The sequence below is a fragment of the Cnephaeus nilssonii genome (genome assembly GCF_951640355.1).
Source record: "Cnephaeus nilssonii genome assembly, chromosome: 13".
Classification (NCBI taxonomy): domain Eukaryota; kingdom Metazoa; phylum Chordata; class Mammalia; order Chiroptera; family Vespertilionidae; genus Cnephaeus; species Cnephaeus nilssonii.
In genome coordinates, this window is record NC_137084.1 from 29931257 (window position 1) to 30216729 (window position 285473).

General features: G+C 41.9%; 12 protein-coding genes and 1 pseudogene across 25 annotated transcripts; 9 read left to right on the forward strand and 4 right to left on the reverse strand.

The window, feature by feature from the left end:
- Positions 1-19473: 19473 nt before the first annotated feature.
- LOC307109793 (L-lactate dehydrogenase C chain) lies at positions 19474-50219 on the reverse strand (the record flags this gene model as incomplete). The annotated part of the gene is made up of 7 exons (XM_079788700.1): positions 19474-19638; positions 22207-22330; positions 30114-30231; positions 32282-32455; positions 39618-39791; positions 46022-46139; positions 50094-50219. The coding sequence occupies 7 exons, from the start codon at positions 50217-50219 to the stop codon at positions 19474-19476; spliced, it is 999 nt and encodes a 332-aa protein (XP_079644826.1).
- On the forward strand, positions 44944-45105 carry LOC307109796 (mitochondrial import receptor subunit TOM7 homolog; the record flags this gene model as incomplete). Its single annotated transcript, XM_079788701.1, has 1 exon — positions 44944-45105. The coding sequence occupies one exon, from the start codon at positions 44944-44946 to the stop codon at positions 45103-45105; it is 162 nt and encodes a 53-aa protein (XP_079644827.1).
- Positions 50220-56005: 5786 nt separating the features above from the next.
- LOC307109792 (L-lactate dehydrogenase A chain) lies at positions 56006-66715 on the reverse strand. The gene is made up of 8 exons (XM_079788699.1): positions 66619-66715; positions 64389-64538; positions 62180-62297; positions 61196-61369; positions 59789-59962; positions 59023-59140; positions 57447-57570; positions 56006-56677 (listed from the first exon to the last, which is right to left on the reverse strand). Exons 2-8 carry the CDS (start codon positions 64512-64514, stop codon positions 56513-56515), a joined length of 999 nt encoding a protein of 332 aa, XP_079644825.1. The 5' UTR covers positions 64515-64538; positions 66619-66715; the 3' UTR covers positions 56006-56512.
- On the forward strand, positions 59974-61184 carry LOC307109795 (glutathione S-transferase P-like; annotated as a pseudogene). Its single transcript has one exon. The product of its transcript is annotated as a glutathione S-transferase P-like (transcript).
- Positions 66716-72116: 5401 nt separating the features above from the next.
- Positions 72117-72372, forward strand: LOC307108738 (mitochondrial import receptor subunit TOM5 homolog). Its single transcript, XM_079786891.1, has one exon. The coding sequence runs from the start codon at positions 72153-72155 to the stop codon at positions 72303-72305; it is 153 nt and encodes a 50-aa protein (XP_079643017.1). The 5' UTR covers positions 72117-72152; the 3' UTR covers positions 72306-72372.
- Positions 72373-80705: 8333 nt separating this feature from the next.
- On the reverse strand, positions 80706-112058 carry GTF2H1 (general transcription factor IIH subunit 1). Its single transcript, XM_079788318.1, has 15 exons — positions 111924-112058; positions 104927-105095; positions 101701-101893; positions 100319-100484; positions 99320-99413; positions 97918-98067; positions 97706-97785; positions 94770-94897; positions 94575-94662; positions 91416-91504; positions 90918-91035; positions 87511-87601; positions 86956-87071; positions 84852-84944; positions 80706-82345 (listed from the first exon to the last, which is right to left on the reverse strand). Exons 2-15 carry the CDS (start codon positions 105078-105080, stop codon positions 82259-82261), a joined length of 1647 nt encoding a protein of 548 aa, XP_079644444.1. The 5' UTR covers positions 105081-105095; positions 111924-112058; the 3' UTR covers positions 80706-82258.
- Positions 110367-152492, forward strand: HPS5 (HPS5 biogenesis of lysosomal organelles complex 2 subunit 2). 11 transcript variants are annotated; one of them, XM_079788306.1, is made up of 24 exons: positions 110367-111737; positions 116446-116600; positions 117657-117820; positions 120238-120348; positions 120520-120584; positions 121025-121217; positions 122329-122462; positions 127015-127227; positions 127514-127585; positions 130772-130860; positions 132273-132451; positions 133132-133290; positions 133889-134075; positions 135002-135125; positions 137508-137657; positions 139061-139138; positions 139435-140012; positions 142686-142806; positions 143010-143165; positions 143662-143781; positions 145243-145356; positions 146965-147071; positions 150006-150276; positions 151717-152492. In XM_079788306.1, the coding sequence occupies exons 3-24, from the start codon at positions 117713-117715 to the stop codon at positions 151775-151777; spliced, it is 3390 nt and encodes a 1129-aa protein (XP_079644432.1). In that variant the 5' UTR covers positions 110367-111737; positions 116446-116600; positions 117657-117712; the 3' UTR covers positions 151778-152492. The 11 variants fall into 11 exon arrangements, with proteins under 11 accessions (XP_079644432.1, XP_079644433.1, XP_079644428.1 ...); XM_079788307.1 differs by lacking the exon at positions 110367-111737 and adding an exon at positions 112338-112475 and having other exon boundaries at positions 116537-116600; XM_079788302.1 differs by lacking the exon at positions 110367-111737 and adding an exon at positions 112366-112475.
- Positions 152493-159879: 7387 nt separating this feature from the next.
- LOC307109393 (serum amyloid A-2 protein-like) lies at positions 159880-181021 on the reverse strand (the record flags this gene model as incomplete). Its single annotated transcript, XM_079788066.1, has 6 exons — positions 159880-160123; positions 160546-160684; positions 163150-163244; positions 163897-163992; positions 179005-179143; positions 180931-181021. The coding sequence occupies 6 exons, from the start codon at positions 181019-181021 to the stop codon at positions 159961-159963; spliced, it is 723 nt and encodes a 240-aa protein (XP_079644192.1). The 3' UTR covers positions 159880-159960.
- A 14773-nt stretch (positions 181022-195794) lies between these two features.
- On the forward strand, positions 195795-198821 carry LOC307109969 (serum amyloid A-2 protein-like; the record flags this gene model as incomplete). The annotated part of the gene is made up of 3 exons (XM_079788969.1): positions 195795-195885; positions 198093-198231; positions 198659-198821. 3 exons carry the CDS (start codon positions 195795-195797, stop codon positions 198819-198821), a joined length of 393 nt encoding a protein of 130 aa, XP_079645095.1.
- Positions 198822-212748: 13927 nt separating this feature from the next.
- On the forward strand, positions 212749-215595 carry LOC307109994 (serum amyloid A-1 protein-like; the record flags this gene model as incomplete). Its single annotated transcript, XM_079788994.1, has 3 exons — positions 212749-212839; positions 214871-215009; positions 215433-215595. 3 exons carry the CDS (start codon positions 212749-212751, stop codon positions 215593-215595), a joined length of 393 nt encoding a protein of 130 aa, XP_079645120.1.
- Positions 215596-218906: 3311 nt separating this feature from the next.
- On the forward strand, positions 218907-222933 carry LOC307109993 (serum amyloid A-3 protein-like). Its single transcript, XM_079788993.1, has 4 exons — positions 218907-218948; positions 219640-219731; positions 222177-222315; positions 222666-222933. Exons 2-4 carry the CDS (start codon positions 219641-219643, stop codon positions 222826-222828), a joined length of 393 nt encoding a protein of 130 aa, XP_079645119.1. The 5' UTR covers positions 218907-218948; position 219640; the 3' UTR covers positions 222829-222933.
- Positions 222934-224788: 1855 nt separating this feature from the next.
- SAAL1 (serum amyloid A like 1) lies at positions 224789-247527 on the forward strand. Of its 3 annotated transcripts, none has more exons than XM_079788321.1 (12): positions 224789-224959; positions 226683-226796; positions 229813-229896; positions 234870-234949; positions 236821-236880; positions 237014-237129; positions 238060-238240; positions 240540-240622; positions 240711-240903; positions 241719-241893; positions 244245-244337; positions 244990-247527. In XM_079788321.1, exons 1-12 carry the CDS (start codon positions 224825-224827, stop codon positions 245080-245082), a joined length of 1407 nt encoding a protein of 468 aa, XP_079644447.1. In that variant the 5' UTR covers positions 224789-224824; the 3' UTR covers positions 245083-247527. The 3 variants fall into 3 exon arrangements, with proteins under 3 accessions (XP_079644447.1, XP_079644445.1, XP_079644446.1); XM_079788319.1 differs by having other exon boundaries at positions 240711-240899; positions 241697-241893; XM_079788320.1 differs by having other exon boundaries at positions 240711-240899; positions 241700-241893.
- Positions 247528-267506: 19979 nt separating this feature from the next.
- TPH1 (tryptophan hydroxylase 1) lies at positions 267507-284373 on the forward strand (the record flags this gene model as incomplete). Its single annotated transcript, XM_079788067.1, has 11 exons — positions 267507-267638; positions 271937-271975; positions 272505-272688; positions 275129-275229; positions 276751-276818; positions 276950-277146; positions 280121-280256; positions 280918-281044; positions 281766-281861; positions 282578-282711; positions 284184-284373. Exons 1-11 carry the CDS (start codon positions 267522-267524, stop codon positions 284371-284373), a joined length of 1389 nt encoding a protein of 462 aa, XP_079644193.1. The 5' UTR covers positions 267507-267521.
- Positions 284374-285473: the final 1100 nt, after the last annotated feature.

The window sequence follows — 285473 nt, forward strand, 5'->3', positions numbered from 1 at the left end:
CCTAATTTTGAGATGTTTTCAAGATATTTAGGGAGCAGGCAGTTTACTCCTAGAAATTTCTTGGGTAGGTTATTTAAGGTAAGGCGCAGAGATCCAGAAATTAATATTAAATCAATTTTACCACTAACAGTTAAGTCTATATAGCAGCAGTTTAAAAGAATATATTGTCAGTCAACAGTGAGTGCCTACTAGATGGTAGGCACTGGCTTAGGCTCAGCAGTAAGACATCACTGCTTAAGAATATATAATCTGGCCCTCACTGGTTTGGCTCAGTGAATAGAGCACTGACCTGCAGACTGAAGGGTCCTGGGTTTGATTCTAGTCAAGGGCACATGCTCGGGCTGCAGGCTCGATCCCCAATAGGAGGTATACAGGAGGCAGCCAATCAGTGATTCTGATCATTGATGTTTCTCTCTCTCTCCCTCTCCCTCCCTGAAATCAATAAAAATATTTTTTTTAAAAAAGAATATATAATCGTGAATATGATCACACAAAAATAAAAAGTGCTAATGAAAGAATATTATGGGAAATATGACAACATATATTTAAGGGAGCTAATCTCATTCCTCTGGCAGAGTTCAGGCTCACTCACTTCCTAGGTCCTAAAAATACAAAAAAAAAAATCTTAGCTGGCAATTACTTTGTGAACATTCTCCCACTGCTCAGGATCTTTATCAGTTCCTATATTGAGTTCAGTCCTTCAGAGGGCCCCAGCAATGTTCACGCCATTCCACACAGGAACTAAGAAAAAGATACCCAAAAATCTATGTATTGCATGGTATTCTATAACAGGATTTTAAAAAATCTTAGCATCTATAATAATAAAAGGGTAATATGCTAATTAGACCAGACATCCTTCCTGACAAAGTGGCAGTGGGTGGGGGTCATGGCAGCGGCAGCAGAGGCCCCCAGCTGTGACGGTGGCGGGCGGGGACCAGGGCCAAGGCCCTTGCACGAATTTCATGCATCAGGCCTTTAGTAACTATTATAATTGCCCTGAGTGGTTTTCAACTTGCAATGTTCAACAGAACTATCTAGAAATTCAGATGTCCAAGTCCCACCTCAAATCTGCTTTTTCAAGATCTCCAGGGATGGGGCCCACAATTCTATTATCTTGGCAAGATTCTCCAAACAAGAAAGTGACAGTTTTAACTTTTATCATTTTAAGTCCTTTTCCATAACCAGGTTTATATTAGGTGCATTTCAAGGATTCTTAGCCAGAAGAAACAAGGAAAAGAAGAACTGCTATGACTATGCTACTCCTCTTTCCTTTAAATTTTTCTAATATGAGGAATTCATGTTCACTCATGAATTGGAGTGAACTAGACTGGCCCATGTTAAATATAAACTACATCATGTTATTTAGTGCTGTAATTATAATCTTAACCACAAATATATAATGTGTGTAACATATTAAAGTAACATAGTAACATTCTCAGTTTTTTCAAACTTGTGTTTTTGGTAGATTATAAAAATAAATAATGTGCCAAAAACTAAAAAAAAAAAAAAAGGGCCTAAAGTGCAATAAAAGTTCTTTCTCTCCACCAAGAAGCTATTTTTACTTCATGATTAAACAGTTTTATGATCAATATAGTCAAGATGTATTTCACAAGAGTATGCATGGTTCAAAGGTGCTTACCACGGAGTCCCCATGCTCTCCAAGGACCAGCCCATGACAGCTTTCAGAGTGGATACCAAGCCTCTGCCCAGTCAGGAAGCAAAACCGGCAGTGTCCTGGTGACCACCACTCCCAATAATACGGTTTTGGGGAAATGCACTACCTTTCCAGGCTTCATAAGTTAAGATATCCACTGAGAAGAAAAAATCCATGTCAGAAAATGTTCTCATCTTAAATAATACTTTTTTTTTTAGATTTATCTAAATTAAAATATAAATCTGTGGGGTTTTTTTTTTTTTTAGGGGTGAAGATATGGTTCTCTATCAATCTCCAGCTATACCACAATCCCAACAATATCTACCCAAAGAAATAAAACTTTTTTGTTGTTTCTTTGTGTAGTCTATTGTGCACAAATACAGTAGATTTGGTTCATTCCATTTTGAGAAACATAATAAATGAATACTCCCTTATCAAGTCTTTAAATGATTTTTCTCAGAGAATAACCCATTTCTAGCACAAAGCTTAGTTAAGTGGGGAACAGAGAGAAACAAGCATAGGTAGAATATACTTGCTAGGAAAAACATAAACCAGGCCTTAGTCCCAGTAGACAAGGGAATAATTTTGGGGATAGTCTGATGTTTTAGGTATGTGAACTATTTAAACAGCATTAGCTTTATGAAACATTTTTTTTCTTACTGAATTTAAAAAGTGGTAACTATTAGCCAAAAGAAGGGCAGTGTAGCTATAGTATTAGCAAACAAATAGAATTTTCAATAAAAAAACATCAAAAGGGATAACACTACATGATATATGAAACAATCCAACAATATGTAATAATTATAAACTTAGATGCAACTAGTAATAAATTAGCATCAAAATATATGAAAAAATTTGGGAAATGCATTAATTCATAATTATAGTGGACACTTAGAACATACCTTTATCAGAAATTTGTATAGATTAGTAAAATTAAAATTTAGTAATTTAGTAAAACTAAACAACAAAGTAAGTGTGACTGAATTGATATAGAAAGATTATCATGCCCAGTAAAACCTATTTTTCCCCCAAAACAAGGAACATTTACACTTTCTATTGACTAAGTCAGAAAGTAAACCTTAAGAGATTTGAAAGAGCTGAAGTTAGACAAGCCACATTTCTCTGATCTCAATTGAGCTAAGAATCAACCCATTTATAGCACAAATTTTAAAATGTTTCAAAGGGAAAAAATACTCTTAAATTGCCGAAACCGGTTTGGCTCAGTGGATAGAGCGTCGGCCTGCAGAATGAAAGGTCCCAGGTTCGATTCCGGTCAAGGGCATGTACCTTGGTTGCGGGCACATCTGGTGTGCAGGAGGCAGCTGATCTATGTTTCTCTATCATCGATGTTTCTAACTCTCTATCCCTCTCTCTTCCTCTCTGTAAAAATTCAATGAAATATATTTTTTTAAAAAGAAAGCAAGCCAGTGTTCATGACATATTCAATGACACTTTTGGTTTCTACTTTGAGACGAGTCTCATTCTTTTTCTTAATATAGGCTCAGACAAATTCTTAACCAAAAAATGTTATTAGAAACAAAGAGGGATATTTTGTAATAACAGAGTTAATACATCAGGAAGGCATAACAATTATAAACATAGGCCTTAAAATACATGAAGCAAAAATTGGAAAAGTAGACAATTCAATAATTGAATTGAAAACTAACACCACACTGATTATGAATAAAACAATTACTCAGCCCATCTGGCATGGCTCAGACGTTGAGCATCCACCTATGAACCAGAAGGTCACAGATTCAATTCCTGGTCAGGGCACATGCCCAGGTTGTGGTCTTGATCCGGTGTGGGACTTGCAGGAGGCAGCCAATCAGTGGTTCTCATCATTGATGTTTCTATCTCTCCCTTTCCCTTCCTCTCTGAAATCAATAAAAATATACTTTAAAAAAAAATAGTACAACTACTAAGATAACCAACAAGAATAGAGAACACTTGAACAGCACTACTAGAGTTAAATGGCATTTTAAAACACCCAACAACAGAATATACATTATCAAGTGTGCATGGAATGTTTTCCATGATAGACCACCTGCTAAGCCACAAAATCTCAAGTTTAAGAGCTAAAATCATAAGGTATATTCTCATACCACAACAGAATTAAATTAGAAATAACATAAGGAAATCTGAGAAATTAACAAATATTTGCAAATTAACACATTCCCCCAAGTCAGCGATTTTCAACCTATGTGCCTCAAGAGGACACTAGGTGTGCTGCAAAAATTTAAAACATGCTATACCTGACTAGTCAGAAGCACTGACCTCTTTTCCCTTAGCTTATCAAATTTAAAAAAATGAGAGCCAACACAATAGCCATTCTGTATGAAGCAATCAAAATTATACCTATCTTGCCGAAACCGGTTTGGCTCAGTGGATAGAGCGTCGGTCTGCGGACTGAGGGGTCCCAGGTTCGATTCCGGTCAAGGGCATGTACACTGGTTGCGGGCACATCCCCGGTAGGGGGTGTGCAGGAGGCGGCTGGTCGATGTTTCTCTCTCATCGATGTTTCTGGCTCTCTATCCCTCTCCCTTCCTCTCTGTAAAAAAAAAAAATCAATAAAATACATTTTTTAAAAAAATTATACCTATCTTTATTGTCAGGTCTGCAAAAATCCTTTATAATAAAAGGGTAATATGCAAATCGACCGAACGGTGGAATGACCAGTCGCTATGACATGCACTGACCACCAGGGGGCAGACACTCAAAGCAGGAGCTGCCCCCAGATGGTCAGTGCGCTCCCACAGGGGGAACACTGCTCAGCCACAAGCCAAGCTGACAGCTGGTGAGCTCAGCGGTGGTGGTGGGAGCCTTTCCTGCCTCTGCAGCAGCACTAAGGATGTCCAACTGCGGCTTAGGGAGAGGACCTAAGCTGTCAGTCGGACATCCCTCGAGGGCTGAGGGTCCCCCTCCCCCCAGTGTACGAATGTCATGCACCGGGCCTCTAGTGTGTGTGTGTGTGTGTGTGTGTGTGTGTATATATATATATATATATATATATATATATATATATATATATATATATATATATATATATTTGGTGTGCTGCAGAATTTCAGTAACTAGTTTATGTGTACCATGAGATGAAAAAGGTTGAAAACACTACCCTAAGTAACCCAGGGTTGCACAGAGGCAGAGGCTCAGGCACATTCAAGATCTGGCTCTAGCCCTAGCCAGTTTGGCCAGTTTGGACAGAGCTTTGGCCTGCAAACCAAAGGGTCCTGGGTTTGATTCCCATCAAGGGCACATACCTTGTTTGCAGGCTCCTCCCCGCCCAGGCCTTGGTTGAGACTCATGCAGGAGGCAACCAATCTATGTGTTTCTCTCACATCAATATTTCTCTGTCTTTCCCCGTCTCTTCCACTCTCTAAAAACCTATGGAAAAATATCCTCGGGTGAGGAGTGTAAAAAAAAAAAGATTTGGCTCTATCCTCAACCCACCCCAGTGGCTGAGGAAGGAATTGCTACTGGAAGTGTAATGGATAATACTGCTGAATCACACTGCCCTCAATCCACAAATATTTTATAAAATTATAAAACAAAATTTAAATAATTTTAATATCAAAATTAAAATGAATAAACTTAATCATGTACTCAGTTTTAGCCTACCCCTAGAGAAAAACTATTCCAATGACCTTAAAATACAGTGATGCCCAAATTCAATCAGCTACCTGTTTGATATTTCCTCTTGAATGTCTTTTCAGATTATCTCAAATTTAACATGTCCCAATTGGAAACCTTGATTCTGCCCCCCGCCAACCCCAGCACTCCTTTCTCCCACACCCTTAAAAGCATCCTAACCCAGATAAATGGAACCACCATGAAATCAATTGTTCAAGGAAAATAATCTAGAAGTCGTTTTTTATTCCTCTCTGCCCCTCACTACACATAATCTATCAGCAGTCCTGGATATTTTATCTCCAAAGTATATCTTGAATTTATCTACTCTGTATTTCACCAATGAAAAGTCTAGTATAATTTTGGAGAGTCAGGCAGTAAAAAAAAACACTATAGTGTTACTTTCACTTCTGCACGCTTAGTACAGTAATCTGAAAATAATTCATTTGTGACTTTAGAATGTAAATCTTGAAAGTCACTTGATTAAACAAATTATCTTTTCATACACACTAGTGTTAAAAAAAATTTCACTATAAGCAATCCAAGTGTCCATCAGATGAAGGGATAAAAAAGCAGTGGTACAAAAAAAAAAAAAAAAAAAAAGCAGTGGTACATACATACAATGGAATTATTATTCAGCCACAAAAAAGAATGAAATCTTACCTTTTGCAACAGCATGGATGGACCTAGAGGGTATTATACGAAGACAAAGAAAGACAAATACCATAAGATTTCACTTATATGTGGAATCTAAAGCACAAAATAAAAAAAATAGAAACAGACTCAGATACAAAGAACAGACTAAGTGATGGTTGACCGAAGGGAGGAGGATTGGGTCAAAAGGTGAAGGGATTAAGAAGTACAAATTTATCCCTGGCTGATGTTGCTCAGTGGTTAGAGCATCTGCCCTCCCACCGAAGAGTCTCGGGTTCCATTCCTGGTCAAGGGCATATACCTGGGATTGGGTTCACTCCCAGCCCCTGGTTGGGGTGCATGTGGGAGACAACCAATTGATGTGTCTCTCACATCTATGTTTCCCTCTCTTCTCCCCTCTTCCCTTCCCTTCCCCTTTTCTCCCCTCTCCTCTCCCCCTTCTCTCCTTTCTCCTCTCCTCTTCCCTCCTTCCCTCCCTTCCTCTCCCTCTGAAAAAGCAAAGGAAAAAATACCCTCAGGTGAAGATGAACTAAACAAACATTTAAAAAGCACAGCCTTGCCCTAACTGGTTTGGCTCAGTGGATAGAGCGTCGGCCTATGGACTGAAGGGTCCCAGGTTCGATTCCGGTCAAGGGCATATACCTTGGTTGCGGGCACATCCCCAGTGGGGAGTGTGCAGGAGGCAGCTGATAGATGTTTCGAACTCTCTCTCCCTCTCCCTTCCTCTCTGTAAAAAATCAATAAAATATATTTAAAAAGTACAGCCCTAACTGGTTTGGCTCTGTGGATGGAGCGTTGGCCTGCGGACTGATGGGTCCCAGGTTCGATTCTGGTCAAGGGCATGTACCTTTGTTGCGGGCACATCCCCAGTAGGGAGTGTGCAGGAGGCAGCTGAATTGATGTTTCTCCCTCATCAATGTTTCTAACTCTCTATCCCTCTCCCTTCCTCTCTGTAAAAAATCAATAAAATATATTTTAAAAATAAAAAAATAAAAAAGAAGTACAAATAGTTACAGAATAGCCACAGAGATCTAAACTACAGCTTAGAGAATATTCTATATATATAAAAGGCTAATATGCAAAGTGTCCCCTCAGGAGTTCGACCAGGAGACCGAGAGTTCGATCACTCGCTATGATGTGCGCTGACCACCAGGGGGCAGCTCGGAACAAAGAAAGGCCCCCGCAGGCAGCAGGAAGGCCCGAATCAGCCCTGATCTCCAGCCAGGCCTAGGGACCCTACCCGTACATGAATTTCGTGCACCAGGCAGGCCTCTACTAGCCAATAATATTGTGATAACTATGGATGGGGGTCAGCTGGTACTTGAAATATCGGTGGGTCCACTTTGTAAAGTACATGATTGTCTACTATGCTGCACATCTGAAACTAATACAGAATGATATTTAATGTAAAAAATCTTCATTATGGTGCATATACACTGAATATAACTGTAAAAATGCATGTTAATTAACAAAACAGGAAAAGATTCTGGTTATATTAGTAGTTTAGAATTTAATACTCATTTTTTTTCTACCAAGTTACTAACCTCCCCTCCCCAACCCCCCAAAAAATGCACTGAACTGTTAAGTCTGATGTGGACTGGAAATAACAGTCAGTTTGCAGAGGGGACTGTATTGGATAATGTTGGAAATCATTAATTTAAACATGGACACATTGTGATGGACTAAATCAAGAGGTGCTTCTCCTTTTATCTGGCATGTGCCTGCTGTGATGATCACTACATTGGACTTTGCAGCAACAAGGTAATCTGGGGAAAGATTTGATTAGAAAATAGATGGGCCAAAACCGGTTTGGCTCAGTGGATAGAACGTCGGCCTGCGGACTCAAGGGTCCCAGGGCATGTACCTTGGTTGCAGGCACATCCCCAGTAGGGGGTGTGCAAGAGGCAGCTAATCGATGTTTCTCTCTCATCGATGTTTCTAACTCTCTATCCCTCTCTCTTCCTCTCTATAAAAAAATCAATAAAATATATTTTAAAAAAAAGAAAATAGATGGGAGAAAACATCTGACATTTAAGTACACATTTCCTATTCAGCTCAATCACCACACTGTTTGCTAAAGAGTGGGCTCTACTAAATCTACTATGCCTGTAGCACTCTTTTAATTTCAGGAAAAGTAACATTTTTTCATGTACTCTTTTTTTAAAGCCTCCTAACATATATCTTTTGTACTTTATACAGTTATAGGTCAAATACACCTAACTAAATCTGGTAAATGAGAATGTTTACTTGGAGGTATGAAAAACCCTTGAACAGGGAGATTTTAGTTCAAATAATTATCTCCTGTAGTAAATAAAGTACAGTAGTTAAGAGCTTCAGTTTTTGAGTCAAAAAGAATTGGGTTCAAAACCTTGCTCCATCACTTTTATTTAACCTCAGTTTGCAGATGCATCATCTGTAAAACGGAGTTGTGCTGAGGAATAAGTAATATATGTAAAGTGCTTAGCTCAGTATCTGACACAAAGTGGTCAATCAATTAATGACAACTGTCATGATAACTATTGCTGCTGCTACCAGGAACTTAGTACAGTGTGTTGGTAAACACATGAACAAATGAAGTACAACCTAATGAAATCTGAACAACATTCTGTACATGTTATAAGAGTACAGAATAGGGAGCAACCAGCTTTATAAGAAATATATAAAATATACTATATTTTTACAGTATTTGGTATGACATTAACCTTTGCTAAAAACAATATTTGGTATTTTCATGAAAGGGCTGCCATGTTGAAGATCCATTGTCTCACCCATCAATTTGCCTTCATCAGTATCCACCAAGGCAGCGGTTGCCAACCAATGGTCCGCGGACCACCGTAGTCCGTGAGGTCCGAAAGGTTGGCAACCACTGCACCAAGATAAGTTCATCACTCAAGCCCTAAAAGACATTCGAGTCCAAGGGAATGTGAGGATCTTGATTCATTGGAGAATAAAAAAAAATTCTTTTTAGAAGACACAGTAAACCAGCTCAACATTTCGTAATGATATAAAAATCCAAAAAGAAGAGATACAAGTTAGAAAGAAGGAAGTTTCAGCTCATAATTAGGAAAACAAAACCAGAAACCATTCAATAAATAGAAAAGTCTCTGAAGTTAGTGAACATCTCTTCATTTTAAGCTGAGGCTGCACAATGATAAAGCATGAATTCTGTAAAAGAGATTTCTCACCAGACTATGAGCTCCTTGAAAATAGGCAGTCTTTGTCCTAGCTGGTTTGGCTCAGTGGACAGGGTCCTGGGTTCAATTACAGTCAAGGACACATGACCAGGTTGCGGGCTCCACCCCATAGGGGGTGTGCATTCATCAAAATACCAATCAACAATTCTCTCTCATCACTGATGTTTCTATATCTCTTTCTCCCTCTCCCTTTCTCTTTGAAATCAATAAAAATATATATATATTTTAAAAATCAATATGTTGTCTCTCATTTAAAAAAAAGAAAATATGGCCCTAGCCGGCGTGGCTCCGTGGATAGAGCGTCGGCCTGAAGACGGAAGGGTCCCAGGTTCGATTCCGGTCAAGGGCATATGCCTGGGTTGCAGGCTTGATCCCCAGTGGGGGGCGTGAAGGAGGCAGCCGATCAATGATTCTCTCTCATCATTGATGTTTCTCTCTCTCTCTCTCCCTCTCCCTTCCTCTCTGAAATCAATAAAAATACATTAAAAAAAAAAAAGAAAAGAAAATATGCAGTCTTACTCATCTGATGATTAGCATCTACCTGGCACAAAGGAACTCAATAAAAGTTTTCTGAATAAGTGGATTAAAATATAAGGTCCTTTCCAACACTAAAATTTTATAGTTCTACAATTAGGCAATGTTTCCTGCAAAAACTAATCAGTACTATATATTTCTGGCAAGCTACTTTATAAGAAAGAAGAGAAAAATAATATATTGGTATTTGCAAAAGAAACACTAGAGGATTCCACACAAGAGACTAATTTAAATGGTTGCCTAAGGCAGATGCTGGGGGAAAGGTTGGACAGAAACTAGATGACAGTGTGACTTCTCCATGTGTATCTTGTTATGTTTCATTTTCTAACCTTGTGAATGTATTATCTTTTAAAAAATGTTTAACTACATATTTTATCTTTATATTAAAATTTTCATTAAATAAAAAACAATGACTGTGTGCTAGTACTTAGAGATATTCAAGTATCTATAACTTAAGTATATGTCCAGGTCATATTGTTGGATCTTTTCACTTTATTCTAATTAATGGAAATCTAAAGACAAGCACTTCAAACTAGATTATAACTGATTAGCCTAGAAGTCTAAACTGTATCGCAAGGAAAAGGCTGTTGCATAGTGAGATGCCAATGCTTTCTAGACTCTCTGAATTATTCACAGAGATTGTAGTAGTATGGACCAGAATTATGCAGTATTGATAAAATTATCTTTGAAAGATTGTGTTTTTTTTAAATGTACTGTAACCCCAGTAGCAGTGAACACACCTAGCACCCAGATCTTGACTTATAACACAATTCCCCAATAAAAAGAATGAGGGCTCCTTGGGAAAAGGATTTAGGACTGGAGCAGAAAATATAAAAGATGAAGAAGCCAAAACATCTCATAGTGCCAGAAACTAAGAAGTGCTCAAAACAACCCCCTATGTTATGGGGTTGTCAAAGGTACACAATAGCCAACTGAATGAGCTCCCAGTGGCCCAAGCTAGAACAAGTTGAGATGCAAAATAATATGTACTGGATTATAACCCAAAATATAAAATCCGTGAGTCCAAACTGATATTAATAAATGATTGGATTAGTAAATGGGGAAAGACAAATCTCCCAAGCAGAAGAACTGCAAATAACTTATGTAGACACTCCACCCTTAAAGAGAGGAGCATAACTCCCCGCTCTTTAAGTGTGGACTGGGCATAGGATGGAAAGGGGAGAAAAAGAGGAACTCCACAGGAGAGAAACCTAACACTACCTCAGCCTGGTGACTGAGGTCAACATCAACCATCATAAGGCATATTGACCACATACATACTTTGGATGTGATGTGATGAAAACAGCACTTTACCTTTGTATCTTCCTCCCAAAAATGCATAACCCCAGTATAACCACGAGAAAACACTAGAAAAATCTTAATAGAAAGGCATTCTACAAAAGACCTCACTGTACTCCTCAAAACTGCCGAAGTCATCAAAAACAAGGAAAGTATAACAATCTGTCACAATCTAGAGGAGCCTAAGGAGACATGATGGTTAAATGCAATGTGGAATCCTAGATAGGATCCTAGAACAGAAAAAGGACATTAGGTGAAAACTAAGAAAATCAAAGTAAAGTTAATGATAATGTACTAATATTAGCTCATTAATTATGACAAATATACCATACTAAAGTATGATGTTAACTGGATGTGAGGTAAAGATAGAACTCTGTACTATCTTTTCAATTTTTCTGTAAATCTAAAACTATGCTTTAAAAAAAAAGTCTAAAAAAAAGGTATTCTAATTTGATCTCTCTGGATCTTCTTTCCTTATTTAGAAAAATGAAAATGGGTAGAATATCTACTCTATTTGCTATCCAGTGCCTTTTCCCTTTTAACATGCATTTAGCTTTTAGCGACTCTTCTTTTTTTAACCTCAGCCGAGGATATGTTTTTAGAAACGTCTATGTAAGAGAAAAACATCAATTGGTTGCCTCCCTTATGGGCCCGGATTGGGGATGGAACCTGCAACCTTTTGGTGGGACGACGACCCAACCAAGCAATCCGGCCACAGATATCAATGATTGGCTCCCTTCTGCACATACCCTACTGGGGATTGAGCCCAAAACCCAAGCATATGTATGCCCTTGGCCTGGAATCAAACCTGGGACCCTTCAGTCCGTAGGCTGACACTCTATCTGCTGAGCCAAATCAGCTAGGGCTAACCTGGGGCTTTGTAGAGAGATTGAGCACATTTTCTAAGATATACAATGCTATAGTTTGCAGCATCATAAAATTCAAGCTCTGGGAGCTTATGGCTATTATCTTTAGAGATAGGGCTCAATCCCTCCCAGAAAGGCCCTTCAAAGCAGAGACGATAAATATTATCTATACACATTATCTATATACATATCTAGTCAAGCAACTTGAGATAGCCTGTGCCTTTTTTTATTTCCCTTTAATAAAAACAGATCTAATAATTACTTTGAGGGATTATATTAGATAATATACATAAAGCATATTGTTATTATTGATATTGAAAACAAATGTACTGGTCTTCATGTATGTATGCATCAGCATTGAGGATACTGCTGTTAAAAGCATTATAGTTTACAGACAAAATGAGTCATCGAGCAGCAGTTGATAGCAGCTGATATGCCTTAAGATATGCCAACTCAGTGCCAATCCTTTAAATCCAGTAAATCATGCCAAGATCAAAGGCTACCGAAAAGTGGCTTTAAAAAACTTCATAGATATCCCATTAATAAAAGCAAAGCATAGTTTATAGTTTATGATTTACTAAGCCATTATGGGTTCAGATGAGGGTAATATTCTTAGAAAGGACTCAGAAAGGTTTTAGTCCTGTGACTAGCCATTAAAATGGAAGCTAGTTTTATCAGCTACATCAATAATAAGAACAACTAAACACTTTTTTTTCTTGCCACCTATTTCTCCAGGTTTTTTTCCCTTGGTTTTGTTTTTATGAGCTTAATTTCTTTCTTTTCTTTTTTCTTAAACATTTAATCACCTTTATTTATTTACTAGGGGCCCGGTGCACGATATTCGTGCACTGGGGTTGGGGGGTCCCTCAGCCCAACCTGCCCCCTCTCACATACTGGGTGCCCTCAGGGGATGTCCTACTGATGGCTTAGGCCCGTGCCCCACGCTCCTTTGTGGGAGGCAACCGGGCTGATCAGGGGAAGGCAGCAGCCCCATCACCTCGCTGCTGCAGCCACTACCAGTCACCACAGCCACCAAGGTGTTTTCATCAACACGGACTTCAGTCCCTTCACCAAGAAAAAATGACAACTTTCTTTAGGCATTTTCAAGATGTGTCTTTCATAGGATATGCATTTTTTTTTTAATCCTCACCTGAGGGTATGTTCCCATTGATTTTTAGAGTGTGGATGAAAGAGGGAGAGACAGAGAGAAACATCAATGTGAGAGGGACACTTTGATTGGTTGCCTCCTGTATGAGCCCTGACCATGGGCGCCAGGCTGGGGGGCATGCAGGGACCCCTGGGCCGCACGCAGCGGTGGCCGCCAAGGGTCTCCACACACCCCAGAGGCCAGCAGCCAGCCCCCCATCATGTGCGCCAGGCTGGGGGCGTGGACCCAAACTGCCTCTTGATGCTGGAGCATTCCCAAGCGGCTGGGGGCACTATGGTGACAGGGGATGTTTCCGCCCCGCCCCCAGCCCCTTGGCTCCTGCACCTATAGGCTCAAAGTGGCCAGGGGGTGTTCTGGGACCCCTGTCACTCAGGACCTAAGCAAGGGGCCTACAGGCTCGGACTGGCCTGGGTCCTGAGGATGTTTGCGGGACCCAGCCCCTTGGCGCCTGCACCCTTGGGCTCCAAGTGGCCAGGGGGCATTCTGGGACCCTGCCGCTCAGGACCTAAGTGCGGGCCTACAGGCTCTGATCGGCCTGGGTCCAGAGGATGTTTATGGGACCCAGGCCGCTCAGGACCTAAGCGCAGGCCTACAGGATCTGAGCGGCTTGGGTCTGGAGGATGTTTCCCAGACCCCAGACCTCTGCAAGTGTTTGGGGGCGGGAACATTCCCGCGTCGCTATGGCGACACGGGAATGTTCCCGCCCCGCCAAGGCTCCCAGTGGCCAGGGGGTGTTCTGGGCCCCTGCCACTCAGGACCTAAGCGCGGGCCTACAGGCTCTGATCGGCCTGGGTCCAGAGGATGTTTATGGGACCCAGGCCGCTCAGGAGCTAAGCGCAGGCCTACAGGATCTGAGCGGCTTGGGTCTGGAGGATGTTTCCCAGACCCCAGACCTCTGCAAGTGTTTGGGGGCGGGAACATTCCCGCGTCGCTATGGCGACACGGGAATGTTCCCGCCCGCCAAGGCTCCCAGTGGCCAGGGGGCGTTCTGGGGCCCCCCCCCCCCCCCGCCACTCAGGACCTAAGTGATCCGCCTGGGTCCGGAGGATGTTTATGGGACCCAGGCCGCTCAGGACCTAAGTGCAGGCCTACAGGATCTGAGAGGCTTGGGTCTGAAGGATGTTTCCCAGACCCCAGACCTCTGCAAGTGTTTGGGGGCGGGAACATTCCCGCGTTGCTATGGCGACGCGGGAATGCTCCCGCCCCGCCAAGGCTCCCATTGGCCAGGGGGAGTTCTGGGGCCCCTGCCACTCAGGACCTAAGCGCGGGCCTACAGGCTCTGAGCGGCTTAGGTCCCAGACCCCAGACTGCTGCAAGTGTTTGGGGGCGGGAACATTCCCGCGTCGCTATGGCGACGCGGGAATGTTCCCGCCCGCCAAGGCTCCCAGTGGCCAGGGGGTGTTCTGGGCCCCTGCCACTCAGGACCTAAGGGCGGGCCTACAGGCTCTGATCGGCCTAGGTCCGGAGGATGTTTACGGGACCCAGGCTGCTCAGCGCCCGCATATGCAAATTAACCGCCATCTTGTTCGCTCTGATTGGCTGTGGGCGTAGCGAAGGTGCGGTCAATTTGCATGTTTGCCTATTATTAGGTTAGATTTTTGTTAATCCTCACCCAATGATATTTCTCCATTGATTTCTAGAGAGAATGGAAGAGAGAGGACAAGACAGAGAGAAACATTGATGTGAGAGAAACAGATCAATTGGTTGCCTCCTGACCAGGGCCCAGGCCGGGGAGGAGCCTGCAACCAAGGTACATGCCCTTGACCAGAATCAAACCCAGGACCCTTTGGTCCGCAGGCTGATGCTCTATCCACTGAGCCAAACCAGCTAGGGCTGTGAGCTCAATTTCCTAGTCAAGCAAATGAGTGAAAGTCTAATGTCAACATGCTTTCACACAGATGCTTCTAACACAGGATACTATCATAAGCACTAGAAAAAGCAGCCCACTTTGGGTGGAGCAATTAAAAAGGACACCTGGCTCTTGCTGGTGTGACTCCGTTGTTAGGAACGTCGTCCTTATTCCCAGTCAGAGCACATACCCAGGCTGTGGGTTCAATCCCACACATTGATGTATCTCTCTCTCTCTCCTTTCCTCTCTCTAAAATCAATAAAAACACATCCTTGGGTACGAATTTAAAATAAAAGGTCACCTCTTCCTCTGGATTAAGCCAGATAGGGTCCCACTCAACTCTTGAACTGGACACACTTATACAATCACATGCGGTGGCCTTACCTCCAACAGAGGAAACCTTGGCTAACGCTATGGCACTAAGCACAGAACTTACTTTTAATAAGATGCTGATTGCACAGGCCACACCAACTGCTCCAGGTCCTATAATGGGGATTTTATAGTGATGAATGGCCTTCTCTGAAGTGAAATTCTTAATAAGTTCATGCTTGGCAGTCGCCATCGTGGAAATCTAATAGAGAAAAACTGCAAAGTCACATCCACATTAGAAATTGGTCTGTAGAGAACTGGGCGCCAGTGAGGAAGGAGGTGCTTCAGACACAACAGGGAATGACAAAGATGACTATCAGACAAGCTGGGTAGTTTCTGGCCAGCAGCCCAGCATCCAGGAGGCAAAGCAAGGAGAGGAAGCGGAAGGTGTGTACAAGAGGGAATGAAGGAAGGAAAGGGAGCTGCTTCACCAAAGATGAGACTACCAGCCAGTTCGGCTCTTACTCCCCTTCCACCCTCGTCCTCCCCCTGCCCCAGTTGTCAGCTCCAGAACTGAGCCAAGTACAGCCCGAGGCCAAGTACAGCCAGGTGCAGGGTACCTCCAGCCACACTCACACGGGAGAAGGGCTACCACCACCCCCAGGGGGGTTCGTGCCACCCCCCAAGGGACCCAGAGCCATCCCCAGGGTAAGAAATTCGCTCCCACCGTGTCCACTCTCCCACTGGTGCACAGGATTCCTGCTGCCCAGCTTATGGCCGCTCACTGGAGAGGCAGAGGATGAGAATGCAGAAAAGCTGGCTGAGGTCCGAGGAGGAAAACCATTGATTACTGAAGCTGTGCCCAGCTCGTGCGCCCTCATAGGGGCCTAGCACACCTGGCGTAAGCACGAGGTCTGAGATTGGGGCTCTGATGCCTGTCATCTGTGCACATTTGGTGGGTTGAGGTATCTGTAGTTGGTGATCTTCAAAGAGGCTCAGAGGCTCCTTGGGCTCCCACTGCAGGAGGTGCAGCAGGCACACTGAACTAGCGGGCCTCAGCTATCAAAAGGAGTACTGCGTTCCCAGAACCCATCCACCGGAGAGCCCAAGTAAAGCTATTTCTAACCAAACTTTGTCCAGATGTATACAATAAGGGCTTTTGACACTTGATTGGGAATTTTTCACCAGGGCTGTAGGAGAAAGATACCACAGGGCTACTTTTCAAAAATATATATATTTTTTATTGATTTCAGAGAGGAAAGGAGAGGGAGAAAAAGATAGAAACATCAATGATGAGAGAGAATCATTGATCGGCTGCCTCCTGCAAGCCCCCTACTGGGGACCGAGCCCACAACCCCTCAGGACTACTTTTTACTACTCACAGATGTGAGGTTAAGTAGAGGGGGAAAAAAGAATTTTTAAACCCTCTATGCAATGAAGATTTTTTTGTTAATTTTTAAAAATTGATTTGAGAGGGAAACATGCATTTGTTGTTCTACTTGTTTATGAATGCACTGGTTGCTTCTTTTTTTATTTTTATTGATTTCAGAGAGGAAGGGAGAGGGAGAGAGAGATAGAAACATCAATGATGAGAGAGAATCACTGATCGGCTGCCTCCTGCACACTCCACACTGGGGATCAAGCCCACAACCCAGGCATATGCCCTGGCCGGGAATCGAACCTGGTTCATAGCTCGATGCTCAACCACTGAGCCACGCCAGTCGGGCCACTGGTTGCTTCTTGTATGGTGCCTGACTGGAGATAGAGCCTGCAATCTTAGCATCTGGGGAGGACACTCTAACCAAGTGAGCTACCTGGCCAAGGCCTGCAACAAGGATTTTTAAATAAAATATGAAACCCTAAGAATTTGATCAGTGCAGTGCTGATAACCATTTCTACAAGTGGAAGGGAAAACAAGTCATTATCTGAGTGTAGAATCCAAAATTCCCCACTTAACCCTTAGTCTGAAATAAACCAAGATTTCCACATCTCTTCTCCTGCCACATTCTACATAATTAACTGTTTTTCTAATTCATTTGTGAATCATAATAGACAATACACATCTGACAAATAATTTTATAAATGTAGGGCAGTGTTTAACTTTTTTTTTTTCATTATCTCTCCCTCAAGAGAATTTTTAAACATTTCCCCCTAATCATTCGGTTCCCACCACCTCATTAAATTAAATATTAATAAGATTTTATCTGGTAGGGCTGAGCTTTAGAGAGCCAAACCCTTGTAATATCTAAGATTCTCACTTACACACACACACACACACACACACACACACACACACACCAAGGGGTGATATTGCCCCCATTGGGAATACATGATGTAGTTGTACTTCCTAGAATATTCACTGTAGAAACTATAATTTACAGCTTTTCAATCTCTGCCAGGATTTCCTAAAATGAAATTTTAATTTGGAATACAAAGAGGAGCTTTTAAAACAAGGCAAAATCCACAGAAGATTCCTCTTTCCCTCGATCCTACCTAAACTCTCACTCATGATCATATTTTGTGTATTCAAGGGAAGTATGTATGTTGTTTTTATTTTATTTTATTTTATTAATATATATATATATATATATATATATATATATATATATATATATATATATATATATTATTGATTTTTTTACAGAGAGGAAGGGAGAGGGATAGAGGATTAGAAACATCGATGGGAGAGAAACATCGATCAGCTGCCTCCTGCACACCTCCTACTGGGGATATGCCTGCAACCAAGATACATACCCCCAACCGGAATCGACCTGGGACCTTTCAGTCCACAGGCTGACGCTCCATCCACCGAGCCAAACCAGTTAGGGCATTGTTGTTGTTTTTTCAAAGAAAAAAAAAAAAAGCCCTAGTGGTTTGGCTCAGTGGGTAGAGTGGCGGCCTGTGGACTGAAGGGACCTGGGTTCAATTCCAGTCAAGAGCACATGCCCGGGTTGCGGGGTAAATCCCCAGTAGGGGGCGTGCAGGAGGCAGCCGATCAATAATTCTCTCTCATTGATGATTCTCTTTCTCCCTCTCCCTTCCTCTCTGGAATCAATAAAAAGTTAAAAAACAAAATACTAGGGAACTAATCATGTTTAGTAGTAGATGACTAGAATGAAAGCTATTACGATAGCAAGACTAACAAGGTGAACTGTGACTCTCTTTGCAAATAGGTACGTCTGCACTAGAGCCATGCAAGTCCTCAGGGCCGGCATAGCTGCCTTCTAACTTTTCCCACTGCTCTAGTCTAATTTGTAAATTACCTTGGTCCTGATTTCTTAGCTTTTGTTTCATTGGTATTTCCTACAGCTGACTTAATTCTTTGTGGAGTAAAGGAAATATACATGTTACATATTATATGTATATACATATGTACATATATTTGTATATATAAATCAAAAGAAGAACATTCACTCCTAGATTGGACACAAAGAGGGAGCTATCAATTGACTTTTATAAAGCATTCTTTAATAATTAATTAGTTGATATACCTTAAATACTCACTGTGAGATACTTGAGGGCAGAAATCATGTCATATTGACTTATAACCATAACACAGCAAAAATAATAGTAGTTTGATGAACGAATTGGAAAGAAATGTAATCCAGATTTCCGAATTGAAAGTTGGAAATCAAAGGTTCCATGTTTCACATTAGTTTGAGTTAATCACACAAACCAAGATAAATTTCTTTGTATTTATTTTCCACAATGCTTAATTTTCACTTATATCTAATGGGATGGTCTAAGCTCCCTGTGTAGTTTTTCAACAAAGACACCAAATCCACAATTTGAATTTAGATTAATTGGTATTATACTTGCAGGGTTGAAGTTATTTAAATTTGTTTACACCAAAAAGGTATATTTCTATTTTCCTTCTGATACACATGGTCTTAAAAATAAGTACTCAGTAAAAATTATACATAGACACATGAAGCAATATAAAGTGAATATGCTGTTTCCCTAAGGGAAGAAAGCACAAGATAAAATTTCAATACTAGAAAAAGTGCTTGTTTTGTGAAAAAAATCTTAAGTCCTATATTATAATGGATTGTTATATATATTTTACTAAACCTGAAGGCCACTCTTACATTTGTACAAGTTGGGTATCATTAGAATAGAGCAATGCGAGATTCATAAAGGAGGATAAATTTCTTTACTTTTTCTACCCTTCCTTTTTCTACCCTTGAGAGGCTGAAGTATGCTATAGGTCTCCAATGTTGTCTTATATTTTTCAAATCAGATGAAAATATTTTCAAAATGTAAAATACACAGTTTGTTATCTTTTGTTGTATAAAACAATGGAACATTAAAAGGCTTTAAAATACCAGGTCTTTTTGGACATTCCAAAGTGTGTTTGCACTCTTCTTAAAAAGGGCCTCCTCCTCAGAAGTCAAGTTAATTTTCACAATATCTGAGATACCACTTTGCCCCAAGATACAAGGGACACTGAGAAAGATTTCTTCTTTTATTCCATATAAGCCCTAAAAGGCAAAATTAGATTATTGTTCAGTTAACCTGATATGGAAAAGCAGCTGTGCTAGAGAGCTTCTTAAGAATAAGAGTATACTGGAGAGACTATGGAGCACAAGAATCACTCAGAAGGTGGTTAAGTGATCATTGACAATACCAAGAGCATCCTAATATCCTATGACCATGTGGAACTTGTGTTCAGTAACATGAATATCGTGCCAGAGGTCTCAAAGGGACCAAGAAAGGCACTGTTTACTTCACCCCTTCCCGGGTTATCCTTCTGTCTAAGGGGAAGGATGCCATGCAGTCCTTCATAATGTCATTTCATCTGATAAAGTACTGTAAAATCAAGTAGCCTATGTTTGAGATACACCAAGAGAACAGTGAATTCAGAAGCAGAAAGTGGCTGAGAAGGCTCTGTTTTGTATAAATTGACCTTTACACCATGGTGTGCCACTGAGTTTGGACAAAAGATGCCACAGATGGCATCTCAAGTCTCCAGAAGTGAGCCTCCAATGGAACCTATGGGTATGGGAACTCTCTCGTGCCTAGCAGGGCCCCCACCAGTTGCCAATGGAATATACTCCTGCCTTCCAGGATACCTCTATCCACTGCCCCAAGCTGAGTTCTATCCTGAACCTCGCATGATGTACAGGGCCCATGGCATAGGTGCAGTCATGGCCACTGCCCTCTCTTGGACCTATTGAAACATTGGTCTACAGCCCTAATGTTCCCTCCACTCCAGCAGCTGAATCTAAGGCCATAGAAGCAGCTGCCAGAAAGTCTATTAAAACCTGCACAAATTGCCTGGCTGGTGTGGCTCAGTGGTTGAGCACCGACCTATGAACCAGGAGGTCATGGTTTGATTCCTGGTCAGGGCACATGCCTGGGTTGCGGGCTTTATCCCAGTAGGGGGCATGCAGGAGGCAACTGATCAATGATTCTCCCTCATCATTGATGTTTCTATCTCTCTCCCTCTCCTTTCCTCTCTGAAATCAATAAGAATATATTTAAAAAACAAAAAAGCCCTGCACAACTCACACAATGCTTGCATGCTCATAAACTAGCCTCTGCCTCTCCCTACTATCCCTGAAAGATAAGAAGACCCAGTAGACCCCTCAGACCTCCATCACTCATTACTCTTTCCTACCCCATCCTTGGGGTTGAGTCTAGGGTTGGAGGAGGTGATGGAAAGTCTTGTTCTTCCCCCAGGTCTGATTATAAAGAGTTATCATGAACTGGCATTCAGAGAATGGCAAAGCCCCTTGATTCTAGAGTGGTGCCTCCCCGTTTCCCACAATAGCTCAAAGCCCACAGGCCCTACTTAACCAAGCTTCCCTCTCACCATTTCTGGGGCTCTCCTCAGGAGCTCAGGGTATACACCTTGTTCCTGTCTTGCTATAGTCACCCACAGAGGGATTCTCTGGCCACCTCCTCCACTGAAGTCCAGCTCCCTCATTTTGGTAGCCACTTTATATTCAACCTCATGAGCTCCATCAGACCAACCACACATTTTCCTCTGAGGGCCCTTGCCAGGCTGTACTCACATTCACTCCTCTCTGGTCTGTGCCTAGCTATGGAAGTCCACTGCCCCACCAGACTATCAGCCCACATTCCATTCCCAGCCAGGCTCCAGCTCCAGTTACACTCACGTTCCCTTACTTTCCCTGTACTTGGTCATTCTGTTGTCACCTCTCTGTAACTTTTGAAGTTTTTACATGAGCTTCCAGATGTTGGGTGGCATCAGAAAGAAGGTCACTATGGCTGGGAAAGAAAGCCCTCTGCTTCCCTGTCAGTGTTCCGGGAATTTGTGAATTTGTTTCCCTCTACTTCCTCTTTATCTCTCTCTCTCTCTCTCTCTCTCTCTCTCTCTCTCTCTCTCTCTCTCTCTCTCTCCCTCCCTCCCTCCCTCCCTCCCTCCCTCTTTTCTCTAGAAGGGGCTTCTCTGACTAGAACTGTAGAATGCATGCCCATCCCATCATGCTGGTTGGGCTGAAAACAAGGGCCTAGACCCCTGGGGCCTGGCCTGGCCCTGTGTACTGACCACGACCCAGCCTACCCTCTTCCTTTTGGTGGCCTGACATTGCTTGCTTTTCCCTTCACCGAGCACTTCCCATTACTCCCTTTGCTCTCTGAATTTCAACAGATGGACTATTTTTTCAGATCCTCAAGGGTTCTCTGCTTATATCTACCTCCAGATCCTCTTGCACATGTGTTCCCTCTGCTTGGATAATTAATCCAGCCTTCCAAATTAACTCCTCCTCATTACTTGGATTAGGTCATTTTATTTCTTTGGGAAGACTTCCCTAACCACCACCCATGCCCCTTCCCAGAGTAGTTAAATTCTCTTCTTGTGTACCCTTAGCACTTTCTAGTTTTTCATCATAGCACTTAGTATAATTTATTATTAGATATGTTCTTTTGTAATTGTTTTATTAAACTCATTTTTCATTAACTTCTATGAGGGCAGGGTCTCTGTCTTTTTTGTTCACCATTATATCCTCAACACCTTGTATATGCCTGGCACATAGTAAAGACTCAACAAACATTAATGATAATAAAGATCAATTTAAGCCTACCTTAACCATAGTCGAAACTGGATGCACTCTCCTAAGATTTTTCAAAATTGATTCTACCAGATTTGTCACAGATAGGCCAATAGCCCAAGAGGTGTACCCCTTCAGCTTAATAATCTCATAGGCACTACAGTTGTAGAAAGTAAGAAAATCAAATGAATGAGAAGTCAACATAGAGAAAAGAATATATTTCAAGCATCCATTCTGAAGCAACTTACAAATCAATGCCACTCCATTAAATTTTCTAGAAATCAGTTATAAATAAGTAATACAAGTTTCTATACTACTCTCATAGACTTCATTATCACTTTAATAATTCACCCTCCTTTTATCATAAAGGCAGAATATTGAAGCATATATGCCATTCAAGATGAAAATTAGTTTTCAACTTTTTAAAAAATATATATTTTATTCATTTTTTACAGAGAGGAAGGGAGAGAGATAGTTAGAAACATCGATGAGAGAGAAACATCAATCAGCTGCCTCCTGCACACCTCCTACTGGGGATGTGCCCGCAACCAAGGTACATGCCCTTGACTGGAATCAAACCTGGGACCCTTCAGTTCACAGGCCAATGCTCTATCCACTGAGCCAAACCAGTTAGGGCAGTTTTTAACTTTTTGTATTATTGCTTCTTTTTAACTTTTTTTATTGAATTTATTGGGGTGACACTGATTTAAAAAAACTACATAGGTTTTAGGTATACAATTCTACAATATAGCATATCTATATGTTATATTGTGTATTTTATATTATTGCTTAAATATCCAAACATAGAACCTGTTCACCTTGAAAGTTAGCATATACATCTTGCTAGCCACTTAAAATTGTTACTGGGGTGCAATGTATACAATTTAAGCCACGTGCACATATTTTTCCTAAGAATATATCATTAAACCAGTTCATGATACATTTTCTTTATTTTTATTTATTTCAGATAAGAAGGGAGAGGGAGAGAGGGAGAGAGAGAGAGAGAGAGAGAGAGAGAGAGAGAGAGAGAGAGAGAGAGAGAAATACCAATGATGAGACAGAATCATTTATCAGCTGCCTCCTGCATGCCCCATACTGGGAATCAAGCCTGCAACCTGGGCATATGCCCTGACAGGGAATCAAACTGTGACATCCTGGTTCATAGGTTGACGCTCAACCCCTGAGCCATGCTGGCTGGCCCATGATACGTTTTCAAAAGAAAATAACACAGTCCTAAACACTATGTAACTTCTCATCTCAAACTTGTAAAATACACAATACTTTTATTTTGTTGTTAAACCTCACCGGAGGATATTTTTTTCCATTGAGAGAGAGTGGAAGGAATGGAGGGATTGGGAAAGAGAAAAACATCGATGTGAGAGAAACACATCAATTGGTTGCCTCCCATGTGCCCTGATCATGGCTGGAGATAATCAAACCCAAAATCTAGGTATGTGCCCTTGACCAGGAATCAAACCCATGACCCTTCAGTTCACAGGCCGATGCTCTAGCCACTGAACACACCAGCCAGGATAGAACATAATTCATTTTTATAGAAACTTTAGAACTGTATCAATCCACCAAGTTATTAATAGTGATTATTTTTTAGTGACAGGCTTACAGGTGCTATTATTTTCTTTTTTAAAAAAATGTATTTCATTAAATTCAGAGAGGAAAGGAGAGGGAGAAAGAGATAGAAACATCAATGATGAGAGAGAATCATTGATTGACTGCCTTCTGCAGGCCCACACTAGGGACCGAGCCTACAACCCGGGTATGTGCCCTGACTAGGAATAGAATTGTGACCTCCTGGTTCATAGGTCAATGTTCAACCACTGAGCCATGCCGGCTGGGCTGCTATTATTTTCTTTATGCTTTCCTGAGTATTCTTTTTTTAATATATTTTATTGATTTTTTTTACAGAGAGGAGGGGAGAGGAATAGAGAGTTAGAAACATCGATGAGAGAGAAACATCGATGAGCTGCCTCCTGCACAATCCGCACTGGGGATGTGCCCGCAACCAAGGTACATGCCCTTGACCGGAATCGAACCTGGGACCCTTCAGTCTGCAGGCCGACGCTCTATCCACTGAGCCAAACCGGCTAGGGCCCTGAGTATTCTTGTTGTCTACAATATATATGTATTACTAGAGGCCCGGTGCATGAAATTCGTACATGGGGTGTGTGTCTGTGTGTGTCCCTCAGCCCAGCCTGCACCCTCTCCAATCTGGGACCCCTCGAGGGATGTCTGACTGCCCGTTTAGGCCCGATCCCTCTCACAATCCAGGACTGCTGGCTCCCAACCGCTCACCTGCCTGCCTGCCTGATTGCCCCTAACCGCTTCTGCCTGCCAGCCTGATCATCCCCTAACCACTCCCCTGCCAGCCTGATCCACCCCCAACTGCCCTCCCCTGCAGGCCTGGTCCTCCCCCAACTTCCCTCCCCTGCAGGCTTGGTCCCCCCCCCACTGCCCTCCCCTGCTGGCCATCTTGTGGTGGCCATCTTGTGTTCACATGGGGTGGCCATCTTTGACCACATGGGGGTGGCCATCTTGTGTGCTGGAGTGATGGTCAATTTGCATATTACCTCTTTATTTTATAGGATATTTTTGTACTGCCACCAACAGTGGTCTCAGGTTTGGATTGACTCAAAAGACAGGAGGTTTTAACATAGCACTGAGTTTACTTAGCTTTGAGAAAGGGATCCAGGATAGGAAACATAGAATGTAGAGCATTGTTATTCCTATCAGGTTATCTAACAACCACCTACACATAATTTCAAGGCACCAGGACTGCACATAACATACTTGGTTGCAAAATATAAGACTGATGTGTAAATGGACCACCTCAGCACATAACAGTTGGACTGTACTCATCGTAGTGTGCTAGGATTTGACTGTCAATCTAGAACCAGGGGTACTATTAGAATTCATGCAGATTAGTTTCAAATTAGAATTAGCTTTCAGACCAAGACTCTATGGGGTAAATAAAAGGAAAGGGAGGAAGATTATGCCTAGAAAGTAATTAATTGATGGTATACAAATTGAAAGCTCTGCCTAGATAACTCGGGACAAATCTTATCAGTCGAATCTGGATGACAGATCTATCCTTTCAGGAATTAACAAAATCGCTTGAGAGCCCTAGACGGCTTGGTTCAGTGGTTAGAGCATCAGCCCTCAGGATAAAGGGTCACGGATTCGATTCCCAGTCAAGGGCATGTACCTCAGTTGCAGGCTTAATCCCCAGTCCTGGTCAGGGTGCATGCAGGAGGCAATCAATCCATGTCTCTCTCTCACATCAAGGTTTCTCTGTCTCTTGCCCCTCTCTTCCATTCACTCTAAAAATCAATGGAAAAATATCCTCCAGGTAGGATTAACAACAAAAAATGGCTTGAGAAAGAGGATTGAGAAAAAATGGCTAAAAAATAATCCTTTATTTGCTATTAATCATCCAAATGAAAATAAAACTGTTGGTATAAAAGGAAAGCTAAAGGGAACAAAGAGAACAAGCAGTTCTAAGGCTGGTATTTTAAGACAAAAACTGATCCATGTTCTAAATTACATGATCTATTGGGAACCTGGAAGTTCGTCTTATTAAATCCTGATGTCACTCCTCTGCAATTATTGGTTAGGTACTGGAAAATCAAAGACTATAAAAGAGTTGAGTCATTTTTTATATAAATACTAGCAGTACTCTAAAGATTTTTTTTTATAATTATAGATCCTCTGCTAAATGACTACAGGACAAATAATTCCATTTTGGCCACTGCATTGTTGAGAGGACTAACTGGAATGAGTACTGATCTATAACATGTTATAGTATTTGGTATTCAAAACACATAGGACTCTAGTGGGAAATGTGATCATAATCATTGTTCAATCAGTATGCCGCAAGAATCTTTTTTAAATACCCTAATTATTTTGTCAGGGATGCTGACCACTTTTCCCTTAGATTGTCAAATTAAAAAAAAAAAATGACAACAGCCAACACAACCATAGCTGTCCAGTGTGAATGACTCAAAATTATACCTATTTTTTGCCAGATCAGCAAAAAATATTTTTTTCATTTTTGGTGTACCACAGAATGGTAGTAATTAGTTTATGTGTGCCATGAGATGAAAAGGAACTAACATTCCCTGTGATCTGATTATTAGGGGTTGGGCAGACAAAAGACTAACACTGTAACATCCCTGTAAGCAATAGATGGACTGGTCCCTGACACTTGGAAACCAGTATTAGCTAAAACATGTTCCTTAGTTGGCTGTATTATGATTGTGCCTCCAGATCAGTAGATTCCTGCATTTACTGAGAAATGGCATCTAAGGGTCCTGGTAACTGAAAACATATGGTCTATAGGTAAGGGACATTTTTGTTGAGAAGGATTGAAAATGATACTAATATTAACACGTTTTGTTAAATAATTTATTAACAAAGGGTTTGTAGATTCCTTTAAGGAAATTTAAGAAAATAAAATATAACAATAATAATGATCAAAGTGAAAAGATATTTTGGGAAATTGACCGAGAACTTCCAATTGATGCAATCTCTATGGAAACAGTTTGGCCAGAAGAAATAAATAAATAAATTTGCTTTAGAGATACTGAACACACAATTGAATGTGTCTACCAATACCTTTAATAAAATACAAGTGATCCTATATAATAAAAGGGTAATATGCAAATTGACCAAACGGCGGAAAGACCAGTCGCTATGACGCGCACTGTCCATCGGGGGTCAGATGTTCAACACAGGAGCTGCCCCCTGGTAGTCAGTGCGCTCCCACGAGGGGCGGGGGGGGGGTTTGAGGGGGGAAGGGTACTGCTCAGCCAGAAGCGTGGCTCGCTGCAGGCTCACGCCTGGCGAGTGCAGCTGTGGTGGCGGGAGCCGACTCCGCAGCTGGTGGACATCCCCCAAGGGGTCCTGGGCAGCGAGAGGGCAGGGGCCGGGCTGAGGGACCCCCCACCAGTGTACGAATGTCATGCACCAGGCCTCTAGTAGTAAATAAAAGGGGAAAGTAAGGTAGTTCAATTAGTAAAGAATTACCAAAACACCTTGAGAGATTCTAATTACCTTTCGATCTTAATAGATCCTGATGGTTATAAGTATACTAGCCTTTCATTTTCTATGTATAAAATATTAAAGACATGTTAGTCAAACAAACTCTGAGGAATATGTGATACAAAGATAATCACCCAAGTCATGGAGAGATATCACGAGTAAAAGGTTAACAGCAAGTATGGACCTTTCAGAAAAGGCAGGAGTATCTGGGAAGAGGATCTTGAGTTTGCTTTTGCAAAAAGACACAACTTTTTAGGTTTAAACAAATTAATTAAGCACTGGAGGATTCTGGGATAATGGCAAAATAGGAAGCACTAAGATTCTATCTCTCTACCTAGGCAATAATTACACTGCCAGAATCTGTCTCATAACTCTTTTGGAACTCTGAAGTTTTTTGAACACTTGAAACTTCAGGGGAAGGTTTGTACAGTAAATTGTGGTTAATTTCAACCAATTTAAGCTCTTAGTTAACTGGACAGGGCTTCATTTAAGTTATATCTTAAGTACACTCTATGATATTCTCACAATTACAAAACCACCTAACAATGCATTTCTCAGTATGTATTCTCATCGTTAAGCAGTGCATGACTGTAACCGAAATGAAAAACTCACTAGAGATTCAAAGGCAGATTTGAGCAGACAGAAGAATGAATCAGCTAAGTGAAATAAGCCAGTCACAAAAAGACAAATACTGTATGATTCCACTATATAAAAGACTTAAATTTTTTTTTAAGTCAAGAATGTTGGTTGACAGAGCCTGGGGAGAGAGGAAGGAATAGACTTGTCTTAGTTTACAAGATGAAAGAGATATGAAATGGATGGTGGTGATGGTTACACAATAATATGAATGATTTTAATACCACTGAATAAATTTAAAATGGTTAAAGATGGTAAATTTTATATTATGTGTAATCCATCACAATCAAAATTTGAAAAAAATAAATTAGTTAAAATGTTGGATATTAAACATAACAGAGCTAGGTTATCAGCATTGTATATTATGTAACCCTTGATTTGTGCATTGCACCAGGACTAGAAGACTGAGAGCAAACATACAGATCCTGAGGGTTATGTGGCAATAACTGTATTAAAAACTACTGAATGTCAACTGTAATTTAAAAAAAAGTGTTGGTGCCTGTATAACTGGACTGACACCTGCTCTTGCAAGAATGTATAAAAGTCTCATTTTCACCATTAACAAAAAAGTGTTGGAAAACAAAGATAGCATCTTTCCTATAGTGGGGTAATCTGCCCTTTTCCCTTGCAACTGAGTGTGCCCAACATAGTGATGTGGCCTGGAAGCTACACCTAAGCACCTGTAATACCTCCTTAAAAATGCTAATACTCTATACTGTTTTTTTGTCCAGTGTGCTTTCACCAAGCTTAATGAACTTAATGCTAGGTTAAAGCTTATTATGCTTTGCTAACTTGACAGTCTGAACTTCAAAACACTATTTATAGCCATGTACTTTATTTCCTTTTTTAAATTGTGGTAAAATTGTCCATTTTAACCATTTTGAGTATACAGTTAAATGGTATTAAGTACATAAACACTGTTGTATAACTATTACTACCATCATATCCAGAACTTTGTCATCTTCCCAATTGAAACTCTGCATTAAAGTGATCATGTGATTTTATGATCAGAAAATAATTTATTTTTGTAAACTAAAAGGCATTTAAAAAAATAAACACTTGCCCATAATCACTTTTGCTATATTGTGTACCTTTTTAGTCTCTTCCCTAATTATTATACATTTCTGTAGAGTTGGCATCCTAAATATACATTACACTTGAGCTTTTATAAATTTAATATTCCAGTTTAGAATATCCAGAAGTGATTTTTAGGTTGTATAACTTTTACTAATATGTGACTTGGCTAAAGCATAAAGGAGAATCAGGTGTGCTGTTAAAGCTAATTTACACAGAGTCAGACACTTCATTTATAAATACACCCAGTTAATTTCTGATCATCTGCGTCAGCTTCGTGTTGTTTTTTTCATCAAGTCATTTGATGAACACAAATTCTAAGTGCTATTCTAAGCATTTTACATGTACTAACTCATTTACTCTTCATAACAGCCCTCTAAAGCGAGCTCTATTATTATCCCCATTTAAAAAACTTGGATTGGCCCAGAAAGAAACTCACTACACACTGATTCATTTGCCTGTCACCATAACCATTATTGCTTGTCTCATTTTCGGTTCTTATAAGTGTATTTCTAATAGCACATGATCTCACTCATCTAGGGGAAATAATGAACAACATAGACTGATGAACAAGAACAGACCCAGAAACAAGGAGGCATGGATCAGACTGTCGGGCCTCGGGGGGAGGGTAGGGAAGGGTGGGGGTAAAGGGGGAGATCAACCAAAGGACTTGTGTGCAGGCATATGAGCCTAACCGGCGGTAAAGGACAACGGGGGGGGGGGGGGGGGGCATGTGTGGGGAGGGGTGTGGGATGGGAATGGGGGGACGAGGACAAATATGTGATACCTTAATCAATAAAGAAATTTTAAAAAAATAAGAAAAATAAAAAATAAAAAACTTGGAAACTGAGCTTCTGAAATTTTAAGTAACTTCTCAATATCACATTACTTAATAAATGGTGAAGTCAGGTTTCAAACATAGGAAAGCTGGTTCCAAAGTGCTCATAATTACTTGCTAAAGTACCCTGAAACACATATGAGTTCTTGTGAAGCACATTTGCTTTGTGAAAATGCCCCCAAATAAAGCTATGAGTAATATAAGTCTGAATTCAAGGATTTTCATAAGATTAGAATCATTTGCCACACAAAACTCAAAGATCAACTATATTTTTTTCTGTGACATTTGTTCTTACTACTGATTATTAATGCTTTAAGAAACTTAGTGAGTACTTTACCTCTCAACAACTTGTCTATGGATATTTTTCCATTGGTCCTTGTCTGAATCAGTTCCTAAGTTAGGGTTAAGAGTCTTCAGAGCAACACCAGCAACATTCACCCCACTCCATAAGGGCACTAAAAAGAAATGTATCTCAGAATGAACTCTTCTTCCTAGTACTGCTTCGGTTGTTTTAGTAATTTTTTATAAACTTAGATTACTACCTTATACCATATAATAAAAATAAGTTTCAAATGGCCAAAAAGGGAAATGTAAAAAATAAAATTATGTGTTAGAAAAAATATGTAGTAGAATTTATTTATAACTATGTGACATAGGAGGCATTTTAAAGCAAGGCACAAGTACAGAATCCACAAAGAAAAGAATGGTTAAAAAGATAAAATATTACAAGCAAAACGGGAAAAGAGCAACAAATTAACACCACACTTCTCAACAGTAACAAAGAGCTGAGGGGGCACTATTGTCAATCTAGAATCTCATATCCAATAAGTAATGAGGTGAAGCTGACCTGGCCAACTAGCACAGTTAGAGCATCATCCTGATACACCAAGGTTGTAGGTTCGATCCCCAGTCAGGGCAAATACAAGAATCAACGGAAGAATGCATAAATAAGTGGTACAACAAATTTCTCAATCTCAATATGTCTCTCTCTCTCTCTCTCTCTCTCTCTCTCTCTCTCTCTCTCTCTCAAGTCAATATATAAAAAATGTTCCAGTGGTTGAGCATCGACCTATGCATCAAGAGGTTGCTGGTTCGATTTCCAGTCAAGGCACACTCCCCAGTTGCAGGCTTGATCCCCAGTAGGAGGCATGCAGGAGGCAGCTAATTGATGTTTCTATCTCTATCTGCCTCCCTCTTCCTGTCTCTCTAAAAATCAATTTAAAAGTAAATAAAAATATTTTTTGAAGAAATACACTACTTTGTTTTCAAATAAAATAATGTAATATTAAAAGTGAGAAATAAAAACGTAACTAGGAAAATTTACTTTTAATGACTTCCAGGAGGAAGAGCTGAATTAGTATAATAACAAGCCAATAGGTCAAATTAAGAATTTATCTAAGTCAAATCAAAAGTATTTGTTATCATACCGCATCCTCTCACAATCTGGGATCCCTTGGGGGATGTCGGAGAGCCGGTTTCGGCCCGATCCCCGCAGGCCTGGCTGAGGGACCCCACCAGTGCATGACTGGGGCTGGTGAGGGACCGTGGGAGGGCTCCAGGGCATGTCCACCTGTCTCGCCCCAGTCCCAATCAGCCGGACCCCAGCAGCAAGCTAACTTACCGGTTGGAGTGTTACCCCCTGGTGGTCAGTGTGCATCATAGCAACTGGTTGAACAGTCGAACCAACAGTTGGACACTTAGCATATTAGGCTTTTATTATATAGGATGACATTTGTAGTAAAAAAAACAACAGACAAATACAAGAAGGACTCATTAAATGCTTTGAATAAACAAATGAATAACTGAATCAATGGTCCCTATTCTTAATGGGTTTACTGCCACTGTGGAAAGAAGATTCAAACATATAATACAATTAGAGAACACTGTAAGAAGTATAAAGTTCTAACTGTGCTGCAGAGCTTAAATGTTTTAAGTTCAGAAAAGAAAAAGGTTGGTATGGCCTAAGTAACAGTTTAAATCACAAATTATGTAAATTTATTTAAATGAAAAGTCTGGAATAAACAAAGCTATATAGTCAAAAAGTAAATTAGTGGTTGCATGGGGCTGGGGTGGGAGTGAGTTCAGAAGTAAAAGTTTCTTTCTGGGGTAATGAAAATGTTCTATAATTAGGCTGTGGTAATGACTGCACAACTTGGTGAATATACTAAAAACCAGTGAATTATACACTTTAAATGGGTGAATTTTATGGTATATGAATTGTACCTTCGTAATGTTTAAAAAAATAACAATAAATGAAAGTGCTCCAGCTAAGAGAAACATTCACTGACTTTTAAAATAGTTATATGCTCTATGCACAATTTAATTAGTAACTAAATCAACGATGCAAAAGACTGAAAATAAAAAAATCAAAAAAGATAGTGTACACCAGGGAAATACCAATAAAACAAAAGTTACACAGCTATATTAATATCACAAAAAATAGACTTTAAATAAGCATCATTATAGATAAGTGTGATTACATAATGAAAATGGGTTTATACTTACCACTAGAATCACCATGTTCTCCAATAATCCAACCGTGGCAGCTAGTGGAATGGACACCCAACTTGTCTCCAATCAGGTAACGGAAACGGGCAGAGTCTAGATTACAACCACTTCCAATTATACGAGTGGCAGGTAAGCCACTTAGCTTCCAGACCACATATGTCAAAATATCCACTAGGAAGAAAAATTTCTTGTTACAAAAAGATTTATAATAACTTCCTTTTACAATTTGCTTTTCTGAATAGACAGATCAATTGTCTTAGTCAAATATAAATTTATTACAAAATTTGAAGAAAAGCAATTCAACAAGAAAATATTGATAATCTCTCTGTAGGTTTTAAGAGGTTAAATTATTCACTATCAGAATTTTTTAAATTCTTTTAAGATAATATATGTGCCTATCTGTATATTTTATAGTCGGTTAATTCTACCTCCAGGCTGCCTAGATTTTTCCTCTCTATCACCATAGCCTCATCTAAGCTACCAACATTTCCTACCTAGACAAAAGTCACATGCATACCCAGGGCAGTGTGCCAGTGCGTGCATGCTCAGGAAAAATATGAGAAGATCCTAAGCTTAAGCTCTGTATGACCTTGAGGATCTGCACAAGCAGGAAGTGAAGGGCACAGTTGTAAAACTGGCTGAGTGTTGAAGGCATGCTCCAACATGCACACAGAGGCCTACATCAAAGACTGGGAGATACGTTTTGGTTCCACATTTTTTTAAAGTTCCATTCAATCATTAGCTGATTACTAAACAAACAGATAAAAGATGTCTGTGGCCATGCACAACAAAGAATACAGACTTGCAGAATGAGTTCACAAAAGTTATGAAATAAACAAAAGACAACTGCAACAAGCATCAACAACAACAAAAATCCCTAGGAGAGAAGAATTGGATTTATAGTTTTCATACTATAATTTTTTTAATGTTCAGTTTTTAACAAAAATTATGAGGCATGAAACAAAATAAAGAAGTTTGCACCAAAGGAAAAAAAGCATCAATAGAAACTTAGAAAGCCTTAACATTGAACTAACTTATCTTCAAGTCTACTGACTCCTCCTTCTGCCTTTTCAATCTGATGTTAAACCCTTCTATTGAATTTTCATTTAACTTTCAATTCAGAATTTCTATTTAGTTTCTTTTTTAAAAAATTTCTGTTTATTACTATTCAATATGTGGTGAGACATATTTACTTCTTTCGGCTTGGTTTGCTTTAACTCTTTAAACATACTTTTAATAGTTGATTTAAAGTATTTGTCTGAGCCCTAGCTGGTTTGGCTCAGTGGATAGAGCATCGGCCTGTGGACTAAAGGGTCCCAGATTCAATTCCGGTCAAGGGTGCATGCCCAAGTTGCAGGCTCTCTCCCCAGTATGGGGCATGCAGGAGGCAGCCAATCAATGACTCTCTCTCATTATTGATGTTTCTATCTCTTCCTCTCCTTTCCTCTCTGAAATCAATAAAAATATATTTAAATAAATAAATAAAGTATTTGATAAATCTCTGTTCAGTGACTCTGGCCAGAACTTCCAGCATGATGTTAAATGGAAGTGGTGAAATGACATCTTTGTCTTACCTGATCTTATTGCAGGGAGAAACCTTTCAGTCTTTCTCCATTGAGTATGATGATAGCTATGTTTTTCATAAATATCTTTTTTCAGAATAATTTCCCTCTACGCATAGTTTACTGAGAGATTCATTTATAAAATCATGATTGGGCATTGAATTTTGTTGAATGCTTTTTCTGTATCTATTAACCTTTTATCATTATGTAATATTCTTTTTTGTCTCTAATTTTTGCATTACCCAAAAATAACCACACCTTTATAGTAAATTAAGATTTGACAAAGAAGGCAAAAACATACAATGGGATAAAGACAGTCTATTCAATAAATGCTGTTAGAAAAATTGGACAGATATGTGCAGTAAAATGAAACTAGACAACCTTCTTACACCATCCATAAGAATAAATTCAAAGTGGATTAAAATTTATATGTTAGACTCTAAACCATAAAAATCCTTGAAGAAAACATAGGCAGTATAATCTCAGACATTTCTCGCAATATTTTCTCTGATATATTCCTCAGGCAAGGGAAACAAAAGAAAAATAAACAAATGGGTCTACACCAAACTAAAAAAGTTTTTGCACAGCAAAGGAAACCCCCAACAAAATGAAAAGACAAAGCACTGAATGTGAGAACATATTTGCTAATACATCTGATAAGGGCTTAATATATAAACTTTTTAAAAAATTATAAAACTCAACACCAAAAAAATAAACAATCCAATGTAAAAATGAGCAAAGAATCTGAAGAGACATTTCTCCAAAGAGGACACACAGATGGCCAACAGACATATGAAAAGATGCTCAGCATCACTAATCATCAGAGAAATGCAAATTAAAAGCACAATGAGATATCACCTCACGCCTGTCAGAATGGCTATCATTTCTTTTTATCATTGAGTTATAAGCATTGTTTATATATTCTAGATACAAGTCCTTAATCACATATATGATTTGAAAATATTCTATCCATTCTATGGGTCATCTTTTCATTTTCTTGCAGGCAGATGCTCTTATCCACTGAGACAAACAAGCTAGGGCTAAATATATTTTTATTGATATCAGAGAAGAAGAGAGAGGGAAAGATAGAACATCAATGATGAGAGAAAATCACTGATTGGCTGCCTCCTGCACGCCCCCTACTGGGGATCAAGCCCGCAATCCCAGCATGTGCCCTTGACCAGAATCAAACCCAAAACCCTTCAGTCCTCAGGTCAATGCTCTGTCCACTGAGCCAAACCAGCTAGGGCTATGATATTTATTTTAGATAAAGGTGCTATGACCATTTATTGGGAAAAGAGTAATCTCTTCTACAAATCTATACTAATAAAAGAGTAATATGCAAATTGGTCACGACGCCCTCATAGTAACAACTGAACAGCAGGCTGCGTGGGGCGATAAGGCTGGCAGTGGGGTTAGCGAGGGATGACCAAACAACTGACCAGCAGGCTGCATGGGGCGACCAGGCCAGCAGGGGGGCAGTGAGGGGCAACCAGGCCAGCAGGGGGGCAGTGAGGGGCAACCAGGCTTTCGGGGGCAGCAGTGAGGGGCGACCAAGCCGGCGGGGGGGTGCAGTTGGGGGCAACCAGGCCGGCGGGGGGGGGTAGTTGGGGGCGACCAGGCTGGCAGGGGGGGCACTAAGGGGAGATCAGGCAAGCAGGCAGGCAGGTAAGCTGTTAGGAGCCAGCAGTACCGGATTGTGAGAGGGATGTCTGGCTGCAGGTTTCAGCCCAATCCAAGGAGTCCCGGATTAGAGAGGGTCCAGGCTGGGCTAAGGGGACCCCCACCCCATGCACAGATTTTGTGCACCAGGCCTCTAGTGTTGAAATAAATGGATAGCCACATACAAAAGAATGAAGCTTGACCCTTATCTCACAGCATGTGCAAGGTAATTCAAAATGAATCAAAGACCTAATTATAAGAACTAGAAACATAGGGGTAAATCTTTATAACCTGAGATTGGGCAATGATTTTTTTAGGTATGACACTAAAATCACAAAAAACAAAAGGAAAAGTACATAAATTAGATTTTATTAAAATTAAACATTTTTGTGGATCATAGTAGACTATCAAGAGAGTGAAAAGACAACCTATAGAGTATATTTGTAAAGCAAAAGAACTCTCATTTCTCAGCAACCAAAAGACAACCCAATTTAAAAATTAGCCAAGAGCCCTACCCGGTTTGGCTCAGTGGGAGGAAATGAACCTGTATATCTGTATGTAGCTTTGGAGGGGGAAGTGAACCCCTAGTTTTGCCCTAGTTTTTTTAAACAATAAGAAATTTATCAAAGGATAGCTGGGTTTGGGAACAGTGGTAAGCAGCATGCATTTCCAGAGCCAAGATATATACTTAGGTCCCTGAAAAGAACCTTGCATGCTAGGAATACTGACATCAGCTTAAGACCTTGCTATTTCTACATAGGCTGGCTCAACGGCTCAATTTAGCTTATCCAACTCTCTGATAAGCTACCAAAAAAAAGGGAGGACCCTAGCCAATTTGGCTCAGTAGATAGAGCGTCTGCCTGTGGACTGAAGGGTCCCAGGTTTGATTCCAGTCAAGGGCACATGCCCGGGTTACGGGCTCGACCCCCATTAAGGGGCTAGCAGGAGGCAGCTGATCAATGATTCTCTCTCATCATTGACGTTTCTATCTCTCTTTCCCTCTCCCTTCCTCTCTGAAATCAATAAAAATATATTTTTTTTAAAAAGGGAGGAAATGAACCTCCAGGGTGATGTACATTTGTCTGTCATTACTACTTACATTCACCATTTTACTAGAAGTGCTAACCAGTGAAATGAGGCAAGAAAGTAAAAAGGTCTTCGAATTGGAAAGGAAGAATTAAAACTAATAAAATTGTATTTGCAGATGACATGATAATGCATAGAGAATATCCCCAAAATTTAAAGAGAATTACTAGGAAAAGTGAATTTAGTAATTTTTCATGATACAAGGTCAATACATAAAAATCAGCAGTATTACTATATGCTCACAATAAACAATTAAAAATGAAATGTAAAAAACAACTCGTTTATAGCATCAAAAATATAAAACATTTAGGGACATTCTGTGAGGATATGAAGAAAAGGGAACCCTTGTGCACTGTTGATGAGAATGTAAACTGGGACAGCCACTATGGAAAAGAGTATGAAGGTTCCTCAAAAAATTAAAAAATAGAACTACCATATAATCTAGCAATCATACTTCTTGGTATATATCCAAAAGAAATGAAATCAGTATCTCAAAGATATCTGCACCCCCATGGTCACTGCAGCATTATTCACAATAGCCAAGATATGAAAGCAACCTAGGTGTCTATCTATAAATGAATGAATGAAGAATATGTGGCATATTATCCGACATGGCTCAGTGGTTGAGCATCGATCTATGAACCAGGAGGACATGGTTCGATTCCCAGTCAGGGTACATGCCCAGGTTGCGGGCTCGATCCCCAGTGTGGGGTGTGCAGGAGGCAGCCAATCAATTCTCATCATTGATGTTTCTCTCTCTCTCTTTCCCTCTCCTTTCCTCTTTGAAATCAATAAAAAATATATATATATATTTTAAAAATGTATATATATATATTTTTAAAATGTATATACATGTACAATGGAATATTTGGCTACAAGAAGGAAATCCTCCTATTTGTAACAACAGGGATGGACCTTGAAGGCATCATGCTACGTAAAATAAGTCTGACAGAGAAAGACAAATACTGTATGATATCACTTATACGTGGAATCTAAAAAAAAACTAAACTCATAGAAACAGAGAGTACAATGGTGGTTGTCAGGGGTTTGGGAAGGGGGATAAAGAGATGTCAGTCAAAGGATAAACTTAAACTTCCAGATGAATAAGTTCTGGGGATCTAATATACAGCACTGGTGACTATAGTTAACAATATATATTTGAAAGTTGCTAAAACAGAGAATCTTAAATGTTCTCACCATGATAAAAGAAGTGGTAATTATAGTCAGCCTTCCATACCTACAGGTTTCACATCTGCAGATTCAACCAAGTACAGACCAAAAATATTTGAAAAAACATTCCAGCCCTAATCGGTTTGGCTCAGTGGATAGAGCGTCGGCCTGCGGACTCAAGGGTCCCAGGTTCGATTCTGGTCAAGGGCATGTACCTTGGTTGCAGGCACATCCCCAGGAGGGGGTGTGCAGGAGGCAGCTGATCGATGTTTCTCTCTCATCGATGTTTCAAACTCTCTATCCCTCTCCCTTCCTCTCCGTAAAAAGTCAATAAAATATATATATTTTTAAAAATTCCAGAAAGTTCCAAAAAGCAAAACTTGAATTTGTCACGCACTGAGTTCTATGCTGACTACACACAAATAAAGCAATATGTAGGCATACCATGCTGTAGTCTATATGCAAATATAGGTTATATGCAACTACAAGTCACTCCATTTTATAAAGGGGACTTGACCATCCAAGAATTTTGGTATCCACAGTGGAACCAAATGCCCTAAGAATACCAAGGGATGACTGTATGTGATGGAGTTGTTAACTAACCCTACTGTGGTAATCATTTTCCAATATGTAAATGTATCAAATCATCATCACACTACACACCTTAAACTTGCATGTTAAGTGGCAATTATATTTCAAAAAAGCTGGAAAAAATCATTGTATTATATACTTTGAATGGGTAGTTTATTGTTCATAAATTTTACCTCAATAAAGTTGTTTAAAAAAAGGGAGAAAAAAATATTTTAGAATAGAAGTAATCCTGTTATTTGCAGATTTTTAATATTTCCTACAACTTTTGTGATACTATGTTAGTACAGTTTTGGTATTATTATATTTAAAATCTTTTTTCTTGAAATATTAATTTTTATTGCATGTAATATTATATTTAAAATCATTTTTCTTGAAATATTAATGTTTATTGCATGTAACATTATTATATTTAAGGGGCAGATGCTCAATGCAGGAACTGGTGGTTAGTGCGCTCCCACAGCGGGAGCACTGCTCAGCCAGAAGCCAGGCTCACAGCTGGTGAGTGCAGCTGTGGCGGTGGGAGCCTCTTTTGCCTCTGCAGCAGCACTACCGAGTGGCGAGTAGCGGTGGTGGCGGCAGGTGCAGCAGGGCCAGGATGAGTGGCAGCAGAGCTGTGCCCAGCCCAGCTGGGGTCCTCCCCAACCACCTGCTGCTTTGGCACTGCTACATCCCTCGGGGGGATGTCGGACTGCTGGTTTCAGCCTGATCCCTGCAGGCCTGGCCGAAACCGATAGTCCGACATCCCCTGGAGGGGTCCCGGATTGCAAGAGGGCACAGGCTAAGGGACCCCACCCGTGCACGAGTCTGTGCACCAGGCCTCTAGTAATAATAATAATAATAATAATAATAATAATAATAATAATAAACTCTTAAGATAAAGGACCCAGTACATGCTCTCTCTCCAGAGCCTGCCCATGCCTTCATTCTTCAGGCTTGTATCTTTGTTTTCTTTCTGTTAGGGTTCCCACAAGACTTGCAACTAGGGGAGTATTGGGCTCATCCTGGGCTAACCCCCTTCAAGCCCCTTCTTTTGCCTCTGTAACTTGATTCCTGAGTTCACACAGCCCAGCTGGCTCACTTCTTCTGCCTCTGTGACTTCCTTTCTAAAGGGCCAAGGCAGCTCTCTGAGCATTCTGCTCCAGTCTTCTCTAAGTGTACTTTTACTTTGCATGCTAAATAAACTTCCCCTTGCGCTAGGAAAAAAAAAAAAAAGGAATGGTCTAGAAAGACCATACTTATGCAGTTAAAGAGAAAAGACTCACCTGGATTTGAGACAATAAGTATCTTACAGTCGGGACTATACTTGACCAGGAGAGGAATAACTGATTTCATGATGTCCACATTACGTTGAACCAGGGAAAGACGACTTTCTCCTTCCTGTTGCCGTACACCTGCTGTGACAATAATTAATTTGGAGTTTGCAGATACACGACAATCTAAAAGGGAAACAAAAGACAATATTTGGATCATGACTGCCATAATCATTGTGCCTTAATTCTTTAAAAGATTATTGTATGATCTTGGTATTAAAGCATTTATATACCTTCATGTCTGGCATTTGGAAGTGAACAGACTTTCCATGTAGTAATATTATTTTGAATAACCTGAACGAAGTCTTGTCACTATGACTTAAAAGTTTCAAACAGCTTTAAAAAAAAATAGATCATACTATCCTTTTAAGCCGACATTCTCATTTGTTATTAAGGCCTGAGGCAATGCAAATAAACTCTCTGGCTTCTTAGAAACACTATATATATCAGAAGCTTAAAACTCTGAAAATGTATGTATCTGTTTCAGGATTCTAAGAGTAGGAATGTATTTATTTCTAATTAGAAGGGACAGGATTTGAGATCACAAGCACGTTCTTGATCCACAAAAGAAAATAAACTACCTTCTAAATCTAATGATCAGTTGTAAAATTGTTTCACCTATTAAATCCCTAATGACAATATGATATGATGCTCACTATCCCATAATGGACTTTTTTTTTAAGTATTATATACCTGGAAGTTATTTATCATATGGATGTCAAAAAATTTAATTAGATAAAATCTGCTCTATTTTAAAAATTATTTAATGCTCTTTTAAAAAGGAGCCGAAACCGGTTTGGCTCAGTGGATAGAGCATCGGCCTTCGGACTGAAGGGTCCCAGGTTCGATTCCGGTCAAGGGCATGTACCTTGGTTGCGGGCACATCCCCAGTGGGGGATGTGCAGGAAGCAACTGATTGATGTTTCTAGCTCTCTATCCCTCTCCCTTCCTCTCTGTAAAAAATCAATAAAATATATTTTTTTTAAAAAAGGAAATTTGTTCAATTTTAAAGATTTGATTACATCTTTATTTACAGTCATTCTTATCTTTCTAATGCAAATTATAAACCATAAACATTTTGTTTTTCCTCCCCCAGTAAAAATTTTAATTAGAAATACAACTTAGAAATATGGCATTTCTTAGGCTGGTATTTGTTACATTAATCTAAAATGTTTCTCCCTTCTATCAAGTAAAAAATCTATAAAAAATTCTCTCTCTACACACAGTCTACTCATTCTTGCTCAAAGACCTTGCTTGACATTGACCTTCCATAAACTTACCTAACCAGAGAAATCCAAAGTAATCTGTCTGTCTCTCTTCCCACCATCCCCTCTCTTCCTCCCTTCTCCCCACCTCAACTTTTTGAGGATACACAGACATAAAAGCCTTGCAACTTCTTCAGTCATCTCTCCACAATTCAAATTGATTATTTGAAATACTGTGCCTAACAAAGTCAAAGTGTATAACAAAGTAAAATATCAAGTCTTCATAATCTGCCTCCAAGTTATTTTACTAACTTCGTGTATTATTTTTGTCAGATTTTCCAGATGCCCTGATTTTGTTAATGCTATCATCTCCATACTTATTACTTATTTTCCTTTTTAAATATAACTCAATCCTCTAAGAGACAGCAAATCATAATGGTCTGGAGCAAAGACTCTTGAGATCCAACCGCCTATATTTTGACTTTGCCACTTCTTAGCTGTGTGACTCTGGACAAGTTTTTGCCTGTTTCTCTGACCCTCAGTTCCTCACCTGCAAGACTGAGCGATTAATAGTTTTTCCTTTAGATGATTCAGTGAGTCTATATACAGAAAATACTCAGAACAGAACCTCATACATATTAAATGTTCAATAAATGTTAGCAATTATTATTATATTTTTAATCAAGTACTTCTTTAAATACCAACTCCTCTGCGAGGCATTCCCTAATGATATCATTCATAAATACTACTCTCTTACTTCACTGAATTTTTATAGCACTTACTGCCTATAATTCTAAAATAGTCCTTATATATAGTGCCTTAGGTTTTCTTCCCATGGTATGTTGTATTTAAACCCTAACGTGATTCGTAAGATCATAATAACAAGTTCTGATCTCATATTTCTCCCTTTCTTCCATAAAGATCTTAGCACCTTCTATGTTCCAGGCACTTGATGTCTGTGTTAACTATTGTACGTATCAGAAAATTTAAAACATCTGTGGATAATCAATGATGTCCCATTGTTCTTCCTCATTAGAACTTGCCAAATGTATTTTCAAAATGCTCTATTATGAACTACTAGAGGCCCGTTGCACGAAGAGATTCGTGCAAGAGGCCTTCCTTCCCTTGGCTTCCAGCACCAGTTTTCCTCTGGCACCCGGGAACCAGGCCTTCGCTCCAACCAGACTTTGCCTTCTTCATCTTTGCTGCAAACTCAGGCCGGAGTCTGCCATCTTGGTCTTCGCTGCAGACTCCGGAGTCTGCAGTCTTGTCTTCGCTGCGGCACTCTGCTCCTGTAGATCCCTTCGCCACCCCCCACCCCTGCCCTGCCCCATCCTTCTTCTCATAGCAGGCGTCCTGCCCCGCCTGGCCACTCCGCACCTGGAGCAGCTGGGCGGCTACCATCTTTGGCCTTCTAATTTGCATACTCACTCTGATTGGCTGTGGGCGTAGCAGAGGTACGGTCAATTTACATGTTTGTTTATTATTAGGTAAGATATCATTCATATAGAAGAGTGTTTAAGAAATACATGATCAATTTTTAAAACATTAAAGTTAACAACTCAGTAAAAATCATACAAATTAACAGAACACCACCAATATCTTGGAAGCCCCTGTATGCTTCCAGGGTTGCACCTACATCCTTCATACTCAGAAGTTACCGTTCCTAAGTGGTGAAAATCACAATATTAATCAAAATATAACTTTTTTAAAAGGTTTACCACCAATGCCTATTTTTTTTAAATATATTTGCATTAGTTTCATAGAGGAAGGGAGAATGAGAGATAGAAATATCAATGATGAGAGAGAATCATTTATCGACTGCCTCCTGCACACCCCCTACTGGGGATTAGCCTGCAACCTGGGAATGTGCCCTAGACTGGAATTGAACCCAGGACCCATCAGTCCACAGGTCAATGCGCTATCCACTGAACCAAACCAGCTAAGGCACCACCGATGCCTATTTAAACAACATATTAAGTTTTATGTTTTGGAATCAGATTATTTTAGCTAATTATTGCGCTTCTGATATTCATCCATGTTAATGCGTGTCCTTGTAGTTCATTCACTTTCACAGTTCTGTAATATCACATTGCATAATATATACAACTTAATATTGATATTCATTGAATTGTTTCCAATTTGGAACTATTACAAATTACACCACTATACAATCTTTTTTTTAAAAAATATATATATATATATACATATATTTTAAATATATTTTATTGATTTTTTTACAGAGAGGAAAGGAGAGGGATAGAAAGCTAGAAACATCGATGAGAGAGAAACATCGACCAGCTGCCTCCTGCACATCCCCCACTGGGGATGTGCCCGCAACCAATGTACATGCCCTTGACCGGAATCGAACCTGGGACCTTTCAGTCCGCAGACCGACGCTCTATCCACTGAGCCAAACCAGTTTTGGCTTAAATATATTTTTTATTGATTTCAGAGAGGAAGGAAGAGGGAGAGAGAGATAGAAACATCCATGATGAGAAAGAATCATGGATTGGCTGCCTCCTTCAAGTGCCCCAATGGGGATCGAGCCCACAACCCGACATGTGCCCTTGACCGGAATTGAACCTGGGGCCTTTCAGTTCACAGGCCGACGTTCTAACCACTGAGCCAAACCGGCTAGGGCCACCACTATACAATCTTGTTCATGTATCCTAGCCCACATGTATAGTTTCTCTTGGGAATTTATCTAGGAGTGCAATTTCTGGGTTGTGGGATATGTTTATGTTCAATTTCACCAGGTAATAGCAAACTTTTTTAAAAAGTGGTTTTACTATAATATACTCCTACATGTCAAGTATGAGAGCACCTATTGTTCACATGCTGACAAACATTTAGTATTATCATACTTCTGCCAATCTAATGGGTGTGTAATGGAATATTGTTATGCTTTTATTTCCCTTGCTTTAGTTACTAATGAAATTGTCTTTTCATATATTTATAGACTATTTGAGTTTCTTCTTTTGTGAAATGTTTGTCTTTTCCCATTTTTCTACTGAGATCTGTATATTTACCATTTATTATACAAGTACTTTTATATATATATATATATATATATATATATATATATATATATATATATATTAGTGATTTCAGAGATGAAGGGAAAGGGAGCGAGAGATAAAATATCAATGATGAGAGAGAACCATTGATCAGCTGCCTCCTGCATGCCCCACACTGAGGATTGAACCTGCAACCCAGGCATATGCCCTGACTGGGAATCAAATCGTGGCCTCCTGGTTCATAGGTCGATGCTCAACCACTGAGCCACACCAACTGGGCTACACAAATACTTTTATTCTGAATACTATTCCTTAGTCAGTTATGTTGCAAATATCTTCTCTCAGTTTATGGCTTGTTTCTTCACTCTTTTACAATGTCTTTTTATAAACACAAATTCTATATTCTTTCCTTTATTGTTTGAGCTGTGTCTTTGTCTTTACAAGATTTTGCCCTACCCTGAGGTCATAAAGATAACATGTTATCTTCTAAACAGAAGCTTTCAAGTATTGCCTTTCACATTTTGGTTTTTAACAAGGCTGGAATTAATTCTTGTATTATCAAATAATGGTTCAATTTTCTTTCTATGAAAATAACCATTACCATAACAAAAAAATTTTGTAAGTCCATAAATTTCCCAATGATCTGTTTATTTTTTTTATTATTTTTTAAATATATTTTATTGATTTTTTACAGAGAGGAAGGGAGATGGATAGAGAGCTAGAAACATCGATGAGAGAGAATCATCGACCAGCTGCCTCCTGCACACCCCCTACCAGGGATGTGCCCGCAGCCAATGTACATGCCCTTGACCGGAATCGAACCTGGGACCTTTCAGTCCGCAGACCGACGCTCTATCCATTGAGCCAAACCGGTTTTGGCGAATGATATGTTTATTAACAACATGAGTGTTATATAACAATCTTTTGTGTGTGTCTGCATTCAATTAGTGTAGGTTTACATTTAGAATAAGCCTTGATATCTGGTAAAGTAAGCTCTCACCATCTTGTTCTTTTCAAGAGTATCTAGTTGACTGCACAGCTCAGGCTGCTACCATGGTGAAGCTGAGCACAGAGGTCAAGCAGAGGATGCAGCAGCTCTTAAAATGTGGCCAGTTTGCCATCCATTGCACCTTTATTCGACTCATGATTTACTTGGGGTATAAGAGGGGTGCAGATCCTGGAATGCCTAAATCAACTATTTTAAGTTTACTCTAAGGATGAAAACTATTTGGTCATATGGATTTGGAAGCAATCAATGGACAGGAACAACATGGAAGGTTTGGGCTCCAGCTGGGACAAGAAATGACACATCATTCAGACACTCACGAGTTAGATGGCACCAGTTCTTACTACACAGATGCATCTGGAACAGATTGGAAACTCTACTGACTTATTTATGATAGACTGTATCAAAATAAGTATTTTTAAAATGTGTTAAAAATAAAAAAAGCACCTTGTGTAGGCTAGTCTTCGACCTCAATTTCTGAATGAGATTTGAATAGATATTACATAATGTATCAACTGAATTGGTAATGTTTCACTGGGATGCACTAATGTTTGTTATACTTAAACTCTTTTTACACTTCAAAATTAATATTTTAAAATAATTGTTTCTATGAATATTAATTTGAATGTCTTAGAAAGACATTAAAAGCAAGTTGTTTAAAAATTGTCCTGCCCAGCCGATGTGGCTCAGTGGTCGAACACTTACTTATGTCCTAGGAGATTGCCAGTTCAATTCCTGGTCAGGGCACATGCCTGGGTTTCAGGTTCAGTCCCCGGGGCATGTGTGGGAGGCAACCAATTGATATTTCTCTCTCTCTCTCCCTCTCCCTTCCTCTCTAAAATTAATAAAAACATATTTTAAAAATTGTCCTTTTAAGTATGAGGAAAATAAAAGTGAAGGAAAACCATAAAAATTTAGTAGAGCCCTGACTAGGTGGCTCATTGATTGGAGCATCATCCCGTACACCAAAAGGTTATAGGTTCGATTCTTGGTCAAGGCACATATAAGAATCAACCAATGAATGAATAAATAAGTGGAACAACAAATCGATGCCCTCCCCCCACACACACTCTCTTCCCTCTCTCAAATCAATAAATAAAAATTTTAAAAAACACTAAAATTAACCTTTTCCACCGACAATCTTTGAAGTAGCAAAGAAAAGACTGCCATGCTGAAGATCCATCATTTCTCCCTTCAACTTGTCCTCTGCGACATCAACAAGGGCGAGTTCATCAGCCATATCCTAAAATACATTAAAGTTATGAATAAGATATTCTGGAAAATGTTCCTATTTTAGAAGAATAAGAAAAAGTTTTGTGTGGCTATTTTATACTCAAAGGAGAGTTATATTTTTAATAGAAAAATATATATAAAAATGATAGTTTTTTAATATGCCTAGAATGGGCCAGAAGTCAAGGTAAACAACAGAATGTAATAAAAATTCATTGTTTTGCCTTCATATAATTGTTAATTTTGTTAGAATTGGGTTTCTTCCACTTCAGATAACAGTTTAAAACCAATGAAAAGTTGCCCTGGCTGGCTAACTCAGTTGGTTGGAGCATGTCCAGATACACCAAGGTTGCAGTAAGATGACACGGTCAAGGCACATACAAGAAACAACCAATCTATATATGTAAGAGCCCAGCAACCGAATGGCCAAACGACCACAATGACCAGTCGACCAGTCGCTATGACGCACACTGACCACCAGGGGGCAGACACTCAATGCAGGAGCTGCCCCCTGGTGGTCAGTGTGCTCCCACAGTGGGAGCGCCACTTGGCTGACAGGCATGAGCGGTGCTTCCGCAGCGGAACAGCCACCCAGTGGGCGGGTCCATAGCTGCTTGGCTGACCGGGATGAGCAGCGCTCCCACAGTGGGCTGATCCCTGTGGCCATGCCCCCCACCAGTGCACAAATCCAGGCACCGGGCCTCTAGTCTATATATAGAAAAGGTTAATATGCAAAGTGTCCCCTCGGGAGTTTGACCAGGAGACTGGGAGTTCTACTGCTCACTATGACATGCGCTGACCATCAGGGGGTGGCACGGAATGAAGGAAGGCCCCAGCTGGCAGCTGAAGGCTCTGATCGGCCCTGACTGCCAGCCACACCTAGGGACCCTATCTGTGCACGAATTTTGTGCACCAGGTGTCTGGTAAATGCATAAATAAGTGGAACAACAAAGAGATGTCTCTGTCTCTGTCTCTCTCTCTTCCCTACCGTCCCTCCTTCCTTCCCCTCCTCCATTCCTCTCCCCTTCCTCTTTCTTTCTAAAAATCAATTTAAAAAATGAAGCCAATGAAAAATTATTAAATTCTTTCCAAGGATTTTACTATATTTAGCCCATATGCCTTATTTCTAAATTGGCTGAAGTTGTTTTTAGTATGCACTGTCATGGCCAAATAGAAAAGTAGCCACCTATAGGAACCCTTTCCATGTAGGTTAGTACAGTACAATTAATATCAGCCCTCCAACCTAACAGTAGATGGGCATATAACCAGACCCAACCAATTGTTCCATTCTTCCTTCTGGTCACAGAAATTAGTTCACAAATGGGCATATGGCCCAGGCATAACAAATGGGCATAAAATCTATAAGGTTTGAAAATGGAAGATGGAAAATTAAGTGTCATTTTTCTTTGGAATCATAGCTCTAAGAATGACATAAGGCTCTTAAGAATAAACTGTATAGTCATCTTTACCACTACATAGAAAGACCCTGCCTGAGAATTAAGCCAACAGAGGAAATATAAACCAAGATATACAAATACTGTATCTCAATATGTATGAATTCTAGAATCTAGTAGTACCTGAAGCTAGTTCTGCTCTTGGATTTTCTAGTTATATAGACAATATGTAGTCTCTTTATATGCTTACTCTAATTTGAATTGGGTTTTCATCAGATTCAACAGAATATAAAACTATATAGAAGGAGTGTATTCCCTTAGATTCCAATGGCCAGATTCCAAAGATGAGCAATAACAAAAAAGGATACAAGTCCCCATTTACTAATGTTTTCTTCCTCAAATCAGGTACCATGTTATCTGACTGGACAACTGTAAATTCTAAAATTTACTAAATTATGTGTCATATATCAGGAATAGGAGGAGGATAACAAGTTTTATCCAGAAGAATGAAACTTTTGGCTAGCTGGTTTTTAAAAAATATATTTGTATTGATTTCAGAGAGGAAGGGAGAGGGAAAGAGAGATAGAAACATCAATAATGAGAGAGAATCATGGATCAACTGCCTTCTGCACGCCCCCCACTGGGGATCGAGCCCACAACCCAGGCATGTGCCCTTGACCGGAAGCGAACCTGGGACCCTTCAGTATGCAGGCCAACGCTCTATCCACTGAGCCACACCAGCCAGGGCTAGCTGATTTTTTAAAAACTAAAAGTTTACAGATCCATTTTTACATCAATCTATGTATCTGTCTGGGTCTGGAACAGGAAAAACAGAAACCATTCTAAGCATTCCAATGGAAGGGATTTAATATAGGGAGTTGTTTAGACAGATGTTGGAAGGATGAAAGAAGAAAAAGATAACACTTGAGATAACCCAAAGATTGTAACCACAGCTTGAAACTACCACCCCTAAGGCTGAAGGCACAGAAAGACTAAAACAGGTGTTTCAAGGAGCTAGTCTCAGAACTCTGGAGGAGGCAAAATCTGGCTGCTGCTGCTGCTTCCACTGAATGGGCAAAATGAGGCCAATGCTCGAGCTCCAAAACAAATTAGAGGCAAAAAAAACAACAACAACCCACAAATACAGAAAAGGGGAAGGAGGGAAGGATGGAGGTAGGGAAAGAGGGAGGGAGGAAAGGAGGGGAAAAGAAAAGGGAGGGGGAGGGAGAAGGCATGAATAGCGAATCTTGAAAAATAACAGAGATTTTATGCTTCCTGATTTAAAAACTTATTACAAAACTATAGTAATCAAAACTGTGAGGTAATAGAATACAGACATACAGTGCAATGGAACAAGACAGAGAGCCTAGAAATAAACTCTAATGCATATGATCAAGTGATTTTTGGCAAAGGTGCCAGAACATTCAACCAGGAAAGGATATCTTTTCAACAAATGGCATATTTTCATATAAAAGAATGAAGTAGAAGCACTTACTTTATACCATACACAAAGTTAACTCAAAATGGATCTAAGATCTAAAACTATAAAACTCTTAGAAGAAAACACAGAGGAAAAGCTTCATGACACTGAATGTGGCAATGATTTTTAGATATGACACCAAAAGCACAGGCAACAAGAGTAAAAATGATAAACTGAACTACATTAAAATAAATTCTGTGCACCAAAGGACACAATCAAGAGAGTAAACGGAAACCAAGGAAATGGGAGAAAATATGTAAAAATCATGTATCTGATAAGCAGTTAACATCTAGAATATAAGAACTCTTGCAACTAAACAACAAATAACTGGATTTTTAAGTGGGCAAAAGATTTTTAAAAATATATTTTTACTGATTTCAGAGAGGAAGGGAGAGGGAGAGAGAGACAGAAACATCAATGATGAGAGAGAATCACTGATCAGCTGCTTCCTGCATGCCCCTCACTGGGGTTGAGCCCACAACCCTGGCATGTGCCCTGACCAGGAATCGAACCATGACCTCCTGGCTCATAGGTAGACACTCAACCACTGAGCCATGCTGGCTGGGCAAAACGGGCAAGGGATTTAAATAGACATTCCTCCAAAGAAGACATACAAATGGCCAATAAGCACATGAGAAGATGCTCTGGACACAGAAAGGAAAATTAAAGAACTTCCATTTCAAAATAACTTTGTTATTTTTATCAAATTGTGTACTTTTTGTTTTATAATGAGCATGTCATACCATTTTTTTTTAATTGTAAAGTGGAAGCCATTGGGAAATATAATTTTCACCCATTACTCCTCAAGGAAGACAATTCATGGATTAAATTGTTATAATTCAATGTTGTAATACTTAACAATGTGCCTATAAATAAATCTGCAACAGTCTCAGAATGGTAAACTCATAGTAAATGTTTCTTACATTGTGTCAAAAATCAGATGAGAGGAATATGACCAAGAGAAAAAAAAAAGTCTGATGAGAGGATACGTATTTGCTGTCAATTGATTAGCCCTGCAAACCTGAACTCATCGACCGACAAGACCTAAAAGTGCTTGACCTTCAGCCCCAGAATAGGCTGATCACTTACTTACCTTCAATAAGATACAAATTGCACAAGCCATGCCTACCGCACCAACCCCAACAACGGTGATCTTCTGATTGGAGGTTTTATCTTCCACAATTAGATTCTTAATCAGCTGCTCCTTGACCGTTGACATCCTGAGAACCTGAGAGAGAGAACGCAATTTCAGTGGAATGGAACTCCCTGAATAACGCTCATAGCTAGCGATGTGCTTAATCACACTGAACTAAGAAACTACCTCTTGAGTTTGCACCAAGGGGGAGCCAGGGCTGAGGGGAAGCCAAAGACAGAATATCCTGGTCAAAGGTGTGGAGAGGTAGTAGCGGTTGGGGCACCAACAGGCTCCTGGAGCTCTCTCTGCCCCAGCCACCATTTTCGCCCCAGTGCCAGATACTCACAAATGCTCTGCTTGGGGCAACTCAGTACAGACCCCCCGGAAGCATAACACACAGCCTTTAAGGATTTTTAAAACAGGGACCCCGGAGAACAACACCCGCGGCAGTTGAGGTGCGAAGCCCGGCTACGGTTATTCCCCGCCCGACACGCAAGCACGCTCCGCGTACGTCAGCACGCAAGCCCCGTCCCCGCCGGCCGGCGCAGGCGCATTGGCAGACGCTCGGCTTCCTCTCTGTGTGAGCTGGTTGCTTGGGTCTATGTAGTTACCTCCTTCTGCTGTCTTTGTGAAGAATGAAGAGACGATCTTGGAGAGCGTGCAATCAAGGTTATCGGAGTGTTGTTTCATTTCCTTCAGGCGGCCTGGGATTGATTTTCGGGCCCTGACTTTTTGGAGACCCCACAACCACCCGGCTAAACTCTCCAGGCCCTCATGGGAAAGAACCCTCCTGGGAGCATCTCCTGTTTTTAGGGTTTTGCTAGCTTAAAGCAGTAAAGTGTGGACTTGGGAGTGACCAACCTGACTTTGAGGAACACACATTTTGGTGCACTTATCACACCTATATCCAAACATTCATTTGCAGGAATTTTTTAAAATTATTATTAAGCTATGTAACTTCAGGATGGAGTGCTGAAATAATGTTTGAATTTCTCTTGCGAGAGTATAAGGTAATCATGAAAATGAGCTCGGCCGGTGTGGCTCGGTAGTTGAGCATCCACCCATGTACCAAGAGGTCACTGGTTTGATTCCCAGTCAGGGCACAGGCCCAGGTTGCAGGCTCAATCCCCAGTGGGAGGCATGCAGGAGATAACCAATGGATGTTTCTCATCAATGTTTCTCCCTTTCCCTTCCTCTTTCTCTAAAAATCAATAAAAAATGTGGTTGTTTTTTTTTTTAATAAAAGAAGCCCTAGCTGGGCCTGCGGACTGAAGGGTCCCAGGTTCAATCCCGGTCAAGGGCACATGCCTGGGTTGCAGGCTTGATCCCTAGCGGGGGACCTGTAGGAAGCAGATGATCAATGATTCTCATCATTGATGTTTCTATTTCTTTCCCTCTCCCTTCCTCTCTGAAGTCAAAAATATATATGGCCATGTCTAGTTTTCTAAGAGTGATTTTTAATTTATAACTCACACAAAGGGACACAACCTCCTCTGTCATTTTTTGTCATTTGCATTTGAATCTTTTTCAAAATCTAAAGGGTAATTCATTTTCTGTATCAAAGACTATGATTAATATAGTTCAGATCATGCAATAACTCTGCTTAAAGCCCTTCAATAGCTTTCCGTCACACTTAAAAAAGAAAATTGCCTTGGTTCGTGCAGCTCAGTTGGTTGGGCATCCTCCTGTGCATAGAAAGGTTGCGGGTTCTATCCCCTGGTAGGAGGCATGCAGAAGGCAGCCCATTGATGTTTTGCTCTCACATCAATGTTTCTCTCCCTCTCCCTCTATCTCTAAAAAAAAAAAAAAAAAAAAAAAAAAAAATTTTAAAAAAGGAAAAAAAAAAATTTTTACAACATATGATACATTAAAAATTTGGCCTCCTCACACCTCTGCAACTTCATCTCAAAACACTCTTCATCACACTCTCCCCCCAGCTTTTTCTTGGCTGAGAACTTCTTGCTGTTCTCTATATCTGGAAAGTTCTCCCCCGGCCCTTCTCAAAGTTGATTGCTTATTTTCAGTTTTGAGCATATATGCCACTTCCTCTAGCTTTCCTTGACCAATGTGTCAACTACCACCACCTCCCTACTCCTGTTCCTCTTAGGGACTTTAACCTATTGCCAGCCCCAAGCAAGAGGTTTCTATGGTGGACAGGAGTGGCAGCTGTTGTTGATCCTGTACTACACTTACTTGTGTGCTTCCACAGCAACTTCCTGCCTTTGAACCTCACTTCCATGGGGCTGAGAGGGAGACACTGCTGGCCTAGATGACCTCCAAATCTAAGCTCTACATCTGCTTCATACCCCTGTTGGCCTAAGGAGTTATCATCTGGTAGTGACCAAACTCCTGTTCTGACTGAAGAAAAGCTCTTCATTCTTACCTGCCCAAGGCCTAGGGGCATTGGGAGGAGCCAGACATCCTCTCTGCCTGAGTGGTTTTCTCTGCTGGCTGTGAGTCAAGCTAACTTACCATTTTGTTACAAGAGAGCCAAATATGCAAGATTTTTGCATATTCCCACACCTACCAAAGTATAGTATGCATTCAGCAAAGGATTAGAAAGTATATGGCTTTGAAGTCGTAATAGTTTTATTTTCTCAACATAGGTTTTAGTGGGGGGAAATATCTACACACACAGAGAGAGATATAGGCATATCAATCTACTAGAGGCCCGATGCACGAAATTCGTGCACAGGGCGGCGGGGCGGGGGGGGGGGAAGTGGTTGTCCTTCAGCCCAGCCTGTACCCTCTCCAATCTGGGACCCCTCAAGGGATGTCCGACTGCCCGTTTAGGCCCGATCCTACCTCCTAAACGGGAGTCGGACATCGCTCTCACAATCCAGGACTGCTGGCTCCCAACAGCTCGCCTGCCTGCCTTCCTGATTGCCCCTAACCGCTTCTCCCTGCCAGCCTGATCACTCCCTAACCACTCCCCTGCCAGCCTGATTGATGCCTAACTGCTCCCCTGCCAGCCTGTTTGCCCCTAACTGCCCTCCCCTGCATGCCTGTTCCCCCCCAACTGCTCTCCCCTGCAGGCCTGGGTCCCCCCCAACTGCCCTTACCTGCAGGCCCGGTCACCCCCAACTTCCCTCCTCTGCTGGCCTGGTCACCCCTAAGTGCCCTCCCGTGCAGGCTTGATTGCCCCCAACTGCCCTCCCTTGCAGGCCTGGTCCCTCCCAACTTCCCTCCCCTGCTGGCCATCTTGTGTCCACATGGGGGCAGGATCTTTGACCACATGGGGGCAGCCATATTGTGTGTTGGAGTGATGGTCAATCTGCATATTACTCTTTTATTAGATAGGATAAAGGCCTGGTGCATGGGTGGGGGCCAGCTGGTTTGCCTTGAAGGGTGTCCCGGATCAGGGTGAGGGTTCCCTTGTGGTGTGGGGCGGCCTGGGCGAGGGGCCTGTGGTGGTTTGCAGGCCGGCCACGCCCCCTGGCGACCCAAGTGGAGGCCCTGGTATCTGGAATTTATTTATCTTCTACAATTGAAACTTTGTAGCCTGGAGTGGAGGCCTGGTCTGGCCAGGGTGTGCGGAAAGCTTGGCTTCCTCCATTGCTGGGGAAACCCAAGCCTCCCTCCTGCTGTGTCTGTGGCCACAGCCATCTTGGTTGGGTTAATTTGCATACTCACTCCTGATTGGCTTGTGGGCATGGCTTGTGGGTGTAACAGAGTGATGGTTAATTTGCATATTACTCTTTGATTAGATAGGATATGAAAGGAGGACCATGTTGTGAATATTCCATTTTTTCCCCCACTAACTGGCAGTTTGTTTGAGATGGCGGCTAAGACCTGCCTAATCCACTTCACAGGGCATTAAAACTAAAATGAGATCATATTCCATTAAAATGACTCAGGGCTCCTTGCAGAGTTGGCCTATTCCTTGCCTGGGGCAAAGATACAATGTGTACCTGGAACACTTACTGTGCCAGAAAGCAAGGAAGCTTAACAAGATTAAATCTGAAAAATCTATAAAAGTTTAACAAGTCTCTCTTAAGCATTATTTTTCAGTCATGTTGGTGTTGACTAATTTATTGTACCAAATAATTTGATATTAATAAACATAAATTAAAAAAAATTTTTTAAGACTAACTTAAAAGGCTGTAGGATTAAATACACTTTTTTCCCCCCAGTAAATTGAAAAGTCCCAAGATTAGATAGTGGTGGGAGTGCACAACTATGTGGATCCACAGAATCCTACACTTCAAGAGTAAATTTTATGGTAAGTTATAGCTTAAGGTTGTTTTTTAGAGTCTACAGGAAAGCAAATTAATTGTCAAGACTCCATAAGTTAGTCCTGTCATTTTACATTTAAGCCACATTTTAAAAAGTGTAGTTATTTTCCTTAACTAGTTCTCAGGAAGGAAATTTGGGGGGGAAATTTCTAGAAAAGGGATGACAATAAAGTTACTCTGGAAGTACAGTTTTTAGGTCTGGATAAGAGTCATAGTAATGGACTATTTTATTTAAAATTATTAAAGATAATAGTTCTGCCCAGCCAGAGTGATTCAGTGGTTGAATGGCGACCTTTGAACCAGATCATGGTTTGACTACCAGTTAGGGTACATGCCTGGGTTTCGGGCCCAACCCACAATAGGGGGCGTGCAGGAAGCAGCTGATCAATGATTCTCTCAACATTGATGTTTCTCTCCCTCTCCCTTCCTGTCTGAAATCAATAAAAAATAAAAATAAAAAAACAGTAGTCCCTCTACTTATCCAGTTTTGCTTTCCATGGTTACCCATAGTCAAATGCAGTCTGAAAATATTAATTGGAACATTCCAGAAATTATTCATGTTTTAAATTACACACCATCCTGAGTAGCATGAGGAAATCTTATGTCATTCCACTTCATCATGCCTGAGCCACGATAATCCCTTTGTGGAGATTATCCACATGGTACAACTACCCACCCATTAGTCATTTAGTAGCCATCTTGGTTATCAGCTCAACTATTATATCGCAGTGCTATGTTCAAGTAACTTTTATTTGACCTAATGCCACATTCATAACTTTTTAGTCTTGGTTATAATTGTTCTATTTTATTATTAGTTCCTTACTGCTCCTAATTCATTTATTTATTTTTAATATATTTTACTGATATTTTAAGAGAGGAAGGGAGAGGGATAGAGTTAGAAACATTGATCAGCTGCCTCCTGAATACCCCTTACTGGGGATGTGCCCGCAACCAAGGTACATGCCCTTGACCAGAATTGAACCTGGACCCTTCAGTCCACAGTCCGAAGCTCTATCCACTGAGCCAAACCGGTCAGGATACTGCTCCTAATTATAAATTAAACATTATCATATCCCATATGTATGATAAAAAATGGTAAACATAGGGTTTGGTATTGTCTGTGGTTTCAAGCATCCACTGGGGGTCTTGGATGTATCACCCATGGATAAGGGGGGACTACTGTACCATTATGTTACTGGCCTCCAGAAAACAAAGATTCTATCAAGTTATCTTATGTAATATCTTGGGGCTTAGTATATTAAAACAATGATTAAAATGGAAATGGTACCAAAAGAACCTAATCAATCTAGCCACAGCCTTAATCTGTTAATTCAGATTAAACTAAAGTCTGGTCAATAGTAAATATCCCTTAAAAAAAAAAATCACTGAAGCTCAGTTGGTTAGAGCACCATCCCACTATACCATGGTTGTGGGTGGATTCAATGCCCAGTCAGAGCACATACAAGAATCAACCAACAAATGCATAAATTAGAACAACAAATAGATGTTTCTTTCTCTCTAAAATCAACCAATAAACAAAAATCATTGCAGCTGCCCAAGAGTAACATAGTAGCTCCCAATAATGTAATGAATAATAGCTTTATGATTTTATATGGTAATAAATTAACAGAGTAGTCACTGTTCAAGGTTTATTTGGCATTTTAGTTGGTATGACACTTGGATAGTTGGCTGTATTATTTATATGTAGACTTTTCTTTTTACATTATATGGCAATGTACACTAATCTGATACATACAGTACACAGATTAAGATCCTTTAGAACAGTTATGCACAAAACATGCAATATTGGATTTACATTGGATCCCAGGAGAAAAAGGAACCACAAGTTATGTAACACACAGTGAACACACATCTAGTCTGAAGGGCAACTGTAGTGTGAGGAACATTAGCAGTGGTGCCTTTGAGGAGGTGGAGCTATTTCACACTAACCAGTTTAGGACTACACAAGATAAGGACCATCCAGCATCAGGATGCAGATGCTGGGTTTTATGAACCATTACTATCTCTATCTTTAGGAAACTGATGTTCTTAGTCACAGATCAGATAAAAAGGACAATATGCAATCTCCAACTAAAATCCTGCTGTAGCCTAGACAGTGAGGTGGTCTGACATTAGAAGACTTTAAAACTGCAGCTCTTTCTGGATCCCCCACAGTGTATCTGCACTCTTCTTCAAACGGGCCTCTTCCTCAGGTGTCAGAGTCACCTTCACAACATCTGAGATTCCATTCTGTCCCAAGATGCAAGGAACACTAAGGAAGACGTCATCTTTTATTCCATAGAGACCCTGAAGACAAAATGAAAAATATTTTGTTTTTTTTCTATACATTTTGGGGGGGTCTCCCAAGACTTTCATTCTCTACAATTATGAAGCTTATTTTGATATAAACAGGTAAGTAGAAATTCCTCTCCAAATCTTCAGTTAGGATGTAATGAACAGTGTAAAATAAAGTCATTAAAATTGCAGCAAGATTTCCATTCTAGACTCTGGCCAGATAGCTCAATTGATTAGAGAGTCGTCCAGATATGCCAAGGTTGCTGGTTCAATCTCCAGTCAGGGCACATACAAGAAGCAAGCAGTGAGTTCATAGATAAGTGGAATAGCAAATAGAGGTTTCTCTTTCACTATCTCTCTCTGAAATCAATAAAAATTTTTTTAAAAATTCTATTCTAAAAGAAAATCTAAACTATTGCTATTATCCATACTACTTTCCAATTTTTGCTGTATAACACTTTTGGTAACTGTAACTTAAGTGTGATTTCCATTTTTCCCAAAAGAAGAAATTCTGCTTCTTTAGTCTTCCACCCATTTGAACATAATTGAATAGATTTTAAGTCAACAAATTATCAAGTATCTATGTGCTAAACATAGTGCTAGTGGACATTAATCTTAATGCTTGCCCATGTTTCTTCCAAAAAAGAAAGTTGCAGGTGCATTAATTTCTTAAATCAATGACTGAGGACGTACATTAATCTAATGGCTTTCTAAAAAGAAATCATTTTTTAAAAATGTAAATAATGACATTCAAGTACAACATATCACTACATAGACCTACCTTAATCATGGTGGAAATTGGATGCACCCGCCTAAGATTCTTCATCATACTTTCTGCTAAATCTGCCACAGATAGGCCAATGGCCCAGGATGTATAGCCTTTCAGTTTGATTACCTCATAAGCACTGTAGGGTAAGAAATCACAGGGAAGGGCAAGAAAAAGTAAGATAGGAGAAACAAACAAAAACAATACACAAAGCTTTTACTGAACATAAACTTTATAGTAAATCAGAGGCCTGGTGCACAAGATTAATGGACTCAGGGGGGTGTCCCTCAGCCTAGCCTGTGCCCTCTCGAAGTCCGGGACCCCTCGGGGGATGTCCACCTGCCAGCTTACGCCCACTCCCCGGGGGATCAGGCCTAAGCTGTCAGTCAGACATCCCTTTGGCAGCACTGGAGCCTTCGGGAGATGTCCATGGCAGCCCTGGAGCCCACAGGGAGTGGGCCTAAGCCGCAGTCAGACATCCTTAGCACTGCCAAGGAGGTGGAAGAGGCTCCCGCCACCACCGCTGCACTCGCAGCCGTCAGCCTGGCTTGTGGCTGAGCAGAGCTCCTCCTGTGGGAGTGCACTGACCACCAGGGGGCAGCTCCTGCATTGAGTATCTGCCCCCAGGTGGTCAGTGCACATCATAGTCATAGCAACTGGTCATTCTGCCATTAGGGTCAATTTGCATACTACCCTTTTATTATATAGGATTATTATATAGGATAATGCCACAAAGTTGCATTATACACACAAGAGTAGACCTTGTGCCCTAGCCAGTTTGGCTCAGTGGATAGAATGTTGGACTGTGGACTGAAGGGTCCCAGGTTGCGGGCTCAGTCAATCTCCAGTAGGAGGCGTCCAGGAGGCAGCCAATCAATGATTCCCTCTCATCATTGATGTTTCTATCTCTCTCTTCCTCTCCCTTCCTATCTGAAATCAATGAAAATATGTTAAAAAATAAATAAAAAGAGTAGACCTTTCCATGTATACAAGGATATTATGTATAGGGATGTTCACAATAGTATTGCCAGCAATAGCAAAAACCTGACAACAAGCCCAATTCTCTCCAACAGAAGAATGAATAAACTATGGTATACTCATACATTGAAATATTACATAACTATCAAAACAAATAACTATAGTACCTTGCAACAAAATAGATGATTCTTTAAGATATAACATTGGATTTAAAATAAATCCAAGAATACATAAACATGCTTACTTAGGATTATCTCAAGAGTGTAAGGGAGCTGGGGGGTGGAGGGATGAGTGAGAGAAGCAGAGAATTCACTCATTTCCAAGCACCAGCAGACTAGATTTAATCTAACTTAATAATTTACAATATAAGCAGAAAGATTTATCATACTATAAGTTGGGAATTATGGCAAAAGATAGACTGTAGCGTTAATAAATGTCTATAATTTTTAATATCTTTACCTCTTTTTATAGTATGATCTTTAACAAGGCTTTAGAAAACAAGTTTTCTCTCTAACAAAATATACTCAAATGCATATACTACTAAACTTTTAATATTTTAAATACAAACAATAAAGTTTAATCTCCCATGCTGCCAAATTATGAGACATATTACCTGTCAACCACCTGCTTGTGAACTTGTTTCCACTGTTCCTTATCTGCATCAGTGCCTAACTCAGGGTGCAGATTCTTTAGGGAGACACCAGCAACATTCACTCCACTCCATACAGGCACTAAAAGAAACAGTACAAAATTCACTTATTTCCATGCATCAGTCAGCAACTAGTAATTCCAACCCATTTTTCTAATTCTCTTTTATCTGGGGAGTATTACCCCTTTTAGTAGATACTCAAGACTACAATACCTAAAATGAAAATAAATGAAAAAAAAAAAAAAAAACACAAAAAAAAACTGCAATACCTTTACTTTTAGATTTCCATATATTGGAATATAAAGATAGTATAAGATTATAAGGAAAATTATCTTGGCATAAGGAACTGAGAATCTGCAAAAATTATAACACTTCTACTGTAATAATGGGATTTTTTCATACTCTCCATTTGACTTGACTAACCTTTTCAGGGTCAAACAGTGCAGGTTTATTATAAACAGCTATGATATTAAGTGATTGAGGTCTTATGTAACATGTCCATGGTTAAGAAGTACAATAAATTTCATTCCCCATCCTGCATGCCAGATAAATGTCATGTAATATGGCTAAAATCTTAACAATTCTTAACATTAAATTACACAAAAAATAGATTTCTGAAAATGATTCTACCTTGATGAATGGATATCTGAATTAGGCTCCAATTTAATAAAACTGTCACTTTTTTACACCATCTTTTTGAAAACAGAAAGAGGAAATAAGGCATGCTTACCACTAGAGTCTCCATGCTCCCCAAGGACCCACCCATGACAGCTTAATGGGTGAACTCCCAGCCTCTCCCCCATCAGGTATCGGAACCGGGCTGAATCCAGATTGCAACCACTTCCAATAACACGGTTTTTGGGAAAGCCGCTTAACTTCCAAGCCACATAGGTCAAGATATCCACTGTGAAGAAAACATTTAGGCAAAGATACCAGGTGAATGATTAGACAATGATTAGCTACTGAAGATATATGGCGGAGTCCTGCCTGAGCTTTGCTGCTGCTGGTGTAGCCACCGCCTTTGTCTACACCTCCACCATGCTGCCTTACACCATGGTCTACTTCCCTGTTTGAGGGTGCTGCAAGGCCATCACATGCTGCTGGCTGACCGGGGCCAGAGCTGGAAGGAAGAGGTGGTGACTAAGGAGACCTGGCTGCGGGGCTCCCTCAAGACCTCCTGTATGTACAGGCAGTTCCCCAAGTTCCAGGGCGGAGACCTCACCCTGTCCCAGTCCAGTGCTATCCTGTACCACCTAAGCTGCTCCCCTTGGGCTACATGGGAAGGACCTTCAGGAGGCGACCCTGGTAAGCGTGGTGAATGACAGCACGGAGAACCTCTGCTGCAAGTACATCACCTTCATCTACACCAACTAATAGGCAGGCAAGGAGGACTCTGTGGAGGAACTGTCTGGGCACCTGAAGTCTTTTGAGACCTCGCTGTCCAGAACCATGGGTAACATGATGATCTCCTTCGCAGACTACAACCTGCTGGACTTGCTGCTGAATCACCAGGCCCTGGCCACCCACTGCCTGGACTCCTTCCCCCTGCTCTTGGCCTACCTGGCTCGCCTAAGTGCCTGGCCCAAGCTCAAGGTCTTCCTGGCCTTCCCCCAGCACGTGAACCTCCCATCAACACCATGGGAAACGGGGAGGGCTTGTGCCACCCTCAGCAGGTGGCAGGGGTTGCCTGCCTCCCTTTCCCAAGGACCAATTAAACTTTCAAGAGAGAGAAAAAGACATATGGCTCTGTATGGATCTTGACTATGATCGTGGTCAAGGTTTTTGTTAATATTTGTAAACCTCTATAATATGTATAATATAGCAAACCATTAAGTATTCAAGAAATGTAATTTAATCAAAATAAGCTGTGCATCAATTAAGAGAATATCACATTAGCCATAAGCTTATACCTTATCCAAGGTCTTCTTGCACAAAAAACTAATTTTAAAGTTCCAGCTACATTCAGAGGCATTGTATCCTATCCCCTTTCATGCTTTAAATTTAACTATTTTACAAAAAGAAAAATCCACTCCCAGGAAGAAAGTGAAAGATGAGAAATAAATATGTATATACAGAATATAATATATACTATCAGTTTACCCTAGCTCATCTATTGTTAAGCAGTTAAAAACCTCACCTGGATTGGAAACAACAAGCAATTTGCAGTTGGGACTGTATTTCACAACATTAGGAATGATGAATTTAAAGATGTTCACGTTACGCTGGACCAAATTAAGGCGGCTTTCTCCCTCTTGTTGACGAGCCCCAGCTGTGATAATAACCAGCTTGGAGTTTGCAGTCACACTGTAGTCTAGACAACAGAAAACAATAATTAGATTAAGGCCTTTAAGAGATCTCCAATACCTAGCCGGCAAAACATTTTTCCATCAACTTTTTTTGGGGGGGACAGTGGTTTGTATATGTGGCAGGAAAAAGTCCTTAATGCCCCCCAGACTTCTCTCCTTTAGTTTTTGGAGTTTTATCACGGTGGCCACTAACATGGATGAAGAGTACATCAATGCCCCCTTTTTGTTTTAGTCACATTGTGACTTTATATAACTGCAACTGGGGGGAGCTGGAAGGAATAAAACTTAATAGATTATCGTATTAAATGAGATACATTGCCAAATTTTTGGCCACCTGAGCTCAATGCTCATACTCTCCCGTACTCCTGCTTCTACTTAAATACTTAATTGTGGTCATATCAGCCCAGGAACAGGCTTTCTTTTTTAAAAAGCAGAGGCAGCTTTACACTTGTCAAGTACATCTTGCTTCTAGATCCCTATGGCACAGGATGGTTAAGTGAGGGATGAAGGTAATGAAGGAAGATACCTATCAGGTAAGTTGACAATGACTTTTTTTTTTTGGCTAGTCAAATGCAGTAGTGAGAAGGGAGGAACAATGACTTTCAAGTGTCAAAACAGATACTGTTATTATGTTAGTGTGCAAAAGAAAGTATGGAAAGTAAATAAATTGAAACTTCAATATCAGTAGGTACCGATGCAAAATTGTTCAAAAGCTCTCATATCCTGTATAAAAAAGTGTTTGAAGAGCTAGGATTTTGAGCCTGATAAACAATTAAGTCTAGCATGGACTACAATATAAATATGTTGAAATTAACCTTTGCCAGAGACAATTTTTGGTGTTCTAAGGAAAAGGCTGCCATGTTGGAGATCCATCATTTCTCCCTTTAATTTGTCTTCCATGACATCAACAAGAGCCAGTTCATCTGCCAAGTCCTAAAAGACAAAAATTTTTCTTAAATCAAAATTGCTTCCAAAGGTATCACCTCAAAAATAAAACATTTTCAACAACAATGAAAATCAAACTTACTACTTCCAAATTTTTAGATGGGCCTGCAAAATTTCCATATTTCTGGCATAGGAGCAGGCCCCCATGTTAAAATAGAACACTGGATTGGTAGTGTTTAGAAGAGTCCTGGGTTCGATTTTGGTCAAGGGCACATGCCCGGGTTGTGGGTTTGATCCCCATTGAGGGGTATGCAGGAGGCAGGAGATCAATGATTCTCTCTCATCATTGATGTTTCTATTTCTCTCCCTCTCCCTTCCTCTCTGAAATCAATAAAAACATATATTTTTTAAAAAGACTTAGAATTAAAAAGTGATATTCTGGATCATTCCCTGGTTATGTTTCCATATATTAAAGAGCTATAACAACTTTACATAGATAGATTTGTGCATTCTAAATTATTCGTGAAAAATATCCTTTCAGTTCAACATATAAAAGTCCTTAGGTGCATCTGACCAGGAGCACCAACAATAGTTTTAATACAAATAGGACATGACCGTCATAACCAAAGAGGTTGTACTAGCTGAGCTGCAGATCTACCCCAAATCATCTACAGTGTAATGAGTGGTCTGGCAGTTACTCTTACCCACACCTGAATTAGAGGGCATCACTGAAAAAGACCATAGGTAGTGTAGGAAAAACAGATGGCATCCATTTCTGATTCAGTGGTGGAAGGAACAAGAGTTGGAATACTTTGTGGCCTTTCCTAAGAACACAGATAGTGTAACTATGTTGCTCTGCAACATCTGCACAGCTCATTTCTGCTTTCAATCCTTTTCTGTTTAGAACCCAGAATTCATAATTTCATTTATTTATTTATAGTAAATTCATTGGGGTCACATCCTATATATAAAACCCTAACATGCTAAGTGTCCGGTCATCCATTCAACCAATCAAAGCATAATATGCTAATGATATGCTAAGGCCATTCAACTGCTCACTATGATGGCACTGACCACCAGAGGGCAGTCAGTCAACCGGTAAATTAGCTTGCTGCTGGGGTCCAGCCAATCCGCACTAAGCGAGACGGGCCGGACATGCCCTGGAGCCCTCCCGTGGTCCCTCCTGGGCTGGCCAACCTCCTGCATTCCTCCCCAGCCCCAATCATGCACTGGTGGGCTCCCTTGGCCTGGCCTGTGCCCTCTCTCACAATCCGGGACCCATCGGGGGATGTTGGAGAGCTGGTTTCGGCCTAATCCCGAAGGCCAGGCTGAGGGACCCCACTGGTGCATGAATTCGTGCACCAGGCCTCTAGTTGGTTAATAAGATCATAAAGGTTTCAAGTGTACATTTCTATGATACATGATCTGTATATTGCATTGTGTGCCCACCACTCTTATTAGGAACTCCAAATCTGAACTTAAAAATATTTTAATACTATAAGTTGCCTCAATTTCGGTTTTATATAAACCAGGCTTGACTACAGTAAAAAGTGCTTTTTATTCATTCACACATTTTTTTTCTTCTAATTAAACTTTAGCTTCCAAAATTAATACTAAAATTGCTATCCAAGTAGAGGGCCAATGGTGACTTACATGGGAGCAAGACTTTAAGATTTCCCACAGTCAAAAATAAAATTAAAAAAATTTTTAAATAAAATAGTAAAAAAATTAAAACATCCACCCTCTTTACTGAAAAAAAATAAATAAATAAATAAATTTTCCACATTCAGTGTGACTTTCATTTTACCACAGTATATATCATTTCACTTCAAAAATTACTTTAAAATAATTTTAGCTTGTTTAAAGGGACTCTTTCATTTGTAGGCAACTCATGCATGTTAATACAGCAGAGTGAATTTAAGAAACTGTGTTGCCAGCCTAATAACCTTGATTTTTTTTTTGTTCTGATATCCTTTTGGCATAGCATATTTCAAAAGTTTACTTCACATAAAGTTCTTTGAAATGAGTGCATGAACCTCAATATTTGCATATACAACGTGATCATGCAATTATGAGGGAGTGGAGGAGTGGGTGGGGTCAAGTTATCCTTGCCTTGCGGAGTGATGGACTCTCACTTACCTTCATTAAGATACTGATGGCACAAGCCATGCCAACAGCACCAACCCCAACGACTGTAATCTTATTCTGGGGGCTCTGTTCCTCCTTAAGAAGATTCACAATCAGCTGATCCTTGAGTGTTGCCATTTTGGACTTAGAACCAAAAGGAACCTATGGGGGAGGTGGGAGGGGAAATACGAACTGTCATTGCACACTTATTAACCAAAAGATGTTCGGAAAAAGCTCATTTCACTTCCTGTTGCCACTAGAAATCACAAGGAATGACTAAAAAGGGGGAAGAGGAAAAACCCAAAGGTAGCCAAAGGAGAGTGGGAAGGCCTAATGCCAGGGTCTGGCCTGGCTAGGAACTTGGTGTGGAAAAAACCTCACCTTCGCATGTAAAAATAATATTGACGTCTGCGTGTAAGTATAGCCTCCTGAGTGTTCACCCATCTTGCTCTATTAACCCCAAGCTGGGCCGGCCTTTGCTCAAACAAGATCACGAACAGCCGTCTACTCCTCCAGAGGTACGTGCAAAAAGTACCATTAACTGCTTAACTGCCTCACTCCCCAACCCCGAGGCAGCGAGGCAGGCAGGGAGCTCTGCTCATGCGCGCTCACTCATCTCCCCCCCCCCCCCCCCCCGCCCCCAAGGGCAGATCAGACTGCCTGCTGGGTCCCCGGGCGCCCTCGGGTAGTAACACCCAGACCCGGAAGATTAGCAGCTGTCCCCTCCCCCACCCGCCCGCCCGCGCACCTGGAGCGCTTGCGCATTTCCGAGAGCTGGGAATGGACTACAGAGGTCCAGAGGCCGAGGGCTGTAGAAGAGGTGGGCACGGGCCCCGCCCGTCAGCGGAAAAGATTAGAAACTCTCCCGCCCTTAGGGTCAGAGGGCGCAGCAAGCTCGGAGTCAGACTTTAGACTTGGAGCTCCGAAGCAGACAGGAGCCACGTGAAGCCCGGCTGGCAGCCTCCTGGGCCTGGCGCACGGCCAGAGCCCAGACTCTAAATCGCAATACCAGGGGCTGCTGACCAGCCCTGGAGGGAGGTGCCCGGCGTGGCTTCTGCAGTGATCCTGGTTGCAAAGGAGTGAGGCCCGGTTTGAGGAAATTTTTTTTGTCAGCACAGGAAGTGCGGAAATAGCTTCAGAGGCCTGAGGCCTGGAGTCCTAGTGTGACTACTACTTGGTGGAACCCGCGATTTCCAGAGCTTGGGAGGGAACAAACATTAGACTCTGCTCATCCAACCCGGGGCACCGCACTCACTGGATCTAGTTTTGACAGCGTTCCAAAGGGCACATGTCCCAGAGGGCTTACAGGCCAGCAGCCCGGGGTCGCCAGGCTGGAATCGGGTCTCTCCTTACAAATCACTGCTATTTCGGGACAGCCTGGTAAGGTTCCTGCAGCCTAGCCGGGGGGAGGGAGCAGTCCTTCCTCTCTAGAGACCTCCTGGCTTCACCAACACCTAAGCTCTGGGCTCCAGCGCTTCCTCCAATGTGGGGACACGTGCGGGAGAGGAAGCTCTGCAGAAAGAGGGTCTACTCCCCAACTCCGCCACCTCCTGTGACCTTAGAGATGGCCCAACCCTCTCCCAGCTTTAGGTTCCCCCATGTGCCAGAAGGAACGGTTCCGGAGGACTCTCCTCTCAATAGACCGTGTGAAACGCGGGAGAGCGGACGCACAGTGCTAGGCGTAGCTACCCCAGTCTCTGCTTCATAAATGCAATGGGCGCAAAGAGCGCTCCGTAATCTACAGGCAGCGGCCACTCCCAGGGAGCCCGCTTCTCCAGAGTCCCCGGGTTAAAATCCGACTCGGGAAGGAGCTGCTCGGCGGCTTTCCGGCTTCCAGGAACCCACCCAGGCTGCCGAGGCCTTTTGGCTCCAGGGAGTCCTGCGCCGTTGGCCGAGTTCCAGCCCAGAGGTTCACCCCACCCTTCAGACCCGTCCTTGTCCTGCATCCACCTGGACTTTCCACCCCAGGCTAGGTGCGGCCACCTCCTGGGCTCCCCAGCCAGGCCGGATGCCATAGTGCCCACTTAGAGCAAAAGCTGAGAGCGGCGGGCTCCGCGCCCAGGCCGGGCGGGGGCCACCGCCCAGGTCTCCCCACTAAGCTTCTGGAAAGCAGCGCCTACATCCCCAGGGAGGAGGGACTGCGTAGCTGCTAAGCTTTAGCAGGTAGCGCCAGGCCACCGAGGCCCGGGCCAGCTCGCTTGCCCGCCCCATCGGGCGCAGAGCGCGCCGGGCCCTACCGTACCGGGAGTGCACGGGGGGCGGGCGTCGGTGGCGCGCGATGTAGGATCCGGACTTGGCGGCTGCAGCTCCGGTACTTTGAGCCTAGCTCGGGAGGGGCCTTAAATGGAAGGGTGGGGCTGACGTCAGGGGGGCGGGGAGCGAGGGAGCTGGGAGCTGGGCGGACGTGCGGGAACCCACGTGTGGGTCGGGCTGGGGGCGGGCTCCCAGCCGGGCTGGGCAGTGAAGAGGCCCTGGCGGCGCGCGCAGCCCGCAGACCCACGAGCAGACCCACGTGCGCTGGCCGGCCAGAGCCGCTCGGCCCTCCGGTCACAAAGACCCCAGCCGGAGCCACCAGCTGGAGTCAGTTCTACCCTCAATTTCCTCCTCCGTAAAATGTGGAGTTTACCCTCAGAGAAGGCTTGGTTTGAATCTTGGTTTCCCAGTGCCCGGGACATCTGGCACGAAATAGTCACTCGACAACTATTGGTTGAAAGAAAATGCCTAGCACAGGGTCAGTCTTTCTCACCTAAGTCGAATGATCTCCAAAAGTTGACCTGCTTCTCCCCCCCCCCGCTGCTAAACCTTCTAAGCCCCACTACTCACAGTGAGGACTCAGCCTCTGTGGTCTGCTCTCCTACTGGCCTACCCCACCCAGCACCTAGCATTCCAACCTCACCCAAGAACTGTCAGCGTTATTTGTTTGTTTTTATGTTTTTGTTTTTAAACATGTTATTTTTACCTCTGTTCCAAGCCTTTGCTCAAGCTGGTTCTTTTGCCTGGCCTGCCTTCCTCTTCCATCTCTTCTTTAAACTACCAATCTCCTGGTACTCCCCTAACCTCCCCACCCCATACACCCACAGCGTGGGCACCTCCCTCCTATCTGCTTCTGCCTCACTGGTCTGTGCATCCCTCAAACCCTCTGGCAGTAGAGGTGTGTGGCTCTGCTCTCCTACCTGACAGTGAGTCCAAGGGCATAAATGAGTCTATTTCCTCCCTGCACCTGGGGTATCGCCTAAGCACCCAGCTCCAAGAACAATCCATAAATTGTGAGTTTCTTGGTTGTGAAGGGAAAATTCTAACCTCATCTCTAGAAAAGCAAGGCATCTCTCTACCATGTTCTAACAGTTTTCCCATCACTCTAAGGCCCAGAGACCTAGGCGCTCGCAGAAACACCCAGCTGGCAGGACTGAGGGCCAGCCACAGGTTCTCTAGGGTTCCTCAGGGCAGGGCAGATTGCAACAGTGTCTGTGGTTCCCCAGTGTTTGCAACAATGGCTTCATCCAGTTGGGGCTGGGCCCCTGCCTGCCTGCCTACCAAAGATGACCACAGCTGCTGGGAAGAGGAGGCCAGAGCTCAGAGAGCGGGTATTAGGCTAAGGAGACAGGTAAGAGCCCTCACCAGAAGGGCTCTGGGATGACCTCTGAAGATAATCTGGGCAAAGAGTTTGCTGTCCCCTAAATTAAAACACTTAACAATAGCTCACTCCAAGCACACTTCCCTTTTCTTATGCAGAACAATAAATAGCCTGTAACTCTGCAAATATGAATAAAATAAATACCATTTAATGAGCACCTCCTATGTGTTAGGCAGCAAGCTAGGCAATCCCCATGCTCATCTTCACTTTAATTCTTTGTCATAATTATCTCCATTTTTTTCAGATAAGGAAACTGAGGCTAAGAGAGATTAATGACTTTGCCAAGGTCATAGAACTAATAAGGATTTCAGCAGGTACTTAACCCGGGACTGACTTCACTCCAAAGTGTATGATTTTTTTCTTTATATGATGTCCCTCCCCCACTCCTTGACTCCCCACTCCACAAAGGTGAAGAAATTATGTAGGGAGGTTCAAGCCAGTCCCATGTTCAGAAAGTTGTTTTCAGTGAGAGACAGTGGGTATCAGTGGGCATCTCTGCCTGTCTGCTTGAACTGAGAGACTGATCTTTTCCCATCACCAGGTGGGAATTTATACCACCTGCTTTCCTGAGTCTCCAGCTTACAGATAACGACAGATCCGCCATAATCGTCCCATGAGCCAATTCTTTACATTAAATCTCATTACACACACACACACACACACACATGTGCACACGCGCGCACACACACACACACACACTGTTTCTCTGAAGACCCTGACTAATGTAATCCAAAGGAAAGAATTTCTGTAGTAAAGCCAAAGCAGAGGGGGGGACCCATAGGATGGGTCAGGAAACACTGTTTCAAAGGGCAAAACAGACTTCTCAACCTAAGTGCTCTTTGGGGGTGTCCTCTTTAAAAGAGAAAATCTCACAAAAGTGGTTTGATCAGGGTATCCTTGGCCTCAGAGGATGGGTGCTGCTCAGCACCCAATACAAGATTTTTTCTAAAATGGACCTGGACAAACAATGCTGTCCACCCAACACACAGTGCTGATTCAGTCCTCCACTCACTAAGTATTTGTCACACTCCTCCTCAAGAGCATTCAATGGTTCCTCATTCCATTTTATTCCAGAATAAAATCCAAATTCCTTGGAAAGGCACGCAAAACCCTCCATGATCCAGTGCCCACATGCCCTCTCTTGCCTTATCTCCTATTTGCCTTCGTGCTTCCTATATGCCAGTCCCAAGGCTACTTACCACATTGCCCAAATGTGCCAGGTACATCCACCTAGGCCGTTCCTTCAACCCGAATGTTCTCCCCCTTACCACCATCTCTGCCCACCCAAACCCCACATAGGCCAAATACTGTTCCTCGGGCTTGATATTGATTCTTATAGCTGTGCATCTCTTCCTCACTGTCAGCTCCTAATGGACAGAAACGCTCTCATTTGTCTCCATATCCTCAGCATATACACTTATTTGTTTAATACATGTATTTTGAATTACGTGCCCGTTATGTAAATGGTACTGTGTTACGTGATGGGAATACAAACATGAATGAGACAAATTAATAAGCCTTCAAAGACTTACCATTTAGTGGGGGGAGACCAACAGCATCCCCTCAATAGTTAAAATGCAAGATAGAATGTAACACTGTCACAACAGAAGCAGAAAAATGGCTCTAGCATTCAGAGGAGAGAGGAGTCCTTGGCTGGAGGTACCAGAGAAGGCTTCTTGGAAAAGGTAGCATCTGAGCTCAGCCTAGATGAAGGTTAATGAAGATCCGGTGTTGAGAAAGCAGAGAACACAGCATGAGTAAATGCAGGGAGGCAGGAAATTTAAGATGTGTCAGGTGCATATTTAGCTTTAAATACCAGGGTAAGAAATTGATAAGAAGCTCAGAACATATACAGCTCCAACCACCTGGGCATAGAACACACATTTCTCTGACACATCCCACCAGCCCCGCAGCCCCGCAGCCCCTCCGAACACTCACTGACAGCCTGACTTTTTCACCTTTCTCATGGTTGCAAAGCTGATGGCTTTCCTGAGTTGCAGGGCCCAGGATGCAGATGGCCTCATCTGTTTCCTTCCCTGACCAGCAGGGCCTGATGTGTACGTGCCAAAGCAGAGGTTTCTCTCTCTGGTAAGACAGCAGGCGCCTCCCCTGGGTACTAGAGGAGGTGCTGTCATCTCCCCCCCCCCCCCCAACTTCATCCATCTCTCACATGATGGGAGTGGAAGCCAAAGACTCCGCCCCACTCCTCAAGTTCTCCTGGGTGCCTTCCCCACCTGTCCCCCCACCCCACGCCCCTCCATCTCCTCCCCTCCTCTAGGCTGGGCTTCTTTTCAGGTACTAGATGCTGCCTCTATTTCCCTTTTTGTCTTGGACTGTCATTACCCCCAGAATTCATTCCTCACATGACCCCCTAGCAAAATCCATCTCAGAAACTCTATATTCATCCTGGCCGGGTTGCTAAATGGTTAGAGCACCATCCCTCAGAAAAATTGGTCTTGGGTTCAATTCCCAGTCAAGGGCAGGGCACACACCTGGGTTGCAGGGTCGATACCTGGCCCCGGTCGTGCAGGAGGCAACCAATCACATGGGTTTCTCTCTCTCTCTCTCTCTCTCTCTCTCTCTCTCTCTCTCTCTCTCTCTCTCTCTCCTCCCCCCTCCCACTTTTGGGAAATGATTAGGGCTGCTCCAGGGGTAGAGGCAGTCAAGGAGGGAACCAGCCCCATCCCTGGAAATCCATGCCTACCATTCTCTTGTCCCCTATATTAGTTCCAAACTGGATCCAAAATTCCCAAGGCACTGCTGGGTGTTGAATTTGTGTATAAAAACAGTCTCACTGGGCTTTGAAAGCAGGTTACTGATAACAGAAGCCATCTCTCTGGCTCCTGTGTAGGTAGTTTTAAACCTTTAAACCTTACCAAATGGGGAATTACATTCCAAGTCCTAGCTTAAAAAAAAAAAAGAAAGAAAGAAAGAAAGAGAAAAGTAATTACCTATAAAATTCTAAGAAGATCAAAGCAATTACAAGTGGGAATACAGCAGAGGAGACGGCCATGTCCTGGGGCGGGTGGGGAGAGGACGGGAGTCTGAGCTGTGCAGCTGCTGGCTGCAGAGCACCCTCACAGAAACCTGGCAGAGGGGCCCTGGGTGTTTGTTTAAACTGCTGTACAGACTCGCTCCTCACAAAGCAGGAGTGAAAAGGTACCTCCACCTCATTTTTCTAGGGTACCAGAAGGGGAGCCTGGGATTCCGTTAAGAGGCGGGATCTCAGGCTGTGGTGGGGCGGGTTCAGACAAGGAGAAGGCTCCGCTCTCAGCTAGGTAAAGCTCCCTGGGTCCTTCATTTGTGCGTAGCTTAGGGTGGCTTTTATAATCCTTTTTTAAAAAAAATTGGGGTAACATTGGTTAATAACAGAATCTACCTCAGAAACTTTAAAAAGTTTTATTGGTTAATAAAATTATATAGGTTTCAAGTATACAATTCTATGATATATCACCTGTATATTGCATTATTTGCCCACTACCCAAAGTCAAATCTTATTTTATTTTTTAACGTATTTTTTTTATTGATTTCAGAGAGAGAGGGAGAGATAGAACATCAATGATGAGAGAATCATTGTTCGGCTGCCTCCTGCATGCCCCCTACTGGGGATTGAGCCTGAAACTTGGGCATGTGCCCTTGACTGGAATAGAACCAGGGACCCTTCAGTCCGCAGGCGGACACTCTATCCACTGAGCCAAACCAGCTAGGGCAGTCAAATCCTTTTTTTTTTTTTTTTTTTAATCTTTTTTTAAAAAATATTTTTTGTATTGATTTTTAGAGAGAGAGGAAGACAGTGGGAGAGAGAGAAACGTCGATGTGGGAGTGAAGCATTGATTGGCTACTTCTTGCATGCCCCCCTAACCCCCCCCCCCCCCCCAGGCCCTACCACCACCACCACCAGGGATTGATTGAGCCTGCAAACCTGGCATGTGCCCTGACCAGGAATCAAACCATAACCTTTTCAGTGCACTGGACAGTGCCCAACCAACTGAGCCACACTGGCCAGGGCCAAAGTCAAATCTTTCATCATTATATATTTGACCCCTTTAAAAAATAGGGAACACGGAGCTTATTTCCGGGCGCGAGGCTACGGCTGAGAGGAGCACAGCGCGGCTGGTGGAAGCCGGTGAGGCAGAGCCGCGATGTTCCGTATTGAGGGCCTCGCGCGGAAGCTGGACCCCGAGGAGATGAAACGGAAGATGCGCGAGGATGTGATCTCCATACGGAACTTCTTCATCTATGTACCCCTGCTGCGAGTCACTCCTTTTATCTTAAAGAAATTGGACAGCATATAAAGATTGGACGTTACATGTGACTGCATGATATGAAGAACCTGGTTATAGTTTCTACTCTGCAAATGAATAGGCCCAGAAAGATGTAAGAGACTCTGGTTGAATGGACATAAAATTTCTACTTGTTAAGAAAAGTTTGGTTGTGGTAACTGACCTTCATAGCTAAAACAGAAAACTACTTGGGAAACATGAAAACACGTTTCTTATGCCGGTGATACTCAGCCTCCATGGATGTTGGTATAATTGTAAATAATGTCAAACTCCATTTTCTAGCAATTATGAATTATATAAGGGAATTATGTCTGCCCTGTCTTGTCAGTCATTTCTAGTGACCTTTTTACTTCTGTCAGGAGTATATTGAAGAGCTCCTTATGATTGGTTATGTTTTATGGAAGCCAGCACACATCCACAACAACATTTAAGCACAGGACCATTAGTCTATATTTTTAATAAATGTACCAATTAAGAAAAATAAATAAATAAATAAAATAAAAAATATGGAACACTTCAGAAATTTGTGTGTCATCCTTGCACAGGGGCCATGCTAATCTCTGCATCATTCCAATTTTAGCATATGTGCTGCCAAAATGAGCACCATTTCTATTCATTCATGGCATTTCCACCTCACCTAGGAGAGGAAAGCAGAGCAGGAGTTTTTATCTCATTTTACTGGTTAGACTACCAAACCTCGAAAAATGTAATTGCTTCAGGCCACACAGCTGGAAAGCAGCCTGGTGGATTTCGAGTCCCCAGATCAGTTTCCTTCCCCTACACTACTCTGCCTCTCAGTCTTTCCGAAGGTGCTTCACAGCTTCGAAACAGCTAGGCCTTTGTTCCCTGCATATCAAAGGGCAAATGTGTTGGATATTCCTGAGCCCCTCGCCCAGGGCTGCAGGAAGGTCCAGGCAGCTCACCTGCCCCCGGGGCTGCTCCAGGGCCCTATCTGGTCAGCCTCCCTCTCCCTGGCACTCCGCTAGCCTTGCACAGCCATGTGTATTAGGGCCAAGCTCTGCCCTTTGCACAAGCACACTTGCAGCGTCAGGCCCTCTCAAAGGACATTTTAACTTAGCTCATCCTCCAGTTTTAGCCACAGAAGGCATGAAAGCCCAGGAGAGGCCCTCACAGCCTTAGCCCTCCTTTACCCGCTGAATCAGAGGGAGACCACCTGCCCCTGACACCTGCTAACACTGCCAGGAGGGATGGGGCTCTCAGCTCCTCAGTCCACAGGGCGAACATTAGTCTCACAGCCGGGATCTCGGGCTCCGGGAAGGAGAGTGCTCTTGACTACCTCAGTGATTCAGAGCTGGTGACTCAGGGACTGGAACCTCCCAACTAGTCTAGTGCTTTCTCCTCTGCACCAGACACCTTCTCCACTAGCCGGGGCTCTTTCCTGTGGGCGTGGCTCTCACTTCCGGCTCTGACTCCTGGGTTTTTCCACTGTGTCAGAACCGCTTCTAACAGCCCTTGCTGGGGTTGGCAGCCTGGCAGCGAGGCCTTACTCTGCCAGAGGCTAGCCCCGGCCATTAAAGCTGCAGGATTGGCAGGAGGCCACTTCAGTGGAATTCGTTCTCCCAGAGCTCCCAGCCTCACTCTCCTCTCCTGCCCCTTCAGGGGCTGGCTCATGATGTCACAGACTACCCCCCAGGCTCAGCTAGTTCTCCAGCAACCGAAGTTCTCCTCCTTTCCTAAGGGAGGCTGTCAACCACAGATGGGCACAGGCTCTGCCAGCCTCTCCATGGTAACCAGGGCCACAATTTCCTGCCTTGGGCAATGATCCAGAGCCAGTACCCTTGGCAGGGCTCCCTTGCAGACTCCTGGAGGGCTGCAGGCCCATCACACTCCACTGTCATCCCTGAAATTTGTGGAGAGCCTAGGGAGGTGGCCCAGATGGGTTGCCCGGAAGACTACAGACCCAGCAGGAGTTCTTTGGGGCAGGTCCTGAAATGGGGCAGGCTGGGAAGGCCTTCCTTTGGCGGCTGTCCCCTCCCTCCCACATGGAATTGATTGTGGGGACAGGCTTGCGGGATTCGTTTTAAACCCTCCTCAGGGCAATCGGTGAAAGTTGACAGCGCCAGGGTGTTAGTTGGCTTTAGACTTTGCTCTCCCTGGTGGAGGGGGTGGGTGGTGGTGGTTCGGGAGATAGATTGCAGTGGATTATGCAATAATCCCAGTTCCTTGCCACCCTGACCCCATGAAATAACCCCTGGGGCAGCTGGGGAGCTGGAAGGCTCTCATCCAGGGTGGGGGTGTTTATCAATGTGGAGTCAGAGACTCCGGAGTGACAGGGTGGACAGACCTGCTCCTTGTGGGTTCTCCTCAGGGACGCAGGGGGGTGGCAGGGCACCCCAGGAACAGGGATAGAGCTGACCTCACTGCCACAATCTCAAGAACTGGGAAGGTCTCCTCAGAGAGATTCTGTTTCCAGTATAAATGCAAAGCAGAATGCAAAGCAAACCGCTCCTGGCTCCTCCCACCCCTTCTCAGCCCTCTGTGCACAGCTCTGCTCCCAACAACAGCATTTGGGCTTGGCGGAAGAGGACAGGAGTGAGCCTGTCATCAATTGTAAAGATATTGTACTAGGTGAGGGGTCACAGCCTTCCCTGATCCCTAGGGTATTTATTTTTTCCTGTTTGACTTCTTTCCCAATCTCTATGGGGAGTTCGGTCTTTGCTCAAGTTTGTTATTTGAGCTTTTGTGATGCAGAAATAAGAATACCTGGTGGGGCCCTGGATGAGAAGCTCATTTGGTTAGAGCATCATCCTGATATGCCAAGGTTGCAGGTTCCATTCCTGAATGTATAAATAAGTGGAACAACAAATTGATGGTTCTCTCTCTCTCTCAAAAAAAAAAAAAAAAAAAAAAGGTATCTGGTAGTGAGATGTTAGGTGGGAGAAGGATTTTGGTCCACAGGCTGTGGGAGATTTGGAAAGAGATGCCCTAACTTCTGTGGACTGATGGAAGTGGATTAGAGAGGAGTTTTGGTGACCACTGCTGTGGACGTCACTGTGATCACCACTCTCACTTTGTCAGAGGGCAACCAGAGATTTGAGCTACTTTGAAATTATTAGTGATTGCTGAAGGGTGCTTCTCAGTCAGTGCTGGGACACCAAGCTTCGTGGGTCTAGACTTTGTGCGAATTGCAATAATCATCACTCCCATGTCTGAATAGTTAATATGTACCAGCACTCCTGCATTATCTAATTTAATCCTCACAACGACTCTGTGGAGTAGTGACCATCATTGTCCCCATTTTACAGGAACAGGAACTGAGTCTTAGGGAGGTAAAGGCATTTGCCCAGAGTCACACACCCAGATGTGCTGTAGTCAGGCTTCATGAAATCCAGGTGGCGTCTGGGCAGGCTCCCGGCTTGGAATCCAGGAGCAGCTACTGCCCCTAATAGCAGGGACAAGGGGGAGTTAGTTCCTCCAGGAGATTGCTAGACCTTGCTGGAGAGGGCTCTCTGCAGGAGCTGCACACTCTCACTGACCTAATGAAGCAGAAAATCAATGAGGTTTACACAGGCATCTGCATGGAGGCTGCTCCCTCACTGATCTGAGCAGCAGGAATGTGCCTGGGGCCAAGTGACCATCTGGGCAGCTCCTGCCAGCCTGTTTCTGTGATGTGATGTATTGTTAAGTCTTGGGGGCAGAGAGGGTGGGGAACAAAAAGCCCAGAGGGACCCCCTCTAAGGAGACCCCCATCTTCCTATCTTTCTGTCCAGGCCTTTCAGGGTATAGACATCCCCTTTCCACCCCCACCACTTGGAGAGACGCTCTTCACATCTAAGGGAGGAGGAGTAGACAGCAGGGCTCCATCTGCACTGCATTCCTCTATGTTGCACCAAACAGTCACCCAGAAAGAGGGTCTCAGTGGGAACCTCAGGTTTGGGAGCCTGACAGACTTGGCTTCCAAACCTGACTCTGCTCCTACTGTCTGTATGTTTGTGTGCAAGTCACTTTCTAAGCCCTTATGCGTCTGTGAAATAGGAAAAATAATAGTGCCCACCTAATAGGTTCAATACCAACATGACTTGGTATGGGGGAATTGCTCAATATTCCTATCTCAGGAAATGTGCTGAGGAAAGAGGCAAATTGTGGTCACTGTTCTGACAGTTTGTTTCATCTATTTCAGACTCTAACTGATTCGTGGAATTCTCAGCCTTGCATCAGGCCTAGCCTGACCCCTTCCTTAGGTGAGGGCTGTTCCAGAACCTGCACATAATGCCTACTTTTCTGCCTTGTTATTTAGCACTGCAGTCAGTTATACACATGGCTGGTCTGGTCAGGGAGGGGCTACCAGTTTCCTCCTTTTCCATGGTTGAATCAAGGCTTAAATGTAAAGCTCCACACCAGGTAGGTGCTCAATAAACGTTAGTCCCTTTTCCCATCCCTTTGGGACAATCTGGAACGTTGAACTGAAAATCTGGGAAGCTCTCAAGAGTCCAATCTAAGAAGAGTGTTGGCCCCCACGAGCCAGGAGAGACCCTGATACCACCTACTTCGCAACCTACTCCCCCTTGTCTGGGCTGGAGCTGTGCCACGGGCAGTTCTGAGACAGGTGACCAAGTGCCTTGTATTCTTTATCTGTACTCCTCACAATAACTCCATCAGTCAAGTATGACTTCAAGTAAGAACCATGTTATTGATGAAGAAACGGAGACACAGATTCAGTAAGTTGCTCAAGGCTGGGATTTGAACCCAAACAGCTTAGGTCCTAGTCTGTGCTCTAACAGCTCTGCTATACCACGTCTCCACTACTGTTGAGGTTGCAATCCACCCTAGAAAGGCATATTGGAACACTACTTTTTCTCTACTCCTTGTATCTGTGGGTCTAACTGTTCTTGGGTGATAGAGACCTGACTGTACATGTAAAATTCCAGGAACTTGTTGTATTGAGGCCAGGCCTAGCCTCTTCTTATGGATCATCAAATGCCAGGAACAGTATACTAATGGCTAGGACCACAATTCACAAAAAATTGGATAGGGCCACAAATGGAGATAAGCCCCATTGTCAAAGGCATGAATATGTGCACAGGTGTCTCCTTGCCAGAAAATTCTCAGGTTGTAGTTTAGGAAAATAATTTAAAGTGCATAGAAAATGTCCAGAAAACCTTGATAAAGTGAGATTGGGGGTAAGGGTACAGAAACATTTTGTATTTTATATACTTCAGAACTACTTAAACTTTAAAAAATATACTTTTATAATTTTTAAAAATCTTCACCTGAGGATATGTTCATTGCTTTTTAGAGAGAGGAAAAGAGCGAGAGAAAAACATCAATGCGAGAGAAACATCAATCGGTTGCCTCCTGTACATGCCCTGACCGAGGATTGAACCCGCAACCTTTTGGTGTATAGGACAATGCTCCAACCAACCAAGCCACCAACCTAGCCACCTGGCTGGGGCTACTTTTATAATTTTTTAAAATGGGCATTAATGGTCAATGATCTTGTACTTGTCATTTCCTTTTCACTGCTCTGTCCACCAGACATTTAGCTACTAGAACCAGAACTAAATTTGGGCAATAAAGGCCTTGGAATGGGAACACCTAGTGAGCTGAATTTGACACATGATGGGAGAGCAAGTCCAGTGAGGTAAGTGTAGACATTTATGTGATTATAACTAGCATTTAGTTGAATCTTGTTTTTTGATCAAATCTGACAATCTTTTAGTGTTCAGTTTGTTTACATTTAATGTAATTGCTAATAAGTTGGCTTTAAATATACCATCTTACTATTTATTTCTATGACTTCCGATAAGTAAACTTTTAAATTTAAGCCTGAATTGCCCTGGCCTGTGTGGCTCAGTTGGAGCATCATCCTGTACATCAAAAGGTGGTGGGTTCGATTCCTGGTCAGGGCACATACGCAGGTTGTGGGTTCAATCCTCAGTCAGGACACGTGCGACAACAGTGAGACAAAGACAACTGATGTCTCTCTCTTTCTCTCTCTAAAATTAAGAAAAAATAAGAACAAATTTGTCAGAATTTACCTACTTCAGCTTCAGCCTGCTCATTATCAGCCACTCCAACAAAATAGCAGTTTGCCAGGTGGCCAGAGAGCGTTATTTTTTATCCTGTATTGTTAGAGGGGTGGGAGGAGCTGGGTCTTTGGCTCCGCCTCCACAGGTGCAATTCCATGTTGGTCCTATGTATTAGTGATTGATTCTGTGAAAGACTATGAAAGCAGGGTTCTGTGGTTACAAAGTTTGAATTCCAAAGTTGTTTCTGTAACTTTAATACACAGCCAAGCAAGGATATAGATTACAAAGTAAGGCTGATCACTCCTGGACCAGGCTCTGTCTAGGCAATGCTCCAGCTCTGGACAATTTGAGCTGAAAATAACTAAGATTATCCTGGTCTTAGGAACTGGGAGAACAGCTGAGTCTTGAAGAAGCTAAACTGGGAAAGGGCAGAGGTAATGCAGAGGAATCCCATGCAAGTCTTGACATTGGAGACAGCAACTCTAAGTTTAAAATGGGCAGCCTTCCACCCCAGGGCCACTATTGGCTCCAGACGGTACATACACCAATAGGAAATCACTTTCAGGTTATCTTTCTAGATAGATGTTGAAGCTTTTTTTTTTTTTGGGGGGGGGGGGGGTGGGTGTTCCAGACTGTTGTGGTTATCACAAGGTATCCTACTCATTTTGCAGTGTAAGTCTAAAGCAGACTAGCACTACTGACTATGCTTCTTTCCAGGAGACACACATTTTCCTAAGGCAGGACATGGTTTCATTATAATTTGCAGCCTTCTGGGCTAATGGGACCTACTAAGCAGACTAACTCCAAAATATGCTTTGCCATAAAGTAGCACAGAAGAGAACTGGAGGCAGGAGTGACTGACAGGGCAGTCTAAAATAAAACCAGGCAACAGGAGCACAGGCTGGGGAATCAAAGCTTCCAACTTCACAAGCATCTTATCCCTATGTGGCTACAGAAGCTTAGCAGTTTAGGATCAATTCCAGCTCTGCCATTTACTGTGTGAATGTGGATAAATTAATGCCCACACCATTTACAGTCTATAGCACCATCTGATGCACTGGCTGTTGTGAGAACGAAGTGAGAGACAGCAGGAAAGGTGCTTGGTACATGCTGGTTTAGAGCAGCCCTCAGTCACCAAAGGCTATAATTTTCCACAGTGGGAAGGTTAAGGACATAGCAGGCCTAAATGGCGGCCAAAGTTCACTTTTATTTTATTTTATTTTTAAAAATATATATTTTATTGATTTTTTACAGAGAGGAAGGGAGAAGGATAGAGAGCTAGAAATATCAATGAGAGAGAAACATTGATTAGCTGCCTCCTGCACACCCCCTACTGGGGATGTGCCCACAACCAAGGTACATGCCCTTAACCGGAATCGAACCTGGGACCCTTCAGTCCACAGGCTGACACTCTATCCACTGAGCCAAACCGGTTAGGGCCAAAGTTCACTTTTAAAGGACTTGAAGGATCAAATATTTAAAAAGCAAAGTAGACATAAAATTGAGAGCTATCTCTGGTGAAATCTCTTAAGTCCTTCCTTCTCTATGAGTGACTTGGTCACATACCTTAGGAATGTCCTTTAGTCAGTCCCCTTCTTTCTATTTACCAGAACTCTACTCTAATTCAGACCAGTTTCTAGTCTGGATTGTTGCAAAAGCCTTCCAGGTTTTGGCCTTCCTAACTGCCAGACTTTTTATCGGAAAAAACCCTAACAAAAAGCCACAAAAGACCTTCAGAAAAAAACATATTTGCCCAAATTTTCTCCCAGGGGACCCCTTATACCTAACGGATAAGGTCCCAATTTCTGACCTTCACATATAGAGCCATTAATGTAAACTGATTTTTCCAGCCTCTTGGCACCACTGACCCTTCAATCTAATAAACACACCATTCCCTTAACACACTGGGGTCTTTCCAAGCCTTCATCCCTTCACCATTCTTTTCCCTATTCAATCTTCAAGGCTCGACTACAATGTTACCTCTTCAGTGAAGCCTACTCAGCTCCCCCCGTTTCTTTTTTATGGCTTCACTGTATTTATCACTTAATCTTTAACAGAGCATTTTACTTCTTTACATCTGCCTTTCCCACAGACATACTCTTCTATTTCTTTTCATTTATTGATTTTTGGAGAGGGATGAAGTTGGGAGAGACAGAAACATAGATTTGTTGTTCCACTTATGTATTCATTCATTGGTTGATTCTTGTATGTGCCCTAACCGGGGATTAAACCTTCAACCTTGGTGAATTGGGATGATGCTCTACCCAACTGAGCTACTTGGCCAGGGCCCATACTCTTCTATTTCAAACATTTTTCTTTCTTTCTTTTTTTTTTTTTAATATATTTTATTGATTTTTTACAGAGAGGAAGAGAGAGGGATAAGAGAGTTAGAAACATCGATGAGAGAGAAACATCGATCAGCTGCCTCTTGCACACTCCCCGCTGAGGATGTGCCCGCAACCAAGGTACATGCCCTTGACCGGAATCGAACCTGGGACCCTTGAGTCGCAGGCCGACGCTCTATCCACTGAGCCAAACCAGTTTCGGCTATTTCAAACATTTTTCTATCTGCTCCATTGCTATTATTTAGAATGCTTGTGGTGATAACACATTTAAAAAATAATTTGTAAAACTGTAAGGTGTGAGGGATTGCACCATTACTATCCTGATATGAAAGAACTGGGAGGAATGAAGCAGAAAGTGATGTTGCCTCTTTCCTTTTACTAGTTCAAAGTCTGAACAGGGTTTGGCCTACTGTAGCCATTATATGAAAGGTAACTAGCTTGTATAATGGCTTTAAAAAAGAATGAATGCCCTGCGCAGTGCACCCAAGTAAATATAAAACATAATGAGAAACCACAAGATGTGTTACAGTTAAAAGAGCATCTATAAAAGTTTTACTTTTTTCCTGTAACTTTTAATATAAGATATCTGAAGTCTTAAACAGTTGATCCTATTAGGGACAAAATAGGGCACAGCATGGATTTCAGAAACAAGAACCTATCTTTTTTTTTGCATTTAGGCTTTTCAGCAATGATTATCAATTTGCCAAAGATAGTAACAGTCAGATACTGGAGAAAAGGAGATATGAGAAACATCTTTTATTTTTCTAAAGAACTGAAAATAAGTAAGATCTTTTATATTTCTCACTCATAAGATTTTTAAACTTTAAAAATGCAATTTCCTTTTTTCAAAGCACATGCCATCTTAAAAAAAATCTTAGCAATGTACATTTGCACTCAAAGAACATGCAGCACCATTGTCTTCTGACAAAATTCTGCATAAAACCCCACACAACTCTCTGCAAATTCTGTTCCCTCTTTATCATTTAGGGACTTAAACCACAAACATTCAGTGCAATATTTATTGTTTCTCATTTCCGTAGGAAACACAGGACCAATGATGTCTTCTGAGCACAACTGTTTCCTGATGGTTGAGCAACAGTCTCCCTCTTAAAAGGACTCTCTTTAACTTACTGATGTAAGGTACAAACTTGAGGATCCAAGTGGAGGATGGAGGAGAAATACTTAAGGTGTACCCTGTGCCATAAACTTAGAAAAAAAATTTACACAGAAAACAACAAAAACCTCAGATTTTATCAACGCACCCTTTTAAAAAGTGTTTTTTTTTTTTTTTTAATTTCTGAAAGCAGCTTAATATGAATCAAAAGCAGTTCCTGAGTAACTGCAGTAAACAGTGTCTTTTTAAAAAATATATTTATATATATATATATATTTGCAACTTAGCTCATTTTGGTTCTGCCTTAATTTACCTCTCCAGCTTTTAGTTTAATCAGTTCCTTTCCTTTCAGTTCACAATGTGCAAGTACAATAGCACCAGCTCTGAGAGTTGGTGTGGTGCAGACGTTTCTTGCACTTCTGTTGATCATCTGCATGTCTGTCAGGCCAGGTTTCCAGAGTCACTGCAGGTCACAGTTCTTTCAATCTCACAAAACCTGTAAGAGCCACAGACACCTCACGTTTTCTTCAGCAGACGTCGTGACTGCCACGTGTGGAGCTTGTTGTAGGCTGTCTGGAGCATCTCTTCTATGTGACTTACCAACTGAAAAACATAGCAGGACATTTAATCAACGGCTGGGAAGTCAATGCCTCTGATTCAGATCTGGCATGTACTTCAGAGTACAGTTTCAAAGCTCACTTGCATTTTCCCAATAAGGCAACGTGCAAGCCCTCTGTGAAGGTGTTATCAGACACATTTTGTACAGAAAATTGAGATGATGGGGTAGAGAAGAGGCTGGAAATTCATCTGTTCTGTCTGGGTTGTAATGTCTGCCCTGTCACTAACTAGTTACAGGACAACTTGAAAGTCTTAACTGTGTAGTAGGCCTTAGTTTCTTCTGTCAAATGAGGCCAGGACAGTGGCATTCGCATTACCTTACAGAACATTTGAAAAATGCCTCATTCCCCTGAAGATTCTGATGTAGCAGGTCTGAGATGAGACCCAGGAATCTTTGATTTTCAAAAGCTCCTGCAGTTAATTTTGCTGCATAGCTAATCTTGTGAAGTACTTTTCTATGTTTTTTAGGGCCTTTCCAGCTCCAACATTTCAGGATTCCAATATAACTCAGATTACAGAAAATCTAAATGGTTTCAATGCTTCACACAAGTACTAGGTCATACCTTAGGCCAGCACTATGTATCTTGAGTAGAAAAAAAATTTGCCCTCATCATGGACATAACCAGAAGTCAATAGGACCACATTGGTCTAAGCCCGTGGTCGGCAAACTGCGGCTCACAAGCCACATGCGGCTCTTTGGCCCCTTGAGTGTGACTCTTCCACAAAATACCACGGCCTGGGCGAGTCTATTTTGAAGAAGTGGCGTTAGAAGAAGTTTAAGTTTAAAAAATTTGGCTCTCAAAAGAAATTTCAATCGTTGTACTGTTGCTATTTGGCTCTGTTGACTAATGAGTTTGCCGACCACTGGTCTAAGCTAATGAAGACTCCGGAGATAGAATGTCTTTGGAATATATAGACATTTTTTATGTGGTTGGAAGCAAAAGTCTTTTAAAGTCTCCAAGTCAATTCTGGCAGTATCGGGATAAAAACCAGGAAGCCCCAATTAGCATGTCAATGACTTAGATCCAGTCTGAGGTAGAGTTAAAAAACAAAAAACTCCTATTTACGTCAGTTATCATCGTGTGTGTGTGTGTGTGTGTGTGTGTGTGTGTGTGTGTGTTGTTATTTAGTTCTGTCTGGAACTAAAATGATACAAAAATCATCCTTGCCCTGCTGCTCAAAGATACTCCAAGCTGCTTTTCTGGCAACAAATACTGTTATATTTTGAGAAAAACAGCTTAGAATGTTTAGGGTATAAAGACCTACTAAACTCATTTATGGATAATAAAGAACAGTATAAACTGATGAACAAAAAGATAGATACAGAGACAGTAAAGCATCAAACAGACTGTCAAATTACAGGGGCAGGTTAGGGAGAGGTGGGGGAGATAAGAGATGAACCGAAGGACTTGTATGCATGCATATAAGCATAACCAATGGACGCAAAACTTTGGGGAGGGTGAGGGCATGAATGGGAGTGGGGTGGGGGTGGGGGGACAATGGTAAGGTATGTACACATATAATACCTTAATAAAAAAATTAAAAAAAAAAGACTTACTAAAAATCTTACTGATGCAGATTTTTCAGCTTTCAATTATAAAACTCTTTTTGATTATCCTATTTATGGAAATATGAGTTCTAAGTTTGTATAAACTATTTTTTCCTATCATTTCTGAAAGGATTTGCATAACATACACAAAAACAATCTTTTGTGGTTGCTCTAGTCTTGCATTAAAAACAAAACTAAAAATCCTGGGCACAAAGTGACACTTTTCATTCAGTACCTCATCCAGTACTCTACCCTGATGTAAACAATCAGGGGCTGTTGAATTTACTATCACAGAGTGGCAATTCTGCCTTTCATTGCGTTGCTAGGTTTGTGCTTACTACTCTGGCTTTCAAAATATTTCTTTCTTGTTGTTGTTATTAATCCTATACCGAGAATATTTTTCCAGTGATTTTCAGAAAGAGTGGAAGAAGACAGTGAGAGACAAACATCGATGTGAGAGAGACACATCCATTGGCTGCCTCCCACACGCGCCCGGACCAGGGCCTGGGATGGAGCCTGCAACCAAGGTACATGCCTTTGACTGGAATCAAACCCAGGACCCTTCAGTCCATGGGCCTACACTCTATCCATTGAGACAAACTGGCCAGAGCAAAAATAAATTTTTAGGAACACAAACATAAGTTGTAAGTCTATAAAGAAAAGCATGGAGATGATTATTAGAAATGCCTCATTAGTCACGGCCTTGGGAGAGTGTGAGTGAGGGGTAGGTAACTGGCAGGGACCCTCAGGGAATACCTATGGAAATGTTCTAGTTTTTACTGTGATCGGTGGGCATACAGATATTTATTATTTTACAGTTAAAAAACAGTATTCTGAGTAAGAGAAAAACAATGTATTCTACTCATTTACATGAAAACAAAGTTAGTCTCATTTTACTACATAGAAAAAGAAAATCAGGCCAAAATCAGATTGTTGCCTTACGTTTGTGCTTAAATACTGTCTTCGAATTTTTTCTTGGAATGGGCAGAGCTTTGTAACCTGGAATCGTTCCAAATTACTTTTCATTTTCACTACCTACAAAAGGTGAAAGAAATAATGAATTACAGAACAATCTCAAAGCATTTATAGAGATCAAGATAAAAATACACAAAGGAAGGTTACTTTATTATTATTTTTTAAAAGATTAATTGGCTCCACCAGGCAGAGAAGCAAGATAATTAAAAATTTAAAAGTAAAAGAAATCTATCCCCAAAATAATGGTTGCTGTAGAAAAAATTTTAAAAATGCAAAAGGTAGAAAATAAAAACATACTTATTACATAGCACCATTCATAGATCACTAACACTGGTCCATAACACATCCTTCTCGACATTTTTAAAAATTTTATTTCATTATTTTTTCTTTTAATTGTCTAAAGTTTTACATATGTCTCCTTTTTCCCCGATTGACACCCCCCCCACCCCCAGCCATTCCCACCCCGGGCAAGCCCCAGTGTCTGTCCATTGGTTACACTAATGTGCGTGCATGCAAGTCCTTTGGTTGCACCTCCCCTGCCATTTGTCTCTGGATCTATTTTTGTTCATCAAATTATGTTGAACATTTTATCCCACATATGAGTGAGATCATGTAATATTTATCTTTCTCCGACTGGCTTATTTTGCTTAGCATAATGCTCTCCAGTTCCATCCATGCTGTTGCAAATGGTAAAAGTTCCTTCTTTTTTATAGCGGCGTAGTATTCCATTGTGTAGATGTACCACAGTTTTTTAATCCACTCATCTGCTGATGGGCACTTAGGTTGTTTCTAAATCTTAGCTATTCCTTCTCGACATTTTTTGTGCATGTGTATAAAAGTATATATGCAGAAAATACACAGTGCATACTATTTTAAAATTTCATTAGGTTTAATATGAACATCTTTCAGTCATTACATACTCTCCCAAGTCATCATTTAAAATAGATGTATAGAAACATCAACGATGAGAGAAAATCATCGACTGGCTGCCTCCTGCACGAGCCACAACCAGGGCCCAGGCTGGGGAGGAGCCTGTAACTGAGGTTCATGCCCTTGACTGGAACTGAACCTGGGACCCTTTGGTCCGCAGGCCGATGCTCTATCCACTAAGCCAAACTGGCTAGGGCTGGGTCAAGTCATTAAAAAAAAAAAAGATCATTTTAAGTTTTTTGTTCTTTTGCAGATTTTAGATGAAAATGCTCCTCCACTGTTATCTTTTTTTAAAAAAATATATTTTATTGATTTTTTTTACAGAGAGGAAGGGAGAGGGATAGAGAATTAGAAACATCGATGAGAAACATCGATCAGCTGCCTCCTGCACACCCTCTACTGGGGATGTGCCCGCAACCAAGGTACATGCCCTTGACCGGAATCGAACCTGGGACTCTTCAGTTTACAGGCTGACACTCTATCCACTGAGCCAAACCGGTTAGAGCTCACTGTTATCTTTAAAGATAATTTATTTGAATACTAGTGAGTATAAAAATTTCCTCTTATGTTTATTGGGCCACTTGCATTCTTTAGTGAGTTAGTTGTCTGTTAAAATTCTTTTGCCTCTTATTTTTAATAGGGCATTTGTCTTTCTCTTAAAAAATTTAAAGAATAATCTATATAGTAAAACTACTACCATTAATACTATACTTTTCTATATGCCAACTTTCCTTTAATTGGTTAACAAGGTTTTAATGTTAAATAGCTAATACTATACTAGTCATCAATCTCTGCTTAGATTTATTACTCCTAAAAAGGGTACCAAGTAATTAATTATACTGATGTGACTTGTTTTAGGTCTATGTTCTTTAATCATGCCCAGTGGCTTAGAGGTAAATACAAGTTTTAAGATGTATGATCATATGCTATGGAACTGGTCTGGACCTAAGTTTCTTAATCTTTAAAACTGGTACCAATACCTACTTCATCAGGATGCTGCGAGGCTTAAATAAGATATGCAAAGCAGTTATCCCACTGTCTGTCACATGATAAACACTTAATACAACTTTCCAATTTCAAAATAATACCTCACTAAGTCACACTAGTATAATAGCTGGCTGTGTTTGAAACTGGTTCTGACCTTTTCTTCTAGGAATGGCGTATTAACAGGAAAGCAGGACCAGAAGTGCCGAAGAAGTTCCCCAACAGCCACATACAGGTGTTTCAATTCAGACTGAATATCATTTGGCACCATCTCTGCAAAAGAAAGGCCCATGGGATAAAAGCTATTTTCCCGTATGTATAGTTTCGGAAAGAAGGACATGCATTCTTTGCCAATGCCAAACCAGGATGTGCTATTCTGAGATATGTTACTGATTTTGTGGCTGACAGATCACATAATTTAAAATCCTTTGGGATTCTGGAAAAACTTTAAGGTTTCCCTTTAGTCTATGAGGTAGGTGAGGAAAAAGGAAAGCTTTTAGGATGATATAGGGAGACTACGAATGTGCCACGTTTTATAAAATTAAGACAATTCTGAAATCAAAGTTATTGTCTAGATATGTTTCAGGATCTGGATGCATAAAAATTACAACAAAAAACATCCAGAAAATTTCCAAAGAAACACCAATAAAATTTTAGCCCCCTCCTTTCAAATTGCTCTTTAGACAGCAATAGAAGGTGGTCCAGCACATACGGTTTATGGCTTGCTGTGTCCCTCCCTGCATAAGTGCTCCTCCAGGTGACAGTGCTGTGATGGTGCTAGTGGCGGCACTACTTGAGAGAACCTGAAAAAAAACAAACACAGAAAGTAGTTTCTCTCTTTTTTGCCATCTTTCTTACTTAACATTTCAGTTTTATAGCAAAGTGTCCAGTAAGTCTTACTACTGTATAAATATATAATTTATAGCAACCAGAGTGAACTACTACTTTTTACACAGAAACACGGTCTGTGTAGAAAGTGAATACATACCAATCTTCCAGGAATACTAGGCAAGTCCACAGGTACCCCAGAACTCACACACTTTTGCCTTGTCAAACCTTTTCTTAAGCACCAATTCAACTTAACCTGTGAACTCTTACCATTGAAGGTAAAATTGAATTTAAGGAAAAGAAACAAGTAAAACAACATGTATCCTTGCTGGCAGCTGGGGTTAGGGGTGAGGGCGGGGAACCAACACAGCAGAAATACATCATTTGTCATCAAAGAAGTGAATATACTTAGCTAAAATAGGAAAGAATATATTCTGCACTGTGTCAGTATCAACATTCAGGGACATAACTGACATATCTACTCAATGAGCACCCACAAGTACCAGGCACTGTGGCTACAGAAAGGAACAAATCATTTGCTGAATAGCTTCAAGTACAGGATTAGTGTGTCCAAAGTTTTTCAATGGAGTTTTTACAAGTATAAATCCATGTATGTATGGGCTGGAGAAAAAAAATTAAGCTTGGTATTGAGTACAGCACATAACCACAAGTCAAGGGGACATGGAAGTTTACTTTGCTCCTATTTTCTTTTGTCAGAGTATTTACAATGCATTGTAACCAAAAACTTGTGATAGCTGAGCTTGCTGACTAACTCCTGGCTGCACTCAGGTATAGACACCTGAGGACACATAAACTCTTGGGCCTTCATGACTTAATGTTCCTCAGATAATAAAATCAAATTTGGGGGGCAGAGAGGGTAGATACAGGGAAGACTGGAAATACTTAAGACTAACCACAGCTTTAAAAATTAGGTGGGTCTCTTGGGCCCAATGGCCAGATATTGGACAATTACAGTCTAGAAGGAAAGAAGTGGTCAAATATGCCCAAATTTATGTGTATATTTATATATGTGCATATATGTATTTGCTAGCTCTGTCTGCTGAGGAGACAATAACACAAGCAGCAAATGACACTCTAATAGCAATGAGTACACCCAATACTGGGATCTTGGTTTCTAAATCTACTCAGTACTAAAAGGAAGATTCTGTGATTGGGGCAGGGAAAGTATAAGATGAACCTGAAAAACCTATCTCATTGTGCTATAAACATAAAATAAGGAGGTGCTCAAAAACTGATGAACATTATCAGAAAGATACAGAAGCCAGTGTGAAGGGCTTGGGAAAGGTCTGACTACCAAGGGGCATTGGTACATTTTGGGGGGCAACAAAACTTTATCTTGGTTGTGTTGGTGGTTACATAACTGTGTATGTTTATTAAAACCCATAGAATAATAGACTAAAAAGGGTAAATTTTACCTTAGTTTAAAAAAAGAAAAAAAATAGAAACAATGTATAACCCACAGAATAACATAAAAATCCATGCTGATATAAATAAATACAGGTGAAGGAAAGGAAAATCTTCCTTTTAGTGGAATGTCAACTGATAAATGTAGACTAAATGATGGATTTAGAAAATCATCATTAAACCACCACCATAACAACTGTTTTCGGCAAGCATCATCAATGGATTCTAAAAAACTAGTGGGTAAAAGTTTGATGGGAAATAGAATATTTACAGTCTTAAAATAATCCACAAGATAATTATTAATTACAACGGGAAAAATAGTAACTTTTTGGTGGAGAAAACAGGCCAATACTACTCTAATCAAGTGATCAAAGTTAATATCACAAGTTAGGACAAATAAATATGTGCCTGCTGATGTGAGGATGACACATCATTTACAGGTTAGTTCTGTGGTGTTTCTGCTAAAAATACATAATGTGAATCCAATGTTAAGGAAACATTAGGGAAACTCTATTGAGGGCATTCCACAAAAAATGGCTTGTACTCTTCAAATATGAAGGTCAGGAAGGCAAAGAAAGATTGAAAAATGAGTCCATTTTAAAGGAGACTAAAGAGACATGGGAGCTAAATGCAACTCATGAACCTGACTTGGATGCTGAACAAACAAGTCTTCTTTTGCAAAAAAGGACATTAGTGGTACAACTGGTGAAATTTTTGTAAGAACTTTAGGTTATAGAGTACTTTATTAATGTTAACTTATTGTTTCTATAACTTTACTGTTATTACTTATGATAATATCTTGTTCTAGGAAATACACACTGAAATATTTAGGAATAAAAGGATCAACTCTCAAAATTGGCCAGAAAACATTTTTTTGTAACTTCCTGTCAATCTATTTTGATTACTTCAAAATAAAAAGTAAATATAAGTCCCAATATGCGATAAGAACTACAATAAAGTCAGTATTTATAAAAAGAGAAATGGAAAAAACTCATTACGGGGTATGTTAAAGATTGCTTTACAGAGGCAATTAAATCCAAGGTGAGTCTTGAATAATTATTAGTTTTCCCATGGCAGAACAGGCTAAGGGCATTCTAAGAAAAGAGAAAGCATAAGCCAAAGCACAGGAAGCATGAAGATAGTATGATTAAAGAACTCTGGGTAGTCTCGTGTGTTAGGCTGGAGAACAGGACTCTTTGTTATGTGTGGAAGGGAATGGTGGATATATAGCTGCAAGGTGGAACTGGAGATGTGGGTTAGGGCCAGATTGTAAAGGGTCTGGCATGCCAGACAAAGGCATTCAGATAATTATTGTGGCAACAAAGGGGGACACCGAAGGTTTTTAAGCTGCAGAGTGATAAGATCAGATTTGTGTTTTTAGAAATATAACTGTAATGGCAGTGTGGAAAACTGATCAGGTTTGTATAAAACAAGGTGATGAAATAAAAAAATACTGAAGGCTTGACAGAAATTGATTATCAACTAAAGTATAAATAAGGGTGGGGAAAAATGAAGAATAGATAATGTTTTACATATTTATTTTATATATTGAGGTCATGCAGAATAGTTAAAGAGTGATGACCAAAAGATTTTTTTTGAAAGATTTTACCAACAAAACTGTGTATATGGAAGGAAAAATTAGCAATCACAAAAGTCATTATTTTTCATTATCATCTTGTCTTCAGATGCTTCTTGAATAAGCCAAATACCTTTTCTCTCTACCTCTTGATTTTTTCAATTTATTTAGCAGAAATATGTTTTTAAACACAATTAAAATATTAGTTATATAGTTGAATTCGGTTGTGCACATAAAATAAGGAAGTAATCATGTGTGAATTCTGGTTTCAAACAATATAAATAACCCACCTGAGTTAATTTGGGTGTATAAGCTTCCATTTCTTGTCTAATACTTTGAAAAGAATTAATAATATCCTGACTTGTTGCATACTGTAGTGATTGGATTGGAGTTGGACCATGATAATACCTAAACATTAGCAAAGAAGAAAGAAATTACACAGAATAAAGGTGCTCAACATTTGTCTTTTAAATATTTTAGCAGTCTCAGTACATTTCCCTCAAAGCAAAAAAATGATAATACAGTTAATGAGATGTCAATAAGATGATTTACTTCATAAAAGGACAATTAAGATGAAAACAGCACAGAGAGCCAAAATTTACTTTCTTGGTTTTGATAATTTAGGATCCTTTCCTGAGATGCACAAAGTACATTTTTAAGAAAAAAGAATACTGTACTTTTATTGTAACTAATTAAATTTGAATACTATACTTATAGAATATATTCTGTAATAACTTGTGTTATATAACTATCCTGCCTCAACTTAATTTAATATTGACCAAACTTACCTATCTGACTTCTTGAGGTTTAGTGCAATCGTTTTTATGGAATTATTTTTTCCCAAGTCTTCATATTCAATGGACTCCTGTAACTTCGCCTATAATTATTAACACAGCACTTTTAATCATAACTTTCCCTTGTAAAAGTAATGAACATGACTGAAAAAGTAAAACTGTATGAAGTCTTCATACCATGAACTTCACTTCTAGAGATGATGCTGTACAGGTGGTTGAAACAATTTTCTCACCAACCAATTAGAGAGAACACTTGTTTTCCTACACTCCAACCATTCTAATTACTACTAAACTTTTAATTTTTGACAATTTGGTAGGTAAAAATGTGTATTTTACTACCCCCCCAATAGATTACTAATTTATACTTTTTCTCCAATTTAGTGTTTGTTTTTTAATTATTCCCTTTTTGCTTATTTTTCTGTGGATTAATTTTTGCTTAAATCTTTGATCCACTTGGAATTTATTTTGGAATAAGGAGTAAAGTAGGTAATTTGAGTTTCTTTTACTAAATTATTAATGAGTCCTCTGAACTCCATTTGTAGAATAATCTGTTTTTTCCCTCCGCTGATTCTGAAATGCCATGTTTATCTTATATTTAATTCTTCCAAATATTTGGATTTACTTATGAACTTTTTATTATTTTTTTTATTGATTTTTTTACAGAGAGGAAGAGAGAGGGGTAGAGAGTTAGAAACATCGATGAGAGAGAAACATTGATCAGCTGCCCCCCGCACCCCCCTCACTGGGGATGTGCCTGCAACTAAGGCACATGCCCCTGACCGGAATCAAACCTGGGACTCTTTAGTCCGCAGGCCAACACTCTATCCACTGAGCCAAACCAGATAGGACTATGAACTCTTTTTAAAGAACAATTTCCTTTTTTAAATTTATTGATTGATTTTTGGGGAGGAGGAGAGAGAAACATATCCTTGGGTGAGGATTAATTAAAAAATTCTAGGTTATTAAATATATCACAAAAAGGTCAATTTGAACATTTAGTATTTTAAATTGCCCCTATTTTAAGAGTCTGAATAGTTCTCTTGTAGTACAGGAATAAATTTGACTTCAGCATATTCAGAGTAATACATCCATTAGTCCCCAGAGTCAGCCTATTTTATACTTTCTCAACTCCATACCTTTTAGCCAACTTCAAGGCATATTAATGTCATTACTTTTCACATATGACAACCTCATTTTGATTCCTGCTGTTGCCTTACCTAAGTTGTGACCCTATCAAACCTCCCATAATAATCCAAATCCTAAACTTCTGCCAGAGCATAGTTAAGTCACACTTTCATACTTAACTGAAAGCTCCATAAATGTAGGAACTCTATCAATACTTCTGAATCTCTCATCCTACAAAACCCTCTGTAGAACAGAGGCAACTCTTGACTTCAAAGAATATCTAGAATTAGCATTTATTATTCAACATTATGAAAATCCACACAGTGATTTGTGACAACTCTTTGCCTATCAAGAATCAACTCTACTTAGTGCAAGAGTTTGCAAAGTAAAGCATCACTTCCTAGATTTCTTCTTTAATACCTATAACTTACATTTTAGTTTCACTTTTCTTAGTTTAGAAAAAATTTCCTAATGGCTTTAATTTTAAAGGTTCAAATACCTGTACAAACATATTATCAAAATATATTAAATATAGTATAAGACTCAACCACAACCCCTTTACAGAAAGATTACCATTTAGCATGCTCTTTTAAAGGACTTTTTCAAGTCCATAAACTTCTTTTTCCCACGTGAAATTATCGTATACAATCTACTTTGTGAACTATTCTACTCTATTCATTCATTCATTTTATATTCTCTTTGGTTCCTATTGTAAATAACACAACTAGTATACTTTAAATTTTGTTTTGTAATTATTTTTTTGACGTTTGGCTTACCTACAGACACTAAACTCTCTGAATACAAGAACTGTCTTATTCATTTTGTTTCCCACCATCTAATATTTTAGGCAACTCAAAAGCTTTTTGAATTTAATGTTTTATAAAGTGAACTACTGTTATGGCATATATTAACTATTTTTAATTCAATATATCATTAAACCATTTAAAGTCTGTAACGACTGCAGTGATCTTCATTATATGGATGTACCACAGATATTAGGATGTTTGCCATTTTCTCTGTTATCTATAATAAAAGTGTAATATGCTAATTAGACCGGACGTTTTTCCAGACGAAGCTGGGGCTGTGAGGGAAGCCCGGGTTCTGGGTGCCAGAGGGAAGCAGGTGCCAGCAGCCGGGGGGAAGGAAGGCCTACTCTTGCACGAATTTAGTACATTGGGCCTCTAGTAATGTTATAATGAGCATTTGTAACTAAATCTTTGCACACCTTTATTTTTAAAAAATAAATGTCCAGAAGTAGAATTAAGGACATAAACTTTTAAAATTTCAATACCTATTGCCCTATAAGAAAGCTTTATTGTAATTTATTTTTGTAACTGGGGAGGGAGAAACTTAAGAACACACACAGAGTAATATCCCTAGCAGGGTGGATCAGTTGGTTAGAGTGTTCCACACACCAAAAGGTTGCAGGTTTGATCCCTGGTTGGGAGCATACAGGAGGAAACCAATTGATGTTTATCTCCCACATTGATATTTCTCTCTCTCTTTCTCTCTAAAATCAAAACATATTCTTTGATGAGGATAAAAAAAAAAAAGACAAGCAAGCAAACAAAAACAGAGGAATAGAGTCACCTGGTAAAGTTGCAAGGAAAGAAGGAATATGCAAGTAGTAACTGTCAATACTTAATAAGAAGACATATTTAGTCTTGAAATGCCAGGTTTAATGTGAGGGCCAAATCCTATCTTTTAAAAACATTATACATAAACCTTCAGTTTTTCTTTCTCTTACACTGCCTTTGTTGAATACTCTTTCCCAGAAAATAGAACTATATGTCAGTATGTGCATGAGAAAACACAAACAATAAAAATAGTTAACAGACTTGAGTCCATGGAAAGCTGGCTGGCAAGCCAAATTTAAAAAGTTCTTCAATTTAAGCCAAATGCTTAACGTGTTGGTTAGAAGAACTAAGTCATTTGATATAATCAAGTGTCAACATAAAGTACTAGCAGTTATACATAAGGTATCTGGAGAAACCTGAGCCCTACACGTTCCCAACTTTTTACCCATACCCTTTTGACTGCTGGCTGAAAGCAGTCTGCATCTCTGGAATTTCCATCAATGCTGCTGGGCTCACCATTTTGTTCATTTTGTGCTTCTCTAAAAACAAGAAAAAGAAATTGATGTTAAAAATCACAGAACAAAAACACAACTCATTTTGACTATCTTGGAAAGCTCAGCCACTGCACCTTGCATGTATACTTAACTGTTTCCTGAGACCTGCTGCTAGGACCATGGCACTGTGATGGTTAAATCTCTTGATGATGGCAGCATTACTATTTTCCTTTATGGATTTAGAATTAGAAGTAGATGGCACAGAAGATATGCCATAGCCCTACAAGAAACAATTTAGTAGATTAAAAATCAAAATATAGTTCTAATTTTCTTATCTGTTACAAGACATGTTTAGCTGAAAAAAAATTTCTGTATGATGGGAGTTTATTAATTCTGAACACTACTAAATATTTATAGGTCAACATTTAAAAGTAAGTGACAATATACACATAAAAATTAAGAAATACCACTAACTCATTTACCATCAACAAAAAAATCTTAACTTGAGCTTTCACTTTTAAAGAGAAATTTTGGAGTTAGCAAAATATTAAGTAACAAAATACAGTGAAAAAAGCATAGCAATGAAATGAAATTCTGACTTCATCACTTTTCCAATGTTAAGCCTCGGCTAGCTCTGTAAAATGGGTATTTGGAGACAAATGTTATAAACAAAAAAAGAGGGTGCGATAATGTAGCAACTGGATTGGGAAGAGGAGCTATTTTACATAGGGAGGTTAGAAAAAGTCTCTCTGGAAAAGTGACATTAGAATAGATATCTGAAAGATGGGTGGAAGCTAGTTAGGTAGAAGAACAGGAAGAAAGACAGCAGGTGTAAAGACTCTGGGGTAGAAAAAGCTTGGGACAGATCTGAAGGTCATTATGTCTGGAGCATGAATGAGGAACTAGTCCAAATTGAGAAGTAGGAGGTAGAGGCCAAATCAAGAAGGGTCTTGTAGGAGTTTTGATTTTATTCTATGTTCAATAAAAAGAAATTGAAGAGTTTTACATAGTGGAACATAATGAATTGATTTATAACTTTTACTCCTAGGAGAGAATGATCTATGACAACAAAAGTGGAATTAGGAAGATCAATTAAAAGGCCAATGCAAGCAATGAAAGCCAGAGATGGTGGTAGTCTACAGCAAGAGGGCGTAAGTATCTGTGGAGGTCAAGAGATGTAGACAGATTAGAGATGTATTGTGGAGGACTTGTTAACACAAAATGAATGTTGAAGATAAAGGATGGGAGGGAGGGGGATCAAGGAGACCCTTAGGTTTTGGCTTGAGCAAGTGAGTCCATGGTATGTTCTTTAACTGAGATAGGAAAGACCCAGGAAGAAATCCTTTATGATGATAAGAATCCAAAGTACCATTTTGGACATGTTACATTGAGATGTCTGTGAACTATCTAAGTGAAGATATCAAGTAGTCAGTAGGATATATGATTTTGGAGTTCGGGGATTGACAGACCAGTGTGCTATTTGGGATTCATCATTACATATTTATTTATTTTTATATTTTATTTATTTTTTACAGAGAGGAAGGGAGACGGATAGAGAGTTAGAAACATCGATGAGAGAGAAACATCGATCAGCTGCCTCCTGCACAACTCCTACTGGGGATGTGCCCGCAACCAAGGTACATGCCCTTGACCGGAATCGAACTTGGGACCTTTCAGTCCACAGGCCGACGCTCTATCCACTGAGCCAAACCGGTTAGGGCTCATCATTACATATTTCGTATTTCAAGCAAAGGCATGTAGAGAATGTATTCAGGAGGAGGCCCAAAGACAATATCCTGGGACAGTAACAACTAGAGGATGACAGGGGAAGAAGAGGCACCAAAGAAAAAAGGAATCAACCAACATTTCTTTCTTTATTTTTTAAAAAATATTTTTATTTATTTCAGAGTGGAAGGGAAGGGAGAGGGAGAGAGAGAGAAACATCAATGATGACAGAAAAATCACTGATAGGCTGGCTCTTGCACACACCAGACTGGGGATTGAGCCCGAAACCTGGTCCATGGGACAACGTTCAATCCATTGAGTCACCACAGCCAGGTGCTAATTTGGTTTTAAAGTATATGAACTTAACAATGATGGTATATTTAGTTTAGACTGATATTGGTAATAGGCAAAGTGAAGAAGAAGGTTACACATATGCATGTAAAAATATACCATCTTTTTATTAAAAAAAAAAAAAAAAAAAGCCCTAAATGTTGAGAATCACCAAGGAAGTGTCTGAGTGCTAAGAATCACCAAGAGAAAGCTTAATTTCATTATGGAAAAGACTCACATGCGTACCAAAAATTATATTCTATTAATATGTAATTTAGACTATAGGACAAACTTTTAACATTGGTCTTCTCACTTGGTGAGTAAATACACTAACTTAAAATTAGAGGAAAAGTTAGGAAAAAAAAAAAAAGATAGGTAGGTGGGAGCATGTGTATATGGCCAGCAGAAAAGGAGCAAAAAAATGGGCAAGAAAATTAAAATATAAGAGTGTGAGAAGGAGTTTCCTCTTACTCCATAAGATATAGATAGATAGGTTTGACTAGAAGATATAACCTCATTTTCTATGACTGGATAAGTAAGCAAATCTAGAGTTATGATGCTAAGGTAGGTAGCTCATATTTGAAAGTGTGCCTGTTGAAACATATTGGGGATAGTGTGGGTAAGGATCATGAGTGAGTTCATGGTGGGTAAATAATGGGCAATCAGCAAAAGCTTACCTTTCCCTTGTCTATTAAGATTTATCCACATTAATAGAGACTGTTAGCTAGAGCATAAAGCCAGACTCATCAATATGTTAAGCTTTCATTATTACCTAGAGAATTGTTGATGGGAGAGCTAGAAAATTCTTTTAAAAAGTTTTAGCAACTCATACAGGAATTTGTTTTACAAGCAATTTTAATAGTCAACAGTACTACCAAAAAGCACTTCTGATAAGTATCAAGATAACAGTATTTTGTTTGATTTACAGTCTCACAAGTAAAACATCCTCTCTTAAGGCAATTTTAGAATTATAAAAATACTGAAGACAAGGAAAAGACTGTGTTCTCTCATAAATCCTTTTGCTATAACTTACCTCATCTAATGGTTTATCTTCCAAAGCTGTCAAATCAAGTAGTGGGTTTTTCACTCCTAAGGAAACCATTGTTTTTAACCCTAGAAAATAAATGAAATAAAAAGTCGATCAAATCTTACCTTTTTCAGAAATTAAAAAATTCATTATTAACATCACTAATAAGTAGAGAACAGCAAAATAAACGAGAGAGTGGGTCAGGGGTAAACAATTACCTTTTTCATCTATTTTGGCACATTCTGCAAACAGGTCCTTTGACCCTGTATTCAGCCGGTCCCTGTGAAAATAATGGGACTGAAAAAAACGTGTCCAGAATTCCTTTTCTGTCATGCTGTGGGGAACATTTTCTACATATTTCATTTTTACTGTGGAAGAAAAACCATAACAGTTACATGCTGCATATCCATTTCTTAAAACCTCAAATTAGTTGAAATATAAATAGCAAAAACTAGATTATAAAACTTCAACTATATATTCTGTATATAATAATCTAATTATAAACATGAAATATAACTTGAGAGATAAGATGAGGTACTACCTTTATGAATTTTAATAATTATAAACAAAACCTTATTTTGTACCAGGAGATTTGACAAGTTTTAATAATAGTACCTATTTCATAAGGTATTTGCGATAAATAAATGTGTCAATATACATAGAGGCTTTAGAATGTTGTCTGGCACACCATTATGTTATCAGAAAGATATGCAAATAATGACATTACAATGTGATAACTCTGAGGCAGACACTGGCCCTACAGAAGGGGAGGGGGCTCATATCTGCCCGAAGAAGTCAGAGGTGGTAATGAGGAAATGCTTGAGCTGAGTCTTTTTTTTTTTTTTAATATATATTTTATTGATTTTTTTTACAGAGAGGAAGAGAGAGGGATAGAGAGTCAGAAACATTGATGAGAGAGAAACATCGATCAGCTGCCTCCTGCACACCTCCTACTGGGGATGTGCCCGCAACCAAGGTACATGCCCTTGACCAGAATTGAACCTGGGACCCTTGAGTCCGCAGGCTGACGCTCTATCCACTGAGCCAAACCGGTTAGGGCTTGAGCTGAGTCTTGTGGGAGAGGTATGTTTCCTAAAGACTAAAGGTGCAGGAATGAGAAAGTGAGAAGAACAGTATATGGCTTAAGAGAGCACTGGTTGGTTAAAAATGACTAAAGCAGCGGATCTCAACTTTGGCTGCACATCATAAGTCATCAGGGCTGGGGTGATCCTATTAGGATGGTTTCTGCAAGGGAAAGGATTTCTAAGTTAGAAAGGTCACTCTGGAGGAAGCATAAAGGATGATTTGAGTTAGTGCTCTAAAGACTCATTTATTGATGCCCCTGGAGGATGTCATCTGCTCAGGTATGGTTAAAGATAAATCAAGTTTAAGAGCTACTGATGGAAAGAATGGGAAAGTCGTCATACCAATGAATTGATGACAATACACTATATACTAAAAACTTTAATATCTACCACTGTCAGGAACTAGGTACAGTACTTCACATATTTTGTTGTACTTGATCAGGAATAAAAAGTAAACTTTTTGTTTTTCATTGAAATATTACTGTATTCATACAAATAAATATTTTAGCTATCTGAAAGAAGTGATTCGTCTTACCTGCGGGATAGGTCCTAAATATGGACTCAATAATATCAGAGGTTAAATTATATCTCAGACCATTACATCCATCTGTTTGGGGCCGGACATCAGCCTAAAATAATGAATATATATTCATTAAAATAGTGGGGAAAGATGTTAAACACACAGCAGTCACTGGACAAAGGTGGAAAAACAGAGTTTCTGAATGAATTACAGAGGCAAAGGGAATCCCTCACCTTTACTTTTGCAGAGAGACAAAGAAGCCTGGCCTGGTTTCATATAATCTTAGTGACCTATAAAATCTGCTTCCTTGAAAATCCTACATGGTCAAACAGGCATGTTTATGTGTGGCCAAAAACAGATAGGTATGGGAGCTTTATCATAAACTTCTACAGTTACCAAAACTATAACATATTTTACTTACTAAATAAGCAAATATTATCTGACTGGTTTATTTAAAAAAAGGCCTTATTAATTAAATACTAAGCACACAGAAAGATGCCTAATGTATACTCAAATTTTTGTTAAATGTGTAAATACTGCTTTGGTTCCACCAGAGGAGAGACATTTTCTAATTCTACAGGTAAGGTACTCCCAATTTTTCTCTAAGATGCATTTTGCAACCCTTACTTTTTCTATACTATGATAATCATTACACATTTAACTTTTATTGTAAGTAAAATATAGCAACCATAAAAAAGTTATCAGAAAGCCCTAAATTTAAAATTACTAGGGGAAATAAATATTAGTCCAATTGCTAAAAGATTCTTTTTTAAAAGTCCATTTGATTCCCAGCATGTTAGGGTCAAGTCCAGAAACCAAGAAAAATAGCAAAAATACAAATTTAAAAAATACTGTATGTATTTAAAAATATTTTAGAATACCATGAATATGGAAATGCCCATGAATTTACAAGAAAATATTAAAATTTATCAAAGAAATGGCATTGTTAACACACAATCAGGGTTTTCCTTAACCTCCGCCCCCTCCTTTTCAGAAATCTAGAAGGTCACATACCAGAAATGCTGCAGAAATGCCAACATCCTGCTTATGATTGGATGTGGAAGAACTTTCTGTTGAGTTCACATTTAAACGATTGGCCCAGAATTCCTCAGCACTGATCACTTGACTCACAACAAGGTCTTTATAAAGCTGAAACAAAACAGGATCTTCTTGCAGCATTCTGGGGATAGAACATATTGAATATACTGAACTTTCTAGAACAAAACACCATTTAGGTAACATTTTAATGACTTTAACACAAAATACTGAAACACACAACTTTCATTTTGTGATGATTGAGCAGCAGCAGGCCATTTAGTTCATTTGTTAGTAATTAAAAGCAAAAACAAAACAAAATCAAACAGAAAACCAAAACTACCCCACATTTTTGGAGGGACAAATAAAGTGTAGATAAATGGAAGTTTGAAGCAAAGACTAAAACTCTTTGAGGGCATGGATATGGTCTTATTCATTTCTATATCCCAGCAATACAAAGGTCATTGTATCCGTATTTGTATTGCACTGTATTCTTTTTTACAAATAAAGGCGAATGAAGAAGAGGAGGCATGCTTAAGATTTTCCATGGTGATAAGCACTTGGAGTCATAGCACAGATGGCTGAAAGATACTGGTGATGGAATTCATCTTATCAGAAATTCTCATCATTTTACATGCTTTCTCAACTTTTTTTCCCCCAAGAATAAAAGGATTTTAAGTATAATAATATTATCAAAACTGTACTGACATAGTAATGATATCACAAAATCAACTTTTTAACAGTATGATTTCCTTCAGGTTTCTTATTTACAAACACACTTCTAATGATTTAGTATCTTTTCTGTGAAGAGATCTGAGAAAAGAAATTAAGGAATCTTAGCACCTTTGAATCTCAGTTCTGTTCCTAATCAGATGTTAGGCTTTAGGCAGTTAATTAACATCTGAGTTTATACATTCTCATTTGCCCATAGCTAAACAGCTAGTAAGAAGCTAAAGTTGAAAACAACAACAACAAACAAACCCCCCCCACACACACACAGAGGTAAAGATACCACAGCTTGCCCTAAACAGTTTGGCTCAGAGGATAGAGCGTCAGCCTGTGGACTGAAGGGTCCCAGGTTCAATTCCGGTCAAGGGCATGTACCTTGGTTGTGGGCACATCCCCAGTTGGGGGTGTGCAGGAGGCAGCTGATCGATGTTTCTCTATCATGTATGTTTCTAACTCTCTATACCTCTCCCTTCCTCTCTGTAAAAAATCAATAAAATATATAAAAAAAATACCACAGCTATATTTTCCTATATTATACTATCAAAGTACAAGGGATGATAAATAGCAAGCTATTACTCTATGAGACTGGAGAGAACCTAGTTTTTCAAAAGGCTATTCTTTCCCTCCTTCACCTGTTTTTCTCTTCAAGTTCTTTATTAGCTTTCCTCTTGAATTTGGGCAGCAGCTGCTGAAGAAGGTCTTTCACTGCATCTCGCTCTTTGACTGCTGTGCTTTCATTGGAAAAATGGAAGTTAGTTGTGTCCCCTGCGTGCAGAACCAGCTGAAGCTGAATTTTAGCTTTTCCTTCTGGACTGATTTTCTGGCCTAAAAGGAAATATGAGGTTAATTAGATGACACACACATTGTGGAAACTGCCATACAACAGGTTACTTACTTAGCAGAAATGCACTCTACTCAAATAATCCAGAGTACAGTTCAACAAATTCACTGCTAACACTCTGCTTCCTCCTTTAGTATTCCTTTTGTGTGGCACTTCCACCTCTAGATACTAAAGAGCTTTTAGTTCCATTCAACTGGGGCAGATATCTTTAAAACTTCCTAAACAGTCAATAGGAGTCCCAAATCCACCCTGAACAGCTACCTCCAATCAATATTATCATTAATAAAAACTAGAGGCCCAGTGCATGAAAATTCAGGCACTGGAGCAGGGGGTCCCTCAGCCTGGCCTGCCCGCTCTCACAGTCTGGGAGCCCTCAGGGGTGGGAGGCAACCTGGCAATCAGGGGAAGGCAATGCCCCATCACACCTCTGCTGCTGCCTCTGTTGGCCCTGGTTACCTGAGCCTTGGGCGGCCCTGGGCGGCTGGGCAGCCACTATCTGAGGCTTGCCTGCGCCTTGGGCTGGCCCTGGGCGGCTGGGCAGCCAACATCCGAGGCTTGCCTGAGCCTCGGGCTGGCCCTGGGTGGCTGGGGGGCTGAGGGGACTGGGGGACTCCAGAGGCAGACGCGCAGAGCGGCCGGACCTGCCTCGGGGAGGGCCCAGCCGTGCTGCGTGCCTGCCACCCCAGCAGGGCTGAGGGGACTGGGTGCCGCCATCTTTGAGGGCGTGACTATTAATTAGCATATCCCCTCTTTATTAGATAGGATAATTTGTCATGATTCAAAAAATTCCAAAACACAACCCATGGTTTACTTACTAGTTGCAAAGGAAGATATGAAATTTTACATTTGAGAGATTTGGTGTCACCACTTTAACCAAGTGATCAAAGCAGGACAACCTGACACAACAGGCTTTCTGAGATGACAGAATAGGAAGTAACCACAACCACTTACAAGTTAAGACAATTAGGCATAATCATAATATGTGATATTCTACAACCCTATACTCAGAGAAGAGACTAAAGAACTACAATTACCACCCAGCCAGTGTGGTTGAGTGTGGACCTAGGAACCAGGAGGTCATGGTTCAATTCCTGGTCAGGGCACATGCTTGGATTGTGGGCTCGATCCCCAGTGGGGAGTGTGCAGGAGAGAGCCAATCAATGATTCATTCTCTCATTTTTGATGTTTCTATTTCTCATCCCTCTTCCCTGAAATCAATAATATAGGAAAATATGTATGTGTGTGTTTATATCTATGTATATATATAAATATAAAAGCTATAACTATATACATGAATCTAGTTTGAATATTGGTTTAAAAAAATCACAATTCTAAAAACATTACTGGGACAATAGGTGAAATATAAAGTGGTCTGAATATTAAAATTTTGGTGGTGTGATAATATTATAAGCAGTCAAAGTATACATAAACAATAATGCAAATATGGCAAACTAATAACAGTACTTTTTTTGTTAATCCTCATCCGAGGATATTTTTCCATTGATTTTTATTTTTCCCCCCATTGATTTTGAGAGAGAGTGGAAGGGAGGGGGAGAGACAGAGAAAGAGCGATGTGAAAGAGACACATCGATTGGTTGCCTCTCATACGCAGATACAGGATCAAGCCTGCAACTCCCTACCCTTCAGTCTGCAGGCTCTATCCACTGAGCCAATCTGGCTAGGGCAATAACTGTCCTATTTAGGTGGGATATGTTATATAGTATATGTTGTACCATTCTTTAAAATTTTCTATAACTTTGAAGATTTTCATAATAAATTGGGACTGGGAATGTCAAAATATACCTACATAATGGAGAACTTGTATTCTCAAAGAGTGGTGCTGCCCTAACCTGTTTGGCTCAGTCACTCTTATTCAAGATCTTTAGCTAGGTAAATTGCAGAACTCCCTTTCAGAGTAAAGGTCCTCAATCTCAGGATTCGCTTGTTTGTTTTTTTTAAATTTATTTCTTTATTGATTTCAGAGAGGAAGGGAGAAGGAGAGAGAGATAGAGACATCAATGATGAGAGAGAATCATTGACTGGCTGCCTCCCGCATGACCCCCACTGGGGATCGAGCCCACAACCCAGGCATGTGCCCCTGGCTGGAATTGAACCCGGGACCCCGCAGTCCGCAGGCCGACGCTCCATCCACTGAGCCAAGCCAGCCAGGGCGTCGCTTGGTGTTTTTAAACCTAATTACTATTGAGCCATAGAGTACCAAAACTTTTGGGTAATATTTCAAAGTTATTCTTGCTAATTTGGAAAGAGAAAAAGAATATAGAAATAATGTGCTCTGTATTTCATCTATAGTCAGTATAAAATTGAATATCTTCTCAACAGACAATAGCCACATAACTAAAAATTAATTAGACAACTTGCTTAAATGATACAATTTTATTAATGGGCAATCTGGTATCATCTATCAACATTTTAAGTGCATGAACCATTTGAATCAGTAAAGCCAGTGCAGAGATGTATCCCATACATCATACATACAACCCCACAAAGGTGTTTAGTACACAGATCTATACAAACTATTTGCAACAACAAATTCTGGAAACCTCCTAAATGTCCTTCAACAAAGGACTGGTTAAATACATAATTGTACAACCATTTGGTGGATTATTATGCAATGCTTAAGAGAAGGTATAGATAGCCCAATCAGCGTAGCTCAGAGTTTGAGCATTGACCTATGAACCAGGTGGTTACGGTTCGATTCCCGGTCAGAGCACATGCCCGGATTATGGGCTTGATTCCCTTCCTCTCTGAAATCAATAAAAATATATTTTAAAAAAAAGATATACATAGATATCTTTACACGCGGTAGATTTACATAGGTAACGTTTTACATATATACACACTCTATTAAGTGCAAAAGGCAGTTTATAGACTAATATATATTCAGTAATCCCACTTGTAATTATTTTTATGTGGCTGATTTTTTTGGACATTAAAATAAAAAACCCACAAAGATTTTTATAAGCAATCTTCTAAAATTACTAACAAATATGACTTACATTTAATATCTCCATACATATGGCTGATGGTAAATCTATCTTTGCCTTCAGGTGCCCAAGCAATTCTTTCTGCCATGAGGTATAGAGCTCCATCCTGCTTCTTTTGACGCACCTTCTTTACAATGAGCAAGACTTCTTCAGATGAAGTTGCCATGATGGCTAGAAGGTGCTAATGGAGACAAAAAGAGTTCACATTTCAGTTATGATCTGATTTATTGACTTCTGAAGTCCCTTCCAAATCTAAAACCTAAACTAATAATGAAGGGGGAAAAATCTCTTCTCTCATTCAAAGTTGAAAATACAATTATATGGCATTATTCCTTAAAATCAAATTCCATTTTTTTCATACCATAGGTGTGAATTTACGTAAGTTTAAAATATTTGGCAGTTTTTAAACCATTCCCACAAATGCTAATCAGAGTATTTTCAAATTATTTTTATTTTTCCCAGTTATATTCTTAAACTCTTAAAATGTATGATTTGACTACAAATATGAAGTCTTTTATGTAATCTATATTTAGAATTGTAGAACTTCAGAATTACACAGGGGTCTAATAAATATTTAGTTCAAATTGTTTCAACTGAAACAACTAAGGGCCACAGGCTTTCTGTGACTATTCCAGAACCACTTCCAGAGCTGAAACCACATGCACATTTCCTAATTCTTGGTCTAGGTTTCTTCCAGTATGCTTGAAAAAAGTAAAACTGAGTCAAAAATTTTTTCTACTTTTTAATATTCAAAATGTTACAGATAATGGCACTGTATTTTGGACTGTAATAGTCAAATCAAAGATTATCTTCCTGACTACAATCCTGTTTTCTTGATTATTACTATATAAAAAGTATTAAAATAGCAGCTGTGAAGAGAAAGCATAGAGAAATAGTGTTATCAGATACAATATAAGATGCTCAGGTAAATTTTATTTTCAGATAAACCAATTTTTAGCGCAACTATTTCCCAAATATTGCATTTATTAAATCATTATTTGTTGTCTATCTAAAATTCAAACTTAACTGGATTTTGTGTATTTTTATTTGCTACATTTGGTATCTCTTTGTAGAAGATCCTTATCTTGAGCAAACAGTGGGTTTTCACAATAAAGGAATACATAATTAGTACAGTAAGACAAGTAATCAGGCGAGGAGAGGAATCTCCACTGAGTACCACAGTAGAGTACCTGGAAGAGATGCCATTGTAGTTCCCAAATTTTGATTGTTGGATAGGTGGTTTTGTAGTTCAATTGTCCTGAGTTAAATTCCAAGTTCACTACTCACTAGCTATGATACCTTGGGTAAGTTAATCTCTCCTTATGAAATGAAGCTACTAACACTTGCTTTACTAGGCTGTTTGAGGAACAGAGATAATGTATGCACCTGGAACACAGGAATCACTCCCTAAATGGTATTACCTACTATTAAAACATCACATGGTGGCCCTGGCTGGGTAGCTCAGTTGGTTAGAGCATTGTCCACGTATGCCAAGGTTTTGGGTTTGAGCCCTAGTCAAGGCACATATAAGAAGCAGTCAATGAATGCATAAATAAGTGGAACAACAGTCCTAACCGGTTTGGCTCAGTGGATAGAGCGTTGGCCTGCGGACTGAAGGGTCCCAGGTTCGAATCCAGTCAGGGGCATGAACCTTGGTTGCAGGCACATCCCCGGTAGGGAGTGTGTAGGAGGCAGCTGAATCGATGATTCTCTCTCATTGATGTTTCTAACTCTCTATCCTTCTCTTTTCCTCTCTGTAAAAAAAATCAATAAAATAAGTTTAAAAAAAATTATTTTCGTTGCTACTTCATAACTAAATCGTAATGTAAATATCTGTTTTCTGATGGTCTTAGGCGACCCTGCTGGCGGTTCTCAACCTGTGGGTCGCGACCCACAAGTTGAGAACCGCTGCTGTAGAGCCTAAGACCATCGGAAAACACAGATATTTACATCACAATTCATTAACAGTAGCAAAATTACAGTTATGAAGTAGCAATGAAAATAATTTTATGGTTGGGGGTCACCACAACATGAGGAACTGTATTGAAGGGTCGTGGCATCAGAAAGGTTGAGAACCACTGTCATATATGTTAGACCATTTTATTGCCATATCCAGCTCTGGGTGGGGAGGTTTCCTCTCAGTAGTGTGTCTCCAAAGGTGGTGCAGTTTGATTTCCACATTTTGAATTGCTTTGGAGGCTTCTCAGGTGTCTTGACACTGCCTCTCCTAGTCTGTTGATCAGACTGTAGAGAAAGGCTGGGCCAGTCATGCTCCAAAATAGCTTACGGGTCCTGGTAGCCACTTCTCTGTCTTGTTCCCACAACCACCCACTGCCTTTGCAGGATCCAGGGCCCTGGGACTGGTCTCCTCCAGCTGGTTGTTTTCCTCCTTGTTAGAGAAGCTTGAGCTGCTGCTCTGTAATCCTCAAAAGAGCTGAGTCCTTCTCCTCAGCCACCATGAGAGCAATGTGCCACAACCCAAAACTGAAAATTTAATACTTAATACTTCAGATGCTACTTTCCCCATCTTTTATCAATCAAATGTCTTCAAATGCTCTCCATATCTTGGAGAGTCATTTGTATATATGGCTAATTTGTTACCTAGGAAACAGCCTGGTGCCCTCCGACCTTTCTTCTAAATCCTGGGAATCTTAAATGCCCAACCCAAATGCTAGAGGCTTGAGTGTGAATGTCTGGATATGAGGCCAAAAAGGACTCTAAGGAAAGATCCCATGATTGATAGTGATGAAAAATGCCACATATATGCCATTTCTAAAGTTACGAATAGTTTTCATTCCCAAAGGAACAATTTAAAATATAATTTTAAAGCATTTACTTCTTCCAGCTCTGGAGGGAAAGTTTAAAGTATAATTTTTGAGAAGCGAACATGTCTAGGTGTCATAATTTGCCCTGAGCAAACAAGAGAAGCTTTATTGAATTCTTAATAATATGTCCAGGTATTAGACTAAATTCTTTATAGGTTTTATCTCATTCAGTTCCCAGTTAACAATCCTGAGACAGGTTCTATTATTAGTTCCATTCTGTGGATAAAGGAAACTGGGTCTGAGATATCAAGGTACTTTCCCAATACATCAAGGAGTAGCAGAACTGGGTTTCAATCTGGGTCAGACTGACCTTGGAGTTCCACTATGCTATTTTGTGAACATTTAGAATTGGAGGAATGGATATATACCCAATTTAATAGTGGTTACCTACAGTGACAGGATTACAGAAGATCTGAACATACCTTTTGTTTTCTGGATTTTTACAATAAATATATATTTTGTAATGAGAAAAGTAGTTTTTAAAAATATCTTTGCAGAAAAAAAATGTCTTTGTGAGTGTATCCCTATCAAATGTATGTTTATTAAGAAAACATGGAAAAGTGTTAGGTGTCTTAGAATAGGTAAGAATTAAAACAATTTTCAATTTCTGTAACATATGTGTATCAATTATTTTATTTAGCTTTAAAAATTTAATCCATAAAGGAAAATTTATAACATCTATGGAACCATTAAATAATATTCATTTTCTAATATTCATTTTAATAAACACGTAAGTATCAACATTTTAATAAACTATGTAAAATTAGACTGTATACCACACTAATCGAATTTTAGGAAGTATGAATTAAAATCTGAGAAAGATGGGAAGGGAGGATAAGCAGATAACTATAAGATAATTTTAAGTATGTTCATATATGGAGGAAAAGCAGTGAGCAAGAACAGTTGATAGAGCAAGTCTCCAGTTAACTGGGTTACAGGCACACATAAGTGTTAGCTTTGGCGTAAAAAAATTTTTCTGAGATGGAAGGTAAAAAGATGAGTTAAGATAGAGAAACTGAAGTGGAGGAAAAATTAGATGAATAGAATTTACTTTATTAGCTATTTAAATCAATTGGGAAAAACATAGCTTCTATGTACAGCGTGGGACAAAAGTAGTTTTGCAGTTGTTCGTATGTAAATTAATATAATAATAAATAATATAATAATGAACTTTTTCATACTCACAACTGTAAACAAACTTTTGCTCCACCCGGTATAAAGCATGTAAAACCATTTATATGAAAATCCACTTAGGGGGAACTTTGAGAATAAAGTTTGCTTGTCAAATTTTCCTGGTTATCTGTAGCAACTTTAATTGTACTATGACCAATTTTAGGAAGTTTAATAGAACCAGTAGGGGTATCCTACAGTAACTTCTGACTTCTATACTTTTCTTGAAGGTAGTTCCTTGAGTAGCAAAAACTTTCCAGTAGAGTTCTATAAGAGCCAAAGAATATTTCATTTATGAGAAATATTGTAGTTACATTTAAACAAATTGGCTTGATGAAGATCTGATTTTACTTAAAAGATTTACTTTATGAAATAATCTGCCATGAGATTTCTTTAAATAGCAATATCCTTCAGTAAAGGCATTAATTCATTTTCAGTGAAATATTTACTTGCCTCAAGCTAAATGTATATGCCTTGCACTGAGCCTTTGCATTCTCCTTCCTTCCCATTAACTAACTTTTACTCATTTTTTTCCTACTCTAAGTTATTAGGCAAGGTCTCCTATTCTTTTCTTTATATCACTTATCACAACTATAATTAATTTTTGAAGTAATTCTTTTAATGTTGATCTCCCCTTGACACAATTCAAGCTTCATAAAGAAGGGCAGAGACTACTGTATTGTGTTCAGTGCAATACAAGCACCCAGCAGCCTATAGGAAGAGTTTAATAAATATTTATGATACCTATTTAAGATCTTTGTAATTAAAAGGATACAATCTTGGTAAGACACAAGAAACCTTTGCAGATACATCTGCGGCTAAATTCCAGGAAGCACTATTACTTTCTTCTCACAAATCAGAGGACCATTCTTCATAGATTCCAATAACTGGCTTATAAGGAAACAGGAATAGGAAGAAATTGAAAATATTCAGCAGACATCTTTAAATTACTGCATCTCTACATTTCCATTACCTACATCCCCTTTTCCAATAGCAGAGGTAAATGGGGCAAAAAAAAAAAAAAAGGTAACAAGTGAAATATAAACTCCTTATCACCCTCTAAAAGAGCTGCTATAGCCAAAGCCGGTTTGGCTCGGCTAGAGCGTCGGCCTGCGGACTGAAAGGTCCCAGGTTCGATTCCGGTCAAGGGCATGTACCTTGGTTGCGGGCACATCCCCGGTGGGGGGTGTGCAAGAGGCAGCTGGTCGATGTTTCTCTCTCATCGATGTTTCTAGCTCTCTATCCCTCTCCCTTCCTCTCTGTAAGAAATCAATAAAATATATTAAAAAAAAAAAAAAAAGAGCTGCTATACCTGCTGCATACAAAATGGAGATTTGGAATGCTGTTTGCCATTAGGCAATCCAAGTTTTTTTAAACAACTCAGTATTACAGGGAATAAGACCTTAGAAGCATGTAAAGAATAACCTAAATGTATTGTTTTAAGGATAGTTACACACATAAAGCAAATATTAAGAGGGAATAACTAATGTAGCAATTTTAAGACTGAGCACTTGTACAAGGAGAGGAAGAGAAAATGCTAGAGAAATGCAAGACAGAAAGACATGCTCATATTAACTCATAAATACTGCATGCAAGAGTACAATACCAACGTCGAGAGAACAATCAGTTGGCAATCAAAGTGGGGAAATGAGGGTCTATTGGATGCTTGACGCTGCCAGTGGTGGGAGGAAAGAGGAAGGAGGAAGGGTACACAAGATGCCTCTTGCAGCAGTATCTCTGAGATAAAAAGTGGTCAGAATGCTAGGAAAGCAGAAGGCACACTAGGCAACGTTCCAATGGTAGGGGAAAAAACCAGCAGCACAGAAAAACAGGGCTAAAAGGTGGACAGACAGACCAGTAGGTGAAGACATGTCTCCAGGGCAGTGCACACAGGAAGCAGTCATAACTGACTGGAGCTGATCATTTGGTTCACTGCTTTTAACCGAGTCTTGTCTCTTTGCAACAATCTCCCTAGTATTTTTAAAAAGCTGTCTTTACATTTGCATGGATTCTTTTTTTACATTTGTACTACCATATGTACTTAATACTACCTAGGAGAGACTCAGTATTACCCTTCGATCTGTTGCAATGCTAAATGTTGGCTTACTGAGGGTAGCAGAACAGGTTTACTGGCCCCAAATTACCTCCTCCTCCTTTCCAAATGAGGGATTTAGGTCTGCTAAAAGGTACAAGTTCTCTCTAGAGCCCAGTCTTTCTGTAAGCCATAGGCCTGATACTACAGGGTATCTTCCCTCCAGCTGTGACATTTTATTTGTTCTAGTTTTAACTTTGCTTTATATATTAGGATTCCTGGTAAGATTTCATGGGGAGGAATTATTCCACTTCTTTTTGGAGTCAAAGCACTATGCTTTTGTATGTTTTAAAATTGGATCTTCTAATGGGGAAAGGGTTAATCTTTAAAAATCTCTCTCCCCTTCCCCATTTCACAGGCCCTAAAACGGATGTTTGAGAGTCAATCGGATAAACGTTCTTTAGTCAATAATTTTATATTCCCATGTGTTGGTGGTCTATTTTTAAGATGATCAAATCGGGCACAGTCCAAAACTGGGAGGGGTGTGTGGACTGGCACACGAGTTCAAGTTTTAAAAGCGGTAGGATTGACAGGCGAAGCACAGTGTGGCAGGCACTGAGGTGAAAGCTTTTTCTCTTACAGAAACCGAAAGACTTAACAGCTCATTTCCTAACGGGAAGGGCTCCCTGGCGAGGGAGGCCTCCACGTCCTTCATTCTCAGGAGCCGTCCGGTCCCGGCTTTGGGTGAATCTTCTGGTCCCTGCTCTCAGTAGAGGGGTGGGCTTCCTGTAGGCAAGTATGTTAAGGGTCGCTTCTTCCCCGCTTCAGGATAATAACGGGCTGCCCGGAATGCAGGCGTGGGAGTTGTGGGGACTGCGACAGGGACACAGGAAAAAGGGGCAGAATCCGCGCCGTCCAGCGGCCCCCAGGCCTGTCAGCAACTCACCTACCCACCCATTCCCATTCTTTGGTCTAAACTTACCAGGTGGGAGCTGCGGCCCTGGGCAGGGAGTGAGAAAGTGGGATGGGTCCGGCCGAGTTCCGCTGCGTTTCTTAGCGACGCTGCCCGGAAGAGTCCGAAACCCAGTAGCCGCCGCAGCCTCCGCCACCGCCTCTGTTACTGGGGGGTCTCGCCTCCATCGCTGGCTGCGAGAACTCTGAGGGCACGTGACCGGAAGTGCCAAAGGCGGGCCTGCGGAGCACGTGACCCCAGAGCACGGCCGCCATGACACCTTCCGCTGGTTCCCTCCCTCCCCCGCCGAAACCCGCCTGTTTCATTTTCTCTCGCCGGCTTCCAGCGGTGAAGGGTCCCGGGATCCTGGCTGGCTCACCCCTTTGGCCTAGAGTTGCTCCGGTCCCGGTCGGCGCTTTCTCTTCGGCCAGCAGCGGCCCACTAACTGCAGGCCGCAGAGAGCGTAATTGCGATGGCGGCCTGAGGGGGAGGGACCACGCGGAAGCAGGGGCGTAGCCCGTCACGTGACGAGGAAGTACCGTTAACTGCGCTGTCCCCGAGTCCGCGACGCTCCGCGATGACGTAAGCCTGGGCGGGGAGGAGTGAGGGGCGGGGCGACAGGAGAGACCCGCTGCAGTGTGCCTCTTAAGTGTTTGGTGAGTGTCCGGCGCCCAGCCCGGAGGGACGGTGTGAACCGCTGCAAATCGGGGGCTGCTGTCCTGGAGATAGTGGTGCAGGGCTGAGACTTGGATTTGGGAATTGGTTACCGAGGCTCCGCCCCTTAAGATATGAAGACAGTGTTAGAGTTTAGCTGTTCTAGTTAGTAGTTCCGCTAGGCGGGGAGGTTTTCTTGTAGGGACTGTCTCCCCCGTGGGTACGAGGCATAATTGAGTGAGTCGCCATTGCTGTCTGCGGTGAAGAGTTCTCTGGTTATTACTTCTTTGGTGGGAAGACCCAATCTCCTACTTTCCCTTCACATCATAACTTGAACGTTTGCTTTCTTTCTTCTCTTTTGCCTCCTCTGCCATGCGAAAAAGAGAATGCTGTGATTTGGATTTGGTGTGAGCTGCAAACGCTGGTTCATTAGCAAAGTGAATACAGTACTAGGGTGATGAGAAAACTTTTTCTTGATCCTACTACTCGATTGTAGCAAAATGGAAAGGTGATTAGATTTTGGACTCAGGAGAAGTGGATGCTAGTCTCAGCTCTACCTTTTAAGACCTCTGTGACCTTGGGCTAGCAAACCCCTCAAGAATCTGTTTCGTTAACTTTGGTAAGCATTTATGACCCCCTTCTGTTTGCTTAGTTTTTTTTTGCTAGGCTGGAGGTGCGACAGACTTAACAGAAGAAATATTTAAACTTAAGTTTCCAGGAAGATAGGATTTTGTTAGATGGAGGGAGGTTCAAGAAACAGCCTATATTAAAATTCTGGAGGCACAGGAAGTTTGCAGAGTGAAAGAGGAACAAAAGATAGCTTTGTGTAGTTGGAGAAGAGGAGAGAGGATAAGATGGAAGATGAAGCTGGAGAAATAGGGATAAGATCATAGTTTCTGTAAGAAGGGTAGCTGTTGAAGGTTTATATAGAGCTTTAAAAAAAAACTTATGGAAAATTTCACACACAGATAAAAATAGGATAATTTAATGAACCCTCATGTTCACATAATCCAGCTTTAACAATTATGAACATTCTACTGTTCTTGTTTGTACAGAGCTTTTAAATTTCTAGGTACTTTAATATATATATATATATATACTTTATTGAGTTTTTACAGAGAGTAAGGGAGAGGGATAGAGAGTTAGAAACATCAATCAGCTGCCTCCTGCACACCCCCCAATGGGGATGTGCCGGAAACCGGAACCGGAACCCTTGAGTCCACAGGCGGACGCTCTATCCACCGAGCCAAACCAATCAGGGCTCTAGGTACTTTTTATATCCATTGTCACATTTGATTAATAGCAGCTTTCAATTTGAGCTCAATTCTCTGTCTAGGTAGGTACTGACCATTTTATGTGAAAATTTCTTTGAGTTGTAGTTGACTACTTGCTCTGTTGAATCAAAGTGTGGTATGGCAATTTTAAAAACACATCTGATGCTATTTTAGGTAGTAAGATATAAACTTAGTGTCGAGATCAAATAGGTTAGTGTTTCTACTCTATTCTGTTATCTTAACTAAAGGAGTATTATGTTCAGTTCTAGGCAACACATTTTCAGGTAAACTAAAGTGCCTGTGTAGAAGGTTGACCAGAACAGAGAAGAACTGGGAAATTGTCATATAAGAAATGATTGGAAAGCTGCGAATGTTAAATATTTAGAAGACCTGTTAACACTTTTCAAATACTGAAGGGTTGTTTTGGAAGGAATAAACTTATTCCCATAAACTATAGAATCCACAGTTAGGAATACTTAGTAAATGCTATAAGTGATCAAGTTTCAACCCAATATTTAAAAAAAAGACCTTATAATACTGAGAGCTAGAGAAGTAGAATGGGCAGCTTCAAGAGAGGAAGCATTCCTTTTCCAGTGCTGAAAATGTCCAGAGGTCCAGGTTACAACTAATATGTATGCTCTTTGAATCTTCTTCCACCTTGAGAATTTTGGGAAGTGGGACTTATATTGGGCCTGAAAGGCGGGGTGTATTTGGATAAGTAGGTGTGGAGGGAAAGGAGTCATTTTAGGGAGAGAGAAAAGTATAAATTTGGATTTGGCTTAACACTCACCCAGCAACTGCTCTTGAGAACTGATACTGCTTATGCTGTTTCTTTTCCATCCTTATCTCCACTAAATCTTAAGAACAAAATAGTTTTTTACTCCATTAAATCATAACTTCCAGGACATTTTCTCTTCACTGAGATCAAGGCCAAATGGCCTATCAACCGCAGTTTGAAGATTACAAGTAGAAGGGATCGATACTGTGGTCTTGATGGTCAGTCCTTCTTCGGGATCTTGTACTTGGTTTTATCTTTTTCTTGTATCTCCAGATCCTTTCATTTTAGAGACTTTTTTCTTTTAGCTAGTACCTAAACTGTTTTGAGTTTTGCCTGGTCAGAAAGCCAAGAGTTTGTTTTCTTTCCAGCAGATTTCTTTAGTAATTGAAAAAGCCTTATCTTTACTTCGTCACCATCCATCCTCACATATCTTCACAGAAATTATGTGATCATCCAACACAAATTTTTCAATACCTTTGTTGCCTTCCAAATTAAAATTTGTTCAGGTTCCTTGGTTTGAGATTCAAAGTGTTTTGTAACTTGTGCTTGAATTGCTATTCCAGCTTTATCTTTCATTATTCCATTGCTTGGATCCTGTGTTTCAACCAAAGATTAAACTTATATTCTCCAAACATATTCTATATATCTTTGCTTATTGCTGCCCAACCTGCTACCCTCATCCATTTTCTTCTGATAAAAGCCTACTCAGCTACCAGGGCTACTTCCCTTAGGAAGTTTTCCATGGTTCCTTTGAACTCGTGATTATCTCTGTTTTTTTTAAGTTCCAACATAGCACTTTGCTTATGTTGTCCTTGTGAGAGATGTGCGTGTGTATGTGAGAGAGATTTGTTCTTTTTTCCCCCCCACTATTTGAATTTAAAGTGATTGATTTCTGGTATTTTATTTGTCCTGTTCCCACTGCTATGCCTCATATTTTACTAAGTACTCAATAAAATGAATGAGTGGGAAAAAAAAAGATTTTTATTCTGTCAGGAATTCTCAAATATTTTAAGTATGGACATACCTCATTTTATGGCACTTTGCTTTATTGTGCTCCACAGATGTTGCGTTTTTTTACAAATTGAAGACAAGCCCTTCCACCAGTAAAAAGATTATGACTCATTTTATTGCTGTGCTCACTTTATTATGGTGATCTGGAACCAAACCCAAAATATCTTGAAGTATGCCCATATAGGACTCCTAAAGATTTTTATTTTTTTTGAATATTGTTCTCCCGGCAGAGGTCAAGATGTATTAAGAATAGTGTTACTAGCATATGCTAGATACTTATTGCTAGAAAATAAGACTATATTATGTGTATGCAATAAAAATATCTTAAGCTTGTATGTGCTTTGTCACTAGAAGGTATACTCCATGAGTGTTAAGACTTTGTTTTGTCTTCTTTTGTTGTCCCTGGGACCTAGAACAATGCCTGGCACATACACTGAGTGGCCAGATTATTATGATCTCTGAACGCATAATAATCTGGCCACTCAGTGTGTGTGTGTATATATAAGGCCCGGTGCATGAATTCGTGCATGGGTGGGGTCTGGCCAGGGGGAGGGGACATGGGCAGTTGGCCAGCCTGCCTGCTGGTCGAACTCCTGGTCAAGGGGACAATTTGCATATTAGCCTTTTATTATATAGGATATACACTGAGTGGCCAGATTATTATGCATTCAGAGATCATAATAATCTGGCCACTTAGTGTAGTTTGTGCTAGGTACATATTTGTTGAGTAAATGAATGAGTGAATTTATGTTTCTCTGAAAAAACAGAAAGTATAAATAATGAAAAAACAAGTATAAGCAATTATTTCTCTAAAAATTTTTTTCATTGATTTTAGAGACAGGAAAGGAGAGCGAGCGAGCAACATTGATTTGTTGATCCACTTATTTATGCATTCATTGACTGATTCGTGTATATGCCCTAACTAGGGATTGAACCCACAACCTTGACGTATCAGGACGACGCTCTAACTAACTGAGCTACCGGGCCAGGGTAAGTATTTGCTTTATATTCTTAATTTGGCAGGTAACAAAGGATTGGGAAAATTTAAAATTAAGGGGTAGACTTTTCTTAACTTTTATTTATTTCCTTTTTTGGAAATTGATGCAATTTGACAAAACTGTATACTTGAGAGTTGTTGAACAGTTAAGAACTCTTATTTTAGTTTACAAAGTCCTCATTGGGTATTTGGCATTTGCTACCTTCCAATCAGGTCTCTTACTCAAGTCCTTATTCCTCCTCAAGCTGTAATTACCTGCACTTGACTTCTCACTTACTTAGTAGGTGCATTCATTTATTCATTCAGCAGATACTTAATGAGCTCCTGATAGGCAGGAGAAAGAGATCCAGAGGTCTATTCCTTTAAGCACTATTGAATTGTTGACTGATAACCATTAAATTTGCTGATAAGGATTAATAGTTAGAGGCCTTTTTTGAAAATTACCCTTTAATAAGGAAAATTGCCCTTTAATGAGAGACATTTAAAGACAGAAGATGATTTACAACTTAAATGCAGCTAGGGTTGCTATTTTACCATAGAGGAGCTTGACCAATTTTCCTCTTAAATCCTGCAATGTTGCCAGACAGTGTGTCTCAGTGGTTGAGTGTCGACCCATGAACCAGGAGGTCGGGGTTCGATTCGAGGTCAGGGCTCATGCCGGGGTTGCAGGCTCGATCCCCAGTAGGGGGCATGCAGGAGGAGCTGATTGATGTGTCTATCCTTCTCTTCCTCTGCCTTCCTTCTCTAAAATTAATAAAAACATATTTTTAAAAAAAATCCTGCAGTGTCCATTCTACCTTCTCACACTGTTAGATGAGTCGGGTAGGATTATGGAGGGCCTTGAGAATCTGAACATACTCTGGAAGGTTTAGAATCAGGAAATGATGCAGTACAAGCTGATGTTTGCATGTTACCTATGCATGTTTTCTTTCAACCTAAAGGCTGAACACCTCCAGAGTAGGGATTCTTGTCCCTTTCTTTCCTGTGTTTACATACTCATTAAATGCATGTCAAATGAGTGCTGAGCTTCTTAAATTATATTTTTACAGGTTTAATTCAGGAATCCTGTGCCTATCACTCAACATAGTTTCAACTTTCCAGCTAAATGACTTTTGTGCCAGTCATACCGGAGTCCTACACCCATGTTCTTGCAGAGTTTGAGTCTCTGGATCCATTACTTTCAGCCCTAAGGCTGGACTCAAGTCGTCTAAAGGTGAATTTCTTGATATGAATGACTCACATTTATATTCATACTAGAGGCCCGGTGCACGAAATTCGTGCACGGGGGTGGGAGGGTTGTCCCTCAGCCCAGCCTGCACCCTCTCCAATCTGGGACCCCTCGAGGGATGTCCGACTGCCTGTTTAGGCTGGATCCTGGTGGGATTGGGCCTAAACGGGCAGTCGGACATCCTGCTCACAATCCAGGACTGCTGGCTCCCAACTGCTCGCCTGCCTGCCTTCCTGATTGCCCCTAACCGCTTCTGCCTGCCAGCCTGATCACCCCCTAACCACTCCCCTGCCAGCCTGATTGATGCCTAACTGCAACCCTGCCAGCCTGTTTGTCCCTAACTGCCCTCCCCTGCAGGCCTGGTAACCCCTAACTGCCCTTCCCTGCAGGCCTGGTCCCTCCCAACTGCCCTCCCCTGCTGGCCATCTTGTGGCAGCCATCTTGTGTCCACATGGGGGCAGCCATCTTTGACCACATGGGGGCAGCCATCTTGTGTGTTGGAGTGATGGTCAATCTGCATATTACTCTTTTATTAGATAGGATGTTTGTGTGCTCTCTGTTACATGTGCCTCCTGCCCTTTAGTTCTTTATGTTTTATGGAAACTTGAGTATTAGGTAATACTAGTATAGGTAATACTAGTATTAAGCATTACTGTCTATATAGCATGTTCATAGCTCTTTCTTGTTTTATTTTTTTGAGCTATCATTTGAATTCTTTCCTGTCCTTGGAAACCATGATATTTATTGCTGATTTTTCACCCCCTCAGTAATTTTTCCATCTTCTCTCAGAAAGTAATGTATTTGATTGAAAATAAAATAGTATAAATGAGTTTTGAGCAACATGAACCTCTGCTGTTAAACTAAACTCATTCCAAAACAAGGAATTTGATGTACACTCCATTTAGGGAACAGAGCAAAAGTTATTAGCTCTGTAGCAAAAGTCATTATCTCTATGTGCTTCCCTCAAATCCTGAGTTCTTTTGATAAACTCAGGAATAACATGGTGCAGAACAAGTCTCATAACCAATTTTAAAATAATTTTATTTTTACACTTTTGCTCTCACCCTAAGTACCATTTTAGCCTCTGAGCAAAGGGAGAATAGGAAGTAATGGGCAAAGTAATATGAGCAATAATTATAAGGGCCGATAATAGACATGTTTTTAGCTGCAAGTTACAGAATACCTTACCAATAGTGGCTTAAGCATTAATGATGTTATTAACCTTATTGGAGGTTAGTATTTCTGGGTTTAGTGTTGTGGCCCAGTGATTTCCCTGAGGACCCAGGCTCTCCATTTTTCTGTTCTACCATCATCCATATGTTGGTTTTTAGTCACAGTTGCAAGGTAAGTATGCTGGCTCTAATCTTGATGTGTCCATTAGTATCTCAAGCAAGAAAAAGGGGGTCAAAGATAAAGGCTTTGCTAGTTTTTGGACTTTGCCTTTTATCTGGGAAGGTAGGGCTTTCCAAGAAGCCCCATTGTCTTATCTTTATTAGCTGGATTTGAGCCACATGACTTCCCATAACTGCAAGAGAAACTGGGCAAGTGAATATTTAGGTTTTCTAGCTTCTGTGGTGGAAAGCAGCAAGGTTGAAGAGGGTTGGGAATGTCTGTGTGTCAGCCAAGCAACAATTTTACCACGGTTACAGCATGGCCACTGCTTTCTCTGGTGGATAAGGAGAGGAATCATCAGGGTGAGGGTGTAGGGAAAAATAGTACGTAATGACCTTTTTCTGTGTCCTCTGCAGTCTCACTTGCTCTGAAAGTTTTGGATGTTTATGTTGATTATACGAATGCGAAATTATTGAAGTGAACACATGATTAAAGTGGTGCTGTATCCCCTGGAGACGTAATTGATCCTCCATCATTGTGGTCAGCGTTGGAATAACCAAGCTAAATTACACAAAAGATGAATTACTCATTTATATAATTGAGCCTATTCAGCCATTTTGAGATTAAAAAATTAACAATTTAAAGCCAAAATGGCCCTGACCGGTTTGGCTCAGTGGCTAGAGCGTTGGCCTGCGGACTCAAGGGTCCCAGGTTCGATTCCAGTTAAGGACATGTACCTTGGTTGCAGGCACATACCCAGTATGGAGTGTGCAGGAGGCAGCTGATTGATGTTTCTCTCTCATCGATATTTCTAACTCTATCCCTCTCCCTTCCTCTCTGTAAAAATCAATAACATATATTAAATAAAAAAAAAGCCAAAATGTTCCTTCTTGTGTATTTTTCAGTATATTAGAATGAGAGCATGAGTGCCATTATGTGGTATCCAACTGGGCAGGGGGTGGCTGGGAGAGGAACCTGGTACACAGATCCTCAGTATTTATTTCTAGTGCATAGTTTATTTGATTAAATGACTGTGGTGATCTCACTCTTGTCTGTTTACATGTTTTTAGTGCACGAGCATAGCTGTATCTCGGAAATGGTTGGCTTTGGGCAGTTCAGGAGGAGGTCTCAACCTCATTCAAAAGGAAGGCTGGAAGCACAGGCTCTTTCTTTCACATAGGGTAAGATTAAGGATAGCTCTGTCATATACCAGTCGGAGTATCTTTCATAAATGCCAATTTCCCCATTATGAATAATCATTTGGAATAAAAAAAAAGTATAAAACTTGAGATTTAAAAGTGAAAAAAATACCATTTTTGTGAAACTGCCTAATTTTCCTTTTTGTGCTCTAGGAAGGAGCAATTTCTCAAGTTGCCTGTTGTTCACATGATGATGATTATGTTGCTGTAGCTACCAGGTGAGAAACTGTTTTAAAACTATCTGACCTTATCCAGATGCATTTTAAATGAACAAATGTAGCTGTGTGTAGGGTGCCCAACCGTCCTAGGACTGTCTCACTTTTTATCACTGAAAGTCCAGTGTCCTGGGAAACCTCTCATTCCCCAGCAAACCAGGATGGACAGTCAGTTGCCCTAGTGTTTGTGGAAAATACTAAAATGAGGCAACAACATTTCAGTGGTCTTAAAAGAGAAAGGTAACAGATAATTTAGAACATCTGAGTTCTGTTATGCTGGATTGGTGGACTAATGCAAGGAAATAAATACCTTGACTTTCTATTTCCTCTTTTCTAAAGAACAAGTTTACATATATATTTAGTATAGTTGATACTGTGATGCAATTAAATTGTACCTTTTTCACCATTGCCAAAAATTTGCTTCTTTGTCTCAATTTTTGCAGTCAAGGTCTTGTGGTTGTTTGGGAATTAAATCAAGAGCGTCGTGGGAAACCAGAACGAATTTCTGTGTCTTCAGAACACAAGGGCCGAAAAGTTACAGCTCTCTGTTGGGATACAGCGATTCTTAGAGTTTTTGTAGGTGATCATATGGGGAAAGTTTCAGCCATCAAACTCAACACTTCTAAACAAGCAAGGGTAAGAATCAGTCCAGTTATTTGCATATGTGGGTGAGATAAAAGGTGTTATGTCACAGTATTTCAAATAAAGGACACAATTTTATCTACTGAATTTTTTGGGGGACTGATCTAGAACCAAGAATATTAATTTTGAGAGACTTGTTAGTATGTGGTACATATGGGAGTCTGGTTTAGCTTGATACTGTTGCAGATGGCTTCTGTGAGCTAACTTCAGTAATTTACGCTTTGCTTGTTATAGTACTTCATAATGTATCCATATGGCTAACTTAAATAAAACATTATTTAATACTAGGCTATTAAGAAAGATGCCAATTTATTAGTTGTGAATAAAATGGCATCAATTGCCCAGGTTCCTTTGTAAGGGTAGAAGAAATTCATGGGTCTAGGTATATTTTTTCTGAGGATGGTGTGAATGGAATCTTAAAGGCACCTCCTGGATTGTGCTCAGCTGTGGAGGATCCCTGACTTTGCGTCACAGTTACTGTAGGTATGGAAGGGTTGAGTCTCAGGTTATCCTACCAGAATGCTCCAGTCTGTCATTAAGCCAGCTTTGCACTATCTATCTCCTTCAAAGGTTATTTATTATATTGGAAGTGGGGAACTTGTCTTTTCATTCCTTATTTCCATATAGGATCCTGGCAGAAAAGAGATCTAACTACCATTGGCTAAATTATTTTAATTACCATATCATAATATTCTTCTGGTTTGCTTGTAATGACCCAACAGTGTTATCACTTGATTCTTTATAGTTTTGATCCAAAATATAATTGGAACCTGACACATAGTACAGCCCTAATTTGTCTTTCTTCCAAAGGGAAAAATGCTGTCTACAAATGAAAAATTTCCTTACATATTTGAAAACTTGCTTAATCTTTTTATTCCAACCTCTCAGTTTGGATCATCACTAAGAGAGCCTTAAGATTTCTCTTCTGCAGTTGTGTACCAAATTATTTCACATAACTTTGATACTCCAACAGGCAAATCAAATTTTGGTCCCTTAAGAGTTTTTATTTTGCTATCCAAGGTATTTGCATTTAAAAGGTAGAGAAGGAGATTATGTGTATATGTAATGACAAATAAACTGTATTTCTTTGTTATGTTCCTTTTAGGCAGCTGCTACCTTTGTGATGTTTCCTGTTCAGACAATAACAACAGTTGACTCCTGTGTTGTCCAGTTAGATTATTTGGATGGAAGACTGCTTGTATCTTCACTCACTCGATCCTTCTTGTGTGACACTGAAAGGTATATTGACTAACCATGTGTCATAGGATATATAGAATTTAAGAACTGGAAGGGACTTAGAAATAGTCTAACCCAATCCCCTCAATTTAATATACAGATATTCATAAGGAACCAGCTCTGTGCAAGCTGATGTTAGAGAGTAGAGAAGAGATAGAGAATACTGATTCAGTCAAGTAGGTGACTAAGAGAACTGTTAACTCTATCTGAAGCATGATCTAAGTGCCATGAAGAAAAGCGAAATAAGGCTTGTTTTAATATGGGGAATCGGAAGGTTCCTTAATTGAATTTGTTGTATATTTAATGGAATTTTACTGAAGTGTAAAATTAGATGAAGAATAATTAAGAAATTGTGAAGCTGACAAATATTCAACCAAAATCTCAAGGGTAGAGCCAAAGGTCCAATGAATGGCAAAGGGATATATAAGAGGTATCTGTGAAATACCAGAACAGAATAGGAAACAGCTTGAAATGAGTATTATATATCACTGTGCTGACGTTCTTCAGCCATTCTCACTGCAGGGAAATTTTCACTGGCTCCCTTTCTTTCCCCTTAGCCACTTCCCCCCGCAAAAATTCCTCAGGACCTTCCCATTTAAAAATATTTTTGGGAGAATTTTGAGCATACACAAAAGAAGAGAGAATTGTATAGTGAATCTACTAGCCAGCTCCAGTAATTTTGATGAGGATTTTCGGTAAATGAAATCTGAAGGATGAGGTGCAGGGGTGATATTCTAGCAGGAAGGAACAGCCCTTAGAGGAAAAATGAGAAAGACATCAGCATATTCTAGAACTTGCCAATCTGGGTTAAGTAGAGGAGTTGTGGGAAAAATGTTGTTTAATTGGTACCACACTGAGAATGACAGCTTTAAATGCCACACTGAGTAGGTGGGTTCTCAGGTCATTTTAAGAAAGTGTACATATAGAAAATCAGGGTTTGGAAATTGATTTCTTTAGAACTGTCCAGGCTTGGAAAGTCTGTATTTCCGGGGGGTTCATGTATCTCAGGAGACTGCTATTTGAGAAAGCAGGAGGATATTTATTCCAAAAGGTTTGAAGAAATGTGTGCTGACTATCAAGGATGGTAGAGGAAAGGATGAAGAAAGATGTACTTTGCTTTTATTTCTTGGGATAAGAAAGGCACATGGGAAGGAGGCCAGTTATAGCAGGTGGCAGGTGTCTGGTATCAGAGAACCTAGCTGGATAGCAGAGAGGCAAGGCTTTGAGATACAAGTGGTCAGTTTACATGCAACGAGTAGGAAGGATGATGCACTTGCTTTGTACTTATTTCAGACTATAGTTCCGTGGTGAGGTTAGACTTATAGAACTGGAGCTCATCTCGTGTCACCCTTTAATTTTTGTAGATCAGAAAGCTGAGGCCTAGCTGGGAAGAGGCTAGAACCTTTCTGTCCTGATTCTGTGCCCTTCCTGTTACCTCAGTTACCTCTAATACAGCCTTTGACATTGGACCTTTGGCCATTAACTCCACCCTTAGAGATTTTATAAAATACTTGTTAGTTTCACAAAGTTCTTAATTATTTTTCATCTGTAGGTTTTCAAGTTTATCAAATGGCCCAATTCACAAAATTTGGCTGAGCCCTAGCCGGTTTGTCTCAGTGGATAGAGCATCGGCCTGCACACTGAAGAGTCCCGGGTTGGATTCCTGTCCAGGTCATGCCTGGGTTGAGGAATCGATCCCCAGCAGGGGGTGTTCAGGAGGCAGCTGATAGTTGATTCTCTCTCATCATTGATGTTTCTATCTCCCTCTCCCTCTCCGAAATCAATTAAAAAAAAAAAAGAAAGAAATTTGGCTGAAATTCTAATAAGTGGTCAGAACACTGTGAAAACACTTTTATTAGGATTGTTTGGAGGATCTGATGAAATTATATATATGAAACACTTTAAAATTAAGAGCTAAATAAGTGGAGGTTTATTTTTCCCTCTGCAATAAACCTAGAGTTGTTAATCATTATTTTGCCATTTCTCAGGGGTGTGGCTAGAGTTGGTTTTGAGAATAACATAGAACTTACTGCTAAAATAACATATTTTAGAAATGCTTAATTTCATTAAATTAGAATTCAGTTTTGGGGACATGGATAGTACCATAATTTTTTTTCTTTTTAAATATACTAGAGGCCCAGCGCACAAAATTCATGTCCGGGTAGGGTCCCTAGGTCTGGCCTGTGATCAGGGCCGATATTCCCTGGCTTCTGGCAGCTGGCCCCATGCCCTGCCGTACTGCCGCTGTCTGCCCAGGCGATTGGGGCCGCCCGCGATTGCTGCCACCAACCCCTGGTTCCCAGTTCCCCATTGGGTGATTGGAGCCTGCTGGCCAGGGGAGGGACCAAGAGGTTGACCGTTCCTGCCCGCTTGCTGGCCCTGCCCCCCTGCTACCACTGGTCGTCCTCCATGTGTGGGGCGACCGCAGTCGGGGTCATGGCACTGCCCATGTCTGCTGCCACCCACCTCTGGTTCCTGGTTCCCCATTGGGTGATCGGGACCTGCGGGAGGGGGCAGCTCCTGTGTTGAGTGTCTGCCCCCTGGTTGTCAATGTGCGTCATAGCCAACTGGTCATTCCGCCGTCTGGTCGATTTGTATATTACCCTTTTATATATATAGATTTTTATTGATTTCAGAGAGGGAGAGATGGAAACATCAATGATGAGAGAGAATCATTGATCAGCTCCTTCCTGCAGGCTCACTACTGGAGATCAAGTCCAAAACCTGGGCATGTGCCCTGACTGAGAATTGAACCCGGACTTCCTGGTTCCTAGGTTGACGCTCAATACTGAGCCACACAGGCCAGGCTAATTTATCAATTGTATGCACCCTGACTGGGGATTGAACCCAAAAACTGGGTTATGTGCCTGACTGGGAATTGAACCCTTGACTTTCTGGTGCACAGGACGATGCTCCAGCCAACTGAGCCACACTGGCCAGGGTTGGTTCTGCCACTTTTTATTTATTTTTTATATATATTTAAATGTATTTTTATTGATTTCAGAGAGGAAGGGAGAGGGAGAGATAGAAACATCAATGATGAGAGAGAATCATTGATCAGCTGCCTCCTGCACACCCCCTATTGGGGATCGAGCCCACAACCCAGGCATGTGCCCTTAACTGGAATCGAACCCGGATCCTTCAGTCCGCAGGCGGATGCTCTATCCATTGAGCCAAACCGGCTAGGGTAGGGCATGGTTCTGCCACTTTTTAAACTTTGCAAAATAACAGTTTCCCCCTCCAAAATGTAGAGATAGTTTTCAGGATTAATTAAGATAATGTATATGAAGTGCCTGTCATATATTGTTTGAAATTGTAGAAAACAAGATTAATGAGCAAGCAAATGAGTTGACTGTATTTCTTCACTTGGCAAACATCTATTCTATGTCTCTGGATCCTTAGTACTGTATTAAGCATCACAAAGGATATAAAATAAGCAAGAAATATATTTTATTTCCCAAATAAGGAACATAAGTAATAAAAATCATAACTTCCTATATTGCACATTTCTAAGGACTTTCACATTCATGTTCTCAGAGTAAAGCTAATGTTGTATTTTATTCATGAAGGAAATAAGGACAGAGTTATTTATTGAATTATCTAAGTCACTAGTAAATTCACACTAAAGAGCATATTAGATCGTTCTCTAATAAAAGGGTTTGAGTGGGTTAATCCAATGACAAAATCAACAACTTTACAGCTAAAAGAAAAAGGGTTTGAGTATACAGAGCACTACATTGTATTGAGTGCTTTCTATGGGCCAAGATGCTGTGCTATATATTGGGGATTCAACCAAAGAGGAACAAGAAATGGCCTTTGTCTTGGAGTAAGTCATAATCTGTTCAAATAGACACAATTGCCATATATAATGTGGTAAGTGCTATGAAAACATAGCATGGGAAGCATGTAATTCAGCTTATGGGAGTCAGGGAAATCTCAGAGGAAGAATGATGGAGCTAAGTCATGAAGAGTAAGAAAAGGAGTTTGTAGAAAAAGACATCTTCTTCATCATCATCACCTTCCATGTTCTAGACAGTGTGTTAAACTCATATATATCTAGCTTATATAATAAGGGAACAGAGTTCCCAGAAGGATTTAGCATTTTGAGGAAAGAGTAGGGAGATTACTGGGTGTTTGTGGCAGGGGAGTGGCTTGGAGACAGTGCTGGAGAGGTAGATTAGCTTTTCCATGGAATGGCCAAAGAGCAAGGTGATTTGGGAAGCAATCAGTAGGATTTACAGATGTATGAAATGGTTTGGTAACACTCATTTTTTAGATTTGAAAAGGGTTGTCACATTAATTCTGAGCCCTTCTTCTGTGAATAATAAACTAATGTGAAATGGTTTGCTTCCTATCACAGAAAGAGTTAATGGCAACTCAGAGCTAGAACCTTGTTCTGACCTTTCCATTCTGTGTTCTGTCCAGAAGTATACTGCTCATGTGAATAATGAGAGGACATTGTGGGTAGAGTTACTATGGCCATGCTGATTTGTAGTGCCATTGTTTTTGACTTTTTTGTAGGTAAATATGCTTTCTCTTCCTTTTTGGGTATTAGAGAAAAATTTTGGAAAATTGGAAACAAGGAAAGAGATGGAGAATATGGAGCTTGTTTCTTCCCTGGAAGGTGTGCTGCGGGCCAGCAACCTCTAATATATTGTGCTCGTCCTGGCTCCAGAATGTGGGAAGTGAACTTTGATGGGGAAGTTATAAGTACACATCAGTTTAAGAAACTCCTCTCATCGCCACCTCTCCCTGTGATTACTCTCAGGTAAGGTAATGATTTGTATGACTGGTAGGGAGTATTTGAGGAACTTTCATGGAGATGTTGGGTTGAAGTCTCTGATATTCTATAAGTGTTAAAGATTATGCCTTAAAAGATTCAGAGAAACCAAAAAGTCTTTTCACCAATTATCTTTCATATAATTTAAAGCAAATTGAATAAGGGCACATGTAATTAGGCATTTGGGTGTGTTCGGAGGCAAAAATTTTCCTATGTAGGGAAAACATGCTTTTATGTTGTGATGAAATCATTAATGGGTGTGTTTATTTCCTAGATCAGAACCTCAGTATGATCATACAGTTGGGTCCTCCCAGTCTTTGTCTTTCCCCAAACTCTTGCATCTTAGGTAAGTTTCTCCATTTGATCCTTAAAACACACACACACAACTTTTCCCCTTTGTTTCTTGCTCAAGGGCAGTTATCTTTTAAAGATTATTTTTTAAATTAAATTTTAATTCTTAGTAGGCAAGGACAAAAATAGTTGTAGAACTTGTTCTTGTAAGCTTGGTGAAACTTCGGCTCTCGGTCCTTTAGGTATTCTGACAAGTGCCTTGCGTGGAAGATCTACCTGAGGTAGATTCAGCTGGCCATATTTGAATATCTACTGGATTCAATGCAAAAGTCCATCATTAAGTGGCAACCCAGAGTGCTACTAAAGGCTGTCAGCTGCTGGGATTGCCAATTACACCTTGTTCTGCAAGCATGGGGATGCCAGTGTGATTTCCAGCCAAATCTATGTGTCTGGAACTCTACTTATTTCAACAATGGAAAATATTTGGCCAATGCATAAGGTCTCTAATGCAGATTCAGATAATATTATTTAGAGCTGACTATAGGTACCCTGCAGTGTAGACTCCTGATTGGGGTTTTTCAAAGGCTAACTAACTGTTCTTAGAATGTGATTTTTTTTTTAAACACTAGAAATGTTAACTAATTGCCCCTAACTAATGTATGTATGTGTCTCACTACCTACACTGAAGTATTTAAAAGTAAATTGTAAAGTATCCTGAAAGTTTCTGGAGACAGTTATTTTTTTGTTCACAATTAGATAAAGCATACTAAAAACTCTTTCTTTATGGCTCTTATCACAGTTTAAAATTACATATGCATGCAGTATTTATGCCCGTCTTACTCTTAGTAAACTTCATGAGGGCGCCATGTCTGTTTTATTCACTATTTGTTCTCAGTGCTTGGTATAGTGCCTGGCATATATAGACAGTTAATAAATATTTGTGGACTATAGTGTGTGGGGTATGGGGAAGTCCCTTACCTAAAAGTATGTTTTCTAATAGCGAGGCTACAGTTTGCTGGTTCTCCTGGTAGAGCTATTATTCCTTTGAGTAAAAGCTATTTAAAGTTCCCATTACAGCTTCTGCCATACCAAACAAAGCCCTTCATGATCTGCCTCTGCCTCTGCCTCAGTGTAAGCAGTAATTAATGCCACTTTGAAGCTTTTGCTGACTCCTAATGCTGCTTAGACTAGGCACGTATTCCTGTGCACTGTTGTCACATCTTGTTCATTCCTTCATCATCACCCCTATTTCACTGTATTATAGACATCCATCCCAGCACCAGGTTGTCAACTCTATTACTGTGGGTGCAGTGCAAAACACATATAAGGCTCTCAAATAATAGCTAAATTAAAGAATTCAACCAAGATTTTTTTGAGAAACCATGAGTAGGAGAGCCTTTGTTTTCTATTATTTCCTACCTGTATACTTGTATCTTGTGGTAACCATTACTGTTACACCCACAAATCCTACAAGAAAGCATATTTTATGCTTTCTTTTTTAGTACATTGGTATCACGTTCCCTTCTTAAACAATGCTGTTAGGCTTGTGTCCCAGTCTGTTATCAGTGAAGGGATAAGGGGATGAGGGATATATAAGTTACAAAGTATCAGCTCTTATCTATTCCCTAATCACTACCCCCAATCTAATCTAGTTTGCTACTCCTAGGGATCTTTCCAAGAGGAATATCAAGTTTAGTATCAAAATCATGATCCTGTATCTCTTTACTCAGGGATCCTCTTGCCTCTCATTTTTTTCTCCTTTGGCTCCTGAAGGCAGCCTTCTAATTTTACTTACTTTGGACTAGGATTCTGACCATATTTTCCATCTTTGTGACAAAGATCTGGGTCTTATATTGGCAAAATGTTTAATATTTGTGTTAAATATCACTCTTAGTTTCATTGTTACATGGTACAATTTTTAGTACCCTTGGGTGCATTAAAAAAAAATGTCCCTGATCTCAAGATCATATTTTGTTGGAAAGATGTGGTTTATGTCTACAAAAAGTTTAACAATAAAAAAATAAGAGTTGTGACAGTGCAGTACATGATTAATGCCATATGAGCAGGGTTGGCAAGAGATAGGTTGGGTGCAGGAAGAAAAGCAATTGCTGTGAGCCATCAGATAAGGACTTCAGAGGTGAGTACAACTTCTGATCCTTGAGAGGTGGCTAGAATGAGAGCATTATAAGTTGGGGAATGCCCTAGTGAAGCCAAGAAGCAGAGATTACCAGTGGTATGTAAAAAATAGTAGTAGCTGTGAGAGAGTGAGATATATGAGCAAAGGATTATAGAAAGAGATAATCAGAGATGAAGGGTACCAGGGCAGGGACTGCAAAGGAAAGTGGACCAAGAAAGTGCAGTGTCCCAGAGTCCAGGGAGGCGAGATTCTGGAAAGAAGGACAGCCAGCAATATTGGCCCTTGCTTAGGGATCAAGAAGGGAAATGAGGAAGGGTTATTGGGTTTGGCAGGTAGGAAATCTATAACTTTTTGAGAATGCAGTAAAGAGGAATGATTTGGATTCCAGGTAACAGTTGAGAGGATAATAAATAAGGGAAGAAGTAGATTTTGGGAGGCATAGAGAGAAAAGTCTAGGTTTTGGAGCCCAGAGGGTTCTTGATATAAATTCTGAATCTTATGCATTTATGCTGAATGGCCTTGGGCATATATTTTCATGTTTCTGCACTTCAAATTAAAAAAAAAAATACAGACAACACACTTATCTTGATGAGTTGCTACAGGGTTAGATAATGTAAGTAGAGTCTTCAGTAAAGCTCCTGGCACATAGTTGACTGGGAGTTTCCAACTTTTCTTACTTACACACAACTAAGGATATCAAAATATTACCATCCCTTAAAGTGGCTCACTGGAGCAGTGACTGGTGGGGAGGTGCTATGTTTAGTCTTCGTTTTAAATGTACCCCCGTCATAACACATGGGAAGTTTAGCAGCTTTAACAAACATCAGGAAAGATATCAATCTTTTGTTTTCTTTTTCTAGAAGATATTTAACATATATATTGAATTTTTCCCAGTTGGCATTATATAACTTTTTTTTAGCAGTACGTTGTTAGAGACAGAAAAGAGGTTTCAGGACTTGATTGGCTGATACACTTTTATATTTTCTTTGTACAGGCTAATTTTACTTTGATAGCTAATATGAAGGTCTGATTGCAAGGAATTATATCATAAACTGTATCTGAGCAAACTAGAATTCTCTTGGTTCCTTCCATTTTCTTTTGCAGTGAGCATTGTGTGTTGACTTGGACAGAAAGAGGAATTTATATTTTCGTTCCTCAGAGCGTTCAGGTTCTTCTTTGGAGTGAAGTCAAAGGTAATTATATTTTCCTTTCTTATGTAACTTACAATCTCATGCTTGTGAAAGATTGAATTATTATAGGAGGATTCTCTTGTAGTGTAAGATTTAAAAAAACAGAACAAAGTGACATTTCTTTTAAACATTAATATCATAGATGTTTCCCTTTGTAAGGTAGTTCACAAGCATACATTTGTGAATTTGTACTCAGTTATTTATTTCTTCATGCCTTTTAAACTTTTAAATATAGTTTTTATTTATTCTTAAATATTAGTAACTACTGTTTAGGGTTGAATGGGTTAATTTTCTCTCCTCTACTTATCCTGAATATTTACTCATATTGGAAGTCTTGCTTTAACTCCTGTTTTGTGTCTCAATAGTTTGGGGTTCAAAAAGTCCTTATGGGAACAATAGTCATTGTAAATGACTGAAACAGAGAAAATCAATCTCCGTATTCTTTTGGTTAAAACCAGAAATGGAGGAAATTTAGCTTTTTTAGCATTGCTTCTCAGGGAGTATATTTTACTTTTAGGTCATTTTCTGCTTTGAAAGAAACCATTACTTATTGATTCTGATCAGCATTGACTTCTTATGGATTAAGTACCCTAAGGGTATCCCATGAAAACTAATTTGTTTCTCCTTTTTAGACTTTGAAAAATCGACATATACATTGTATACATTAAAGGTTGTACAGTGTGTTGGTTTGGTTCATTTATATATTGCAATATGATTACCACCTTTTGTGGTAAGATCATTTAAGGTCTATCTCTTAGCAACTTTGAAATACATAATACAGTATTTTTTTACTATAATCACAATGCTGTACATTGGATCTCTAGAATTTATTCATCTTCCTCTTGCATGTGTGCATCCTTTGACCAACATATCCCAATTCCCCCACAACCCCAGTCCCTGGAAACCACCATTTTACTGTTTCTATGAGACCATCTTATTATATTCCACGTTAGTGATATTAAAACTAGTTTTAAGAGTCCTTTCGTGATAGTCTGCATTAAGTACTTTCATAATGTTCTGTTTTCATTTTTCCATAAACTGTTTGTTGATTTACATAGTATGTTAAAATCCATTACTTGACATTAGATGATAACTCTCATAAATGTCATAGTCTGGTCTCTAATGTAGAGTGTCCTCTTTTAAATTCCCAATTCCTTTCACAGAAAATAGCATTTTAAAATAGGACTTTGGATCAGAGAGATGTGTTTCTTTCTTTGTTTCTTTTATACTTGTTCTTTTTAGAATAGTGTCTAAAATATTATTTCTTCATTGAAATGAAAATATCAAAAGGTGAAATTCAGTCAAGCCAAACCTGAAAAAGTGAATTTATTAGAATAATTTCAACCCTTGCAAAAATGGAAAAGGAATATTTGTTTAACATCCTGTGTGCTCACCCCACCCTTTGGTTTTTGTAGATATTCAGGATGTGGCTGTCTTTAAGAATGAGCTGTTCTGTTTGCATCTAAATGGGAAAATCTCACATCTTTCCCTCTTATCTGTGGAACGCTGTGTGGAACGCCTGCTAAGGAGAGGCCTTTGGAACCTGGCTGCTCACACTTGCTGTCTTTTCCAAAATTCTCTCATTGCTGGAAGAGTGAGTCAGAGAGCTTACATATTCATCTGGGTTGTTACAACCATCCTAGCTTGCAAGATTGTGCTACAAAGTTTCTTGGCTTAACTAGCCCTTTCTATATGACCTACAGATAAAGCAGCAGTGAATTCCCAAAGGAAGCATGACAAATAAATCTAGGGGTGGGTGGAGAGTAAGAAAAAAAAAATCAAGTTTATTCACAAATTTATTTGAATTTCAGGCTTTGTTTTATTTTATTTTTTAATATATTTTATTAATTTTTTACAGAGAGAAAGGGAGAGGGGTAGAGAGTTAGAAACATCGATGAGAGAGAAACATCGATCAATTGCCTCCTGCACACTCCCTACTGGGTATGTGCCCGCAACCAAGGTACATGCCCCTGACCAGAATCGAACCTGGGACCCTTGAGTCCACAGGCCAACGCTCTATCCACTGAGCCAAACCAGTTAGGGCTCAGACTTTGTTTTAAGGGGGATGATTGTGCATAAGTAAATCCTAATTAAAGTCTTAATTCCTAAGGTAATTCTCATTAAGTCTTTCACTCGCTTGTTAAGCCTTTTTTAAAGCACTTCTGAGGTTTTATGTTCTATGTTAGACTTCTTTAAATATATGGGCCATTTGAATATAGAGTTAGTTACATATAGTAGGCTATTCTATTGGGTTTCTACTTATCCTTTTATTAGGGAAGAAAATCATTGACTGTAGATAAATTGGAGCACTTGAAATCTCAGCTGGACCTCACAACCTATAGTGATTTGATTTCTCAACTAGAAGAATTGATCTTAAAATTTGAACCTTTGGATTCAGCTTGCAGCAGTAGAAGAAGCTCCATTTCATCACATGTAGGTATTCTCACTTTTAAAGGGTTTTTCTATACAGTAAGATTTTCTACTTTAGGTTGTACTCATCTCTAGAATCCTAAAACTTATTTTTCTTTCCATATAGTAGATTTTTTTTTGCGGCGGGGCGGGGAGGTGGGGTGTCAAAGGGAGCTTTATTTTAGCTGCTAGACAGCCCTATGAAGCATTCGTTTAAGTTTGTCTTGGAGCCACATTTGGTTTTGTCATTTTTAATTATATTCTTTTTGCAAATGCACCTCATAGAGCCTCCAGCACAGTTAAGTTGTTCTGTTCCTAATATGTGATTATTTTAGATTCTTCATGCTAATTTGAGTTTTAGTGCAGCTCAGGATTGTCTCCTTCAGTCCCCATTCTCACTGCCAGGCTTTATGGAGACAAGCTAGAGAAATATGGTAGCATGATCCCACTTACCTGTGACCAGCTGTCAGGAGTCTAGACCTTGTTCACCAATTTGTACTAATAAGCCATAATTGTTATTATTGATTTGCTGCTTTTACCATTGACTTTTCTCTTAAAAAGCTACATTATGTTATAAAGGAAAGTTTTACTTTGATTTTTTGGAATTCTTTTTCATTTTTAGGAAAGTTTCAGCATCTTGGACTCTGGTATTTATCGTATTATTAGTAGTAGAAGAGGCAGTCAATCAGATGAAGACACTAGTTCCCTTCACAGCCAAACCCTCTCAGAAGATGAGAGACTTAAAGAATTCATCTCACATCAAGAAGAGGACCAGCCAGAGCAGTGTTGCAGCTCACACGGAAATGAGGGTGATGAGTGTGTCTTTTTATATACTAGTATATGTATATTTTAAGATATTTTTACTGACTTTTTAGAGAGAGAGGAAGGGAGAGGGAGAGAGAGAAACATTGATGTGAGAGGGGAACACCGATCGGCTGCCTCCTGCATGCCCCCTACCAAGGAATGAGCCCACAACCTGCGTAAGTACCCTGACCGGAAATTGAACCAACAACCTTTTGTGCACTGGACAACACTCAACCAACTGAGCCACACTGGCCAGTGCCTGAGTTTGTCTTTTATTGGTTGCAGATGTGAAGCATTAAATTTCTGTCACTTTTATTTGCCCGGATTATCTCGTGCATAGAGTTTCCTATAAGGTGTTAATTTTTATTATGTTGATAGACTTTCCATCCAGACCTGTAGATCTGCTAACCAGTAGAAGAGTGGATTTGTGTATAGTTGTTCCCTCCCCCCCATGTTTAGGCTAACATTGGTAAAGTACCTAATTTTAATCATGCATCAAAATGCTGGAAAGGTTAAGAAAGGAAGTCATTGACCAGAAGAGCGAGGCAATTTTAATCTGACTAACCAAATTATTTTCCATTAGGACTGAAAAATTACTACAATTTTGGGGCCATTGCCTACACTTTTTGATGTTTGAGCATTCCTGTGACCGAACTGTTGAGAAGAGATTTATAGAAACTTTAAACTTCCTTTTTGACTTGTGGGGATTCAGGGTTAGTAGGAAAATGAAGGTACCTGCTTGAGTGTTTTATATGTGGACCATCCCATGCATCTTGTAAACCTGTGTTCTGCTCATTTGTATCTGGGTCAGTTGTGATTTTGGTATTGAATCTTTCATTTCCTTTGGTTTATTTATTTCAGAATTTCTTTAAAGGTTAAAAAACTCCCATATGATTAGATTTTGTTTCTTTCCCTTGATTTAATTCATCAGATAATGTTTCTCATGTTCCAGTGACGTTTGAGACAGATAAGAATGAAACTTTTCTTCCCTTCGGCATTCCATTATCATTTCGCTCTCCATCTCCTCTTGTGTCTCTTCAGGCTGTCAAGGAAAGGTAAACTAATTAGTCTTGTCATTTAATCCCATTCTGGCTTTACTTTCTTTGTCCCCTTAGGTACTTTTGTGCTAAGAATGGAGAGACATTTTATTTTATTTACTAGAGGCCTGTTGCACCAAATTTGTGCACGGGTAGAGTCCCAAGGCCTGGCCAGCGATCAGGGCTGATCTGTGGAGCGACTGGCCGGGTGATCAGGGGGTCCCTGCTGGCACCCACCTTGGCTGGCCTGTGGCCTGTGGGCTGGGGGCAGCTCCTGCATTGAGCGTCTGCCTGCTGGTGGTCAGTGCACATCATAGTAACTGGTCGTTCCACTGGTTGTTCCACTGTTCGGTCAATTTGCATATTAGGCTTTTATTATATACTAGTGGCCCGGTGCACAAAATTTGTGCACGGAGCGGGGGTGTTCCTTAGCCCAGCCTGCACCCTCTCCAATCTGGGACCCTTTGAAGGATGTCCTACTGCCAGTTTACAGGGATTGGGCCTAAACCAGCAGTTGGACATCCCTCTCACAATCTGGGACTGCTGGCTCCAGCCGCTCACCTACCTGCCTGCCTGCCTGATTGCCCCTAACCACTCTGTCTGCTGGCCTGCTCGCCCCCAACTGCCCCCCCTGCTGGCCTGCTCGCCCCCCCTTCCTTCCCCACTGGCCTGCTCTCCCTCAACTGCCCCCCTGCTGGCCTGCTCACTCCAAACTGCTCCCTGCCACTGTCCTGATCACCTCCAACTGACCCCCACTGACAGCCTGCTCACCCCCAACTGGCCCCCCTGCTGGTCTGCTTACCCCCAATGGCCCCGTCCCCCACCAGCTTGATCACCCACAACTGCCGTCTCATCCGCCTGATCACCCCCGGTGACCCAAGCTCCCAGCCCCTCCTTTTTTTCTTTCTTTCTTTCTTTTTTTTCAGCGCCTCCTTGAGAGGAGGCCAGGGTCAGCTGGAAGCAAGTATCTGGGATTTATTTATCTTCTATAATTGAAACTTTATAGCCTTGAGCAGAGGCCAGGGCCGGCCAGGGTGCGCAGGAAGCTTGGCTTCCTCCATTGCCGGGGTCAACCCAAGCCTCCTGCTCACTCCAGCTCCATGGCTGCTGCCATCTTGGTTGGGTTAATTTGCATACTTGTTCCTGATTGACTGGTGGGTGTGGCTTGTGGGCATAGCAGAGGTATGGTCAATTTGCATGTTTCTCTTTTATTAGTGTAGAGGATTTTTAAAAATGCTTTTAATGATTTTAGAGAGAGAGGAAGGTGAGAGGGAGAGAGAGAGAAAAACATGGATCGATTGCTTCCCTGGACTGAACCCGCAACCTGGGCATGTGCCCTAACTGGGAATTGAACTGGTGACCTTTCAGTGCGTGGGACAGTGCTCAACCAACTGAGCCACACCAGCCAGGACTGGAAAGACATTTTAAGTGAGAAAAAAAATAAAGTCTCTAGGTTATTTCTCATATCACCTGTTATATGGAGCTGTTAATTTCTCATTTCCATCTTGGGGAATTTAGCTTCCCTCTTTGAGTAGCTGGATATTTTAGTTGTTATATATGTGGTTTTTTAACCCACAGACAGCAAAAGTTTAAAAGTCTGATATTTTTCTCATCCCTCATAGAAACAGTTTACATATATCATTAGTCATTGCCTTTTCCTTTGTATTTTTTTTTAATTCACTTATTGGTTATAAAATCCCACATTGATTTATTGTTGCACTTATTTATGCATTCATTCATTGAATCTTATATGTGCCATGACTGGGGTTTGAAACCTTAACCTTGGTGTATTGGGGGTGGTGCTTTTACTAACTGAGCTACCTGGCCAGAGCTATCTTTAGTCAATTTTTGATCCTTTCTCAGTTTGGGCCCAGAATTGGAGACCTCAGAAGTCTTTCTAATTAGTCTATGGGACCAAGATTGGCATTTGACTTTGAGAGAGAAGACTTTGTACTACTACTTAACTGCTTATCTGTCTTACTGGATACAAATTTTGCTTATCAAGAAGAATATGTTGTGACTAGTTGGCAGCTGAGTTTAATGAAGAAATGTTATTAATTCTCTGGCTAGGGTGGAGCAGGTGGTCATATGGCCTTCTTTGCTTAAATTGATAGAAATATCACAGACTGGAGTTGAAGACATTTTTTTTTAAAGACCTTTTCTTTAGCACTTAAAGCAGTTTAGTAAAGAAGTAAATTCTTATATTGTAAATTTTATGTGGACCTTATGTGAAATACATAGTTGATTAGGGAAGTTGCTGTAAGCAGTCTTTCTTTTATTAAAGTCCAAGTTGCCTTTCTGGGACTAATTGAAACATAGAGAACTAGGTACTGCATTTTTCATTTTTGTTGTATAATTAGATTTCTTTTCATGTTGGTTTTTTTGGTATTTGACTTCCAGTGTTTCTAGCTTTGTACGTAAAACGACTGAGAAGATTGGTACCCTTCATACAAGCCCTGATCTGAAAGTGAGACCAGAGCCCAGGGGTGATGAACAGTTATGTGAAGAAGATGTGAGTCCTGTCACTTGCTCAAAGGAGGAAGACACTGAGTAAGCTCTTGCATATAAATCTGTGTAAATTCTGGAGGGGTCACTTATCAGTTTGAAGAAAACCATAGGCTATGCCCTGTTTGAGAAGGTATATGTATGACCCTGCTCATTGTTGATTGCTATTGTAGCTCATAAAAATTGTGAATACCACAGCTGGTTTGGCTCAGTGGATGGAGCATTGACCTGCAGACTGAAGGGTCCCAGGTTTGATTCCAGTCAAAGGCATATGCCTGGGTTGTGGGCTCGATTCCCAATAGTGGGCATGCCGGAGGCAGCCAGTCAGTGATTCTCTCTTATCATTGATGTTTCTATCTATATCTCTCCCCTCTCCCTTCCTCTCTGAAAGCAACAAAAATATATTTTTTAAAAATTGTGAATACCACAAGTTAAATGTTGGAAAATTACATCTACCCATAGCAAATCTGTTAAGACAGTTTTAATTTAGCACACTTGCATCTGTCTCCTGCACAACCTCCTCCTCTCCAAATCTCTTCAAAGTTTTGGAATGTTAGAGAAGGAGTATTAAGAGTAAGATGACCAAAGATCTAGGCCTTGTCCTGGCTCTGCTTCTGACCAATTTGTAACTTTGGGTAGGTAAGTAATGTTCTCTGGCCTATAAGGTGAGAGCATTGATATTGATGTCTTGCCTTATACTTTCTTATGATATGCTGGTGGCATAGTCCTTGTTCTGGCACATTGTGAAGTGCCTTGTCTATCTGGTCTCTGCCTTATCTCATGGTTCAGGGAATCTGACTATTAGAGGCAAGCAAGCTCAGCACTCATTCAGGAATTGAGAGAGAGACCCACAGGCCCAGTGTGTCTGGACAGTGAGATGAAATATCAGGTGTGTTATTCTCAGAATAACTTAGTAAATCTATATATATTTATAGAAAAAATGTACAGATATGCCTAGGCATTTAAGGCAGCCTTCAATCTGATCTTAGCTCATTTTTCCAGCCTCATTTTTAACCACATCCTTCTAAGCACTCTGAATTTCAGTCCTGTGGGAGAATTAGGTATGTATACTTCACTATCTTTCTTTGTGTTGTTTTCTTCTAGTTGCAGTATTTCTCCCCATGTTTTCTGACACAAATACCACTTCCTCAGGAAAGTTGCCATTATTTGCCTAGTCAGAAGAATTACTCCTTTTTTTGTGTGCTTTCATAGCACAATGTATGTGCTGCTCTTTAGCATTCATTTTATTCTCTTTTAGATTATAGTTAATTATTTTCATGCCTATCTTTTTTACTTGAGCGTACTTATCTTGAGGCCATTGACCATTTTGTATACTCATCTGTTTATTTCATTTAACATTAAGTACAGTACCTGCCACTTAGTAAGCACTTAGAAATATTTGTCTAAGGAAGCTATAATCCCATCTAACTCTTTTCACACTCTTCTAGGGGAATAGAAGAAGTAACTAGTCAACCTCCAGAAGAAGATAAATTCCAAGAGCTCAAAATAGCAACGGCAGAGGCAATGTGAGTATTTATGAATGAGGAAGTTTTATAGTGAATGGGAATGACTTTTTGGGATCATCACTAATGGTCCCGAGACAATATGGGGCAGAGATAGTCTCATTTGGAATTGAAATTCGAGAATTAGTATACAGTTAATGTTCTCTGTATTATCATTTTGCCGAGGTAGTTGTTAAAGAGTAGAAAAGTAATAGTTATTCCAGATTAGTATGCTCTATTCATTAGGTTTATTTAGCATGAAATAACTTGTTTTAAAAAACACACATAAAACAAATTTCATATGTGTTTGTCTTATATAGGGCCAAGCTACAGGACCCACTGGTTTTATTTGAACCTAAATCTCTGAGAATGGTTTTACAGGAGTGGCTTTCACAGTTAGAAAAAACATTTGCCATGAAGGACTTTTCAGGCATTTCAGGCACCTGCAACTCATCCACGACATCGAACGAGGATGTGCTATTGTTTGATGAGTCAAAAAATAGAATATTGGTTGAAGATAATGAAAAAGAAGAAAGGGACTCTTCAGGCAATGAAGAAACTGTTGATCACACGGCATGTGAATCTGAAAATAGTCTGAGGGAGCCCTTGGATGACCTCTTTCAAGTATGTTCTCCATGCAGCATAGCAAATGGTCTCCGGAAAGACCTGGCTGAATTGACAACATTGTGTTTGGAATTGAATGTACTGAATTCTGAGATCAAAAGCACAAGTGGACATGCGGACCACTCTTTGCAACAGTGCTCTTCTGAAATTCTGGCTTGTCAATTCCTAAAGAAGTACTTTTTTCTCCTGGACTTGAAGAGAGCAAAGGAGAGTATCAAGCTTACTTACGCTAACCATCATTGTGTTTGGGATACTTTTATCGAAGGATTGAAAGGTAATAGTCAGATTGCCTTACCAAAGGTAGCAATTGATATAGAGCACCTTGGCATTTGCACTCAATTTAATTTTTAATAGTTCTTCATATGTTGCTTTAATTTGCATCTGTATCATAAGAAACTAGTTTTCTTTCTTTCAACCATATTTAGAAAATGACAGCAGTGTTAGAGAAGTTGGGGTTAAAGTAAGATTTTTATAAGTATAGATATAGAAAAATGAAAAAAATCCCTCTGAGTAACTTAGTAATATTGAAATAATGTTTACCATTATTGAGTACTATTGTGTACCACTATTTATGCTAAATACTTTCCAGGCATTGTTTCATTTTATCCTTACAACAGTCTTCAGAGGAGATGGGTGTCATTCCATTTAATAGGTGAGGAAACAGGCACAGGGAGATTATAATCGTTAAGTAGGTAGTAGGTTACACTGCTATAATATCTCATGAAATATTAACTCAGATATTGCAGAAGTTTATTTCTTGCTTATATGCTAGTTTAAGGCAGATGTTTCAGGTCAGTAGGTATGGTAATCCAGAGTTCTGAGTTCCTTCCATTTTTTTTGAGTTCCATCCTCCTTTGGGTTTGTGATTGAGATTGGTTTGTTACGTGCTAGAGAAAGCACATGGAAGGGCCAAACATGCTCTTACTTATAGGCTTGGCCTGGTGGTCGCTTACATCTCTTCTGTTCACTTTCCATTGGTAAGAATTCTATCACATGACCCCGTTTGACTGCAAAGGAGACTGGGAAATGTAATGTATCCAGGTGTCCAGAAGGAAGAGAATAGATGTGGGTGAAAAGCTTGTATGTCTGCCTTGGAGATTTGGTTGACAGCCAGCAGTCTTTCTTTTACACTTGATTGAAGGTCACACTACCTGTCATCCTCACATAGAAACCAGCTCTCATACTCCAGAGACCATGCATGCTCTTTCTACTGCATAGGCCCATGTTTTTGAAGAGGTGAATTTTTTAAATTCAACATTCTGCTTGAATCAAAGATGCCGTGTGTCTTATACTTGGTTTAGACTTTAAACACACTTTTCATTTATTAGAAAAGTGAATAGTCACAAGTCAAAATACATTTTTATATTATTGACTTAAAGATCTTTTTGTTTTTTAGACAATGGATCTATAATTATGGTTCTGCTTCAGTTGATATTAAACTGTTAAAAGTATAAGAAATGATTTCAATTTCTTTTTCTGAGTTGAGGTAGACTTTTATGTGAAATAAGAAAAATTATTTCTCTTCAAATAGGTTCAGATGTTTGACATTATTACTTACTGGAAATTTGCTATGTATGTTTCTTTTCTTTTTTTTTTTTTAAATATATTTTATTGATTTTTTACAGAGAGGAAGAGAGAGTGATAGAGAGCTAGAAACATCGATGAGAGAGAAACATCGATCAGCTGCCTCCTGCACACCCCCTACTGGGGATGTGCCCGCAACCAAGGTACATGCCCCCGACCGGAATCGAACCTAGGACCCTTGAGTCCGCAGGCCAACGCTCCATCCACTGAGCCAAACCGGTTTCGGCTATGTATGTTTCTATTATGCGATCATACCCAACCCTGATCACAGGAAAATAACAGAAAAGAGTCTCTTCAGCCTGATTGGTTGTTAACTTATTACCAGAGCTGCCTAGAGCAAGCCTGGTGGTTAGTTTGAGATTATACACTGCTTGCTTGAATTTAGGGTTACATTTGGCTTAGCTTCCACCCAATCATAAAACTTATCCTTACTTTGTAAGTTTTAAATGATGGCCTCCTCCCTGAATTACCTTAAGTACTCATTGCTTGATACAATCAAATAGGAAATAATAAAACTGAGAAGAAATGATTTTAAAAAAATCAGAAATTGAATATTGGTGTTTTAGAAATGGGTTGTTGAGCAGGCTCCACCCTTCAGTAATGTTGTAATTATTGAAAACAGTCTTTTAACTATAAGTGGCTTTTAATTAGATCATCATTCACTTTATTTACCACACTTGGCTTTAAATGAATTGGCTATTCCCAAAAGTCAAGTCTTTGTTCAGAGAAAGAAGATTTGCTATACATGTTTAAGAAAAAAATAGGTTAGTCCAGCTGGTGTGGTTCAGCAGTCGAGCATCAACCCAGGAACCAAGAGGTCATTGATTCCCAGGCGGGGCACATGCCTGAGTTTCCCAATAGGGGGCATACAGGAGGCAGCCAATGATGATGTTTCTCTCTCATTTGATGTTTCTCTCTGTCCCTCTCCCTTCTTTTCTCTAAAAATCAATAAAACATATTTTTAAAAATAGTTCAAAAATTTTAAATTAATTAAATTAAATTGCAATAACTTATTTTGTTCCAAAAGATGGCATAGGCGCGCTGGTTCTAGAAAAACAGGAATTTGGCATTGATAGTATACATATATACTGTATATCTCTTTTTCAAGGGTAATAGAGCCATATATTGGTGATCTGTTACTTTGTCTTTAAAACTTGTAATATGCTTGGCCTCCCAATTTGGTTTTAAGGTTCTTAAAAGCAGAGGTTGTATTTTGTTCTTGTTTGTCTCTCCTGTAGTGCTTAATGAGCATAGGGCCTTGCACAGGGTAAGGTGCATGAGTAATGGTTGTTGAACCAATGTGTTCATGAATTAAATATTTACAGTTATGAGATGAAGGGAAAGGATATGTTTTATCTTTCAGAAATGGCAAGTTCCAATCCTACATTTATGGAGATGGAAGAAGGAGATCTACCAACAAAATTAAAATTAGTGGATGATTCAGTCCCTTTTGACAGTCCTTTGTTGATTGCTTATGCTACCCAGTAAGTTGTTGTATATGTTGTTTATATGAACTTAAATCACATGCTTTTTTTTGGTTTTGGCCTGTAAAGTTTTACTCAGTTGCATGTTGGTCAGCTTCTTGTTAATATATTTATTTTTATTTTTAATAAGTACTTAGATAATGTAACCAAGCTATATCATATCACTGGAGTTGGAGACTAATAGGTTTTGTTTTTAAATGCAGATTGTATGAGAAGTTTGGGGAATCTGCCCTTCGATCCTTGATCAAGTTTTACCCATCAATTTTGCCGTCGGATGTCATGCAACTTTGTCATCATCATCCTGCTCAGTTTTTGGCCTATTTAGACAGTCTGGTGAAATCGAGGCCTGAAGATCACCGGTAAGAAGGCGAGAATTATTTGCAGACTCTTCTTTCTTCGGATAGGGTATTATCTCTCTTGTATAAGCAGTTGTAGCATTTTTACTGTCAGCTGCCACAGAATTGAGGCCTCTACAATGGAAGAGGAGGATCTGGGCAGTTGAAATTAGACTGAGGTTTCATTTTCTATCTGCACACAGCCCCTGTTATTGAGACTGGCTATTCTTCCCACCCTGCACCACCACCCTTCTTCTTCCTTTGATTGATTCATATTTGCCATACTGACTTTTATTTCTCTTTTTATTTTTGGCTGTTTGGTGTTTTCCTTATTATCTTGGGGCTCAACTGTTCATTTAAAAGGCTATTAGGCTTTCACCAGCTTTTCTAGACATTTTGTAGCAGAAGTTATTTTATTCACTATATTGATCCCTCAGTAATATTTTCACATCCCTACAATTTATATGTCCTTTCTCAGCATGAAAAGTGGTGACTTTTTCCCCTACTTTCTTTCTCTTAGGCAATCCTTCCTTGAGTCCCTTCTACAACCAGAGTCTTTAAGATTGGACTGGCTGCTGTTGGCAGTGTCCCATGATGCTCCCCCAAGCACAAGCACTATGGATGATGAAGGAAATCCCAGGTATAGAAGTCCTCTTTTTAAGCTCTGATGTTCCTTTGGAATGGAGCTGGTTTATTCACATATAGCATTTGGGCTTATTTCAGGAACAGCTCTGGAAGAGACTGAGTGCACTTCCTAGTGGTTCTGAACATTTTTTAGTTATAGTTCCTATTAAGAACCTGATTTCTCTTAGAAAAATGCATATCCATGCAAAATTTTGCACAGAAAACAAAACTGACCCTTTTAAGCTCTTTCATGGACCCACATTAAGAACTCTTGATAACCAAACCTGTGTTAGAAGTGTTACATGCACCTCTCACAGACACCAGAGAGGTGTTACCGGAAAGCCCCCTGAGTTGAAGGAAGAGGGCTGTCCCCACCTTGATTCTTGTCATGCTCATAAGAATGAATTTTAACGAGTGACTGCCAGATAATTGCGTTGTGTTAAAGTGAATTTATTAAGAAAGTAAGACATGCAAATTTATTAAAGGAACAAGGCAAGCAAATTTATCATTCTGCATAACGCATGGATGGGCTCTCTTGGCTAATCCCAGGAGTTAGTGGGATAGGGATTGAGGCCGGGGGGGGGGGGGGGGGTTGCCTTATATGCTTTTTTGTCTATAGATTTTAAAACTCCTTTGCCAAATATCTTGGCTAATTTTCAAGGTCCCCTTTTTACTTTGTTTTGGCTTGCCCAGAATTTGTGAGAAGCACCTGGCAATTTTATCTTGCCAAGCCCCGAGACTGCTGGCTTCTCTGTTTAGGAAATGGGATGAGAAAAGACTGCATTCTTCCTTCTTTCCCCTTCCTCATTCCTCTATGCTGTCTTTGGAGAGCCATTAACCATTTGCTCTCAAATGTCCTTAGCTGGGGAAGATAAGGGCTTGTTATTTACAAGCTAGCTGCAAGCTGCCCAAACTGCTTGGCCTTATTTTAATTTTCTTGTCTCAGTTTCCCTATTCCTCCTGCCCTGGAATTTTTGTAGTTTTTTGCTATCGTGTAACAGAAGGGAAAAAATTGTGTATATATGTTTGTCTGTGTGTTCTTTCTCCCTAGAAATTTCTAGACATACCTGATTTAGGATTAAAAAAAATAGAATTCATAAAAAATACATACTGATACTTATAATGTATCAGAAATGATTCTTGTATTTTCCTGCAGAGAAGCTTTAAAAGCCCCCAAATATCTATCCTATATGCCTAAACAAAAGTTATGGAAGGATATACAGTGGCTATCTGAGTGGATGGAAGTATAGGCTTCTTGCTTTTGTTTTTGATTACCTAAAAATGTCTAATTTTAAATAATAAATAGGTATTTGTGATAGGAAAAATGTTTTAAATTTTTCAAAATCCAAGTAAAAATGTTTGAAAAATATAATAATGGAACTAATATAATTAAATTTTGCTCTTACCTATTAGATGACTAATAAGCATTTTGTAGAATTTATTTCCTGTCTAATTTAGGGAGTTTTTCATTTCACAGGCCTCATTCACACTTGTTTTCCTGGGGTTACAGTCAGCTGATCCTTCATCTAATTAAACTACCTGCAGATTTTACAACCAAAGAGAAAATGACTGACATCTGCAGGTCTCGTGGGTAAGAGAATTTTCTTAGAAGATGAAGTTAAGATTAGAATCTTTTAAGTTAATAACTTTGTAGTAGTTAAGGGCCTGAATTGATATACTTTATCGCTTGCAAATACTCTTTGCTACAGGAAAGTATCTTAAAGTACACAAACTTTTCCTTTTAATTTTTGTGCATATTTTTTCTTTGTGTGGAAGAGACTGGCCCTTGCTAATTCCTCTCTCTTCCCTTCTGCTTAGTTGCTAACCCCAGGCATGGTATTTAATTAAGCTCTAGACTGTGATTTGAATTATAATTGCTATAGGGCTGTCCAAATTGGGAGGAATTAGAATGTTCTCAGGAGAATTGCTGGTGAAGGACTCAGGGAGGAGGTGAAACTTTGGAGGTAAGCCCTGAAGGCTGGATAGGATTTGTATTTAAAAGGAGCCAGGAGGAGGGCTGGTGAGGTTGAAGAAACAAGAATAAGGGCAGGAAAAACTGACATTACTTTTTATCCATACCACAAGCTAGTCAGTTACTTATTGCCTAGCCATGTTATCATATGGCTCCACCTGGATTATAATCTTTTGAAGATAGGGACCTGTTTATTCCTTTTCCCTTATAATGGCAGGTACTTGATACATGTTTGTTTATTAGTAATGAAGGATGAGACTTGTCAGGTGGTGGGTGATGAGAACATGCAGGACCTTGAAATTGGTCAGAAGAATTTAGTCATCAGTTGAGACCTTTTAGACTTTTGCATATGACATAAAAATGGAGCTTTCTGGAAATGATTTTTGGTGTCATACATGAGAAAGATTGGAGACAGGAAGGCCAGCTTAGAAGCTATTGCAGTAATTCATTCTTAACTGAATTGGTGATTAGTAAGGCGGCAAAAGGACCACATCCAAGGGACATTTAGAAGGAAAATGCAGTGGGATTTATAATACTGGATATAGCAAATGAAGGGGGAGAAGAGTCAAGGAGAACTTTCACATTTGGAGAAAATATGCTAATTTGTTTTGAATCTTTACATTTATAAAGTACATAAGTATATATGTATGTGTGTGTGTATATATATAATAATTGGTGCTTGGCCTCAAATGTCAGTATTTACCACTAGCTTTTATTCTTTTTTCTTATAAACTCCAGATCAGGGTTGTCTGACAGAACTTTGTGATAATGGAAATATTCTGCACTGCCCAATATGATAGCCATTAGCCACATGTGACCATTGAGTAATTGAAATATGGATTGGTCAGCTGAAGAACTGACTTTTAAATTTTATTTACTTTTACTTAATTTAAATTTAAACATTTATTTTTTATTGATTTTTTTACAGAGAGGAAGGGAGAGAGTTAGAGTTAGAAACATCGATGAGAGAGAAACATCAATCAGCTGCCTCCTGCACACCCTCTACTGGGGATGTGCCCGAAACCAAGGTACATGCCCTTGACCGGAATCGAACCTGAGACCTTTCAGTCCACAGGCCGACACTCCATCCACTGAGCCAATCTGGTTAGGGCTACTTAATTTAAATTTAAATAGCCACATGCACCTAGTATCTTTTGTAATGGACTGTGCAGCTCCAGATAAATTCACTACCTTTTATTCCTTTCTTCAACTTTGGTTTCTTTAAAGTTTCTGGCCTGGATATCTTACTCTCTGTTTGGAGCTGGAGAGAAGAAGAGAGGCCTTCACCAACATAGTATATTTGAATGATGTGAGCCTGATGGATGGGGACAGTGGTATGTAAATCCCATTTGGTTACTCTTGGTTGTAGTATTGTAGAAGTCACTTCAGACCTTCAATAAAGAAATTTGGTGGACATTTCAGTGATCATGTATATAATTCTAGCTAGCTGTCAAATTTGTGGTTTGTTTTTTAAAATTCTGTATTACTTGGTAATTATAAAATCATAATTAGGAATAAACTACAGACAACTTTTCTATTTAAAGAGTGCCTGCTGTGTGTTAGGCACTATATTAGGTGCTTTTCCAATTACTGTTTAAATGAAATAACAAACCCTTGGTGGTTACTATTATTTTTATTCTACAGAAATTATGACTAAAGCACAGAGAAAGGACAATTAAGTTTCCCAGAATCATACAACTGATGGAGCTGGTGTTCAGACACCTGTTTGACAATCTCTCATTTCTCTGCATTGTGTTGACTTTTTACATAGCCAAATGTTAGAGATCATTAAGATGAACTTAAAGTGGAGTAGCAGTCAGATTTCCCTAAGCTTTCACAAGTATTTAGATACTCTTTAAAGAAATTTAATTTTTATCCAAAACAGATAAAATGGCAATCAGAAGGCCAGGACTTTGACACACGATATCTGAAGTCTGAGGGTCCATGTTGCACTCCGACTTGGTCTGTTTTATGGTGTTGCCTTATTCATCTAAGTGCAGACATGCCAACATCAAGACATCAGGGTCCTTCAGTGTGATCTGCAGTCTTTTGCAGCCCTGCTAGTGTAGGAAAGGGAATGTGAGACCAGAACAAAGTAGCCAGTTGACTGGCAAGGGTTAGCTTCATATGTCACAGCTATAGCAAAAAGTACTGAGATCATCTTTGTTTCAGAAGTGAGAACGGGGGCCAGGTGGTTCTGAAGGACTAGAACCATAGACATGCATACATTTCTGAACAATAACCAGGAGAGTTAAAATATAAATGGCTTATATTTTAAAAGTTACATGATGTTTATTATATTAAAAAAAAACAAATTTAGGAAGCATAAAGAAATTGTCTTTCCCATTCAGATAAAAGTACTCTTAATATTTTGTTAATATAATAATAGTAGCTATTTTTGCCCCTGGTGTATTAAATGGGGTCTTTTCGTGATACTTTTCTCTCCTCCTAAGTCATGTTAATCACTCCAAGTTGTGTTGATTCTACTGCCAAATTCTGTTTCTACTTTCTTTTGGTCCACTAGCATCACTCTGGTCCTACTGGTAGCTACTTGCTTAGACTACTGCAGTAACCTCATTATTGGTTATCTGGTTTCCATTCTTGTTCATTCTTAATCCATTTTACTTAGGCAGCCAGAATGATTCCTTTAAACCAAAATTGGATTATGTGGCACCCTCCTTGAAACCTCTTCCATTGAACCTAAGAATAAAATTCACATTCTTTTTAAAAAAATTATTAAAAAAAATGCTTTTATTTATTTTTGTTAGAGATAGAGGAAGGGAGAAGGCTAGAGAGACAGAAACTTCGATGAGAGAGAAACATTGATCGGCTGTCTCTGCACACTCCACACCGGGGATTGAGCCAGCAGCCTGGGCATGTGCCCTGACCAGGAATCTAACCGGTTACCTCTTGGTTCATGGGTCGATGTTCAACCACTGAGCCACACCAGCAGGGCAAAATCCACATTCTTAAGCTAGACTCTTTTTAATATATATATATATATATATATATATATATATATATATATATATATATATATATATATATTGATTTCAGAGAGGAAAGGAGAGGGAGAGAGAGATAGAAACATCAATGATGAGGGAGAATCATTGATCGGCTGCCTCCTGCATGTCCCCTACTGAGGATCGAGCTTGCAACCTGGGCATGTGCCCTTGACCAGGAATCGAACCTGGGACCCTTAAGTCCACAGGCTGATGCCCTATCCACTGAGTCAAACTGGATAGGGCTAAGCTAGACTCTTAAGGCCAGGCTCTATCATCTCGTTCTCACTACTCACTATTGCCTTTGTGCGCTATAGGCCTTTTATGAAGTTCATTGAGTTCAAGTTCTTTTCTGTGTCAGGACATCCTCAATATTTCCTTTGTCAGAAATACAGGCTTCTTTACTCTCCATTCCTGACACTTTCCACCTCAAGTCTGTGCATATTTGGGTAACATGCACATGCTATATACCTAAACTTGTCTCACTTTTCAGCTCTCTGCTTAAATGTCACTTCCCCATAAAGCCCCTCTTAGATTCTCCAGAAAAACCTACCATTTTCTCTAATGGTTCCTTGATCTTTTCTCTTATAGCACTTATCTATAATAATAAAAGCATAATATACTAATTAGACCTGACTGCCAAATGACCTTCTGGACATCATTCCAGATGTCCTTTTGGATAAAGCCGCTGCAGCGGGGGCAGAGGCAGTTAGGGGCGATCAGGCAGGCAGGCAGGCAGAGTGGTTAGGGGCAATCAGGCAGGCAGGCAAGTGGTTAGGGGCAATCAGGCAGGCAGGCAGGCAGGCAGGCAAGCGGTTAGGACCAGTGGTCCCGGATTGAGAGAGGGTGCAGGCCAGGCTGAGAGACATCCCCCCACACCCGTGCATGAATTTCATGTACTGGGCCTCTAGTAAGTATATAAGGATAGTGCATTTATGTGTTTGTCTAAGATCTGTCTCGTTTGCTGTAAATCCCAGAAGAGTTCTTCATTGCACATTCAGTTACCAGCATAGAATATGCCCTGGGTAATTAATGAGTCAATGAAAGAATATGGAAGTTAATTTGTGGCTTTTCCCTGTTATGAACTATTTATTCAGCAGATGTTCAGAAAACACCTTTGTGTTAGGGTGATGAGATTTGTTCTCTAATATTTGTATGTTTTGCAACTAAATGTTTTCATAAACTGTTTTGACTGTCTCCTATGTGCAGGCAGAGTACAAAGAGCAGTCAGAGCCACTATTTCTATGTTTTTGTGTGTTTGTGTAGGTTGGATCCCAGAAACCATGGAGGAGTGGAAACTTCTCCTACATCTTGTTCAGAACAAAAACACAACGCCAGCCCCCCAGAATTCACCAAATGGGAGCTTCAGTGATGGGCCTTCCCCTGTTAACCTGGAGAATGTAGCACTGTTGTTAGCTAAGGCCATGGGTCCAGATCGGGCCTGGTCACTGCTACAGGAATGTGGTTTGACACTTGAGCTGTCAGAGAGGTTTACCAGAACCTGCGATATCCTAAGGATTGCCGAGAAAAGACAGAGGTACTACCTGTCTGTCATGCCCTCTCCATAGGTGCTTGGGGAATGTGGAAACCCCAGATTTTCAGAGGGGGATGTGACTAGAGAGAGCATCTAGTCCCAACCCCTAACAGCAGATGAGGGGACTGAGACTCACCTGTTGATTAAGGTGATTAAGGGAAGAGGCTAAAGTAATATTTTGTTCACAATCATGACCAAGACAGTTTGGATTAATGTGAATGAATATAAAAATCTGATGTGTACTCAGTTCTTTAAGAATATTATTGGTATCAAATGCCTAATTGTCTTAGGTTTTTTGTTTTTGTTTGTTTTTTTTTAGTTGTGGTCAAGTACAGATAACATAAAATTAACCATCTTAACCATTTTTTAGTGTTTGGTTCAGTAGTGTTATGTGTATCCATAGCACTGTGCAGCTCAATTCCAGAGCTTTTTCATCTTGCAAAACTCTCTACCCATTAAACAATAACTTCTCATTTTCCCCTCCACCCAGCCCCTGGCAACTGCCATTCTACTTTCTGTCTCTATGATTGTGACTATTCTAAATACCTCATTTAATTGGAATTATACAGTATTTGTCTTTTTGTAACCAGCTTATTTCACTTAGTGTAATGTCCTCGAGGTTCATCCATATTGTAGCAAGTGTCAGAATTCCCTTCATTTTTTAAGGCTAAATAATATTCTATAATATGTGTATACCACGTTTTGTTTATCCATTCATTTGTTAATGTACACTTGGGTTGCTTCTACCTCTTGTCTGTTGTGAGTAATTCTGCTATAAACATGCTTGTATAAAATGTCTCTTTGAGACTTTCCTTTCAATTTTTTGGAGTATGCTAGAAGTGGAATTGCTGTATCATATGGTAATTTTATTTTTAATTTTTTGAGGAACTGTTATAACTTTTTTCCATAGAGGCTCACCATTTTACATTCTTGTCCACAATGCACAAAGGTTCCAATTTCTCTACATTCTTTTCAATATTAGTTATTTTCTGTGTGTGTGTGTGTGTGTGTGTGTGTGTGTGTGTGTGTGTGTGTGTGTTTAATAATAGTTGTCTTATGGTGGTATCTTATTGTGGTTCTTATTTGCATTTCTCTAATAATTAGTGATGTTCAGCATCTTTTTAATATGCTTGTTGCCATTTGTATGTCATCTTGGAGAAGTACCTATTCAAGTGTTTTTGCCCATTTTCAGTTGCACTATTTATTTTTTTGTTGTATGAGTTTGTATACATTTTCTATATTAATCTCTGTAGATACATGATTTACAAATGTATTCTCCTGTTCTGTAGGACAGGATGCCTTTTAACTATGTTGATTGTGTCTTCCGATGCATAGAGTCAGACAGCTTTTGAATCCTCTACTTATCTGTGGTTTTTAAAGTTTCTTTGTAAAGAATGAACAATGAGAACTAAATTTACTTGTTTCTTTCCTTTGTGATTTCAGAGCCTTGATACAAAGCATGCTTGAAAAATGTGATCGGTTTCTCTGGTCTCAGCAGGCCTAGTGGAAGAAGATTCAACAGGATGTCATAACATTTTAAGGAAAATGGAATCATGCTCCTGAATCTTCCGAATGCATTTGTTATTGAAGGAAAGGCACCACTTGAAAACCCTGCTGCCTTATTGGGAGTACTTTGGCCAGTGTCTGTAACCTCTGTATTTATGGCTTATCTGTGACCTCAGTGATTCTCAACTAAAGAATCTTGAAAGGAATCGGTCCTTGTTTGCTGATATGAAGAGTTCTGTAATCAGAATGTGAATGCTCACAGCTATGCAGTCCTTATTAGTATTCTGAACAACAGTGTTATTTATTTCTTGCTTGTGGATTGGGGGAGCAAAAGTTTCTCATTCTGATCACACGAAGACAGATCATATAATTGACAGGAGTTGAATTCTTTTTTATTCTTGTCTAGGGCAGTTGAGAAATTACTGAAATATGACCTGGTGTAATGGAATTAATACAAAAAAGAAGTGAAACACTGGAGACTCAAATTAGATATTTAAGTGAAATGGCCCCATATTTAATTTGAACTAATTTAAAATACATTTTTTCTAGTATTTGACATTTTATAATCTGAATTTGACATTTTATACAACTGACTAATTCATTACTGATGTTTTAACTTGAATTTTTCCTAAACAGAGTAGTTCAAAGAAATCATGCACTTTTAGAAATTATTTTTTTAAAGTCACAATAAAGAAAGGCTAAGAACTAATGAATACTGAAGCAAGTGCTTGTATTATTTAAGCCAAGTACTAGATTGCGATTTGTCGGGCTTCTATAGATATAGCATGTTATATTAATAATAAATGTAAAATCTGATTAAAGTTTTCATTTGAATAGAATATAGACATGAAGTTTATTGTGAGCAATTTGCAGGAAGGTATGGGTTAGATTCAGTGTGGGGTAAGCAAAGTGTTGGGTACTCGAATGATTCACTTTTTATTTTTTTTTCATTTATAACACAGCCAGAGATCTATAGACAAAATTACTGTCATACTTTTACATGACATTTAGGTATGATGTAACCTGATGGGTTAAAGAGATTGTCAGAGAAAAAGTTCACAAAGCTTCTTAGAATTTTGAGAAACCTCATGATTCTGGTCAACAGTGTGTGGTGGCAGTAAGGGTATGGGGCAGTAATGGTGGTGGGGTGTGTGTCTGTGTGGTATTTCCCCATACTAAGTTCTCCACCAGCTTGGGTGTCCGACAATTCAAATCAATTCTTATACTATCTACATGGAGATAGTATCAGATTCTGTTGGCTAAGGGATGTTAAATAAAAACTTTCGTAGCCAAGAGCTTTTGTGAAAGAAAGGGCTTGTTGAGTCCTGTGCCAGTCAGAAAAAGGACCGAGTCCTGGGATATATAGTCAAAACTACCAGCATCAGGGCAGGATATAGAAGATGAATATTTGTCCGCAGTCTTGGAGCTGATACGGCTTTTTTTTTTTTTTTTTTTTTCTTTTCAATCCTCACCAGGAGAGTGAGGATATATATATTTTTAAAGAGAGTGGAAGGGTGGAAGGGAGGGGACTGGGGGAGAGAGTAACATCGACCTGAGAGAGACACATCAATTGGTTGCCTCCTGCTCTCACCCTGACCAGGGCAAGGATTGAACCTGCATTCGAGGTATGTGCCTTTGACTGGGAATGGAACCTGAGACCCTTTGGTCTGAGGGCCAGTGCTCTTAACCACTTAGCAAACCGGGCCTAATGGAGCTTTCTAAAAATGGTTTGGGGAAGGAAGATGAAAGTTGTTTTGAAAGAATTTATATTGACTATAGAAAATAGAGTTGGGGAAAAGTGAAGTGGGGGAAGTTCTAGGATAGGTGCATAGTCCTTAAGGAAGAATTGTTTACTATTTCTGGGTTGGTTGTGGACAAAAGTCCAGAAAGTTTGTCCGTGGATAAGCAGGATGCAGTGGTGTCTGGAAATCTATTATTTTTAGACTAGGGGCCCAGTGCACGAAATCGCATGAGACCTCAGCGTCTGTAGCGCCAGTGCGGGGGCAGGACCCCAGCGTCCACCACACCGGCATGGGGGTGGGACTCAGAAAGAGTCCTGCTGCCCCTGCGGGAGGTGGGACCCAGAAACCCGCCCGCTGCCCTGGCAGGACCCAGAAACCCACCTGCACCTCCAGCTAAGTCCTCCAGAGTCAAGTCCCCGCCCACCCGTGTGCCTGCCGTGCACGCAGCCTCCTGCTGATTGGTCGTTATGGTGTGATGGCGTGATGACCACAGGCTTTTTATATAATAGATAGCTGCTCGGAAGTTGATTCAAAGTTTCAATATACATTCAGGAATGTGAATAATAGTCTTTGGTTAGTCTCCAATTTATAGCTGTTAACTGAATAACTCCAGTTGTCTCTTTCTCCTCCTCTCTGGCCAGCTGTAATTTAATTTAGGTATTTTAGAATTTTTCTCTTGTCAGAGCTCAGTTTCCCAAGACTGCCCTTCACTTTGGACACCAGTCACAAGTCCAGGTTGTTTACTGTGCTTCTGACTGACTGGCTACAAGTCAGAGGTTCCCACAATTCCCTCCTTGTGTTTGATTAATTTGCTACAGTGGCTCACAGAGCTCAGAGAAACATTTTACTTACCAGTACTAGATCACCAGTTTATTATGAAAGGATGTACCTGAGTAACAGATGGAGTTGTTGCATAGGACAAGGTGTAAGAAAAGGGCAAGGAGCTTCCGTGCCCTCTCTGAGCTCCTCTCCCTGAATCCCCACATGTTCACCAAACCAGAAGCTTTGGAACCCAGTCTGGGTTTTTATGAGACTGAATTGCATAGGCTGATCATTGGTCATTGGCGATTGTATTCTGTCTCTAGCCCCTCCCCCCTCCTGAAGGTGGGGTGTGTGTGTGGGGGGTGAGGCTGAAAGTTACAACATTAGGTGCAGTCTTGAGTCACCTCATTAACACAAAAACGACCTCTCCCTCACTCATCACTTAGGAAATTTCTAGGGTTTTAGGACCTCAGTTTTAGAAACTGGAACCAAGACTAAATATATGCACATTTCTCCTTATAAATCACAATATCACACCCCACTAGAATGAGAGTCTACTAAGGTAAAGAGTCAGAGATCGCCCTTCACTGTCAGCTTTTGTCACTATAACATGACTGTCCAAAAGACAACCCAGAGGAAATCTCGGAAGAAGGAGACAGCCTGACCTGGCACAATTGTGCAGTAATTTCCCAACATATATTTCTAAAGCATATTACAGCAATCCTTATTTACCAGAAGGGGACAGAGGGAAGTTTCTAGCATTAAAAAACAACAACAACAACAAAAAAGACACAATTCATTTTCCAAGGCAAACTAAAAAATCCCTTTAGTTGAATATTTAAATTTTGAACAGTCATTCTGGATATTAGGCAATGTTTTCAAATGCAACTTGTATCTCTGACTTGCTAAAAATGCTACGCAGGCTGTGATTCATGGTTGCCTCACTTTTACTTTTGTTTATACACTGGATTGCAGTTTAGCAGGGCTGCAGGATAGCATAGTGGTGAGAGTCTGGGTTCTGAGACTCTCTGGCTTTGACTGTCTGCTCTGTTTCTATCAAACCTTTGGGAAGTTATTTATGTTCCTCTAAATTTCAGTTTCCTCATCTATAAAATGGGGATAATATTAGCACCCACTAAGGGTACTTTGAGGAATACATGAAGTAATGAATATGAAGCACATAGCACAGTACCAGGCACTTAGAAAGTTAAGGTCAGACATACCTAGTAGTGACCACTAAATGAGTGTAAACTGGACTGCATAGTGCCTGTGACATGCTGTATGGGTGAAAAATGTTAGCTGTTGTTTGAAAGGTTTATAATGTCATCATTTCACTCCGTAGTGATCAGACCCATGTAAATTATTTTACACAATTCAGAGAAAGTGGGAAGACCAAAATTGAAGTTCATAACTATCTTGCACATATTAAATTTGTCACTGTTCTGGCCACGGCTCAAAACCTTTAGTCATCCTTGCTACTTCCCCCTTCTCAACCCTCCCTGCTGTTACAGAGAAAATCAAAGCCCAGGTCACAGAGACTGAGCAAACATCATGCCACCCCAAGGCCCAGCAGAGCTGCAGAGTGGTAGCTGAGAGAGACACTAATGCCTGAATTTTTTTTAAATCACATCTCTTAATTAAGCTGAGAGTCTGATCAAAAGGGGGAATTGTTAAAGAGAAAGTGGCAGGCTCAAAATGACGACACTCCTGCTAAAAACACAAGCTGCCAAATCTAGATTTTAATACTTGATCCAATTGTACTTTCAGCCTCTCTTGGAAACATAATCTTAATCAACTAGTCTGGAATTTTCTGGTTAACACCAAGGAGATAATCTGCACTGTGGGCCCTCTCCACCCCCCATAGAAAGAAGAGGCAATCTGCATGATAAAAACCCTTCCTGGTCTCTTCCCCTAAAAAAGATGTCCTGGCGCACATCTCAGTTGATTTTTTTCTTCTAACATTGGCAATTACTAGGTAAATCCTCTCAATTCTATGTGGTGATATTTTTCCATTCTCTTGCCCTCACCCACATTCCCATTACTTCTTGCAGCAGTCTCCTAAGACCTTTCTACACTTCTGAACACTGCCTTCCCACCACCACCTCTCCGTCTCAGCACATGGAAATGTAAGCAACCTTAAGGACCATCCAGTCAGCTGATGGACAAACCTGCTACATCAGAATCACCACAGCAGCTTGCTAAAAAGGGATAGTGCCCAGACCTGGAACCTGTAGGTCTAGGGACTAACTTAATCTGCCTCAACTGCCTCCCACCTCACATTGCTCTTGGATTTAGGTGTAGAGTTATCCTTCTTGATAGATAAACCAGGACCGCCCCCCCCCCCCCCGCCCCCGCTCCCTCAGCAAGAGTGCTTGTCTTGGTGTCAGGAAGTGAACAGGAGATCCACTGGCAAAATCCTTGTCCTCTAGAGGCACAGCCTTGATCAGAAGCTCTCGGTGGCTCCCCTCTGCTTTCAGAGTGAGGTCAGAGCCACAAGCAGCTTTTCCCACCCGTTCATGTACAAGAAATCTGGATTCAGGAACTTCCTGTATAACAACACAGACTTACAACACAGAGCTGCCGTGCTGAGATGATGAGCCTGGGGTTTCCAGACAACCCTGGTCTGTGGATCAAATACAGAACACAAGTGAGGCCCAGAAAATTCCCACTTGGTAGTTCTTCCAGAGGCTAAGACAAATACTAACGGCACAGCTCTGTCCTGAAGACGGAGGTTTTCCCAGATTGTGGTTCCTGCCTTGCCCGGGAAATACATCATTCCAGATGGATGAGTATTCAGTTACTTTATTCCCCTGGTAATCTAGGCATATTTACACCTGCTATTTGGACGCAAAGCCTGGCTCTGGTGACACAGTCTCAGTGCTCTCAGCCCCTGGCTGTGGAGCTTTACCCAGTGAACTGCCTGTTTCACGGCCTGAGGCCTGTGCGGCATGCAGAGCCCCAGCTTAGCTGAGCCCTGTGTTTGGCTTAATGCCCTGCTATCACCATTTTGGAATTTTATTATGTGAACAAAGGCCCCACGTTTTTGCTTTGCCCGGTTGCCCAGACGCTCTGCAAGTGGTCCTGGCTGCCATAGGGGACCCGAGGGAGGTGGAGCCTGAGACATTGCATTTCTGACAGGACCCGGGTGGTGCTGAAGCTTCTGGTCCCTGACCCCCTCTGAGCAGCAGGGTTCAGTCTGAAGTCTGGTGGGGCAGGAACCTGGCAGGAATCTGAGAGAGTGCAGAGCCCAGGCCCCTGGCAGGGGGATCACTCACCACAAACTGTTACCTGAAACATACATTTCTGTATTTCTTAAGCTTCTGTATTTTTTCCAGCGATTTAGCCTTAATTAACTAAAGGCAGTGACATAGGGCAGTTACACAGCTTCTTCTGTTCTCGGTTTATTTAGACTTGAATAATTTTGGAGAAATGGCTTTCTGTGAGGTGTGCCTGGGAACTGGGCTTCACTGGGCCAGACACAGCACCGGTTCTCTGGTTCCCTCCTCCCAGGCTCGTGGGTGCTCATTGGCATGGCCTTCACGCTCTGGGGATTGGAGATGGAGTTTGGGATTAGAGGAGACGACACTAATCAGACTTTCAGCCCAGCCCAGGCCCGGCCTACCAGAGTTCAGCTTTGAAGTTTGGGGCCAACCCCTAGCCAACAAAACCTTGCTGGTCATTATTATCAGAACTTACCTCCATTGGTGACCTTGTGGCTCATATTGTCCTTGAATCCCCTCATCATATGGCCATCATTTTACCCCAGCTTCTAGGAAACTACTTTTTTTTTTTTTTTGGTAAGAAAACAAAAACAAGTTATTTTAAGCCAAATATTACGTGGTGTGTAGCAGGTGTAACTTTGCTGCCAGGAATGCCACAATGTCCTTAACCCTGCCATAGTGCCATAGGCCCATAGCATTTCCTATGCCTCACATGGCTCTGGGCTCCAGGTCAGGGTCCTCTGAGGTGGCTCTGTCTGTGTGGGGTCACAGGGTTCATGGCTGGTTCATTTCACAAGTCCATGGTATTTACATTTCTCTGTCCTTCCCAGTTGCACCCGCCTCTCTCCCCTCTTGGCTGACCAGTGCAATTCCCTCTTCTTTTATTCTCAGCCTGAGATTCCATCAGTCCCTTCACTCCTGAGAGGATGTACCGTGTCCACACCTTGGGGAGGCGTGTGCTATTCCGCAGGCTTTAGAAAGGCACAGGGTGTGTGTATCAGACAAGGCTACGCACCCCTTCAGGCCCTCTGGCCCCTTGGCGTTTCCAGCCACTGCTGCAGTGGGGAGTTCCACGCGGCTTTGATCCTTCTCACGCAGGTGCAGCCTGGCAGCACCTGGCTTTGAGTCTGCTCCGTGACTCTGTCCATCACGCCCCAGGGAAACTCCCTGGGCACTCACACGTGCACAGCAATGGAATGTGAGCAAGTGAACACCCGAGGGCCCACCCCTGACCATGGCGATGGAAGCCAGTTGATAGGTGCTCGTATTTCACTCCTGGGGATAGTGCTGGGTCACTTTCTACTCTGTCCCTCAGAAGGTCCCCGGGGGGATGAGCTCTAGCTCTGAAGCATTACGCGTAGCTGACTCTATAATACGTCCTCATGTTGGCCTTGCTCTTGCCCTGTGTTGCTCCCCAGTCTGTCCCTACAGCAAATGAAGCAAGGCAGTGGCCCACACTTAAGAAATTCACTGGTCTGGCCACGAACAGCTACCTCTGAGGGGACAGGGTGAGGATGATTTAACAGGTGTGAGTGAAGGGCTGCTGGAACCAGAAACTGCCCCAGGAGGTGGTGCATGGGCTACCCGGAAGGCTCTTCCAGGAGCAGAATTGCTATGTGAGTCTGAATTCAAAGACAGTGGGAGTGACGATGCGATACATTAATATGGGAGCCGTTCCTAAGGGAGAATGAAACGGACTTCTGCAGATGTCATCAGGGTAGGAGCTGGCACTGCAGAGGCCAAGGTGTCACTTGCCGGACTCCTGGGATTAGGCTCCCAGAGATGACTGGAGAGGGGCCACTGAGGGACCAGGCTTGGAGGCCGAGCAAGGGTCAGGACACAGGGATGCCTGGGAGGAGCAACAAAATAACCAGAGAGGCCTCAGCGTGACCCGGAGAGAAATGGTGGGACGCATCAACACTGAGTCTGTGTTGCTGGGGGAGCCCTAGTGGAAGGCCTGGCGTTTGGAGACCTCTTTTTCAGCCAGGAGAGAGAAAGCAGCCAGGAACTGAGGAAGGAGAGTTACTGTAAAGATACACTAACTAGTAACTGGAGATTGACTTCTAAGGGATAACAAACACAGTGTGTGCACACTAGATGGTAGAAAAAGTTTGCTGGGTGCCACCAGCCAAAGTTGACAAACTAGAGGGTTCTGGACTGAGCTACTCTGATTAGGGAAAGGTTTGATGCAGGGCATCTGCCCTGTATGACACTGAGATTGTGTCCCCTAGACAAACACACAGGCACAGGCTCTGCCTTCATGTGGGTGTCCATCCATCACCCCTTGGTACCAAATGGGCAGTCCTTCTACTAAAGAACAACACAAAGTTTTCAACATTCAAACTCTTGAGCATTTATTAGACAGATATTGTGTGCCCTCTGTCAGCATCTGGGGATGTGGAACTCAGTGACTCGGGGGCTCACAGCCCCATCTCCTGAGAGCAGAGTGAAGGAGCTTAGTACTTGGCAGGCAGGCCGGGAGGTCTGAAGCGATTGGGGTCTTTGCCACTCCGGCCCCATCTGTTGGCTTCTTGGTCGGCCATTGAGTCCGCCAATCCATGGCCGCTGTCTCCATGCTTAAGCAAGTCGGTGAATCTTGGATAAGTCTCTCTGGCATCACTGGAATGGAGGAGGGCAGGTAGGAGGTGAACCAGGGGCTGAGGAGAAACAGCCCCACCCTCCCCTTTCCAAGGGATTAAAGACTCTGAGAGGAGCCTGGAAGGAGGCTAAGCACTGACCCTGCCTGGGCACAGCCACTCAGCCCTGGGGTGACCCCCTCCCACTGGGAGAACAGCACCGGAGGGGAGAGTGGGAATCAGTCCTTGGCCCTCAGTTTCTCTTGTGGGGGACAGGCCCACAAGCCATTCTCTGGCTCTGCTGGCTCCCAGGCCCTGCGCTGGGCAGGGATGGAGAAGGTGGAAGGAAGAGCATGAGGAGGAGCCCACAGACCCAACAGGGTCCTTCTCTAGGGCCTACATCCTCCACATCCCCAGTCAGCCAAGCTCTGCTCACCCATCCTGCATCCCCAAGAGCCAGGTTACCTGATCACTTCAGCAGCCCAGGCACCGCCAGGTCCCCTTCGTGCAGCGTCATAGTTCCCCCGGGCGTGGAAGTATTTGTCTGAGTCTTTGTAATTGGCTTCTCTCATGTCAGAGTAGGCTCTCCACATGTCTTTGGTTCCTGGGAAGGAAGGAAAATGTGAGATGAAGATAATCACATCTTGGCATAATAGAAGAATAAAACATTTCCTTCTACTGATAGTATGATTTCAGCGTTTGACTAAACCCTTGGAGATTATACTGTTTTGAGATAAATATTTTTTTTTCTTTTTAGTTTCTGGGATAATGTTATTAGAATCACACTTGGTACAAGTTTTATTCTGTTTGACCCCATTCTAATACCTGCTGCCACTTTGTTTTGGCTGTGTGATACGTCCAAAGGAGAGGTGGGATGGTCCTGGAGGGATGTTTGCTTTTACAAGGTACTTCCACATGGACAGATGCAGGGAACCCCCTGACAGGTGTGAGAACAAAGGTGATTCTCAGGGAGGTTCAGAAGCACAGTGCTCCCCACCTAGTCAATGGGAGACACTCATCCCTGTGGGCAAAGGGAGGACAACTCGTCCCGAGTACATCTGAACATCTGGGCACATTTGGCACCTCAACAACTGTGAGAGTTCAATCCAGGCAATAAAAGTGCTGTGTTCCTAATGAGAGCTTAAAAAAAAAAAAGGGATAATAGGTGTAGAACAAGGGCAACTGACCCACCAATAAAATGGGCAAGTACTGCCTCTTCCAGAAGAACTGAGAAAATCCTGTATAATGTTGAGAACATTGTAGGTGTTTAATATACCATCACTTCTCTGGTCCGTAGGAAGGCGGGCGGGGGGTGAGGTGGGGTGGGACAAAAAAATAAAGGAACTAAACTGAGATGAAGGTCAGAGAGTTATGGATGGAAGGAATCTGATCAAGCTAGAATAAAAAGGCAACGATTTTTAAAAATTAGCTGACTAGAAAATCGTGAAATGTAATGTACAGTTGAATTTATAACTTATATAACACCTCCATGAGATAAGTTATCTTCATCTTATGCATTTCTTTTTTTTTTTTTTTGGGTGTTCAGAAAGATAACTTTGTTGAGAGGTACAACATTTTTACTCATTTAAACACATTCTTGGAGCCCAGACTTGCATAATAAGTATGTCACAAGTGCCCAACACATTTTGTCACTCAGGGGCAGCAAACCTGGAGGGGTTTGTGCTCAGCCTTTAGTGTGCACAGCGTCAGCTGGGGTGCTCAGAAAAGGCTGGGTTTCAGGCTCTGCCCAGAAATTGTAATTTACCGAGGGGTGTGCGCACCCAGGTGTCTGCATTTCACAAAGCACCCCTGAACCCAATGATTCTCATGTAGGCTGTCCTAACATTGTAAACAGAGACAATCACAGAGAAATAACAGCAGAATAATTCTGTGAAATAAACACCTTCTTGCCACTTTACCATGGGTGTACAGCTCTTGCTATCGGTTTCTGGCCAGGTCTCAGCCCCAGCAGAACCACCATCAGGCAATTAATGGTGGGGAGAGCAGCTCTACAGAGTTGCCTTCCAAACACACCCCATCCCCACTATTTGCCATTTGCTCAGATAAAGAACAGAATATGTGTTCACAAATCCCTCACTCTTCCACGTGCAGTCTTGTCCGGGGGCAGTCCACTGTGTTAATAGCAAGGTCTGCGGAGCTCGACGACCTGGGCTAAGTCCTGCTCTGCCTTGGGACGCTGTTAGGTACCTTATTCTCTTGGTGCTTCAGTTTCTCTATCGAGTGATGATGGCACCTACATTGCAGGATAAGGATTAATTCCTGAGGATGAAAACGTGTCCATTCATACATGGAAATCTCCTATAACAGTGCCTAGCAGGTGTTAAAAGCTCAGCTAACCTCGGTTGTAATTACGAAGTGGGTGGGGGGTGGGAACACACTCTATAAGTTTGATTCACCAGCTTCATGGCTACCTGAGCTATAGAAATGAGCTGTTCCTGAATTCCCACTAGGGGGCCGTAGAGCCCCATCTGTATTTAGGGAACATGTCCCCTGAGTCTAGATCTCCTCCACACTTGTGATGAAAGTTGGGGCTTAAACTTTATGTGGACTCAGACCTGGGGTCCGCTTAGAAGGATGCAAAACTATCCAGAAAAGCCTGGAGTTGGGGGCAAAGGAGAGATGTTCTTTAAGGATACAAACTTATGTACAGCTAGAATAAGCCCTAGAGATCTAATGCACAGTAAAATGAATATAGACAACGATATTGCATTATAATCATAAAACTTGCTAAGAGACTAGATCTTAATGATTCCAACTACTAAAATGGAAGGATAATTATGTAATGTGATTGAAGTGCTGTTTATCTCTACAAAAGCAAGCATATTACAATCTATACATGCATCAAGAACATGTTATACACCTTAAATCTATATAATGATATATATATATAAAATATATTTCAATTTAAACAGAAGTCTGGGGAAGTCCTATCATAAAAATAGTGATTCTTTTCTACCCACTGTGGCCTTTGCCCAGTGGGGATGTGGCCTCTGCTCACATAAGTCTTGGGGGAAGCCAGATGCAGCCCCTATAGCCTCTGGCTCTTACCTTGACCAGCTTCCTTGAGGAAACTTAACCATCTCTGGCTGCTGACCCCCAGGACGAGGGAGCAGAAAATGATGATCTTGGAAAGCTTCATCCTGCTGCACAGTGAAGGAGACATACCAGGAATTATACGTTTAATTTTCCCCCCCAGGGGATAATGTTGACCCTTTCTTGTATTCCAAAGGTAAATCCAACACAATTATATATATAAAGATATGTCGAGAATATATATGTGTGTGTGTGTGTGTGTGTGTGTGTGTGTGTGTGTATATATGTATATGTAGATAGCTGATATATGTAGCTAGACAGACAGATAGGATTCCAGAGGACCTAGTTCTCCATTTATTTGTATGTGTCTCACTGGAATCCCAGTAATTTCTTGTATGAGAAACTGCAATGGGCTTTTGTATAAACCAATTTCCATTTCAGTCATCCCCTGTCAGCCCTAAAATCCAACTGTACAGACCTTCCCCAAAAGAAATTTGCAAATTTGTGTCCGCTATACCTTTCTGTCACGTGAGATGAGTTAATCTATAAATAACGGTAGGATGTGTGTTCTACCCATCACTACCTCACACAGAAGAAGCATATGACAAAATCTCTACCCCAAAAGTATTCCCATCTGGTGAAATCTAATCGTCAGAACAGTAGATTCAGGAAAGATGCAGAGAGCTGTGGTGCAGCACAAGAAAGCTGGTGGAGAAAAGAACCCCCAAAGAGGAAATGTGTTGGAAAGTTCTAGCACCTCACCTTGGCTGCTTGGTCCTGCTGACACCCCTGCTGAAGCTGAGCTGCCTGTGCCGCCGCCTGGGAGCTGTGCCTGGTGCTATATATACTGAGGCTTTGCTAGTGGGACACGTGGCGAGAGAGGTTTGAAGCAAAACATTGTAATGTGAGAAATTCCTCTTGGTCAGAACCCAGCATCCAGGACACGACGGTTATTTTTCACACACATCTAAGTTTCCCAGATTGTGCAACCTGGCAGCTTTCAGGGATGTAGCAAACTGGGATTTTCTGCCCATTTCCAGTCTCACACCTCGTGGGGAAGGTTTATTTTCCCTAATGTACTGACATTTGCTGTGAAGGGTAATCAATATTAAAAAGAGATTTGATGGAACAATGTGAGACTACAGGGCAAGTGGAACAGCAAAATGGGCTCCATTGCAAAGAGACAGCTAGGATGAAGCTGGAACCCTAGGGTGCAGGAGGAGGGAAGGAAGGACAGACAACCCCAGAAAATAAAACTTCCAGCACCCCCATGGCATGGACTCTGCATTGGAAAAGGGAGTCCTCCAGACTCAAGTGTGCTCACCATCGGTTGCTATGGAAGGTCATAATGGCAGGTTATATATGGAGGTTACTATAACCCAGGAAGGTTGAACTGTAGTGTAAAAACTTGCCCAGCCAGCAGGGCTCAGTGGTTGAGCATTGACACTATGAACGAGGAGGTCATGGTTTGATTCCTGGTCAGGGCACATGCCTGGGTTGCGGGCTTGGTCCCTGGTGTGGGGTGTGCAGGGGGCAGCTGATCAATGATTCTCTCTCATCATTGATGTCTCTTTTTCTCATCCTTCCTCTCTGAAATCAATTCTATCTAATAAAGAGGGAATATGCTAATTGACTGCCATGCCCTCACAAAGATGGCGGCTCCCATAGCCAATAAGGAGGGAATATGCTAATTGACTGCCACACCCTCAAAGATGGCAGCGCCCACAGCCACAAGATGGCAGCACCCAGTCCCCTCAGCCCTGCTGGGGTGGCAGGCACGCGGCACAGCTGGGCCCTCCCCCAGGCAGGTCCGGCCGCTCTGCGCGTCTGCCTCTGGAGTCCCCCAGTCCCCTCAGCCCCCCAGCCGCCCAGGGCCAGCCCGAGGTGCAGGCAAGCCTCGGATGTTGGCTGCCCAACTGCCCAGGGCTGGCCCGAGGCACAGGCAAGCCTTGGATGGCGGCTTCCCAGCTGCCCAGGGCCGCCCGAGGCTCAGGTAACCAGGGCCGGCTGAGGCTCAGGTAACCAGGGCCGGCCAAGGCTTGCGCTGCCGGCAGTGGCAGCAGCAGAGGTGTGATGGGGGCGTCACCTTTCCCTGATCGCTGGGTCACCTCCCACCCCTGAGGGCTCCCAGACTGTGAGAGGGACAGGCCGGGCTGAGGGACCCCCCCTCCAGTGCATGAATTTTCATGCACTGGGCCTCTAGTAAAAATATATATATTTTAAAAAGCCCAGCCAGTGTGGCTCAGTGGTTGAGCATTGACCTATGAACCAGGAGGTCACGGTTTGATTCCTGGTCAGGGCACATGCCTGAGTTGTGGGCTCAATCCCTGATGTGGGACATGCAGGAGGCAGCCGATCAATGATTCTCTCTCATCATTAATATTTCTATCTCACCCTACCTCTCTCTTCCTCTCTGAAATTAAAGTATAGGGGGCAGTTAGGGGGCGATCAGGCTGGCAGGCAGAAGTTGTTAGGGGCAATCAGGCAGGCAGGTAGGCGAGTGGTTAGGAACCAGTAGTCCTGGATTGTGAGAAGGATGTCTGACTGCTGGTTTAGGCCTGATCCCTAAACCGGCAGTTGGACATCCCCCGAGGGGTCCCAGATTGGAGAGGGTTCAGGCTGGGCTGATGGACAACCCCCCCTCCAGTGCACGAATTTTGTGCACCAGGCCTCTAGTAGATATATAAGAAACTTGCTATAATGTAGCATAGAAGTGACACACAGGACATAGTGACATTCTCTGAAGTCTGATTTATGTTATAAAGAACTGCCTTGTTGGGAATAACTTTAGCAAATACAGTTTTTATTACCCTTTGTGCTATTCTTGCAGCAGCAAGAGCAGAGTGAACATTTTCTCCTTTTTATTGTGAGGAAACTGATTTTACCAGACATTAGTCGGGATTATAGTTTTCAAAGCCCAGTACTGGAATCACACAGTTAACCCTCAAAGATATGCAGGCCTGAGAGGAAACAGAATCTACGGAAAAGGAAGGGTTGGATAAGATTATGAACAGAAGGGACATGGGCCATGGAAATTAGTGACATCCTTTTTCTTTGATCTTCCATTATACATTTTTACATGTGACCCTGACCCATTTATCAAATTTTATTTCATTGTAATCTGTACTAATGTTGGTGCATTGTTTATGTATATGTATGTGTTTGCACCTTTAGTGTTGTTCTGGTTTTTGTGTGCGTGAGGAGAGGGACAGAGGCACACACATGTAACTGTATTATGAATAGGCATGTGCTGTTTTTCTATATCTCAACATTGGAATAACAGTCAGGATAGTACCTGGGTTGTTGTTTTTTTTTCCACCATTTATTATTAGTGCCTAGGAAGATGCCTAGAACATAGTCAGGCTCACTGAATGATCAAGTTCTTAGCTCAAGGCTCAGGTTTCCTGAAAAATGTAAAATAAGTATAAACAAAATGCAGTACTAATTCCACCAGTCTAGAGGGGGCAGGCGGTGGGGAGACCTTCCTGTCTGGCCTCTGATCTATTTTCTAAGTGTGTGTACATGTATGAATACGTGAAGACAGAGGATATAACACCTGCCATTTTATATTCTGCTATTCCACTTCACTTCTTGTGATCATTTGTCCAGATTACCACCCACACTGCCACAAAGTCAGCGGCAGAACTGAGAGTCAAACCCGGCCTGTTAGGATTGAGCGTGTGACTCCTGAGCCATCTGCTGCACAACGGCCACCTGAACTCGGCAGCAGGAGAGTACGTAAGCAAATACTAGTACGTGTCCATTCTGATTTACTTCGATTATGTTCAACACTTAAGCTTCATAAGAACTCTCCCAGTGGAGTGTTACCTGCCTGAGAGTACTGATCCTATCTGACTCCCTGCTGTATTTTCAGGACCTCGCACCGTTCCTCCCACATACTGGGAGTTCAGTAAGTAGGTGTCGAATAAGTGAATGGATGCATGAACACGTTTTGCAAGCATCTTTATCAGAGAGGAAAAGAGGCTGAGGTTTGAAAAGGTTCTGTGTTAGACTCTTTGGACAGTAAAGGAGGACGCCAATGGGATGTGGCTCGCTCCCAGGCCAACAGATCGTTCAGGAAAAAGGCTCGCTGGCCCAGCCTGCAGGTCTTGTGAATGTGCCCAATTCTTTCAGCAAAGGAACAAGTGGGCCATTGACGGGAAGGTTTGCAAACATGTTTTAAACGGCGTGGTTTGACAGGAGTCCATAAAAAATGAGTTTGTGTGTACACCAAGCATACCCTTCACAGAGAGGACCTGGATTTCACCCCATAATTACAAGGGAAATCTGGGAAATGAGAGTATTGTGAAAGGGCTCCTTTTTGCACCCACGTTCAAGAGGCAGGCTGTTTGTGATGTGTCTTTCCTGTGGCCTACGGCTGAGGACAAAGAGACTTCAAGTACCACATCCTAGAGAGAACATCCAAGAAACAGGGCCAGATCTCTTGAGCCAATGCTGACAAAGAGGTGGCCATGCAGGCCTTCATACCAACCATCTCCTCCTCCCACTCCATTAGGACCCTACACTTTAGGGTTCAGATAGGAGGGGCCTGAGGAGAAGGATGGGGAGAGGGCGGGATGCCAGTCTTTTGGGGAGGACAGTATTTGTGGAAATATGTGAATTCCTCAGATAGGTTCAGGATGCCAGGAAGAAGAGGAAACAGCCTTTTAGCCCTGAGCTGCGTGCATACTGAGCTGCAAACACTGCCAACTTCTTGTGGTGCCCCTGTCGAAGCAGAGGGGAGTGTGCTGAGGGAGTTCTGGAGAGAGCTGACATGGGTGGAGCCCAGTGAACTTTCCGGTTGCTTCTCATCTAAGGGTTTTTAGAGGATGGAGCTGCCCATGCCAGCAGAGTTTGAAGAGGCCGTGGTGGAGTGTGGCTAGGAGAAGGTGGGGTGAGCTGTTTCCCATCCGTCATCTCTGCAGCCCAGGCAGGAAGACAGGAGGCCCTCAGTCATTCCAGGGGGGCTATTGGAAAGACCACCGAGTTTAGAGTAAAGGCAGCGGGTGGGCCAGGTGAGGTGACAGCTGACCCTACAGAAGGGACTTGGACCTGGACCACTACCAGGACCTGTCACGGGTATACCTGTTTCTCTATGTGGAGGCTCCCCATGTCTGAGCGGCCTGTGTGAAGCTGAACTTGACCTCAGGTGCACCATCATCACGCTTTGTGATTAGGCTCAAAGCTGATTATTTCCTTTCAATAAGTATAATGGGAGAATCTGTATAGATTAAATATTACGTTTCATCACTTCTAATACACACATGTTTTGATTATAAATTTCTGAAATTAGGATGTGTCTTACATTCACCAATGACCAGGCAACACTAATGAAATAGTTGTCATTTGCTTCAGGAAAACTTATAAAGTTATTTAGGCTTTCCTTTTTGTTTATATACACAAGAGTGATGTAAGATAAAAATGTATGTCTAAGTGGGTCCAAGAGAATTTTCTCAATAAATGTAGAATGAAAATTCTGAGTAATAAGAAACCATTATGTCTTACTTTAATTGACAGCAATCTTTTTCTTGATGGCATGTAAATAATGATGCGTTTTTCAGTCCCTGGTGTCTGAGACTCAGAGAAATACAGTGTGTCTGTCCTTGTTCTCCCTCCTCTAGTTACACAGTGTTTTGTGCTAATTTACCCCTCCGATAGTCAGCACAGTGGAAATTCCAAGTATTTATTGCTTTCTCCCAAGGCTTTTCATCGCATACCATGATGACTAATACAGTACTTTATTACACTTAGGGTCCTAATTGTTTTTTCTATGAGAGAACATGTAAAGCATTTCAAGAGAAAATAAACTTATATGATAAAATAAAATTATGTTATTTTGGTTTGTATTTTAGTAGATATTTTGATATGGATTTATGTCGCTACTATAAAGTGACTCATTATCATGTCCTCCAAATCAAAAATTGTATCAAACATGCATGCTTTCTCCAACTCCCAAATCATCCACCCTGATCTGTCAACTTCTGAGCTATACTTCTCCTACTTCATTCATTTCAACAAATATTTATTAAGTGTATATACTACATGTGAGGTGCTATGACAGGTACTGTGGATACAAGATGACATACAAACAGACAGACATCCCTTTTCCCTTGGGTTGCCTGCCTACATGCTCTAAAGACGGACCAGCAAATGGGCCAACGCAGTGGAGTGTGGCGAGTTCAGGGGCATCAAGTACAGCAACAGCAAGTACAGCTGGACTCCCACAGGTCTCCCGTCCTCCCTCTCAAATGGTCTCCTCCCCTGACCTCACTCTCGTTATCTTTGGCCCTTTCTCAGAGCAAGAGATGTTTCTGCTTGCTTTGGGGTTAACCATCCCCTGTGGGGTTAATCCTTCTGCCTCCTTCGTCCCCTTGAATCTGGTGTTATTCACCCTTCTTTATATTTAGTGTCTCCCTCTTTATTAGCTCCTTATAACTATATTGACCTATTATGAAAGAAAACCATTTTATTAGTAACTAATAAATTAATCCAATCACTCATTCACTCACCTAATAAGCATTTGTTGAGATCCCATTATATGCCAGGCACTGGCATTGAACTGGATATTTATGGGTGAACAAGACAGAAGTGGTCACTTCTCTCATTGATTTTGTACTCCAGGGAAGAAGGTGGACCAAAAGATAATCTAAACAAAAATCAGAAGAATAATCAAAAAATTAATAAAATAATCCCACTTATAGAAATAATTAAGAAGGAAAGACCACATAGGATAAGCCTCCCAGGGTGACCAGGGAAGGTATCTCTTAAGAAAGAGTGATTTAGGACAGACCCACAAGATGAGAGAGGTCCAGCCATGTCAGGAGCAAGCAGAAGAGTGTCCTGGATAGAGGAAATGCCATGTGCAAGGCTCTGTGGCAAATAAGAGCTTGGTTTGCTGGTGGGATTTGAGGATTGGGAGCATGAGTGGGTGTGCCATGAGGTGATGCTGAAGGGTTTCAAGAACAGATAACACTATGCTGTGTAGGCCAAGATAAGGACTTGGATTTTATTGTAAGGGAAAGTAGAATCCACTGAAGGATTTTAAGCAAGAATTTTAAGAGATGTGATCTGATTATTACTTATGCTATGATCTGATTATTACTATTATTACTATGATCTGATTATTACTTTTCCGATGGTCTTAGGCGACCCTGCTAGCAGTTCTCAACCTGTGGGTCTTAACCCACAGGTTGAAAACCGCTGCTGTAGAGCCTAAGACCATCGGAAAACACAGATATTTACATTACAATTCATTAACAGTAGCAAAATTACAGTTATGAAGTAGCAATGAAAATAATTTTATGGTTGGGGGTGACCACAACATGAGAAACTGTATTAAAGGGTCGCGGCATTAGAAAGGTTGAGAACCATTGTGCTAGAGTGAGAGGTAGGTTAACTACTGTTTTATTTTGCTAGGACATTCTAGGTTAACCCCTGTGGGCTTAATCTAGAATGGATTAGTTATTAATAATGCCTCCTTTTCATTCTAGTAAGGGAATTGGTTTGGATGATATATTATATAGTTAACTAGAGTAATTGGGAAACCAAGCAAATGGGATGAGTAGTTAGACGGCTACTGCATTTAGCCTAGTGAGAAATGATGTGACCAGTAGCATGGGTGTACGTGGGATAGTGCAGACGGTTAAGATGAATTTTGGAAGTAGAATCACAGGACTTGCCAGTGGATTGGATATGAGGGTGAAAGGAAGGGATGCATCAAGCACATTCCCTAATTTCTGGAGTGAGCAACAGAGAGAATGGTCCTGTCATTTACTGAAGTGGAGAAGCCTACTAGGTGAAAGTTCTGGAGAGAAATGAGAGTTCACTTTGGGACATGTTAAGTTTGAGATCTCTGGAAGCTGTCCAGCCAGACATGTCAAGAGGCCCATTGGATATACAAGCATGGAGCTCAGAAACGAGGTTCTGAGGTGGAGATATAATTTAAGAGCCACCAGTATATAGATACTATTTACATTTGTTTGAGTTATCCTATCTAATAAAAGAGTAATATGCAAATTGACCATCACTCCAACACACAAGATGGCTGTCTCCATGTGGACACAAGGGGAGGCCAGTTGGGAGGGACCAGGCTTGCAGGGGAGGGCAGTTAGAGGCAAACAGGCTGGCAGGGGAGCAGTTAGGCATCAATCAGGCTGGCAGGGAGTGGTTAGGTGGTGATCAGGCTGGCAGGCAGAAGCGGTTAGGGGCAATCAGGAAGTCAGGCAGGCGAGCAGTTGGGAGCCAGCAGTCCTGGATTGTGAGAGGGATGTCCGACTGCCTGTTTAGGCCCGATCCTACCGGGATCGGGCCTAAATGGGCAGTCGGACATCCCTCGAGGGATCCCAGATTGGAGAGGGTGCAGGCTGGTCTGATGGACACAGCCCCCTCCCCCATGCACAAATTTTGTGCACCGGGCCTCTAGTAGAGAAATAAAAAGTGAGAGCCCAGAACAAAGTCTGAGGACACTTAGAGTTTGGAGGAGATGAGGTAGACCCAGCTAAGGAGATAAGAATGAAAGGAGCCCTGGCCTGTGTTTCTCAGTGGTTAGAGATTCAGCCCAGGCACCTTAGGGTTTCAGGTTTGATTCCTGGTCAAGGGCATGTATCTGCGTTGCAGGTTCGATCCTGGCCCTGGTCAGGGTCCGTGCGGGAGGCAACCAATAGATGTGTCTCTCTCACATTGATATATATCTCTCTCTAAACCCCCCCTCTTCTATTCTCTCTAAAAATCAATATCTTCAGGCCTGGCCGGTGTGGCTCAGTGGTTGAGTGTCGACCCATGAACTAGGAGGTCAGGGTTCAATTCCCGGTCAGGGCAGATGCCTGGGTTTGGGGCTCGATACCAGTAGGGGGCATGCAGGAGGCAGCCGATTAATAATTCTCATCATTGATGTTTCTATCTCTCTCTCCCTCTCCCTTCCTCTCTGAAATCAATAAAAACATTAAAAAATATATATATCCTCAGGTGAGGATTAACAAGACAAAATAAAAAAAGAAAGAAAGAAAGAAAGAAAGAAAGAAAGAAAGAAAGAAAGAAACTAGAAACACCAGGAAAGTATGATATTATGAAGCCAAGAGAGAGAACCTTTCAAGAAGGAGGGAGAGGGCAACTGTTGAATGTTGGTCAGAGGCCTACTGATGAGAGGAGAAAATCCATCAATTGTTTTTGGCGACATGGAGGTCAATGGTGACATGAGCTATTTAGCTGGAGTGGTGGGGGCAGAGGCCAGGCTAGAGTGGGTTCAAGCTTGAGTCAGAAGTGAGGAACCAGAAAAGGTAGCTCTTTCAAGACGTTTGACTCTTAAGAAGAGGAAACTGTACAAGAGTGAAGAGTGATGTGGATTAAAGTCTGGGTTTTCGGTGCGGTAATTTGAGAAAGCAGGTCTTGAGTGCCTGGATTTGGCATTGTGTACACAAGGATGAACGAGGTGTGCTGCCTGTCCTTTAACAAGTCAGGCGTCTCCCGGTGTAAGTGCTCTCTTGACCACTTACACCGAGTGCTGGAGATCCGGGAAGGAGGGAGTCTCTACAGCCCATCCTCTTGGCCCATTCAAGATCTGGAGTCAGACATGCCAGCCTGCAACCTAACTCTGCCCCTTTTATGGCCTAAGCAGGTGTCTCTAAACCTCGGTTTCTCCAACTGAGAACTGCAAAGACTTTCTCTACAGCTTAAATAACATAAGGTATGTACAGTATAGCACTGAGATGTGGAATATGGTAAACAACAGCCAGGAAAGAGGTGGGACTTGTGCTCCACTAACAACCCAGAGAAGAACAAGGTGGGAGGACTTCCAACGTTTTTACAAGACTAGAAGGATTATAACTAGGACGTTAGAAAGAGCAGTGGTGACCCAGGATGAAGTAAATCAGGCCAAGATTACACTAATGTTTGGGAGTCCTCTTTTTTAACTTTGAACCTCCAAAATTAGAAAAGATACCTCTTTCTGGGTCTGGGTCATTTAAAAAAAAGTATTTTTATTGATGTGAGAGAGGAAGGGAGAGGAAGAGAGGGGTAGAAACATCAATGCTGAGAGAAAAATCATTGATCAGCTGCCTCCTGCATGCCCCCTCCTGGAGATCGTGTCCACAATCTAGGCATGTGCCCTTAACCAGAATCAAACTTGGGGCCCTTCAGTCCACAGGCCAATGCTCTATCCACTGAGCCAAACCACTAGGGCTGGGGCATCTTTTAATTCTTGTAGGTAAAATGAGATGAAAATTATAAGGCGGATAGCTGTCGAGGACTTCCCTGTGCCTTTGGTCCTTATCAAAAGCAATCTAAGCAACATTCAGATGTTCCCTGCACAACTTCCATTCCTGGGAAAGGTAGGTTCCTGAGGTCCGGGTAGTCCAGGTGCCTGAGCTGCCTTGGCTCACTTGGTCCTAGGAGTAGACGTGATGGAGAAAGGGGCAGTTGTCAACCCTGCACAGCCATTGGTCATGAGTGTGCTTGGGAGACTGTTTCCTAGAGGAGGGCATGTGGTGTCCACAGCCTCGTTTTCCTACGTTCCTCAGGGCAGAAATGGTGGGCCAGTGATTACATCCTGTTACAATTCTTTGACTGTCTTTGGGCCAATCAATGCTAGATATGCACTCCCCATTATTTTTAATGTATTCTACTCATTCTCCTCTTTGATAGAATCACTGGAGAGAAAGCAAGTACAATTTGTAGACACCAAGAGGAACCAACTCCTCATAGGGACTTTCACAAGTCCTTTTCCTTTGTCACTTATGTATTCTGTCTTCTGGGAAGGGCCATGCTTAGAATATTAGACCGTAGTGGCAGCCAGCTATTTTCACTTGTTTCTGATGTAAAATAAAGCCATCCTGTCATGGTGATATAGAATCTCCAGCCCTTAAATAGATGTCCCAAGAGACTCCATGAGTCAGTGAGTCCTGGTTTCCTGGGACTGTCTCAGTGACTATTGTCCCAGCCTAATTGTTAATAGTGACACCCCTTTTTCACTCTCAAATATGACCTTGTTTATATAGTGAATTAGATGGTACCCCTCCTCTAATAATCGTGTGTGACCAGGCTGTTGAGAGGCCCAAGAGACCTCCATTCACCTGATACAATTGATTCAAGTGAAAGAATAGATCACCAAAGCTATTAAGAGTCACAAAAACAAAATGAAAACAATTTAAAAGTCCTACAAGATACCATGACCAAGAATGGCACCTGAGGACTAAGTCCCAGACTCGGGTACAGTAGGAAGAACGGTGAACAGTTCCATGAATATAAAATGAGGAAAGTAATGTCACTGGCTTCATAGGGTTGTGGTCAGGATGAAATAATTAATGCTGAAAGGAATTTGGATCTGTTCTGGGCACAAGTAATGTTACTACAAATTTTAGTTCTTGTGATGTAACCAAGAAAATTCATAATTTATTCTTTGCAGAAGACAGAAAGAGTAATTATGTGTTATTACAGTAACACATTATTAATACATTAATAAGTAAGATTACCAATCAGAATGACACATTTAAAGATTAAGGTTTCATTTTACAGGACATAAAAATGGTTTATTTTACATGACATACCCCCAACATTAATGAGTACTATGTCCACCAAAGTACAAGTACACCAACGTTACTGAAGACTTACCCATAACAGTCTAAATTTAAAAAGCCTAACTATCCAACCACATAGAATCTATATATATATAAAAGGCTAACATGCAAAGTGTCCCCTCAGGAGTTCAACCGGGAGACCGGGAGTTCAGTCACTCGCTATGATGTGTGCTGACCACCAGGGGTGGTACAGAACATGGTGGGCGACCAGCAGCGGCGGCGGGGTGCTGAGGGAGCGAGGGAAGGAGGAGGAGGGGAACCTGATCAGCCCTGATTGCAGGCCTGGCCTAGGGTCTCTACCTGTGCATGAATTTCATGCACTGAGCCTCTAGTGGGCTAATAAAGCATGGTATACTTATATAATGGAATACGATGCACCGATGAGCAAGAGCAAACTATTTATATAAGCAAAAATGGATGAATGAATCTAATAGATATAATGTTGAGTGGAAGACAGCCAAATACAAAAGAGAACATTCTGTTTTATTTCTCTTATTTGAAGATCAAAAGGAGGCAAAACTAATCTATAGTGACGGAGGTCAGAAGAGGGCTTGCTTTTGGTGGAGGACCTTAACTGGCAGAGGGCATGAGGCATCCTCTGGTGTGCTGGAAATATAATACATCTTAATCTTATGGTGGTAACATGGGCTTTTAGACATACAAAAGTTCACTGAGCATGTAAGTTATATTTCAATGAAAACAAGTTTAAAAATAAGATTAGTGGGCCCTAGCCTTATTGACTCAGTGGATGGAGCATCGGCCTTTGGACTGAAGGGCTCTGGTTTCAATTCTGGTCAAGAGAGCATACCTCGGTTGCAGGCTCAATCCCCTGCCCTGGTAAGGGTGGGTGCGAGAGGCAGCCGATCGATGTGTCCTTCTCACACTGATGTTTCTCTCTCTTTGTCTCTCCCCCTCCCTTCTACTCTCTCTAAAAATCAATGGAGAAAATATCCTCGGGTGAGGATAAGATTAGTGGGAAAATAGATGCTGAAAACAGGTGTAAGTCAGGAAGAGCTGCCAGTGCCTAAATTGCTCAATCAATAAATATTTACTGAGTCCTGCTATGACTTACCTGTCAAGGATTTCTTTAAACTAACTCATTTGAAAAAAAGAAAGATGATGATGGATAGTTTTAATTTTTCTTTATGTGCTTTGTTCTATGGAGAATTTCCTAATAATTTCATATACTTAGTGTTTGATGATTCGATCGAATAGTCTCTCTCTGTCAGGGCACAATGACTGTTCTTTCTTTGATGCCTGCTTGACATTCATTCCATGTTTTCCTGATGGATGGGGCGTTTTCTTCAAGTGCCTCACACTAGGTGGTAGCAAAACCTGAGACAGCTATTCTCAATGGTACTATGCATAAAATAATCTGAGGCGATTGTTCAAAGTGCTGATTTCTAGCTCCACTCCTCCTCCAAGATTCTGGCTCAGTAGCTACGTGAGGAGGCTCAGGAATGCACCATTTCTATAAGCTCTCCCAGTAAATTGAAATGTGGGCGAACCATACGACAAATCTGACATACACTGATCCGAGGGAGGAGAAGATAGCCTTTACCGTGTGCAGAAATACTTAGCCACTGCCCCACAGCTCCTTGTCGAAACTAGTACACAGAGGATATCATAAAGAGCAACAACACATGAAGTTCAAAGTGCAGAAAAATTGAATTTGTTAAATTTCAATGGAAAATTGATAAAATATTCAATGGCCAAATTAATAAGATCAGCTTCAGTTCTGCATGTAAGGAGCTTGGAAGTCACCATTGCATCTAACAACAAGTGAAAAGCTGAACAGAATGAAAAATCAAATCTTCTTAGAGTCAGAGGAGAGGCGAGGACACAGGGCAAACCACTGTGCCTGTAATTGGAGACAGATGGATACAGGGATCCAGGCTCACTGGAATTTGGGAGCTGAAACCACTGGGGGAACCTGAACTAGAATTGGTGAATTGCTGGAGGCTCAGTAGGGGTAACTCTGAGAGTTAAAACCTCTAGGGGGACTCAGTTATAGGGGGTTCTCTACAATATTGTGAGATTTACCACCTTCAGGAGCTCAACCAGGTTCTCACAAAAAAAAATCTTAGAAAAAAACCCTCTGTCTTCCAGCAGGGGGTGCACTCTGTTCTTAACCAGGCCTGCCCTCAGGGGAAACTGTATGATGTGTCTAACTGACCTGGGGAAGGGAAATAACCAAATCCAGCCCACTCTAGTTATCCTGTTCCACTCCAGGGGGATAAAAAAAAAAACAACCCCGAGAGCCTTAGCCGGCTTGGCTCAGTGGATAGAGCATCATCCTGCGGACTGAAGGGTCCCAGGTTCGATTCCGGCCAATGGCACATGCCTGGGTTGCAGACTTGATCCCCAGTAGGGGGTGTGCAGGAGGCAGCCAATCAATGATTCTCTCTCATCATTGATGTTTCTCTCTCTCTCTCCTTCTCCCTTCCTCTCTGAAATCAATAAAGAAATATATTAAAAACACACACACACAAAAAAAACACCCTGAGAAATACTAGTGAAGAGTTCCACACTGGTGACCTCATATAACCTTAATTACTTACTTAATTCAAATACAGCCACAGTGGAAATTAGGACTTCAAACATATACATTTTGGAGAGGGGTGGGGTGGGGAGGAGGCACAGACTTAATTCAATTCAGAGCACTGGCCCTTTCACAGCTAGCTTCCAGGGAGGTCAGAGGCTCTCTACCCCCTGCCCCCAGGTGGTCTGTGAGTGCAACTGCAACCCTGGGCATTTTCCTGCCACGTTTCATTGGAGTTCTTGCTTATCAGCTCTGACTTCTGACATCCAGCAATCATTATCAGCCTTCCCATGGGCTACAGACTTTCCAGCCTTGTGTATTCTTTAACCCTTTAGCAGCTGAATCACATTATCAGTTAATAATCCTCTTATGAAAATTTCCCTCTTCAAATGACCACCTGGTTTCTGTCTCCTAACTGGACCCTGACAGATAAGAGGTGTCTTTTCTATCCTGCTCTCTCTTCACTACCAATTCCGCCATTTTGAGCTGGTTAATATGCAGAAGCTGGGAGGAAATAGTCACAAGGGAGGCGGCATTATATCTGCATTTAGGCTTGAAATGAGGCAATAAAAATACAGTGGAGGAAAACTGCTATGGAAGCATTTCTTTGATGGCAAGAACAGAAATTGATTAACAATTGGATTTGCTCAGAAACGAACAGAATATCAAGGAGGCAGTTGTAGAACAGGATCCCATGGTCTAATCCTCCCATGGCTGTGTCTCCCGCCCCAAGACCACTGAGCAACTTAATTTTAATGAGATTAACACCTTCGGGGCAGAGACAGTGACTGGACAAAATTGACAGGGAGTTCGGAGGCCTGGACAAGAAAGGGCCTGAAATAGCACAAAGCAGAGGGGAGAGGATCTGATTCGGGGAGAGTTGGTGCAGGGTGTCAGCCCTGTATGACTTGAGATTGTGTTCCCCTACACCCAGACACGCAGGCACAGACGTGATCTTCCCATGGCTGTCCATCCATCACCCCATGGTATCAATGACCAGTCCTTACAATGAAGAATAACACACCGATTTCAACATTCAAACTCTTGAGCATTTATTAGACAGATACTGTGTGCCCTCTGTCAGCATCTGGGGATGTGGAACTCAATGACGCGGGGTCCTTGCCCTTAGGGGGCTCACAGCCCTGTCCCCTGAGAGCAGAGTGAAGGTCAATACTTGTCGGGCAGGCCGGGAGGTCTGAAGTGTTTGGGGTCTTTGCCACTCCGGCCCCATCTGTTGGCTTCCTGGTCGGCCATTGAGTCCGCCAATCCATGGCCGCTGTCTCCATGCTTAAGCAAGTCGGTGACTCTTGGATAAGCCTCTCTGAAATCACTGGAATGGAGCAGGGCAGGTAGGAGGTGAGTCAGGGGCTGAGGAGAAACAGCCCCACCCTCCCCTTTCCAAGGGATTAAAGACTCTGAGAGGAGCCTGGAAAGAGGCTAAGCACTGACCCTGCCTGGGCACAGCCACTCAGCCCCGGGGTGACCCCCCCCCCCCCCACTGGGAGAACAGCACCGGAGGGGAGAGTGGGAATCAGTCCTTGGCCCTCAGTTTCTCTTTTGGGGGACAGGCCCATAAGCCATTCTCTGGCTCTGCTGCCAGCCCAGGCCCTGCGCTGGGCAGGGATGGAGAAGGTAGAAGGAAGAACATGAGGAGGAGCCCACAGACCCAACAGGGTCCTTCTCTAGGGCCTACACCCTCCACATCCCCAGTCAGCCAAGCTCTGCTCACCCATCCTGCATCCCCAGGAGCCAGGTTACCTGATCACTTCAGCAGCCCAGACACCGCCAGGTCCCCTTTTGGCAGCGTCATAGTTCCCCCGGGCGTGGAAGTATTTGTCTGAGTTTTTGTAATTGGCTTCTCTCATGTCAGAGTAGGCTCTCCACATGTCTTTGGCTCCTGGTAAGGAAAGGACATGGCACAGAGACATTGGGTGAAATATCCATGAGCCGTGACACCCCTTAGAGTAGATTCAAGGAGTGAAAACGGACCACCGACTCCGTTTCACCCTGTGGTCATAGCACCCTGGAGACCACAGGTTGAGAAGAACATTCTCCAGGCCAAGTTGGCGTCCCCAGGTGACTCTAAGGAGAGACATTTAGGTGGGGCACAGCTGTGTTGTCCCTGGTGGTCTGATGCCTGTCATGCTATCTGTGGGCTCCAGGTCACTTAGGCCTCTGGGGCATGTGTTTAAAGGAGACAGGGAGGCCACATTACAGAACAGGATTTCAATGTCAGCGCTGCTGAAATTTGGGGCCAGAGAATGCTTTGTGTTGAGGGCCTTCCTGAGTGAGGTGGGAGGTTCCCAGCATCCCCGCATCTCTGCCCACTAGGTGCAGCAGCCTATCCCCCTGTGACAACCAGCAGTGTTTCCCACATTGCCACATGTCCCCGTGGCACCAAGGGGCTCAGGATCAAGAAGCTCTGGTATATGGAGCGAAGCTCATAGGATAGTGTTCAGGGGACTCGCTGAGCCTGGTGGTGACATGGAAAGCAGATTGTGAGAAAGGCGCAGGCGTACAGCACTTCTGCCTGACACTAAGAATCAGAGTCTTGCAGACAGAATGCTGGGGATCCTGACGTGAGTCCCTCTGAGTGTGAGGGGCATACGTGGCATCCTGGAATCCGCCCACATAGACTGGACTGATGCTGTGAGCAGGCAAGCGCTAGAGCAGGGGCCTGTGTCTCAGCCTTGGCTGCACCTTCTCATCGCCTGGGGAGACTGAGGAAGGCCGATGCCACCTCTCAGGCCCATCACCTCAGACTCTGTGGGGGTGGGTCACGGGCCTCCGTCGTTTTTAATGTCTCCAGGTGATTCCATCAGGTAGCTGGGATTGGGGACCTCTGAGCTTTAGGAAGCGGTGCTCAGACACATCTGCCTGGCAAGAGCTGTGGCCTCCTGCACAGCTGGGTTCACACTCTGCCCTGCCACCTGCTGACTGGCAGGTGGTCTCTGGTCCCCTCAGTTAGCTGCTCGAAGCTTCAAAGTAGGGGAAGATGCCTGCCCACCAAGTTATTCTCCACTTAGACTGGTGACTAACTGTCCCCGGTTGACCAGAACTGTCCCTGTTTGCCTAGCACTGTCCCAGTTAGCACTGAAAGTGTCATGGAAAACTCCCCAGACCCAGGCACACCCGGAGAGTTGGTCGCCCTAAATTGCATGGAAGTGCTGAGTTCCTAGAGGAGGCTCAATGGGTGTTCCCCTTTGTCAGTAAAAAAGCTGAAAAAGGGTGGGAAACAGACTAAAACAGGGAAATTGTCGCCAATTACTGGAAGCCCCAGCAAGACCTAAGCTGCAGGTCTCACTAAACTACCCAGTTAGGAAATGGAAGGGAGGGAGAAAGCAAGAGAAAGGGAGGGGGAGGAGGGGAAGAAGAGATGGGTAGCTTTAATCACACTTGGTGCGGTTTGGTCTGAGGGAATAGTATACCGTTTCAAGTCTTATTCTGTGCATTCTAGTCAAACTTACTTTCAGCTGATTGTTTTTCTCTATTAACTGATTGAAGTTAGAAAGTAAGACCTATGGTTTTTCCATATGTTTGATGAAAAGCTCCCAAAACAGCCGGCACATTCCACCACATAGGGCAACACAAGCTAATACAGTAGCTCCAAGGCTGAAGGGCACTCAGGGTGAATCCTAGTGGTCATGTGTTCCGCGTCTCCCCCCTCCCCACAATGGACTTTACCGTCATAAGCCTGGCCCATGAATTCAAACCAGCCCACGCTGCTGACTCCCAGGACCAAGGAGCAGAACACGAGGCTGGTGAAAAGCTTCATGGTGCTGAAATGAGAGAGGAAGGTCAGACAGACACAGGCAGGACCGGCACCCTCCTTGTGGCTGTGCATTTCCATTTGTTCTCATGAGACGCTGGCTGCCCATCTAGGACACACTGCAGTAGGACCTCACTCAGAGCCACGGTCCTCAATTCTGAACCCATCAAAACTGAACCCAAGACTGTCTAGGAGGTCACCAAGGTGGCACTGAGGGAGCAGCAAAGCAGTTAGGACCAAACCCTCTGGAGCAGTCTGTAAGGAGACCAAAAGCATTACTCTATGCCACTCGGCCGGCACACACCCCATACAGCACAAATGCAAAACAGAATAATTATTTTAAAATGAATGTACAGTCTTGCTGGAAAGAGAAAACAGAGTGAGGTTTGAAGAGCAAGCCCTCCTGGGAGTGGTCCCTCACCTGGTCTCTGGTGGAGCCGGGCTGCTGGTCCCTGCCTGCTGGGGACAGCTGGCTGCTATTTATTGATGCTGAGCCCTCCCTGCTGGATCCTGGGGAGGGAAGAGAAGCCAGATTTGACACCTGGGGAAAGTCCCTCTGGATCATTTCTCCTAAAAAGGTACAAAGGACACTTACTGGACAGCAGTGGTTGTCTTCATGCACAGGTCATTTCCCTGTTATGCAACCTTGGAGAAACATGGTAGACTCGCTCTGCCCCGCAGCCACGGGTCAGGAGGCGGCTCTGCTGTCAGAGTTGAAGGGGCCAAGGCAGGGCCACCTGGATGTGGAGAGGAGGGGTGAGGGGCTCCAGGATGTGGCACCCAGGCTGTTGGAAGGTGTACAGTTAGGGGCCGTCTCCTCCAGCCAGGACCGTGCTGTACTGGTCATTCCCTCAGGATGGTCCCTGCTGGGCCAGATGGCAGATGTGTCAGAAATGAAATCCCTTTGAGTTCATTCTAAAGCCCTTGAGCTTCAAAACTGACAGGCTAGCTCACCAAATATCCCTGGTGCCCTGGAAGGTGCCTCCATCACTCTGACTGTATATGCTCAGCTCTCAGCACCGGGGCACAGAAAGGCCTGCTCAGCTGGCTCAGCCACAAGGGAGTATTATCCGAGCTGGCTCCTGACTGGGGGCAGTGGATGGCGGTCCTCTGCTTTCCCTCACCCAATCCTGGAGACCCCTCACAGTGGGAGTGGAGTGCTGTATGACAAATTTGCAGCCCACCTGGGAAGTGCCAGGCTCCCAGTCAGGGGAAAGGAGTGGGCGAGCTCTTTGTGCCCAGCATTGCCCTATGGGCACCCTGTCTGCCCCTGGTCATTATGAGTCTGAAATGTCAGCAGGTCAGCACAGCTCCTCAGGGGCTTCTGGAGGAGTCAGGGGTGGAGAGGGGTCAGTGCTGGAGCCCAGCAGGGGTGAGGCCAGGATAGGAACTGAGGCTGGTGAACATGTCAGCGCCTGCTGGTTCCTTTTTTCCCAATCCATCTTCACAGCCGAGGGTCAGGCGTTTACAACACCAAGAAGACATCTTGCAAAAGGGAAGGGCTAGGGAGGTGGTAAAGGAGACCAAATGGCCTAGAAACAGCCTATGAGGGTCTTCATCCTGGATACTGGTGGTATCTGCTCTCTGCCATGGTGGCCACTCACCACGGTCCCCCTCACCAGATACTACATTCCAACACCGTACCACTGAGTTGGTCCATGCTAGAACCTGCTCTGCTCACACACTCATGAACATTCCAGGCTAGAGAGCTGACTTACCCAGTAGGCATGAGCTCACAGGGCACAGCTACCATGCATCCAAGTAGCACAGTGGCTCTGAAAGAATGTCAACTTAAAAAATAATACTAGCCCTAGCTGGTTTGGCTCAGTGGATAGAGCGTTGGCCTGTGGACTGAAGGGTACCAGGTTTGATTCTGATCAAGAGCACGTGCCTGGGTTGCGGGCTCGATCCCCGATGTGGGGCGTGCAGGAGGCAGCCGATCAATGATTCTCTCTCATCATTGATGTTTCTATCTCTCTCTCCCTCTCCTTTCCTCTATGAAATTAATAAAAATATATTTAAAAAAATAATACTAATTTCCCCAGGGTTGGAGATGAGCAAAGAAAATTTATAAAAGATAATAAGTATCATCAAAAGGGGTAAAACACAATATAAAGTAGGAACTGTCAGTTTTGAAGAAGTATAAAATGAAAATAAAATTATAAATATAATACTTAATAAAACACCTTAATAAAGAAAGAAATAACAGATCAATGCAACTGAATAATAAATTATCCGGCAGGACAGCTCCAGGAACTTTCCCAAGAGGCAACAGAAAGAAATAGAGATGGAAATTATTTGAAATTTCCCAAAGATGTAGGAGAGCTGCAGAATTATCAATATTAATCTCCAAGGAGAAAAAATAGAAAGGTAGAAGTAGTAGAGTTCATGACTCAAAAAGAAAAGAACATATGTTAATATATTTGATAACCTAAATAAAGTAAATGTATTTCTGGGAAAATATAAATTCTAAATTGGTAAATGAAGAAATAAAAAAAATTAAATAGAATAATATTCATAAGTAAATTGAAATGATAGAGACTGTCCCCTCAAATTTCTCCAAAATGTAGACTCAGCTTCACAGTTTACTATTAAACCTATTGAGAGAATTCAGTGAGATTGCCATACTCAAGGTAATTTAAAAAATCAAGTGTTTCTCTGCATTAATTCTTAACAGTTAAAAAATACAATATATAATAGTACCAAAAACATTAACTATCTAGGAAACAACCTAAAAAATACACAAATATTTACAGAGAAAATTTGAAAGTTTGCTAAGGAATAAAAAATGGGGATGTATGTCCTGTTCATGGAGAGGATGTTTTACTATAGTAACGATTAATTATCTGCCCTGGCTGGTGTGGCTCAGTAGTTTCAGCATCATCCCTTGCAACTAAGGGTCTAGGGTTCAATTCAGGTCAAGGAAACATACCTGGGTTGTCAGTTTGATCCCTGGCCTGGTGTGTGTACAGTAGTCAACCAATCGATGTATCTTACATCAATGTTTCTCTCTCTCTCTCTCTCTCTCTCTCTCTCTCTCTCTCTCTCTCTCTCTCTCTTTCTCTCTCTATCTCTCTTCTCTCCTAGCTCCCTTCTCCTCTTTCTAAAAGTCAATGGAAACACATATCCCTGGGTGAAGATTAACAACAACAAAAAACATATTAATTCTCCACAATTTAATTTATAAATTCAATGCAATGTTAATAAAAAATTCCCAGTGGAATTTGTAAAGGAATGCAACAAATTCATTCTTTTTAAAAAAAGATATATATTTTGTAATTTCAGAGAGAAAGCAAGAGGGAGAGAAAGATAGAAATATCAATGATGAGAGAAAATCATTGATCACTGCTTCTGCACGCCTCACACTGGGGATCAAACCTGCAACCCAGGCATGTGCCCTGACCAGGAATCAAACTGTGACCTCCTGGTTTATTGGTCAGTGCTCAACCACTGAGCCACACCAGCCAGGCAACAAATTCATTCTTAGTGGATGAATAAAGGTCCATGAATGGTTAATCAATTAAAAAAATAAGCGCAAAGAGGGGTCATGTACTGGACTCTGAGATTCATGAGCTTGGGTTTGACGATGTCTTTGGGGCAGAGGGTGTCAGCGGGATAGAACTGAGATGTTTGCAGCACCAGTTATGTCCAAAATAGGCACCAGAAAAGGAGAGCCACATAGCTTTGAAGGTCCTCCTTACCCCAGGCCTGAATGAAATAATTTCATGTAGAGCAATTGGGGCCCAGAGAAGTGTGTACACCCCCCCCCCTCTTTTTAATCCTCACCCAAGGACATTTTTCCATTAATTTTTAGGAAGAGTGGAAAAGAGAGGGAAAGACAGAGAGAAATATCAATGTGAGAGAAAAACATTCATTGATTGTCTCCTGCATGAGCCCAGACCAGAGTCCGGGATTGGGGAGGAGCCTGCAGTCAAGGTGCGTGCCCTTACCAGAATCAAACCGGGGACCCTTTGGTCCACAGGCCAACGGTAGGGAACAAACTATCTTTTCATGTCAGTCATCTCTTGAACTGTTGGCCTCACCACGTCTGAATAATAATAAAACCTATATTTTAAAACAGAAACCTATTGTTACAAGTATTTCAAGCAGAAAAGAGAGCCCAAAAGGTTGAAAATAGAAAAGAAAAGAAAACAACAGAAAACCCGTACACGTCATTAGTGGAAGGGAAGCATGTGTAGTCAGCCAGGCAGGAATACTAGTTGAGAGGCAGGATGAGGTGTTGGCCCTGAGGCATTAAAGAAAATCAGGAAAAAAAAAAAAGAGTCAGGATTTGGAGGTTACAAGTCTCATTGGAGATGGGATGGTGTTGGGGTGAAGGTCTGAGGAAACACAAAGAATTTCCTTCTCTGATGATTCTCCACCTGTCTGAGAGGGCCCGCAGGATTAGAGTTGGAAAAGTGGCAGGCCTGGAAGATGAGAAACAGATTTGGGACATGCTGTAGCCAGAGCACAGGAAGCCACAGACTCAATTCTTCCTTGACCCTGAAACCTTCTCACTGGTCCAAATGCCAGGTTTCCACACTTTCCCAAGTGTGCAGGGCCTGCAGGTAAGCACATCTATATGCCAAGAAGGGCAGCTATACTAAATAGGGACTCCTGTCATCATTATCCCAGTCTTTATGAGTGGTACCTGCCCCAGCTTCCCTTCTAAGATCGGCTGGGGTCAGGTCTCCTTGCTGGGAGTTCCCCATCCCTGGGAGTAGATGTGGTGAACTGGGAGCTCTTGAATCATGTTGGGGGCTTCAGAGAAGGGAGGGCCCTGATTCTGGGTAGTATGCCCAGTCAGGCGGTCTGACCAGAGGGTACAGTTTTGGGATTATGGAAAGAGAGGTGCGAGTCTCCATTGAAGCAGAGAATCCGTTTTAATTCAAGGAAAATTGGAAGGCAAATCACTTTGACATGAAAGGACTTTTTTTTTACTATGTTGTAAGCCATGTCTCTCCGAAGGTAAGAGAAACCAGGGAGTTCCAAAACAGGACCCAGAAAGCCAAACAAGCACTCCTCATTTTGCTAACTCAGCAGATTGAGACAGGCTCTCCGGTAAATCTCAAAATTTGACTTTGCTCAATCACGAGCTGTAAATTCCCCGTGTTAGATGATCCTGCCAAGGGATGTAAAGCCTCATTTTGACACAACATTTTATTGTCCTCCTAGGTTGAAAACCTTTCCTATTTTATAAAATTGGAAAACAATCTAGATATCTGAATAGCTTAACTGGTACAGAAGGTTTAATGATGATTCATAAGATGTACTTATTGTTGATGATTTGAAATTTTAATTAAAAACTTAAGAGGAATTATTGGCACTTAAAAAGTATTTTCCTCTGCAAATGAGTTCTTAGTTTTACCAATACTATACAATTCCATAAGAGATTTGGGGTTTTGAGTTGTCTATAATTCACTACTCCTTTTTGCAAATATTTAAAAGGAAGAAAAATAAAATATTTTGAAACACAATGCAGAGCCTTTTTGTACACTGATAACACCAGTTCCAGACTCTAAGGGTGGCCTCGCTGTTGCTGATGGTGGGCTGGTGACTGGACCCCGCCATGTCCCCCAGCATGTCCTTTTCCTTGCTTCTTCCCATCAGGTAGAGCCCAGGAGGCTTCAGAGGAGGAATGAGGCTCAGGGAGAAGAGACAAAGAGTTGAGTACAGACAGGTTTGAATCCAGGTTTCCTGATGCCTAGAGAATGCGAACTGGATGTGCCAACCTAGGAGGAAAGTGTCCTCTCTTCACGAGGGGGGTATGGGCTTTATAAGAAGGGACACAGCAAACAGAATTAGGAGTCCCTATACTTACTTAAATAGTTGGTCCTTTTACATTCCTGCTGATTAGCTCATCTAGTAGGAAAAGCAAGAGGGAAGTCATACCTTCTGTCCTCCCAATTCCAAGAATCATTGGAGGGAGGACAGGAAGTAAAGGTGCAGGGGACCTTCTGACAGCTCAGCCATATCTGATATTGTTAATTTCAAGGAGGACAGGCTGGGATGAGTAATGATATTAGTCCCTGGGGATAGATGTTCTTTGGGGAGTCAACAATCTTAGGAGGATTAGTAACACCTCGCCTTCTCTTTCATTATACTTTTTGTACACATAATCTTTCCCATTTATTTATTGGAATTTTACTGATTTTATCATCAAATAAGTATGATATTCTTCTATGCATGTATAATAATTTTTCTCTCCAAGTACAGGTCTCATTTTCATGAAAGCATAGCCTGGATCTGCTTATTCCCCTACCCCCATCTCCATGTATGCCCAACATCTAGTGTAGTGACTGCTGCATAGAAGGCACTCAATGAAGAGTTGATAAATGAATAAAATGTCATTATAGGGAATTCTGACAGCCCAGAATAACATGAACACTTCTCACTAACTGGAAACATGGATATTGTTTGATAAGCAACTTCCTAGGTTGTGTTTCACTATGGGAAAATGTCTTTGAACAAAAAAGGATCAAATTCTATTGTACTCATTTTCCCGTAAGGCATCACCTACACTTTAGGTCATTAAATGCTCTTCCACCACAGGCATCCATGGCAGAGCGGAAGTCACACTAGATCTGTCTTAATCCAGGACTTGGCTCTTCTATGCCATGCTGCCTCCAAGTCTAGATGGCTGGGTTTTAGGATCTGTGATGGGAACTCAATGTCACAATCTCTACTGGAAATCTGGTATTTTATAAGGGGACTTTCTTTTTAAAAAATATATTTTTTAATTAATTTTTTACAGAGAGGATGGGAGAGGGATAGTGTTAGAAACATCAATGAGAGAGAAACATTGATCAGCTGCCTCCTGCACACCCCCTACTGGGGATGTGCCTGCAACCAAGGTACATGCCGTTGATCAGAAATGAACCTGGGACCCTTCAGTACACAGGCCGGCGCTCTATCCGCTGAGCCAAACCAGTTAGGGCTAAGGGGTCTTTCTATTATAGATAAGCATAGAAAAATGAAATGGGGAAACGTCTGGGTTTTTATTGCCAGAGGCAGAGAGAATTGTGTCTGATGGTCTTCTCCCAAACCAAATCACCCCACCTGGAATTGCCATAAATTGCCCCTCATGTTTTCAAGTGTGTACAAGTTTCTAGAAAAGAACATCTGTCAAGGTATGGAGGCAAAGAATGGGAGTAGAAAGAGCTCTGACCAAGGTATTGTGTGTGTCATTGGTCTGGTCCTTGAGTGAACCATTTATATTCTCTATAACTTCTCTATCAAAAAGAGCTTTGCAAGTTGCGTTGGTGGTATAGTGGTGAGCATAGCTGCCTTCCAAAAAGAGCTTTGCAGATGGATAGGTTCTTTTTTTTTTTAAAATTAATTTCAGAGAGGAAGGGAGAGAGAGATAGAAACATCAATGAGGAGAGAATCATTGATAAAATGATTCCCTCCACCCCCATCTTACTGATAAAATCAGTAAGATTCCAATAAATAAACGGGAAAGATTATGTGTACAAAAAGTATAATGAAAGAGAAGGCGAGGTGTTACTAATCCTCCTAAGATTGTTGACTCCCCAAAGAACATCTATCCCCAGGGACTAATATCATTACTCATCCCAGCCTGTCCTCCTTGAAATTAACAATATCAGATATGGCTGAGCTGTCAGAAGGTCCCCTGCACCTTTACTTCCTGTCCTCCCTCCAATGATTCTTGGAATTGGGAGGACAGAAGGTATGACTTCCCTCTTGCGTTTCCTACTAGATGAGCTAATCAGCAGGAATGTAAAAGGACCAACTATTTAAGTAAGTATAGGGACTCCTAATTCTGTTTGCTGTGTCCCTTCTTATAAAGCCCATACCCCCCTCGTGAAGAGAGGACACTTTCCTCCTAGGTTGGCACATCCAGTTCGCATTCTCTAGGCATCAGGAAACCTGGATTCAAACCTGTCTGTACTCAACTCTTTGTCTCTTCTCCCTGAGCCTCATTCCTCCTCTGAAGCCTCCTGGGCTCTACCTGATGGGAAGAAGCAAGGAAAAGGACATGCTGGGGGACATGGCGGGGTCCAGTCACCAGCCCACCATCAGCGACAGCGGGGCCACCCTTAGAGTCCGGAACTAGTGTTATCAGTGTACAAAAAGGCTCTGCATTGTGTTTCAAAATATTTTATTTTTCTTCCTTTTAAATATTTGCAAAAAGGAGTAGTGAATTATAGACAACTCAAAACCCCAAATCTCTTATGGAATTGTATAGTATTGGTAAAACTAAGAACTCATTTGCAGAGGAAAATACTTTTTAAGTGCCAATAATTCCTCTTAAGTTTTTTTTTTTTTTTAAATATGGAACGCTTCACGAATTTGCGTGTCATCCTTGCGCAGGGGCCATGCTAATCTTCTCTGTATTGTTCCAATTTTAGTATATGTGCTGCCGAAGCGAGCACAATTCCTCGTAAGTTTTTAATTAAAATTTCAAATCATCAACAATAAGTACATCTTATGAATCATCATTAAACCTTCTCTACTGGTTAAGCTATTCAGATATCTAGATTGTTTTCCAATTTTATAAAATAGAAAAGGTTTTCAACCTAGGAGGACAATAAAATGTTGTGTCAAAATGAGGCTTTACATCCCTTGGCAGGATCATCTAACACGGGGAATTTACAGCTTGTGATTGAGCAAAGTCAAATTTTGAGATTTACCGGAGAGCCTGTCTCAATCTGCTGAGTTAGCAAAATGAGGAGTGCTTGTTTGGCTTTCTGGGTCCTGTTTTGGAACTCCCTGGTTTCTCTTACCTTCGGAGAGACATGGCTTACAACATAGTAAACAAAAAGTTCTTTCAGGTCAAAGTGATTTGCCTTCCAATTTTCCTTGAATTAAAACGGATTCTCTGCTTCAATGGAGACTCGCACCTCTCTTCCCATAATCCCAAAACTGTACCCTCTGGTCAGACCGCCTGACTGGGCATACTACCCAGAATCAGGGCCCTCCCTTCTCTGAAGCCCCCAACATGATTCAAGAGCTCCCAGTTCACCACATCTACTCCCAGGGATGGGGAACTCCCAGCAAGGAGACCTGACCCCAGCCGATCTTAGAAGGGAAGCTGGGGCAGGTACCACTCATAAAGACTGGGATAATGATGACAGGAGTCCCTATTTAGTATAGCTGCCCTTCTTGGCATATAGATGTGCTTACCTGCAGGCCCTGCACACTTGGGAAAGTGTGGAAACCTGGCATTTGGACCAGTGAGAAGGTTTCAGGGTCAAGGAAGAATTGAGTCTGTGGCTTCCTGTGCTCTGGCTACAGCATGTCCCAAATCTGTTTCTCATCTTCCAGGCCTGCCCCCTTTCCAACTCTAATCCTGCGGGCCCTCTCAGACAGGTGGAAAAATCATCAGAGAAGGAAATTCTTTGTGTTTCCTCAGACCTTCACCCCAACACCATCCCATCTCCAATGAGACTTGTAACCTCCAAATCCTGACTCTTTTTTTTCTGACTTTCTTTAATGCCTCAGGGCCAACACCTCATCCTGCCTCTCAACTAGTATTCCTGCCTGGCTGACTACACATGCTTCCCTTCCACTAATGACGTGTACGGGTTTTCTGTTGTTGTTTTCTTTTCTTTTCTATTTTCAACATTTTGGGCTCTCTTTTCTGCTTGAAATACTTGTAACAATAGGTTTCTGTTTTAAAATATAGGTTTTATTATTATTCAGACGTGGTGAGGCCAACAGGTCAAGAGATGACTGACATGAAAAGATAGTTTGTTCCCTACCGTCGGCCTGTGGACCAAAGGGTCCCCGGTTTGATTCTGGTAAGGGCACGCACCTTGACTGCAGGCTCCTCCCCAGTCCCGGGCTCTGGTCTGGGCTCATGTAGGAGACAATCAATCAATGTTTTTCTCTCATATTGATATTTCTCTCTGTCTTTCCCTCTCTTTTCCACTCTTCCTAAAAATTAATGGAAAAATGTCCTCAAGTGAGGATTAAAAAAAGGGGGGTGTACACACTTCTCTGGGCTCCAATTGCTCTACATGAAATTGTTTCATTCAGGCCTGGGGTAAGGAGGACCTTCAAAGCTATGTGGCTCTCCTTTTCTGGTGCCTATTTTGGACATAACTGGTGCTGCAAACATCTCAGTTCTATCCCGCTGACACCCTCTGCCCCAAAGACATCGTCAAACCCAAGCTCATGAATCTCAGAGTCCAGTACATGACCCCTCTTTGCGCTTATTTTTTTAATTGATTAACCATTCATGGACCTTTATTCATCCACTAAGAATGAATTTGTTGCCTGGCCGGTGTGGCTCAGTGGTTGAGCATTGACCAATAAACCAGGAGGTCACAGTGTGATTCCTGTTTAGGGCACATGCCTGGGTTGCAGGTTTGATCCCGAGTGTGGGATGTGCAGGAGGTAGTGATCATCATTGATATTTCTATCTCTCTCCCTCTCACTTCCTCTCTGAAATCATAAAATGTATATCTTTTTAAAAAAAGAATGAATTTTTTGCATTTCTTTACAAATTCCACTGGGAATTTTTTATTAGCATTGCATTGAATTTATAAATTGATTTGCGGGGAATTAATATCTTTTTTGTTATTGTTGTTAATCCTCAATTGAGGATATGTTTTTCCATTGACTTTTGGAGAGAGGATAAGGGAGCAAGGGTAGAAGAAATAGAGAGAGAGAGAGAGAAAGAGAGAGAGAGAGAGAGAGAGAGAGAGAGAGAGAGAGAAACATTGATGTAAGACACATCGATTGGTTGATTCCTGTACACACACCAGGCCAGGGATCAAACTGACAACCCAGGTATGTTTCCTTGACCTGAATTGAACCCTAGACCCTTAGTTGCAAGGGATGATGCTGAAACTATTGAGCCACATCATCCAGGGCAGATAATTAATCTTTAGTACAGTGAAACATCCTCTCCATTGACAGGACATACAGCCCAATTTTTTTATTCCTTAGCAAACTTTCAAATTTTCTCTGTAAATATTTGTGTATTTTTTAGGTTGTTTCCTACATAGTTAATGTTTTTGGTACCTTTATATACTAGAGGCCTGGTGCACAAAATTCATGCATGGGCGCGGGGGGGGGGGTGTCCCTCAGCCCAGCCTACACCCTCTCCAATCTGGGACCCCTCGAGGGATGTCCGACTGCCCGTTTAGGCCCGATCCCACTGGGATCGGGCCTAAATGGGCTGTCAGATATCCCTCTCACAATCCAGGACTGCTGGCTCCCAACTGCTCACCTGCCTGCCTTCCTGATTGCCCCTAACCGTTTCTGCCTGCCAGCCTGATCACCCCCTAACCACTCCCATGCCAGCCTGATTGATGTCTAACTGCTCCCCTGCCAGCCTGTTTGCCCCCAACTTCCCTCCTCTGCCAGCCTGGTCACCCCTAACTACCCTCCCCTGCAGGGTTGATTGCCTCTAACTGCCCTCCCTTTCAGGCCTGGTCCCTCTCAACTGCCCTCCCTTGCAGGCCTGGTGCCTCCCAACTGCCCTCCCCTGCTGGCCATCTTGTGTCCACATGGGGGCAGGATCTTTGATCACATGGGGGCAGCTATATTGTGTGTTGGAGTGATGGTCAATCTGCATATTACTCTTTTATTAGATAGGATAGAGGCCTGGTGCACAGGTGGGGGACATCTGGTTTGCCCAGATCAGAGTGGGGATTCCCTTGGGGCATGGGGCAACCTGGGCGAGGGGCTGTAGTGGTTTGCAGGCCGGCCACACCCCCTGGCGACCCAAGCAGAAGCCCTGGTATCTGGAATTTATTTACCTTCTACAATTGAAACTTTGTATCTTGGAGCGGAGCCAAGCCTCCTGCTCACTCCATGGCCGGCAGCCATTTCTGTTTGGATTTGTTTACCTTCTATAATGGAAACTTTGTAGCCTTAAGTGGAGGCTTAGGCCAGCCAGGGCAGGGGAAAGCTTGGCTTCTTCTATCACCTTGGAAACCCAAGCCACCCTCCTAATTTCTCCATGGCTGTAGCCATCTTGGTTGAGTTAATTTGCATACTCACTCTGATTGGCTGGGGGGCATGGCTGGTGGGCGTGGCTTGTGGGTGTAGCGGAGTTAGGGTCAATTTGCATATTACTCTTTTATTAGGTAGGATTGTATTTTTAAAATTATTTTTTAAAAAATATTTTTTATTGATTTTTTTTACAGAGAGGAAGGGAGAGGGATAGAGAGCCAGAAACATTGATGAGAGAGAAACATCGATCAGCTGCCTCCTGTACATCCCCTACTGGCGATGTGCCAACAACCAAGGTACATGCCGTTGATCAGAAATGAACCTGGGACCCTTCAGTCCACAGGCTGACACTCTATCCACTGAGCCAAACTGGCCAGGCCTATATATTGTATTTTTTAACTGTTAAGAATTATTGCAGAGAAACACTTGATTTTTAAAAATTATCTTGTATATGGCAATCTCACTGAATTCTCTTAATACTTTTAATAGCAAACTGTGAAGCTGAGTCTAGATTTTGGAGGTATTTGAGGGGACAGTCTCTATCATTTCAATTTACTTATGGATATTATTCTATTTAATTTTTCTATTTCTTCATTTACCCATTTAGAATTTATATTTTCCCAGAAATACATTTACTTTATTTAGGTTATCAAATTTATTAACATATGTTCTTTTCTTTTTGAGTAATGAATTCTACCTTTCTATATTTTTCTCCTTGGAGATTAATATTGGTAATTCTTCAGCTCTCCTACATCTTTGGAAAATTTCAAATAATTTCCGTATCTATTTCTTTCTGTTGCCTCTTGGGAAAGTTCCTGGGGCTGTCCTGCCAGATAATTTATTATTCAGTTGCATTGATCTGTTATTTATTTCTTTACTAAGGTGTTTTTTAAGTATTATATTTATAATTTTATTTTCATTTTATTCTTCTTCAAAACTGACAGTTCCTACTTCATATTGTGTTTTACCCGTTCTGATGATATTTGTTATCTTTTATAAATTTTCTTTGCTTCTCTCCAACCCATTAATTCTGAGGATTTAGTATTATTTTTTAAGTTGACTTTCTTTCAGAACCACTTTGCTACTTGGAGGCATAGTAGCTTTAACCTGTGAGCTCATGCCTCCTGGGGAAGCCAGCTCTCTAGCCTGGAATACGTGTGAGTGTGTGAGCAGAGCAGGTTCTTGCATGGACCAACTCAGTGGTACGGTGTTGGAATGTAGTATCTGGTGAGGGGGACCGTGGTGAGTGGCCACCATGGCAGAGAGCAGATACCACCAGTATCCAGGATGAAGACACTCATAGGCTGTTTCTAGGCCATTTGGTCTCCTTTACCACCTCCCTAGCCCTTCCCTTTTGCAAGATGTCTTCTTGGTGTTGTAAACGCCTGACCCTCGGCTGTGAAGATGGATTGGGAAAAAAGGAACCAGCAGGCGCTGACATGTTCACCAGCCTCAGTTCCTATCCTGGCCTCACCCCTGCTGGGCTCCAGCACTGACCCCTCTCCACCCCCTGACTCCTCCAGAAGCCCCTGAGGAGCTGTGCTGACCTGCTGACATTTCAGACTCATAATGACCAGGGGCAGACAGGGTGCCCATAGGGCAATGCTGGGCACAAAGAGCTCGCCCCCTCCTTTCCCCTGACTGGGAGCCTGGCACTTCCCAGGTGGGCTGCAAATTTGTCATACAGCATTCCACTCCCACTGTGAGGGGTCTCCAGGATTGGGTGAGGGAAAGCAGAGGACCGCCATCCACTGCCCCCAGTCAGGAGCCAGCTCGGATAATACTCCCTTGTGGCTGAGCCAGCTGAGCAGGCCTTTCTGTGCCCCGGTGCTGAGAGCTGAGCATATACAGTCAGAGTGATGGAGGCACCTTCCAGGGCACCAGGGAGATTTGGTGAGCTAGCCTGTCAGTTTTGAAGCTCAAGGGCTTTAGAATGAACTCAAAGGGATTTCATTTCTGACACATCTGCCATCTGGCCCAGCAGGGACCATCCTGAGGGAATGACCAGTACAGCACGGTCCTGGCTGGAGGAGACGGCCCCTAACTGTACACCTTCCAACAGCCTGGGTGCCACATCCTGGAGCCCCTCACCCCTCCTCTCCACATCCAGGTGGCCCTGCCTTGGCCCCTTCAACTCTGACAGCAGAGCCACCCCCTGACCCGTGGCTGCGGGGCAGAGCGAGTCTACCACGTTTCTCCAAGGTTGCACAACAGGGAAATGACCTGTGCAGGAAGACAACCACTACTGTCCAGTAAGTGTCCTTTGTACCTTTTTAGGAGAAATGACCCAGAGGGACTTTCCCCAGGTACCAAATCTGGCTTCTCTCCCGCCGCCCCCTCCCCCCAGAATCCAGCAGGGAGGGCTCAGCATCAATAAATAGCAGCCAGCTGTCCCCAGCAGGCAGGGACCAGCAGCCCGGCTCCACCAGAGACCAGGTGAGGGACCACTCCCAGGAGGGCTTGCTCTTCAAACCTCACTCTGTTTTCTCTTTCCAGCAAGACTGTACATTCATTTTAAAATAGTTATTCTGTTTTGCAATTGTGCTGTATGGGGTCTGTGCCGGCCGCGTGGCACAGGGTAATGCTTTTGGTCTCATGACAGGCTGCTCCGGAGAGTTTGGTCCTAACTGCTTTGCTGCTCCCTCAGTGCCACGTTGGTGACCTCCTAGACAGTCTTGGGTTCAGGGTTGATGGGTTCAGAATTGAGGACCGTGGCTCTGAGTGAGGTCCTACTGCAGTGTGTCCTAGATGGGCAGCCAGCATCTCATGAGAACAAATGGAAATGCACAGCCACAAGGAGGGTGCCGGTCCTGCCTGTGTCTGTCTGACCCTCCTCTCTCATTTCAGCACCATGAAGCTTTTCACCAGCCTCGTGTTCTGCTCCTTGGTCGTGGGCGTCAGCAGCGTGGGCTGGTTTGAATTCATGGGCCAGGCTTATGACGGTAAAGTCCATTGTGGGGAGGGGGGAGACGCGGAACACATGACCACTAGGATTCACCCTGAGTGCCCTTCAGTGTTGGAGCTACTGTATTAGCTTGTGTTGCCCTATGTGGTGGAATGTGCCGGCTGTTTTGGGAGCTTTTCATCAAACAGATGGAAAAACCATAGGTCTTACTTTCTAACTTCAATCAGTTAATAGAGAAAAACAATCAGCTGAAAGTAAGTTTGACTAGAATGCACAGAATAAGACTTGAAACGGTATACTATTCCCTCAGACCAAACTGCACCAAGTGTGATTAAAGCTACCCATCTCTTCTTCCCCTCCTCCCCCTCCCTTTCTCTTGCTCTCTCCCTCCCTTCCATCTCCTAACTGGGTAGTTTAGTGAGACCTGCAGCTTAGGTCTTGCTGGGCTTCCAGTAGTTGGTGACAATGTCCCTGTTTTAGTCTGTTTCCCCAGCTTTTTCAGCTTTTTTACTGACAAAGGGGAACACCCATTGAGTCTCCTCTAGGAACTCAGCACTTCCATGCAATTTAGGGCGACCAACTCTCCTGGTGTGCCTGGGTCTGGGGAGTTTTCCATGACACTTTCAGTGCTAACTGGGACAGTTCTAGGCAAACAGGGACAGTTCTGGTCAACCTGGGACTGTTGTAAAGACCACTGGAGTCCAAACCAATTTAAAATTTAGGGAGGCTTTATTGCCGGCCGGCGGCTGATCTGCCTTCCAGATAGGTAGGTCAGAGAGCAGCAGCGACCCTTTGTGTAGGACCTCTTTTAAGTATATTAACCACATCCTGTTTTTTTGCAGAACAAGTAATCCTAAGACAAAACAGTTTTTGCCCAAGTAACATCAAGATTATGCCAATGACGACCATGTTACTCACAGGGTCATCCTGTTCTTCAGAAAGCTGACAGTGTTCTATCTAGCAAGGCTATTTTGTGAGGTGCAAGGGGAAGGGGCCATGAAGCCATATCTCAAGGCCTGGCCTGGTGTCAACACTGGCAACTCTATCTTGGGTATAGTCCACGGCCTCTCCGGAGTGCTCAAAAATTGCCCTCTCTAACAGGACAGTTAGTCACCAGTCTAAGTGGAGAATAACTTGGTGGGCAGGCATCTTCCCCTACTTTGAAGCTTCGAGCAGCTGACTCAGGGACCAGGGACCACTTGCCAGTCAGCAGGTGGCAGGGCAGAGTGTGAACTCAGCTGGGCAGGAGGCCACAGCTCTTCCCAGGGAGATGTGTCTGAGCACCGCTTCCTAAAGCTCAGAGGTCCCCAATCCCAGCTACCTGATGGAATCACCTGGGGACATTAAAAATGACGGAGGCCTGCGACCCACCCCCACAGAGTCTGAGGTGATGGGCCTGAGATGTGGCATCGGCCTTCCTCAGTCTCCCCAGGCGATGAGAAGGTGCAGCCAAGGCTGAGACACAGGCCCCTGCTCTAGCGCTTGCCTGCTCACAGCATCAGTCCAGTCTATGTGGGCGGATTCCAGGATGCCACGTATGCCCCTCACACTCAGACGGACTCACGTCAGGATCCCCAGCATTCTGCCTGTAAGACTCCGATTCTTAGGGTCACGCAGAATTGCTGTACGCCTGCGCCTTTCTCACAATCTGCTTTCCATGTCACCACCAGGCTCAGCGAGTCCCCTGAACACTATCCTATGTAGCTTCGCTCCATATACCAGGGCTTCTTGATCCTGAGCCCCTTGCTGCCCCAGGGACATGTGGCAATGTGGGAAACACTGCTGGTTGTCACAGGGGGATAGGCTGCTGCACCTAGTGGGCAGAGATGCGGGGATGCTGGGGAACCTCCCACCTCACTCAGGAAGGCCCTCAACACAAAGCATTCTCTGGCCCCAAATTTCAGCAGCGCTGACATTGAAATCCTGCTCTGTAATGTGGCCTCCCTGTCTCCTTTAAACACATGCCCCAGAGGCCTAAGTGACCTGGAGCCCACAGATAGCATGACAGGCATCAGACCACCAGGGACAACACAGCTGTGCCCCCACCTAAATGTCTCTCCTTAGAGTCACCTGGGGACGCCAACTCGGCCTGGAGAATGTTCTTCTCAACCTGTGGTCTCCAGGGGGCCGTGACCACAGGGTGAAACTGAGTCAGTGGTCCATTTTCACTCCTTGATTCTTCTCTAAGGGGTGTCACGGCTCATGGATATTTCACCTGATGTCTATGTGCCATGTCCTTTCCAGGAACCAAAGACATGTGGAGAGCCTACTCTGACATGAGAGAAGCCAATTACAAAAACTCAGACAAATACTTCCACGCCCGGGGGAACTATGACGCTGCACGAAGGGGACCTGGCGGTGCCTGGGCTGCTGAAGTGATCAGGTAACCTGGCTCCTGGGGATGCAGGATGGGTGAGCAGAGCTTGGCTGACTGGGGATGTGGAGGGTGTAAGCCCTAGAGAAGGACCCTGTTGGGTCTGTGGGCTCCTCCTCATGTTCTTCCTTCCACCTTCTCCATCCCTGCCCAGCGCAGGGCCTGGGCTGGCAGCAGAGCCAGAGAATGGCTTATGGGCCTGTCCCCCAAAAGAGAAATTGAGGGCCAAGGACTGATTCCCACTCTCCCCTCCGGTGCTGTTCTCCCAGTGGGGGGGGGGGTGTCACCCCGGGGCTGAGTGGCTGTGCCCAGGCAGGGTCAGTGCTTAGCCTCTTTCCAGGCTCCTCTCAGAGTCTTTAATCCCTTGGAAAGGGGAGGGTGGGGCTGTTTCTCCTCAGCCCCTGACTCACCGCCTACCTGCCCTCCTCCATTCCAGTGGTTTCAGAGAGGCTTATCCAAGAGTCACTGACTTTTTTAAGCATGGAGACAGCGGCCATGGATTGGCGGACTCAATGGCCGACCAGGAAGCCAGCAGATGGGGCCGGAGTGGCAAAGACCCCAATCGCTTCAGACCTTTCGGCCTGCCTGCCAAGTACTGAGCTTCTTCACTCTGCTCTCAGGGGACAGGGCTGTGAGCCCCCTAAGGGCAGGGACCCCTCGTCATTGAGTTCTACATCCCCAGATTCTGACAGAGGGCACACAATATCTGTCTAATAAATGCTCAAGAGTTTGAATGTTGAAATCGGTGTGTTATTCTTCATTGTAAGGACTGGTCATTGATACCATGGGGTGATGGATGGACAGCCATGGGAAGATCACGTCTGTGCCTGCGTGTCTGGGTGTAGGGAACACAATCTCAGGTCATACAGGGCTGACACCCTGCACCAACTCTCCCCGAATCAGATCCTCTCCCCTCTGCTTTGTGCTATTTCAGGCCCTTTCATGTCCAGGCCTCCGAACTCCCTGTCAATTTTGTTCAGTCACTGTCTCTGCCCCCAGGATGAGACAGTGACTGGACAAATTTTTAATCTCATTAAAATTAAGTCACTCAGTGGTCTCTGTCTGGGGGTGGGAGACACAGCCATGGGAGGATTAGACCATGGGATCCTGTTCTACAACTGCCACCTTGATATTCTGTTCATTTCTGAGCAAATCCAATTGTTAATCAATTGTTTGTCCTTGCCATCGAAGCAATGCCTCCATAGCAGTTTTCCTCCACTGTATTTTTATTGCCTCATTTCAAGCCTAAATGCAGATATAATGCCGCCTCACTTGTGACTATTTCCTCCCAGCTTCTGCATATTAACCAGCTCAAAATGGAGGAATTGGTAGTGAAGAGAGAGCAGGATAGAGAAGATACCTCTTATCTGTCAGGGTCCAGTTAGGAGACAGAAACCAGGTGGTCATTTGAAGAGGGAAATTTTCATAAAAGAATCACTAACTGATAATAGGATTCAACTGCTAAAGGGTTAAAGCATACACAAGGCTGGAAAGTCTGTAGCCCATGGGAAGGCTGATAATGATTGCTGGATGTCAGAAGTCAGAGCTGATAAGCAAGAACTCCAATGAAACCTGGCAGGAAAATGCCCAGGGTTGCAGTTGCACTCACAGACCACGTGGGGGCAGGGGGTAGAGAGCCTCTGACCTCCCTGGAAGCTAGCTGTGAAAGGGCCAGTGCTCTGAATTGAATTATATCTGTGCCCCCCCCCGCCCCCTCCCCGCCCCAAATGTATATGTTGAAGTCCTAACTTCCACTGTGGCTGTATTTGGATTAAGGAAGTATTGAAGGTTACATGAGGTCACCAGTGTGGAACTCTTCACCAGTATTTCTCAGGGTTTTTTTTTATCCCCCTGGAGTGGAACAGGATAACTAGAGTGGGCTGGAGTTGGTTATTTCCCTTCCCCAGGTCAGTTAGATACATCATACAGTTTCCCCCGAGGGCAGGCCTGGTTAAGGACTGAGTACACCCCCTGCTGGAAGACAGAGGTTTTTTTTCTAAGATATTTTTTTGTGAGAACCTGGTTTAGCACCTGAAGGTTAATCTCACATTATTGTAGAGAACCCCCTATAACTGAGTCCCCCTAGAGGTTTTAACTCTCAGAGTTACCTCTACTGAGCCTCCAGCAATTCACCAATTCTAGTTCAGGTTCCCCCAGTGGTTTCAGCTCCCAAATTCCAGTGAGCCTGGATCCCTGTATCCATCTGTCTCCAATTACAGGCACAGTGGTTTGCCCTGTGTCCTCGCCTCTCCTATGAATCCAAGAAGATTTGATTTTTCATTCTGTTCAGCTTTTCACTTGTTGTTAGATGCAATGGTGACTTCCAAGCTCCTTACATGCAGAACTGAAGCTGATCTTATTAATTTGGCCATTGAATATTTTATCAATTTTCCATTGAAATTTGACAAATTCAATTTTTCTGCACTTTGAACTTCATGTGTTGTTGCTCTTTATGATATCCTCTGTGTACTAGTTTCGACAAGGAGCTGTGGGGCAGTGGCTAAGTATTTCTGCACACGGTAAAGGCTATCTTCTCCTCCTTCGGATCAGTGTATGTCAGAATTTGTTGTATGGCCCACCCACATTTCAATTTGCTGGGAGAGCTTATAGAAATGGTGCATTCCTGAGCCTCCTCTCGTAGCTACTGAGCCAGAATCTTGGAGGAGGAGTGGAGCTAGAAATCAGCACTTTGAACAATCGCCTCAGATTATTTTATGCATAATACCAATGAAAACAGCTGTCTCAGGTTTTGCTACCACCTAGTGTGAGGTACTTGGAGATAATGCCCCATCTATCAGGAAAACATGGAATGAATGTCAAGCAGGCATCAAAGAAAGAACAGTAATTATGCCCTGACAGAAAGACACTATTCAATAGAATCATCAAATACTAAGTATATGAAATTATTAGGAAATTCTCTATAGAACAAAGCACATAAAGAAAAATTAAAACTACCTATCATCATCTTTCTTTTTTCCAAATGAGTTAGTTTAGAGAAATCCTTGACATGTAAGTTATAGCAGGACTCAGTAAATATTTATTTACTAGAGGCCCAGTGCATGAAATTCATGCCCGGGGGCGGGGGGGGGGTCCCCTCAGCCCTGCCTGCACCTTCTCTAATCTGGGACCCCTCGGGGAATGTCCAACTGCTGGCAATTGGACATTCTTTTCACAATTTGGGACTGCTGGCGCCTAACTGCTCACCTGCCTGCCTGCCTGATCGCCCCTAACTGCCCCCCCACCAGCCTGATCACCCCTAACTGCCTCTGCTTGCTGGCCTGATCATCCCTAACTGGCCCCCTGCTGGACTGGTCGCCCCCATCTGCCTCCATCTGCTTGCCTGGTCACGCCTTACTGCCCCCCCCCTGCCAGCCTGGTTGCCCCCAACTGCCCCCCTCTGCTGGCCTGATCACCCCCAACTGCGCCCTTCTGCCGGTCTGGTCGCCCCTTACTGCCCCCCTGCCGGCCTGGTCACCCCCAACTGCTCTCCCCTGTTGGCCTGATCGCTCCCAACTGCCCCCCTCTGCTGGCCTGGTTGCCCCAACTTTCCCTTTGCCAGCCTGGTTTCCCCTTACTGCCCCCACTGCTGGCCTGGTTGCCCCTCCCTGCCCCCCTGCCAGCCTGATTGCCCCAACTGTCATCCCCCTGCCGGCCTGGTCGCCCCAAACTGCCCCCCCTGCTGGCCTGGTCACCCCTTACTGCCCCCCCCGCCAGCCTGGTCACCCCCAACTGACCCTCTCTGCCGGCCTGGTTGCCTCCAACTGTCCCTCTGCTGGCCTGGTCGCCCCTTACTGCCCCTCTGTCAGCCTGGTCACCCCCAACTGCCCTCCCTCACTGGCCTGGCCACCCCCAACTGCCCCCCCACCCCGCTGGCCTGTTGCCCCAAGCAGCCAGCTATTCGGTTGTCCGTCCAGTTGTTTTGGTCATGATGGCCCCTGGCTTTTTATATATTAGGATTGAGTAATTTAGGCACTGGCAGCTCTTCCTGACTTACACGTGTTTTCTGCATGTATTTCCCACTAATCTTTTTTTTATTTTTATTAATCCCTACCAGAGGATATTTTCTCCATTGATTTTTAGAGAGAGTAGAAGGGAGGGGGAGAGACAAAGAGAGAGAAACATAAGTGTGAGAGAGACACATTGATTGGCTGCCTCCCACACCCACCCTTACCAGGGCAGGGGATTGAGCCTGCAACTGAGATATGTCCTCTTGACCAGAAGTGAACCCAGAACCCTTCAGTCCAAAGGCCGATGCTCCATCTATTGAGTCTAACCAGCTAGGGCCCACTAATATTATTTTTGAACTTGTTTTCATTGAAATATAACTTACATGCTCAGTGAACTTTTGTATGTCTAAAAGCCATGTTACTACCATAAGATTAAGATGTATTATATTTCCAGCACACCAGAGGATGCCTCATGCCCTCTGCCAGTTAAGGTCCTCCACCAAAAGCAAGACCTCTTCTGACCTCCATCATTATAGATTAGTTTTGCCCGCTTTTGATCTTCAAATAAAAGAAATAAAACAGAATGTTCTCTTTTGTATCTGGCTGTCTTCCACTCAACATTATATCTATTAGATTCATTCATCCATTTTTGCTTCTATCAATAGTTTGCTCTTGCTCATCGGTGCATCGTATTCCATTGTATAAGTATACCATGATTTATTAGCCCATTCTATGTGGTTGAATGGGCTAATAAAGCATGGTATTATGTGAGTTAGGCTTTTTAAATTTAGACTGTTATGGGTAAGTCTGCAGTAACACTGGTATACTTGTACTTTGGTGGACATAGTACTCATAATGTTGGGGGTATGTCATGTAAAATAAAACATCTTTATGTCCTATAAAATGAAACCTTAATCTTTAAATCTGTCATTCTGATTGGTAATCTTACTTATTAATGTATTAATAATGTGTTACTGTAATAACACATAATTACTCTTTCTGTCTTCTGCAAAGAATAAATTATGAATTTTCTTGGTTATATCACAAGAACTAAAATTTGTAGTAACATTACTTGTGCCCAGAACAGATCCAAATTCCTTTCAGCATTAAGTGTTTCATCCTGACCACAACCCTATGAAGCCAGTGACATTACTTTCCTCATTTTATATTCATGGAACTGTTCACCGTTCTTCCTACTGTACCCGAGTTGGGAATTTAGTCCTCAGGTGCCATTCTTGATCATGGTATCTTGTGGGACTTTTAAATATTTTTCATTTTGTTTTTGTGACTCTTAATAGCCTTGGTGATCTATTCTTTCACTTAAATCAATTGTATCAGGTGAATGGAGGTCTCTTGGGCCTCTCAACAGCCTGGTCACACACGATTATTAGAGGAGGGGTACCATCTAATCTTCTCTAATAAAATGGTAATATGCAAATTAACCATCACGCCGCTACATAAGCCATGCCCACCAGCCAAGCCACGCCCACCAGCCAATCAAGGCGAGTATGCAAATTAACCCAAACCAAGATGGCTACAGCCACAGAAAGCAAGGTTTCTCAGGTAACAGAGCAAGCCAAGCTTTCCCATAGCCGTTGCAGGCCTAAGCCTCCACTCAAGCTACAAAGTTTCAATTATAGAAGGTAAACAAATTCAAACAAATGGCGGCAGAATGGAGCTTGAGAGAGCAGGCCAGGGTTGCCGGCGGCAACAGGGGAAGCAAAGCTTTAAAGCACATCCTGGCCGGGCCCACCCGCTTAAGGCTACAAAGTTTCAATTGTAGAAGGTGAATTAACTGCCACAGAAATGGCTGCTGCCCTGGAGGGAACAGCAGGCATGGCTCCGCTCCAGGCTACAAAGTTTCAATTGTAGAAAGAAAATAAATCCCAGATACCAGGGCCTCTGCTTGGGTTGCCAGGGGGCGTGGCCGGCCTGCAAACCACCACAGGCCCCTCGCTCAGGCCGCCCCATGCCCCAAGGGAACCCCACCCTGATCCGGGACACCCTTCAGGGCAAACCAGCTGGCCCCCACCCGTGCACCAGGCCTCTATCTTACCTAATAAAAGAGTAATATACAGATTGATCATCACTGCAACACAGAATATAGCTGCCCCCATGTGGACACAAGATGGCCACTACAAGATGGCCTGCAAGGGAGGGCAGTTGGGAGGCACCCGGCCTGCAAGGGAGGGCAGTTGAGAGGGACCAGGCTTGCAAGGGAGGGCAGTTGGAGGTGATCAACCCTGCAGGAGAGGGCAGTTAGGGGTGACCAGGCTGGCAGAGGAGGGAAGTTAGGGGCAAACAGGCTGGCAGGGAAGCAGTTAAGCATCAACCAGGCTGGCAGCGGAGTGGTTAGGGGGTGATCAGGCTGGCAGGCAGAAGCGGTTAGGGGCAATCAGGAAGGCAGGCAGGCAAGCAGTTGGGAGCCAGCAGTCCTGGATTGTGAGAGGGATGTCCGACTGTCCATTTAGGCCCGATCCCACCAGGATCGGGCCTAAACGAGCAGTCGGACATCCCTCCAGGAGTCCCAGATTGGAGAGGGTACAGGCTGGGCTGAGGGACAACCCCCCGCCGTGCACGAATTTCGTGCACCGGGCTTCTAGTTCACTATATAAACAAGGTCATATTTGAGAGTGAAAAAGCGGTGTCACTATTAACTTAGGCTTGGACAATAGTCACTGAGACAGTCCCAGGAAACCAGGACTCACTGACTCATGGAGTCTCTTGGGACATCCATTTAAGGGCTGGAAATTCTATATCACCATGACAGGATGGCTTTATTTTACATCAGAAAGAAGTGAAAATAGCTGGCTGCCACTACTGTCTAATGTTCTAAGTGTGGCCTTTCCCAGAAGACAGAATACATAAGTGACAAAGGAAAAGGACTTGTGAAAGTCCCTATGAGGAGTTGGTTCCTCTTGGTGTCTACAAATTGTACTTGCTTTCTCTCCAGTGATTCTATCAAAGAAGAGAATGAGTAGAATACATTAAAAAAAAAAGGGGAGTGCATATCTAGCATTGACTGGCCCAAAGACAGTCAAAGAATTATAACAGAATGTAATCACTGTCCCACCATTTCTGCCCTGAGGAAAGCAGGAGAACGAGGCTGTGGACACCACATGCCCTCCTCTAGGAAGCAGTCTCCCAAGCACACTCATGACCAATGGCTGTGCAGGGTTGACAACTGCCCCTTTCTCCATCACGTCTACTCCTAGGACCAAGTGAGCCAAGGCAGCTCAGGCACCTGGACTACCCGGACCTCAGGAACCTACCTTTCCCAGGAATGGAAGTTGTGCAGGGAACATCTGAATGTTGCTTAGTTTGCTTTTGATAAGGACCAAAGGCACAGGGAAGTCCTCAACAGCTATCCGCCTTATAATTTTCATCTCATTTTATCTACAAGAAGTAAAAGATGCCCCAGCCCTAGCTGGTTTGGCTCAGTGGATAGAAAGTTGGCCTGTGGACTGAAGAGGTCCCAAGTTTGATTCTGGTTAAGGGCACATTCCCAGGTTGTGTGCTCAATCTCCAGAAGGGGGCATGCAGGAGGCAGCTGATCAATGATTTTCTCTCATCATTGATGTTTCTACCCCTCTCTTCCTCTCTCTTCTTCTCTGACATCAACAATATATATATATATATATATATTTTTTTAAGAAAATGACCCATACCCAGAAAGAGGCGTCTTTTCTAACTTTGGAGGCTCAAATCTAAAACCAAGGATTCCCAAACACTAGTGTAATCTTGGCCTGATTTGCTTCATCCTGTCACCATCGCTCTTTCTAACGTCCTAGTTATAATCCTTCTAGTCTTGTAAAAACGTTGTTAGTCCTCCCACCTTGTTCTTCTCTGGGTTGTTAGTGGAGCACAAGTCCCACCTCTTTCCTGGCTGTTGTTTACCATATTCCACATCTCAGTGCTATTCTGTACATGCCTTATGTTATTTAAGCTGTAGAGAAAGTCTTTGCAGTTCTCAGTTGGAGAAACCGAGGTTTAGAGACACCTGCTTAGGCCACAAAAGGGGCAGAGTTAGGTTGCAGGCTGGCATGTCTGACTCCAGATCTTGAATGGGCCAAGAGGATGGGCTGTAGAGACTCCCTCCTTCCCGGACCTCCAGCACTCGGTGTAAGTGGTCAAGAGAGCACTTACACCGGGAGACGCCTGACTTCTTAAAGGACAGGCAGCACACCTCGTTCATCCTTGTGTACACAATGCCAAATCCAGGCACTCAAGACCTGCTTTCTCAAATTACCGCACCGAAAACCCAGACTTTAATCCACATCACTCTTCACTCTTGTACAGTTTCCTCTTCTTAAGAGTCAAACGTCTTGAAAGAGCTACCTTTTCTGGTTCCTCACTTCTGACTCAAGCTTGAACCCACTCTAGCCTGGCCTCTGTCCCCACCACTCCAGCTAAATAGCTCATGTCACCATTGACCTCCATGTCGCCAAAAACAATTGATGTATTTTATCCTCTCATCAGTAGGCCTCTGACCAACATTCAACAGTTGCTCTCTTCCTCCTTCCTGGAAGGTTCTCTCTCTAGGCTTCATAATATCACACTCTCCTGGTGTTTCTAGTTTCTTTCCCTCCTTCCTTTCTTCCTTCCTTTCTTCCTTCTTTCCTTCCTTCCTTCCTTCCTTCCTTCCTTCCTTCCTTCCTTCCTTCCTTCCTTCCTTCCCTCTTTCTTTCTTCCTTCCTTCCCTTCTTTCTTTCTTTCTTTCTTTCTTTCTTTCTTTCTTTCTTTCTTTCTTTCTTTCTTTCTTTCTTCCTTAATCCTCACCTGAGGATATATGTATATATTTAAATACTATTGACCTGGTGCACGAAATTCATGCACATTAAAAAGGGATTAATTAGAGGAAATAATTTAATATTGTTATTTATCCTTTCTCTATAATAGAAGTGTCAGAGATGAAAGAAAATTAGTAAAATGTATATGAAAACCTTCCTCCTGTCAGAGTCTGGGGCTCACCATGGGACCCAGAGTCAAGTCCCCACCCACCCACATGCACCTCAAAATCACATGAGACCCAGACCCAGCCGCGCCCCCCCCCCCCCCATTGGGCTAGATCCAGACCCAGCCGGTCCCATCCTTGTCAAGCCCTGCTGGGCTGGGGGAATAGCCTCAGGTCCCCTGGTCTGGCACCAGGATGGGGGGCATGGCCTGAGGTCCCCCATCCTAGAACAGGGCAGGGGGCGTGCCTTGAGGTCCTCCGTCAAGCCCTGCCAGGTGGGGTACACGGCCTGAGATCCCCTGCCAAGCCCTACTGGGTGGGGGGCATGGCCTGAGGTCCCTCGTCAAGGCTCGCCAGGCGGGGGGGACGCAGCCTCAGGTCTCCCGGCCCAACACCGGGAGCGGGGTGCAGCCTCAGGTCCCCCATCAAGCCCCGCTGGGTGGGGGTGTGGCCTGAGTTCCCCCAACCCAGCACTGGGGGTGCACCTTGAGGTCCCCCGTCAAGCCCTGCTGGGTGGAGGGTGCGGTCTGAGGTCCCCTGGCCTGGTGCCGGGGTGGGGGCCACAACTTGAAGTCCCCTGTCAAGCCCCACCTGGTGGGGGGTGCGGCCTGAGGTCCCCCGGCCTGCCGCTGGGGCAGGGGGAGCAGGCTGAGGTCCCCTAGCCCAGCACCAGGACGGGAAGCGCACCTTGATGTCCCCTGTCAAGCCCTGTCGGGTGGGGGAGAGCGTAGCCTCAGGTCCCTGCTGATTGCTCGTTAAGGCTCCTTATGGGAACTTGGCCTCAGCTGTGGGTGCAGCCATCTTGGTGACAGAGTGATAGTCAATTAGCATATTCCCTCTTTATTAGTTAGGATGTTTTTTATTGATTTCAGAGAGAAAGGGAGAGAGATAGAAACATCAATGATGAGAGAGAATCATTAATCGGCTCTCTCTCCTGCATGCTCCCTATTGGTATCAAGCCCCAAACCCAGACATATGCCCTGACTGGGTATTGAACCCTAACTTCCTAGTTCATGGGTCAACACTCAACCACTGAGCCACACCGGCCAGGCCCAAAGATATTGATTTTTAGAGAGAATAGAAGGAGGGGGGGTTGAGAGAGAGAGAGAGGGAAAGAGAGAGAGAGAGAGAGAGAGAGAGAGAGAGAGACATCAATGTGAGAGAGACACATCTATTGGTTGCCTCCCGCATGGACCCTGACCAGGGCCAGGATCAAACCTGCAACGTGGGTACATGCCCTTGACCAGGAATCAAACCTGAGACCCAGGTGCCTGGGTTGAATCTCTAACCACTGAGAAACACAGGCCAGGGCTCCTTTCATTCTTATCTCCTTAGCTGGGTCTACCTCATCTCCTTCAAACTCTAAGCGACCTCAGACTTTGCTCAGGGCTCTCACTTTTTATTTCTCTATACACTCCAACAAATGTAAACAGTATCTATATACTGATGGCTCTTAAATTATATCTCCACTTCAGAACCTCGTTTCTGAGCTCCATGCTTGTATATCCAATGGGCCTCTTGACGTGTCTGGTTGGACAGCTTCCAGAGATCTCAAACTTAACATGCCCCAAAGTGAACTCTCATTTCTCTCCAGAACTTTCACCTAGTAGGCTTCTCCACTTCACTAAATGACAGGACCATTCTCTCTGTTGCTCACTCCAGAAATTAGGGAATGTGAATGTGCTTGATGCATCCCTTCCCTTCACCCTCATATCCAATCCACTGGCAAGTCCTGTGATTCTACTTCCAAAATTCATCTCTAACCATCTGCACTATCCCTCGTACATCCATGCTACTGGCCACATCATTTCTCACTAGGCTTAATGCAGTAGCCGTCTAACTACTCATCCCATTTGCTTGGTTCCCCAATTACTCTAGTTAACTATATAATATATCATCCAAACCAATTCCCTTTCCAGAGTGAAAAGGAGGCATTATTAATAACTAATCCGTTCTAGATTAAGCCCACAGGGGTTAATCTAGAATGTCCTAGCAAAACAAATCATGTAGTTAACCTACCTCTCACTCTAGCATACAGTAATAATCAGATCACATCTCTTAAAATCCTTCAGTGGATTCCAATTTCCCTTACAATAAAATCCAAGTCCTTATCTTGGCCTACACAGGACCGTGTTATCTGTTCTTGAAACCCTTCAGCATCACCTCATGGCACACCCACGCTTGCTTCCAATCCTCAAATCCCACCAGCAAACCAAGCTCTTATTTGCCACAGAGCCTTGCACATGGCATTTCCTCTATCCAGGACACTCTTCTGCTTGCTCCTGACATGGCTGGACCTCTCTCATCTTGTGGGTCTGTCCTAAATCACTCTTTCTTAAGAGATACCTTTCCTGATCACCCTGGCAGGCTTATCCTGGGTGGTCTTTCCTTCTTAATGATTTCTATAAGTGGGATTATTTTATTAATTTTTTGGTTATTCTTCTGATTTTTGTTTAGATTATCTTTTGGTCCACCTTCTTCCCTGGAGTACAAAATCAATGAGAGAAGTGACCACTTCTGTCTTGTTCACCCATAAATATCCAGTACCATGCCAGTGCCTGGCATATAATGGGATCTCAACAAATGCTTATTAGGTGAGTGAATGAGTGATTGGATTAATTTATTAGTTACTAATAAAATGGTTTTCTTTCATAATAGGTCAATATAGTTATAAGGAGCTAATAAAGAGGGAGACACTAAAGATAAAGAAGGAGGAATAACACCAGATTCAAGGGGACCAAGGAGGCAGAAGGATTAACCCCACAGGGGATGGTTAACCCCAAAGCAAGCAGAAACATCTCTTGCTCTGAGAAAGGGAAAAAGATAAGGAGAGTGAGGTCAGGGGAGGAGACCATTTGAGAGGGAGGACGGGAGACCTGTGGGAGTCCAGCTGTACTTGCTGTTGCTGTACTTGATGCCCCTGAACTCGCCACACTCCACTGCGTTGGTCCATTTGCTTGTCTGTCCTTAGGGCATGTAGGCAGGCAACCCAAGGGAAAAGGGATGTCTGTCTGTTTGTATGTCATTCCTGTATCCACAGTACCTCTCATAGCACCTCGCATGTAGTATACACACTTAATAAATATTTGTTGAAATGAATGAAGTAGGAGAAGTATAGCTCAAAAGTTCACAGATCAGGGTGGATGATTTGGGAGTTGGAGAAAGCATGCACGTTTGATACAATTTTTGATTTGAAGGACATGATAATAATGAGTCACTTTATAGTAGCGATGTAAATCCATATCAAAATATCTACTACCACCAAAATAACAATTTTATTTTATCATATAAGTTTATTTTCTCTTGAAATGCTTTACATGTTCTCTCATAGAAACAATAATTAGGACCCTAAAGTGTAATAAAGTACTGTGTTGTCATCATGGTATGCGATGAAATGCCTCGGGAGAAAGCAATAAATATTTGTAATTTCCACTGTGCTGACTATCGGAGGGGTAAGTTAGCACAAAACACTGTGAAACTAGAGGAGGGAGAACAAGGACAGACACACTGTATTTCTCTGAGTCTAAGACACCAGGGACTGAAAAATGCATTATTATTTACATGCCACCAAGAAAAAAAATTGCTGTCAATTAAATTAGGACATAATGGTTTCTTATTACTCAGAATTTTCATTCCACATTTATTGAGAAAATTCTCTTGGACCCACTTTGACATCGATTTTTATCTTACATCACTCTCGTGTATATAAACAAAAAGGAAAGCCTAAATAACTTTATATGTTTTCCTAAAGCAAATGACAGCTATTTCATTAGTGTTGCCTGGTCATTAGTGAATGTAAGACGCGCCCTAATTTCAGAAATTTATAATCAAAACATGTGTGTCTTAGAAGTGATGGAACGTAATATTTAATCTATACAGATTCTCTTATTATACTTATTGAAAGGAAATAATCAGCTTTCAGCCATTATTAATTACAAAGCGTGATGATGGTGCTCCTGAGGTCAAGTTCAGCTTCACACAGGCTGTTCAGACATGGGGAACCTCCACTGAGTCAAACCTGCTAGGGCTTGGGTAGTAATTTAGTAAAAAAGTTGCAAGGTTTGTATATACAGGCTCTCCTGAACTCTGGCGTTAAGGGTGTCTCTCTCAATGCCCTGGAGCAGGGAGGGTACCTGGCACAGGGGAGATTTATTTCTGCATCGAGGGAGATAAGGCAGAGTTGACGTCCCTTTCTGCACTGGCTGCTTGTCAAGTAACTTTAATTCAAAGGAATCAATACACCATTGTGGGATATTTGGGAGCAGCCTGCCCCAGGCCCTGATCGTTCCTGGCATCTAAACGCTTCCTCTCCCATTAGGAGGTGAGGTGAGCGGAAGCAGAGGCCGCATCACTTGATTGCCCACAACTGAGAAGCCAGATTATTTTTATTTATTAATGAAAGATTTTTAAAATTAAAGTATAGTTGGCATATATTATATATATTATATTAGTTTGAGGTGTAGAGTATAGTGATTAGACATGTATATACCTTATAATGTGATCACCATGATAAATCTAGTAACCACATGTCACCATGCAGAGTTCCAGGAATAAAATACGGGAGCCAGCTCAGATAATACACTTCCTCATGGCTGAGCCAGCTGAGCAGGCCTTTTTGTGGTGGAAGCACCTGCCAGGGCCCCCGGGAGATTTGGTGAGCTAGCCTGTCAGTTTTGAAGCTCAAGGGCTTTAGAATGAACTCAAAGGGATTTCATTTCTGACACATCTGCCATCTGGCCCAGCAGGGACCATCCTGAGGGAATGACCAGTAAAGCAAGGCCCTGGCTGGAGGAGACGGCCCCTAACTGTACACCTTCCAACAGTACGGGTGCCACATCCTGGAGCCCCTCACCCCTCCTCTCCACATCCAGGTGGCCCTGCCTTGGCCCCTTCAACTCTGACAGCAGAGCCGCCCCTGACCCCTGGCTGCAGGGCGGAGCGAGTCTACCATGTTTCTTCAGGGTTGCACAACGAGGAAATGACCTATTCATGAAGACAACCACTACTGTCCAGTAAGTGTCCTTTGTGCCTTTTTAGGAGAAATGATCCAGAGGGACTTTCTCCAGGTGTCAAATCTGGCTTCTCTTCCCTCCCCAGGATCCAGCAGGGAGGGCTCAGCATCAATAAATAGCAGCCAGCTGTCCCCAGCAGGCAGGGACCAGCAGCTCGGCTCCATCAGAGACCAGGTGAGGGACCACTCCCAGGAGGGCTTGCTCTACAAGCCTTACTCTGTTTTCTCTTTCCAGCAAGACTGTACATTCATTTTAAAATAATTATTCTGTTTTGCATTTGTGCTGTATGGGGTGTGTGCCGGCCGAGTGGCACAGGGTAATGCTTTTGGTCTCATTGCAGGCTGCTCCGGAGGATTTGGTCCTAACTGCTGTGCTGCTCCCTCAGTGCCAGTTGGTGACCTCCTAGACGGTCTTGGGTTCAGGGTTGATGGGTTCAGAATTGAGGACCGTGGCTCTGAGTGAGGTCCTACTGCAGTGTGTCCTAGATGGGCAGCCAGCGTCTCATGAGAACAAATGGAAATGCACAGCCGGGCTGTCTTTGACATACGAATCCCAAAAGGAGGGTGCCGGTCTAGCCTGTGTCTCCCTGACCCTCCTCTCTCATTTCAGCACCATGAAGCTTTTCACCAGCCTCGTGTTCTGCGCCTGGGTCCTGGGAGTCAGCAGTGTGGGCATGTTTGAATTCATGGGCCAGGCTTATGATGGTAAAGACCCTTGCGGGGTGTGAGGGATGGAACCCAAGGTCATTAGGATTTCACCTGAGAGCCCTTCAGTGTTGGGACTACTGTGTTAGTTTGTGTTGTCCCATGTGGTAGAATGTGCTGGGTGTTTCGGGAGCTTTTTATCAAACACATGGAAAAACCACAGGACTTATTCAATCAATTACTAGAGAAAGAACAATCATCATTCCCAGCTGAAGGGTAAGTTTGACTAGAAGACACAATAGGTATTGAAATGGTATACCATTTCCCTCAGAGCAACCGCACCAAGTGTGATTAAAGCTGCCCATCTCTTCTTCCCCTCCTCCCCCTCCCTTTCTCTTGCTTTCTCCCTCCCTTCCATTTCCGAACTGGGTAGTTTAGTGAGACCTGCAGCTTAGCTCTTGCTGGGGCTTCCCATAGTCAGGTACACTGTCCCTGCTTTAGTCTGTTTTCTACCCTTTTCCAAACTTTTAAAACATTTTTATTTTATATATATTTTTTTATTTCAGAGAGGAAGGGAGAGGGAGAGAGAGATAGAAACATCAATGATGAGAATCATTGATCAGCTGTCTCCTGCATCCCCCTATTGGTGACTGAGCCTGCAACCCAGGCATGTGCCCTCCACCGGAATTGAACCTGGGCTCCTTCAGTACGCAGGCTGACGTTCTGTCCACTGAGCCAAACTGGCTAGGGCCTTTTCCAGCCTTGTAACTGAACAAAAGGGAACTAGTAACATCCATCGAGCCTCCTCTAGGAACTCAGCACTTCCATGCAATTTAGGGCGACCAACCGTCCTGGTGTGCCTGGGTCTGGGGAGTTTTCCATGACACTTTCAGTGCTAACTGGGACAGTTCTAGGCAAACAGGGACAGTTCTGGTCAACCGTGGACAGTTAGTCACCAGTCTAAGTGGAGAATAACTTGGTGAGCAGCCATCTTCCCCTACTTTGAAGCTTCGAGCAGCTAACTGAGGGGACCAGAGACCACCTGCCAGTCAGCAGGTGGCAGGGCAGAGTGTGAACCCAGCTGTGCAGGAGGCCACAGCTCTTGCCAGGCAGATGTGTCTGAGCACCGCTTCCTAAAGCTCAGAGGTCCCCAATCCCAGCTACCTGATGGAATCACCTGGAGACATTAAAAACGACGTAGGCCTGCGACCCACCCCCACAGAGTCTGAGGTGATGGGCCTGAGAGGTGGCATCGGCCTTCCTCAGTCTCCCCAGGCGATGAGAAGGTGCAGCCAAGGCTGAGGCACAGGCCCCTGCTCTAGCGCTTGCCTGCTCACAGCATCAGTCCAGTCAATGTGGGCGGATTCCAGGATGCCACGTATGCCCCTCACACTCAGACGGACTCACGTCAGGATCCCCAGCATTCTGCCTGCGAGACTCCGATTCTTAGTGTCAGGCAGAAGTGCTGTACGCCTGCGCCTTTCTCACAATCTGCTTTCCATGTCACCACCAGGCTCAGCGAGTCCCCTGAACACTATCCTATGAGCTTCGCTCCATATACCAGGGCTTCTTGATCCTGAGCCCCTTGGTGCCCCGGGGACATGTGGCAATGTGGGAAACACTGCTGGTTGTCACAGGGGGATAGGCTGCTGCACCTAGTGGGCAGAGATGCGGGGATGCTGGGGAACCTCCCACCTCACTCAGGAAGGCCCTCAACACAAAGCATTCTCTGGCCCCAAATTTCAGCAGCGCTGACATTGAAATCCTGCTCTGTAATGTGGCCTCCCTGTCTCCTTTAAACACATGCCCCAGAGGCCTAAGTGACCTGGAGCCCACAGATAGCATGACAGGCATCAGACCACCAGGTACAACACAGCTGTGCCCCCACCTAAATGTCTCTCCTTAGAGTCACCTGGGGACGCCAACTCGGCCTGGAGAATGTTCTTCTCAACCTGTGGTCTCCAGGGGGCCGTGACCACAGGGTGAAACGGAGTCAGTGGTCCGTTTTCACTCCTTGATTCTTCTCTAAGGGGTTTCACGGCTCATGGATATTTCACCTGATGTCTCTGTGCCATGTCCTTTCCTTACCAGGAGCCAAAGACATGTGGAGAGCCTACTCCGACATGAGAGAAGCCAATTACAAAGACTCAGACAAATACTTCCATGCCCGGGGGAACTATGACGCTGCCAAAAGGGGACCTGGCGGTGCCTGGGCTGCTGAAGTGATCAGGTAACCTGGCTCCTGGGGATGCAGGATGGGTGAGCAGAGCTTGGCTGACTGGGGATGTGGAGGGTGTAGGCCCTCGAGAAGGACCCTGTTGGGTCTGTGGGCTCCTCCTCATGTTCTTCCTTCCACCTTCTCCATCCCTGCCCAGCGCAGAGCCTGGGGAGCCAGCAGAGCCAGAGAATGGCTTGTGGGCCTGTCCCCCAAAAGAGAAACTGAGGGCCAAGGACTGATTCCCACTCTCCCCTCCGGTGCTGTTCTCCCAGTGGGAGGGGGTCACCCTGGGGCTGAGTGGCTGTGCCCAGGCAGGGTCAGTGCTTAGCCTCTTTCCAGGCTCCTCTCAGAGTCTTTAATCCCTTGGAAAGGGGCGGGTGGGGCTGTTTCTCCTCAGCCCCTGACTCACCTCCTACCTGCCCTCCTCCATTCCAGTGATGCCAGAGAGACTTATCCAAGATTCACCGACTTGCTTAAGCATGGAGACAGCGGCCATGGATTGGCAGACTCACTGGCCGACCAGGAAGCCAATGAATTGGGTCGGAGTGGCAAAGACCCCAATATCTTCAGACCTCCCGGCCTGCCTGCCAAGTACTGAGCTCCTTCACTCTGCTCTCAGGGGACGGGGCTGCGAGCCCCCTAAGGGCAGGGACCCCGTGTCATTGAGTTCCACATCCCCAGATGCTGACAGAGGGCACACAATGTCTGTCTAATAAATGCTCAAGAGTTTGAATGTTGAAAACTTTGTGTGATGTTTTGGTATAAGGACTACTCCTTTGGTGTTGAGGGTGATGGATGGACACCCACGGGAAGATCAAGCCCGTGCCTGTGTGCTTGGGTGTTGGGGACAGTCTCAGAGTTGTACAGTGCAGACACCCAGCTCGACACCCTTCCCTGAGTCAGACCTGCTCCTCTCTCTGTGTTTCTTGGTTACATTGTTGCTTCTGCTCACTCCTGTCAATGGTGTCTATCACCTTCCCAGTCCCCAGGGCCTTGTCTTAGTCGCCTGACTTTTATCCCTCAGTGGTCTGTCTGAGGGTAGGGGACACAGCATTGGGAAGACCGGGCCATGGGATCCTGCTCCAGCATCTGCCACCATTTCTCAGCAGCACCCGCAAATCCAATTATTAACCAATTTCTGTCCATGCCACCTAAGACACGCCTCAGAGTGGTTTCCTCCACTCTCTTTTTATTTGCCTAATTTCGAGCCTAAATGCAGATGGAATGCCCTCTCATGTGTGAATATTTCTTCACAGCGTCTTCACCTTAACTACCTCAAAATGTGGACCTGATAGTGAAGAGAAATTTTGATACAGGACCATTAATTACTAATAGTATTAACTACGAAGGAGTAAAGAATGCAAGAAGGAATAAATTTGAGAAAGGGTGCTCCGTAGGGTTGAGATGTAGATCTCATTGGAAAGCCTAGCCCATCGGAAGGCGGATAAAGATTGCCGGGTGTCAGAAGCCAGAGATGACAATCAAGAACTTCCCCATGAGGTGCCCATGAAACTTGGCAGAAACTACCCAGGATGTAGTTGAACTCCCTGGGAATGCCGCTGGGTTCCTGCCAATGCACTTGGATGCAGTGCAGGTGGGGGCAGGAGGAAGAAAGCTGCTGAACTTCCTGGAACCCGGCTGTGGAAGGGGCAGTGCTATGACTGAATTATGTCCCCCACCTTCAATTTATGTTGCTGTCCTAACTTCTAGGGTGGCTGTATTGTAATTAAAATTAAATGAAGTTGTAAGAGTAGAGCCCTGGTCTGATAGGATTAGTGTCCTTATAAGAGGAGATGAACAGATTGCCAGAGCACAACTGAGGTTCCGTGGACCGAAGGGTACCAGGTTCGATTTCAGTCAAGGGCAATGTACCTTGGTTCAATCCCAGGCCACAGGTCAGGGTGCATGCAGGAGGCAATCAATAGATGTGTCTCTCTCACATTGATGTTTCTCTCTCTCTGTCTGTCTATCTCCCTTCCTTCCATTCTCTTACACACACACACACACACACACACACACACACACACACACACACACAATAACTAATGTTGACAGGAATATAACATGGCATAGCCTCTATGGAAAACAGTATGGCAGTTACTAAAAAATTAAAAATAGAATATTGCCCAGCTGGTGTGGCTTAGAGGTTGAGCATTAGTTCATGAATCAGGAGGTCATTGGTTGGATTCCCAGTCAGGACACATGTTTTGGGCTCAGTTCCCAGTAGGGGACCTGAAGAAGGCAGTCAGTCAATCAATGATTCTCTTTCATCATTGATGTTTCTATCTCTCCCTTCCTCTCCCTTCCTCTCGCTAAAATAAAAAAATAAAAATAAATTTAAAAAGCTTTAAAAATAGAATTATCATATAACCTAGAAATGTTACTTCTGGGTGTATACTCCAAAGAATTGAAAGCAGGGTCTCACAGAGATATTTGCACAACCATGTTCATAACGGCATTAATCACAATAGACAAGAGGTAGAAGCAATCCAAGTAGCCATTGATAAATGAATGCGTAAGCAAAATGTGGTATACACATTTTATAGAATATTATTCAGTTTTTAAAAAGGAAGGAAATTCTGACACATGCTACAACATGGATGAACCTTGAGGACATTAAGCTACGTGAAATAAGCCCGTCACAAAAAAAGACAAATACCGTATGACTCCATGTATATGAGATACTTAGAGTAGTAATGAAATATCACAGAGACAGAAGGTAGAATGGTGGCTCCAGGGGCTGGGTGGAGGTGGAAATGAGGAGTACTTTAATGGGTAGAGAGTTTCAGTTTGGTAAGAAAAGCTCTGGAAATTGGCTGCACACTACTGCTCACATTCCTATTCTCTCAGCAAGCACTCCAGGCAAATTCTGACTTGGTGGTCCCTGGACTGATTCTGACTCCCCTACTGCTGTCCTCTGGCTCTAGTCAGGGCCTACTCTAGCTTAGTGTAGGACGGTCCAGATCTATCCACTCTCATCTCTACCCCGTTACACATCCATCAGCCTTTCTTCTCTAGGGAAATTTAAAGGCCTTTAACATTTTCCCTTTGAATGCAGGCGTAGGGATGGGGCAGGTGAGTGGACTATGGACTCCATCTCGAGGTTAGCAACTGCATGAAATTTCTTCCCAAGATTATTTTACTAAACTCCCATAGTAAACCCTGTCTGGCTTTTCTGGTTGAAACTGCCATTCTCTATTGTTGCACCCTCCCAGCATTCTTATGCTGCACCCCAGCTTTCTCTTCAACCTTGCTGATTCTTCTATTCTGACAACTTAGTGGCCAATGGACCATTTCCTGGTCGTTTTAATGGTGTGTCATTTCTGCACAACATTGTAGCAAATTTCTACACTATAGTACAACAGTACCTTCCATAGCAACTGATGGTGAGCACACTTGAGTCTGGAGTACTCCCTTTTCCAGTGCAGAGTCCACCCTATGGGGGTGCTGGAAGTTTTATTTTCTGGGGTTGTCTGTCCTTCCTTTCCTCATCCTGCACCCTAGGGTTCCAGCTTCATCCTGAGCTGTCTTCTTGCAATGGAGCCCATTCTGCTGTTTCACTTGCCCTGTAGTCTCACCTTCTGCAATGAAATCTCTTTTCTAATATTGTTTACCCTTCACAGCAAATGTCAGTACATTAGGGGAAAAAAATACATTTCTCACCAGGTGTGAGACTGAAAATGGGCAGAAAACCCAATTTGCTACATCCCTGAAAGCTGCCAGGTTGCACAATCTGGGAAACTTAAATATGTGTGAAAAATAACCATCGTGTCCTGGATGCTGGGTTCTGACCAAGAGGAATTTCCCACATTTCAGTGTTTTGCTTCAAACCTCTTTTGCCATGTGTCCCACTAGCAAAGCGTCAGTATATATAGCACCAGGCACAGCTCCCAGGCGGCGGCACAGGCAGCTCAGCTTCAGCAGGGGTGTCAGCAGGACCAAGCAGCCAAGGTGAGGTGCTAGAACTTTCCAACACTTTTCTTCTTTGGGGGTTCTTTTCTCCACCAGCTTTCTTGTGCTGCACCACAGCTCTCTGCATCTTTCCTGAATCTACTGTCCTGATGATTAGATTTCACCAGATGGGAATACTTTTGGGGTAGAGATTTTGTCATATGCTTCTTTTGTGTGAGGTAGGGGTGACAGAGCAGGTATCCTACAATAATTATGAATTATTTAACTCATCTCATGTGACAGAGAGGCAGAGCAGTCACAGAACTTCCAAAAGCCTTTGGGATAGTGCCTGTCCAGTTGGGATTCAGGGCTGGCAGGGAATGATTGCAATTGAAACTGGTTTGTACAAAAAGCTCATTGTATTGTCTGATACAGGAAATCACTGTGATTTTAACGAGTCAGATGAAAATGTAGAACTGAGGGGGATGGGGGGGTAATGGGGGAATAAGGACACATATGTAACACCTTAATCAATAAAGAAATTAAAAAAAAAGAAAATGTAGAACTGAAACACAACCTATCCATCTATAGTTGAATATATATATTCATCTATATATGCAGATAGATATTGATATAGAGATATAAGATTGAGTGGAATTTATTTTTGGAAGGCTAGGATAGGTCAACATGACCAAAAAAAGAGGCAAACCTGCTTCATGCTTGGTTGTGTCTGCTTGACTCTCTGTCTTAGGATGAAGCTTTCCACGATCATCATGTTCTGTTGCCTGATCCTGAGCGTCAGTAGCCAAGGATGGAGAACATTCCTCAGGGAAGCTGGTCAAGGTAAGGACCCAAGTATGGGCTTGGAGGAGGCTGCATCAGACCCCACCCAGGTTTCACCTGAGCAGAGGCCACATTCCCACAAGCAAAGGACACGATTGGGTAGAAGGAGAACACTGTTTTCATGGTAGGTGTTCCCTAGGGTTTCCTGGACACACTTTGCACTCTTTTGTTGGGATCCCCAGGCCGGAAGGCACATAAGGTTTGCCTCCCAACTTTCCGCAAGTGTGATGAAGAGATCGCCAATTCAGAGGTGCCTCCCTAAATATAAGTGGCCCTCTACTGCCCTCTAATGGCAATCAGGGACGGCCATTTCTTTGTCTCAGCCATGAAGTGGGTGTATCAAATGTGTGGGGAGTATTCACACTCCCCAACCACTTAATTATTGCAGCCAGAATAAATGGAGCATTTAATATGTGCTAGACACTGTTCTGAATGTTTTTTTTCATGTACTTACGAACTCGTTTTCATCCTCATGTTTTAATCCTTTACTCCTGTGATGTGGGTACCATTATCTCTTAACAGAGAAACTGAGGCACAAAGAGAGTAAGATACCTAACAAGAAACCCAAGTAGAGCAGGATTTAATCTGGATCACTGAGATCTCCAGACCTTGCTACTAACCACGGTACTAGACTGCCACCCAGGCATTCGTGCACGTGGAAGAGTGGGGGACTTCTGAACACACATTCTGTTCTTTATCTGAGCAAACTGGTAATAGCGGGGATGTGGTGCCTTTCAAAGGCAACTCTATAGAGCTTTCTCTCCCTACAATGCCTGGTGATGTTTCTGTTGGGGCTGAGATCTGGCCAGGAAACGGATACCTAGAGATACATACCTCACTAGCCATAGTAAAGAGGCAAACATTTGTTTATTTCACAGAATTATGGTTTGCATTTTTTTCCTTGTGATAGTTTCTGAGTAATTATCTTAAGAGTTTGCTGTTAATTCTAAATTCTCATAAAGCCAGCTAAAAATATCTTTTCATCGCCGACATCAGTGTTTTTCAAAGCATTATTCTAGGTCCACTTGCATGAGAATCATATGGCGTCTGGGGTGCTTTGTGAAATGCAGATTACTGGGCCCACTGAACCGCAATGTCTGTGGCTGAGTGTATAACCCAGCCTTTATCAAGCACCCAGCTGATTTTGTGTACACTAAAGGCTGAGAGCCACCACCTTCACTTCGCTGCTCCTCGGTGATGAAAAATGCCAGGCATTTTCAAAATCTTCGTTATGCACGTCTGGACCACAAGGATCTATTTAAATTAGTAACTCAGAGTGTATAAGAACAGTAAGAATGTCATACCTCTCAACAAAACTGTGTTTTCTAATGCCCAAAAATGACATATATGAAATGAAGATCAGTTATCTCATGGGGCAATTACATAAACCAGTACTATAGCTCTACATTAGAATTTTCTCTTCTCCTAACACGTTATTAATTTTTTGTCATTTAATTTTATTTGTTTAAAATGTTTTTATGGATTTTAGAAGAGAGGAAGAGAGAGAGAGAAAAATCGATCAGCTGTCCTCCGAGGGTTGACCCTGCAACCTGGGAGTCAAACCGGCGACCTTTTGGTGATGCTCCAACCAACTGAGCCACACCAGCCAGGGCATTTACCATTCAATTTTAGTTTGATCAAATTCATTCTGCCAATGAACCCCTGCTCATCGTACTTCATTCCTTTACTTTCTTTAGCCCCCTCTTCCTAAGGACCAGAGAAGTAAAATGATAGTATATGATCTACCTACAATGTTCTTGACATTATACAGTATTTTCTCAGTTCTTCTGTGTAACCACTCTGAGGGAGGCAATACTCACCCATTTTATTGAGAGGACACTGAATTTTAGAGATGGTGGTCAGTTGACCTTGCATTGCATGAAGCACCCCATTTCTTTAATGTCTTTTTTTTTTAAAGGGAACTCACTAGCACCTGATGATTGAACTCTGACAGTTGCCCAAGTGCCAAATGTGCCCAGACTTTCCGATGTACTCGGGACAAGTTGTCCTCCCTTTGCCCACAGGGATGAGTGTCTCCCATTGACTAGGTAGGGAGCACTGTGCTTCTGAACCTCCCTGAGAATCACCTTTGTTCTCACACCTGTCAGGGTGTTCCCTGCATCTGTCCAGGTGGAGGTTCCTTGTAAAAGCAAACATCCCTCCAGGACCATCCTGCCTCTCCTTTACAAGCCTCACTCAGCCAAAACAAAGTAGCAACAGAACTTAGAATGGAGCCAAACAGAATAAAATTTGCATAATGTGTGATTTTCATAACATTAACGTAAAGAAGGGAAAAATAAAGAAATACTTATTTCATGACAATATAGTCATTCTCCAAGGGCTTTTCGATGACTGAAGTCTTGGAATCAGTGGGAAGGAAATGTTTTATTCCTCTATTATGCCAAGATGTGATTACCTTCATTTCACATTTTCCTTCCTTTCCAGGAACCAAAGACATGTGGAGAGCCTACTCTGACATGAGAGAAGCCAATTACAAAAACTCAGACAAATACTTCCACGCCCGGGGGAACTATGACGCTGCCAAAAGGGGACCAGGCGGCGCCTGGGCTGCTAAAGTGATCAGGTAACCGGGCTCCTGGGGATGCAGGATGGGTGAGCAGAGCTTGCACAAAAATTTCCTGTGGAGGCTGTGGTCCCTCCTCCTCTTGCCAACCCTGCCATTTTATGCCCACTGTGGGCATAACTAAAGCCAGAGAAAGGCTAATGGAATGGGTGATTGCCACCCTCCCCTAGGGCTGCTGTTCTCCCAGTGGGAGGGGGGTCACCCCTGGGTGAGCGGCTGTGCCCAGGCAGGGTCAGTGCTTAGCCTCTTTCCAGGCTCCTCTCAGAGTCTTTAATCCCTTGGAAAGGGGCGGGTGGGGCTGTTTCTCCTCAGCCCCTGACTCACCTCCTACCTGCCCTCCTCCATTCCAGTGATGTCAGAGAGGCTTATCCAAGACTCACTGACCTTGTTAAGCATGGAGACAGCGGCCATGGATTGGCGGACTCAAGGGCCGACCAGGAAGCCAACAGATGGGGCCGGAGTGGCAAAGACCCCAATCGCTTCAGACCTCCCGGCCTGCCCGACAAGTACTGAGCTCCTTCACTCTGCTCTCAGGAGATGGGCTGTGAGCCCCCTAAGGGCAGGGACCCCGCGTCATTGAGTTCCACATCCCCAGATGCTGACAGAGGGCACACAATATCTGTCTAATAAATGCTCAAGAGTTTGAATGTTAAAAACTGTATGTAATTATTTGCTATAAGGACTACCTGTTAGTACCAAGGGGTGATGCATGAACACCCACATGAAGGCAGAGTCTGTGCTTATGTGTTTGAGTGTAGGGGACACAATCTCAGTGTCATCCAGGGCAGACACCCAGCTGAAGCCATTCCCTGTGTCAGACCTGCTCCCCTCCAGGCCCCTCTGGTTACACTGCTATTACCAGGCCTTTCAGTGTCCAGGCCTCGGTGTACATATCTGTCAGCCCCCAAACCTTTAACCGTAACAGGAAATGCCTCCACAGCACGTTGCTCATGCCTTCTTGAAAATGTGTACCCATCCTTGTGAGTTAGTGCTTTGTATGTTAGTCCTCTTGCTTGTTGTTTTTAAAGCTCTTCTAATACCAGCTAGTTGTAGTAGGATGTTTATGATATAACAGTTAATAGTCAAGAAATTACCTGTGGGCCAGATATTTCTCTAAGTATGTTCTTGTGTTATCCCAGGGGATCCTGGCATTTTGTAGCTGAGGAAACTTGAGGCACACACTGTTAAAGTATATATCCAAGTTACATTGCTAGTTTGATGTGGAACCACCAATCTTAACCATTTGCTATTACTCACATTTGTATTGAAGTTGAGAGCTTATAAAACACTTTTATATATATTAGTTCACTTAGTCATTCTTTCAATGAATGTATTCCATGTACCACCCAGTTGATCCTCACAACAAGTCTATGGGGGTAAATTTATATGGGGAGGAGGGGCGGAGGTAATAAAGAGCTGAGAGAAAAGCAAGCAGAAATTTGGAAGAAATTACATCATTGTGTCAAGGCGACTGTACAAAGAGGTCAATCGCCATTTCCTTAGAGAATGGCATGAGCAGAGTTCCTCCCCAAACTTGTCAGTTCCGGGGACAGAGAGAGACCGAGACCTTAGTTCTGAACAAGAACAGCATTGCACCCAGCCCCGTTCCCAAGCCAGCCTTTGGATATCTCTGGGGAAATCTTTGGTTGGCCCAATTATGGGGGCATTTAGTGGATGGGCCATCCATTAAATCTTACAATTTACGGGACAGTGCTGCAAACATAGAACCATCCTGCATTCTGCATGCCTTTTGCAGTGTCCTAACAGACATGCATATAGGCAGTGTCAGGTTTTCTGTTGAAGCTGACAAAGCTTAAGCTTCAAGGGCTCTTCACTTATATGGGACCATTCCAAGACCCTGGGAGGGAGTCTGAAAAGGTGTTTACGTGGCCGAACCCCTTTGTAAAATCTAAAAAAGTAAAATAACTTTAAGCAGTGAATGTCACAGACTGTCCATTCCAACATCCCACCACTACATTTCTCCTTGTGTTCAGTGACCATTGGGGTGGTCACAGACATTTTAGAGATCTAAGAAGTTGAGTTGGGATTACAATTTGTTTGCATTTACTGGTAGTGGGACATTTATGTGGTTTTCAGTCACTTCCTAGTATCATTGAGTTGTTGATCGCCACCCTGGCGTAGGAATGGCTTCTAGACCGCCTACTGTGGTGCAGAGGTCATATGGCAAAATGAACATGCCCTGTACAGTCCAGCACAGCATGTGTGGGAGCTGAAATACACGGTCCAGTGAGGGTGACCAATAACAATTATGACTATAACCATGCCTGATAGAGTGCGGGGCGGGGGGGGGGGGGCGGGGGGGGGGGAGATGGAGTCATCTGGGCTCCTATCCCAGACGGGAATATTGGGCGGGCACTCAGCCCAGCAGGGCTCTGGGCAGCAGGGGGCGCTGTGGCGAGAGCAGCGCCGGGCCCTCTGGCGCCAGACGGCCTCTCGCCTCCTCCGGCGGCTTCCGGCGCGGCCCCAGCAGACCCGTGGCGGCCAAATCATGGACCGTAACCCCTCGCCGCCGCCGCCGCCCAGGGACGAGGACGAGGAGGAGGTGGCCGCCGGGGGAGACTGCATAGGGAGCACGGTGTACAGCAAGCACTGGCTCTTCGGCGTCCTCAGCGGGCTCATCCAGGTGTGGAAACGCGCGCCTCGCGTGGGCCCTCCTCCGTCCCCCACATCCGGCCCCGCGTCCGGCCGCCCCTCCCACCGGGGCCCGCGGTCCCCACGGCGACCCCTCCCCTGGCGCGCGCGGCCCCGCGCCCCGCGTCCTGGCGGCTCCCCCGGGCCCCTCGGCACTGAAGGAGGCGTAGTGACAGGAATGCCGGAGCGCTTGCGGTGAACATATTTTACTCTCGCAAGTTTTCCAAAAATAGGTGGTCATGCAAATAAATGCATCGCTCGGGGTTTGGCTCCCCCTTTCCACGGTCGTTTCCGAGGTCTAGGTGCTAATAACCCATTTCCTGGGCTTTGGTTGGAGTAGAGTCAGTGTTGGTTTTGGAGTCAGAGCTCTGACGTCAAAAGCGCGGCTTCATCACCTACTTGCCGTGTGACTCTGGGCAAAGCTGCTGAGCGCTCAGAGCCTCGATTTCCTTCCCAGTTTCTCCACAGTAGGATGGTAGTGTCTGTGTTGTTGAATATAGGGCCATTGTGTAGGTTAAAGACGATAATGGCCATCGGGTGCTTACCCTGGCGTTTAGCTAATAGGAGGTTGTGAACTTTTCCTTCCCTACATTTCCCCGAGTGTTACGTCTAATCTCTGCCCTTTCCAGTCCATCTCTACACAGTTGCCAGAATAATCTTCCTTTTAAAAAACAAACAGCCCGGCCGGTGTTGCTCAGTGGTTGAATGTCGGCCAGGGTTGCGTTCCAGGTCAGGGCCCATGCCCGGGTTTCTGGCTGGATTCCCAGTGTGGGGCGTGCAGGAGGCAGCCCGATCAATGATTCTCTCTCATCATTGATGTTTCTATCTCTCTCTCTCTCCCCCTCTCCCTTCCTCTCTGAAATCAATAAAAATATGTTTAAGAAAATAAAAACTCCTCATACTTCCCTTTGCCCACAGGAGAAGCATGCATATATTTTAGCTCGGAATCCAGGGCTCTTTGCAACCTTTCCAAGTCTCATCTGCTCAGGACACTAAACTGCTCACCATTCCCCAAACATGCTAGGCCCTTAACTCTGAACTGTCCTACTTTCCTCCTCCTCATCTTCCTCAGAGATTTAGCTTAAATATCACCTAAGAGAACTTTTTCCTAACTTCTCCCAGGCATGGGTCATTGGTCCCTCATTTCTGCCCTCAGAAGTTTTTTTAATTAAAAAAATATTTTATTGATTTCAGAGAGAGGCGGGGAGCGAGAAAGAGAGATAGGAACATCAATGATAAGTGAGAATCACCCATCGGCTGCCTCCTGCACATCCCAGGAGCCCGCAACCCTGGGCATGTGCCCTGAACGGGAATCGAACTGTGACCTCCTGGTTCGTAGATGACACAACCACTGAGCCACACCAGCCAGGCTGCCCTCACAACTCTTTGTCCACAATTCAGTTGAATCACTTCGCCTTTTCTGTTGTGATGATCCGTTTACCCGTCTTTTACCCACTATACCCAAAACTTCTTGAAAGCAAGGGATTAAATCGTACTCATCTTTATATTTCTACCCCAGTGCCTAGCAACAGTATTTACTCTATGAATGTTAAATGAATAGATCTACGTAAGATACTGATTTTTTAAGAGGTTTTTGCAAGAGAAAACACTTTGAGGGTAGTATCTTTGTGACTTCTAAATGATCATGGGAAAATATTATTTGAGGAGTGCTGTGAACAGCCTTCATTCATTTTTTTTCTTTTGTGTTTCTGAAGATGGTTAGCCCTGAAAACACCAAATCCAGCTCAGATGATGAAGAGCAGCAGATGGAGCTTGATGAAGAAATGGAGAATGAGATTTGCAGAGTATGGGATATGTCAATGGATGAGGTACGGGGTAGGAAATGAAAGTGAAAGACCATTGGGTGATTTTTTTCTTAAAGGTTGGTCTTTAAATCTCTGGGGAAAGACTTTAGTGTCTGAAATCACTCCTGTATGTGGTACAGGGAATGAGGTTCCAGGAGCTATAAATGCTACAGGTTTGTCTTTTAGGTTTGTGCCAAATATAGGATACCCCAAAAAATGTATACATACACTTTGAGTAATTATAAAGATAGTGTTTATTAAAATACAGTTTATTTTCAAAATTGAGCTATCAGCTGTTAAAGTGTGTATACATTTTTTTTTGGACACCCTGTATATAGTTTTTATGAAGGCCAGAACTCTTGTAGCCAGGAAGGTTCTGATACTTATATACCTAAAGAGAACACTGACCTCGTATTTGAGAGCAGGGTAGGAGTTAGGAAACCATTGATGTGCCACGATTAAATTAGAAGAAAGGGACAAGAAGGAATTACATGTATATAATTGCAATAATACTTTAACATTTGTATTGTACTCTGTAACTCAAGCACTTTCATGTATATAATTCCATCTGTTGTTCACAATAACCTTGTGATACAGGTAGTACTCTTACTTTACAGGTAGGAGAAAAGATGAAAGAGATCGACTCACATAAGCTCTCATTTTATTACTGGGTCTTTGCAATAGATTTCTGATTAAAATCCTGTTTTAGTCTCTTTCCCTTCCCTTCTGTCTTTCACTTCCCTTCACTTCCACATTGCCACCCAAGTTATCTTTTTCCTAAAACACAATCTAATTAAATTTTTCTGTCTTAAAAATTGTTAACGGCTATTCATTGTCTTTAGCCATTTTTTTAAAACAGCTTTATTGAGGTATAATTAACACAAAATATACTTGAGGCATAATTGATGAACAAAAACTGCACAGCCCTAGCTGCTATGGCTCAGTGGTTGAGTGTCGGCCCATGAACCAAGAGGTCACTTGTTTGATTCCCAGTCAGGGTCTAGGTTGTGTGCTCGATGTTTATCCCTCATTGGTGTTTCTATCTATCTATCCCTCTCCCTTTCTGAAATCAATATAAATATATATATTTTTTAAATGGTCATATTTTTTCCCCAAAATGTTTTTTACATTTTAAATTAACACTAGAGGCCCGATGCATGAAGATTCGTGCAAGAATGGGACTTCCTTCCCCTGGCTGCCAGCACCGCCTTCGCTCTGGCCAGAGCCGCCTTTTTGCTTGGCCTGGAGCCGCCTTTCCACCTTCCCACGCTGCCCAGAGCCCCGGAGTGGCTGGGGCAGTGCGCCTGTGTCATTGCCACCATGGTGACCACGCAAGCATCCCGCCCAGCCGTTTGGCTCCTGGGTATGCAAATTAACCCACCATCTTTGTTGGGTTAATTTGCATATTCCTGATTGGCTGGTGGGCATTGTGAAGGTATGGTCAATTTGCATCTTACTCTTTTATTAGTGTAGATAAACAGTATGTGATACTATTACAGTTCTACTTTCTCCTCATCCAACTTGGTATGGTCACTCTTTTTAATTTTAGCCATTCTAATAAGTGTGTGGTGATTCCCATTATAATTGCAACTTGGATTTCCTTAATCTATAATAATAAAAGTGTAATATGCTAATTAGACCGGACCTCCTTCCAGACAACCTTCCAGACGAAGCAGGGGCTGTGAGGGAAGCCCATGTTGGCAGCCAGGGGAAGGAAGGCCTACTCTTGCACGAATTTCGTACATTGGGCCTCTAGTTACTAATAATGTTGAATGTATTTTCATGTGCTTATTTGCAGTCTTATCTTTTTTGGTGCAATGCCTGTTTGAATCTTTTGCCCATTTAAAAATTGCATTGTTTTCTTATTTTTTTCTTAAAAGTGTTATAATTTTAGGTTTTATTTATAAATCTATGATCCATTTTGAGTTAATTTTTGAGTATGATGCAAGGTATGGATGGAAGTTTTTTTTTTTTTTTTTTTTTGCATGTGGGTATCCACTTGTTCTAGCTCATTTGTTTTAAAGACTGTCCTTTTCCCACTGAATTGCCTTTACATCGTTGTTAAAAATTAGTTGTTTGTACATATATATGTGAATCTGTTTTTGGATTCTTTTCTTTTCCATTGATCTATTTGTCTATTTTTACGCCAATCCCACATAATTTTGACGACTAATATAATAAATCTTGAAATCAGGTAGTGTTAATCCTCCATCTTTGTTCTTTGTCAAAGTTGTTTTGGTTGTCATTGGCCCTTTGTATTTCCATATTAATTTTAGAATCTGAGATTGACTTGAATTAATAGATCATTTAGGGGAAGAATTGGTAAGTTACCGATAATGAGTTTCTTAACCATGAACAAGTTATATCTTTACATTTATTTAGGTCTTCTCTAATTTTAGCAAACTGATTTAGTTTTGGGGCCCACATTTCTAACAAAATGGGGTCACATGTTCACTCCAGGTTTCTTTACCTGTGTAGTGTGTCCCATTAGGTGCCGTGGACAGGGCAAACTCTCTAGGAAGGAAGTGTGAAGCTGCTGCAGTTATACTGTGATCAGAATTTTTTTCTGTTGAAGATTTTGAAAGCACAAGTTCTGATTTTGGACATAACCCAGTAGGAGTTTTCACCTGTTTCCCCTATTGTGTTTTTTAGCTCTTAGAAGACAGAAATTAAGAGCATTACTTTTTCTTTATTCCCAGCTTCTAGCATGATACCTGGCAATCAGGAAATGTGTTTGAATGAATGAGAATGCCTGGTGTGTAGGAAGATCATTAATGTTAATATATTCAAGGCAGAAAAAGAGGACAACCCTCTGGAATATCACAAGTACTTTAGATTTGTTTATGGAATTGTTCCATTGCCTTGGGACCAGCTACCACAAAGACTTTCTAACATTACTTTTATCTGTTGACACAGTTCCTAACTTTTTCTTGTGCCTGAAAGTAGGTATATATGGAATTAAAATTTTTTACGGTTGCCTCAGCTATGGGTTTAAAGAGGAACATTCAGCATCCATGTTAATAATCATTTTTATTTTCAGGATGTGGCTTTATTTCTCCAAGAATTTAATGCTCCTGACATATTTATGGGGGTATTGGCCAAATCCAAATGTCCTCGATTAAGAGTAAGTATGTACACTTTTATGGCCTCCTCTTTGGAGCAATAACAGATAATGCTGGACAGTCTTTAATTTTTCTCACTTTAATTTTCTTACTGGCTACAAATCAGTTGCAAATGCTTATTGAACATTACCAGGTACTAGGTAATGTGCTATTTATCAATACTTTCAGGTAAGCATAACTGAAGTTATGCTGCTAATATGTGGCAGGACAGGGAACAGTGCCTGGACCTCCCATTTCTGTTTATTGCTCTTTTTTATTCATAAAATCCTCCATTGCTTAAAAACCTTCATTCTGAACTCAGCCTGTTATTCAAGACTTTCCATAACCTGAATCTAATTCATCTTTCTAGCATAAAATCTACCCTTCAGATTTCCTCCTAATTTAGCAAGGCCTGTCTGCTCATCTCAGCAGCTTACTGTGATCATCACCATCTCGGTGCCTCCCTTTGTATGCCTTCCATCCCCTCTCATATTCACATCTATTATCCAAGATGATACTTTTCTTCCAACATTTCCCAACTAAGTAAGCTCTCAGTGGCCATCGCTGATAATAAACTCCCAAATAATTACCTGTACTGCTCATTTACTCTTTATGTTCTGTGCAATGTATTTTGCTTTAGTGCCATTTAGGTTGCTATGTGTTATGCATATTGTAGGTGGCTAATGTCTATTAAGTGATTATAATTATGAATAACTGCTATTATTAACTGAATATTTGGTTTTACTACTCTGTGCGGCAGGCATTTATCTCTGCTTTATAAATAAAAGAATTAGGTCTCAGCTTAAGAAATTTGTCTAAGGTCTTACAATTAGGAAAGAATAGAGTTGGGGTTTGAGCCTAGCCTGCCATTCAGTATAACCACTGTACTTATTGTATCTCTTTCTTTCTCCCTTTGAAATTATGAAGTGGAGAATTTTATAGCAAGTTTTTACAAATTGAATGTTGAATTAAAATTTTATTTAATACAGTGCTGTACTGGTGGGGTCCCTCAGCCTGGCCTGTGCCCTCTCACAACCTGGGAACCCTCAGGGGATGTTGGACTGCCAGTTTTAGCCCGATCCCCGGGATCAGGCTGAAACCGGGATCAGGCCGAAACTGGCAGTCCAACATCCCCCGAGGGATGTAGTAGCATGTGAAACAGAAGGAGGCTGGGGAGGAGGAGGAGCCTGAGCCTGGGCCGGGTGCCACGCTGCTCCCACTCCTGCTCATCCCGGCCCCAGAGCACCTGCCACTGCTGCTGCTTGGTAGTGCTGCTGCGGAGGCAGGAGAGGCCCACACCGCCGCAGTGCGCTCGCCAGCTGTGAGCCCGGAGTCTGGTGCCCATTGGTCAGCTGAGTGAGCTGAGCAATGCTCCCACTGTGGGAGTGCACTGACCACCAGGGGAGAGCTCCTGCGTTGAGCGTCTGACCCCTGGTGGTCAGTGCGCATTATCATGACCCGTTAAATGGTCGAATGGTCGACTGGTCACTTAGGGTTTTATACGTATAAATAAAGACTTGACAGTTATATGATTTCCTCCTATATTTTTCTAACTAAATACATTGATTCATGATTAGTACTTAAAGAAAATAAACATGTCAGGAATGGCACGTTTCAGGAATTAGTCATATCATTATACATGTCTGTAAGCCACTTGGCCACACGTTAGAATCACCGAGGATGGCGACTCTCAAACTTCAACATAGCCCAGGATCACTGATTACTGGGCACACCCCCAAGTTTCTGATCCAGTAGGTTGGGGTAGGATCAAGGATTTTGAACCAATACCCAAGTGATTCTACTGCTCTGGACCAAGGCCCACATTTTAAGACGCTTTGCCCTAAGTAGCTTTTAAAAATCCTGAGCCTGCCCCTGAACTGTTTTGCTCAGTGTTTAGAGTGTCAGCCTGCAGACCAAAGGGTCACGAGTTTCATTCCCATTCAAGGGCACATACCTGGGTAGCAGGTTCAATCTCCAGCCCCATGCAGGAGACAACCAGCTGATGTGTTTCTCTCACATCCTCTCTCCTTTTTACTCTCTCTAAAAAAAATCAATGGAAAAAATATCCTCTAGTGAGGATTTAAAAAAATAAAATCCTGAGTTGGGCCATACCCAGATCAGTTAAACAGAGTCTCTAAGTGTGAAGCTTCAGGCAGCTTTTAAAGTTCTATCCCAGGTGATTCGTTCCAATGAGCAGCCAAGACTGAGAAACTTGGTCTTTGACTGGAAGTTCAGTTATTCCCTCTTTAGTTTGTAAAGAAATGTATATGTTTCCTTTCTGTTCCAAATCTTTAGCTTTACCAACACTTGATCACCCACATTTTATTGAAATTCTTCACTCCTATGGTTTTGGTGCTACCTACTCTCCTAATGTCTGACCTCTTCAGTCACTTCCCTGTCTCTTTTATTGGCTTTTTTTTTTCTTCCTATATGCTAAGTGTGGACTCCTTCTAAGATGTAGACCCAGCCCTAACCGGTTTGGCTCAGTGGATAGAGCATCGGCCTGCGGACTGAAGGGTCCAAGGTTTGATTCTGGTCAAGGGCATGTACCTTGATTGTGGGCACATCCCCAGTCGGGGGTGTACAGGAGGCAGCTGATCGATGTTTCTAACTCTCTATCCCTCTCCCTTCCTCTCTGTAAAAAAATCAATAAAATATATTTAAAAAATAATAATTTAAGATGTAGACCCAGATCCTTCATTTTTAAAATACTGATTTCTTTAGTGAACTCATCCATTCTTTACACCTTTAAGTTGCAAATCTGTGCTTGTGGGACCAAAGCTATGACCTCCCTTCTGATTTCTGGTGCTATATCTCCAACTTTTTTCAGGCATTCATTCTATACTTGCATGCTGCATTCTCCAATCCAAAATTTCATATATCTTAACACAATGATTATCATACATATCTGATCATAAAAATCACATAGTATACTTGGTAAACAATTGCTTCCCAGACCCTGCTCTAGAGATTTTGATTGAACAGTTCTGAAATGAGACTCGGAAATCTGTATTTTTAACACACTCTGTAATTTTTATGTTCCAGCAAGTTTGGAAACTCTACCCTAGCTGAATTCATTGTGTCTTTGCCTACACTCTCTTTTCCAATTTTCCTGTCAATGGGTACCAATCTCTCCAACTGGAGAAATGAAGCAACTTGAAACCTAGGAGTCATGTTCAACTTCTTTCTCCCCTTGCCTCCTGTCAAATTATTTTGCTTTCACCTTGAATCTTTCTCAGCTTTATCCCTTTCCATGCCTGCCATTACCACCCTCATCTTCTTGCACCTTGATTACTGAGATACAGGATGGTATAGTGTTCAAATGCTCAGGCTCTGGGTCTCTGCTATTTTCTAGTTGGAGACCTTGGGCAAGTTGTTTAAATACTCTGTGCTTTAGTTTCCTCATCCAAAAATGGGGAGAATAATAATACCTACCTGATAAATTATTATATGAAACTAGAGGCCCAGTGCACGGATTTGTGCACCGGTGGGATCCCTCAGCCTGGCCTGCGGGGATCAGTGGACCTCTGGGCCACTGCAGCTCGGCCTTACCCACCAGCTCGTTGGGCTCCAGCCCGCTGTCTGCATCGATCCCGCACAGCATGAAGTAGTGCATGAAGCAGCAGGTGGCTGAGGAGGAGCTCGAGCCAGGGACGGGCACCTTGCCGCTCCTGCTCATCCTGGCCCCACTGCGCCTGCCGCTGCCACTAAGTAGGCTCGCTGCCACTCCACTGTGGTCTCTGCGCACCAGTCCTAGGGCGATACTGGCACGCCCATGACTGCTCAGCCTCCGCTCGTCATTGTAGCCTTGCTCCTCACGCAGTGCTGGAGAAGTGGCTGTGGGCTTGGGCCCAGTCAGTCTGGATGCAAGTCCGATCTGGGTCCCAGTCTGGATGGGGGAGAAGCGCGCAGGGGGAGGGTTCACAGGAGAGGCTTGCGCCGCTGCAGCTGCGCTCGCCAGCCATGAGCCTGGCTCTGGCGCCCGTTGGTCAGCTGAGTGGTCCTCCCACTGTGGGAGCATACTGACCACCAAGGGCAGCTCCTGCATTGAGTGTCTGCCCCCTAGTGGTCAGTGAGCATCATAGCTACCGGCCGGTCATCCGGTCGCTTAGGCTTTTATATATATAGACAATACATAGAAAGTGCTTAGTGTAGTGCCTGGGCATAGTAAGTGCCAAATAACATTAGTTATTATTACTGAGTTTTTTAAAGTTTTTCTCACTGTCAGTATGCATTTTGCTGCCAGAGTCATCTTCCTTAAATATCGTTGCAGTATGTTGTCCCCTCCTTGAAGATTTCATGGCTCCACATAACCCCTAAATTAAATCTAAACTCTTCTTGGCATTCAGGACCCTTAGTCCTGATCCTTTTTACCTGCTGTATTTATCTCATGCTGTTCTCTCACTTTATGCAACAGCCAGACTGCTTTCCTTACTGTCCACTGTATTAGCCATGTACATTATTCCCTTTTTGCCTTTCCTGATACTTTGCCCCTTGTTTAAATGTCTTTCTTATTTGCATATCTAAATCCTACCAATCGCCCAGCCGGTGTGGCCCATGAACCAAGAGGTCACTGGTTCAATTCCTGGTGAGGGCACATTCCCACATTGTGGGCTTTATCCCCAGTAGGAGGCAGCCGATCAATGTTTCTCTTTTATTGATGTTTCTATCTCTCTACCCCTCTCCCTTCCTCTCTCTCTGAAATCAATAAAAATATATTTAAAGAAAAATAAATCCTACCAATCATTTAAGATTCAGTTTATCCATAAGATTTTTTTCTTCCATAACTTCTGCCTGCCTTTCATCTTCTTCTCATGTCTCCCATCCCTTCCCAGATAGTCTGAGCTTGTTAAGATTGGGGTGCGGGCAATATACTTCGATATGCTCCCTCCTGTTCTATTTCCTAAGGTTCAATGAAAGTTTTTCTTCAAGTGTTTATTCTTTTATGTGTCTGTCAACTTAGAACTATTGTGACATGTGAAATTTGATTTGACAGGAAATCTGTGTGGGAATTTTAGGTAATATGGCCTGTTTCCAGGAGATATGTGTGTCCATCAGCAGTGATAAAAATCTTGGGTAAGTTTTACTACATAATAAGTATGTTTAAAAAAATAGATTTGTATTTCCCATCCCTAAGGAACTCCTGATACTTAGGAGAGATGGGAAAATATTATGAAATGTAATACTTCCTTTCTCTTGATGAACACTCTCCAGAAACGTCATTGTGTGTATGTTTTTTAAAATATATTTTTATTGATTTCAGAGAGGAAGGAAGAGGGAGAGAGAGTAAAGAAACATCAATGATAAGAGAGAATCATTGATTGGTTGCCTCCTGCACGCCCCCTACTGGGAATCGAGCCCACAACCTGGGCATGTATCCTGACCAGGAATTGAACCATAAACTCCTGGTTCCTAGGTTGACACTCAATCCCTGAGCCACGCCGGTTGGGCTCATTGTGTTTTGATGGTAGCTAGGAGCTTTCACACTATTTATGGTCATTGAGTCAAGATTTTTATCCATAGGAAAGGGACCTGTATCATCAGCAGGTGGTAAATCAGATAGGATAAGAACCAGTGAATCAGAGCTTAGACATGGGGTACCTGATCAGAGTCCAAAACAGTTTAGGCTCAGGGACCCCAAAGGCTCAGAGAATCTGATAAACTAGACTTGTTGATAGAGTTACCCTGAGAACTCTGACTTCAACAGACCAGAACACACAGGATTGCCTCTGTGATTCAAAGGCTTTTGTACTGTGCTTGGAGGTGGTTGTCTTTTCCAGGCAGGAATGTTTGGGGTAGAGGGTTTTTTAATGGTGGAAACCCTGGTTACTTTAAGAGGTTTGAGAACATACATTTCTAGCCCTGGAAATATATGCTAAATTTTGTGAGTGAATTCATATTCTAGGCAAAGGCTTCATGGTTGTTAATCAGAATCTCAAATAAATTTGTGCCCACAATAGTTTAGAAATCTGGCTTGGGCGGTATTGCCAGTTAGGGCTGTAAGGGTTTATTATGGGATTCGAGTGCTATAACGGAGGTGGTTGATTACCTCTTCTCGATGTGGAGGGACTTCAGATCCTAGCCTTTATTCCTCAGTAATTGATAATCATTCATGGACTAGATGACTCAGGACTGTGCTTGGTCTCTAGTGGTCCCTATAAAAATCTGAGAATGAGGAATGTTAAGTTTTATAAATTCAATAAATGCTTATCTTAAAATTATTCTGCAACAGTTTACATTGATGACAGGGTATGAATTTGTGCAACTACTTTGGAACAGTTGGGCATTATCTAGTCAAGTTGGTAGGTAGGCATATATTGTGACCCAGCAATGCCACTAGCAGATACATGGTAAGAGGAACCGTGTACACATACATCAGGATGCTCATATAAAAAGTATTGTAGGAGCATTGCTTGAAATAACCACAAATTGGAATTAACCCAAGTGTCCATTAGTAATAGGCTAGAAAAATACATTGTGTTATATTCATACCATGGAATGTTCTGCAGCAATGAATCAAAAAACAGTAGCTTCAGGAACAACATGGGTAGATCTTAAACACATGATTAAGTGTCTTATTTGTATATCTAAACTAAAACAAAAATGCATGCAATATAATTTCTTTCATATAAAGTTTAAAACCAACATATAGTAAATAATAAAATATAGAGTAAAGCAAATAAATGACTGCTGGAAAGTCAGGATAGTAGTCATTTCTAATGGGAAAGAATTGTGATTTGGAATGGGCACATGGGCTGTGGAGAGGCAGCACTGTTCTGTTTTCTGCTTTGTATTTACTCATTAAGTGCAGATTTTATCACAGGCTGTTACATTCATATGCTATATTTCACAATTAAAACATTTTATTAAAAAGTTAAATGAAAACTACTTTGATATTTAAAATGAGAGAATTAATGCATATTGGTTTAACTATTTTGTTTTTGTAGCCAGGTATTATTGCAGTGTTTGTATGATTCAGACCCTCCTACTTTGCTGGAAACAAGCAGGTATGTTTTCCTCTTTGTATGGATTTTATGTACTCACCCAGAAGGGAGTCTAGTAGAGTTAACTCTTTATTCTTAAATTTCCTTTACTGTTTTTGAAAGGTAGATATTAAGCTCACATTTATTTGTCCTGTAGATTGTTGCTTACATGCCTTTCCCAGACAGAAGTGGCCAGTGTCTGGGTTGAAAGAATCCAGGAACATCCAGCTATTTATGATAGCATTTGCTTCATCATGTCAAGTTCAACAAATGGTAAGTCACCATGTAATATAGAAAAATATTTAAAAAAAACAAATCTTTTTGTTTTAATCCTCATCTGAGGATTTTTTTCCATGGATTTCTAGAGAGAGTGGAAGGGAGGGAGGAGGGGAAGAGAGAGAAAGAGAGAAACATCGAAGTGAGAGAGACACATCAATTGTTTGCCTCTCACATGTACCCATACTGGGGCGGGGGAACCTGTAACCAAGGTACGAGGTACGTGCCCTTGACTAGGAATCAATCCTGCGACCCTTCAATCCATCAGCTGATTCTCTAATCAGCGAACCAAACCAGCCAGAGCTAGAAAAAATTTTTGATTATTTTTTGTTAGGAAACCAGGTAACTATTTCTGGAGGTCATCTAAAGGCTAAGTGTTAGGTGAGAAAGTATTTCAACTCAAGATATAAAATTTTTTATATAATGTTAGATGGATACTAGATTTATCAGGATAATCACTTTGTAAGATAAATATCAGTCACTATGTTGTACACCTGAAACTAATGATTGTATGTCAACTGTAATTGAAAAAAATTATTTAAAAAAAGATACAAAATTTCTTCTTTTAAAATTTTTATTCATTGATTTTAGAGAGAATGAAAAGGGGTGGGGTGTGAGAGAGAGATAAACATAGACTTGTTGTTCTACTTATTTATGCATTCATTGGTTGATTCTTGTATGTGTCCTGACCAGAGATCAAACCGACCACCTTAGGGTATCTGGATTACACACTCTGACCAACTGAACTACCCAGTCAGGGCATAAAACTTCTTCTTAAAATCCCAAGCAAAGGAGGCTAACTTACTGCTCTTGGAATAAGTAATGCTTTGGCAAAATTGGCGTTGTTCAAATAGTTTTAGGAATTTTGATTAACGTTACTGCTTTTAAAATTTTGTTTCTCATTTCAATATCTTTTTTTCTCTGCAGTTGACTTGCTGGTGAAGGTGGGGGAGGTTGTAGACAAGCTCTTTGATTTGGATGAGAAGCTAATGTTGGAATGGATTAGAAATGGGGCCATTCAGCCTCAGGACCAACCCCAGGAAGATTCTGAAGAGCAACGAGTGTTTAGAATTGTGCCCTGTGTGCTTGAAGCTGCCAAACAAGTACGGTAGGTGAGCTCTTTTGTACAAAATATTCTGGGAAAATCTAGTTGCTAGAAGTATCCTTAGATAATAAGTCATCTTAATTTCTTTCCGACAGGATGAATAGCACATAGCTGATCTTTGTCAGGCTTGATTTACTACTAGTATTTGTGGTGAAAGTATGTTTGGTCTGTGCAAGAATTATTAATGGTTACAAAGTACCTGTTCTAATACTAATTAGCTATAGGCTATTGTTAGCATTACTTATCTTTAGTGTCTTAAAATCTTGTGCAATTTTGTGTAATATAAATCAAATAGATAAGATTTTCTTGTGCTTTATTTTCTATTGGACATTTAACAACTTCTTCAGCTAATGTCAGATATTTGTTTTCTTGCTTCTTGTATATATATGCCAGTCTTGGATAAGTGACTGGCTTTTGGAATCTTCCCAAGAGTGATTACTAGGTCTTGTAGGTTATTGAAACTGTTTATTGTTAGTGACTAGAAAATTAATTTATGAATTGATCTGTTTAGTGGTCAGTTGTGCATTCTTCGTGCTTAATAACCCACATTAAAGCCTATTAATTTTATGACCTTTATACAAATGAGAATTAAATTCATCATTTCCCCCAAATCTTCTTCATTATTCTCAATCTCTGTAAATGGTATAATCATTATCCCATTTGGATAACAGGGAAGAATGTGGAAGCTGTTGCCAATTCTTCCCCATCCCACTCTTTTCCCATGGCCACTCAACCTCCAAGCCTTGTTCCTGACTTTTTCTGGGATCCCATCCGTGCCACCAGCAGGCCACTGTCTCTCACCTGGACAACTGCAACATTCTCTAAACTGAGCTCCCTGCTTTGAGGCTTGCTCCTTGCAAGCCTAGACTGTAGAGCACACTGTAGTGATCATCCCACCTTCGTGCTTCAAACGCTTCAGTTGCCTTTCTTAGGAAAAGGTTCAAAATTTTAAAAAGTTTGACTTACAAGTTCTTGTATAGTGCTTCTCCATACTTATTCTTTGTATTCTGGGTTTCAACCATATGAAATTTCCTTTATTTCTTCAACTGAGCCAAGCTCTCTTAACTCCAGGCTTTTGCACACTATGTCTCCACTACCTCAAACATTTCTTTGCCCCTTCAGGTGTCTGTGTCAACACTATTTCTCTTAAGATACCTTTCCTGATTCTCCAAAGTAAATGAAGTTTTTTTGCTATGTGTTCCTCTAATACAGTGGTTCTCAACCTTTCTAATGCCGCGACCCTTTAATACAGTTCCTCATGTTGTGGTGACCCCAACCATAAAACTATTTTCGTTGCTACTTCATAACTGTAATTTTGCTACTGTTAATGAATCGTAATGTAAATATCTGTGTTTTCCGATGGTCTTAGGCTCTACATTAGCGGTTCTCAACCTGTAGAGCCTAAGACCATCAGAAAACACAGATATTTACATTACGATTCATTAACAGTAGCAAAATTACAGTTAGGAAGTAGCAACGAAAATAGTTTAATGGTTGGGGGTCACCACAACATGAGGAACTGTATTAAAGGGTCGCGGCATTAGAAAGGTTGAGAACCACTGCTCTAATACCTTGGACTTCCTCTAGAATTACATTCTTATTGCTTTGCTATTGCCCCTTTATCTTCTTTCCTTTTAGACTGTAAACCTCATGAAGATAGAAACTGTTTTATATATCTCTGTTTTCCCAGCCCCTAACATAATACCTGAAAACAGTAGGTACTTAAATATTTGCTAGATCATCTTTTAATTGTTTACTATCTTTTTACATAATTGTTTGGTTGAAGAACTAGGATTGTGAGTTTCTAGGAATCCAAGCTGTTGAACACAAAAATTATACATAACATGGTTTTAGTATTCTGAGCGAAGGAGCTAGGATAATCCTATGAAGTTTTAAGAACTTCATTATTGTTAATGCTTGGTGTAGTGGACCTTACATTCACTCTATGAAAGTCTGTTATTTACCCCCCTCCTGATTATTCAAGTAAACCAGAATGATAAAGTATCACCTCTCAGGTTTCTGCATTGATGTTTTCATGGGACAAGGTGAAAAATAATGTTTCTTCTTGTCTTGTTCATGTTGATTATATTACAGAATATTTGTTTTTTTTTACTGATTTCCCCATTAGAATGTAGTAAGCTCTGGTGAGTACAGAGATTTTGTCCTGTTCCCTATTTTATCTTTAACACCTTGGAGAGTAACTAGTACAGAGTGATGAGTATTTGCTGAATGAATGGATGAACAATTGCAGTCCTATAGACAGTAAAGTTGTTGATTCAGTGCTTTTGCTTTTTACATTTAGTTCTGAAAATCTGGAAGGACTGGATGTTTACATGCACATCTTACAGCTACTTACTACAGTAGATGATGGAATTCAAGCAATTGGTAAGATGTTATATGGGGAAGCATTATATCTACTCATTTAATTGTTTTCTGTTTTTAAAGTACTACTTTCTTTATCATTTTTATTAAGTACAGTGTCCCGATACTGGAAAAGACACTTGGAATTTACTTTTTGACCTAGTCTGCCATGAATTCTGCCAGTCTGATGATCCACCCATCATACTTCAAGAACAGAAAACAGTGCTGGCCTCTGTTTTTTCAGTATTGTCTGCCATCTATGCTTCACAGGTTGAACAGAAGTATCTAAAGGTAGAAAAAGGCAAGTATCATTTTAGTGCACTAAATTAAATTCTGTCAGATTTTAAAGCCCAGGTTTGTGTTGTTCGTTTGGTTTCTTTCTCCCTTTTTTTAAAAAAATCCTTACTTGAGGATATAGGTTTAAAAAAAATTTTTTTTTATTGATTTCAGAGAGGGAGAGAGAGATAGAAACATCAGTGATGAAAGAGAATTATCGATCGGCTGCCTCCTGCACGCCCCCTACTGGGGATCCAGCCCAAAACATGTGTCCTTACAGGGAATGGAACTGTGATCTCTGGTTCATAGGTCGATGCTTAACCACTGAGCAACACCAGCCGGGCTTGCCCAGCTTTCTAAACTCATCTTGTGCCTTCCTTGCTCATACAGTGTAAGTCACTGGCCTTCTTTTAGTTTTTCAGACCTTCCATGACATTTCCTGTTTGGGGCTTTTGCACTTGTTCCCTCTGCTTGAAATATTTTTCTGGGCTCTTTGCATTGATCTTATCCTTTCGTTCTCAACTGGGTGCCACCTCTTCAGAGAGCCTCTCCTGCCAGCTGCTTTATTATATTCCCCTTTAATTTTCTTCATAGAACTTAACCAACATCTGAAATGAACTGCTTTATTCATTTGCATATTTGAGAGTATAAAAATATAAGTCTCTTGAAGGCTGAGGCTTTGATGATCTTGTGTGGCACTATAACTGTAGTACCTAAAGTACCATCGCTAGCACTAATAGGTATTCAGCATGAATGAATGAGTGATGAGTGAATAACCAAACTTAACTGGCTAATTTCATGCTTCTTGATTTGTTTGTACAGTAGATCTTTCTCTAATAGACAGCCTGATTCGTGTCTTACAAAATGTGGAACATTGTCAGAAGAAACCAGAGAATTCGGCAGAGTCTAACACAGAAGAAACTAAAAAGTCTGATTTAACCCAAGATGATTTCCACTTGGAAATCTTAAAGGATATTTCGTGTGAATTTCTTTCTAATATTTTTCAGGTATTAACAAAGGTAAGAAAGAAGTATTAATGGTTTCTTCAGCAAAAGAAAGTGTGAATTGCTTAATGTTCCCAACTTTATTATTACTGTTATTATTTTTGGCAAAATGGAGAAAGAAAGAACTTGTCACCATAAGCTTATAGTTTTAAACCAGCAGCTGATGTGGTTTGGTATATTTTTATATATGTATATGTTTTTCACATATTTATAACCCACATATACAGTTTTCACTTAACATTACATTATAAGCATTTCTCCTGACTAGATCAGTTCACTGAAAGACTTTTTACTGAGCCAGTTTAATACCTAATTTGCCAAAAAATCTATTTATAAAATTGATTATAAACTTTTTTTAAGGAATAGTTTTCCTAAGTATGTTCAGGTTTATTAGCTTATTCTTCCTTTGAGTATATCCTTATTGTCCATATATCCTATATAATAAAAGCATAATATGCAAATCAACTGAACAGCGGAATGACCATCCGGGACCACGCTATGACACCCACTGGCACCAGGCCAACCAAGGCTGGTGCAATGTGATTGGTTGGGGGCCCAGCCATCGCCCCATGATCACCCTGCAGAGGGAGGCCCAGGCCACAGGCTGGTGGGGTGATCAATTGGGGGGCTCCACAATTGCCCCAAAGAGGGAGGCTCAGGCCACCGACCGGTGGACTGCAGCAGGTGGGCAGGGCATCCCTCTGCGAGGGAAGCCCAGGTCCCGGGTGCCGGTGGCCAGAGCGAAGCCCGGATTCCAGGTGCCGGAGGGAAGCCGGTGCCAGCAGCCAGGGGAAGGAAGGCCTACTCTTGCACGAATTTCGTGCATCGGGCCTCTAGTTTTAGGATAAAAATATATGAACATAACTATAGACTGTATATTCATATTCATTGAAATTTTTTCAAGAATATTTATCAAGACAAGTTTCTGTTATTCTGGTGATTTGTTTTACCTTAGCCTATGTTTTCAGAAGTTAGCTTACTAGGTTTGACATTATAAATGTGAAGATGACTGAGGCATAATGGCTACATTTTTTGAAAAGGCTTTTGACATGTGAAAATGTTGATTTTACTTGATCCTTATTATTGGGTATAATTTTATGTCAAGTAAAATTCAAGACGTGATTAAATTGTACCTTATTTTGATTGGCATTTTTTATTATTAGTGAGTTTGAATATCTTGACATATATTTGTATATTGGTTGTGTTTCCTGCTTTATAAATTTATTAGTTTTATTTGCATGGAATTCCATGGGTAATACTGTATCTTCTGAATATTCATTGCAAGTATTTTCCCCATTGTTTGCTGTTCCTTTTGTGTTTTTGGAGAGAGGGACATAATGTTTCTTAATTTTTAAGTGGTAGAAATATAGGAGAAAGGTGGGCTGAGACTAAAGCAGGATGTGACATGAAAGTTCTTACATGTCATACTTAATGGAGTTTGGACTTAATCTTGAGGAAACTGGGGAACTACTAAAGATTTTTTTAAAAGCATCAAGTGATAAGATCTGTTTAGAAAGATTACTCCCAAAGCAAGAGAGAGAAGATTATAGACAGTTGAGGCTGGAGACCCGGAGACCAAGCAAAAGGCTTTTGTGACTGTAGTCTTCAAGAATAATCTGGTACATTAGTAATTTTTATTTCTATTATTTTAAAATTTTATCTTTATTGTTGAAAATATTACAGATGTTCTCCTCTGTCCCCCCTTAATTGTCCCCTCTCTACCCTCACGCCCCTACCCTAGGTCTTCACTACACTATTGTCTGTGTCCATGGGTATGCGTATATGCATATAAATTCTTTGGTTAATCTCTTTCCACGCCTACTTTCCCTCTGAGATTCATCAGTCTGTTCTATGCTTCTATAATTGGCATACAGTAAACTACACATACTTGAAGAGTGCAATTTGAAAAACGTTAGCCTATGTATACATCTATGATACCATTACCCAATCAAAATAATAAATATATGTATACTCCAAAAAAAAAAAAAAAAAAAAAAGAAGAATCTGAGAAATGAGAGCCTATCTAAACAATGGAAGTGTGAGTGGAGAGGAGGTGTAGGATAACAGATTATTAATAGAATGAACACTCAAGGGAAGGGGTCAGCAGCAGAGGAGGAGGAAAAGTCCTGGCTGTATTCCAGGTTTTTGGTGTGTGTAGTAGGGTAGGTGGGTATGTGGTGGTAGCCTTCACTAAAATAAGGACTGCAATGGAGCACGTGTTTGGGTTACACAGGGAGGAATGATACTGGGTTCAGTTTGGGACATTTGAAATGCCTGTAGGATCAGTGGAGAATTGTGTAAATGGATTTGTATTTATTCACCAGATACAGCTTTAGAAATTTTCCTTTCTTTTTGTTTTGTTTTAGGAGACTGTGACTAAGGGACTAAAGGAGGGCCAGTTAAGCAAGCAGAAGTGTTCCTGTGCATTTCAAAACCTTCTTCCTTTCTATAGCCCTGTGGTGAGTGTGAGTAAATGTATAGGTGACTGAGTTTCAGAGGATTACTTGATTTTTGAGGCCATTGTCAAAAAAGATAATGCATACAATTCACATGACTTACTGCCTTTGCCAGACAGATGACTGCTGGATAATTCATGGGAGTAGTTCAGGTTTTAAGAGAAAGGAATCAACACTGAATTTACAGTATTCTTTTCTGTTAGAAAGTAGATAGTATATATATTAATCAAAAATAAGGTTCTTAGATAGGTACAGTCAGTAGATTTTTCTGGTTCTCTGAATTACATCACATTTGCTTGCTTTCCTTAGATGCAATTTCAAGATAGGAACTTTTTTTAGGAAAGTGAAATATGAAAATGTGAGAGTGAAGGGACAAGGCAGGAAGGAAGATGGAAATAAATCTTTATTAATGGACCCTAAAGGGGAATCAGTGGGAAGATAAATACTAGTTTAAGAGTAAAACAAAATAGTAAGGTCTAGTCACTTCATTGATGTTTCAAGAAGTATTATTATTGTCACTGGGAGTATATCATCATTTCTTTTCCTCTGGGCTATTTAAAAATCACAGGCAGAGCATTTTTATGGTCAGTAATCAATATCTTAATTCACCTTTTCCTTTACTTATGTTTATTTGATTCTTTTGTTTGACTCACAGGTGGAAGACTTTCTTAAAATCCTTTATGAAGTTGATAAGACCCTTGCTGGTGACCTAGAAGAAAGCTTCCCAAGTTTAAAGGTTCAGACTTAAAAACTGAATTGTAATTCCCTCTGCCCAAGAAGTAAACTTTATTTTTGTTACTGAGTTGAAATTTATGTATAGGAAGTATTAGATAAAGCCTGTATAAGACCATAATTGTCTGGTATTACACTCATGCACTTCTCCCTCCCCCAGCCTTATCTCACTTTTGTTTAGTATTGGAATCTGGAGTTTCATCACCATCAAACACCCTTGCCACCCTTGCCCCCTTTTTTTGGGGTATTGGTTATGTGGTATTTGTTATCTTCAGGTAAAGAAAACAAAAATACAAGCTTGTGATTGAGGTTTTTTTTTTTTTTTTTTTTTTCAAGAATATTTGAAAAGTTGGTGAGGATTTTTTTCTGTAACTCTTAATTTGATTTTTATGTGAGAATTTTATATTTGTGTCCACTACAAGAATATTCTGCACCAATAGAAAACCATACTATAATAGCTTTTATGCATTATGCAATAAGAAGTCCAGAGGTAGGTAGTCCAGACCTGATATGGTGGCTTAGGGACCCTAGCTCCTTTCACGTCCAGGTGTTCTGCCATGTAGACCTGTGTGTTCATATTATTGTCTTGTGGTTAAGGGGACTATACGAGATCTCTGGTCCTTTCATCCATATTCAGGGAGGGAAAAGGAGAAAGGCAAAGGGGCTATCTTTGTTGACGATCAGTTGACTGTGTGTGGGTTTATTTCTTGGCTCTCTGTTCTATTCCATTAGTCTATGTCTGTTTTAAAACAATCCCATTTATAATCTGTATATATAAAAGCCTAAGCGACTGTTATGACTAAACGACCAGAATGACTGGTTGACCAGTCGCTATGATGTGCACTGACCACTAGGAGGCAGACGCTCAATGCAGGAGCTGCCCCCTGGTGGTCAATGTGCTCCCATAGCCAACCTCCTATGCCCCTCCCCCTGGCTGGCTGGCCCCCCAATGGGCCTGGATCACTGGCCAGCCCCCGGATGGGCCTTGATCACCTGTGCAAGAATTTGTGCACTGGGCCTCTAGTAGCTATAATAAAATGAAATGCTTACAAATAAGCTTAACCAAGGAGGTGAAAGACTTAAACACTAAAAACTGCAAAACACTGACAAAGGGAATTAAGGGAGGCACAAATAAATGGAAAGACATCCCAAGATAATGAATTGGAAGAATTAATATTATTAAAATATTCATACTACCCAAAGTAATCTACAGATTCAATACAATCCCCATCAAAATCCCAGTGGCATTTTGAAAATAGAAATAGAAAGAAAACAATCCTAAAATTCATGTGGCACCATAAAAGACTCCAAATAGCCAATGCAATTTGAACAAAAAGAACAAAGCTGAATGCATTACACTTTATGATTTCAAAAAACAGGCGGGGCAAAAATAGATTTACAGTTGAACTATGGAAAATAATATAATAATTTATAAATAATAATACAAGAATAAACTCTGTTTTGAGTACTCATAACTATAAATCTACTTTTGACCCACCTGTATATTACAAAGCATTTTAGGTTTCCTTGAATGAGATCTGAAAAGTCTCAATAATCTGGAAATTCTACAACCACATTTATTTTTCAATATAGATGAATTAAATGAAGATATACCACACATGGTACTTCATTGCAAATATGATTTTTACTTAGAACATTAGAGCTCTTTAGCTACAGTCTTACTGTATGTATACCTCTTGCTGGCTGCCTCTAAATACCTTTCCTTTTGAAATGGTTTTTATTTTTTTTTAAATGTATAAGAATTTATTTGAGCCTGGCCGGAGTGGCTCAGTGGTTGAGCATTGACCTATGAACTGGGAGGTCACAATTCAATTCCTGGTCAGGGCACATACCCAGGTTTCGGGCTCGATCCCCAGTTTGGAGTGTGCAGGAGGCAACCAATCAAGGATTCTCTCTCATCATTGATGTTTCTATCTCTCTCTCCCTCTCCCTTCCTCTCTGAAATCAATAAAAATATATATGGTTTTTTTTGTGTTGTTATTTTTTTAAAGAATTTATTTGAGCCAAACTGATGACATGCTGGGAACCAAGATCACAAGCGCTCTCTCCTAATGAAATGGTTTTAGATTAACTTTTAAACACCAGCTTTCTGTGTTCCACTGCTAAGGCTACAGCATATATTTATGAAAACTTTTCTGCTCACTAGGACACCTCATTAATTATACACTGAGCTTATATCAATATTGGGCTTGTTGCCCTGCAGGCTGTTTAGAAGTGAAGCCTTACCAGACCATCTGTCAATCCCTGTCATTGGAAATGCTTTTCTCTGTTACTGTAATGAAACCACTAAAATCATTTCCTGTTCCCAGTCCTTGTTCAGATCTTCTATCTATTGTCAATAAGAGGATATTAAACTCAGCAAAGTCCACATACCCTTTTCATACTGGTTCACAGTGTAGCACATGGCTTTGTGTTTTAGTGTTGGAAATAGTAAATAATGACGTCAAGCCTATTGTAATAAAAGAAGGCTGCTTATTAAACTCTAGCTGTTTTTCCTTTGACATCATGGGATCTGTTTATAATGACTTTGAGTTTTTCTTACAAATCAGGGTTTGTATGATTACATTAGAAATTGAACCGTTTTTGGGAAACAGTCCTTTCATAGAATTGACGTCAGGACCTTTGGGCATGCAGAGTGCAACAATGGGATTATGGGAAGAAAGGATGAAGAGGCTTTCTGTATTCTCCTGGAGGAGTTTGACTTCCTGAAATATGAGCTTGCTTCCAGGAAAGAGTGAAAGCAAGGTGGGTGGGTGGGTGGGGGATGTATATTTCTCATAGTCCATAATTTCAGAGAATGCAATTTATTATAAGCCACTTAATCAACGTGGGAGCATGTAGTTTTGCTTTGAATGGTGTTTGTTGATCCCATTCCATTTGGCATCTCTGGAAATTCACTCTTTTTGGGACTGTGCTTGGGGAGGCTGGTTGCCTTTATAAATCCATGAGTGTGCTTTCTTCAAAATGCAATTGATGTTGGACTTTTCCTACGTGTACCCAGGAGCAAGCAGTCACCTGGTCAGTCAGCAAGCATTTCTCCTGGAGGAAACCTAAGTCCTTTAACTTCCTGTCATGGAGAAGTCTGTATTCTGTTACGATTTGTAGAAAAATCTGATGATGTGGACCCTGAACAAAGTCCCTAAATTGAATTCTTTAACTTCTTTTCATGTGTGTTTTAGGTTTGGACAAATCAGGCAGCTCTCCTGTTTGTCCTAAATAACTTCTAGAAGTTATTTCAATTTTTATGATTATAGTATTCAGTATTTAAAGCATTTTTTTTTTTTTTTTGGAGGAGTGGGATGACAGGAGTAAAGCAATTTGGAAACTTCTTGCTCTAAATGCACCCGTTTGCTTGTTGCCCACATCAAGTGATCTCTGGTCTTTAAAGATCCACATTTTACCTTTTTAGATGAGCCTTGAGTCATCTGAAAATCTTTGATTTCTCTCTTCCATTCTATTTGGACATATTTCTTTAGAATAAAGTTTTCTACAACAACTCACAAAGCACTCAAGGATTATTTTATCTTTTAGAAATTGCCCAGATTGCACCCTGAGCACTTGTGTCCCCTGAGGAAACCTGGAGGGTCGTGCTGCACAAGCCCTTTGGAGGAACGTGCCAACTGCTCCGTAACCACGAGTTGGCTCTTCTTTGATGAGAGATTAATAGTTTCCATAATCATATCATCCTGGTTACTGTGTGCCCAGAGTTTACTCAGACTTGAAACAAATGGAAATTAATTGAAAAAAATTTTTTTTCTTGTCTCCCCTCCAAGTCTCTCATCTGGAGAAGTGATGAGAAAATGATTCAAGGTTTTGTTGCCAGAGGGAGCCAAAATGTTTATTTTCTTTTGCAATTCTGGGTAAAAGAAAGCAGTTGGATGATGAGGAGGATGTAGGCAGGGGAAGAAGGGCACGGCTCTGCTGCCTAAATAATTCCAAATAGAACAAACTGGGAAGTGGATCCAGGGTACAATTGGAAGGTTGTCCGGTGAGGCCATAAATATCTGGTCCTGGGAATAAGTTCAGAGGAAACAGAAAGGGGGTTTTGTAGCTGTTATGATTGTGGTCAGACCAGTTGGATTGGTCTAGTGATTATGTGTCTACTACTATGGAGGAGCTGTCATGAGTTTATTTGCCACACCCTGGAGTTTGGGAAATACTTATCTTTGTTTAAAATCTATTCTTTTCTGGCTCTGAAATTTGAGCTCAATTCTTTTTAAGCCCCTACCATCCCTCTTGACCACTTCTCACCCTAGTGTTGATTTCTGTAAGGTTGCTGTTGAGCCTTGGAGGATTTCATGAGCAGAGGGTTTGGTCTCTGAGAGAACTGGGATATGTTAATAGAACATGGATCTCTTGTCATATCTTCAATCAGATAAATTTCTAATATGCAATCACTAAGTGCTTTATTAAAGTTGACTGAACCAGTAAGAGAGAAACAATTATAGATGAACACCTATCTCATCATTCTTTCATTCATGCCACAGTATGTTGTAATTTGTTGAATTTGCCATGTGTTAAGCACAATGCTCAGTGGAAATCAGAAGGTGACAATTTAAGAGAGGAGGAAAATAGGAGCTAATTAATAGCTGTTCATTCCATTAGTTTCTGAAAGTTAAGGTCCACATCCCTTCCTCTGACGTGATGTACTTTCACTCCAGGTGACATGCTAATCAGAGATTTGGGGCTCGCTTGAGGCTTACATAGCTGTAGGAGATACGTAAGTCCTTTTGTGGATGCCTGTCTCCTTGCACTTTATATGCAGGCCCAACAGTAAGCACCCGTCCACTATTGCCCACCCTCCTTGACAAGTAAGGACAGCAGATAAGTCCTAGCCCTCACTTTCCTGTGGTACCTCACAAGGAAATCGCCTCTCTAGCTGCTCCCATTTCAGCCTAGGGCTTGGCTATTACGTCAGAGGGAGGCTCTTGAGTTTTAGCTCTCCCAAGCTGAACATCCCATGTAATATCAGTGCTTAATTGAGAGCTGTGGACGTGCAGGAGAGCAGGGCCTGGTGATGCCACAACAGAGTCCGGAGGGGAGGCAAGGCCCTGGTCCAGGAGGCCAGAGGAACAAATTGTAAGATACTCAAGGGTTTGCTGCCAGTGGGGAGCTGAGACAAGGCCTAGTCAGTCACTCAGGGAGCACTGTGGGGAGTTGACCCAAGCCAAACAGACAAAATCCTGAATTTTACATTAGCTCTAAGACACAGTCTCCCAGTCTCAAACATTGGTGAAACAACCAGCAATCCAGGAGCTAAGAGGTCGGAATGGGGAAGAACACCATTCTTTTTCATCTGCCATGAAGTCTCATAGCTGCACCCCTCCTGTGCCCCTTATACCACCGTAGGAGGAAGCTGTCTTAGACACTGAACCATCTTTATTTTATTTTTAAAATATTTTTTATTGATTTCAGAGAGGGAGAGAGAGAAACATCAATGATGGGAGAGAATCATTGATTGGCTGCTTCCTGCACGCCCCACACTGGGGATTGAGCTCGCAACCTGGGCATGTGCCCTTGAGCGGAATTGAACTCTGACCCTTCAGTCTGCAGGCCAATGACGCGCTATCCACTAAGCCAAACCAGCCAGGGCGAACCTTTTTTATTTTTTACAATTAAAGACTGCGCATTTCTTGAAGGGTCTACTTAAATTATTGGACCAGAATAAATTTAAACTGAATTGGATCGTTGGTTTATTAAGTTTCCTGCTACTAACAGATGGGGGAGATTCCAGAGAAATACCAGATTTATTATGGTGGCAAACTGAATCTATTCACCTTTTCTTTCCACATCTCAGTAATAGTGTGAGTTGCATTTTGAGACCCTGTAACATGGGAAAAGAGAGGAGATGTTGCCAGAGTTTTAGCAGATAAGTTAAAATCCTCCCAGACTTACTCAGTATTCCTTCACATAGATTCATTTCCAAGAAAACAAAGAGGAGGACACTGGATGAAAAAGACTGTGACATTTCAGGAGGCTTGCTGACTGACTTGTTTTGTATCCAGAATGCATAGTGACCACCTAATGTGTATGGTGGAGCCATTAAGCATCTTTATTTTGGGGATAAACCAAGAGTGTTCCTGTAAAACCTGACACATCTAAAGGGAAAGATAAACTAAGAATTCTAAATTCAGTTTATGCTCAGTTGCCATGTGAAACAGGAGAGACTGCCTAACTAGTGTTCATTTGTATTCAATAGGAGTTTACTGAGTGCCAGCTATGTGTCAGGCACAGTGCTAAGTGCTGGGGATACAGTGCTTGGAATATGGCAATTGTTCCACAGATGTTAGTTAAATGAATGAAAAGTGTGTCATCTATCTAGAACCTAATGTGATGCTAATGAAGCTTACACTTAAAGCAGTGATTTCCAAACTCTGATGCACATAAGAATCTCCTAGGAGCCTTTACAAAATACCGATGCCTGGATTTCACCCCTGGACATTCTGATGTAATTGGTATGGGGTGCAAACAAGGCATCAGGATTTTTCAAACTCCCCAAATGGTTCTAATGCACAGCAAAGTTAGGGACCCCCTGGATTAAAGGATTCTCACTTCCTAGGGCCCCTTCCAAAATCCTAGGAGGTGCCTAGCACTTTTGAATTTGAAATTTTATATTCTTTTTCTTGAACAGGGCCCCCAGATTGAATAAGTTTAAGGTGCCACAAAAACTGAATCTGACTTTATCCTTGAGAAAGTCTTAGTCCAACTCATTGGAATCCTTAACACGAGCTTTTCCCAGAAGTATAATTTGGCTGAAAGATGGAGATTAACAGTCCTCATGGCTGGCTACCACCATGTGAAAGCTAAACCAACAGATGCCACCTTTTGTGGTCTTGTCTCTTTTTTTTTTTTGGTCCATGACCGTAGGAGTGATTTTTGCAATGCTTTCAGAAGGAACTCCACGTTGGAGTGGAAGAATTGGTTGCTACAAGTGGTAAGGTACTAGATAGATTTATTGGGTTTTGCATTATTTTGATTGGTTTCATGGTCAGTACTAAGTTTATGACTTTGTAGCATTTCCGGTGCAAGAAACACATTGGTCTGCTTGAGTGTCCCTGGAGTTCGGTACATCACCATCCCTCTATCTTTCCTGGAGGAGTTGCCTGGTGATGCTTATGAGGCTGATTTAAAGCTCTATAAAATTTACTCAATGATTTTATTACAGAGGCAAACAATAACCATTTCTGCTGCACATGTGGGCCAGGTGCACACCTGGGAGTGTCTCCAGGACTCTCCATGGGGTGAGAGCACAGCCTGAAGAGGAAAGAATGAGCAGCTCACAGTACAAGGAGCTGCGGAGGGGTTCTCCCGGGCTCTCCCGGGCTCCACAATGTTTTGAAGTGGCTCTGAACTTGCTAAGTCGCCGTGTGCTAGGTTCCCTGGCCCCTTCCATGTATCAAATAACTACTTAGCAGTTCACATCCAGGCTATTTACACATCTGATTGTAAGTGGCTTTGTTGCCCTCTGAGGAAAAAGTTACATAATATGTAAGCCAGAGCCCCCATTGATGACTATAGGCAGATTAAGGGCATAGCTGCTTCTCTGTAAGGAAAGGCCTGTTTGTTTTAGTTAATTTCTGCCACAATGCACTCTGTAAAGTCTTCTAATATCGGGCATCAAAGAAAAGATACTCCAACCTCTTCTGGGGTGGGGTTCCTGGCATTGCCAGGTAGATAGGATTTTCCTGAAGATGAGGGGACAGTCTCTCCTTTCCATTTGGATTTCCAGGAATGGAGTTCTTTGTCTTTCCACATGGTGTATTTTCTTCCCTTGACCATTCCAGATGGTCATATTTAGATTCTTTCAGAATCTTCTGATTACTGTGAAAGCTTGGCCACCCTGCCTTGAGTACATTTGGAGATACAAAGAAGAAGGGAGGTTAAACATCAAGTTTGCTCCTTGTCCCTGATTTAGACTTACTGATACCCTTTCATAAAAGCTCCAGAGATCATTAATTAGACAAATAGTACTGGCTTTGCTTTCTGCAGCTTCAACAAATGCTGTTTGACTTGTAGCAAAAATGACTAGTTGCATTGAATAAGAAGGGTGGCAATGCCTCTTTAAACAGTGCAGAACAAACAGTAAGACAGCAGACATGGGGGGGAATCAAGTGTGTCCAGGCAACAGGGCTGTTTGCCCCAGCACAATTGTCTCTCAGGCTGTGAGTCTCCCTCTTCCTCAAAATCTGAATAGCCAGCACTTCCTAATCATTCAGAGCTCTCTGTATTTCCATAGTTAGTGGCATTTTCTCACAGTGTTTACTTTATTAACCTGAACAGGAATGCTGTATTGAATAACTCCAGGGAACAAAATGTCCATTATCATTTATGTAAGTCATGTGCCCTGGACTTAGAATGTCTTGGCTTACCAACATGGTATTGAGTGCTTTTGAAATTTTTAAAATTATATTTATTGGGATGACATTGGTTAATAAAATTATATAGGTCCCAGGTATACAATTATATAGTACATCATCTGTATATTGTGTGGTGTTTTCACCACCCCAATAAGTATCTCTTAATATTAGATTAGGAGGTTTCCATATGACTTAGAACCCAAAGTCAAAGGAAGTCTAAAAACCTGAAGAAATTTTTAAAAAAAGAAATCCTTGGGTTCCTTAACCTATTAAAAAAAATGTGTGGTACATTGAGGTGAAAATTCCCTGGGATAAGTGAGGTATTGGATTCTGGTCTCTGTCACTTACTGTCTGACTTTAGGCAAGCTACAGTGCACAGCAAATAGAAGGCTTTGTCATGACTGACACTAACTGGGCTGTTTTGCTCAGTGTGTCCAAAATGACCACAAGCCAACATTTCTTGGAGTAATGTATTGAAGCAAAAATGTGCAAATGATAAACAGGGTTTCCAATCATAACTTTTAAAAGGGTAATTGAGAATTGGAACAGATTTGTAGTGAAACGTGCATAAAGCTGTGTGTAAACAGACTCGTACACAGCTCTTCCCATACACCAAGTGTTATTGGACATGAGTGCTCACTGAAGGCATCGTGGTGTAAAGATTACTGTGCTTTTGGAAAGAGATTTACTAGATTTGGATCTTGAGGACTCAAGAGATTATGTCCTGACCTGATCTCTGTCCTTCATCCCTTTGTCTCATCAAATTACTTTCCATTTGAACATGGGTAGAATCATCTGAGGTCTTGTAAAAGCAGCCTGTTTTGTGTTCAGATACAAAAATGGAACTTTGATCTTTCTGATTAAGGATTGCAGAGAGCATTTTGTTTTATCATGTCTTTAATTTCTCTCACATAGACTTGCTCATTTTTATATTCATTCATTCCTTCTCAGCAAACATGTATTCAATAATTATTTATTGAGCACCTTCTCTATAACAGGCCCTGTGCTGGATTCTGGGCACAGTTCTACCCTCAAGGGGTTTATGGTAATGGAGAAAAACAAGGAAACACATCATTATAATGCCATAGACAGGTAAGCTTAGGGAGCATTTCCATTGCGATTGTGGTTTCTGGAGGATGGTTGTAGACCCACAGGTTGAGAACCGCTGCTGTAGAGCCTAAGACCATCGGAAAACACAGATATTTACATTACGATTCATAACAGTAGCAAAATTACAGTTATGAAGTAGCAACAAAAATAATTTTATGGTTGGGGGTCACCACAACATGAGGAACTGTATTAAAGGGTCGTGGCATTAGAAAGGTTGAGAACCACTGGCATAGAAGAAATAGTAACTTATGGATCAGAATCCTTTGGTTTAATAAAAACGGGAGCAAGTTTCGGGTATGACTGGTTCCAGATATTCAGTGTTATTAGGTCCTACTTTCCCTTTATCTTTCAATAGTGCTCTTCTCCCTGTTGGCATCACTCTCAGTAAGTCATCTCTGCTGGCTGACTTTCACTAGCTGCAGGCTTTTATCCTCCAAGGTTAAAGATAAGAGAAACTATCCTCTTCTAAATTGTAAACAAGTCTTGGGTCTGATTATCAATGGCTCAAATTGGGTCGTGTGACCATCATTGAACCAATTAGTATGGCTAAAGGTTTGTAATCCTCTAATCAGCTGTCTATAGTCATGTGACAACCCTAGATGTCCCCCATTTTCCCCCTTTTTGCCCCCCTCCACTCAACCTCTGTCCCAACCCAGGTCTTCCGCACATGATTGTCTGTGTCCATGGGTTATGAATATATCCATATATGTCCTTTGATTCATATTTTCCCATCCCCTTCACCTCCTTCCATACTGCGATCTGTTATTCTGTCCCATGCCTCTGGACTACTTTGTCTGTTTATTTTGTTCATTAGATCCCACATATAAGTGAGATCATGTGTAATTTGTCTTCCTGTAACTGGCTTATTTCACTTAGCATAATAGTCTCCAGGTCTATCTATGCTGTTGCAAAAGTTATGAGCTTTTTTTTTACAGCTGCATAGTATTCCATTGTATAAACATACTGCAGCTTTTTTATCTACTCATCTACTAATGGGCACTTGGGCTGTTCCAGATCTTAGCTATTGTAAATAATGCTTCTATGAACATAGGGGTGCATATATTCTTTCTTATTGGTGTTTTGGGATTCTTAGGATATATTCCCAGAAGTGGGATCACTGGGTCAAATGGCATTTCCATTTTTAATTTTCTTAGGAACCTCCATACTGTTTTTCACAATGGCTGCATCAGTCTGCATTCCCACCAGCAGTGTACTAGGGTTTCCTTCTCTCCACAACCTGTTTGTTGATTTGTTGATATTAGCCCTTCTGGCAGGTGTCAAATGATCCCTCATTGTCATTTTTATTTTCATCTCTCTGATGATTAGTGACATTGAGCATTTTTTCATATATCTATTGGCCATCTGTATATCCTCTTTGGAGAAGTGTCTAATTCAGGTCCTTTGCCCATTTTTTAATTGGACTGTTTGTCTTCCTGGTATTGAGTTGTATGACTTCTTCATTTATTTTGGAAATTAACCCCTTATCAAATGTATCACTGGTGAATAAGTTCTCCCATACAGTAGGTTTCCTTTTCATTTTGTTGATGTTTTATTTTCTTGTGCAGAAGCTTTTTAGTTTGATGTAATCCCATTTATTTATTTTTCCCTTTGTTTCTCTTGCCCTAGGAGATGTATTGGTGAAAATACTGTTATGTGAGATGTCTGAGATTTTACTGCCTATGTTTTCTTCTAGGATTTTTATGGTTTCTTGACTTACATTTAAGTTTTTTATCCATTTTGAGTTTATTCTGGTGTATGGTGTAAGAAGGTGGTCTAGCTTCATTTTTTCTGTATGTACCTGTCCAATTTTCACAACACCATTTATTGAAGAGACTGTCTTTACTCCATTGTTTTCTTTGTTAAATATTAAATGACCAAATAGTGTGAGTTGATTTCTGGGGTCTCTGTTCTGTTCTGTTAGTCTATATGCCTGTTATTGTGCCAGTACCCGGCTGTTTTTATTACAATGGCTTTGTAGTATAGTTTGATATCCGGTATTGTAATCCCTCCAACTCTGTTCTTCTTTCTCAAGATTGCTGTGGCTATTTGGGGTCTTTTTTTAGTTCTATATACATTCTTGGAATATTTGTTCTATATCTGTGAGATATACTGTTAGTATTTTAATAGGAATTGCATTGAATCTGTAGATTGCTTTGAGTAGTATGGACATTTTAATGTTGTTTATTCTTCCAATTCATGAATATGGTATATGCTTCCATTTGTTTGTATCTTCCTTTATTTCCTTTTTCAATGTTCTGTAGTTTTCTGAGTATAGGTCTTTTACCTCCTTGGTGAAGTTTATTCCGAGGTATCTTATTGTTATTATTTGAAATGATAAATGGGATTTTTTTTTTTTTAGTTTCTCTTTCTGAGATTTCATTATTGGTGTATAAAAATGCCATTGATTTCTGGATATTAATTTTGTATCCTGCTACTTTCCCAAATTTATTTATTAAATCTAGCAGTTTTGGGGTAGAGTCTAGGGTTTTCTATGTAAAATATGTCATCTGCAAATAATGACAGTTTGACTTCTTCCTTTTCAATTTGGATGCCTCTTATTTCTTCTTGTCTGATTACCGTGTCTAGGACTTCCAGTACTATGTTAAATAAGAGTGATGAAAGCAGACATCTCTGTTTTGTTCCTGATCTTAAGGGAAACACTTTTAGTTTTTGCCCATTGAGTATGATGTTCGTTGTAAGTTTGTCATATATGGCCTTTATTATGTTGAGGTATGATCTCTCTATTCCCACTTTGCTGAGAATTTTTATCATAAATGGGAGCTGGATTTTGTAAAAAAAAAACTCTGCATCTATTAATATGATTGTGTGATTTTTATCCTTCATTTTGTTTATATGATGTATCATGTTTATTGATTTGCGAATATTGAACCAACCTTGCATCCCCAGAATAAATCCCACTTGGTCATAGTGTATGATCATTTTAATGTATTGCTGGATCTGATTTGCTCATATTTTGTTGAGGATTTTAGCATCTATGTTCATCAGGTATATTGGCCTGTAATTTTCTTTTTTTGTAGTGTTTTTATCTGGTTTTGGAATTAGGATAATGCTAGACTTGTAAAAAGAGAACTATCCATGTGAGAGAAACCTTGATCGACTGCCTCCTGCATGCCTCCCACTGGGGATTGAGCCTGCAACCCAGGCATGTGCCCTGACTGGAAATCAAACCAGCGAGCTCTTGGTGCATGGAACTATGCTCAACCAACTGAGCCACACCAGCCAGGGCAGTATCCTATTTCTTAATGCCTGCATGACATCTTCATTTAGATAGCTAAGAAGCATCTCAAAACTGAGTGCAAAACAAGACTTAATCCCCTTCTCCCATTCCTGTCTTCATCTTTACTAAGATTAATCAATCTATTAAATTGCCAAGTAAAAAGCTTAGGGATCATCCTTGAAACACCCATTCCCTTTCAGCCCCTGCCATCAACAGATCCTATTAACTGCATCTCCAAAGCATATGCTCAATTTGTCCTTCGTTCTCATCCTCTCCACTCTACCCATATCTATCATTATACCTCAGCTGGACTCCTTCAATAGCCTTTCAGCCAATCATCCTGCTTCTACTCTTACTCTTTGCCTTCACACCCACCACTGCAGCTCATCTCCTCTTCACCTGTCCATCTTGGAAGGAGGCAGAAGGGTGTGATTTGTGGGCCTGTTAAACTGCAGTATAAAAGATTGATTTGACTTTATAAAAACAAAAGAAGTTGTGAGGTACAAGACATCTTAGATGAAGTTAAAGACAAATGAAAGGCTTAGGGGATAGCAGTTAATATCCATAATATCCACAGAACTCCTACTTATAAATAAGAAAAATAATCTGATTGAAAAATAAGCAATGACATAAAAAATTCACATGTGAACTAATGTCTGAAAAGATGCTCAGCTCTGCCAATAATAGAAAAATGCCAATCAAAAAGTAGATACTGGTTTTTGCTATTCAGATGATCAAAAATTAAGAAGGCCCTGGCTGGTGTCTCTTAGTGGTTAGAGCATTGGTCCATGCACTGAAGGGTCATGAGTTCGATTCCTGGTTCAGGGCACACTGCAGGTTCAATTTCTAGTCCCTGGTCGTGGCACGTGTAGGAGGCAACCAATTGATGTGTCTCTCTCACATTGATGTTTCTCTCTCTCTCTCTCTCTCTCTCTCTCTCTCTCTCTCTCTCTCTCTCTTTCTCCCCTCTCCCTCTCTTTCACTGTCTCTAAGAAAGTCAATAGAAAAAGTATCCTCAGGTGAGGATTAACAACAACAAAAAATTAAGATGAATAATATCCACTGTTGATTAAGATGAGGATGATGTTCTATATAATTGAGATTAGGAATGTAAGTTGGTATACACTGAGTGGCCAGATTTTTATGATCTCTGAACACATAATAATCTGGCCACTCAGTGTATATGTGTGTGTGTGTAAATATATAATATATGTGTGTGTGTGTGTATATATATATATATATATACACACACACACACTGGAGGCCCGGTGCATGAATTCATGCATGGGTGGGGTCTGGCCAGCCTGGCCGGGGGAGGGGACATGGCCGGCCTGCTGGTTGAACTCCTGGTCGAGGGGACAATTTGCATATTAGCCTTTTATTATATAGATATACACTGAGTGGCCAGATTATTATGCGTTCAGAGATCCTAATAATCTGGCCACTCAGTGTATTTTATTTGGAAGACAATTGGGCAGTATTCCACATCTGGTAATCAGTTCTACAGAAATGCTAGACCGAATGCATACATGCATGCATATTGGAACATAGTTCTGTCATCCCATTGTCATTAATTTAACAAATATTTATTGAGAAACTACCATGTGCCAGGCACTGGGATAGCCAATGGAGATTTTATAGAAAAAAATATTAAAGCAATAAACAGACATAATTCTTCCCCTGTGGGAGATATAAGTAAACAAATAGTCACACAAATAACTATATAATAACACTTGCTACCAGTAAAGTAAAAGGGCAGGGTGTGTGAAAGTGCATGTGGGGCACCTAATTTAGACTAGGGAAGAGTTTTAGTTCAGGGAAGGAAGCAATCCTTAAGTGAAAACCTGAAGAATGGCAAAAGTCAATCAGGTGGGATTGGGGTGTGTGGCAGGAGATCTAAACATGTGGGAAGGTCCTGAGGTGGGAAGGAGCTTTGATTAGAGGACTAGAACAGCAGTGGATGAAATGCAGTGAAGAAGGGGAGAGTCATAGGTAACAGGCCAGAGAGGTGTGCAGTGGCCAGATGTGGGGCCTTTACAGATTGTGGAAAGGGTTTTAAAACTCATCCTATGAATAACGGGAAGCCATTTTATGGTTATAATCTGAGTAGTGACATGATCATTTTTAAAAATATATATTTTATTGATTTTTTACAGAGAGGAAGGGAGAGGAATAGAGAGTTAGAAACATCGATGAGAGAAACATCGATCAGCTGCCTCCTGCACACCGGATGTGCCCGCAACCAAGGTACATGCCCTTTACCGGAATAGAACCTGGGACCTTTCAGTCTGCAGGCCAACACTCTATCCACTGAGCCAAACCAGTTTTGGCGGCATGATCATTTTTAAAGTGTGTTAAAAATTGTTGTGTAGACTCTGCACAGTAGTTTTTGGCATACTTAAAAAATGAGAATGGCTAGGAGGAGGGGCTGGAGTAGAAAAAGGAAACCAGTGAGGAGTTAATTGCAGTATTTCAGAGATGTGATGGTGGTGGGTTGGACTAACATAGGGGCAGAGGAGATGAGGAGGAGTGGATAAATTCAAGTATATTGAAGCTAGAAGAGACCAAATTTGCTAATTGTCTGGAGGAGATAAGACAGAAACATGTAGGAAGGCAGCAGGACTTGGAGGGCAGGGAGATCAAGTTTCCTTTGTTTAATTGAGATGAAATTCACAGAACATAAATTTAACCATTTTAACGTGAACAATTCAGTGTCATTTAGTACATTCACAGGGTTGTACAACCACTACTATCTAGTTCCAAATATTTCTATCATTTCAAAGTAAAACCCTGTACCACCACCTCTACCACCACCGTGCCCTTAGTAACCACCACACTGTATTCTGTCTCTGTGGATTTACCTATTTTGGGTATTTTATATAAATTGAACCATACAATATGTGACCTTTGTGTTTGGCTTCTTTTATGTACCATACTGTTTTCCAGGTTCATCCCAGTTGTAGCATGTATTAATGCTTCATTCTTTCTTATGGCTAAATAGTTCCTTATGGGCATATACCAGCTTGTTTATTCATTCATCCATTGATGGACATTGGGATTGTTTCCACTTTTGATCAATTGTCATTATTGCTACTGTGAACATTTGTGCATAAGGACTTGTTTGAGTGCCTGTTTTTAGTTCTTTTGGGTATATACATAGGAGTGGAATTGCTGGGTCATAAGTTAATTCTCTGTTAAACTTTTTGAGGAACTGCCAAACTGTTTCCACAGTGGCTGATCCATTTTACCAGCAATGCACAACACTTGTTACTTTCCCAAGTTTACTTTTGAATATGTTAAGAAACCAATGTGTCATGGAAGTAGAGACATAAAGTAAGTCATTGGATATAAAGGTATGAAGTTCAGAAGGGAGATTTAGGCTTGAAATATACATTTTAAAAATATATTTTTATTGATTTCAGAGAGGAAGGGAGAGGGAGAGAGAGATAGAAACATCAATGATGAGAGAGAATCATTCATCAGCCACCTCCTGCAGACCCCACACGGGGGAATTGAGCTCGCAACCCGTGCACGTGCCCTGATCGGGAATCAAACCTCTACCTCCTGGTTTATAGGTCAATGCTCAACCACTGAGCCATGCTGGCCGGGCTTGGAATATACATTTTTTGTTAGCACAGGAGAGGGGATGACATTGACAAGGAAAAGTGTATAGACTGAGAAGAGAAGAAGGTCGCCCTAGGTCCTTGTCCAAAGAAACCCTGAATATCTGGAGGGAAGAAAAGGAGGAGCTGGCAAAGAAGATCAGGGAGGACCAATACAAAGCTACCACCAAGCTAGTTTAGCAAGAAAAACTGGAGATTGGGATGCTTCCCCTCTCAGGTACATTCTGCTTGAGATCTGGGAAGTTCAGTGAGGAATCCTTCTTTACCATCTACAGAGACAGCACTTTTAATATCTCAAAAACCACATCTCAAGGTCAGAAAACTCCTTTGCCATAGATTCCACAGATCAAGATGATAAGACAAACATAAGGAGAAAGGCCACATCCCATCCCACCCAAGCTTCTAATTTTGGTACAAAGATGTCCATATCCTAATCTCTGGAACCTGTGAATATGTTATCTTACATGGCACTTTGCAGGTATGATTAAGGATTTTGAGATGGGGAGATTATCCTGGATTATCTGGTAGGCACAAAGTAATCACAAAGGTTCATGTGATGAAAGAAGCAGGAGAGTCAGAGGCAGATTCAAAGATGCTATGTTGCTTGCTTTGGAGATGGACAAAGGGCCGTGAGCATGCAGGTGGCCTCTAGGAGCTGGAAAAGGCAAGAGAGCAGATTCTCCACTGGAGTTCCCAAAAGGAACACAGCCCTTCTGACCCCATGATTGTAAATTATTGAACCCGTTTCAGGCTTCTGACCTCCAGAACTATGAGCTAATGCATTTGTTGAATTTGTGTTTTAAAACACTAAATTTGTGGCAATTTGTTACAGCAACAATGGGAAGCCAATTAAACATTTCTAATTATATATATGTTTTCTTTATTTTTTTTCCAACTGACAGTCCTTTCTCTGAACCTTCTCAGAGTATGTGAATTTTTAAGTTGTATAATTGAGTCCAGTGAAATTCTTGATTGGTGGAATTCCAGGCACAATCCTGGAGATGTTTTGGAAGGGTCAGTGTCATCTTAGAATTCTGTCAGGAAAGTGGGAAAGTCCAGATGCCTGGATTCCCCAGGTTGTGGTGTCTAGATATGTTCAGAGGGGCTCAGAGAGGGTTCCTGCTTTTCTCAGTCCTTCGAGGTGCCCTCAGATGGGCTTCAGTGATATCAAGTACTCAGGCTGCTCCACCCCCGGGCTGGTGCTCAACCCATGCTGATCTCCTTGGGGATAGACTCATTGAATGACTTGGTCCCATCTCTCTCATTTAACATAGACCCAACTTTAAGAAAGCCATCTTTGACATCAGTTGGGTTCTGTAAAGTCTCTTCTGGCCAGTGTTTTTCATGGTATTACAGTAAGAACACCAGATTAAAGGTCAATGTTTTTGCTTGATTCTTGAGTCTCCTTACTAGCCCCTGTCAGAAGAGGGTCTAGAGCCTCCCTGTGCCTGAGTTTCCCTGACTGTAAAATGAGGATAGTATTTACCTTATTAGACTTGTTGTTCAGATGAAAGAAAATGTGCATGTGAAAGCTGTAAGTGTCCGGAATTTTAAAGTACATCTAGCCCTGGCTGGGTAGCTCAGTTGGTTAGAGTGTCATCCCAATATGCCAAGATTTTGGATTCAATTCCCAGTCAGGGCACATATAAGAATCAACCAATGAATGCATAAATAAGTGGAATAACAAATTGATTTTCTTCCTCTCTCTCTCTTTCTCTCTCTCTCATCAATAAGTAAAAAATAAAGTATATCCATACTCAGCAATGAAAAGGAATAAATTACTGATACATGCAACAAAATGGATGAAGTTCAAGAGCATTATGTTAAGTGTCAGGAACCAAAAACCTATACCTTCTGTATAATTACATTGTGTGACAGCCTGGAAAAGACCACACTAGAGGGACATAAATAACATCAGTGGTTTCCAGGGGCTGTGTGTGTGGGGAGAAGATTGGGGTGGTGAACTGTTTTGAGGTGATGGAAATGTTCTGTGTTCTGATTGGTGGTTACACAACTATATATATTGGTCAAAACTCATAGAACTGTATGTACATCTCAGAAGGGCGAATTTTACTGTAAGTTATACATCAACAAACTGACATTTAAGAAATTGGAAAAAAAAAGTCCAACAGTATAATGTGTTGCATATATTGCCCTTTGTGGCAGGATCTAATGGATTGAGCACTCAGTCAGTAAATAACTAGTCCAAATGTTTGGTTTCTGGGCTGTTTTGTTCATATAGCATGAAACATGATTTTCTGCTAATATATAGCATGCTCATCTGCTTGCAGCTTTAAAATGTCTCTAATTGGAAGGATACTGAGCACTTCCCTTCCAAAAAGTTCAAGGATTGCTCTGCTTCAAGGAACAAGGGAAGCCACCAAAAGAATGATGAGGCAGGCCTGGACTATCAAATAACCTAGAAGCACAGAAGAAAAAGGGGGTGGGGTGTTCCTGCTTTAGTCGCCAACTGGAGAAGCAGTACAAACCTATAGGAGTCATCATGCTGATAACAAGTGTTGTCTTGGTTTGGAGGGAATTTCCAACTCTAAATATTAGTGAGTCTCTGTAATTCAGGATGGCCTAATAGCTTAATAAAAACGCCGGTCAGAAACACCTCAAGGCTAAGTAGGGCATGCAAGTCTCAGATACAGGCTGGCGCGGACGGTCCGGACTCTGCCCACGCTCTCCCCGCCCAACTCCTCTTCCCCACCAGCAGGCGAGCTCCCTTCTTCTCATTGGCCACTGCCCAGCTATCTCGAGCGCTCATTGGCCCGCTCCGACGCCGGCTTCTATAAAAAGCGGGGAGTGCTGCCCGAGGGCCGACACAGGTTACCTCTGGCTGTGCGACGGTGGAGCAGGGTGGCTCCATCCTATCGGGACCAGGGATACCTTCGCGGATTTGGGGGCGCTGGGCCGGCGTGAGTCGGAGGTAAGGATTGCCCAAGCATACTTACATTTTATAAAACAGCCTTTCCATGTGCTTGCTGCTATAAGAAATATACCAAGGGTAAGAAAAAGTCTTAGCCAGAGTTGTTTTAAAGCCTGGGAAGTTTGGGATTTACTAGAGTTAATATTAATTGAGTACTTAGTGTAGGTCAGCAACCTTTCTAAGGGTTTTATACATATAATTCTCTTTATTGCCTTTAGATTGGTGCTAATTATCCTTTCAATTTTGCAAATAAGGAAATTAATGCACGTTGAAATTAAAGCTTGCCTAGAGATTTGTAGATCAATTTATTACTAGCAATTTGCTCTATTATTTTACATCCCTTTTATTGTTTGCATGATATAGGACAGTCACCTATACTCTGTCTGAAAAAAAAAAAAAAAGTCCATGATCTTTGAGTGATAGTTAAACAAGAAATGTTTCCAAAGCTTTTCACATTTCTGAAAACAGTCTGAGACTGCATATCTGAGACCACCCCTGAATTTTTAGCCTCAGAGCACCAATTCAGAATTTCCTATGTGTAATTAAGTTTATGTTAAGAAATGGTCAATTCTGTTGAAGCTGAAAATTTCTATTTGGATCTCTTGCTTCTCATCCATAAATCCTTTCTGATCAGAGACTTACGATGGGCCAGAGCTACCTCCAATCATCTTTAGAATCTCATGGGAGATTGGTCAAGGGTGGGGTTAAGGGGGATAAGGTGTGCTCTTCAGATATCATAGTGTGTCCTACTTTCTTCTTACTATTTGTACTTATTAGAAAGTCTGTGTCTCCTCTTCCACCTCCCTCATAAATAAGTCCGTGAATTCCTTGGAGGCAAATTGTCTTCTTTGTTTTTCATCTTTACCACCCTACACTGACTATGGTACTTTATACATGTGAATGAATTGAAATTTCATTTATTTTACCATTAGTAATCATTTGGATAATAGAAAAACCCACATTATTATTATTAAATTAAACTGGTCATTTTGTTTTAAAGCATTGACACAGAGATTGTTTTAGTTGTAGAGAATAAATTGACTAATAAACTTGGCTATATTAGAAAGTTTAGCACAAGACCATACTGATAAACGTCAGTCCAGTGATTGGATAAGTCTGATTTCACGTTCCAGATATTTCCTTACACTGTTTTGTGGTGTGAATAGGTGGTTGAGAAGATGCCAAAGTACATATCCAGTCCATCTTCTGAGAAAACAGGTTTTAGCTAGATGCCACGAATTTTGTCCTACTTTCTGCGTTTCCAAACATATTTAGGGCAGTCCCTGTGAAATCAGATCCATATGTTAAGCTGCTATCACAGAATAAGGAATTTCTTTCTTATCTCCATACTCTCTGAACTTATATGTAGAAGTCCTTCAACTCAGTATGTGCCTGAGAAATATTTGTTAAACTAAGTTCCAAAGGTATCATAAAGACTGAATTCTGGAACAGAAAACTGTATTCCATTGGTACGGTTAGTAGCAGACTATTGTTTATGACCATATGATTGAAAGCTGTATTTGATACTTTGTACCCCCTGTCAAGCCAGATGGGTCTCTTGGGGCTGCCTTTTATAAGTGGCAAGAGATGTCTAGTCAGAAAGACAGAAATGCATAAAGTCCTTCATTTGCATCATCCTATAGAAAGATGTTTCAAAGCCAGGACTTTAGCTTAAGAAAACTACCTTGTCCTTACTTTTCTCATTTAGCCTTCACTTACACGGGCCAAGGTCCTTTGATGGGTATTTGGATGAGCATAGAAGATCAAGATGAAACTCCCCTGCACTACCTACACAGGGCCTTTTGAAGGGTCTGGCCCACTTACCTTGCCTACACGATTCCTCACTGCTCTCTATTGGTTGGTCATGTCTCATCTCTGCCTACTCCTTTCCCCCTTTTCTTTAAGATCTAATTCAAACACCTCTTCTTCAATGGAACATCTCTAAACATGTACCAAAATAATCTATTCACTGCCACCACTATGCCATCTGTGTTCCCGGATGCAATGCTTATCTTTCTGCACTGTCACCCTCTCTCTACCAGACTTTCAGTTCCCTGAGGGTAAAGACCATATCTTTAAGAAATCTTTTCTCCTTTTATTCATTTAATGGCATCTATGCAGTGCCTATTATGTGCAGGAACTGTGCTAGAAGTTGGAGATACAATGGTGAGTAACAGCGTTTGTGATCTCTGCTCCCATGGAGCTCACAGTCTATCAGTGGTTCTCAACCTTTTTAATGCTGCGACCCTTTAATACAGTTCCTCATGTTGTGGTGACCCCCAACCATAAAATTATTTTTGTTGCTACTTCATCACTGTAATTTTGCTACTGTTATGAATCGAAATGTAAATATCTGTGTTTTCCGATGGTCTTAGGCGACGCTGCTAGCGGTTCTCAACCTGTGGGTAGCGACCTACAGGTTGAGAACCGCTTCTGTAGAGCCTAAGTATCTGACTTCAAGCCCACACCATCACCACTACCCCTGTACTGAGTGGTCATGCCGCAGGCTTGTGTCAATGAGTGAAAGCCTGTGAAAGACAGTGGATCAGCAATATCAATTTAAGTTGTTAAAGGTTAATTCCACTAAAACTAAAAATCCTTCTAGTCTACGTGTGTCTACAGCTTCAGAGGCTCGTAAATTTACAAAGAAAAGGCCTTGTCCTTGTTCTGAAGGAGCTTGCTGCCTTATTAGAAGACAAGGCATGTGTGAATAAAACATTTGGGGAAGCCATACAAGACCCAGTATAATAAAGTGCTAAAACTGTGGGGTTGGAGCCGGGGGAGAGGAGGTAGGCTTTCATAGGGGAAGAGCTCCCAGTTCAGGCTGCAAGTCATACAAGGCTGAGTCATGCCCCAAAAGAAGGATTGGATTAAGGGAAAGAAAAAGAAAAAAAAAGAAAGAAAGAAGAAAGAAAATGAAAACCACTAACATGTATTATATACCTATTACATTCTAGGCATTATGTCTGACAATGTTTTATCTTATGTTGGCCTCATTGTAGTGTTACAAAGTTTATAAGCATATCCATGTTTTATAGGAAACTAAAGCTTGGTTAACATTATCAAATATTGTCACTGTTTCAAAAATTATCAAATATTGTCTACATTGTACTTTTTTTAGATCTTTCCCTGTATTTTCATACATTATTTTTAGAGAACTATACCAAATTCATCATGATTGAAGATAATAAGGAAAACAAAGACCATTCTTTAGAAAGAGGAAGAGCAACTCTCATTTTTTCCTTAAAGAATGAAATTGGAGGACTTATAAAAGCACTAAAAATCTTCCAGGTAAGCACTCTCCATATCTTATATAAAACTCTCTAAAAATGAGTCTCTAAAATTATACTTAAAATATAGAATATTGTAAATTCTCCAGAGTTGGACTACAGAAATTTCTTAAGCACTTAAATTTCTAAATTATTGCTCAATTCTAACAAATGGGTAAGAGATAAAAACAGTTTACAGAAGAGGAGATACAAATAGCTAATAAAATATTTTTATATAGCAAAATAGCAAAGATTTTTACAGTTATACTGTTTCCTATTGTCAAAGCTTCAATGCATTTGGCCCTTAAATACACCTTTGGGGTGAGGTCAAATCAGTGTAATGTGTAGGGAAACAATCTGGTAATATTGTGAGCCTTGGATATTCACATTTTCTTTTCTATTTATTTTATTATTTGTTTATTTTTTGATTTATTTTTTATTGTTGACATTATTACATATGTCTCCATTCCACCCCTTTCCCCACCTCCACCCAGCCCTAACTCCTCCCTCCCCCCATAATGTTCACATTTTTTGACCCAGAAATTCCACTTCCATACATCTATGTTAAGGAAATAGGGGTCAGTGAGGCAGACCATGAATATTTATTAAGTACTTACTATGTGCCAGGTGCCTGAAGGATGTGGGCCTGAATAAAATACACACAGTGCCTGCTCTCACAGTATGTATTCTCTTTGGGATTAAGCTTGTAGGCTCTGGAGGTAGACCACCTGAGTTCAAATCCTTGCTTTGTCACTTATTAACTGGGTGATCATGGGTAAATTCATTAGCCTCTCAGTGCTTCAGTCTTTACATCTATAAAACGAGAACCCTACCTTCCTCATAGGATCATCGTGAGGATCAATAGAGTTAATATATGTAAATGCTTAGGATGGTTCAAAGTACTTTATCAGTAAATGTTAGCTATTTTAAACATATTTTTTATTGATTTCAGAGAGGAAGGGAGAGGAAGAGAGATAGAAACATTAATGATTATAGAGAATCATTGATTGGCTGCCTTTTGAATGCCCCCTACTGGGGATCAAGCCTGGAACCTGGGCATGTGTCCTGACCAGGAATTGAACCATAACCTCCTGGTTCATAGTTTGACGCTCAGCCACTGAGCCATACTGGCCAGGCAAATGTTAGCTATTTTAAAAATGAAGTTTATGGTATATTCATATGACGTACTATTATGTAGCCATTTGAAATAATATTTCAAAAATTAAAAATTTAAGATATAGACAAATAGTCTAGAAGAGTTTGAAAAGCATTGTTTAAAACCCAACATATTATATCCTCAGTCCCACTCCCCAGAGGCAACCTCTTAATTGTTGTTTTTTAAAAATATACTTTTATTGATTTCAGAGAGTAAGGAAGAGAGAGACAGATACATCAATGATAAGAGTGAATCATTTATTGGCTGCCTCCTGCACACCCTCCCCCCCACTGGGGTTTGAGCCCACAACCTGGGCATGTGCCCTTGACTAGAATTGAATCTGGGACCCTTTAGACTTTAGGCTGACGCTCTATCCAGTGAGCCAAACTGGCTAGGGCATTAATTGTTCTTTTGATGGTGCATTTATAAAATATAAATAGTGTACTTATATTTCTCTTTGAGTTATCAACTTTACATAATATCTATCCACTCTCTATTGTGAATGATGCTGGTACCTCCTCCCTCCTTTTCTCTCCTACTCTTCCCCAAATTTATATAATTATTTTAAGCTAGCCTATTGCTTTTATTGGGCCTTTAAATAATATATTGCTTCTTTCATCTTTCTTTTTTTTTTTCAATCAAAGAATACTTGTGCATTTTTAAAAAAAAGATTTTGTATTGATTTTTTTAGAGAGGGAGGAAGGGAGAGGGAGAGAGAGAGAAACATCGATGTGAGAGTGAAACATTGATCAGCTGCCTCCTGCATGCCCCCTACCAGGGATCAAGCCTGCAACTCAGGCATGTGCCCTGACAGGGAATCCAACTGGAAACCTCTTGGTGCATGGGACAACGCTAAACCAACTGAGCCACACCAGCCAGGGCTACTTGTGCATGGATTACAAAGTCAACCCACACTATAAAACTTGTAAAGCAAACAGCAGTCTTCTGCTTCTCCTCTCTTCATTCCTCAGTTGCACTTAATATTTTTGTTAATCTTAGGTGCTGAGGGTTGAGTTAATTCTACTTGTTAAATCACAGGTACACTATCCTCCCTCATTGATTCATTGATTTATACAGCCTCTTTATTGATGTCATTGTTCCATTCATTCTGCATTTCTCTCTTCTGATAGACAGCTGCTCTGTTGGGTATGTACATTGAATTATTTGAATGTGTACTTCAGACTGTGTAGAGGTTTGTGTATGTATGTCTTAGTAATTTATATAAATGTTATTGTATGATACACTATTCTTTCACTCAGCACTGTTTTTAAGACATACCCATGCTGCTGTGTGTCCATCTCATTTGTTCATCTGCATAGTGTGAATCCACCCATTTTTACTTATCCTTAGTTTACAGAAGGTAACTCTTTCAGCTATGTTTTCTAGTATTTACTTCCATATTTATAAATAATTTGCTTATTCTGCTGCTATTTCTTGACTTTTTTTCAAGTGTAGGCACTATCTCTTTCCTACAATAGAAGTAAAGATTTTGCTTTCTTCTTCTTCTTCTTCTTCTTTTTTTTTTTTTTTTCAGAGAGGAAGGGAGAGGGAGAGAGAAACACCAATGATAAGAATCATTGATTGGCTGCCTTCCGCATGGCCCCAATTGGGGATCGAGCTCGCAACCCAGGAATATGTCCTAACCAGGAATCGAACCGTGGCTTCACAGTTCATAGGTCGATGCTCAACCACTGAGCCATGATGGCCTGGCAGATTTTGCTCTCTTGACACAACTTTCTTTTCAGTGGCCCCCTCAACTTCCCTTCCCTTCATCTTTCCAATGTAGTCAGATCTCAATTTTTGGCTGTCAGTCTTCAGTGTTTTCATTATTAAGATTATGTAAACCTTGTTCAAAGAAGATCTATATTATCCATTATCCTGACTCTTCATTTCTTGTAAAACAGGACTGCAGCATAGTATTGAAGAGCATGGACTGTGGACCTGGACAGCCTGAGTTGGAATTCCAGCTCTGACACTTACTGGCTGTGTGCCTTTGGGAAAACTGCTTGAACTATCTATGCCTGTATCTGTAATTGAAATGTCTGACAGGGAATGTCTGACTTATCCTATTTTATCTGAATTTTCCCAAGTCTTCTTGCCTTACTTATTCTTCCAGATGGACTTTGAAATTATTTAGTTACATTTCCCCATCAAGGTTTTTATTTTGACAGCATTAAATTTATAGGTTAATTTAGGGAGAATTGATATTTTGCACGTTTTTCTCAAGAAACATAGTTTAGCCTTAGCAAGTTTGGCTCAGTGGATAGAGCATCCACCTGCGGACCGAAGGGTCCCAGGGTTGATTCCGGTCAAGGGCAAGTACCTCCGTTGCAGGCTTCTCCCTGGGTGGGACTCATGCAGGAGGCAACCAGTCGATGTGTTCTCTCACATCAATATTTCTCTCTGTCTTTTCCTCTCTCTTCCACTCTCTTTAAAAATCAATGGAGAAATATCCCCGGGTGAGGATTAAAAAACCCCCAAAAAACATAGTTTAGCTTTATACTTATTCAAGTTGTCATTCAGAAAGTATTTAAGAATATATTCGTATTGTAAAAATCCATAAGAAATATATCAAATAAAACTTTTTACTCCTAACCATGCCGGTATATTTTGTAACTGGCTTTCTTCTGTTGATTCCATGATCAATTCCATATTCCAGGATGAACCCTGCCAATTTTAGTTTCCCAACATCCCTTACACTCACTCTTTCTTTTTGGTTCATATTCACTGGTAATTCTCATTTCATCTCTACCTTTGCTCGTACAGTTCTTCTGTTTGGAATCCTCCTTCTTCCCTCTGCCTTCCTAGTCCATCTATTCTTTACGACTCATGTTAGTTCCGATCTGCTCATGGAAACTTCCACTCTCTATAAGCCGTGATGCTTTGTCCCTTTGCCGAACATTTCCTGCACCCAAACACTCACCACTTGTATTTTTTCTTTGTCTTTTGTGTGTTAGACAACGGGGTATAAATTCCTTGTGTGTCTTACCCTTCATTGTATGCTTCACAGCCCTTACCTGACTACATAGGTTGTCACTAAGTTAATTTAGATTGAAGTGGTTGGCATTGCAGATCAACTACTCCAACCTCCTCACTTTTTTAGATGAAAATCTGTTGGGTGACTGGCTCTTATGTTTCATTATGTCACCAGTGCTTTCCCTCAGCTACCCAAATTGGTAAGAGAAGACCCCTTCCTTCCACAGGCTTGCACATATGGCACCCTCAGCTCAGAGTGTCATGAAGAGACCAGAGAAGCAATCTGGTTTAGCTGGTTACTAAGTTTGTAGCTTAAGAGATTTGAGGTTTTAAATACTCTGTGTTCAAGCTGTTCATCTAATTTTATTGGATGCAATTTTGCAAAGGAAACTTTTCTAAAGGGCTAACATTAGCATCACTGTTTGAAACTAACCTTATTGGTGAAAATTTTCAAAAGCTTATTTTTATCTAAGAGACTTGGTATTTCCCTTTGAAGGACAATCAAGTCTGGCAATCCGAGCACTTCTGATGAGTATTATTAGTTTCGGGAGGATGTGATGAATTTCTCAAACTTTTTTGAATAGTACCTAATACGTAGGGGGAATTATTTTGCTATTGGAATCACTAAAAACAGCATTTTCTCCCTTTGGCTGTTGTGGCAAGTGTGACTTGGTTTGTAGTGGTAACGAAGGCAGTCTTCTCCGAGACTGTCGCCATTTGAAGTCCTACCTAAGCTTCACCCTCTGCTTTCCACAGGAGAAGCGTGTGAATCTGTTGCATATCGAGTCCCGAAAATCCAAGAGAAGAAACTCGGAATTTGAGATTTTTGTTGACTGTGACATCAACGGAGAACAATTGAGTGATATTTTTCATCTGTTGAAGTCTAATACTAATGTTCTCTGTGTGAATCCACCTGATAATTTTACCATGAAGGAGGATGGTAAGTTTGAAAAGTGAAAATACTGCTCTGAAGATTAAGTACATAATATGTGTCCTATCTTTTTTTTTTAATGTGTGATTTTTATTTATTCACTTAAATGTTTTATTTTTCAATTACAGTTGACAATCAATATTATTTTGCATTAATTTCAGGTATATAGCATAGTGGTTAGACAATCATATACTTGATAAAGTGTTCCCCCCTGATATTTCTAGTACCCACCTGGCACCATACATAGTTATTACAATACTAGAGGCCTGATGCATGAAATTCATGCAAGAGTAGGCCTTCACAGCCGCGGTGGCTGCCTTGATCCCATGGCTGCCTCTAACCCACAGCTACAGCCCCGGCTTCGTCGGGAGGTCGTCTGGAAGGTCGTCCAGAAGGATGTCCGGATGGCTGTTTGGTTGATTTGCACATTACGCTTTTATTATTTAGACTAGAAGCCTGTTGCACGAAGTTTCGTGCAATAGACCTCCCTTCACCTGGCTGTCGGCACCAGTTTTCCGCCAGCAGCAGTTTTCCTCTGGCCACCCTCCGATCGGAGCGCCTCCCGCCAGCACGATCGGCCACCCTGAGAGGAAATCCTATCGGGAGGCCCTCCGATCGGAGGGTGGCCCGAGAAAAACTGCTGCTGGCGGAAAACTGGTGCTGGCATCCACCCCGAGTTCCACCACCAGCGCCTTCCGCCGGCTCCATCGTCCTCCCGCAGTGCCGGCCATTGGGGCCTGCGGGAGGAATGGGGAGCGGGGACTCACGAGTCCCCGCTCATTCTGTCAGCCCAATTGGCCACCCCAAGTCCCGCCCCCGGTCTACCGCCGGCCCAATCGTGGGCGTAGGGGAGTGATGGTTATTTGCATACTTCCCTTTTATTAGGTAGGATTATTAACTGTATTCCCTATGCTGTACCTTATGTCCTCGTGACTCTATTTTGTAACTACCACTTTGTACTTCTTTATCCCTTCACTTTTTTCAGTCAGTTTCTGTCCAATCCTATATTTATCTTGAAGAATGAAAGTAAAAACAAAACACTGTCTCTTTAAATTGCTTATAGTCTGGTAGCGAAGGGAACAAAATAGAATTGCTCAAAATTCTAAATAAAAATTATAAGGCAACATTTTATCAAGTATGAGAGAAGTGAAAAAGGAAACCTTGAGTATAGGATAGAATTCAGGATAGTTAGAAATCTATTTTTGTTGATGAAAAGTTGTCTCAGTTTCCAAATCATCAAGCATTTCTTGATTTCACAAACTTCCAATTCTGTATTCATATGGTGGTGTAAATTACTAACATGTTGAAATACTTTCATTTTTGGCTGTCAGGTAGCTGCTTCCCTGAGTCCTGTGAGTGCTTCCCACTGTTGCTCCAGATGCTCCCCTAGGAGTCCCCTGCCTGCCACGGAGACAGGGTTGATCCCCGGTGGAGCAGGAGCCTAGGCCTCTGCTTGTGTCTATTTCGAGTGATGTAATTGGTGCCCCTGTTGTATTTATTGTTAAATCTCTTGAATATCACTTCTGGGTATGTTAGAAAGAGCATGCGACTGAAGTAAGAAGGATCCAGTTCTAGTCCTCTCTCCTCTCTTAGGGAGGGATGAGTCCCCTTGGTAAATTACTTTACCTTCCTGCACTTTGATGACCTTACCTATAAAATGAAGAGTTTTATAGAAGCTAACTGGTTCAGTTGATATTAAGGGAATACCAATTTGTGTCCAATATTTCTATTAAGAAATGAGGATACAAAAATAGATAGTCCCCTACCCTAGAGTGTTCCCATTTTTTTCTGTAAGACAGACATGTTACAGATACATTATACTAAAACATAAAGAAAACTTTTAGAGAATTAGAAACAGTGTGTCATGGAAACCCAGATGACAGAGAATTAGCCCCACCTCCAGGTCAGGGAAGGCTCCTTTGATTTGGAAGGAGAAGGATAGTCTCAGGAAAACAGGAGGGTCGGGTGGAGCAGGAAGTGGGAGGGGTTAGGTGTTTCAGGCAGAAGAACAGCATTCGCAAAACCCAGAATGTCTGGGGGATGGTGAGAATTTCAATGTGGCGAAGGCATAAATGACCTCTAAGATCCTTTTCATCAACAAAAATAAACATTCACATTTCTTGTTAAATTTCCCCCTTGTTCTTGAAGATTCTGCCTTTTTATGGTGGTCAAATATATAGCTTAAAAATGTTGTTTGTTGTTGAACTTTTGGTCTACCAGCAAAGTATAGCATTTTTCCAACATTTAGGAAATCAAGGCTTATACATTTTAAGCTAAAATAATTTGAATATTTACTTATTAAAAATAGAGAAGTTTACTTGTACAAATTTTGCCTCAACGTACAAGCAAAAATTAAAAATCTCATCTAAATGTATGACTTTCTTAATTTCTTCTTCCTTAGTGCCTTAAGATTGTCTCTTTAGCTGTTAGTGGTGTTCATATTTTGCAGGTATAGAAATGGTTTCTTGGTTTCCAAAGAAGATTTCTGACCTGGACCATTGTGCCAACAGAGTTCTGATGTACGGATCTGAACTGGATGCAGACCATCCTGTACGTATTTTTAATAAATCATTCCATGACAACAATTTAAAGCAAACTAAAAATCAAGGGCAGCCTTTTCCCTTTTGGATAAAGCGCTTGTTCTAGATTAAACAGCATCTTGTTTCAATTGGGATTTCAGGGAGTTTCCCTGTTGGTGGAATTGAGACCAACTGCCTGAAGAGCATCCGACTCGTTGGCTCCAAGGCATCTGTTCAGTGCCTGACATTCCTAGTATTAAGAGCTATTCAAAGAGTTATTCCAAAATAAGGACACGACTGCAGTCAGTTTTATTAAAATGGGCATGGGTTATTGGAAAGGGGAGCAAAGACAGGATGGAAAAACGTATCACCTGCGCTGCCCAGCATAATTGGATTATTAGGCAGTTGATTAACCAGGACATTGTTTCCTTGGGAAATTACAAGGGGGTACAGTACAGGCACGAGTTGGAGAATTGATAAACCAGAGTGTTAGGATTGCGTATGGAGCTCTAGGATCCTGGGAGTCGAGGGGAGCAGAGAGTGCAGTTGTGAAGTCGCATAGACCAGGGCTTTAATCTAGCTTCTACACTTGTGAGCTCTGTGAATGTGCCTGTGAACTGCCTTAGCCCCCAGCCAGTCCACCCATTTATTCTATAGTATCTTATTGAGTAACTATTGGAATGTATAAATGTTATACCTGCCAGGGAATTTACAGTCCAGTTGAAAAGATAAAGCACACATACAAATAATCACATATGAGATTAAAATGTGCAAAGTGTGCTAAGTAGCATGAACAAATGTGAAAAGTGTGCTAAGTAGCTTTAAGATATACACAAGAGAGCAAACATCTCTAGCTAAAGAGATCAGTTGTGTGATTAAGAAAAAAAACACTTATCCTTGAGATAAAGCCTGCATTGAATTAAACGGTGCTTTTATTTTTCAAACTATTTTATTTTTGTAGTCACTATAGTATTTTTGTATCTTTGTATCTATAGTATCTTTTTTTTCACACACATGGGAGGATGTGTGTGTGTTTTTCATTGATGAGAGAGATAGAATGAGAGCGAGAGCGAGAGCGAGCGAGAGAGAGAGAGAGAGAGAGAGAGAGAGAGAGGAAGGGAGAGGGAGGGGGAGAAAAGGGGATAGGGGAAAAGGGAGGGAGAGAAACATGAATGTGAGAGAGAAACATCTACCTATTGCCTCCTGTATGCACCCAGACTGTGATTGGACCTCCAACCTGGGTATTCACCCTGACCAGGAATGGAACCCAAGACCCTTAGGTGCATGGGTTGACATTCTAACCCCTGAGCCACATCAGCCAGGGCTGTATCTGTAGTATCTTTCACCTTTGTAGCCACTATGGTATAAAGCTGTCATGTAGCATTGACTTTAAAATAAAAATGATCATAAATTTCTAAACAATGTTTGCTCAAAGTAACAATTATGTAGCTCTTTACTATAATAGCTTGGGTAATAATAAAAATGTTTCCCAAATATCATTTGTCAAGTTTATTTTAGTATGAGTATTTAAAACCTTTTCTTTAATTATCAGGGCTTCAAAGACAATGTCTATCGTAAAAGGCGGAAGTATTTTGCAGACTTGGCTATGAACTATAAACAGTAAGTGTATTATAATAATAACTTATTCAACTTTAAAATAATAAAATCAATGAAGAAAGTAAATTATGCTCATTTAGTAAATAGAGAATAAGTGCTACTGTTTATTGAGTGCTAATTCTTTATCTCGCTAGTGGCGACCCCATTCCTAGAGTTGAATTCACTGAAGAGGAGATTAAGACCTGGGGAACCGTGTTCCGAGAGCTCAACAAGCTTTACCCAACCCACGCCTGCAGAGAGTATCTCAGAAACTTACCTTTGCTTTCTAAATACTGCGGATATCGGGAAGATAATATCCCACAGTTGGAAGATGTTTCAAACTTTTTAAAAGGTAGTAAGCTAATTAATTTTTTTCTTAAGGGGAATGTTGAATTCTGTGTGGATCATGAGAGAATTATTTAAAATATTTTGATTGATTTCAAAGAGTAGAAGGGAGAGGGAGAGAGAGTTAGAAACATCAGTGATGAGAGAAAATCATCCACCAGCTGCCTCTTGCACGCCCCCTACTGGGGATCGAACTCACAATCCCAGGCTTGTGCCCTGACCAGAAATCAAACCATGACCTCCTGGTTCATGGGTTAATGCTCAACCACCAAGCTGCACCGGCCGGGCATGAGAAAATTTTTAATAGAGGAATAATGTCCAGTGATTTGGGAGATGAGAATTTTCCTGTACTCTGTCCTGGAGTATTGGATCCTGTATTGGGCACCACATTAAGGAGGGACAATCAGAACAAGTGTAGAAGAGAGTGAGCAGAATCTTAAGGGGATTGGAAATGGTAGTTCCCCAGTCACACTAGCCACATTTCAAGTGCTCAGTAGTCACATATGGCCAGTGGCTACCCTATTGGGTAGCCTAGATGGAGAACATTTCCATCCTTGTGTTAAGTTCAATGGGACCATGAAGTCTGCCTGTCAGAGTGGGAGAATCCCACTGGAATACTATAGTGTGAGGGTTTGAAATGAAGGGCAAAATCGGAGCTTGTTGAGGTCCCTGAGCCATGGCTGCCTCCTGGCAGGCACTTTTGCAGTGGGCATGCAGTCTTGGCTGTTGGGGAGTGGGAGACCACAATCCAATATTGATAAAATAAAGAACCTACTTTATAAGAGGCAGTACTGACTGAAAAATGGCATATGTTCTAAAATGGTTCTGATCTAGCCCTAGTTGGTTTGGATCAGCTGATAGAGTGTCGGCCTGCAGACTGAAGGGTCCCAGGTTTGATTCCAGTCCAGGGTTGTGGGCTCGATCCCCAGTAGGGGACATGCAGGAGGCAGCTGATCAATGATTCTCTCTATTGATGTTTCTATCTCTCTCTCTCTCTCCCTCTCCCTTCTTCTCTGAAATAAATAAAAATATTAAAAAAATAAAATGGTTCTGATCTAAATTAATAGATTCTGTCTAGGGGATATTCTAACTCTTTAGGGAGCCAGCAGGTGTAGAATAAGGAGACCTGGGTTCTCATCCTACCTTTACCATGCACTGTGTGGCCTTGGGCACATGACTGAGTCGCTGAGCCTCAGTTTTATAGTTGTTACAATGAGGAGAATAAACTTTTTTTTTAAAAATACACTTTAAGTCCCGGGTCCGGGCGAGGCCCTGGGCCCCTGGATCCGGGTGAGCCTGGGCCCCGGGTCCGGGGGAGGCCCTGGGCCCCTGGATCCGGGTGAGCCTGGGTCCCGGGTCCGGGCGAGGCCCTGGGCCCCTGGATCCGGGTGAGCCTGGCCCCGGGTCCGGGCGAGGCCCTGGGCCCCTGGATCCGGGTGAGCCTGGCCCCGGGTCCGGGCGAGGCCCTGGGCCCCTGGATCCGGGTGAGCCTGGGTCCCGGGTCCGGGCGAGGCCCTGGGCCCCTGGATCCGGGTGAGCCTGGGTCCCGGGTCCGGGCGAGGCCCTGGGCCCCTGGATCCGGGTGAGCCTGGGTCCCGGGTCCGGGCGAGGCCCTGGGCCCCTGGATCCGGGTGAGCCTGGGTCCCGGGTCCGGGCGAGGCCCTGGGCCCCTGGATCCGGGTGAGCCTGGGTCCCGGGTCCGGGCGAGGCCCTGGGCCCCTGGATCCGGGTGAGCCTGGCCCTGGGTCCGGGCGAGGCCCTGGGCCCCTGGATCCGGGTGAGCCTGGGCCCCGGGTCCAGGCGAGGCCCTGGGCCCCTGGATCCGGGTGAGCCTGGGCCCCGGGTCCGGGTGAGGCCCTGGGCCCCTGGATCCGGGTGAGCCTGGGCCCCGGGTCCGGGTGAGGCCGTGGGCCCCTGGATCCGGGTGAGCCTGGCCCCGGGTCCGGGTGAGGCCGTGGGCCCCTGGATCCGGGTGAGACTGGGTCCCTGGTCCGGGTGAGGCCGTGGGCCCCTGGATCCGGGTGAGGCCACGCGACCCTGGGTCTGGGAGAGGCCACGCGCCCCTGGGTCCGGGTGAGGCCATGCGCCCCTGGGTCCGGATGAAGCTGAATCCTGGGTCTGGGCGAGGCTGTGTGCCCCTAGATCCGAGTGAGACTGGATCCCGGGTCCGGGTGAGGCCGTGGGCCCCTGGATCCGGGTGAAGCCGTGCCCCTGGATCCGGCCGAGACCAAACCAGAGGGAGTCGGACCTGCATTACCACCATTTGTCCACCATCCAGAGCTGAGGGGTCAGTGCCGACATGTACTCATAAGGAACTGGTGGACATTGATATTGGGTCTCAAAAGAACTGTTGGACCAGAAAGAAACTCACTACAGACTGATTCGTTTGCCTGTCAGCATAACTATTATTGCTCGTCGCACATTCAATTCTTATAAGTATATCTCTAGTGACACATGATTTCGCTCATCTAGGGGAAATGATGAACAACATAGACTGATGAACAAGAACAGAACCAGAAACAAGGAAGCATCGATCGGACTATCGGGCCTCAGAGGGAGGATAGGGGAGGGTGGGGGGAGGGGGGAGAGATCAACCAAAGGTCTTGTGTGCATGCATATGAGCCTAACCAATGCTTAAGTTCAACAGAGGGTTGGGGCATCCATGGGGAGGGGGGTGGGATGGGAATGGGGGGATGAGGACAAATATATGACACCTTAATCAATAAAGAAATTAAAAAAAAAAAATACACTTTAACTCATGCTGGAAACCTGAAAGGAGACGTGATATGTAATAGGTGTAATTCATTGTCTGGCCATGGTAAGTGCTTAGTAATGATTACTTCCCCTAGAACACGTAGGATACATTTTAGTAGTCTATCCTCTCTCAAAGTGTAACTTGTGCCCCTGGCCGAGTTACAATGCCGCAGTGTGTGGTCTCTGCTGGTGAAGACTGTCTCTCTGTGTTCTCCCTTGCTTTGCAGAGCGCACAGGTTTTTCCATCCGTCCTGTGGCTGGTTACTTATCATCAAGGGATTTCTTATCAGGTTTAGCCTTTCGAGTTTTCCACTGCACACAGTATGTGAGACACAGTTCCGATCCCCTGTATACCCCAGAGCCGTAAGTACTTCTCCATCATTCAGTCATCAAGTAGCTGCTTGTAATACTGATATCTATCTCAAGAGACTGTTGTGAAGATGAAATACATTAGCACATGTGAAATAGTGGTTCCTGGCACATAATACCTGATTTATGCTTTATATATGTTATCCATTGTTGTTGTTGTTATTATTATTTGACAACCTGTTAGGTGACAGGTGCTGTTCTAAGCATAGAGGATGTACAAATGCCTAAATACTGAAAAAAAATATCAGACAAAAATTTCTGCTTCATAGAGCTTCTATTCGTGTGTGTGTATGTGAGTGTGTGTGTGTGTGTGTGTGTGTGTGTGTGTGTGTGTGTTATTGCTATTTTGAAAAGGGTGGTCAGGGAAGGCCTTGTAGGGAAGGTAACATTTGAGCAGAGACCTGATTTGGGGTAGAGGAGTTTGTGGATGTCTATGGCCATCTGTATGTACTTATATGTGTGGTTTTGTGAGTGGCCAAGGTTTTGAACCAAAACTGTTTCTTTATTTGGTTAGTGTCCTTTGGGATCCTTTTCCAAAGTAACACCTTTTGATCAATCTGAATAAAAGTAAGATCTGATTTTAATTTAACTGAATGATTGATGAATGCATTTATGTTAAGCATCATAGTTTGACAGACTTGTACCTCTTTTTCAGAGATACCTGCCATGAACTTTTAGGTCATGTCCCCCTCTTGGCTGAACCTAGTTTTGCACAATTCTCCCAAGAAATTGGCCTGGCATCCCTTGGAGCTTCAGAGGAGGCTGTTCAAAAACTGGCAACGGTATATAACTGGAAATAACTGTATAGATCAGTAATTCTTGGCAGGGGTGGGATGTGGGTATTTGCATAGTTTAAAAGTGCATATTCAACATGACCCCTAGAAAATGTGTCTTGGCTCCTCCTCAATTTAATTTAAATAACATTAAAGGAGGATGTAAAATTTTAAGGTCTATCAAAAGGAGACACGAGCTTAAAAAAAGACAGAGAAACACTAGAGTACAATAATGTTAATAGTGTCTATATCTTCTTTTTTCAGTAAAAATGATAGGTTCCCCAAAAATGATTCTAAAAACATTTTTGAATACTAGGTACAAGCCATCATGCTGCAAATACAAATATGAGGAAGGTCTCGTTCCTGCCTTCCAGGAATTTATCACTATATAACATGTTATTTATGTTACCATAAAATGGTTTATTATGTTTTAAAACTAATTAGTAAACATTTACATATTTTCCCAGTTTTAACTTTTAATATGCTAAGTATAGGTAGCTATAACCCACATAAACAAAGTCTTTGGCGTCCTCAGTAATGTTGAAGAGTGTATAGGATCTTGGGAACAAAAGTTTGAGAAGCGTTGGTTTAGAATGAGGCCAGATTGTAGAAATACTTGTGAGCTAATGTGGGGGTCTTGCACTTTATCCCAGGATACTTTAGGACAGTGACAAATATATATATATTTAGTCACTCAGGATGTGAAAGTAATATTGATGTCCTTTTGCAGTGCTACTTTTTCACTGTGGAGTTTGGTCTGTGTAAACAAGATGGACAGCTAAGAGTTTTTGGTGCTGGCTTACTGTCTTCTATCAGTGAACTCAAAGTAAGAATTGTGAATCTTTGCACATCATCATATTTGCTTAATATCACTTATATGACCTGAAATAGTTTGTGTATTTGAACAAGAGCTTAGTATGGAAAATACTTAGGGTGACAGTAAACATTATTTAAGGGATACTTTTTTCTATTTCCCAAATATTCTGATGTGAGTGTGTGTATAACTTTAAAATTTAACAAGTATTTTAAAGCTGTTGCTTACGAAGTCTTGATGTTTCCTCACCATTTTATGTGCTAGCAAGAACTTCTGTAATTTTTAGGGAGTTCTTTGAAATTTGTTATTTAGCAAATAAAGGAATAAATTTAGGCTGTTGAAAAATGAATTTGTATGGCACAAATCCAAGGCAGTCTTGCTCTCAAGGAGCCTGCCACCTGGTGGTGGGTACAGGTCATGCATAGGAATAACTAGTGCAGGTAACGTAATGCAGAAGTAAATAAATATTCTTGGGTGCCTCCTTCATGGAGAAGAGTGTTAGAACAATGGAGATGATCTAGAGGCATTTATAGAGAATGGCAAGCCATTTGTTTTGCTGGATAATATTGTGGGTTAAATAGAGCTGTAGGAAATTAGTGTGAAATTGTAGGTTGGGACCGTTGCATTAGTAATACATCCAGAGGTGCACTGATTCTGGCAATTGTGTGTAGAATGTGATGTATGAAAATAGATAGTATTCTTTGATTCACTAACTTTTTGTCTTCCAGCATGCACTTTCTGGACATGCCAAAGTGAAGCCCTTTGACCCCAAGATTACTTGTCAACAGGAATGTCTCATCACAACTTTTCAGGAAGTCTACTTCGTATCTGAAAGCTTTGAAGATGCAAAGGAGAAGATGAGGTAAAGTATATCTTCCTCATGCCTTAATTTGCCCCGCAGCACATAGGTCCAATAATAACAAATCAGAAGTAAGCTACTGGATAATTAGAAGCCTACTAGGAGCCTTCTGTTTGCAAACATTTCCCTTTTGCAACAAATATTTAGAGTATGTTGTTTACAATGATAGTTGTAAATTATGAATCAGATACATCAAGAAATTGGTTTCTTCCCATTTCTTCCAATCAGAGAGTTTATAATTTAATAGGCAAAAAACTATACACAAATTATATATAAGAACAAAGAAAGCCTTAGAGGTGGTATGTATGAAACATTGTTCTGCATTTTATTCAGGAGCAATTCATTACAGCTGAGGGAAGAGAGAAAGCTAATGGCATTTTAGAAAATACATGAAGGATAGACAGGATTTAGATATGTCAAGTTTTAGGCTAAGGGGCAGCATTATAAAAAAGGCAAAAAGGTGGAAAACCATCAAAGCTATGCTTTAACTATTAACTAGCTAAGTGTGTTGTTAAAAAAGAAAGAAAGAAAAGATATTGCAGGCAGAGAAACTGCTTAGACTCTTGCAATGCTTCAAGTGGAAATAAAAGCCTGAACTAAGATAGAGGTTGTAGGAAAGGAAAGGACTGTAGAGGCAGAAACAACAAAACAACTTGGTGGAAGGGGTCATGAGATCATATTGTGACAATGGAGACAGATGGAGGTTGAAGACATGCTCCTTGTCTTTTAGGGATTTTCTTAGAGTTGGGGATTTAAGCCATGCACAGTACCAAATAACAGTATCAGAAGGGCTTCCTCTAACACAGGTGGCCCCTTTGCACAACTAGAAGAGGGGTCCCCTCTGGGTAGACGAGCTGGATTGCAAGTTGGATTTCATCTTCCACTCGTATATAATTGTTCTAAGCTGTACAAGTATCCCTAGGGATCCTGAGCGTGATTGTTCTTGGGAGTGCCAAATGAGAGGTTCAGATTTTGGCTTGATAAAGAAGGCAGAACTTTCATGTTTGAAGGAAGGGTAGAATTTAGGTCATAGAATCAGAAAGACTGTTCTTGGCCTGTTTCAGCGCGCGCGCGCGTGCGTGTGTGTGTGTGTGTGTGTGTGTGTGTGTGTAGTTATGTAACTATAATTGAGTGGACTTACTATGTGGCCAGGGTTATTGTTTATAGATAAAGCTACTGTAGATGGTCTCCTGACACTAGTTAGGAGGTGTATAAAGCAATACATTGTTAATAAAGCCATCCACAGATCTTTCCCTAGTCATGCAGGGTAGCTGTGTCCATGATGACTTCAGGTTTGCTCCCTGGGTGGCATTCCAGGGTGCCTCTGGGCATGCGGTGTAGGGAAGTAGGTCAGATTGGTTGCATGAATGTCTAGATTTGTCTTTTGCCTAGTATGTGAAATAGGTTTGCTGTTATTTAGTTTTCACAGTTTCTCCCCTAGAAATTAATTGCCTTTTATTTGTTTTCTTAAATAGAGAATTTACCGAAACAATTAAGCGCCCATTTGGAGTGAAGTATAATCCGTATACACAAAGTATTCAGATCTTGAAAGACACCAAGAGCATAACCAGCGTCATGAATGAGCTGCAGCATGATCTCGGTGTTGTCAGTGACGCCCTTGCTAAGGTCAGCCGGCGCCGAGCATCTGACAGTTGCCAGTCCTAATCCTGAGAGCGCATCTGAGCATCAATTCACAAGCCTGGGGGCCAACTCTTGCTTTTCATGAAGATTTGGTCATGGAGGGCTAGCAGCCAAACAATATTTTCTACTCCCATTCCTTAATGGCCCATTAGTCTTTGAAAATTTGTACCTGGATATGCTAGCCACCACCTGTTTTTGTTTTTGGTGACAGTTTTAGTGAAATATTATTCACATATCCTACAATCCATGACTACATGTTGTTTTTATAGAGAAGTTGTTTGACCTAATAGATATATCTAGTCCCAGCCTGATTCTATTTTTTCCCAATCCTTCTTGAGTAAAATGACCTTTATGAGCAGTTAAAATACCTTCATAGGATTGTCAACAATAAAAAACAATAACTTCATAGGTATTATGGAGCTGGTCCATGTAGTTACCTAAATCCTCTTATTTCTAAACTATCTTATGTATCACTGAATTTGTGCCAAGCTTAATCACATTCACACCCCTAAGTTTAATGGGAGACCAGCTGCTAGCATGAACAACAGTTTAGAGGGCTTTGCGCATGAAGCATACCCAATAAAGAGCAAGCTGTCTAGCTTCAAGTGTGCATTCTTGTAGGGATAGGACTAGCTAAGTCTGGAAAGGTCAACAGGGGTGTAATCTTAAGACCAGGCTAAGAATTTGGGACTTTTATTTTGTAGGCACTAGGGAGCCCCTTCCCAAATGACAATTCTCTTTGAAACTTCCTTTTCCATGGCATTGCATGACACTGGTTTTATTTTAGATGATCTGTCCTACTCATGGGGCTAAGGGAACTTGGTGGGGGTACTACTTGCAAGGCCCATACTCAGACATGTAGCCCCAGGTTTTGTGACGGATTGTCCTTGGGTTAGCAGGAGGCAGTGTTGGGAAAGGTAGTTCATATTTTTACATTGCTTATAAATTATAATAGCTGATTAACTGTTAAATATATTTTTGATATTAAATAGATCTAGGCTAATCTAAAATTATTTAAAATATTCATTATCTAGTTTATAGTTAGTGTGTTTGGTTGCAAGGACATCTATTGTAAGCAAACCATGATAGATGGCAAATAACAGCAAATTATGCATACTGTATCT

Coding starts and splice junctions, on each gene's coding strand:
- LOC307108738 (XM_079786891.1), top strand. CDS start 72,153: ATGTTCCGTATTGAGGGCCTCGCGCGGAAGCTGGACCCCGAGGAGATG.
- HPS5 (XM_079788306.1), top strand. CDS start 117,713: ATGACTTTTGTGCCAGTCATACCGGAGTCCTACACCCATGTTCTTGCA. Junction 142,807..143,009: donor TTGATTGCTTATGCTACCCA/GTAAGTTGTTGT, acceptor TTTTAAATGCAG/ATTGTATGAGAAGTTTGGGG. Junction 147,072..150,005: donor CCTGATGGATGGGGACAGTG/GTATGTAAATCC, acceptor GTGTTTGTGTAG/GTTGGATCCCAGAAACCATG.
- LOC307109792 (XM_079788699.1), bottom strand. CDS start 64,514: ATGGCAACACTCAAGGATCAGCTGATTGTGAATCTTCTTAAGGAGGAA. Junction 62,298..64,388: donor CCATCAGTATCTTAATGAAG/GTAAGTGAGAGT, acceptor TTTGTCTTTTAG/GACTTGGCAGATGAACTGGC. Junction 59,141..59,788: donor GGAGCATGGAGACTCTAGTG/GTAAGCATGCCT, acceptor TGTTTCTTTTAG/TGCCTGTATGGAGTGGAGTG.
- SAAL1 (XM_079788319.1), top strand. CDS start 224,825: ATGGACCGTAACCCCTCGCCGCCGCCGCCGCCCAGGGACGAGGACGAG. Junction 224,960..226,682: donor TCCTCAGCGGGCTCATCCAG/GTGTGGAAACGC, acceptor GTGTTTCTGAAG/ATGGTTAGCCCTGAAAACAC. Junction 241,894..244,244: donor TTTTTCAGGTATTAACAAAG/GTAAGAAAGAAG, acceptor GTTTTGTTTTAG/GAGACTGTGACTAAGGGACT.
- GTF2H1 (XM_079788318.1), bottom strand. CDS start 105,080: ATGGCAACTTCATCTGAAGAAGTCTTGCTCATTGTAAAGAAGGTGCGT. Junction 98,068..99,319: donor ATTTAGGACCTATCCCGCAG/GTAAGACGAATC, acceptor TTTCTTCCACAG/TAAAAATGAAATATGTAGAA. Junction 91,505..94,574: donor TTCAGCCAGCAGTCAAAAGG/GTATGGGTAAAA, acceptor TAATAATTATAG/GCGAAGTTACAGGAGTCCAT.
- LOC307109993 (XM_079788993.1), top strand. CDS start 219,641: ATGAAGCTTTCCACGATCATCATGTTCTGTTGCCTGATCCTGAGCGTC. Junction 219,732..222,176: donor CCTCAGGGAAGCTGGTCAAG/GTAAGGACCCAA, acceptor CTTCCTTTCCAG/GAACCAAAGACATGTGGAGA. Junction 222,316..222,665: donor TGGGCTGCTAAAGTGATCAG/GTAACCGGGCTC, acceptor CCTCCATTCCAG/TGATGTCAGAGAGGCTTATC.